At 38.5% G+C, this 261,864-nt stretch overlaps 34 protein-coding genes, 3 long non-coding RNA genes and 1 other non-coding gene across 61 annotated transcripts; 22 read left to right on the top strand and 16 right to left on the bottom strand.

The window, feature by feature from the left end:
* The first annotated feature begins 27,039 nt into the window (after positions 1–27,039).
* LOC135642747 (uncharacterized) lies at positions 27,040–30,927 on the top strand. 2 transcript variants are annotated; one of them, XM_065159145.1, is made up of 3 exons: positions 27,040–27,195; positions 27,526–27,759; positions 30,484–30,927. In XM_065159145.1, the coding sequence occupies exons 2-3, from the start codon at positions 27,574–27,576 to the stop codon at positions 30,661–30,663; spliced, it is 366 nt and encodes a 121-aa protein (XP_065015217.1). In that variant the 5' UTR covers positions 27,040–27,195; positions 27,526–27,573; the 3' UTR covers positions 30,664–30,927. The 2 variants fall into 2 exon arrangements, with proteins under 2 accessions (XP_065015217.1, XP_065015218.1); XM_065159146.1 differs by having other exon boundaries at positions 27,110–27,244.
* A 1,495-nt stretch (positions 30,928–32,422) lies between these two features.
* On the top strand, positions 32,423–41,784 carry LOC103990693 (cytoplasmic tRNA 2-thiolation protein 1). Of its 3 annotated transcripts, none has more exons than XM_009409921.3 (10): positions 32,423–32,675; positions 33,571–33,685; positions 35,912–36,054; positions 37,291–37,410; positions 39,401–39,513; positions 39,600–39,692; positions 39,782–39,822; positions 40,424–40,490; positions 40,610–40,721; positions 41,421–41,784. In XM_009409921.3, the coding sequence occupies exons 1-10, from the start codon at positions 32,568–32,570 to the stop codon at positions 41,595–41,597; spliced, it is 1,089 nt and encodes a 362-aa protein (XP_009408196.2). In that variant the 5' UTR covers positions 32,423–32,567; the 3' UTR covers positions 41,598–41,784. The 3 variants fall into 3 exon arrangements, with proteins under 3 accessions (XP_009408196.2, XP_009408197.2, XP_065013888.1); XM_009409922.3 differs by having other exon boundaries at positions 32,526–32,675; positions 33,579–33,685; XM_065157816.1 differs by lacking the exon at positions 33,571–33,685 and having other exon boundaries at positions 32,534–32,675.
* Positions 41,785–42,647: 863 nt separating this feature from the next.
* On the bottom strand, positions 42,648–45,188 carry LOC135642039 (uncharacterized). 4 transcript variants are annotated; one of them, XM_065157814.1, is made up of 5 exons: positions 45,027–45,188; positions 44,892–44,946; positions 43,564–44,721; positions 43,360–43,476; positions 42,648–43,287 (listed from the first exon to the last, which is right to left on the bottom strand). In XM_065157814.1, the coding sequence occupies exons 1-4, from the start codon at positions 45,186–45,188 to the stop codon at positions 43,373–43,375; spliced, it is 1,479 nt and encodes a 492-aa protein (XP_065013886.1). In that variant the 3' UTR covers positions 42,648–43,287; positions 43,360–43,372. The 4 variants fall into 4 exon arrangements, with proteins under 4 accessions (XP_065013886.1, XP_065013887.1, XP_065013884.1 ...); XM_065157815.1 differs by having other exon boundaries at positions 43,371–43,476; XM_065157812.1 differs by having other exon boundaries at positions 42,649–43,287; positions 43,360–44,721.
* LOC135642040 (uncharacterized) lies at positions 44,292–45,032 on the top strand. The gene is made up of 3 exons (XR_010497859.1): positions 44,292–44,443; positions 44,549–44,662; positions 44,830–45,032. It is a non-coding gene; the product is annotated as an uncharacterized LOC135642040 (long non-coding RNA).
* Positions 45,189–46,884: 1,696 nt separating the features above from the next.
* On the bottom strand, positions 46,885–64,499 carry LOC103990694 (serine/threonine-protein kinase STY46). Of its 3 annotated transcripts, none has more exons than XM_009409924.3 (16): positions 64,050–64,499; positions 63,494–63,608; positions 61,515–61,612; positions 61,232–61,348; positions 59,518–59,572; positions 57,290–57,400; positions 54,302–54,352; positions 53,109–53,284; positions 52,913–53,020; positions 52,234–52,307; positions 51,951–52,126; positions 48,942–49,037; positions 48,230–48,310; positions 48,079–48,132; positions 47,364–47,498; positions 46,885–47,275 (listed from the first exon to the last, which is right to left on the bottom strand). In XM_009409924.3, the coding sequence occupies exons 1-16, from the start codon at positions 64,253–64,255 to the stop codon at positions 47,198–47,200; spliced, it is 1,731 nt and encodes a 576-aa protein (XP_009408199.2). In that variant the 5' UTR covers positions 64,256–64,499; the 3' UTR covers positions 46,885–47,197. The 3 variants fall into 3 exon arrangements, with proteins under 3 accessions (XP_009408199.2, XP_065013772.1, XP_065013771.1); XM_065157700.1 differs by having other exon boundaries at positions 64,010–64,138; XM_065157699.1 differs by lacking the exon at positions 46,885–47,275 and having other exon boundaries at positions 47,366–47,533; positions 64,050–64,394.
* Positions 64,500–70,197: 5,698 nt separating this feature from the next.
* On the bottom strand, positions 70,198–71,623 carry LOC135643040 (transcription factor BHLH3-like). The gene is made up of 4 exons (XM_065159562.1): positions 71,071–71,623; positions 70,828–70,995; positions 70,568–70,735; positions 70,198–70,492 (listed from the first exon to the last, which is right to left on the bottom strand). Exons 1-4 carry the CDS (start codon positions 71,557–71,559, stop codon positions 70,406–70,408), a joined length of 912 nt encoding a protein of 303 aa, XP_065015634.1. The 5' UTR covers positions 71,560–71,623; the 3' UTR covers positions 70,198–70,405.
* A 3,176-nt stretch (positions 71,624–74,799) lies between these two features.
* On the bottom strand, positions 74,800–81,007 carry LOC103990696 (serine/arginine-rich splicing factor SR45a). 2 transcript variants are annotated; one of them, XR_672147.3, is made up of 8 exons: positions 80,885–81,007; positions 80,760–80,779; positions 76,517–76,648; positions 76,308–76,407; positions 76,093–76,242; positions 75,753–75,972; positions 75,473–75,539; positions 75,251–75,305 (listed from the first exon to the last, which is right to left on the bottom strand). XR_672147.3 is itself a non-coding variant. In XM_009409927.3 (7 exons), exons 1-7 carry the CDS (start codon positions 80,885–80,887, stop codon positions 75,079–75,081), a joined length of 699 nt encoding a protein of 232 aa, XP_009408202.1. In that variant the 5' UTR covers positions 80,888–81,007; the 3' UTR covers positions 74,800–75,078. The 2 variants fall into 2 exon arrangements, 1 of the variants encoding a protein (XP_009408202.1); XM_009409927.3 differs by lacking the exon at positions 75,753–75,972 and having other exon boundaries at positions 74,800–75,305.
* A 612-nt stretch (positions 81,008–81,619) lies between these two features.
* Positions 81,620–88,828, bottom strand: LOC135643655 (P-loop NTPase domain-containing protein LPA1-like). The gene is made up of 7 exons (XM_065160904.1): positions 88,380–88,828; positions 87,698–88,011; positions 86,420–86,501; positions 85,256–85,675; positions 84,207–84,935; positions 82,928–83,026; positions 81,620–82,227 (listed from the first exon to the last, which is right to left on the bottom strand). Exons 1-7 carry the CDS (start codon positions 88,527–88,529, stop codon positions 81,847–81,849), a joined length of 2,175 nt encoding a protein of 724 aa, XP_065016976.1. The 5' UTR covers positions 88,530–88,828; the 3' UTR covers positions 81,620–81,846.
* Positions 88,829–89,430: 602 nt separating this feature from the next.
* Positions 89,431–95,260, bottom strand: LOC135581747 (probable protein phosphatase 2C 60). 4 transcript variants are annotated; one of them, XM_065160905.1, is made up of 6 exons: positions 94,959–95,094; positions 94,735–94,874; positions 94,043–94,447; positions 93,199–93,566; positions 90,677–90,913; positions 89,431–89,854 (listed from the first exon to the last, which is right to left on the bottom strand). In XM_065160905.1, exons 3-6 carry the CDS (start codon positions 94,356–94,358, stop codon positions 89,609–89,611), a joined length of 1,167 nt encoding a protein of 388 aa, XP_065016977.1. In that variant the 5' UTR covers positions 94,359–94,447; positions 94,735–94,874; positions 94,959–95,094; the 3' UTR covers positions 89,431–89,608. The 4 variants fall into 4 exon arrangements, with proteins under 4 accessions (XP_065016977.1, XP_065016980.1, XP_065016978.1 ...); XM_065160908.1 differs by having other exon boundaries at positions 94,735–94,871; positions 94,959–95,086; XM_065160906.1 differs by lacking the exons at positions 94,735–94,874; positions 94,959–95,094 and adding an exon at positions 95,101–95,260.
* Positions 95,261–97,692: 2,432 nt separating this feature from the next.
* Positions 97,693–102,349, top strand: LOC135643656 (uncharacterized). Its single transcript, XM_065160909.1, has 5 exons — positions 97,693–98,059; positions 100,525–100,627; positions 101,321–101,476; positions 101,556–101,693; positions 102,048–102,349. Exons 1-5 carry the CDS (start codon positions 97,791–97,793, stop codon positions 102,102–102,104), a joined length of 723 nt encoding a protein of 240 aa, XP_065016981.1. The 5' UTR covers positions 97,693–97,790; the 3' UTR covers positions 102,105–102,349.
* Positions 102,350–103,346: 997 nt separating this feature from the next.
* LOC135643734 (aspartyl protease family protein 1-like) lies at positions 103,347–111,088 on the top strand. The gene is made up of 10 exons (XM_065161066.1): positions 103,347–103,639; positions 103,734–103,869; positions 103,970–104,202; positions 104,287–104,508; positions 104,574–104,709; positions 104,792–104,865; positions 104,935–105,028; positions 110,425–110,479; positions 110,562–110,633; positions 110,725–111,088. Exons 1-10 carry the CDS (start codon positions 103,347–103,349, stop codon positions 110,883–110,885), a joined length of 1,476 nt encoding a protein of 491 aa, XP_065017138.1. The 3' UTR covers positions 110,886–111,088.
* Positions 111,089–114,783: 3,695 nt separating this feature from the next.
* LOC135643039 (monooxygenase 2-like) lies at positions 114,784–116,822 on the top strand. The gene is made up of 6 exons (XM_065159561.1): positions 114,784–114,915; positions 114,990–115,136; positions 115,533–115,601; positions 115,675–115,843; positions 115,909–116,137; positions 116,237–116,822. The coding sequence occupies exons 1-6, from the start codon at positions 114,842–114,844 to the stop codon at positions 116,770–116,772; spliced, it is 1,224 nt and encodes a 407-aa protein (XP_065015633.1). The 5' UTR covers positions 114,784–114,841; the 3' UTR covers positions 116,773–116,822.
* A 1,664-nt stretch (positions 116,823–118,486) lies between these two features.
* On the top strand, positions 118,487–123,256 carry LOC135643091 (la-related protein 1C-like). 3 transcript variants are annotated; one of them, XM_065159658.1, is made up of 7 exons: positions 118,487–119,082; positions 119,302–119,770; positions 119,853–120,024; positions 120,106–120,196; positions 122,540–122,623; positions 122,871–122,961; positions 123,064–123,256. In XM_065159658.1, exons 1-7 carry the CDS (start codon positions 118,663–118,665, stop codon positions 123,102–123,104), a joined length of 1,368 nt encoding a protein of 455 aa, XP_065015730.1. In that variant the 5' UTR covers positions 118,487–118,662; the 3' UTR covers positions 123,105–123,256. The 3 variants fall into 3 exon arrangements, with proteins under 3 accessions (XP_065015730.1, XP_065015728.1, XP_065015729.1); XM_065159656.1 differs by having other exon boundaries at positions 122,871–123,256; XM_065159657.1 differs by having other exon boundaries at positions 118,528–119,082; positions 119,856–120,024; positions 122,871–123,256.
* Positions 123,257–126,258: 3,002 nt separating this feature from the next.
* On the top strand, positions 126,259–134,323 carry LOC103990704 (cell number regulator 13). Of its 2 annotated transcripts, none has more exons than XM_009409941.3 (7): positions 126,259–127,290; positions 128,495–128,898; positions 130,479–130,588; positions 131,865–131,936; positions 132,147–132,253; positions 133,275–133,368; positions 133,992–134,323. In XM_009409941.3, exons 1-7 carry the CDS (start codon positions 126,883–126,885, stop codon positions 134,042–134,044), a joined length of 1,248 nt encoding a protein of 415 aa, XP_009408216.2. In that variant the 5' UTR covers positions 126,259–126,882; the 3' UTR covers positions 134,045–134,323. The 2 variants fall into 2 exon arrangements, with proteins under 2 accessions (XP_009408216.2, XP_009408218.2); XM_009409943.3 differs by having other exon boundaries at positions 133,898–134,164.
* A 336-nt stretch (positions 134,324–134,659) lies between these two features.
* LOC135643129 (basic leucine zipper 19-like) lies at positions 134,660–137,809 on the bottom strand. Its single transcript, XM_065159740.1, has 2 exons — positions 136,311–137,809; positions 134,660–134,905 (listed from the first exon to the last, which is right to left on the bottom strand). The coding sequence occupies exons 1-2, from the start codon at positions 137,104–137,106 to the stop codon at positions 134,880–134,882; spliced, it is 822 nt and encodes a 273-aa protein (XP_065015812.1). The 5' UTR covers positions 137,107–137,809; the 3' UTR covers positions 134,660–134,879.
* A 2,644-nt stretch (positions 137,810–140,453) lies between these two features.
* Positions 140,454–144,280, bottom strand: LOC103990706 (rac-like GTP-binding protein 5). Its single transcript, XM_009409948.3, has 7 exons — positions 143,889–144,280; positions 142,867–142,954; positions 142,639–142,748; positions 142,450–142,513; positions 141,063–141,127; positions 140,889–140,954; positions 140,454–140,811 (listed from the first exon to the last, which is right to left on the bottom strand). Exons 1-7 carry the CDS (start codon positions 143,985–143,987, stop codon positions 140,716–140,718), a joined length of 588 nt encoding a protein of 195 aa, XP_009408223.1. The 5' UTR covers positions 143,988–144,280; the 3' UTR covers positions 140,454–140,715.
* A 332-nt stretch (positions 144,281–144,612) lies between these two features.
* On the bottom strand, positions 144,613–149,441 carry LOC135642095 (protein DEHYDRATION-INDUCED 19 homolog 2-like). Of its 3 annotated transcripts, XR_010497874.1 has the most exons (7): positions 149,315–149,441; positions 149,075–149,220; positions 147,811–147,888; positions 147,264–147,529; positions 145,841–146,039; positions 144,889–145,691; positions 144,613–144,788 (listed from the first exon to the last, which is right to left on the bottom strand). XR_010497874.1 is itself a non-coding variant. In XM_065157939.1 (5 exons), exons 1-5 carry the CDS (start codon positions 149,385–149,387, stop codon positions 145,937–145,939), a joined length of 666 nt encoding a protein of 221 aa, XP_065014011.1. In that variant the 5' UTR covers positions 149,388–149,441; the 3' UTR covers positions 145,705–145,936. The 3 variants fall into 3 exon arrangements, 1 of the variants encoding a protein (XP_065014011.1); XR_010497873.1 differs by lacking the exon at positions 144,889–145,691; XM_065157939.1 differs by lacking the exons at positions 144,613–144,788; positions 144,889–145,691 and having other exon boundaries at positions 145,705–146,039.
* Positions 145,435–145,596, bottom strand: LOC135643876 (U1 spliceosomal RNA). The gene has a single exon (XR_010498368.1). It is a non-coding gene; the product is annotated as a U1 spliceosomal RNA (small nuclear RNA).
* Positions 149,442–153,835: 4,394 nt separating the features above from the next.
* Positions 153,836–155,066, bottom strand: LOC135642655 (GATA transcription factor 16-like). Its single transcript, XM_065158965.1, has 3 exons — positions 154,924–155,066; positions 154,698–154,805; positions 153,836–154,596 (listed from the first exon to the last, which is right to left on the bottom strand). The coding sequence occupies exons 1-3, from the start codon at positions 154,942–154,944 to the stop codon at positions 154,327–154,329; spliced, it is 399 nt and encodes a 132-aa protein (XP_065015037.1). The 5' UTR covers positions 154,945–155,066; the 3' UTR covers positions 153,836–154,326.
* A 1,187-nt stretch (positions 155,067–156,253) lies between these two features.
* On the bottom strand, positions 156,254–157,973 carry LOC135642671 (uncharacterized). Its single transcript, XM_065158997.1, has 3 exons — positions 157,457–157,973; positions 156,817–157,179; positions 156,254–156,736 (listed from the first exon to the last, which is right to left on the bottom strand). The coding sequence occupies exons 1-3, from the start codon at positions 157,878–157,880 to the stop codon at positions 156,360–156,362; spliced, it is 1,164 nt and encodes a 387-aa protein (XP_065015069.1). The 5' UTR covers positions 157,881–157,973; the 3' UTR covers positions 156,254–156,359.
* Positions 157,974–160,857: 2,884 nt separating this feature from the next.
* On the top strand, positions 160,858–164,505 carry LOC135642468 (large ribosomal subunit protein eL19z-like). The gene is made up of 5 exons (XM_065158640.1): positions 160,858–161,022; positions 163,434–163,556; positions 163,647–163,960; positions 164,141–164,184; positions 164,265–164,505. Exons 1-5 carry the CDS (start codon positions 160,911–160,913, stop codon positions 164,287–164,289), a joined length of 618 nt encoding a protein of 205 aa, XP_065014712.1. The 5' UTR covers positions 160,858–160,910; the 3' UTR covers positions 164,290–164,505.
* A 2,637-nt stretch (positions 164,506–167,142) lies between these two features.
* LOC135643260 (proteasome subunit beta type-7-A-like) lies at positions 167,143–175,955 on the top strand. Its single transcript, XM_065160003.1, has 9 exons — positions 167,143–167,291; positions 171,574–171,718; positions 173,058–173,199; positions 173,352–173,448; positions 173,534–173,603; positions 173,692–173,796; positions 175,238–175,336; positions 175,427–175,517; positions 175,636–175,955. Exons 2-9 carry the CDS (start codon positions 171,575–171,577, stop codon positions 175,710–175,712), a joined length of 825 nt encoding a protein of 274 aa, XP_065016075.1. The 5' UTR covers positions 167,143–167,291; position 171,574; the 3' UTR covers positions 175,713–175,955.
* A 25-nt stretch (positions 175,956–175,980) lies between these two features.
* LOC103991109 (uncharacterized) lies at positions 175,981–177,002 on the bottom strand. The gene is made up of 3 exons (XM_009410468.3): positions 176,863–177,002; positions 176,679–176,769; positions 175,981–176,204 (listed from the first exon to the last, which is right to left on the bottom strand). The coding sequence occupies exons 1-3, from the start codon at positions 176,930–176,932 to the stop codon at positions 176,102–176,104; spliced, it is 264 nt and encodes an 87-aa protein (XP_009408743.1). The 5' UTR covers positions 176,933–177,002; the 3' UTR covers positions 175,981–176,101.
* Positions 177,003–177,472: 470 nt separating this feature from the next.
* Positions 177,473–180,123, top strand: LOC135643261 (translationally-controlled tumor protein homolog). The gene is made up of 5 exons (XM_065160004.1): positions 177,473–177,629; positions 178,677–178,750; positions 178,974–179,099; positions 179,184–179,341; positions 179,819–180,123. Exons 1-5 carry the CDS (start codon positions 177,602–177,604, stop codon positions 179,934–179,936), a joined length of 504 nt encoding a protein of 167 aa, XP_065016076.1. The 5' UTR covers positions 177,473–177,601; the 3' UTR covers positions 179,937–180,123.
* Positions 180,124–181,515: 1,392 nt separating this feature from the next.
* Positions 181,516–182,248, bottom strand: LOC135643262 (rapid alkalinization factor-like). Its single transcript, XM_065160005.1, has one exon. The coding sequence runs from the start codon at positions 182,075–182,077 to the stop codon at positions 181,718–181,720; it is 360 nt and encodes a 119-aa protein (XP_065016077.1). The 5' UTR covers positions 182,078–182,248; the 3' UTR covers positions 181,516–181,717.
* Positions 182,249–183,567: 1,319 nt separating this feature from the next.
* Positions 183,568–187,052, top strand: LOC135642502 (mevalonate kinase-like). Its single transcript, XM_065158709.1, has 5 exons — positions 183,568–183,777; positions 183,861–184,104; positions 184,178–184,431; positions 184,568–184,981; positions 186,719–187,052. The coding sequence occupies exons 1-5, from the start codon at positions 183,636–183,638 to the stop codon at positions 186,826–186,828; spliced, it is 1,164 nt and encodes a 387-aa protein (XP_065014781.1). The 5' UTR covers positions 183,568–183,635; the 3' UTR covers positions 186,829–187,052.
* Positions 187,053–188,848: 1,796 nt separating this feature from the next.
* LOC135642758 (uncharacterized) lies at positions 188,849–192,194 on the bottom strand. Its single transcript, XM_065159165.1, has 7 exons — positions 192,035–192,194; positions 191,846–191,887; positions 191,700–191,753; positions 191,547–191,600; positions 189,551–189,604; positions 189,397–189,468; positions 188,849–189,173 (listed from the first exon to the last, which is right to left on the bottom strand). The coding sequence occupies exons 1-7, from the start codon at positions 192,113–192,115 to the stop codon at positions 189,021–189,023; spliced, it is 510 nt and encodes a 169-aa protein (XP_065015237.1). The 5' UTR covers positions 192,116–192,194; the 3' UTR covers positions 188,849–189,020.
* Positions 192,195–194,703: 2,509 nt separating this feature from the next.
* On the top strand, positions 194,704–205,023 carry LOC103990716 (cullin-1). 2 transcript variants are annotated; one of them, XM_009409958.3, is made up of 20 exons: positions 194,704–194,837; positions 194,933–195,175; positions 195,272–195,371; positions 198,333–198,518; positions 198,634–198,681; positions 198,764–198,967; positions 199,050–199,127; positions 199,333–199,422; positions 199,510–199,590; positions 199,682–199,744; positions 201,176–201,211; positions 201,298–201,384; positions 201,464–201,613; positions 201,764–201,819; positions 201,926–202,046; positions 202,119–202,280; positions 203,462–203,605; positions 203,687–203,905; positions 204,015–204,182; positions 204,582–205,023. In XM_009409958.3, exons 2-20 carry the CDS (start codon positions 195,036–195,038, stop codon positions 204,681–204,683), a joined length of 2,235 nt encoding a protein of 744 aa, XP_009408233.1. In that variant the 5' UTR covers positions 194,704–194,837; positions 194,933–195,035; the 3' UTR covers positions 204,684–205,023. The 2 variants fall into 2 exon arrangements, with proteins under 2 accessions (XP_009408233.1, XP_009408232.1); XM_009409957.3 differs by having other exon boundaries at positions 194,710–194,837; positions 194,984–195,175.
* A 624-nt stretch (positions 205,024–205,647) lies between these two features.
* LOC108953447 (uncharacterized) lies at positions 205,648–207,972 on the top strand. Its single transcript, XR_010498040.1, has 3 exons — positions 205,648–206,109; positions 206,198–206,312; positions 207,546–207,972. It is a non-coding gene; the product is annotated as an uncharacterized LOC108953447 (long non-coding RNA).
* Positions 207,973–208,689: 717 nt separating this feature from the next.
* On the top strand, positions 208,690–212,146 carry CSD1C-1 (superoxide dismutase [Cu-Zn]). Of its 3 annotated transcripts, none has more exons than XM_065160887.1 (8): positions 208,690–208,757; positions 208,861–208,949; positions 209,035–209,136; positions 209,218–209,313; positions 209,489–209,520; positions 209,623–209,698; positions 210,988–211,041; positions 212,010–212,146. In XM_065160887.1, the coding sequence occupies exons 2-8, from the start codon at positions 208,874–208,876 to the stop codon at positions 212,063–212,065; spliced, it is 492 nt and encodes a 163-aa protein (XP_065016959.1). In that variant the 5' UTR covers positions 208,690–208,757; positions 208,861–208,873; the 3' UTR covers positions 212,066–212,146. The 3 variants fall into 3 exon arrangements, with proteins under 3 accessions (XP_065016959.1, XP_065016960.1, XP_009408238.2); XM_065160888.1 differs by lacking the exon at positions 212,010–212,146 and adding an exon at positions 211,807–211,890; XM_009409963.2 differs by lacking the exon at positions 212,010–212,146 and adding an exon at positions 211,173–211,380.
* On the top strand, positions 212,124–215,384 carry LOC135643653 (bifunctional 3-dehydroquinate dehydratase/shikimate dehydrogenase, chloroplastic-like). Its single transcript, XM_065160886.1, has 10 exons — positions 212,124–212,311; positions 212,899–213,004; positions 213,351–213,569; positions 213,755–214,101; positions 214,192–214,255; positions 214,344–214,452; positions 214,528–214,677; positions 214,769–214,917; positions 214,992–215,154; positions 215,250–215,384. Exons 1-10 carry the CDS (start codon positions 212,124–212,126, stop codon positions 215,291–215,293), a joined length of 1,539 nt encoding a protein of 512 aa, XP_065016958.1. The 3' UTR covers positions 215,294–215,384.
* Positions 215,385–217,221: 1,837 nt separating this feature from the next.
* LOC135643844 (bifunctional 3-dehydroquinate dehydratase/shikimate dehydrogenase, chloroplastic-like) lies at positions 217,222–226,908 on the top strand. The gene is made up of 11 exons (XM_065161212.1): positions 217,222–217,539; positions 219,036–219,141; positions 219,610–219,828; positions 221,772–222,118; positions 224,187–224,250; positions 224,413–224,521; positions 224,634–224,777; positions 225,423–225,571; positions 226,116–226,278; positions 226,378–226,425; positions 226,653–226,908. The coding sequence occupies exons 1-10, from the start codon at positions 217,352–217,354 to the stop codon at positions 226,419–226,421; spliced, it is 1,533 nt and encodes a 510-aa protein (XP_065017284.1). The 5' UTR covers positions 217,222–217,351; the 3' UTR covers positions 226,422–226,425; positions 226,653–226,908.
* A 1,760-nt stretch (positions 226,909–228,668) lies between these two features.
* LOC135643327 (sister-chromatid cohesion protein 3-like) lies at positions 228,669–240,950 on the top strand. The gene is made up of 22 exons (XM_065160142.1): positions 228,669–228,882; positions 228,978–229,191; positions 229,644–229,756; positions 229,841–229,933; positions 230,059–230,222; positions 230,342–230,578; positions 230,662–230,806; positions 230,912–231,090; positions 231,188–231,333; positions 231,413–231,540; positions 231,656–231,829; positions 232,279–232,440; positions 232,528–232,728; positions 232,807–232,944; positions 233,016–233,216; positions 233,378–233,522; positions 233,661–233,767; positions 236,850–236,990; positions 238,316–238,581; positions 238,681–238,805; positions 239,669–239,924; positions 240,496–240,950. The coding sequence occupies exons 1-22, from the start codon at positions 228,838–228,840 to the stop codon at positions 240,497–240,499; spliced, it is 3,384 nt and encodes a 1,127-aa protein (XP_065016214.1). The 5' UTR covers positions 228,669–228,837; the 3' UTR covers positions 240,500–240,950.
* Positions 240,951–241,691: 741 nt separating this feature from the next.
* Positions 241,692–242,527, top strand: LOC135643328 (protein DMP5-like). Its single transcript, XM_065160143.1, has one exon. It carries the CDS (start codon positions 241,768–241,770, stop codon positions 242,389–242,391), a length of 624 nt encoding a protein of 207 aa, XP_065016215.1. The 5' UTR covers positions 241,692–241,767; the 3' UTR covers positions 242,392–242,527.
* Positions 242,528–242,670: 143 nt separating this feature from the next.
* Positions 242,671–244,145, top strand: LOC103990723 (ethylene-responsive transcription factor 11-like). The gene has a single exon (XM_009409967.3). The coding sequence runs from the start codon at positions 243,144–243,146 to the stop codon at positions 243,753–243,755; it is 612 nt and encodes a 203-aa protein (XP_009408242.2). The 5' UTR covers positions 242,671–243,143; the 3' UTR covers positions 243,756–244,145.
* Positions 244,146–248,240: 4,095 nt separating this feature from the next.
* On the bottom strand, positions 248,241–254,402 carry LOC108953313 (uncharacterized). Of its 3 annotated transcripts, none has more exons than XR_010498006.1 (6): positions 253,772–254,402; positions 253,423–253,507; positions 253,125–253,227; positions 252,745–252,849; positions 251,966–252,051; positions 248,241–250,309 (listed from the first exon to the last, which is right to left on the bottom strand). It is a non-coding gene; the product is annotated as an uncharacterized LOC108953313 (long non-coding RNA). The 3 variants fall into 3 exon arrangements; XR_010498007.1 differs by having other exon boundaries at positions 253,125–253,208; XR_010498008.1 differs by having other exon boundaries at positions 253,125–253,186.
* LOC103990724 (protein ECERIFERUM 26-like) lies at positions 249,302–253,312 on the top strand. The gene is made up of 2 exons (XM_009409968.3): positions 249,302–250,230; positions 252,314–253,312. The coding sequence occupies exons 1-2, from the start codon at positions 249,793–249,795 to the stop codon at positions 253,223–253,225; spliced, it is 1,350 nt and encodes a 449-aa protein (XP_009408243.2). The 5' UTR covers positions 249,302–249,792; the 3' UTR covers positions 253,226–253,312.
* A 1,610-nt stretch (positions 254,403–256,012) lies between the features above and the next one.
* LOC135643220 (vacuolar-sorting receptor 7-like) lies at positions 256,013–261,503 on the top strand. Of its 2 annotated transcripts, XM_065159922.1 has the most exons (13): positions 256,013–256,310; positions 256,931–257,626; positions 257,718–257,806; positions 259,072–259,141; positions 259,305–259,388; positions 259,471–259,547; positions 259,642–259,723; positions 259,908–259,990; positions 260,081–260,144; positions 260,218–260,346; positions 260,940–261,040; positions 261,142–261,253; positions 261,333–261,503. In XM_065159922.1, the coding sequence occupies exons 1-12, from the start codon at positions 256,013–256,015 to the stop codon at positions 261,247–261,249; spliced, it is 1,881 nt and encodes a 626-aa protein (XP_065015994.1). In that variant the 3' UTR covers positions 261,250–261,253; positions 261,333–261,503. The 2 variants fall into 2 exon arrangements, with proteins under 2 accessions (XP_065015994.1, XP_065015993.1); XM_065159921.1 differs by having other exon boundaries at positions 259,908–260,144.
* Positions 261,504–261,864: the final 361 nt, after the last annotated feature.

The raw sequence follows: 261,864 nt of genomic DNA, 5'->3' as shown, positions 1-261,864 counted from the left end.
GGCCGACAACTATCATTTCGGCGGGTTGCTGACCCCTGTCGGAGTCCGTGTCAGATCCCGAGTCGGACGTGACTCGGACTCGCGGCTCACGTGTCAGAACCGGCGGTGACTTAAACCAAGAGTGTTTAGCTCCAACCTTAATTCTTGACCGTAATTACATATTATCAAAGTACTTAGCTAACTTAGCTGTTATTAGTAGTCATCCATATATTTTAAAAAATTACATACTTATAATTATAAAAAGTAAAATATCTATATTCATTTATCCTAACATTATCAATTTTATCAATAAAAACATAAAATAAAATAAAAAAAATAAGTTTAATATTTCAGTTAATGATGAGATGATATCGATGGTAGCGAACGATCGTGCTATTGAAGGTTGTAGGTGGCTATTATGGATAAGAAGTTGGATATAATTGCCGAGTAATCCTTTTATCGTTCTGTATCTGCGTTGACGTCAATACAGTTGTCAAGTAGTGAAAGGGCTACTCGATATATGCATTAATGTTACTTACTCTGTATTGAGTAACCCTTTCACGCTCTGCATCAATGAAAGAGCTACTCACTCTATATCAAGTAACTCTTTCATCGCTCGATAACTACGACGACACCGACGAATATGTAATACAGTGAAAGTGTCACTCGATAATTGTATCAATATCAACGTAAATACAAAGTAACCCTCATCTCTTATTGTCAATCTCCTCATCCACAACAACCACCGATGGCTTCCAACGACGTCATTGTTCGTCACCACCGGCATCGTCCGTCGCTACCAACTAGAATGTTAAAATTACTTTATTTTCATTTTTTTCGTTGATAAAATCGACGATGAACCTAGATGTTTCACTTTTATAGGGATATCAATATAACTTGTTAAGATGTAGGGATTAAGATGTTAAATGTAATTAATTACACGTGATAATATGTAATTAGTATTCCTTTTAAATTAATGATTTTTTAATTATATTATTTATATGACTAGCTTCATCTAATCTAACTTAAGATTTATCTGCCCAAGTCAACTAGACATCAAGCATATTACATGATTAAGACAAGTATTAAACAATTGCGTTGAAGATGATTGGAAACTACATGCATAACATAGGAACGTGTAGTCGATGTCAATAGAACATTCGGTCAAACTAATATCGTTGACTACGTCAGGATGCATGTCGGAAAGCTAACCGTGGATGATAATAAATGATACGTAAAGGAAATGTTTATATGACAGCAACAATCCTCAGAATGTGATGAAGGATCAAAATAATCTGCCATAACTATGGAATATATCGTAAAATTCTAGAAAATTTGAGATGGTCGACCTCGACAAACTAAAGATATGCAAGCAGAGAAGTCCAAAGTGAAAACCGAGATGAGCTTATTATTAAGATGCCCTTCGATGTTCTTGTTATGTTAGTAGTTGATGTAGCTTTCTTTTAACTTTACCTGCGTTATTTTGCCACATCAAATAATGTTGGTCTCTCAAGCATTGGGCCATATATGTGTACATGCTTGCAGACTAGGGTTTATAATGCTTTGCATGAGAACAAGACGCAGCACAGGAGAGAGAACAAGAGAATCCCAATGATTGACAGGAGGAGGACAGCAATCACATTGCATACAGCATGATTCCATGCAGGGCTGGAGCCCCATGCCCTCTTCATTCATTCATCCATTCTCCCTCAACAGATATAAATGGCTCTCAGGTATAGTCAAGGTATAAATAAATGTCTCAGCATTCACTGCATGATATGCCACAAGTTCTTCATTTCTTCTTAAAATAACATGGAGATCACAGTGTTTACTAAGTACCCTCCATTAGATATCATGAAGCATTGCATGAGACATCAAAGGAAGTGTTTTACTTGGTTCCCTCCACATCCTTCCTTTGTGAGTGAAGTGAGCAGGCAGGTTTGGAGAAAAAGTCTGGGATCCGCATCTGATCTAGCAAAGCAAATGTTCGAGACATGTAACAGCTAACAGTGACAGCTACAATACTCAAATCTTTCCTATCCATGTCTCCCGGAGAGACAAGCACTCTTTTGCCTTTCCTTCAAGAAATGAGTAGCCATATGTTTACACATCATCTGTCCGAGAAGATTGTATTATATACATCAATCACATGTATGTTCTTTTGGTGGATTCGGTGGGACTTCCATCTCTCTCATTGTCAATCCAAGGCACACATGATGACCACTTTTGCCTTTCCATTAAGAAAATGAATCTTTCTCCCACTGGTTGGAGTGGTGTTAAATACTAGATCAGATGCATGCACACAGTTTGCCTTAGAAGAAGAAATATAGCAATGCAGAGAGAGAGAGAGAGAGAGAGAGAGAGAGAGAGAGAGAGAGAGAATGTGTATGTACATGCATATATCATTGGGTAAGTAAAAGAAGAAGGATTGGGAATTGGTGCCAATGCCAAGTCTGCGAGAGGATGAAGTCAACCCGGTTAGGACTTGGGATGTGGCAGTGTTGATGAAATAGCCTGGCTCAGGAAAGGCTGCCACAGTTGATTTGGGATGTACCATATAACATGGCTGCGTGGTCCAGAGAACCAAATAAACTTGGAAGGAACTGAGGACACAAAACAAGATGCAGATGGAGGATAACCGGCATCTAATCGTGGGGCCAATAGTTTTTGGATTGATCTTTTGGTGCAAGTGTACCATTCAACTGTGTGTGTGTGTGTGTGAGAGAGAGAGAGAGAGAGAGAGAGAGAGAGAGAGCAATAGCTTTGAGAACCTGACAAGCTCACTGCTGGATGGCACAGACTCACATTATTGTATCTCATTTATGATCTCCCTCTCTTGTATGTAATATTTGCAAAGTTACTGTGTGATTACAAGGACAAATGAGTCTCAGATTCATGAACATGATGGTGATGCTGTCAAATGCAATGATCATATAGATAGATAGATAGATAGATAGATAGATAGATAGATAGATAGATAGAAATGACTCTTTTTGTTTATTTAGGGAATGGAACATATCACTGTTCAAATATGTAAAACTCTAGAAATACTATCAAGATGAAGGTTGAGACTAAAAAGAAAGAAGAAGAAACTTGGGAAGTTGCAATTGCACCACCATAACAAGAGTACAAGCACAGAAATTATACTACAATTAAATCTTAAATATATCCTCATATATGCCTCTCAAAAAATCAGTAAAATCCAAGGTATATTTAAATTTTATTGTAGTCTCTATCCCAATTAAGCTTAACCAGGACCTATTTAATCGTGGTTTGCTTAGACTCTAGTGATAGAGCCAAACAGCAAGAATATATTTACTACTTTTCAAGTATATATGAACATGCAAATGTGATTATTTCTTTACGACCTAAGAGCAGAGTCTCGTATATTGAATATATCTTTTTTTAAGAAATATATTCATTGCTCTATAAATGTGATCCTAAAGAAACATTCTCTTAAAACATGAGGAGTTCAGAATCACCCTAATGAAACATTCTCTTAAAGATCCGGTTCTTAAAATACCATGAAACATATCAGCTCAACTCTATGACATTAATCTTAATCTGACACTAACTGCATGCATCTCGTCCGGATACATATAGATCCTTAGTGCAATCTGCATGCATTTAATCATGCAGAGCCGATTACTCGGTTATGTGAAAGAAAAAGCAAACAAAACCTACGAATACATCTCGAAAATTAATGCATTTTCAAGTACAAGAATCCAAGCAAATTGTAGATGCCCGATGCATGCATTAGCCAGTGCATCACATCTTATCTTCCTCATCTACATCAAAGCACATGGATCAAGGGATCGAGACTGTTCCTGAATGGTATTTTCCAGTGTCATCTCCAAGGACACTAGAGCAGACAGCTTCCAATTGATTTAAGGGAAGGGAGGAGAGAAGAAGAAACAAGGAGAAGCTAACAAACGAAGAAAGAAGGAACAAGTCTCGATCCATATTCCCAAAGCCAGCGGAGTCGTGTGTGTGTGTGTGTGCCCACCGCGCTGCACATGCCACCCGGTACGCCATTGCTGCACCTTCCTTGCCTTCTTCTCGCTTGCCCTCCCGCTGTTGCCTAATCCTCGCAATATTAGACACCCATCTCGAATCAAGATCCTGCTGGCTTTTCCGCGTCGATGGAGATGGGGACGGGAAGACTTGACAGGGAACAGTGGAGGGTACAGACTCACGTGGACAGTAGCAGCCATGCATCACTTGGACGTGGCAGAAGCGAGCAGCACAGTGTTCTTGTTTCATGTGGTGGCTACAAAGAACATAAAGGAAAATGTGCTATATATATATATTCATCTCCTTGTTTCCATCAAACACCAGAATAAAGTAAGCACCATTGATTATTTCTTAAACTATATCATCATATTTTATATATGTGTTAGATGTCACTATTAAAATGGACTATTAATTGGCCAATGATTTCAAGGTAAAAACACTGCATGTTCACTTAAGCTTCATCTGATGAGATGGCTTGGCTCCTACGAAAACTACAAGATGTGGCACATGAATCGATTGATGGAATGGTCGAGTCACATTGGCGTGTGATGTGGACAACATGGGGTTGCACCCTAAAGGGAGGGGAATGATCAATGATTGAAGTACCAGTAGAGGCGTCGATGGAGTGAGAGTCCCATTGGATTGGAGTCCATCGAGATAGGACAGCGAGGATTGAGGTTATCTACAATATCAATAAGAAGCCATAGTTATATGGTATTTATTACATTTAGTTTTTTCATGGATCAATTAGAGAAGCAAAAGTTAATTTTAAGGAGATCTCATGGATCAAGCCAGTTATGGACAAGTATGGATCAAAGTAGCAGTTCTTCTTACATTACTACTACCATAATATCAACACAAGTATCATCCATCATAATATTTGGGGAAATGTATAGATAAATTCTCATTTTCACTCTCTTTTGTCAAATGTACTTATAAGTTGGTTTGGCCAAAGAGATCGATGGATGCAACAGACCTTTATATCTTCAACCAGCCTTTAACCTTTGTCCTTATCATATATATGAGTATAAATTGTGTCAGAGACAAGCAGATGAGATCAGAGGAGGAGGCGGACCACCATTGACATTATTGCTGCATGACATCAAACGTTCATCTTTACCTGGCTTTGCCACTTTGCAGGCTAGTTTGGCCTTTGCCCAAAGATAGGGATATTCTTCCGAGAATGGCCGCATTGGTGTCCTCCATCAAGCACTTTTTGTATTTTGTTTATGCCACATTAAAATTCATAGCGATTAAACCACAAACTGTGCTTACAGAAAGAGAAAGAAAAGATGACGACTGTAGATTTGAGATCCAAAATGTTTTTTCCACTGGAATTTAGTTGAGTGCATGTAAATGTGAGGGAACAAGTGATGTTCTGGACTTTTGGCGCTGGAAGAACTTGTGGATGTGTGTACCAGTGTTCTTCCTTTGCGATCATCATACGTTGCCATGAATCCGTGATGATGCAGACAAGTTCTCTTCCAACTTAATCTGACATGAAACTTGCAGCAATATTGGTACGATCCGAGGACGCCACAGCTTGCAGCTTCAGTATGGTTTGTCCCTGTGAACAAGAACATGACCTGGGAAGCATCTCCAGATGGGTACACTTCGCTGCATGAGAGGATGGTCAATAATGCTTGTTACATTAATCCTTGCAGGAAAACTTCCACCATCTTGCCATCATTTCGATCATGGTAAGGTTGGTGGACGACTGCTGCCTTTCCTTTCTCCGTGTACCAAAAAGATTCTTGAAGAGCAGGAACAAGATATGATGGTACAAATCATCCACCATGTGCCATGTCCCAGCCAAGGCTGTATCCTCACGGGCTCCCTCGCCGCAGCTCCATTTGCTGCACTTGACCATTGCCTCTGCATCTGCCTTTTTCTGACAATTAAGCAAATAGATTTTTGTATATATCCACCATAGAAAATAATTGACTCTAACACATGATAGAGTACCTGATCTGGTTGTTCCTTTAAGCATTTAGGGGCATAAAATAGTGCTGGCATCCAGATCTGTCACGGTGCAGAGATCTCAACATTTGGAAGATAAAAAAGGAACTTGATGCCAACATGACCTTAAGATCAGTTTTGTTGCAGGCTGGGTTCTGAACGCAGCCTAGTGCATCTCAGACGTGGGTGGCCCCATCGATGGGTGGATGTGACCCATCACAGCACAACTGTAGCTACCTTGAACAATGATCCAAGATTGCCAAGCTCAGGATGACAAGTGCTCCACTGTACTGGTTGTGGTGGGCTTTGCCATCTGCTTACTGCTACTGCTACTGCTACTGCCTTGGTTGGCACATCAGTGGTGCAAACAGGAAGGTCCCAGTACCGGCATCAGTAGCTTTGTTTCTTTATATCTTTTGTAAAGTTGATATCTGATATTGAGAATGAAGTCCATGATTTGAACCGAGTGAGACACTCATGATGAATAATGCCTCACATCCCTCGCATGATTGAGTGCCTCATGTCATTGAGAGTGTCTCATTCCCAACGATTAATCAGTGGGTGCACATACCTGAAAGAAGACAGACTTGTACCTTGGCAGACTTGCTCCAGCTATTCGAAACTTGAGATGGCTTCTTCACACCTTAGCCCAGCATTCCAAGCCCTGGAGGACATGGGCTGATCTGAGAAGGGCCTAAACCTGTTTCAATTGGGCTTTCTGCATAATTGGTTGATCGATTGCAAACACTTCTCTCACTCTTTTTTCTTCCTTTATTTGACAGCCAAGCCATGCTTTGAGGCAAACCCTGAACAATTTGGAAACTAATCCAGACATGTAGCAATCCACATTCCCCCCTTGTCTGCTAAGCAGATGACTGTGCTGCTTCTCAACCATCATCAAGAAAGCTACTGGTTTTCTGTGGCTCTGGTAATCAAGTGCCTGAGAACTTCTTAGCATCTCAAGCTTGAGCTGACTGTGCTGGCCAGATTCTGAGTAAATGGCAAGAATATTGTGGCCTGCTTTGTAAAATCTGGATAGCAGAAAATTTTCATCTGTTGAGTTGAAGCACACATGCCCAAAGTGTAAGTGGGCAAGCACATATGCCCAATCAAATCCATGTTACTTACTGTCTGACATTATCCTCATAATTGATGAGCACATGGTTATGTAGGTCCCCACCACAGACAAGGACCATGAAGGCACTGCAAAGTTGCAGAGCATTATAACCATCAACAATGACAGGTTTCTTACAATGACAAGTTTCTTCATGTGCCCTAGCTGCATAGAGGCAGGCAATGTAAGAGGGAACAGGAGATCTCTTGTAGTTGCATCAGTAAAAACCTACTTCTCTTCCACATCATGATGAGGAAAACAAACCATGTAACAATTGGACTGCGAACTGAAGTGCTCTGAAAAGTAAGAACATCTCCAATTCTCGAAAATGTTATCTTCTAAGCACATGATGAAGAAATCTGGAATTATAATCCAAACATGTATCCTTCTGCATTTTCTCCTTGTCTTCTGAGCACACACCTTTGATGTGTCCTGGACCAGAAATCTACACCATTTTCTAACTTGTATATGTACTAACTTGTACTACTTTCTTGAGAATTTGTGACAATACATATGGATGTTCAGTTTTTTGCTTTTCTTTTTTAACTTATCCAGGAATCAAGAAGATGGATTAAATAGGATACCATCTTTCAAGATCAAGTAACAATGAAATGTGATGCTGGAAAAATGTTCTGATTTGGTGATTGTAAAACAAAGGCAAAAGAAATCTTCAGGTTATATGAAAAGTAAGACATGGAAAACCTTCAGGTTATTTCGAATATATCTATATGGTGGAAACAATGTTTGTATAACCTTTTACCGAGGGCAAAAAAAGAGTGTAATAAATTATACCATTCAGAGAGAGAACACTAAGAAACTTCCAAGTAAATCCATGGGATTCTAAAGACAAGTAACCTTCAAATGGCAAGAACATTCAACTTGTAGCTAGGCAGCAGAGAAGTTTCATCTTACCCTTTTAAAAGATGAATGAGATAAGTGCATGATTTTACGCTGGCACAAAAAAAAAAAAAAAGTGTAATCGCACAAGCACAATCCCCCAACTGGAGAAGGCAAATGCCTGAACTCATGCAAGTACATTACTGTCAACATTATCCACATAACCAATGAGAACATGGATCTGCAGGGCTCCACCATAGGAACACACAAGTGATAAGTTACAGGTCTTTAACCATTAACAATGACTGGTTTCCTTTAGAACTTCAAATTTATATACACTTCCCAAGCAAGTGATGCAATTAATGTAGGTGGACCTACCAGGACAATGGAACCGACATCAAAATCTTTATGTTCAGAGATCAAAGTCTCGTACTTGTATCAGGCAGCAGCAACTTGCTGCTTCACATTATGATGAAAAAGATCAATCAACTAAAACCTGAGGCTACGGACAGAAGAATAGCACCAAACAGCTGTACTATGTAAATCTAGTCTTTTCATCTTATATATCTTCTTCAACCTATCAAAACATGATTTTAAAAAGATGTACCATGACATAGGCTGTAAGGCATGTATCTTCTCTACAGTTTAGCTATATTTATCTCTCCTGCATAGCTGCCAGAGATAAACATAGTTCCAGAGTATGTAGCATCTCATACTAATGCAAACTGCAGTTCTAAGTTCTAACAACACACAAGAATATTAAAAAAAAAAAAAACACGAGCTGCCGATCACGAGCTTTTTCTAGATAGTTATAGAATGGTCTTCCTACTAAAACACTGAAAATAATTATGAATCACAGAGCAAAATGAAGTTGAAACTTCTTCGATGACAAAGAATTGCCAATAATTTTGTCCATGATTACAGAAGATTCACAAGGAGAAATTAGTCAACACCAGTAATGATTTTTTTTTAAACAAGGTATTGCACCTGGTTCTGTGGATTAGATAGATAAGCATTCATATTAAGAAGTTAAAATTTGTTATGAAAATTAGGACGCATTATAAGAGTTGACAGGTCACTAGGCCAGCACCAAAAGAAAATATTTAGTGGAACCATCAAGGCAAAATCTTAAGTTCCAGTAGTACAAACCATCTGAAAATGTTCAATTGCCTTGAACCAACTTTATAGGCACTTCTGATCAAATGAGGCAATTTAAGAGGGACACCATCATGTGCAGGTGGGCCTTCAAAGACTACTCACCTAAGAACAAAATCAATGTACCATCAGACATCAAGTGCCTTCAGTTATATCACAAAGAAGGCACTTGCTATTGATTGTTCATTGGAAAGTCAAGAAAGCAAACCCATTGCTAGCCACTCAACTATGCTCCACGAATCAACAAAACGCAACTTCACATTCTAATCCAGACAAGTAGCATTCCATGTTTCCTCCTTATCGGCTAAGCACATGGCTCTGCTGCATCTCAATCATCATCATCAAGAGGGCTATTGGATCTCCACTAGTCTTTTTCTCTAGCCTATAAGTAGATGGTCTCAATGGCTCTAGTGATCCAATACACTCAAATCCTCAACAATCCTATTGCATCATCTCCAAGCTATTTTGTTTTAACCAATTGCCAAGCCATGCTTAGCCCAAGGAGACTCCTTGAGATAGCAAGGAAGTGGCGGAAGATGGCTGCCTTAGGGCGGAAAAGAATCTCATGGCCAAGAAAGGATGCTTCTCGAGAGTCTAATACAAAAAACACATCAATTGCCAACAGAGGCCACTTCGTCGTGTATACGTCTGAAGGAAGAAGATTCACAGTTCCCTTGGCATTCCTCAGTGCTAGGATGTTCCAAGAGCTCCTAAGGCTATCAGAAGAAGAGTTTGGGTTTTCAGGTGATGGACCTATCTCACTACCTTGTGATGCTGTGTTCCTGGAGTATGTTCTATCCCTGCTTAAGAAAAGAGGCCCTAAAGATGCTGAGAGAGAAATGCTAATCTTTGGTTTCATGAGACAATGCTCAAGATCATCACTAGACAAAGTAGGAAATAGTCAACAACTAGCGGTCTTCTGATGATCATGATCCAGTTGTATATTCTATCTTGTATTCTTCAAGATTTGTGATATTGCAAATGGATGTCCAATTTTCCTTTGTGAAAGAAGTTGATAGCTTCAATCAAAAGGGCATAAATTTAGCGTCTCTAGGAAATCTGTGCTCAACTTCATTCCATCTGTATCATCCTAAACTCATTAGTTGTGATCAGAATGTTATCTCAAAATTCAAATGACCTAGCAAACGAGTTATCCATTAACTGTTGGTTAGTCTCTATAAATAAGAATAAGAAGGAAAAAAGAAGTAAAGCAGAAAAAGATATATATGTTAAGATGGTGATATCTACTGACATTAGCTTGTTCCTTAGCTTTTTTGTAAGCCAAGGCCACAGATGGGATAAGGAAAGGAAACTTAACTCTGAATTTTCTAGATGAGTGTTCCTCATGCTGAGGCAAAAGCACTAGAGACTTGGGAGTCAATGAGGTAGCAATGTTGAATCCAACTGCAAATGATAAGACCTACAAGGAGTGTTTGAAAATTGTAAAAGGGAGTCACTAACTATTGATGGGTAAATTTAAAAGAAGTGGCCTGCAAAAATAATCAAGGGATCTTGAAAAGAGATGTCCAAATCACAGGTTAAATACATGTTTTAAAGTTGCCATATAATTTGACAGCAAGATCCATAGATCATTATTTAGATGACCAACACATAAGTGAGCTAAAGTATCAATAACTTTGCATGATGGATTTCACAATGAAGTTCACTTGTGTACAAGCACTCTGTGACCATTTATCTTATCTTCTCACTGCATCACTACTGTTTGATCAACTATACAGTGCTTGACAATTTCAAGTTTGGTACTGTTGTTTAAGACATGAGTAAAACAAACGCCTGAGGAATTCTTAGCACCAAGGCAAGATCTAGGTAGTAGAGAAGTTTCATCTGATTCTTATGATATATCTACTAGATGGCAGGCTGAAAAAACCTAATTTGCCCACGTAGGGAGAACAAGGCAAATGGCCAACCAAATCCATTGTCACCAAGGTAGTCAGATCTAGGTAGTAGAGAAGTTTCATCTGATTCTTCTGATATATCAACTAGATGGCAGGCTGAAAAAAACTAATTTGCCCAAGTAGGGAGAACAAGGTGAATGGCCAACCAAATCCATTGTACTGCCGACATTATGCTCGTAACTATGAGCACATGAGTATGTACTCCATACAAACATATGGTACAAGGTCATGGAGGCAAGTGGTAAGATCCAGAACATTAACCACAAAAGATGAATATTACTTCATACACTTGTCTGTATAAAATTCAAAGCACATGAATAAATGTAGATGTAACAGGATGACATGCAGGTGGAGTACAGGGTAATGAAGATAAGTGCAAAACTCCAGAATATTAATCATCAAAACTGACAAACTACCTCATGTGCTCAAGTCTGTTTATGTTACAAAGAAAAAGATCCACTTTGATGTAACAGGATCGCTTGTAGGTGGACCTTCCTGGAACCAACAATAAAATCTATTATACTTACAGGAGCTTCAGCCATGGAGTAACTAAAAGAGACAGACAAATAATTGGGACAAGAGAAGCTTGACTCATCTGATAAAGAATATTCCTTATTGATAGTTCAAATATGACTTGCATTCAAATTTAAGGATACACCACAATTGGAATTTTAACAGACTAGACCAACATCCCGGCTAGTTAAATTCCTGAGAAGGAAAATACATTGCTGACCACTTCAATATGTTCCATCAAGAAAACGTAATATCACATGATAATCCAAACATGACATTTTCTCCATCTGCCAAGTGCCAAGCACATGGCATTGTCATAATTAGAACTACTATAGAAATTTCTTGATCTTTCAAGTGGGTACTAAAAAAATGATTGCATTCTAAGAGTTGACAGGTCCCTAGGCGTGCATTATTAGGAAAATACGGAATGGAGCACTGATGGAAAATCCATGTTCCAGTACTTTCCATCAAAACATATTTAATTTCTTTAAAGTAAATTTATAGGCACTTCCAATTAAATAAAGCAATTTGAGAGGGACAGCATCATGTGCAGGCAGGCCTTGAAGGACTACTGTCACTACTCAACTAACAACAAAATCACTATATATTCAGACATGAAAATCTTGTTATATCAGTGAGAAAGCACTTGCTATTGATTATTTGGTGACCAGTCAGGAAACAAAATTCATTGCTAGCCACTCAAGTATCACAATCACCAAGATGAGGAAACTTCACGTTGTATCCAGACATGCAGCATTCTACATTTCCTCCTTGTCTGCTGAGCACATGGCTCTGCTGCATCTCAACCATCATCAAGAGTGCTATTGGATTTCCATGAGACTTTCTCTCTAGCCTATAAGTAGATGGCCTCAATGGCTCTAGTGACCAAGGCACTCAAATCCTCAGAAACCCAATTCCAGCATCTATAAGTTATTGTGTTTTACCAATCAGCAAGCCATGCTTAGTCCAAGGAGACTCCATGAGATTGCAAGTAGGTGGCAGAAGATGGCTGCCTTAAGAAGGAAAAGAATATCATGGATGAGAAGGGATGCTTCTCCAGAGTTCAACACAAAAAGTACATCAATTGCAGAGAAAGGCCACTTCGTTGTGTATTCCTCTGAAGGAAGAAGATTCATGATCCCGCTGGCATTCCTCGGTACTAAGATGTTCCAACAGCTTTTAAGGTTCTCAGAAGAAGAGTTTGGGTTTTCAGGTGATGGACCTATCTCACTGCCTTGTGATGCAGTGTTCCTGGAGTATGTTTTGTCTATGCTTAAGAGAAGAGGCTCTAAAGATGCAGAGAGGGAAACGTTGATCTCTGGTTTCATGAGTCATTGCTCGAGAATTTCACTGTACAATGTAGGACATAGTCAACAGTTGGTGGTCTTCTGATGATCACAAACCAGTTGTATATTCTTACTCGTATAGTTCAAGACGTGTGATATTGCAAACTGATGTCCAATTTTCCTGTGGTAGGGATTGAGAGGTTTAACTGAAAGAACACAAAGTTAGCATCCCTTGGGAATCTGTGTTTAATTTCATTCAATTTTTGTCATCCTAAAATCATGAATTTGTGATTAACATGCTATTTCAAGAATCCTATTACCTAGCAAACAAGTTCTCCAGTGACTGCTGGTTGGCACCTACATCCAAAAATAAGATGGTTAACTAACTGGAACTAAATTTACATAAAGTTGATTTGAGTACAAGCACTCTGTGCCCGTTTAACTTATCTTGGCATTGTAGATCATCTACACAGTGCATGATAGGTTCTGTATTATCTGAGGAAGTCTTAGCACCTACGTTTGAATTTAACATTTTGATCAATAGACATGGCAGAGTCTTAATAAATGCGAAGAACATTTCGATAATTTGTGTCTCACTAAGGTCATAAAATCTAGGTAGTAGAGGAGTTTCATCTGATCCTTTTATGTGAAGAAGTTTCACCTAATTACTATTACATTTCAATTAGATGAGGCTGGAATAAACTAAGTGGCACATATGAGTATATGAAATGCCCAACCACATCCATGTTACTGTCGACATTATGCCCATAAGTAATGAGCACATGGGTCTGTAAATGTGGTAGAGGATTATGATGGAAGGTGATAAGCTCCAGATTATAAAGCACAAAAAATTATAAACTGCGTCAGGTACACTTCAAAGCAAACCAACCAATGCAGATGTAACAGGAAGAAATGCAGGTGCATATAATGAAGGAAATAGTTAAGCACCAGAACATTAATAATCAAAAATGAAAAACTATTTCACGTGCAAAAGTCTATATACACTAAAACCAAACAGACCAATGAAGATGTAACAGGATGACATGCAGTTGGACCTTCCAGGACTATTAAACCAATAACAAAATCTATTATACTTGCATTAGAAGGTTCAGCCATACAATAACTATAGAGAGAAAAAAAAAAGAACAAGAGAAACTTGGTTCATCAGATATGAAATATTCCTTGTTGATAATTCAAAGACCACTTACATTCCAATTTAACGATATAGATTAATTGGAATTTTAACAGACTGGATGGACATGTCGACTAGTCATTAAATTGCTCGGAAGGAAAAATGCAATGCAGACCACTTAAAAATTGCTCCAACATGACAAAGTAGTATCAACTATCAAAAACATAATCCAGACACAACATTTTCTCTTTGTCTGCTGAGCACATGGCATTTCATAGCTAGAATCATTATAAGAATTCTTGATCCTTCTAAGTTCTAAGTGCTCACCAAAAAATTGATTTTATTCAAGAGTTGACAGGATTCAAAAGTCTGCAATATATGAAATATGGAATGGAGCTTTGAAGAAAATTATAATTTCCAGTTTGTCAACCATAAAAAAATATTAAATTGCTTTGAACAAAATTTGTAGGCACTTCCAATTAAATCAAGCAATTTAAGAGGGGCAACATCATGTGCAGGTAGGCCTTCAAGGACTGCTCAACTAACAACAAAATCTATATATATTCAGACATCAAAATATTGTAGTTATATCACCGAAAAGGCACTTGCTAGTGATTGGTGGACAGTCAAGAAAGAAAGTTCATCCATAGCCACTCAATTATGGTCCACAAATCACCAAGGGAAGGCAACTTCACATTTTTATTCAGACATGCAGCATTTCATATCTCCTCCTTGTCTGCTAAGCACATGGCTCTGCTGCATCTCAATCACCATCAACAGAGCTATTGGATTTCCACAACTCTTTTTTCTCTAGCCTATAAGTAGATGGCCTCAATGACTCTAGTGTCCAAATGCCATTGCAACATCTCTAAGGTATTGTATTTTAACCAATCAGCAAGTCATGCTTAGTGCAAGGAGACTCCTTGAGATAACAAGGAAGTGGCAGAAGATGGCTACCTTGGGGAGGAAAAGAATCTCATGGCCAAGAAGGGCTGCTTCTACAGAGTCCAAATCAAAGAGTACATCAATTGCAGACAGAGGCCACTTCATTGTGTATTCCACTGAAGGAAAAAGATTCGCAGTTCCCTTCTTTGATACTAAAATGTTCCAACTCACAATGATATCTCAACATTCAAATTACCTAGCAAGCAAGTTCTCCATTAAATGCCGGTTAGTCTTTACAGCTAAAAACAAAAAAGCAAATAAAGACATAAAAATATTATATTGGAGGCAATGGTATGTTATGTTGACAACATATACTGAGGAGGGATATGGAAACTTAATTCTGAATTTTGCTACATGATAGCTGTTCATGCAGAGGCAAAAAGTATTTAAGACTTAGCAGTCATGTTTGTTAAGGCCGAGATGTTGAATCTAACTGCAAATTATAAGATCTACTAGTTTCAAATGGAATTACTAATTGTTGGAGCATAAATTTAAAAGAAGTGCCACCAAGGTTAATCAAGGGATATTGGAGAAAAGAATCTTCAAATCACAGGTTAAATACTTCTATGGAAGTTGCCATTTAACTTGACAACTAGAACCATAGATTGTTATTTAGATTATCAATACTTGATTGTAATAGAATATAAGGGAGCTGAAAAATGATAACTTTGCATGCCAGATTTTGTAATGCAGAAAATTCAACATTCACTAGTAGAGCAAAACCTACATGAAGTTAATCTGATTACAAGCACTCTCGGGCTCTCGGCCAAGTATCTTATCTGGCATTCGGTCACTCTGCAGCCGATTATACAGTGCATGATAACTGGTACTCTTGTTGGGGACCTGAGCGATAAGGCAAGTGTCTGAGGAAATCTTAGTACTGAAGCTTAAGTTGAATGCTCTGATCAGTTGACATGGCAAAATTTTGGTAAATGTCAAGAACGTTAGGATAACCTGTGGCTCGTTAAGGTAGTAAATTCTATGCAGTAGAGAAGTTTCATCTGATTCTTATGATATATCACTTAGATGACAGGCTAGACCAAACTAAATTGTACATATGCCCACCAGAAAAAGGCAACTGCCCAACCAATTCGGTAAAATTGTCAACATTATGCCCATAACTAATGAGCACATGGGTCTGTAGGACTCCATATATACATATGGAACAGGGTCATGGAGGCAAGTGCTGAGCTCCAGAACATTAACAACAAAGATGACAAATTACTTCACATGCTTATCCATATAAACTTCAAAGCACATGATCCAATGTAGATGTAACAGGATGACATGCCGGTGGAGTGCAGGGTCATGAAGATAAGTGCAAAGCTCCATAACATTAATAAGAGAAAATGACAAACTGCCTCATGTGCTCAAGTCTGTATACACCTCAAAGCAAAAGAACCAATTTTGATGTAACAGGACCACTTGCAGGTGGACCTTCCAGGACTATTGAATCAACAATAAAATCTATTATACTTACAGAAGCTTCAGCTATACTATAATATAACGAGACAAAAATATATAGGAAAAAAAAAACTAGCCTCATCAGATATGATATATTCTTTATCCAAAGTTCAAATATTCACATTCCAATTTGATGAGATACCTCAATTGAAATTTTAAGACTGGGCCAACATGATGACTAGTTGTTAAATTGGTGAGAAGGAAAATGCATCGCTGACCAATTGAGTATGCTCCCCCAGGACAAAGCAATATCAAAATATAATCCAAACATGACATTTTCTCTGTGTCTGCTAAGCACATGGCATTCTTATAACTGGGACCAATATAGGAAATTTTTTGATCTTTTGAAGTGGTTACTAAAATATGATTGCATTTTAAGAGTTTACAGGTCAAAGCCTGCATCATGGGAAAATATGGAATGGAGGTGTAAAGAAAAATCCAAGTTCCAGTTCTTTAACTATCATAAGTTATTAGATTGTTTCGAACTAAATTTATAGACACCTCCAATCAAATGAAGCAATTCAAGAGGGACAGCATCATCTGTAGGTGGGCCTTGAAGGACTACTCAACTAACAACAAAATCTATATATTTTCAGACATCGAAATCTTGTAGTTGTATCACCAAGAAGACACATGATATTGATTATCTGGTGGGCAGTCAAGAAACAACATTCAATGCTAGCCACTCCAATATGCTCCACAATCAACAAGGCAAAATCACATCTAATCCAGACATGCAGCATTCTATATTTCCTCCTTGTCTGCTGAGCACATGGCTCTGCTGCATCTCAACCATCATTAAGAGAACTGTTGGATTTCCATTATTATTTTTCTGTATCCTATAAGTAGATGGCCTCAATGGCTCTAGTGACCAAGGCACTCAACTCCACCGCAATCCTATTCCAGCATCTCTAAGGTATTGTGTTCTAACCAATCAGAAAGCCATGATTAGCTCCAGGAGAATCCTTGAGATAGCAAGAAGGTGGCGGAAGATGGCTGCCTTAGGGAGGAAAAGGATCTCATGGATAAGGAGGGATGCTTCTGCAGAGTCCAACACAAAAAACACATCAATTGCAGACAGAGGCCACTTCGTCGTGTATTCCTCTGAAGGAAGAAGATTCATGGTTCCCTTGACACTCCTCAATACTAGAATGTTTCAAGAGCTCTTAAGGCTATCGGAAGAAGAGTTTGGATTTTCATGTGACGGACCTATCTCACTGCCTTGTGATGCTGTGTTCCTGGAGCACATTCTGCCCCTACTTAGGAAAAGAGGCTCCAAAAATGCAGAGAGGGAAATGCTTATCTCAGGTTTCATGAGACATTGCTCAAGATCTTCACTGTACAAATTAGAAAGTGGTAAACAACTAGCTGTCTTCTGATCATCATGATCCTGTTGTATATTCTAACTTGTATTCTTCAAGATTTGTGATATTGCAAATGGATGTCCAATTTTCCTTTCTGGTACAAATGAATAGCTTTAATTAAATGATCCCATATTTAGCATCTCTGGAAAATCTGTGTTCAATTTCATTTCTTTCTTATCATCCTAAAATAAAGTTATGATCAAAATGCTCATCCAAACTACCTAACTACAGCTGAAAATAAGAAGGTAAATTAAAGTAACAAAAAATATTGTATTGGATGCAATGAAATGTTATGTAGATAACATATAATGGCATTAGCTAGTGTAAAACAAGGCAACTGAAAACTTTTGTTTAAGTGAGAAGGGATAAGGAAACTTAATTCTAATTTTTTCTAGATGAGAGTTTATTAATGCTAAGGCACGAGCACTTAAGATTTGGCAGTCAAGTTTGTTGACATAGAGATGTTGAATCTAACTGCAAATGATAAGATCTACAAGGAGTGTCTGAAAATTGTAAAAAATTGAGTCACCTATTGTTGGAGGATAAATTTAAAAGAAGTGGCCTGCAAAAATAATCAAGGGATATTGAAGAAAAAAATCTTCAAATCACAGACTAAATACTTGTTTGCAAGTTGACATATAACTTGACAACTAGATCCAATCAGATCATTGTTCAGATTATCAACACACAATTGTAATAGACAATATGGGAGCTGAAAAATAATAACTTTGCATCTCAGATTTCACAATGCTGATAGTTCAACATTCACAACCGTGAGTAAAAGCACACTGTGGCCATTTCACATTTCTTGACACTGGATCACTACTGTTTGATCGTCTATGTAGTGCTGCACAATTTCAAGTTTGATACACGTACTAAGGACAGAGTGATATAACAGTGTCGAGGAATTTTTAGCACCAAAGTTTGAGTTGAATGTCCTGATCAGTTGAGGTGGAAAAATTGTAGTAAATGTTGAGAAGTTTTTCAATTGTGGATCACTAAGGTAGTAGAGTCTAGGTAGCAGATAAGTTTCATCTATTTTTTATAATATATCATACCCGCCATCACATGGGTGTGTAAGACTCCATAGAAACATATGGTACAGTGTCATAAAGGTGAAAGCTAAGCTCCATATAATTAATCATAAAAAATGACAAACTACCTCATGTGCTTAACTATGTATACACTACTAAGCAAACAAACTAATGTATATGCAACAGGATAACTTGCAGTTTCCAGGACTCTTCACAAACAATTAAATCTACATACTCACAGAAGCTTCAGCTATATAATAACTTAATGAAACAGAATAATAAATAGGACGAGAAATAGGACTCGTCAAATATGAAATAGTTCCTACCAAAAGTTCAAATGTGAGTTACATACCAATTTAATGAGAAACACCTATTAGACTTGTAATAGACTGGACCAACATGTCGACCAGTTGTCAAATTGGTGAGAAGGAAAATGCATTGTAGAATGTAGACCACTTAAATATGCTCCATCATGACAAAGTAATATTAAAAAAATCAACATATAATACAAACATGGCATTTCCTCCTTGTCTGCTGAGCATGTGGCATTGTCATAGCTAGGACCGTTATAAGATTTTTTTTATTTTTTGAGGTGGTTACAAACAAAATTGATTTCATTCTAGGAGTTGACAGGTCCCTAAGCCTGCACTACAGGAAACTATGGCATGGATGAAGGAAAATCCATGTTCCTGTACTTCATTTGCCAACAAAATATTAAATTGCATTGAACTAGACACTTCAATCAAATGAAGCAATTTAGGAGGGAAAATATCATGTGCAGGTGGGCCTTCAATGACACCTCAACTAACAACAAAATTTGTATATATTCAGACATCAAAATCTTGTAGTTATATTACTGAGAAGGCACTTGCCACTAATTATTTAGTGGACAGAAAGAAACTCCACTGCTAGACACTCAAATATGACCTACAATCAACAAGACACAGCAACCTCACATTCTAATCCAAATATGCAGCATTCCACATTACCTCCTTGTCTGCTGAGCACATGGCTCTGCTTCATCTCAACCGTCATCAAGAGAGCTCTTGGATCTCCATGAGTCTTTTTCTCTAGCCTATAAGTAGACAGCCTCAATGGCTCTAGTGACCAAGCCACTCAAATCCTCAGCAACCCTATAACAGCGTCTCTAGTGTATTGTGTTTTAGCCAATCAGCAAGCCATGCTTACCCCAAGGAGACTCCTTGAGATAGCAAGGAAGTGGCAGAAGATGGCTGCCTTAGGAAGGAAAAGAATCTCATGGATGAGGAGGGATGCTTCTCTAGAGTCCAACACAAAAACCACATCAATTGCAGATAGAGGCCACTTCATCGTGTATTCCTCTGAAGGAAGAAGATTCATGGTTCCCTTGGCATTTCTCAGTACTAGGATGTTCCAAGAGCTCTTAAGGCTATCAGAAGAAGAGTTTGGGTTTTCAGGTGATGGACCTATCTCACTGCCTTGTGATGCTGTGTTCCTGGAGTATGTTCTGTCTCTTCTTAAGAAAAGAGGATCTAACAATGAAGAGAGGGAAAGGTTGATCTCTGGTTTCATGAGACATTGCTCAAGATCTTCATCGTGCAACATAGGACAAAATCAACAATTAGTGGTTTTCTGATCATCATGATCAAGTTGTATATTCTAACTTGTATGCTCCAAAATGTGTGATATTGCAATTGTATGCCCAATTTTCCATCGTGGAAGAAATTGATAGCTTTGATCAAAAGACCACAGATTAGCCTTTCTAGCAAATCTCTACAATTTCTTTCCTTTTCTTCATCCTAGAATCATGAAGTTGTGATCAAAATGCTACCTCAACAATAAAGTTTCCTAGCAAATAAGTGGTCTCTGCCACTGAGGATAAGATCAATGGAAGCCGCAAAAAGACTCTATTAGATGCAAAGATTTGGTATATTGATAATATATACTGACTTTAGCATCTTTGTAAGCCAAGGCAGCAGAAACCTTTTGTTAATGTGAGAAACAAAGTGGAAACTGAATCCACAATTTGCCACATAAGTTGAGGGCAAGCATTGGTATAAAACCATATTGTTATTCCTTCACGACTAAGGCAACCAGTGTGACGATCAAGTCTTATAAGCTAATTGACTCAGTAACTTTGTTGGGTCTGAAACATTGGTCTGGAATACTTACACTCAAGTTAATGATAGTCCATCCATCAAACTCTTATAAACTAACTTAAGTCTTCTTGTAGGACCAAACTAAGGGTGTCATGATTGTCTTGACTTAGCCCAATGGCATAATTGACTCATTAACTTACTGAGTCAATCACTGACCTAGAATGCTTAAGCTTAACTTAGCGGTAGTTTATATACTAACTTAAGTCTTCTCCCACTTCTGATGTGAGACTAAATTGGGGACATTACAATCTCCCCTACATAAAGGTTTTGCATTGTCATAGGAAAGCAAAGTTTAGAACGAAATCTTAGTATAGTACATATGAGACCCAACTAAGTGATAGTCGTTTCCTACTCAAACCCCTCACCATACCCAATGTGAAGTCAGTTTTAATACCATTTGTCACGATTCAGCCAGACGAGATACCCGTCAACTTTATTAAGCCCGAAACTAGTCCAAATGCTTAAGCCTATTTATCAGTGGCAATGAATCCAAATTGCCTTCATATCATCTCCCAGATATATGACTAAATCGAGATATTACAACCAAGGTTTGAGTCACAAAAATAACATTTCTACAAATGTTGATGTTCCCCCATCCTTCTTTATTGAGGGCCTTCTGCATTGGGTTCTTTACACTAGTGCTCTTCATGTTGAGCCAAAAAACTTAAGAATTCACAATTGAGTTTGTTGAGGTATAGGTTGTGAATCTAACTGCAAATGATAAGGTCCACAAAGAGTGTTTGAAACTTGTAAAATTCAGTCACCAATTGTTGGGCGATAAATTTGGAAGTAACCCGCAAGAAAAATCGAGGGATCTTGAAGAAAAGAATTTTTCAAATTACAGTTTAAATACTCGTTTTGAAATTGCCAAATAATTTGTCAACAAAATCCACAAATCATTATTTATATTACCAAAAACATAATTATATATAAGAAATTATTGGAGCCAAAGAATCAACTAATTTTCCTGTAGATTTCACAATGCAAAAAGTTCAACAATTACTACTAGAAAAAATTACAGGTCCATTTGAGTATAGGCACTTTGTGCTCACATATTGCATCTTCGCATTTGCATCAGTACAGTCTAATCATCTAGACAATGCTCAATGATTTTAAATTTGGTGCTCTTGTTATAATACCCTCATTAGTTTCACATCGGAAGTACGCAAGACTAAAATTGGCTTATAAGAGCCTGATGAGTGCACTACTATCAACTTCAACTTGAGCAATTTGATAAGTGATTTGAGTCAAACGAAGTTGATAAGCCAGTTAGCTTATCAGGCTCAGGTCGTGACATTTGATATCAAAACCGACCTATTATCTAGGCATAGTGAGGGGGCTCGAGTAGGAAAGGGCTACCCGTGGCTGGAGTCAAAGGATTTGTCACAGCGTGAAGCCACCATTGGGCTACGCCTCACATGCACTATGTTAGAGTTTGATCTGCGCTATGTTGAGCCTTGACGAGAATGTCAAGCCCTTGATTGAGAAAAATTATAATACCCCGATTAGTCTCACATCAGAAGTGGGTAAGACTAAGATTGGCTTATAAAGGTCTAATGAGTGTACTACTATCAACTTCAGCTTAAGCATTTTGACCAATGATTTGGACCAAATGAAATTGATAGGCCAATTTCGGGTCGTGACACTTGTTGTTAAGGACATGAGTAACAAAACATGTGTCTGAGGATGTCATACACCTAAGTTTGAGTTGATTGTTCTGATCAATTTACATGACAAAGATTTGATAAATGGCTAGAAGAGTTGAATAACTTGTGGCTTGCTAAGATAGTAAAATCTTGGTGGTAGAGTTTCAACTTTTTTTTTTTCTAAGGCGAAGTTTCATCTAATTCTTGTAACATATTAGTTAAATGGCAGGTTGGAACAAACTAAGTGGCGCATAAGTCCCACCTGAATAAGGCAAATGCCCAACCAAATCCATGTTATTGTCAACATTATGCCCATAACTAATGGGCATATAGGTCTGTAGGACTTCATAGAAACATATGGAACAGGGCCATGAGGGCAAGTGGTAAGCTTCAGAACATTAACCATCAAAAGATTGACAGACTCCTTCATATGTTCAAGTCTGTTTGCACTTCAAAGCAAATGAAGCAATGTATAGGTAACAGAATCACATGCAGGTGGACCTTCAAAGACTATTGAACCAAGAATGAACCAATTATACTTACATATTTATTGCTATTTAAATACCGATGAAAAAACAACTTAAAAGAGACACAAAAAAGATTGAATGAGAGAAACCTTAGTTGTCCTTACCAATATTCAAATATCATTTACATTCCAGAATTTACAAGATACGACATTTAGAAAATAGATCGCACTGAGATGTCATCTAGTTGTTGGATTTCTGAGAAGGAAAATCCATTGCTGACCACTTCAATATGCTCCACCACGACAAAGAAAAATCATATCATAACCCAAGCATGAAATTTTCTCATTATCTGGTAAGCACATGGTATTGTCAAGCTAGGACCATAATCAAGAAATCTACAGGCTTCTATGAGTTTTTTTTTTTCCTAGCCTATAAGTAGAAGGGTAGCACTACTAAGCAAGATACTTGATTATGGTCGTTCTTGTTCCTCCAAAGCATCTATAGCCAACCTGCATGCCATGATTAGCAGAGCAAGACTCATGGAGATGGCATTGGCAAGGAAATGGTGGAAGATGGCTGCCTTGGGAAGGAAGAAAATCACATGGAAGAGGAGGCAAGTTTCATCAATAGTCAATCCAAGAAGCTCATTAATCGCTAATAAAGGTCATTTCAATGTATATTACTCCAAAAGTCAAGTTTAATCATCCAAAAGTTAAGTTTGTTACTCTTGTTAAATAAATAGATGATGATATCTTTGCAAATTTTCATGAGATAACAAAGATCTGACCCAGTATCATACATTGATTACATTTCACAGTCATCCAAGTTAAATGTCTGAAAACTTCTAAGCACTTTTGTTTGAGCAAGTCATGGAAAAGCTATCATATATTGTAATTTGAAACTCAAATAGATCTTAGCAATTACACTCAAAAGTTATACACACCCAAAGCTCAGCACAACATTTTTATACATTCCATTGAGTTCAATGATTCAAGTCAAATCTTTGAACTGAACCATAAAAAGAAAAAATATCTCCATGAAAATGGATACATATCAGCACAAAACATTGGCAGAAGTAGTTGAAAAATATCCTTCTGCATAGTTTAAGATGACCAACCACAGGCTAACTGCCTACAAGTTACATTGACAAAGGAAGGAGCATTCTTCGCGTACTTTTTCTATTTTGCCTCACTTTGTTAGTTATTCTCATGCAAACAAGAATAATTATTGTAACACATATGAGGAGAAAAGCAAGCCTCATGTACCTAAAATACAAAGAAACGCCAGCGAAAACAAGGCAAGCAAACATCAAAATCTCCCATACTGCAAATATCACATCCACCCTGCATATATATGATAATAGGAAAAAATAACAAGTCAAATATTCCTAAGAAAAAGAAGAAAGTTCAGTATGTACACTACTTTGACATCAGATTTCAGGATTTCCAAAGCACTTACAGTACAATGATACTTTATCCTGGATGCACTCATTGAGTGAAGACAGTGTGTAACTATGATTAAATCTATAATAAAACTATCCCTGAGCAAGAACAGAATGGAAATGCAACCTCATAATATAAACAAACAAAAAGCTTCCTTCAAGATGACAATTGACAATATATCGCCTCAAAATGAGGAAAAGGGTGGTTCATGATCACTGTCAGTTTCAACATGCTTAAAATAAACTACTTTAATAGACTCTAGTGGCCAAATTAAATTGATTATATGAGTTTAAAGAAAGATACTAGGAGGGACATTTGTCAATGCAGGTAAAGAAATGAATGTCCATAAAGAATTCTTCAGTGCTTGGAATGAAAACCTCCTAATGTAGTTTGACTAGGCTAAGAATCACCATTTAAAGTATTGTCCCTTAAGTCTTTATCCACATGACTTGCATGTTGACCATGATCAGGTTGCACGCATGAAACAAATTTACTTTATCCACTCAGGTGAGATAGGTTGATACCAGGGAAGTAGAGATATGCTGAAATGTGAAATTGTCAAGGTAACAAGTGAGATAGACCAATATTACATAATATACCTGTGATGGATGATAAATGCCTTTCAATTTTGTTTTATGGCTTGGAATACTAAATTTAGACCATATAAATGCTATGCATTGGTATTGGCTTGGCATACCAAATTTAGCCCATATTAGTTTAAATTGACTGGCAAGTTTTAGTTCATCTTCCGGAGCCCATGAGAAAACCAAAACAAAAATATTAAGTCACATGTCAAGTTTTAGTGCATCTCCAAGGGCCCATGAGATAATCAAGAAGAAAACATTAAGCTATATGTCACTCGGATGCCTCTAATTCATCTAGAAATAGTTAGACATGTGTCATTTATTTGTGCCTTGTGAACTTGGCTATAGATTATCATTCTTCATAAGATTATCATCTTCCCAAATTATTATACTTTTGTGTATGTGTTGCAGCTTTTTATGTTCAGTTTGCTTTGTCTTCACATCATGATATCAAATGTTCTTGTTGTGATTCTCGTTGCACCACATGTAGCTCAAAACCACAGGAAAGCACTAGTTCTAGCTTCTAGAAGAACTTAACAAAGCATCAGAAACATGCAAGTATGCAATGCATGGAAACAGAGAAAGTAGTTTTTGTTAATAAGAAGAGTCCACACACTAAAATTTATGACTAATAAAAAGATATTAACTAGATCCTGATCAAGATTCTATTCGAGCTCAAAGAGTATGAAATTACAAGCAAACACGAGTTTAAATCTCCTGTTGAGCTTTGATTCAGTTGGTAGTGTTGTTCAATCTACCATATGAATCCCATAAACAACAATTCCACACTTAAGCTAAAAAAGAAAGAAGAAAAAAAATGTAGATGGCATCTGACTGCAGGTGGAAAACAAGGAGATCTCAAATGATGATAAAGGATGAGAGACATCAGGTCACTACATGCCATATGGAAGAAAGCGAAGGCACTAAAACAAAATCCATTGAAGCAATCCTAAAGATTCGTGTACAAGATCAATAAAATAATCCAAGCACAAGCCACATGAGGTTAAACATCCCACACCATATTAAAAATGTGAAAACTAGAACTAAATCAAGTATTTTTCTCTAGAGCATAGCTATACGTACGATACAGTTCGCGGAACAACATTGGTCATACAGAATCAGATCGACATTATGCGAATAATTACAAATGTGTCTAAGAGGAGGAAGCAGAATAACCAAGCAGATTAATATATTGAAGAAAACGAGAATAAGCTTGAACATAGATTAGTAACCCTAGCGCTGCGGGAGTACCTGTATGAGGAACTGGAAGAGGCGGTGGGCCAATCGCTCCTGAACGGGATCTGATACTCCTTCAGCTGTTCCGCTAGAATCGATCGTGTTGCCATCTCTCCCACCAGGATGATCCCACTTAAACGGGAGAGAGAGCCAATCAATCGAACGACGGCGACGACGAGGAGGGGAAGTTTTTCATCGCTGTTTTAGGAGTTAGTGCCGCTCGACTGCGGGCTTCAGCCTAATCCTCCCGATGGATCGATCGATCTCTTCTATCGATTCTTTTGTTTGCCTCAGCCACGTTTGTTCGTCCGTCTTCCTCGTCGTCTCGTGGAAGAGGAAGGGTAGTAAGAGAGGAGAGAACGAGAGGGGATCGGAGGGAGGAAACAGTCTCCTCGGCTTAAGACACGAAAAGGCGGGCGGTCTCTGCAGCACTCCCTCGCGATACCCAAGTGTTGACCAATTCGTTTCGTTCCTACGTGCCGACGACCACATGTTGTCCGCATTGTGCTCTCTCCCACTCACCCGCAAGCCCGTGGTAAACCGAGTCCGCATCCACGAACCGATACCCGTTATTAGACTACCGGTGACAGCGGATCTCGATTCCATGAGTGACGATTTGTTTTACCCGTTACTTTACGGGTCGGGTTTACATGCCAAGACATCAATCAAGGTAGTCAAAGAACAATCAAATTGGTCAAATCCCATGCGATCCGGGACGCGAATTTGGTCGGTTCATGCGGATTCGGATTGAGATCACCATCATGCGTTGATTTGACTGTCTGCGGACTTTAGTATAGTCTCGTTATGATGGATCTTCTGCGGAGGATCCAAATATGTTGATCCCGATCCGTTATCGATACCTTAATGACGGTCGAGTAGCACGTACACCGTTTCCCTAACCCCACTGTCCGTTTCTCACTCTTTCCGAATCGCAACCCTTGCCGCCGCCGCCGTCGAGCGCCACTTCGTCGTCCGTGCTTTTAAGCTCCTCCATTCATCGTCAAAATAGGATCTTTGATGTCTATGATATTCTCCTTCTTCTTCGCCTTCATCGTTTACAACAATAATAGACTGATCGACGTTCCTCTTTTCCAGAGAATTTATCTTCAACTCTAATTCTATGTTGAAGTATTTGTCATTTTATTTCTTTTTTTTCTTGGGGGTTTTTGGGAAATGGGTTTTTTTGTTGATCATTGCATGATTTATTTATTTCTACTTATTATTATGGAAGAATTAGTGACTGTTAACCTATAATGGAGTGGGACGGAGGAAGTGATTTGTGATCGTTTGTTGGTTTCAGAACTGGGAGGAGGTTGATAGCAGAAGTATAGTAGTAGGAAGGGGCACGATGAACAAAGATAAGATTTTTAAGCTGGCAAAGGGATTCAGGGGGAGGGCGAAGAACTGCATCAGGATAGCTCGGGAGAGGGTGGAGAAGGCGCTGCAGTACTCCTACAGAGATCGCCGCAACAAAAAGAGAGATATGCGGTCTCTCTGGATCGAGCGCATCAATGCAGGCGCTCGGTTGCACGGGGTATGTTTAGTTACCATTGCTTCTTATTAGATATATCAGTAGAGGTGATTGCCCTCAGTTTTAAATAAGAAAAATGATCCAGATTCATGCAATTTTAAATTTGTATGCTCATATTATTGTTGAACCAGCCTAGGAAAAATTCTGATTTTAATTTTAGCACCTCAGATTTGCAAGCTCAGAGTTTTCCCTTTTTGGTTTTTTTGTGCTTTGACTACATCAGGCACCAAAACAAGTTTCTCTTGTGAAGTAGAAAAAGATTGTTGATGGTAGCAAGTTGTAAGGTTAATTGATATGATAAGGTTGTATTCATTTCTTAGATGGGAAAAATATGGTGGAAAAAAGGAAGACAAAATTAAAAAAGATATCAGAACAGGAAAAGAACAAAAATTGAGAGCTCAAAATGGTAAAACTAAATGGTGCGAACTAAATGCACCAATTAACATTATCTTGATAGATTATAAACTCAGCACTTTGGAGACAAGGATACATAAGGTCAAAGCTCTTTCTTTTTCTCTTCATGTTCAATTCTGTCTGTTTGGTGATAGATTTTTTTGTTAAGATATGGTGTCATTGACCTGGCCCACCTAGGTATAAATGATTGATTAAAAAGTTCTCATATGCATCCTATTGAGTAGACAGAATGTAATCCTATTGAGCAGATAGAATGTACAGCAGCATATGACTTTTATGATTAACATTATATATGAATGAGGTTGCTTGAGTTGACAAGGAGGGAACATCTGGTTGGATTTTATTTGCTGTCTGAGCACATCTAAAACTAGTAGTATTTTGGCATTTTTCTACTCTTTCTATAGTCTCTAGCCAGTCAATCCAATTTATAACCCCAAACTATTTCTTGTCAGTCTGATTATTAGGATGGAGTCCCAAGTCGCAATGCTATAGGCAAGGTATGCTTCCCATGCTATTATGCTTGGGTGCATCTTATTAGGTTATCCATACTCACATGTCTTAGAAGGTGTTAACCAGTGTGTCGTCATTTTTTTTTCTTTTTCAACACATTATGAATGCCACAGATCTTAGTGACAACTCTGTTTCTGATCATATTATCTCAATTCTCAACTACAATTGTGCTTGTTACACACTGTAGATTGGTGATGGAGGATAGAGTAAGATCAAAAACAGATTGACTTTATATCACCTTTTTCGTCTAATATCACACAGATCTCAGAATCCAATTGTTGGAGAAGAGTATTAGCAATAAATGAAACAAAGACAGCTATCGTGTTTACGTTCTTCAATGGTTAACAGACACGGTGCTTCATATAATTTTCTCTTGCAATTTTCATATCTGTGCATACTAGTTCTTAAACTTTATAAAAGTGAATAGTGAACACTCTTGCACCTAGGAGTACAAACAAGTGAAAGTGTAAATTACAATAAGATTCGGCAGATTGTATAGATTTTACTGATGGATAATTAGCTTCATATCAAGGGCAGGTAGCAAGGATATAGGTAGAGGATGGGATAGCCGTAGTAGTTAATAGGGGTTTAAAGGAGAACAGTAGTATTGAGAATAAGAGACTAGAGGGGTTAGATGAAAAGAAGATAAGCATGTGGCTAATCTCTTCTCAGTTTAGAAGGTGATGTCCGCTTCTTTTTCAGCTGAACTGTTCTTATTACATTTTAGTAGAGATTGATCAGTCACACATGGGGAGAGGATGCATATGCTTACCTCGTTCAACTGTTCTTATTACATTTTAGTAGAGATTGAGTAGTCACACTTGGGGAGAGGATGCATATGCTTACCTCCTCCTGCTTGGTAAGAAAGCCAGAAGGAGTTAGACCTTATCCTTCGGTTTTTTTTAAACATGTATGCCATTAAAGCTGGTCAACACACCCCAAACTGACTTGAACATGTTGTCTTTGACTTGGAGTCTTGTCCCGTCCAAGAACCTCTGAATTTTAACAGATCATCTACTTCGGCCCAAATTGTCCAAATCTCTAAACCTGGTCCCAGATCCAAAGTTCATCAATAGCAATGGATGTTTGCTAAATGCAATGAATCCTGAAATATACAAAATACATTGTCTGTAAAATTTATAGTCGAGTAGTTTGCATACGCCTAGCCTTTTTTTTTCCTTGTTCAATAAGAAAAAGAGGAATAGGAGGGGAAGGAGGAAGGGATAATATTTGAAAGTGGAAACTGTACCTTGCCAAGAACTACTTGATTCAAGAGCATGAGAGAATTGCTTGATCTCTATGAATGCTGTTATTTGCTTCGCTAACTTATGCTCCATCCAGGTTATTAAAGTTGTAACTATATAACCAAATACATGTGTTCTTACTTCTAACTATTTTTTTGACTTATTTTGGTATTGTTACTCACAATTGGACTTTCAATATTGAGATAATCATGTTAAAATACAATCCATATTTCAAAATACATGGTATTCTTATCTGTGAATGTAATTGTAAAGCATTGTTGTAGAAATTATATTGTAGGTGTTTCTTTTGCAAGGGAGGATCATGACGAATTCATCTGAACATTTGAACTATGGATTTTGTCATTTTTGTAACAGTTATAAACAAATATCACCCTGTATTTTAAAATAAAAAGCATGTGGTACTTATTTGACTCCTTGGTTTTGATCTGTATCACTGACCAACTTAAGTTGCATGGTTAGATCCATGGTACTTTTGTATCGAATTTCCAATTCTGGCTACTTCACCTCTGATTCAGCGTGCTTTGTTTGTGTTTTCCAGGTGAATTATGGTAATTTTATGCATGGGTTGATGAAGGAGAATATCCAACTGAACAGGAAAGTGCTGTCGGAGCTGTCGATGCATGAGCCATATAGCTTCAAGGCACTTGTGGACATTTCAAGCAATGCATTTCCAGGAAACAAAGGCCCCAAAAAGGATAGTTCATCCATTGTTGCATGAGAATCTTCTCTTCCATTTTGTGTATCTGAACCTCTTGTACTTGTGTTCTCAAGAGTAGAACTGAGTATATCTTTGGTAATCTTGTCCATCTTATAAGTCAAGAATTAAAACCACTAGATTCAATATGAAAGACACATTGTGCAATCAACCTTGTGCCACTGGCATTCATCATTAGAGCTGTAAAACCATCTTGCTCATGAGCAATGTGACCGTTGATCAAGTCTCAAAATAAATCAAATAGGTGCATCAATTGTTGTTTAACAACTTCGATATGAGATTTTTTTCTTTCATTTTTTTCTTCCTCTCTTTTATATTTTATATCTGATGTGCATTTCTGTTTTTAGATTCTTCATTTCTTATATCATTCGTTACAACTGATTTTCTTTTTTTCAAAAGATTCTGTAATTGTTTTTTTTCTTTTTTCTTTCAGAAGCCATTCCATATATTGATTGTACAGATGTTTAGAGGTGGCTGTTGTGGGTTGGATGAGGGTGTTCTTGTTTCAAGGGTTGGGTGACTAGAAGTTCATCTTGAATATATTTCACAAAGATTATATAATTATATTAATACAATTACTTTTTACTAAAACGATATTATTATAATATTTGACTAAAATAAAAATTTTAGTAATCATTGAATCATATTATGGACTAAGAAAATTTAATACTTTTTTTTATATAAAATGTCATTCATATTTCTTTCTTGATGAATTTTTGTTATCAATTAAGACTCAATATGTGAAATCCAGCTAAGCTAGTTTCATAAACACAAGGAGCTTGATCCTAAACATATCAAAATAGATTAACGATATTTGTCACATTAGTATGAAATCATAAATACATTATGTTGATCAACTAACTTGAGTATCTAAGGTACCAATATTGAGCACCTTCAACACTAATTTCTCAATAACTTGGCACCCACCCCACTATGGGCATTTCATTTCCTCTTTGGCTAAGCTTCCTATATCTAAAATCATGACTCCACCCTATAGAAACAAGTTGGGAAAATGCTCCTTAGAATCATCATTCATCTATTCAGGTTTCAAAGACATTAGAGTTTAAAGGAATGTTTCTTGTCCTTGTTTTTTTATGATCAATGACTTGTCCTTGTTTCTCTTAGAAAATATATGGCCCTTTTACAATGTTTATTCTAAATAATAAAAAATTAAGAAACCCCTTTTACAATGTTTCTTAAACTGCCATATTCATTGTTTCAAAAGAAATTTCTTCCTATCATATAATTTCCAAAAAATAAAAATGATAAATTTAATATCTTAAAAAACGATAATAATTCATTTATTATTATTGGTGCATCCAAGCCACATTAATTAGTAGAATTGGCGAAGAATTCAATTGAAAGTAAATATTACAAACTTATAAGTAGATAAATAAATAAAAAGGGGAGACTCTTGTCATTTTAATTCAAAGTAAAAATTATAAACTTATAAATAGATATAAATAGATGGGACATACCTAATACATGAGGATCCTATCAATACGAGATCTAAAGAGAGTATGAGACTTTCGTTAACTATTATACAAAGACTCACCCTCATAAGTAAATAAATAAATTATTATTATTTATTTAGATGTTGGCACTCGACTTAATTTTTATTATTTTATTTATTTATTTATTTATAAGTGAGATAAATAAAATAATAAATAAAAATAATAATAAATAAAGTGAGATAAATAAAATAATAAATAAAAAAATAATAAAGTGAGATGTTGGCACTCGACACCTCGATGTAGGTTAAATCACTCTTCCCGACAAGCCAGAGTTTGGCTCCGCAACACCGCTTCGTGGGAGTGCGAACTCTTCTCGTCGCGTTCCAGGCCGTGCCGGGCGCTCCTCTCTCCCCAATTTGCTCACCTCCTCCAATTGCCTTGCGATCGATCCGCATGGAGGAAGGCGGCGCGACCGCGAAGCCGAGGAGAGCGACGGGGCGCGTGTGCTCCACTTGTAACCAGAGGAAGGCCGCGCTGAAGCGTCCCAAAACCCTAGAGCAGGTACTACCCTTTCCCATGCCTGTTTTTTTCGTTGACATCCATCGACTCATCAGTGTAATAGAAGATGAAATTTAGTTTCGGTGAAATTAGATAGTGGCTATATATCGACCATACGGCAGGAGTCTTGGGCACTGCGTTGCCCTTTCTTTACGATAAGGAATGATCGTGTACTCGAAATGGGTAATTGAGAAGTATCAGCAAGAACTTCTGAACAAAAAAGAAAAGAAAAGCTTGTAAAACCAGTGCCGAGATGTGAACTGTAGAGGTACATCTGGTGTATTTTGTGACCACCGAGTTCCACTTACATGAAAAGGAAAGAAAACAGATGACATCAGATCAACTTTATGAATTAAGATTTGGACGCTTAGAAGGTTATCATATATGGGACGTTGTTTTAGTTGCTGTGTGGGATGTTGATATAAGTACCGATTTTGACGAACTATTGGTCACCATATCATCTGGTATCACCTAAAAAAATAAAAAAATAACACCTGATCGATATCAGATCGTATGTTGAGAATTAAGATGAATGATTGCGCATAATACAACTGATGTAATTTACATAGTGCGGCCGAAGTGTGGATGTTTATGTTGAAATTTGGTGTTATGAGTAAGGGCAGGAAAAAAAAAAAAAAGAGTAGTCGATAGTAGAAATAAATAAGGTTAGGCTGAAATTACTTAGGATGAGTTGGGCATATCCAAAAAAATGATATTATATAATCTGCAAGCTAAAGAGGGTCAACTCACATTATGGGTTCTGTGAGAGGAAGAGGAACAACCCCCACTAAAAAAAAACCAACTTACCAAAAAGCATATCGGCCTTTGCTTTGGCATATGTTAGTTTCTATGAGAAACTACTTCAAGCTCAATGAAGATTCAATTTATACTTTTCTAGATCTGTAGGGAATGCTTCTACAGCGTTTTTGAGGATGAGATACATAATGTTATCATGGACAACAATCTGTTTAAACCTGGTGAGCGTGTTGCGGTTGCAGCTTCTGGAGGGAAAGGTGAACGATAAGTTTCTGCATAAATCATTCATGTGATGTTTCATTTTCTTTTTTTATTCTTTTAAAGGAAAATATGCATCTCTGTATACAATAACTTCTTTCTCAACATATTGGCACCTTGTGTCCAGTTGAATTTTGCTCTCTTGTTCTGTTGTCTAGTAGCGCATATCACAGTTTGATTGTTGTAAATTGCATTGACGAGACTAATGATGTATACTTAATATAAACCAACTGGATACTGTTTAGACATTCTTCAAAGTGGTCCTAGCCAATATTCCATTTTAAAAGGTAAAGTTTTTTGATAACTGAGAGAATTTGTCAGTTATGGATTTTATTTCTTTTGCATGTTCAAAAATAACATCTGTTTGGAAAAAAATTGAGTTTCATTTTGATTTTTGTTCATTGAGATGACCTGAAACTGGAAACTGCATAAGTTGAGTTTATCAGTGATGAAGGCAGATAAGGAATGCAGAAGACATGTAAAGTTGCAAATGTTTGATACGTAACAGTTTTAAGTCATTCTATGAAATTTTAATTCTTATTTAGACTATTCATGGCTCGTAGTCTAGTCTGTAGCCATAGGCCTGAATCTGCATTTAAGGATGGATTAATGCGTTTTGGGTACCAACAAGCTGAAAGATCCTTTGATATACCATCTGGGAAACCTGTTAAATTATGACTAAAAGAAGATTTTGACTTGGCTTTTGTAGCTCTTTTTTACAGAACCCATATGCTTTATGGACGTTCCTCATCTTCCTTCAGCATCTCATTCTCCAGCTTACCTAGCATCAGATCCAGCTGGCCATTGGCATTCCACTTCCGTTGCTCTTTCCCTCTGAGCTCCTTTAAGGCATCAGTTCAAGGAGTGTCACAATTATTATGTACAGTTGTACACTAGTTAGACTGGCCCTTCTGCATGTCATTGCTATTTCTAGCCATCTCCATTTCAAGTCATTGCTAGAGAACTTCGAGAAGTTGACAAGGCTAGGTATGTCCAAAGTTTTAGCTGGATTTGCTTTGTACAATTTAACCAATAACTTTTTGTTGGTTTAATGAAATCAGTTTGTTACACATCAAATTTGAGGAACTTTTGCCTTTTGATGTCAAGCCTCTAAATTTAGCAACACTTTTGGGTGGTAGACAACAGCAGGTTACCAACTTCAGCTTGTAGTTCTCTACTTCCAGGTCTCCATTTATAATGAAACAAAAATTTAACCTTACATATCCATTCCTCACCTAAAATTATTACTTCTTGAATAATTTGTTTATTGAATGCACTTGTGAATGTTTGATGCCTAAATTGATGGAAAAAATGTTCTGATGATAAGAATGCAAGAATACAGAACTAAAGTGAAAATATAAACATAGCTATGATCAGAAAAAACTTGGATTGTTCTAGGAGGACCACCAGTCTGGTAAGGAGACTTGTTGTTTGAGATTTCAAACTGAAACAAGATCCTTTGTGGAAAGAAAGTTGTAGGAACATTCCATGGAAGCAACCACTTGTACACCTCATTAGTTGCTTCCTTCCCTTTTGATGATCAACTCTTTCATTTGGTGTTTTCTTGCTTGATGGAAGGAGTCTTGGATTGTCCTAGGACGACCAGTCTGTTAAAGAGACTTGTTGTTTGAGATTTCGAACCGAAACAAGATCCGTTGTGGAAAGAAAGTTGGAAGAGCATTCCAAACAAGCAACCACTTTTACACCTCGTTGGTTGCTTCCTTCCCTTTTGATGATCAACTTTTTCATTTGGTGTTTTCTTGCTTAATGGAAGGAGTTCCTGCATCCCATTTTTTGACTTCTGTTGGATTGGATTTGGAATTTCACCCAGTAAAGTTGCTCCACATTTTTCATCAATAGGAAACTTTTTTTTATAGCAGAAGTGCTTTGTTGCTGCAACAAACAAGTTTTTTTTCCCCACCATATACAAACTGCTTGATTGGTGTGGCAATTGTCCTAGTGGCTGACACTTAGATGCATATGTTATGACTGGTACACTGGTCAGGTAGGGGCAGCTGCACACTGCCAAGAGACATTGATATTTTCTAAATTTGTTTGCTGGAAGTGTGTTTATACATGAAAATTCCAATGTGTATTTTGTCATTATTCATCTCAGCTCAAGTCCCATGTTGCCTTCCACTAAGAACTATCTCACGCATAAATATGACTTTTTTTTTCCAAGAACTATCTCATACATGAATATGATATTTATTTTCTCTGTGCAGATTCAACTGTTCTTGCATATGTTATGTCAGAATTGAATCGTCGGCACAACTATGGCTTAGATCTTTTCCTTTTATCTGTTGATGAAGGCATTACGGGTTACAGGGATGACTCACTTGAAACTGTTAAAAGAAATGAAATCGAGGTATGTTTGTACATATGACTCAGATGTTTTATTATTTATTTTTCATCACATATTGAATATTTTTATTCCATGTTGATATTGTGCATGCTTTTGTGCTTCTATTAAGATCTTATTAATAATAGTTTTGTTGTTTGTGAGGCCTACTTGTGCTTTATGTCCTGTACTTGGAACCACTGCATGATAAAGAAGTTAATATTTTTAAACAGTTTGTAAATTTGGAGTGCATAACTGCATATATATATATATATATATATATATATATATATGTATGTATGTATGTATGTGTGTGTGTATGTATGTATGTATGTATGTGTGTGTGTATGTATGTATGTATGTATGGTGCTAATACACCCACATGGACGAGTCATGGCACAAAATGTGTGGTTCAAGGTTCAGATTCTTGTAGATGCTTGTTCCCTTGAATTTGCTTTTGCAAGTAATCTTTGAAGTTACTATTTTTTCAATACTTCAATTTCACAGTTATCTGTTGGTTGACTAATATACTTGAACTATTGTTTTCTGTTACTTTGTAAAAGAAAGCGTGCGTCTCATTTGAACTTCACGTAATAACCAATAATTATTTCTTCAGGTATACATTAGAACTCAGAAGTATGATAAAATGTGAATGCTAACATATGAGGCTGTATGCTAATAGCAAATTATAATTTGGTTTATGATATATGTAATGCTGCATAATTCATCTGTTATGCCATGCCATGTATGTGCACAGTTCTGTGCTCTGAATTTATGCATTGAACTAGATACTGCTGTTTGTATAATGGTAGCATGGTGCTGGTGGTATACAAAAGTGTCAGCCACCTGGAATTTAATCATTGAACAGGTATCTCTACCCTTCTTTAGGGCATTAGACCAGATACTGTATGTATGTTCCACCACATGTTGGCTTGGTGTGGCAAAATATATTAGTTTGAACACTTAAATGTTTGAAGATGTATATACCTTTTTACCCTCAAAAGTAGTACATACTTCTTAGCATGCCTGCATTTTGATTATTGAATATACCATGAACTACATTTCACTAAGGCTCTTAGGCTGATAAACTATATTATTCTTTTGACATTATCTGTTAGTAATATTTCCGATTGTTCTTTTTTTTTCTGATCCTTACTTTTGCATCTCGTAATATTTAAGGCACACTCTTATCTTCAATTAAGTTTCATCTTTCATTTCTGTATCAGAGACTCATATATGTCTGGCTTTACAAATATTTTGTAGTATGGGTTGCCACTGAAGGTGGTTTCTTACAAGGATTTGTATGGTTGGACAATGGATGAGATAGTGAAGACAATAGGCCTGAAAAACAATTGTACCTTTTGTGGAGTATTTCGCCGTCAGGTATCTTAAGTTTCCTCCAGTGGAATGACTTCTCTCGTAACATTATTTTTGCTTGTTAAGCTTTATAAGTGCATATATAATTATACATTTGCAGCTATTTTAGAGTCTGAAAAAAAAAAAACAATGTTGAAAGTTATAATATCTAATTTCAATGACAAACATACGAATTATTTAAAAAGATGCCGTGAGAAATAATTTCTCTATACAAATCAACAATTTGTTCTTGGTTGCTGTTATCCTTATTCCTAGTCCTTTGTTGTTAATGAATCTCAAAATATTAGAGGTGGAAAGGTGCTTGTAACTTAGTGAATAAACATTTATGCGCATTTCAGATCAACATAATTAACAACTTTTTCCAGTTATTACAATAAGATGACCATGAAAAAATGTTAACATAATTAAGGATTATTGATTGAATAGGTTCATTCTCTTCTGTGTTTGTTTATATCACCAAAGATCTACTTTGGCTAGCACAAAGATCTTATCATATCCATGTTAGTCATGCTCTCACCTGCTTAATATATTCGTGAGCATGATGGTTGTCCAAATTTTATCTTACCTAGTGCTGGCCCCCATAGGCTTGGTGCATGCTGGCCAGTGCAGGAAGTCCATTCACCACATAATGGTTCAAGCTTCTTATAGGCTGTTAGCAAAGAAGTTTAATACATTGGTGCAAGATTGTCATACTTGAGAACTGTGCTGAGGATGAGTTTGTGTATGCTACATATGGTATTATCTTAGAAGGTGGATATGCCATCCAACAAGCCTTACCCCTTGTGACAATGATACAATGGTTCTTATTGGTTTTGGCCAAATGCAATTCTTTTTAATTCCAAAAGTTCTTCTAAAGGTTGCTTCCTCTAGTGTCATCATCAGCGTCCACATCTTCTTATTTGACATAATTGCACTGAGTAAACTGAAGGGTCAATACAACAAAGCTTTAACCTATATGAATATCTTCTAACAACTGGAGTTATCATATAAAAATGTGTGTGCTTTTCTTTGAACCTGGCGCTAACCTATAAAAGAGTAAAAGAGATCTGTCCGTCCATCATTAAGCATGGCTCGTCATGAAATCTTCCAAGATATGGCATTCAGAGCTTATGTAATAAATGAGGAAATCTGAGGTCATGGTTTCGGATCTAAGGTACCAGACCTATATCAGTCGTTGGCCAGTTCGTACTGGCATAACGACACATGGTGTGCCAGTGCGCTGCAGTGTCAAGGAGTATCTGAGCAGGTGGAGACAAGCAACAGAAGCAGCAGGCCAGCTGTGGTGGCAGGCATCGTGATGGAGGCGGGTGTCATGAGAGAGATGTGAGAGAGAAAGAGAGAGAGAGAGAGATGGATGAGGTAGCATGTCCTGGTGCTCGCCAAAAAAGGATGAGGTAGCATGTGAGAAATAAACCAGATTGGCCTGCCAAAAAAAGACGGTCCATGTCCTGGTGCTCGCCTGAACCAATAAATGCACTGTCTAGAGGAAATTAGGAACCTTGTCTGAGGTTCCTACATAGCTGAAAAGCTCTAGCAGAGGATGAGGAATACACAATTTGTATCATGTATGCAAATTATATGCTTGTGATGCAATCATATCTGACTCAAACAGCTTTTCGGATACTTACCAACTGGCATCAGACATTTAGAATTTAAACTTTTCATATATGAACTTTTGGAGTCTGGATGATACTTAATGTGCTGATAGGACAACATCTCATACTGAAGAAAAAGAATAGTGTTTCATGCCAATGACTCTGCTACAAGTGGTAATATTATTGGAAAAAGCATACAAGAGGCTGATAATTAGCTTTATTTGCTTGATATTTTGGATTTTGTTGCATACTACTCGTCATTGTGTCTAGATTTTATTCTGTGATGCAGCTTATTTCTTCATATTCTTTTCTTGGCATTTCTCTTTCAAATGCTCCTTATATACCTTAGATCGAGTTCGTCTTGAGGTCATTCATAATTAGCATGTTCTTGGTCTCCTCAGGCTCTAGATCGAGGTGCTGCGTTACTGAAAGCAGATAAGCTTGTTACTGGGCATAATGCAGATGATATTGCGGAGACTGTTCTACTGAATATTTTACGGGGTGACATTGCAAGGTAATGTGCTTTCCAATTTTTGATATCAAGTTCATAGTTGTCTTTATGTTAAGAATGACCGCAATTTTGCACATTTGATCTTTTAGGTTGAGTAGGTGTACTTTTATAACTACTGGTGAAGATGGACCTATTCCAAGATGCAAGCCTTTCAAGTACACATATGAGAAAGAGATTGTTATATATCCTTGCCACTGAATTCTGATTATCCATGGTGTTATTACCTATTCTTCTATGCTAGTCTAACTACCAAACCTTAACAAAGTATTACGTATGCATATTTCAAGAAGCTGGATTATTTCTCCACTGAATGTAATACTTCATACTCTTATGTCTCTTATTTCTACTTATACAGCTCATTATCTTTTTATCCCTTTTAAGTGTAGGATGCCAATCATACTTGATGATGATTTATCAAGTGGGTTTAAGTAATAACGTGCCAATCACTTTCAAATTTGTACATGGGTGACACATTATGCCAGCGAAAATGGGTGATGGTTCATGGTTGATCTAATATCTTGCCTTAATAGTGTTGACTGGTGTTGACTGTGACTAACACTGGATTAGCACATGCTTTGAGCCCTTTGATCTAATATCCTTATGTGTTGACTGTTTTATGATAATGACCAATTAAATTACCATGAAGAACATAAATATGGGCATACGGATATTGCATCTCCAGAAGGACATGATGTTAGTGGCACTTTGGTGTATGATTCCTTTTTCTCAACTTGTGTATTTATAGTTGATAAAGCTTTTAAGTTGTAGAAAAAATTTACCTTGTTTCGCAGAGATTTGTAGCCTATTGAATGGCCTAAACTTTTATTACTGTGGATTTGTTGTACTTTTGTGCATTATACTTCAATACTTTGCTTCCATTTCATCTCATCAAGAATTATTACTGGTAACGCAGGCATATATTCACCCAATGCTTATCGTGGGTTTGCTCGTGAATTTATTAAAGATTTGGAAAGAATGAGGTAAACCCTTTGCCTATTTGAACTTCACAGTGACAAAATCTTTTGGCAAAATTGTCTATCTTTAAAATTTTTAGATTTTCTTTGTACATTGCACTTCTAATCTAAATATCTATGTGTAGACCAAGAGCTATTTTAGACATCATTAGATCAGGTGAGAATTTTAGAACAGCGACATCAACCAAGATGCCAGAGCAAGGAACATGTGAGCGTTGTGGTTATATTTCTAGCCAGGTATTATAAGAATCATTCTTCTCTCATTGCACAGAAGTTTTCTTTTCCTTTTCTACCTATCAGATCTTCCCTAGTCACTACATCCTTTATATCACTGAATAGGAACTTGGTATGGTGACTATGGTCATAGCATGATTGGCAGGATCGTCAATGTTAACTGCACTTGTAATTCGATGTTAACAGGATGGTAATAGAGTGGTTTCTATATTAACTCCCCCACTGATCAGGATTTATCAGTTAGCAACCCATACAAAGCCCTTGTAAATTGCCAACTGGTGAAGACAATTTTGCCACTTTTTCATGCATGATATTTATGATCAATATGACAGACAAGTGGATGGAGGTTTTGCTTATGAACTATGATCTAGTTGACATCTTTCTTGAACATACGTGTTCCACTTAACTAGCCTATTATGTGTAACTCCATATTAATATATGTTGATCAAGGAAATTGTGGCGACTGACACCTTTTCCCATGCTTGGTAGTGTGATACTTGTCTTTTTTGATGAACAACATATTAGTCCAGTCATTGATTAAGAAATGAAAATTATCAGAAATTAGTGATGTTTCAATCAATATTATTTCTATGATGGCTTGGTCTCCCATCCTTTATCTTCAGTTCATTATGCTTGTGAAATTTATTTTCAGATGTCTACATTATCGACAATATTCTGATGATTTTCCAATCTGAACTACAGAAGTTGTGTAAAGCATGCCTTTTGCTGGAGGGATTGAATCGAGGGCTACCAAAACTTGGTATTGGAAGAGCAAGAGGCACCAATGGTCTGAATAAGCGCGTTGAACAAAGAAATTTACGTTCAGAAAGGACTGGATCTAGTATAGACAGCAAACAATGCGGAACCCTTGACTTCTGAGTACCTGTTACAGATTGATGTTCAAGCTAACGTTAGAGCTATGTCGACCGGGAATTCAGACAATGTTCCGTGAAACTTGTGGTTTTTATTTTCTTTCTTTTAGAGGGTACAAACCACAAATATTACAAATGTTTTCAGTTGTACAAGTGCAGTTGTCAAAAAAAAGAAAACTATTTTTTCTTTTCTATCATGATGGCTGATATTTGTATAGATTAGCTTGCGTCTGGTGTGTAAAACCTTCTTACAGGCCTCTCTTTGGCGGCGGCAGAGGAAAAGCTTCACCTCTCATCGTCTGCTAGTTTTGGATTGGTTCCATGTTACTGCAGCACATTTAATCCTGTTATTTGGATGCAATTTTGTGGAGAAGGTGGCTATGTAAATCTCAGTCATGTATAAGACGATCGCCTATCAGAGCCCGAAGATGATGGTTAGACAAATAGCTTGATGAGGATGGATAGAAAGAACAATAGCAGGTTTGTTGCTCGTGGAACAGCACTCAGTGAAAGGTAATTTTGTTCCATTATGAAAATTCAGTCTTTTCATTTTGCTGATAGATTCAGTTGCATAGACCACTGGTTTGTTGATTCTGTGACAGTTTTAATCTGCAAAACTAGAGACTCTATACTCCTATGGGTTTCTTTTTCATCAAAACCATTTTCTGTCAATTGTTGTAATTTTTGGCAAGTTTTATCAATATTCCTTGTGTCTCATAAGAAAGAATCTTAGATGATGAAATCGAACCCACATGAATGCTTGGCAAGTCTGCCTACCTTTTCTTAGGGCGTAAGTTTTTCTTCCTACTCTAAAATTTTTTTATGCCAAGCAAGGACATGCAGCCATTATTGTGCATTATCAAAATCCCAACTTTGTTAAGCATTTTGTTTCTTTACTGTACCACTATGCTGTTTGTCTTGTTGAGTGTGTGACAAGAAATGGTTCGGTCCTTCATTATTCTGTTGAGTACTTAACAGTATTTGCAGAAGAAAGTAGCAAGTTGTCTTGGTTGAACCTGACCACAGTATGCATTTTTTCACCTACTAGTGTTTGAGATTAGCACACCTGCAGTTCTTTTTTCTTTTAATAAGCATGTCTGATACGGATTGCACAGAATCAACATCACCAGGAAATCTAAAATTGAACGTTTGCTTTTTCTTATTTAGAATGATTGAACCACCTTTAATTATTATTTTGCCTGGGAGTCTTGACATTGTAGTCTTAATGTTTAAACTTTAAAGCATTGTTAGGAATCTGAGGGTTGTTTCATGTGCTTGACACTCTCATTGTTATTCTGGATCTTAATTTGCAAGAGTGGCTTGACTTTTATGGGTTTCAACATCTTTTGAGCAGGATTATAATATCTGTTTTGGTCTTGTTGAATCATTTTTTTTGGTGTGGTTGTAAAGCTATAGCTTCTTGTGACTAAACAAATATCTTCAATTGTTCAACAAGAAAACCAGAAGAACAGATAGAAGTTCTCGATTGTCCACAATAAATCACTCCAGGAAGAGAAGCTCTAAAAGCAAGTCTTGACAAAAAGATGGAGTCAAGTAAGCGATTACTTTCGTTATCTTGGCAGGATCTGCAGGAGACTGCGTGCAGGAAAAAGATTTCGTTGTAGTGCTTGGATCTGCATGTTGCTGGAAATCATCTGACCAGGAGCTCTTCCACTTGGATCTTCGAGACTGATGAGCTACAGGGTGATATGGATTCACTTAGCAAACACTAGATTGAGGTGTAGACTCTGTTTTTTCATTTATATTACCACTAGAGTACTTTTAGGATGCTGGTTTATCACCAGATGGCTGGGAATTAGGTTTGTCTGATGCAGTCGATGAAGCAGTTGAATCTGGCTGGCTGGTTGCTTTGGGCTCTGAAGTCCCTGCGGGGGCAGAGTTATCAATAGGAGTATCTGTTTTTTGGTTTGACTGAGTGGTAACAGATGTTGGTTTAGCAGTTGATGAATCACCTTGTTGTGATTGAGGTGTTGGCTGTGTAGCAGGTTCTGATTGAGAGATTAGATTGGATGTTGGACCTTTTGGTGAGCTCTGTTGGTCAATAGCTGAATCTGGTTTGTCAGCAGATGATTTGGATGATTTCTGTTCAAGTGATGGCTTGCTACTTGGTTCTGGCGCAGCAGTCCGGGGAGAAGTCTGAGAAGCTGTAGCTGCTGTCTGAGGACTAGTCTTGACCTCAGGGGTCGATTGAGGAACAACTGGAGTTGATTGAGGACTTGCCTGGGAAACTGTAGCTGCTGTCTGAGGACTAGTCTTGACCTCAGGAGTCGATTGAGGAACAACTGGAGTTGATTGAGGACTGGCCTGAGAAGCTGTAGCTGCTGTCTGAGGACTAGTCTTGACCTCAGGAGTCGATCGAGGAACAACTGGAGTTGATTGAGGACTTGCCTGGGAAGCTGTAGCTGCTGTCTGAGGACTAGTCTTGACCTCAGGAGTCGATCGAGGAACAACTGGAGTTGATTGAGGACTTGCCTGAGAAGCTGTAGCTGCTGTCTGAGGACTAGTCTTGACCTCAGGAGTCGATTGAGGAACAACTGGAGTTGATTGAGGACTTGTCTGAGAAGCTGTAGCTGCTGCAGGAGTTTGAGAAAGATGACTAATTTTGGCCTCTCGAGCCGTGGCAACTTCTTCAGCAGCAGATGACTTTGGAGTTTCAACCTCATTCAGCATTTCCACGACCTTTGTCCACGAAGGCCTGTTCGAGATCTTCTCCCACCACCTCTGGATGTTCTTCCTCGAATTAAACAGGTGGTTCCACTGCCTAGAGTTGACAAGGTAATGAGTGTTTGGGAGGTGAGACAGGTCTGCCAGAGTGAATTCATCGCCCGCAAGGTACTTGCTCTCTCTCAGCCTATGCTCATACACATCCAGGACATTACCCAGCATCTTCTCGCTCTCGGTGACCAGTGATTGATCCAGTTCATTGCCATTTGTCAGGGGGGCGAACGCTAAGTGGAAGACTAATGCCCAGCTCGGAGGGTTGAAGCTCTGCTCCTCTGTCTTCAGCCATTGCTCGATGGATCCCCTGTCGAGTAGATCCCTCCCGAGAAGGTACTTGTTTCCATGCTCTGCATACTTCTCTGACACATAGCGACATATGGCTCTGGATTCTGACTTCCAGGGAACAGGAAAAGGAACATGTCAAAGACTATCTTGTGAGGAAAACGAACCTACAAGTGTGGCCTTACTCATTTACTATTGTTGTTCATGCATCTCAGGCTTAAGACTATCTTGTGAGGAATGGACAAACTTGTGCTGGGAGGATGAAGAAATTACGTACCTAGTAAGAATGTGTCTGTGTCTTTGAAGGCTGGGACAGGAGCTCTCATGGTGGCCTGCTCAAGGGAATCAACATTTGGAGAGATGCACCCGTCTGATATCGAATGGAAAATAAGACATGGGAGGTGCAAAGTACCTGGAGTTTGAGGATGTCTGCAGGCATGCGGTGGCCTTCATACATGTCCACCAGCTCGAAGGCGATATCCTTCTCGTAGAGGCAAGCAAGCACCCTCGACACATCCGGCAGCATGGGCTTCCCAAAGTACACATGCGCCACCGGCGGCACCGTCGCAGCCATGAATCCAAATGCCGGAGCGGAACACAGATGCAGCAGTTCAAAGTATCTCCTTCCTCTGCATGAAGAAAGGTGGCTACTGGTAGGAGTTGCGAGGGTAACGGAGCATATAACCAAGGATAAAAGGGATTAAAGGGAAAAGAAAAAGGAAAAGGGTAAAGGGAGCAAGTCTCTGGGCTTTTTTGTCTGCTTCAACACCGACTTCCATTACAGCATCTCTTGGTTGCTTGTTTCGTTGGAAATTAGTTGGGTCAGCAAGCCGATTGAGATGCGGTGTTTCTGAGCGCATTAAAGCTGCAGATGATGAATGATGGCGTCTGGCGGAAGGAAGGAAGGAAGGAAAAGCAATTTCACAGTAAAAGGAGAGAAAGTAGGGAGAATAAAATCCGGAAAAGGTGCTTGGAGTGTTACGAGGCATTCGAAATCCAACATTCTACATAACTTTGTCCTGTCCTTCTTGAGTTGGTCGATTGCAAGTTTTAAGTCTGGCAGTAGAATGCAGTCCGAGTAGGAGAAAGAAAGCTTGTCGTTAAAGGAAGGACAACATTGGCAGTAGAATGCAGTCCGAGTAGGAGAAAGAAAGCTTGTCGTTAAAGGAAGGACAACATGAGCTCCAGCTTGTTGAGAACGCCATAAGCTGATCAAACCGGCCACGTGGGAGAAGTATGTCCCCTGCCAAGAATACTCGCCGTCGATCGGAGAAAGACCGACCTCAGGTGCTCCAATATACGGTTGCCATCGTCGTCGTAACTGCCTTTGGTCGGTCGGTCGGACCAACCACAGGATTTACCCATGCAGGAAAATTTAAGGGCACGCAACAGGACAGTTTGCTTATGGTATTCGACCAGCACGCCTCTTCACGTCTCAGAACTTTTAAATTTCTATAAAAATTACTAGTGAAAGAAAACTAGAGACGGAAAATTTTGGCTAATTATATATTATCCATTTAGTTAATTATCTTTATTATTTTGATCTTTATAATTTTACAATTACATTCACATTCATATAATTATGAAAATAAAATATCCAGTTTTATTTTATCAACAAAAACATAAAAATAAAAATAAAAATAAAATATTAATGTTTTAATTGATGATAACGGACGATATTGATGGGGTGAACGATGATGTCGTTAGGGCTCATGGATAGTTGTTACATATCTTTTCGTCACTTTGAATATACCATTATCACGGACTAGAATATTAAAATTATCTTCTTTTTTTTTTTATAAAACCAACAATGTTATGATAAATAAACTTAAATATTTTATTTTTATAACTATAAAAATATCAATATAACTTTTTAAAAATGATATAAAAATATTTTATTTTTGTAACTATAAAAATTATCTCCTCTCCCTGGATGTCAGCAAGGAGCGGTTGGGATTGTGAGTCAGGACATCTCCTAGGCAGAGAGGTCTATCTCAAATCACCTTTCTTCGTCTCACAATGGTTTGTCTTCAAAGATTTTCAAATAAATTAAAAACTGAGATGTTTGATTTGATGATCCAAATGGTCAAAGACTGAGCAAATTCAAGATCTTGTCAGACTGCCATCCCTTTCAGAATGCTCCAATTGCCAAACCACACATCGACTCCTGCTTGTTCAAAATTACATCGAGCTGCATTCAAATATATGGTCCGATTTGATCATGTTTTCCGGCTTGATAATAAATAAATATGTATCAACCAAGGGTTAGATTTAATGGCCAAGCTAAAGAAAGTTAAATTAAGCACACATAGCATCAGTTGTTAGCTCAAACGATTAGCAACTCTCACACTGGCTGCAATCAGTCCTATTCAATACATTCTACGTCGATGAGGCACTAAAAAGAGGAAAAAACGGCACGAAGGTGATGCAAGGTAAAAGAATTACAACTCAAAAAAAGCCAGGAAGCAGGTCACAAAATTTAACACTGTACAGTTCTACAGCACTACCTCTACCATTGGTAGACCAGAAATCACCCGTGATGAGATCATAAACTGCATTTGGTTCATGGAGAACAAAAAAGATTCAGTGGCCACGTCTGAGAACCGAGAGAAATCCACCTGATGATTTTTCCTTGCGGCGATCATTGGATTCATCTCTGACCTGTTCAAACCAGCCAACCAACCAAAAAACTTATTAAGGCACCGGTAGCAATTTAGGGGGCACAGTTTCAAGTCGTTGATGGTGAAACCTCTTTAGCAATAAGCTGTAGTGTCTCCAGTATTTCCGAAAAATCAGGCCTGACAGCTGGGTCTTGCTGCCAACACTTCTCCAGCAGCTCAGCAAGTTTCGGATGAGTATTCTTTGGAATGGTAGGTCTCAAACCCTATAGAGATTAGAAGGAAAAGCAACATGTGTCACCTGTTTGTGTTGCAATAAGAGGAAAAAAAGAAAGTCACATAGAGTTCTCGATAATACAATATAACCATGCAACTCTTAAAGAAACAGTTTTACTTTAAGAATTCAAAAAGTAAAATTGCAGTCAATTTTCATCAAAAGTCTACAATCAGTATCCTTGTTTCGATACATAAAACAAGAGTGGTTTATGGTGATGAAATAAACGACTGTTATATGTGAAACGCGAAAAATGTGTTCTGCATTTAATTTTCAGGTGAAAACATTTACCTTCTAATGATACTTTCTTATTTTTCACAAAGATTTTGCTTCTTTTTAAATTCATGGAAGTTGTCATAAAATACACATACAAATTGTTCAAAGAAAGTAGATCACAAAAGCATAGTCACACTGTACCCTATTTTTAATTCTCCTCATATCAGAATATATACCCATTATGTCAGAGAAATCGTGTATTCCATGTATGTGTTGTACGAATACATAACTAATGTCTATGGGTAATGTAGTAGCTATTATTCTGACCACATGAGAAAAACCACAAACAAACTTACCTTTTGAACCACGCCTACTGCAGCTTGGAGTGGTGTTAAGTATTCATATGGGAGCTGCACAAAACCACAGAATATAGAGACAATATACTTGTAAGAAAGGTTGAAGAACGTGAACAAATAAAATTTTGTAATTGCAATATCCTGAGGTTACCTTAGCTGTAAGCAGCTCCCACATTACAATTGCAAAGCTAAAAACATCAGCTTTGTGATCATAGGGCTTGTGTTCTATCACCTACATTTAGGTTAATAAGGAACATGTTGAGTTGCTGGAGTAACAAAGCACCAGGACTCGAAATTTATGGGACCATAGTTGAAAAGAGAAACAACTTCCCCAGGACTTTTCAGGCAACGATTATTCATTACATGTGCATGATTGAACAACGATATACATTACATGTGCATAGTTGAAAAGACATCACTCTATCACATTATTCATTACATGTGCATGATTGAACAACGATATACATGCTGGAAAACTGATTATTTGGCATCTCAACCAAATGCAACTGGACTCCTGAAAAGATGCCACAGTAGTTAAGTATATGAAATGCATCCTGCAAAAGCACCTTTTCAGGCAAAGCATAACTAAACATTTTATGCCATAAAGAAATATAGAACAATTAATCAAATCATGTGTGGTTATAGTTTAGTTATGTATGTAACCAATGCATGCAGAGGATCAAATATCCTATAATGTCCACGTGTTTTGGCACACAAATTGACAAGTAGGTGCAAAGTTCAGTCAACATCATAAAATATCTTCAGAAAGTCACGAGGTACCCTTGGATCACCCAAAAAGAAGGCATATGTATGTGGGTTAAGACTAAACTTCGTTAAGAGATGAAATTACTGTAGAATATTACCTCAGGTGCCATCCAGCGATATGTTCCTGTTTCAGCAGTCATGACTCCAGACTCTGCTTTAACACGTGCAACACCAAAATCTGCAACCTTAACAACCTGCCAGAAAAATAAGTATATTAGTTCTGAACAAACTGGTACAAGAGCAAAGTCCGACCCTTTAGACTTAACTAAAAGTTCCATGGGCTGAAATATGAGCAAAAGATATGTAAGAGCAGTTAAAGAGAAAATAATCATTTGTGTGTAATATAAACAGTTACTGTTGAAGTGAACACTAAACCAAATGAAGAAACTTATCCTTGCCGACAGACAATGGGAGATACAATAGACCACCAAAAACAAAGGAGATATCTAACTCACAAGTATAAGTATTGATATATTACCCTAAATCAGACAAAGGTAACTCCCTCGAATGAATCAACAAGCTCAAGACTATCAAGTTTCAAATTATTGACAGCAAGCCCTGATGAATTGCGGAAGGCACTATCAGTGATTGAAAAAGGCGCTCGGGCGCTCGCCTAGGCGCTCGGGCGAGGCGAGGCGAGGCCCGAGCGCCTCGCTAATCTCCCAAGCGGCGCGCTTCAAACAGGCGTCGCCTGGGCGCTCGCCCGAGCCTAGGCGCTGGGCGCTTCGGGCGAGCGCCTGGGTAAACCAAGGCGACCGAACTAGGATTTTAGGTCTGGTTCGGTCCTGGTTCGATTGGTTAGTTGGTTCAATCGAACCAACTAAACCGATATAACCCTTACCCAACCCTAACCCGTTGTCGCTGCCACTCCCGATCTCGATCCCGATCCCGATCTCACTGCTCGCCGCTGTCGCTGCTCGCAAACGCTGCCTCTGTCGCCGCTCGCGCCTCTCGCTGCTCGTCGCTCCTGCTCCCGCTACTCGCCGCTGTCGCTGCTCGCAAGCGCTGCCTCTGTCGCCGCTCGCGCCTCTCGCTGCTCGCCGCTCCTGCTCCAGCTGCCGCTACTCGCCGCTGTCGTTGCTCGCAAACGTTGTCGCTGTCGCTGCTCGTCGCTCCCACTCCCTTTCCCGCTGCCGCTACCACTACTGTTGCTCGCCGCTCGCCGCTGTCGCCGCTGCTTCCTCGTTTCTTAGTCAGCAGGCTCAATATACAGTATACTGTTAATATTAAGTTTATTTGAAATGATTAATTTCTAATACTGTTAATAGATTTTCTTAATTTAATAGCATATTTTTATTTAAAATTTTAAATAATTATATTTATTAATTATATTATATATTTTTATATTTTAGCGCCTCGCTTCGCTCGGGCGAGCGCCTAGCGCCTCGGGCGTTTTTGGATCTTAGCGCCTAGCGCTTTTTAAATCACTGGGCACTATTAACTCAGCCATATTTTATCATGTCAATGCAACCATCAGAATAGATAATGGGGAGACAGTTGGTAATTCCTCATTTAACCATCAAGCTCCATTTTATTTGGTCTCAATTTTAAAAATTCTATTTTAAAGTTACAAAATCTTGACTTGCAAGGTCCAATGAGCTAAAAGGACAGTAATATGGATTAGGTATTCCTACCGTCAAGCTGGCCCTTCAGATCCTTTACAGAATATACATTTGTACTAGAATTAAATAAAATCATAGGACTCCTGATCAACGTCTCTCTAAACATACAGCAAATCAGGACACAATTTGAGATAAATCTACGACAAACATCTCAACTGAAAACCAACTCCAAGTAATGATTTTACAAGAAGTTGGACATATGATAGCCAATTTTATGGTATTAGGTTTTTGAACTTCATCCATGACAAGCTAATTGATATATTTCTTGGAAGTATAATAAAAAAAATTAAAAAGGTTTATTGAAAGTAGTTATGCTTAGGTGACCATGCAACTGCATAATTAACAATTGGGAGTAGTCATTTAAAAAGTGTTAGACGTCAAAGTCTCAAAACGCCTAAGGTGCTAGGCACTTGCTCGGACGAAGCGAGACGCTCTAAAATATTAAAATATAAAAAATATATAATATAATTATTTAAATAATAATATGATATTAAATTAAAAGTATAATGTTAATAGTATATTACTTACTGTTAACTACTATTAGAGGGGGAGAAAAGAACTATTAACAATAGTATATTTCCAGAAGCAAGATCGCTAAATCATATATATATATATATATGCACGCATGCTGGTGTACTGTAACCATGTTTATTAGAAACACATCAAGTGAGGCAACTTTCTGTAATACAAATAAATACCCACTTAAATTATAGTGATGACAGTCATTCAAGGAACCCTAAAATGTAGATGTTATATACGTCAAGAATATAACATCTACATTTTTTAAATCATAAACAAAGACATACTACCACTTCAACAGATACTGAAATTGTTCTTGATCTGCAAAAGACTTTGCATGTCATGCTAAAATGTTGAGATTGAACGTTGTATTCAAGCTGGTTGATGTCAGGCGTCAAAAGGTTTAATGGCAGCATGAAATAGCACATGGAAAGATTAATGATAAGCTCTAAAAAAAAAATCTTAAGTCACAAACATTCAAGGCCTCAAGTTCCAAGCCACTAAGTACACAAGCACCATAAATTAATAATGTTTTATAACTCAAGTGTCAGTAAATTGAGACCATCAATTAGGTTGTTGGAGGTTGAGGTAATTAATTAATAAGTCAGTGGTTGAGATATTTAATTTAAAAGTCACTTATAAAAGGAGAGGGGAAGGAAACTTGTGAGGTAACCATGAATTAAACCATCCACATATATGAATTGTATTTGAGCTCTTAGCTCTTAGTTATTCCACAGGAAGAAAAATGTAGTTTGTTTTCTCTTATTCCAAAATTCTTTTGGCTTCTTCTCTCCTAGTTCCACATCACTGATCATAGGATAAAGCTTTTTGAGTTGGAATTCTTGAGTTACTTCCTACAATATTACCTAGGAGATGACTTAATCCATCTGAGCATATGTTATGAAAATGCTTCAACCAAAGTGATCCAAAAGACCTACTAACGGGTAATATGTCTTTATGACTTGCCTCGTTCTCATCCATCAGAAGATTGGCAGCCTTCAGATCCCGGTGGATAATGTTATTTTGGTGCAAGTAGTTCATTCCCTTTGAGACATCAATTGCTACTCGTAGCAAAGCTGGAAGCTTAAAGACTCCCTTCTGTTTGTGAAGGAAGTCATAGACACTTCCCCCTGACATAAACTCTGAAAATAAAAAATAATACATAAGCCATGAGAAAAGCTCTTAGAAGCAACCTTAATCTTGAAAAACAAATAGCCAGACATAAGCAAGCTTCACTAGATCTTACTACCTGTAACAATACATAAACTAGGAGGTTTGGTACATGCACCAATGAACTGCACCACATTCTTGTGGCGAACCTTCCTGCAAAACCAACAAAAATTAATATAAAAATGATGAGAATCGATGGACTGCCCCACATTGCATAATCAAGAGATACAGAAGCAGGTTAAGGAAAAGTTAAATGGAAGAAAACACAATCTAGATCAACACAAGTGGAAGACAGTTTAAGGCAGGCAAATCATCACTAAAAAAAGAATAAGAGAAAATAATCTCTGATTGCTTCAAGGCAAAAGAAAAGACAAACTTTAAAAATCCATACTGAAGTACAAACTGAAATAATAAATGATTTTAGATTTCACCAAATTCAAACTACATCCCATCCTTAAACTCAAAAGTCAAAACTTGCCTCCACAAGAAAACACAACTCAATGCAGGCAATTAGACTGCCAAAACATCATCTGATTCTCCTAATTAACGATTATTTAGAAAATAATTATTGCTCAGCAGTGTCAAAGTCTCATCTAAATATGTTGTATGCTTTCTGTACAAGTGTATGATACAATAAGCATGTCACATCTGAGATTACCGCTTAGCTATTTTGGTGAAACTTTAATTCATTGAGGTCATTAGGTGAAGGGAAGATAAGTAGCTATTACTGCTAGAAGATAGAAATTTCATTCACTAACCGCATGATAAAGACTTCCTGAGCAAATTCTCGCTGCATATCAACATTTACACGCTCAGGCTTCAGTATTTTAATTGCCACATCTTGACTACAATATGTTCCACGATAACTGGAAACAAAGAACATTAGTGATTAGCCAGGAACCACATGATAACGTCCTAACCAGATTTTCTGTGTGGTTTACTAGTGAAACTTACAGATCACCATATGACCCAGATGCTACTTTACATCCAAACTTCAGCAGCTGAAAATCAATCTCCCATACATCAGTCCCATCTGTTGGTATTGGGACATGGTCAGGCAGAGCGCCCTCTCCAGTTTGCGCATTTTCAAGTTGAGGAGACCATGGATGAGACTTTGACCAAGCTTGTCTCTAACAGAAAGTGTTCAACAAACTTAAGCATTGCAGTATTATATCACAAAACTCTTTTCTAAAGGCATCAAAACCAAACAATGACACAGTATATGTGTGTGTATGTGTGTATGTCTGTACGTAGGTTCATCACAAAGTACATGCAATTGAAGAATAATACCACATTGAAGAATCAACCATTAAACCACATGTTAAAACGAATTATCACAACTGCTAAGATGACAGTACAGATGACACTAATACTGGCAAAAATAAACATATGAACTCCTCTTATTATTTAGCGCTATATACTGTTCAGTGTCTATGCAAGAGTTTGTAGGAAAAAAGCTCATGCAAATAAATAAAGAAGCATGAAGCATATTAATAGAAAAGAAAAAACAGATACTGGTAACATTAACTGAATAGGTAACAGCAGATTCTGTACTGTTATATACCTCATTTTTACTGTGAAAAGATATATGATTATGAATTTAATGATTTTAAAAGATGATCCACTCTTGTTAGTGCTTCAAATGTAAAACACAAAGAAACTCTGCTATAATATGAATAGATCTAAAGAAAAATTCAACAGACCTTCTAGAAAATATTAATGTCATTTTTGAAGTTCAGATGAGAAATTTTCAACCAAGCAACAACTTTATTAGAGAAAATAGGTAAGCCAAATCATGACCAATCAGATGAGAGGTAACCATATAAGAGCTCTGCTTCAATTAACATAACCACTATACAACTTGCATTTTTACTTTCATCGAATTCAAAACTTATATCATTAAAATAATCTTGTAACATATAACTCTTTCTTCAACTACTTAGGTTTGCATCTTGAAATCCTTTTCTTGTGTCAAGCAAAAAACTTGAGAGCAACATTACCAAATAAGACTCTAGACAATCTAGAGTAACATTCCTTTTGAAATGTTCAAGTTATTTAACCTCCCTACAGTAATGAATGTAAACAGTATAGGCCTTCAACAATGGAGCCAATAAAGATCCAAATGTATGAAAAAGAATTAGAATTACCCCTATCTTTTGAAGTTCCTTCTGCAACGAGTCCCTAAGCCGCTCAGTCTCCTAGATATTATAAAGAATGAGTGAGCATCAATACGACAGTATCCGGTGACAGCCCACACAGGATACAGTAGAAAACAGTCATAGATATGACAATACAGAAAACAAGACAGGGTACACATAAGTGGATTAACATTATATTCCATGAAAAAGCAACAAAATACAGTACAAAAATCAACAATTTGAACTGCTTCCATGATCAAACTACAATAAAACTTGATACAAAAATGGAAATTGTAATAAAGGTCATTAACTTGTCAAGCCCTAGTAACATATTACTAAATAGATAAGGATTCTAGTGATATAGCATTCTATCAATACAAAATAATCATTTTCAATGATGTTAAGATCCATTACCAAAAGATCTTAGAAAACTTAGATTCCCAAGTGACTTCTTGGGGTCCAAAATTTGTTTTTAAAAAATACCAAAATACTGATTACTAATGTAAAACTTGATCCCTTGAATAAAATACTCATGTCAACAAAAACTTCCCGATAACTCATCTAATGCCCAGCAACTATAGTCTGGCTTATCAGATTTACTACCACTTAATATTTCTTATCCGTATTTTAATCCTGTGATTACTGCTATGTAAATGCAAGGGAGTTAATTATGTCTATAACTAAGAATGTGTGCAATGCATCTATAAAGAATTTCAATGCACTTTTATGTTCTAAATTCTCAATGCTAGAAAAAAGTTATTCCTCAAAGCCTAAGCATAAACCAGAACCAAAAGTCATGATCCATTCTAAAGAAGGATATCCTTTATGACATCACTAAAAAGTAGGTCACTTTAGAATGCCAATACCATAAAAAATGTATTCCTCATAAAAAGAATATAATAATTATCTATATAGAAGAAAAGCAAATTGCAAGATGTTAGAAGCTTATGAAAATAGTTCCAAAGCCAGCTAATTTGGCAGATGAAACAAACCTGTCTCATTCCAGAGCATGATATGTTGTTAAGATCAAGAGAACAATAGAAGGGACACTTACTGTCCAAAACTAAGATTCAATATGATTTAATGAACTGGCACTGACTAAGGAGAATGTGTTGTCCTTATAACATTGTAAATTGATGTTTTAACCACAACTAACATTTCCATCAAGGACTATCTTTATATAATTCACATATTAACTTAAACATTTTGTGCTAGTAAATTCGTATGTCAAAATTATTGGATTCTTAAACTTCAACTATCTACTATCATCGAGAAGTATTAATGCAACTAAACTGCCAAAAGTACATCCTTCTACACTCATGCTTAGATAATTTCATTGTGAGCTATTTACTTCAGGTTTTCACAAAACAGCTTCAGATTATTTGTTTCAAACTGTTAAAAAAGCACTCTTGAGTGAGGACATCAAAGAAATGAAATTTTGATTTTTCTTTTTTCAATTTTATCATGGAAATTTTACATAACATGAAGGTAACTTTACCTATTATCTCCAAAATATAGTCCAAGGACAAAACATCAATGCTAACTTTCCTAATCTTCTGGCCCAACTATGCAGATACAAAACCTCAGCTGAGGCTACCTGACCTGAATTCCAACCTTGAATAGAGGTATTAAACTAATGAAGCCTACGTCAATATTACAGGAACAAAGAATTTTCAATATACATAATTGTTTATAATATCATAGTGCAAAGTCGCATAAGTGACCTATACCTACACGCAAAGCCAAGGACTCAAGAAGTGAGGCATCAGTTACATCCTTTAATGTTCAGCTATCCTTCCAAATATGCACTTTCAAAATAAAGAACAAAAACATAATCACCTGCAATTGAGTAATTTAAGTGCATCATGCATACCTAAAACCATGGTTTGATGTAGTGCCCAAAATGGTCCATCAATTGACTGGTATGTGAGCCCGTTTCGGGTGGTACATTGTAAGGGGCGTACCAAGTTGTATGCCTATTGTATTGCCCAACACGATTGAAACTCGATGATTAAAAATCGATACAGGTCAGTAACGATTGGATTTTTACTACACAGATCAGCATTCAAATCAGGTCCCAATAGTCAATTTGGTCCCTTACTCTCATTCTCATTCTTTCTCACACTCGCATGTTTAATCTTCCTAATCTGTGATCAGTGGAGATTAACCTCAGTCTCACTATTCCTCACACTGTCACTTGTTTAATCTTCCTAGTCAACAAACAGTGGAGATCAACAGCTCATTCCTAATCAGCAATCAGTGGAGATCAACCTCTCATTCTTATTCTTTCTCACACTCTCACTTGTTTAATCCTCCTAATCGGCGATCAATGGAGATCAACCTCTTGATTTGAATAAAAGAGGGATTGGAACTCTTTCTTTATAGGTGATTCAAGATAAACAGAAGCATCTTCCTTCGACGGATGATTATGCAACAAAGTTGTTCCTCAACAAATCAGAAAAGGTATAGATAATTTTTTATTCCTTATAACGTAGAATTTATATTCATCAATGGCTTAGATACACCTATTATTATCTAAATATAATTCATATACAAAGAATTTAGGAGAAAAAAAACCCTAACATAGGGTTTTCATTTTAGGCCATTTCTGGCCCCTTTTCTGGAAGATCGGTACAGTACCAACTTGTATGTACCTGTCCGTCCGAAGACCAATACAGTTGGTCCTCACAAGAAAGACAGATACAGCCGGTTGGCACGAGAAGGCATTCCTTGCCTAAAACTACTAGTACCCAACGATGATCATGTAAACGACAGAAATTGTTATAAATGAGTCTCCTGAAATACAAATAATAGAATACATAGAGCATAGTGTAAATTATGCAATAACTATTAATTGTTAATGGTTGGTATGCATAAAAAAAAAATGAATTGAACACAATAGTTCACATTATGTTTATGATGACTAAATATCAAAGAGACCACTTAACTTAAATAACATAAAGTTCCAAAGAAAGAAGAATGTATTCAAGTTAGTACCTCATAAAGCCAACCATCAACAACAAAGACATCCAATGAGTAACCATCATTTGTTGAAAATGCATGCGCTTCTTGAATATTAAGGCCAAGCTCAGCAAGCAAAGAAGTCAGCTGCAATACAAGAATAAACAGATGTACAAAAATTCACTTCAAGTTACAAGAAAAACCAAAAGACTCAAGAACTTCAATCAAAAATTGATTACAAATGTCACAATTTTAGCATTAGCAAATAGCAAAAGAGAATACAATGGAAAAAAAAAATTACTCGGTCTGGGGATGTGAAGAATACAGTTGCTCGTGCTAGAAGTCCATTCATACAGAAACATCTTTTAGACTTCAATCATACAACAGATAGTGCAATCATCCAATAGTTGACAGAGATGAAGAAGAACAATTTTAGAATTTAAAACTAGCTTTAAATTCAACTAAATGAGAAAGACATCGGTGACTACTGACTGGTGTACACCGGTACAGTACCAGTCTGAGCCCTGACTGGTATAATACCACTTGCAAAATTGCGAACATTGCCGATACCAAAATAAAAGTAAAGAATAAAAACTAGATACCAACAGGTAACCCATAGTGGACTGATTGATAATTAATTCCTTGGTCTGATTAGAATCAGAATCTTCTACCAAAGATCGTGCTGGCCACAACATATCACTATCATCTTGCAAAAAAATTAGTCTGACAACCTATAGCTGAGTGTTTATTGAGCAGAAAACCAGCACAAATTGTTTCAAAGAAAAAACATCAACCCATTTATGTCTTTACAGAAACGGGATCCAAAAGCAATAGAAATGGAGTTGAAATATTCCATCAAGCATGATCCATTGAAAAAATAAATGATGGAGAACTTCACCCGAAAGAACAATTATTCCCCAACTTATGAACCCAGAATTTTATGTTGAAGCAAGAGAGAGTGGCAGGCCCATTTGGATTGGGACTCTGATCAATAAACACAAACTGTCCAACAACAGACTTATCAAATTAGCTTAATCATTGAAAGAAAGGGCAACAATTAGCTAAAAATTGTTTAACTAATTTCCAGAGTTAGAAAAAAAAATCCAGTGATTCTCTGTCAAACATATTAAAGTTTATTAAGTTACACTTGATAGCTCTGTTGGCCAATTGATACAATTATCAGAATTGAGCACATTAAATGATGGATGCTTATAATAAAAACTTATTTGAGATTTGTCATTTTAAAACATGTTCAAAACTGTCTTAGCCACTTTTGTTGTTTATTTTATTGCAAAGATAGAGGAGTATTTCCTGACATAAGATATATACGACATTGATGCCAGCCACCAGCTCATGTAGTTCAAAGTTCAAACTTCAAACTTCAAACTATAATTCTACAAAGAATCAAAATGCATGCACCGAAGCAAATCAAATGATAGTCAGTAAGGCTGATCTAGATGATCAAGTGGGTCTATGAAGAAAAATGTCCAAAAAGAGTAACATTTGAAAGACCAGGATTGCTTTGAGAGTTAAGAACCATATAGATTGGAACCTATGCTGACGTAGCGGGTAAACATCAGTGATACTAGGGTCAGTCAGTCCATTGATTTCACCCAAAACGAACACTCAATGCTGGATCAACAGAACCAGGCCGCTCTCTTCTGAAGCAATCAGCATAACTTGATTTTTTTCCTTCTTGTGGGTGTTCTAAATCACCTGATATCTGAAACCTTCTGAACAAAAGCAATACACAAAATAGAACACAGTATTTTGGTGGTTGAATCTGCGTAGATAGTCTAACCAAGATGAAGGAACAAACATTACTTAACAATAAAATAAAGGACTGAAAGCATAATCAAAGAAGTGTTAAGAGTAGGAAAACTAAAAATATTCATTCCTACAAATCAATAACACAGTTCAAACCTTACAGATTATATACTATTCTGCTCAAGCATTGGAAATGAGAATGTTTCTCTTAGCATAAACTAAAAGCAATGGATGCCAACTCCACCAAACCTAGATTTCTCTTCTTGGAACAGTAGATTTACCGATATTGGACCACTAAATCTTTATGAAGTCACTAGAGGAAGTAGCAACTAGCAAGTACCAATTTCCAAAATGATAAAACTCTATGGCCTAAATACAGAATTCTCAAATGAAATATCATATAGGTATATCATGTGTAGCAAATGACAGCAACAAATCAAAAGATATTTAATAATTATTCACAAGATGAGTTGTATCCAGTTGAGGAATCAGTTTACCAAACTTAGAAGCTTTGGCTTGTCATGTGTGGAAAAGGCAATTTCATGCATTGGCCTGCAAAAAAATAAATCAGTATTTTATAGATCATACAAATATGAGATAAATGGTGCACATCTATTGGATTGAAAAAAGATTGTTATCATCTGAAGAAAATGTGAGAATTTCATAATACGTACACAAAACAACCATTAATCTCACTACAGATTGGTGATATAAACTATGAAAACATCAGTTTACCATGATGTAACCACATTAAAAAGGAAAGGTTAACTAGCAAGCAAAACACATAGCTAAGAGAACATACCGACACCCAAAAAGCATATTGTTTTTAACAATCACTAATAAAATAACATTCAGTATTTTAAAAATTAAAATCAACAAAAAAAACGCCAATGAAACTTTTGTGCACACGATAATAAATAATGAAATGCAGGAATTATTTGGTTACACTGAGACTTGTCAGATCTTCTTATATGTGCATAGACTCAACAAAACTGTGTTGAAACAACTGGAAGTACCAAAGTGAATAATACTTAACATGTCCTAAACTAGCAAGCTGGATCTTGTTTCTAGTGTCTGGACCCTTTTCCCATTTATAAGATCATTCCCTTAATGACCAAATCTGATTCAGCCCATCTCTGCCAAAATCTATCAAACGTATATTTGTGCCACCATTCCCTGTTCCAGAGTATTCACCAAATATCCAAATGTGCGTTTTCTATGATGTTGTCATATTTTAGTAGCAGATGAAGAAACGATTTCAAGTTTCAACCAGCTTCTGTTTGTTTTATAACGAAAGATGTTGTCTTTGATCACTGTTGTACTCATATCCAGCAGCCTCCTTGACTAATCCACCCAATTGAAAGAGAAATTATGTGGCTAACTGGTGTCATTTACTGAAAAAAAAAAGTGCCATTTACAGCTACATAAAATGTGTCCAAAGAATAAATAAGATTGGAAACAGAGTCAATCCTGGATAGCCTTTAATGACCAACAGCTGCTAACATGACAGATCAAAAGACATGTACAAGTCACTTCAAGGACAGCTGTTCACTGACCAAATATTATAGTGCTTGTTCAAAAAAATGCATATATTTGATGGTTCTTATTCTTTCATGAAAAGTAAATGTACAATAAAAAGATTCTATGTTCACCAGCAAAAATATTTTAAAAATCATTAAAAAATTCTTCGATTGACTACTAAAAACAAAAGACAGACAAATATGTATATGTACAGAGAGAGAGAGAGAGAGAGTTTTTGGGCGTTGGATAAAAGTAAATGACATAAAACTTGTATGAACAATCAAATCTTTCAAGTTAGTGATAAACTAATGCCACATGCGATGGACAACAAAATATACTTAGAAGTCATGAAAACTGAACGATCAAACTCCAACAAAATCAATGCTAAAAAACAATGTAATTTGGGCACCCACATACCCAATAGGACAAGAATAGAAAACTGAAAAGATATAAGGACACAGATTCCTCTCACTTCATTGAAATATGCATCGAGCAGTCAATTGCAGTATAGCTAGTGCACCAAAGATTGTAAAGCTTGTTGAATTTAATGGGACCTATCGTTCGGGTCTAAGTAATTACCGGACAACTTTTAGAAGTTCATACACTAGCAAAATCAAAGTGTCTTTTATTATATAGGTACGATCACGAAGCAACATAAAAAACGGGACAGAGAATACGGAAAAACATAACCTCAGGAATTGTGGAGCATTAGCAACACTATCTCCATCATGGTATTGTTGCCTGCTGGCTTCAAGAGCAAGAGCCTCGAGATTAGGCGACGAACCAAAGGCAGGAGGAGGATGAACACTGATGATCATATGGGTGTGTAAAAACATTATTGTGGATATACTAACAGACACAAGAAATATAAGTGGAAACATAAGAGTGGATAAGTTGGAAGAGAAGTAAAAAACATGACAGAGAAAATCTTTTGTTGGGAAACATGTAGCTGGGGACAAGGAAATAACTGCACCTTTGCCTGATGTAGGTTGAAGTAGACTGTGCATCTCCCATTTCTGGCGCATTAGAATCGGAAGAATCAGCTTGGTTTCCATCAAGAACTGGAGTAACCTAAAGAACCCATTGATCAAGTTATAGAACTACAACGGAGTAAAGGAAGTGATAGATAAACCAGAAACAGCTACTTAAGAAAGAATAAACTAGAAAAAGCTACTTAAAGAAGAATATTTATTAACGCCTATTATTACATGGAAGTTTGGAAAAGTAACATTCATAAGATATCTAAATTTAGACACTTGTTGCAGACTAATTGAAAAATGTCAATGAAGGTCAAAACAAGTTCTAGATCATGTCATGGTTTCATGTGATCCAGTTAACTTCCACACATTTGATCAGTCATTTTGGAGCAAGAAAGGATTTCTGTGCTTACTAAATAAAGAAAGGCTTTATTCGGTAGGACTAGTACTTCTTTAGGTACTAAACTATGATCAAAGGCTTTAATTAGTAGGACTAGTACTTCTTTAGGTACTAAACTATGATTACTCACAAATATCAAAACTTCATAATTAAAAGAAAATTTTTGGTTGTAAAAAAAAATTCAGATATAAATATTCTTGACTAAATATGTGATTTTTTATGGATCTCAATGGCAGCAAAAGAATCCATATAGCTGACCCCAAATAGTTGAAACTTTACGACTCTATTGTTGTTATAAAAGAAAAGAAATTGCAGTTCCATTATGAAGTAATTAAGTTGTTGTAAATTACCTAATGAAAAGTATAAGAGACAGAATATGAGATGGCTGTCTAACTTTCTACTTTTAAATGAACACTTTAACGAAAAAGCGCATAATGGACATCCATGAAGACCACAAAGGTCAAGCCTGAAGATAACTTCTTTGTTTATAACCTACAATGTTGAAATAAATGCACATACATGAAGATTATAAAACATGATCCTGATGACATTGACACCTATAATATATAGAAGGATAAATTGTATCAATGTAAACCTATGTGTGCATGTGATACGCATGCATGTGCATGTACATGTACACATGTGCAGCAAGTTTGTTACATAAACAAACATTAGAAGTGGCATAAAATTCCTTCTTTATTTAACAAGTGATTTGAATATAATTTACTTTCCAACCAAGCTTATTGAACTAGCCAAACCTCCAGGTTTCAAAGTTGTACACCCATCTTAATTTTAACAATTTGAAACTGAGGAAGATCAGAAATGTTAGCCTTAGTTTACGGCTTGGTCAATGATGTACCTGATTCAGGTTATATCAGAAATGTTAACTTTATTATAAATTTAAGGCACTCTCATTAAAGTTTAGCCGCCAGCTAATTACATTAACTGCATTCAACAAATACAGTCAGACTATATGGTATATCTATAGGAATTATAGTTCGTGCTCCAATGTTAAAGTGACAACTTGATCCAACTACATATTAACAGATACATTAAAGAATAAGCATCAGAAACCTTGGTAATTAATATTCAAGAACATTAAAAGAATCTAATATGAATTCCTGAAACTAAAGGAGTTGATAAAATGATAACTGATCATTACAAGCTTCCAATCAACAAATGGCATTACAGCCCAAGAGTAACAATATGAATATGATAATCCAACGATAGAACCAACTTAAGTCACCAAGTCCAAAAAGAAACTCATACATCTGTTCATATTAATTGAAATAAGCGTATGTGTGTTACACGCTAAGGCTTTCTATACAAGATTTCAACTGAAATCCCATGAAAAGACACTGTCTTCTCATACCGTCTAGATAAATAATGTTAATTTCAGCCTGTCAGGCTTGCATGGCTTCGTATAACACCTAATGTAGACCTATAGGAGAAACAAAAATGCTGTACCAGTTTGGAATTATTCAAAACTGCATTCATCCTATATTGAGTAGTTTGAGAAGTTTGTTAAAGCAAAATCTAGCATTCAGATGGGGGAAGAGTTGTCGTAGCTCGTACCTGCACCAAGCGAACAGAAAATACGGGCCTATTGTCAGGTTCTTGAGCCAGTTCCAGCAAGTTTTTATGCATCAGTACATCCTCTGCCCTCTCCACGTTTACATCCAAGGCATACCTGCAACAGGAAGAAGTTGCAGATCAACAATTGCTTGGAGAAAAATCATAGCCACAAGATTGACCAAAACCCAGTACGAATGTGCATCGACGACTTTGCCTTATCCACGAAACTCATATTTCTGTACGAATAATTCCACGGAACCCTAACGATACGAGGCAGCGCCAACAGATTACTTTTACTCAATAAGGAATTGGAGCAGACCCTCAGAACAAGTCAACATGGAACACGGTCGACACAAGCACCACGACCGCGTGGATTTTTATGCGAGAAACGACCCAAGAACACAACTTTTCCAAAGAAAGGATAGCCAAATCAAGAAGGTGGCGGATCAAAAAGGATCGACGAGTCAGTGCCGCCACACGTAATCGGGCAAATAAAAAGGGGGAAAAGAACGCAACCTATCGAAACCGAAAGAGGCAGACGGGACGTGGGATCTACCGAGCCGGCAAGCGATTGAAATGGTTCCACAGCCCGTCCTCGAATGACGGCGACTGCATCTCGGGCCGCCCTGCCTCCCTCAGGCGGCGGAGGACCTCGTTGTAGACGTCCATTTTATGGCGCTGCTGCTGCCGGTTGTGCGTGTGGGACGAATCCGCCGCCGCCGCCCGGCTGCCGCAGCTCTCGGTCGCGTCCTCTATCGCCATTCAAGAATCCAAACCCCCCAAGAAACCCAAACCCCTCAAGAAAGATCCACTCTTGGGCTCCTCAATGCGGCCCCTGTTCGTGCGAAGGATCCGCTCCTCAGGCGACGGACGGATCGAGGCCGCGATCGCCCATGATTCACGTAGGACGAGGCGACCAGCACAGAGAGAGAAGCGTGCAGGACGGCAGATAGGATACGCTTAAATTAAGAGGAAAGTAACGGAAGCGGAAAACAGAGAGAGAGAGAGAGAGAGAGAGAGAGAGAGAGGACGGCGAAAGATTTGAAGGACACGACGCAAAAACGAAGCTTGCGAGCAGTGGATTTAATATGCGATGCTTATCCCATCCTTTTAATGTTCATTTTTCATATTAGTCCTTATACAGTTCCAAAATATCTTCTCTCATCCCTTAGTGTCCTTTTTACATATTAGTCCTTTAAGTTTAAAAATAACCAATTTACCCTTGTAAATATTATTACAGCATAAATATAATATATATTCCTCCAAATACTATGTTATGAATAATAATAATAGTTAATAGTTTATACTGTTTGGTTTGAGATCAAAAAAATACAAATATAAACATCCTATATTCATGATAAATTTTAAAAAGTATTATTTTTTTATGATATGTTAATTAATAATCAAATAAGAACTAACTGATGAATATATATATATATATATATGTATAGTAAATCTAAATATTCTATGTATGTGCTAATGTTGAATTTTCTATCAAATCAAACATGGAAGATTTAGGGAGCTATAATTAAAATAGGGGGTTAAGGTGAAAAGAAAAAGATTTACCATGGATTTGGCCTATATATATAGTTCATGAAATAGTAGATAGAAATTTGGGTTTGGGTCTCAAAAAGAGCAGTATTTAATTATTTGAACTTGACTAACTATCTTGATATCCAAAAGAAATCTATAGATAGGATAGTATTCTCATGAATTTTATCATACCTAAAATACAAATCCATGCATCCAAATTGGATTTACTAGGTTCTCATGGTCTTATCTTGATATCCAACATCTTAAGATATTATATTGAAACAATATCCAATATATTTTCAAAATATAAAATTATTTTAAGATAGTATGTATGATAAATCCAATATCTATAAAATTATTGGATATCAAGATAGTATTAAATTATTTTAAAAATATACATTTTTTAATATATTAATTATAATTATTATTTTAATACTCAAAGTGCATGATTTAGTTGAAACTAAGTTGCTAAACTAATGTAGTTTTCCTTTAGAAAGAGAAGAGCGTTGGTCAACCTTAATACTCACCCAACAACACATAGGTTATCCACCATTCTCTCTCTCTCTCTCTCTCTCTCTCTCTCTCTCTCAAAACCATATATATTTCTTGTACTAATCGGTAAGGCACAGTTTTTGTGAACAATCACACCCTATTAGAAACTATAATTTGCCTAACTTTTCTTGACAAAGTGTTATGAGTCATTTCCAACTAAACACTAAACGTCCTCTCTCATGACCATTATCATTATCTTGTCATGAGTCATCTGACCTTCAAATGCCTTTAATCATTTTGAAAGATATATGAATCTGAGTCCTTATCAAATTATATATTAGAAAAATAAGTCTACAAGACATATATTCACTCACTTTGATAAAATAATAATAATAATATTATTATTATTACTTTACTTGAACCAAAGACTCTCTTCCAATATAAACAATCCAATGGGTTGATGATCATCTTGACAATGACAATTGGGAACACAATTCTCGAACCAATACCAACGAACTACCCATGAATCAATAGAGAGAGATATATATATATTATTTGTATTAGTCAAAAGGATAAGAGCTTGACTAGCTTCATATTTGTTAGCTTTCCCATAACTCCAACAAGAAAGAAAATAATATAATAGAAGGAACATAAAGTATTTTTAATTTATAATGTTTTAGATTTATCCAAAAACACGTATTTATATTAGTCAAAAAAATAAAATATAATTTTTTAAAACAAAGAAGAGATCAACCATATCCCAACAAATCTTCTCATTCTCATATATTTATCTTGATATAAATATTTATATTTTATTTATATCTAATCATAATTATTTAAATTAATTTTATCACATTCTCTTAATTTAATAATCCACTTGAATTTATTCTTTATCAACAAATTCAAGTGTTTGGTGCGCCCATAAAAGATAGGATTCTCCCAATGATAGACTTGATGTCATAGTATATTTTTGTTGGTCCATCTTGCTTTTCTTAAAGATATGTTAAAATTGTTTGAAATCTTCTTAGAGATATGCTAAAATTCTTCCAAATCAAATTGTTTGACATATTGTATTTCTAACCACAATATACTGCACCTTAGAACTTGAGAGAATAATATATTTTTACTTATTCATGAAATCACCCCGAGCTAATATTAAACACAAATTATGAAGTGTCTTTTCTATTATTTGCATAACCAACCCAATCACTATTAGTATAAGAATATAATTTAAAATCTTTTATCTGCTCATACCAAATACCATAATTAAGAGTTTCCTTAATGTATCTAGGAACTCTTTTATATCAAATTTTGAAAATAAATTTTACAAAATTTTTAATAACTATTATTTAATCTTTTTAAGTTTTCATTATAAGACCTCATTTGGTTCACCATAAAATAAACTTTGAGAAAAAACAGTGATAGATTTATAATCTTTCATTATTAGAGTTATGAATTCACGAAGAATTTGAAGCTTAGAAGTTTTTATTTTGTTTATACCTCCAAACGTACTTTTTAATATTTTATAAACTTTTGTTGATGTTGATGTTGGTATGATTCAGAGAAATAGCAACTCATCTATTTTTCGCTAAAGAGTTCTTACATCTTTTCATATGTTCCTATTTATTTGATCTTTTTGATCTTCAATAATATTGAGATCTTGTAGATCATACTCAACAAAATTATTTTCTATTAAATTTCATAATCCTTATAAAATAAATAATTTTTTTTTATTTTAATGATATAAAATTGATAAATTTTATCTTTCAAGATAGAAAAAAGTTGATTAGAGACACTTACTCTAATGCTTATCATATTCTTATTTTCTTTTTTGTACTCTTCTTAATCTTATTGGAACCAAACTCTTATATCAGACTAGTTTTTTTTTTTAGAACTTAAAAAAGAAAGAAAGATAATAGAAGGAACGTAAATTACCTATAATATGTAATGGTTTGATTCATCCAAGAACATATATTTATATTAGCCAAAACATATATATATATATATATATATATATATATATATATATATTTATAAATCAATCATAGCCCAACAAATCTCTTTATCCTCATCTATTTATTCTAATATAGATCTTTATTTTTTATTATATTTAATTCTAACTTTAATTATATCGATGCTCTGTTATCCATGCATATAGACGTAATCCACGTCTTAATCCGCCAAGTCTACTGCCGGCATGAATTCCTTGTTGGATCATCCACCGTCGTTTTGGAGATGAGAGCGATGTCGCATTCAAGCTTTAAAACCAAAGGCAGTATCATATCTTAGCGCCTCAACCGAGTCAACAATTAATGGCGTTGCAACGCCTCCTTCACGCATGCATGCATGCGTATTCTTCCAACGATGACGACGATGCCATGAACGGCGTTATCAGCAGCAGATTGCGCAGCATTTCCTCTTATCAGGAACACTGCAACGTAGACCTTCGTCAAGGAATCGCACGTGGGAAGAAAGCGCGGCTTTTGGAGGCGGCGACGCCGCCTCGTTCGACCACTGCGGCGAATACTCGTCGCACAGTCGCCGAAGTCTTTGAGTTCTACACTCCATCAGGAAAAGGAGCAGATCTTATCCATGATTGCTTCTCTCTCTCTCGCTCTCTCTCTCTCTCTTTCAAGATTTATCTTTATCTCTCACGGGGTTCTTTTGATTCGTGAAGTTATATATATATATATATATATATATATATATATATATATATATATATATATATATATAATAATAATAATAATAATAATAACAAATTATACAAAATATGGCAAAGACAAGTGATGTATACTCATTGATTTAAACAATTTTCTCCCCTACTAACTATTACTTTATTAATATTTTTCATAATAGTGTGAATACATGTATTAGACATCATATTATTTAGATCTTATACGATAGTTAGACGATATGAAATAATTAGAATGGTGTGAGGAGAATTAGAAGAAAATCTAAATATTTATAATCAAATATATAATTTTTTTATCAAATTTAATGACAGAAAAAGATGCATGTAACAAACCTCAAGTAGTCGGATAATAATTATTGTATTTGTTGGTTCATGAAGTTATAGTACGAAATCATATGAATGGGTTAATCGTCGATCGATTAACCTATTGTAGCAGCCTGATGATATGAATTTTTCACAAGTATTTGGCACAAAGCTTGATTACTATGCATAGCATTTGAGGCTTTGGTGAATCCTAATATCATCAATATAAAACTTCAACACGAAAACACACACACTCATAATTAAGTAAATTATTGAGAACAAACAGCAAGAAACATCATGAGAATTAATGTGAGCTATGTAAGGATAATTAGATGCATCTATGAGATGGCTTTGTGACTTGGGTTTTACTCTGTCATGGGCTTTTCTGAGGTCTTCTCCGGTGCATTGCAAGAGTGAAGTGCATGTTCTTCCTGCACACTAGCTTTCAAGGTTCCTTCATATAAGATGGTAAAGCTGAACTCTCTCCTTTTAGATTTTGAAGTATTATAATGTTTTGTCAATCAATATATATAAGTTAAATCAGATATTTAAGCTGAAAATACTTGCATATCCATACCCTGTGTCATTTGCAGCCTTGACTGTGCTCAGAGTGGGTCAAAGTGCACCACAGACTTTTCAGACACTTGTTCTTCTTCCTGGAAGAGCAAATCCAATTGCTATCCTCATAAAGCTGGTAATCATTTCAGATGTCAGACTTGTACAGCACTCACAAGTTGAACATCACTCACAAGCATCAGAGCTGGCTGGGCCTCCAAGTGGATCAGCACCTGCCACAAATCATAGACGTTTCCACCCTTCGAAGCAGGAAATGGATGTGGCTGAAGCAAATGCTCTCCTTCACGACCCTCAGCAGATTTGACTTCACTGAGAACTTTAGCTTTCATCATTGTTGGAGATGAGAATTTGGCACAATTATGAATGGAGCAAGTGGCCACTGACATTACAGGGAGGAGAATCATGTCATTTTCTCCATCGGAGAGAACATATCTTTTACTGCAACTGAGAGGGTTTTGCATACAAAACATGTCAGAGTGTGCCTTCTGAGCACTCGATGATTTAGCAGAGCAGAGAGTCAAAGATCAGTCGATGGAAGAGAAAAAAATCAGATTAGGCACAGTCTCCCACCATCTTAACCAGATGCCAAAGAACAAGACAACAGTTCCATTATGGCATTATCTTTGGTTGTCTAAATCTACACTAAATGAAGCTGAAAGATCGCGTCATCTGACCACTTTGACATGGTGTTGGAAGCCTCATCAAGTAAGCATTCATTCTGCACCACAACTGCTACTATACTACAAAACATATTTATGATTGTAAGCTCACGCAAGTAGTGCATCAATCTTTCATGTGGATACTCATCTCCCACTAAATTAATCGTGTGCAGTGAGTTGAGATGGAATCCAGGTAGTGTTGCATTCTTGCTACAGTTTCTTTGGCCTATCACAGAAGGGATTTGTGAACCAGTTAGGTGGAAAATTAAGGCACAGATTGCATGCTGTCTCATCAACATTTGTACTTAATTGTTATCCTGTCCTAACAGTTCAGCATCAGAGTAAGACGACAATTCCTGAATCGAGTGCTGATGGAGATTTCTTAGAAGGCCACAATATCCATGTCTGAGTGATCTTGACGAACAAATGTAGTAGTAGCATACAACTTCATCTTCAATCTTTTGGTGGAGATTTGTTCCAGAAAGAACACAGCAAGTTTGGTCGGGAGATGCAAGCATACAACAATCTTGTCAAGGATCATAAGCACAAAACTTCCTCGCATTGATACATGGATCAGCTCTCACCACCATGTGAAGCAGATCGACACAAATTCTTGGGAGATGGAGATGAACATGGCTCAGCAGTCTGCTTCTCCTACAAACACCTTCCCCCATAGCCTGCACTCTCTAAGAGTGCCTGCTTCATGTCCTCGGCGCTAATGGCTGCCCTCTGATCCGTGACCTGCAACACAGCCGACCGCAGACCAACATGACCAACTCATGGCTGCGATTGAAGAGATAATGCTGTCCATCTTACCTCGGAGCAAGAAGCTTGCATGCCGAAGTCATTGAAGCAGCTCACGACGCACTGTTGGATCTCCAGTCCCAGGGCCTCCAGTGTGCCCACCGTGGAAAGCAGCAGACCTGGCTTGGCGGCGCAGCAAATCTCTATCCGGGTGTCGTCGTCTCTTCTCTCGACGTCGAACTGCAAGATCGTTGGCTTGGATTCTTAGATTCGAGGCCTGTCGATAAGATTTAGGTCGAAGCAAGGGCAAAGAGGGCAGCCGTGTTACGTACCTTGGGGGAGTTCCTCACTAGGATCTCGTTGGAGTTCAACTCCTTGAAGATGCTCAGTAGATTCGCCTGCTCAGGACCGACGTCGATCTCCTCCTGCAAGCGCTTGATCCTCTCCAGGAGCTCCTTCATGTAGTCGATGGTGTCCCCGAGAATGGATGTCCTGTCCATCTGGTGAATGCGGCTTGTTCTATCAGTCCTCGGGAGCAGGAGAAGGAGAAGAAGAGCTCGAAGACGACAACTCACCTTGCTGATCTTAGGGACGACGGATCTCAGCATGGAGAGCCTATCGTTAAGCCTTTTCCTCCGCCGCCGCTCCGCCATCAGGTTCTTCGAAGGCATCCCTTCGAGCCTCTTCTTCTTCCTCTCCACACAGCCGCTCAATCCAAACATCGCCGGTGGCGCCTCCGTGGACCGCCACTCCCCTCGGACGAGACCAAACTCGCCGTCGTCCAGCGTCGACAGAACCGACGAGGACTGGATCTCCGACGGCGCCCCCGCCGACGAGGAGTACACGCCGCCGGGCGGACAGCACACTTCACTCAAGCAGTCGAAATTAGGCGTCACGGCATCGAACGCCGTAAAGCTCGGGGCCGTAAGCGCGGGGCTCTGCTGGAAGCAGTCGAATCCGCCGTCACAGGAGAAGAACTCGCCCATTCCTGCGGGGAACGAGTCCCACGCGTCTCTTCTCAGTGAGAGCAGCTCTTCCAAGAAGCCATGCTCGTCGAGCTCCATCTCTGTGGCCTTGCCTGCACAGCTTGCACTTACCCGAGGAATTATATATACACAACCTTAAAAAGAACATTTATTCCCTGCAATAAATGCAATGAGGATCGGAATGGAATCTGTCTCCGTCACGCTCGAATCCGATGGGATAATTGATGCATTAACTTTGTTGACTTCAAATCATTAATTAAAACGTTTAGATCGAAATTAATAATAATATACACACAATATCTTTCTTTCTATGATGCATTTGAGATTTAGTTGAATGATGATTTTACATCATGATATTATGACGACTGTGACATCAATCAAATGATCACGATCGGAGTCGATGAGTTGAAGCCAACTGGTTAGCACAGTCTGATCATGAAAAGATAAATCTTATAGGGGAAAGATATAATAATGGGAAGGACTGAGGGGGTTTGACGCACAAGCGTGTCGGGAACGAAAAGGATGGAGGTGGGGGAGGAGAGGCCATGTCAGGTTCGCTGCACTTGTACGTTCGCACGTAACGGGGTGTGCAAGCACTGCAAGCAGGTCACGGCAGCCAGCCGGGGGTGGGGGGGGGGAGGGTTTCGTATTGGGAGGCTGGTGGGCGCTCGGCCGGCCACTGGCCTTGCGCAGGGGTGCAAGTTGGTGGTGGTGTTGTGGGGGAGGGAAGCCACGCTTGGAGGTCTCTCCTCTGGGCTCCCTGTGGAATGTTTCTTGTCTCCATGTCTCTTCTTCTTGTTACTGCTGCTACTCGCAAAGCCCATCGATCTGCCTCCGATTTGTCTGGGATTTAGTGGAAGCTTGCTCTTGTCAGCTCAAGGATTAGAGTGGAGTGTGATGGGACTATAGATTGTCTTGTTCCTTCTCTCCCTCTCTCTCGTTACCGGTGCTTACTCGAAATCTTTAAGCTATAGTTAAGGTGGTGAAATGCGGTAGGTTTATATATAGATTATTTTTCTCTCTGTGGTTTAGTGGAAGCTTACTGTTGGTAACTCAAACCTTTGAGCTTCAGTTAAGGGGAATGCAGTGGTCATCAAACACGAGGATGAGGGAAGTCCTGCTTGATTGAGTGCATGGAAATGGGAAGGAGAAGAAGGAGAAAAGGACTACTCGCTGCAACCCAATACTGACCAAAGTTCAAGTTCATCGTGTTCCGTTTATTGTGGCTAACGTGCAGTGCATGTGGAGCATATCTTATTGTTGTTGCCTCAGGACAAGTCCACAGAGGAGAAGGCCAGACTCTGCTTGTGCTTAATCTGATCGAGTCAAGGAAAAGTGCGCAATCTACTTGGGTTGTGGTGGTGTCACGTAGAACACAAGTGGAAGAGTAATCCACACGTTTATCCACTTTAAGAATCAAACGCATTCATTTCATGCAATCGAAACAAGTGCAACTACGGTGACTGTGTTTGTTTCATTCTTCGTTTCGGTGTCGTTGTCCATTCTTATATGGAACATAGGAGCAGGAATTCGGCACCCTCATCTGCCTAATCTGGAGGAAAGAGAGCTGTTCTTGTTTTCGGAGATTTATCCTTGGATTAAATGGAAGGTAATATAAGTGAAAGATTAAAAAAATGAAGGTTAGAAGGAATTTGGCTTCACAGAAATGAAGTAGGAATGGAATGAGCAAATCACCAAGAACAAGATCTCCTCTGGGGCACTGGAGCATCATAGCTTACTCCACCTTCCTTCCTGCTCGAGGCATAGAAGAGCATTTATTTATGTTGCTGCAATGCTCATGGAACTGATGTGATCTTGCAAATTTCCAGTTGGGATGTAAGAAGGAAGAATAGAGACTGGGTCTGAATTAGTGTTGGCAATGAAAAAGTCGACACATGTGTCGTTGAACGAGACGAAATCAGCTGCATCAATTCTGCTTCCTTTTCTGCCGAGATCATCGTAGTCACCGATCCGCCTGCAGGTTCGTATATAAATCTAAAAAAAGCCAAAACCAGCATCTTGTCTTGTCTTCTCTCTCTCTCTCTCTCTCTCTCTAATAATGCGGCATAAGTCCATGGTTAGGCATAATTAATTTGATCCCATGATCCTTCCATCACCTCATCTAAAAGAATGGAAAGGTCGTACCGGTGTTTTGGTGGCTCAGATTCTGCAGGAACGCGGAAACGCAACGCAGAGGAAGGAAACCCAGCTGCAATCACAAAGCTTGCGGCAGCAAGTAATCCATCATCACATGCATCACTGTCAGATGGAATATTTAATGATAAGCATCCGAGGTGGCTCTTCCACCAGGATCTTAATAATATCAAGTGGATAGATAGTATCCAGTTTCGATCTGATAGTTCATTGCAGGTTGCATGAGGAATTCCGCAGTAGCACGATTCCGGGAAGATCTCTTTTGGGGTACAGAATACGTGGGAGGATCTGCTTGATGGCTTCCCGTCGACGAGACCGTGACTGCGCGCGCAAAACCATGGGAGTGCAATTCCAGCCCACAATATTGTTCTCACCAACCATTGCAATACCACCCAGCACGCCACTCCCTCGCTCTCTCTCCAATTTTTATCGTTCTTTCGTCCTCCCATCCCTAACTCTTTTGTCGTGTGGTCCTTCTTACGAGACGCAGAAGGAGACAACGTCCAGAAAAGGCCAGGAGTGGAGACTCTGCAGGCTCTTCTCCTCTACGGGTTTTGGTTTGTGTTATGCGGTGAAAAGTAAGTAGGTCACGGTTTCTGCTGTTCGAGTCGTGCAATCGAACAGTCGAATAGAGAGAGAGAGAGAGAGAGGTAAGTAGATTCGCGTCTATCGTGGTGGTTGCTGCGGGAACTGGTGTCCGCAGAGAGCTACCGTAGACGACCTGGGGCGGATGCCGGTTTCGTGGGTTGAGTCGTGGCAAAGCGAACAAAAAGGGGCCGAAGGACGAGGGGAAGGAGACATCGCCGCGGAGAGCGGCCGGCACCGGCACGCGATCATGTGACCTTCGTAGATGGGTGGTGGCTCTTCTGACCGCATCCTTGTTGCTCCCTTCGCACCATATCGCGTCCTTGCGCTGGCTGAGTCGGCTCCGTGATGCAAACCGACTCCGATCAAATGAGACCAATAAAAAAGAAATTTAGGCTAAGCCAAAAAGGATCAAACAGAATGCCGAGAAGTAGAAGAATGGCCGAATTATACCAACACAGCTTCTGACAATCGACTGTCGTGCGCCCGCTGGAATCGTCTACCTGCTCCACTCTTCAGGCATGACCCTCCATAGGTCGATGGTGCACAGTATCGTCTCCCCAAACACAAACAGGCACATCCACAACACCACCATAGTTCTGTTTTACACAAGCAGCAGAGAGGGCCAAGTTGACCAACTTGTTCTACATACACTTCAACAAAAAAAAAAAGGGGGGGGGGGGGGGGGGGGTGGGTGGGGTCTTAAGTTGTTAAAGAGTAGAAAACTACAAGAAGTAAAAGCACATAATACGGAGTCCAAAGTCCAAAACTCGCGCACCAAACATACAAAGCTAATTTGACTGCAAACCAGCTACTCAACTGACCACCTGGTTCAATAATAAAATCAGATAACTGAATCTACCTAGCATAGCCATTTGCACGACGCCCATAGCCTGCTGCTGCTCTCTCTGGGCTTCTGTCATAGTAAGGTGACCTGGATCGCTCTCTTCTAGACCTACTATCATAGTACCCTGAATAATCATGGCCACCACGATAAGGTGACCTTCTTGGAGATCTAGGATAACCACCACCATAGTCATCACGGCCGTAGCCTCCGTGGTATCTTCCACGATCACTTCGGTGACCTGCGCCAGGGGCATCAGAAGCAAAGATCAGGGGAAGAAACATAACAAAGTAGTGTGAACGATACTTTAAAAGGTCCAAATATTCATTGCCAGAAGGCAGTAACCAGTCAAGATTACAGTTTATCAATTCCAGACGGAAAAGAAAGAAAAAAAAAATAAACACTTACTATCTCGCGTGCTAATCACACCAAGGTACTTTCCAGGAGTAGGAGTTCGTGGGCGTCCCCTCCTTGACTGATAAGAAACAAGGAATGGTGTAACTTTTTTACATGTGCACAAAAGGAGAATGGTGAAATATATGTCGCTGAGAACAATAAACATAAAGAAAGAAGAATATCACAGTCAAATTATCAGTAGGTCAAAAACCTATTTAAGCATTAAAGACTAGGAAAACACAAATAAGAAGTCATGACAAGTAGCCTTAGTTGAATGCTACAAATGAGGTACCATTAAGTCCAACTATGAGTTGGTAATGCCCGTTGATTAGTTGGTTGTTGTTGTGAGAGTTGAAGATGAATGCTGATGTTGTTTAGTTGGAAATTTTTGCTATGTTAAGTTGATCTGATGATGCATGGAAAACTGTTAGGCTGGCCATTCATCAAGCTGTATGAGTTAAGGTGGAACTCATCATCTTTGATTGCTGCCAAAATATCTGACCCAATGTCTTCTGAATGTAACCAAAAACACCTTCAAGTTAAGGAAAGAACAGGCAAACATGCCAAAGTTAAAGAAAGGAAGGCAATATGCCTTGCACATAAATATCAGTGCAGCAATGTAGCAGTTGTACCTTCTCCACTGTTATGTACCGTCCTTCTAGAATTGACTGATTGAGATATTTGATACAACGGTCTGCATCTTCGGCGGCGTCCATGGTCACAAATGCAAAACCACGGGAGACACGTGTCCGAGGTTCGACAACCAGGTGACATCCAACAACCTACCAAAATAAAAAATCATGAGAACCACTTAAACACATACAAAAAATATTTAGCAGAAACCGACCTTTCCCTCCCTAGAGAAGTGATCCTCCAACTCCCTTTCTGTAACCCTGGATGATAAGCCTGTTACATAAAGAGTATTTCCAGGATTGACTGCTTCATTCCTGGGATCACATAATTCAAACAGTGACAAAAAAACACCCTCAGAAATCAAACATCATATTTAACAAATTAATAATTAATAGACTTAGCAAATCAAAGAGAAGAAAGAACCTGCCGCGACTTCTGGATCGCGACCTTGTTCGGATTCTGGGCCGAGGGGACCGAGATCTGGACCGGGATAAACCCCTAGATTGAGATCTTGATTTAGGGCGGCCCTTGTATGGAGATGGGGACCGAGTGTACCTGAAAATGCACTAGGTAAGTAAACTTTCACAAACTGAAAAAAGCTAAAAATGTTTCTTAAAGCGTTTGTTCTGAGTTTCTGATGCATCTAAGCTGATAAGCAATATTAAAAAGGTTACCAAACTAAGAAAGGACACCCATCACAACAAAGCGTCATGTTAAAATTCAGTTGAAGAGTCTGATCCAAAACAACAAAAGGTCTCAGCCACCTGGTTCAGCTGGTTGAACGGTCTAGTGATTATCACAGTGATTGCTTCTAACTGTTCACTAAATCCAAACCATCATCAAAGAATTAAATATATAGGATGGTTCATAGCCATGCCCAGAAAGCTTTGCAAAAAAATTATATTTATTAGCAGAAAAGTAAACTGAATAAGTCAGCTGTGGTGTAATGTATCAGGCAAAGTGCACAATTGTTAACTACAACTAATAAATAAACAAGTCAAGTATGCTATATACAGCAAGAAATCACGGTTGATAATCAAAGATAACATATAACCATGGGTTGTCATCATCACTTTCAGGTACTTTTTGTGTACGGTTGTCAATCTACATCCATCATCCACTAGGATGGCTAATATAACAGATTTCTCTTGCTAAAAGAGGACCACCCATAGCATTTCATTGGTTGCTAACAAGTGATGCATTCGAATGCTCGGGGCACTCATGTTCATCAAATCAGGGACCAATTAGCAGGACAATAAAAAAAATTTACAACCTAAGATGAAAAACTCGGAAGGATAACATCCATGAAATATCAAATTTTGGTGATCAAAGATGCCAGAAAGGTCTCTCTATTCTCTGCAAGTCAAATCTAATGACACCATATCCCAAGATTTTGAGCTTCAAAAATTGGTACAAGGCTGTTGCTGTTATTCGATAATGAATTCATCATTTAGATTTTTCTAAGAAAGAAGAGCAACTTTTGACATATAATTCATGTTAAAATTCTTTAGATATAATCTTTAGCATGTGACAAAATTAATAACTTTATCAAACTAAATTCTTTCTCCCTCACTCTTTCCTCTATCATATTTGCAACAAAGCATATCAGAGCAGAAGACCATATAAATGATAGATCTTGAGGATCTTTATAGGAAGATCTAATCAAGGGGGTGAGAAACTGGAACCACTAAGAACCAATCCAGATGAGTGATAAAATTGCTAGCAAGTGGGTGCCCTTATATAGATTCTTGGATTCAGGCCTTCCAACTCTCCTTGTCCGGACATTCAATCTTCTCTTCCTAGAGTTGAAAATCATTAAAAGCTACAAAAAAAAAGGTGGTGGTTCAAAAATAAAGGGTTAAACTGATACCCCTCATTCATTCTCCTTTGAGTTCTCAGATTTAAAAAAAAATCAGAAAACCTTATCATATAACTGGAAACAGTATTCTCCAGAAGCTTCACTACCTTCTTATAGCATCCGTTCTAGTTCTCAAATGAATGATTGGAATGAAATACCTTGCTAGCGGAAAAAAAATCGTAAGATGTAGAGAAGACTATTTGCTTCAACAAACATAATATTCCAGGATAAGAAGAAATTATGTTGGCAAACCAATTAACATTAATTTAACAAGGAACTGCTTGATGGCTTAGAATTAAACATGTAATTGCCTGCATTTGTTATCTCAATTGCAACTGCAATGTGGTTTGCAGTTACTACTTGAGCCCCCTAAACTGCATTTCCACATGCAACCCACCTGCATGTGGAACTGCAAGCTGGTTGAAACTTGAGAGCCATCACTCCCATCACCCAAAATGAAGCTTGGAAGATAATATTAAAGCACTGACAGGATAGTTAAATATGAAGGTGGAAGGAAAAACAACCATATCTGTTGATATTGTTTGTATCATCAGGAAATGACTTTGTTTAATTTCGTTCTCATAGAAATTCCAAATGTTATGTTCTTTGTGATGTTATTACAATCACAAGTACAACCATGTTACTTGGAGAAACATAATTATTGTTCAAACAAAAGGTATATGCTCAGGGAACACATGACATCATTATATCAAGACAGTAACCAAGAATTTAAACCAAACAAGTTCAAGAAATATTGGTTTTTTAGTGTGATGCTAATGTATTTCCCTCAAGAAAAAAACTGTTGTCCTATCATAAGTACAAAAGCAAAAGATGCTATGAATTTGGTGATGAGTTGCGGGCAAGTCATCAACTGTAGCTGAAATATGCACATCAACGGAATGAATGAAAATTAAGACCATCAAACTAAATCTCCAAAATGGCTAAATCTTTGTAAAACTATGGGAGTTTAATGAATCCAAGCTAACTGAGAATTTTTCTCCAAGATCCACAGTTCAACCCTCATGGCACCATATGAAATTCCAACATTTACTAGAGGATAGCTGGCACAAAGATATCATTGTTAATAGTTTATTTAAGTGGTTCGGTAATATCTCAATCTTTGACATTCTAGTTATATATGGAGTCTTAGTGAGATTTATGTTCCAGATATTTTAGTTTTGCATTTTGGAGTATCCATGCTTATAAGGTTATCTAACGTCAGTTTGAAGACCTGCTTTTACTCGGACCTGCTTTTACTCATCCTGCAACATTAGAAAACCTTGGTTCTAGCCATCTAGGCAACCAAATGGGATAATATCAAGGCATTTATATAGGTTTGCTATAGGCTAAAAGATTTGAGTAATGATCTTTATAAGGAGAGGAAAAGAGAACAAGAAGAGGTAGAAAGTCACAATGAGAGATTGCCACTTGCATAGGGGCACCAACACAAGAAAGAGGGGAGGAGGAAAAGGAAGAGGATAGAAAAGAAGGGAGGAGAGGAAGAGGAGACAGGATCAAGGGAGGGAAAGAATAATGATCACCTGTGACTTTGAGTGAAGCCACAAGAATTCATGAATTCCTTCATGGTTTTTTTCTTTTTAGTAACAATTAAACTGAAAAGTTTCCATGCATAAGAGCAATTGATGTAACCCATCCCATAAGTTATGGAATGCAATTCCCACATCCAAGTTCATGGGAAGCAAAGATAATTAACTTGGGTTATACTTCATTCAAAGTTTCAAATCACTCCCTAAGGGTGACCTCAATAAACTCTACACTTCAGAGCTACTCCAAAATTTTTCCAACTAAAGCTGGGACAAAAAATATAGAATGCAAAAAGATGCTTGAAATTACAGATAACATCAAAAGCAATACACCAGAATTAAAGATTCACATCAGCCTTTCTTAACTCCACAAACTAGACCTACATATAGCATAAGTTGGGAGGCAATATTTGCATTATTGACAATAAAAAGTTATTACATTACACAATAAAAAATTAAGTGATGTCAAATTAGTACTCAGTAATAATTATTCATAGACACTATTAGTCATACATCGGCAGATTGCTAGTCCAATCAAAACTAGACCGAAAGGTTGAAGCACAAACTATGGATGAATCACAACCCCATTACTAGTCATACATTGACAGATTTCTAGTCCAATCAAAACTAGACTGAAACCGACTTTTGGTTGAAAGACGAATCATGGATGAATCACAACCCCATAGCTAAAATCCATAACCAGTGCTAGAAAAATTACCATCAATGACAACTACAGAATTATGAGTTCTATCAATTCTAAGAAACAATGAAAGAAATTTCAATGTGCAACACGTTTACTCCAACAAGAACAGTATTTCTTCTTCAATATTGAAAAATTCTAAGATTTTCTATCATATACCAGGCACTTGTCGGATTCCACTTCATAGCAATTGGATATTGGGTGATAATGTTATCTTGCACATCCACTTTCCCTTTAAAAGTGATAAACATCATCAGCTAATCTAATGCCTCTCACTCTCTCGGTCCCACCTCCAACTCCTCAACTACATCTCTTGGAGTTGACATAATTCAAGAACTCATGGTTTTTCATCACATTTCTTGATCGAAACGCCTCAAAAAAGCCAACACCGCAAGATCCATAAAAAAAGAGGCAAACCACCAGAAGTACGTGAAGCCCAGGCAAGTAATAGCTATCAGATAGCCGGTCAAACCAGATCATAGCACGATTCGAAACAAAAACCAGAAGGATAAGAAAAAGAACATGATCGACGACGAATATGAGCTCGACGACCGAAAGTTTTACCTCCTGCGTGGAGAATCCACCTGCAAATGAAACATAGACATAGAAGGGAAAAGGGGGTAAGCAAGATGCGAAAGAAGGAAAGACCAGAAACCAGAGAGAGAGAGAGAGAGAGAGAGAGAGCGCACCATTTCGAGGGACGGAAAAGACGAGTCGTGGCGCGAGGTGAAGCACTTGCGAGCGGGCTAGGGTTTCCTGCTTCTTTCTCGGTGGAGGAAAGAGGAGGAGGAAGTCGTCGGTGACTCGGGTGGTCATTTATATAGTCCCCATTGGGTTGCAACAGGATCCGATACAATTGATCCGTTAGCAGAACCCGACCGGGTCGCTACTTAATCGGATCCTAATCGGGGATAAAAACCGGATCCAAGTCAAAGTCAATCCAAAACCAATCCGATATGAGTCCTATTTGTTTAGGTGGACGCAGCGTTGGTGTCATCAACAAAGGCCCACATTTTTGTTGGTCCCACTTGTCGCGTACGTGTGAGAGAACACGTCGCCCGTGATAGTTGCCGGGTTGATTAAGTGAGTTTATAATAAAATATTTTTTTATCCCTCCTATCTTCTCACACCATTAATAATAATTATTTCATATTTTCTAATTATAACATGTATAAATCTTCTTAGTATATTGTTGATGATATTTCTTTCTAGTGAGTAATCTCTATCAATATTAGCATCAACACTATAGTTTGAAAAGGTTACTTGTGTCACAGAGACAGGAGGGAAGAACTCAGTCACATCAAAGTTCAAAAGGCAACAACATCATACACGTAGCAAGTAATCGGTATATCCTTTGAGACAAAACAGAGCATAACCTGTAGAAATTGGCATCTCAACAATCTCAACAGGGACAGATGAGAACATTCCCAGAATCTTTGAAATCCTTCAGCCATCACCGGTCATGGTGTTCATTTTAGATAATATAGCAGTTGCAATCTACAAAAGAACTGTTGCCCTTGTATGTTCAAACCATTGGAGTTTGTCTAACAGTTTCAGCCAAAAGATCAAAAGGAGAGTAGACAGATAGCATACAAGTTTAATTCTACAAAAATTAGTACTGGTTAGTGAGCTTACAAGGAGAAGGCCATCATCACAAACCAGATTCGGCAGAAGCAGGAATGCTTCGGGAGCGCCGATAAGATTGCAAAGAGTTGGTAGGAAGATACTTCTTTGTCTTCAAGCTCAAGCTTCTCAAGTTCTCAGCAAGCAAAGAATGATAGCATGAGGGGTCAGATGCACGGGTGTATATTTTGTGGGTACTACGGAGATTTTGCGACTTCTTTTCTGTCAGATCACCCCTTACAATCTTGCCCGACATATCTCTCGTTAGTTTCTTCTCACTTGTTAGTTTCTTGATGTTAGTTGGTTCATCATCGTCTGTCCAATAACCATTTTCCTGGCTGTCTTGCATGGCCAAGTCCTCGAACTCTTCATCGGACTTGGTTGAACCCTCGTCAACAGAGCCTTCAAGCTGGAAAAGGCAAAACAGAAAATAAGTAATAGCCACGTCCGCAAGGCAGGTGTTGTTTCTTGGCAGTCATATAGTCAAAAGAATCAAGGTAAGGATAAATAAGGGATGTTTTCAGGCAATGCTATTTTGGCTGCTCTAGTCTAATTGTCTTAGCAAACAGCACAAAGACCGGAAAAATACAAGTGGAGATTCAACTTTTATGCCGTCACAGTGACCATGAGTCAATGGACAATTTTTTGCTCTCAGCTACAAGATATTGACTTGTGAAAATGCACACTAGATACTGATAACCTTGTGTAATTTATAAATTCAGAAGCCCGAACACAACAAGGGTAAGGTATTGACTTGTGAAAATGCTCACTAGAATTTGGACCAGTCATACATAATTACTCGAGTCATATTTCATTTTTTGCTTAGATATTAATCACCTCGTGTGATTTATAAATTCATTTAGAAAAGGATTCATAATTAGCCACTAATATGTATAATCAACTTTGCTCTGAGAAACAAGGGTAGAATTTATGTTATTAACTGAAACAGCAAAAAAATTGTAATCAGATATGTATGCCTTTATTTTAGTATAGTTAGTATCCTCATTTGGTGCTCGGGTACAACTTTCTTTTCTTCAGTGCCATCTACCGCCTAATATAAAAAAAAAAGGATTTTGCAACATCCTTTGACCAAAGTTTCATTTTCTTACCTCTTCAGCAATGTCATTCTTGTCGACATCACTTTGATCATCATTACTTTCCTCCTCAGCTTCCTCTTCACTGTCGGGCACCGATATGTCATCCTTGTGCTACACAGAACAAGGGTAAGGCCAAGCCAGCTAAAAGGCATGAAAAAAAAAAGTAATGGAAGAGGTAAATAATTCCTTATGATGAATGAATCCAAATCCTATATCAAGATATAGTATAGTTCTTTTTATTTCAGTAAAGCAAAACTTATCTAATTTTAACATGAATTCACTATACAGTTATATGCATCCTGCAGATAAGATCTAAAGTCTATTCCATCATGTGACAATGCTGTGACTTCAGGTGGTTAAGAAAAGGGCGTATCAGAACCAACCAAATGTATCCTAAGCCATTATGACATGCTAGGTGAAGTTTGTCTGAAATGGATGAAACATCATTGAAATACATATAGCTAGCTGCCATCAATCAAAACACTCCCACATTATCATACTCATCTTTTATCATCCTGAAAATGGATGATCCTTTACCTAAGCATCTTCGTAGACCATCCAGGGTTTAGCTAAGCTCATAAACTTTATTCACTGCAATGTTTTATTTTATAGAATTTTCACATGATCCAAGATCATCACCTTAAATATGCTTTGATACATTGCCAAAGGTTGCCATTCTTATTTCATAACACCTGGGATAGACAACAAATCAACATCACCGGTTGCATCATTGTGGCTCTCACGATTAATTTGGCTGTAAACTGAAATGTGAAGAATCTACGAGGCAATTTTGCACATGCTGATCAAAATTTCTGTGTTGCTAAGTGCTAACTATATCTTATGTAACAGCATGTTATAAAACCAATGTCCAAAAAACATGTCTACAGAATACAAAATGTTGTCAAAGAAAACTACTAAACAAACATATTAGTAAAAGGACAGAAAATTGCCCAATCTTCTCAAAGTGCTACATCAAGACCTGGATAACAAAGCAAATCAAAAGGCTTAAAGAAGTTCATAGAGTGGAAATGTGAAGACCAAACCAAAAAACAACCAAGTTCAAATCAATCAATCGACAAATAACAAGGCATGAATTTAATCATAATTAGCTGCTAGTATTTATCTTCATTTTACATATTTTCGATACTTCAAAAAAGTTAGCAACTAATAACATTAGAACATAAGACATTATAGGCATACAAAATTTTGTCAGCTGATCAACATAATTTTAAGTAGGCAACTTGAAGGACATGTGCAACATACCAGAAAATGAGAATAAAAGAATAAGTACCTCTTTCGCAGGTCCTTCTGATAACCTCGGAGAGCTACAACGAGAAGAGAAATATCTGCTACCAGCGTCAATGCAGTCAGCCTTGGAATCATCAATGCTTCCAGTGTGACTGGTGCCACCGGCATCACTAGGCCAAGCACTGATCCCAAAAGTACCAAACTGGAGATTCACTTCCTCTGCCTTCCCTACCTGTAAGGGACCATATATGGTTAAACAGTTCTTTCCTACATTTCCAGACATGATTTTACCATCGGCAGATTCCACAGGCCAAGCCTTGGCAACAGAACCATCAGTGTTAAATAGAGCCATTAGATGTCTCGAGGACCCCTGTCTCTGAATCAACTTAAACATTCCCTTAGAGCCCATTGAGTTGGCAGTGCATTGTTTCCTGTATTCTTCATTTATTATAGGCACTGTGTTTGTCGTAGAGTCATACAGCTCCTCTCCCGCCAATCGCCTGCGTAGGCAGCTGAAGACTGTTGCATGAATTAGTGCCACACTCCGGTCAACATTTGTATTATTTATTTTGGGCACTAAATGTTTGTTGGCACGGTTGCTGAGATATTCTTGAATCGTTCTGATATTTCTAATGTACTTTACATATTTATTCCTTGCAGGATCCAAAGTCATGTATTTTGCACGTACAGCAAACCTTTCAACGTGCTTGTCCTCATTTGCGATATAGATCATGAATGGTACAACAGACGGATGTTTCTTCATTAAGCCCATCTAGCAAACAAAGTTAAACAAATCATCAAAAATGAAGAGAATAATGAAATAAAAATTCTGCAATGGCAAAAGAGAATCTTTTGTAGAAAGATCAGAAAAAAAATTCAGATAGATCAATTAAAAATTAAGTATCTCGTAATGTAAAAAAGTATCTGTTTTTAGATGGAATGATAAAAACTAATCTTGATACCACTTCAGTGATCTGTCTTGAGATAACAATATCCTCGTAAGCACTTGACTTTTCAAATAAAATTCTTTAAGTACTACATGCTTGTGTCTCGAGGGGAAAAAAGTAACTCTACCCTTGTTCATATACGCACCACAAAATTAAGGCTCAAATGAACACCCTCAACTACAGCAGATTCTTTCCGGTCTTCCCATGAAAAAATGAGCCGATCAAGGCTATCAATGACCATTTCACTCTGTGCTTTATACCCCTCAATAGCCATTTGCTTTTTACCAATTTTCTCAGCCTCACCAGATGTGTCTAAGAGTTGGTCATCATGCTGTTGATTTGAAGGACCATCAAGTTCTTGCTTAGGCAATGAGTGAGGAGGAGCAGCCAGCTTTTTTGCTTTTCTTTTGGCCTTTGCTTGTGCAACTGCCACAGGATCTAAGCATTCTCCAGCATGATAGGTTGAAGCCCAAAGGAGAGGATTTTGTTTTTCATCAACAAAGCTCCTCATCATATGGCGTATTGAATCAGTCGAAATCACAGTAGTGATGCCCAGTCTGCTTCCCTGTAACAATATATTGTATGCAACATTACAAATTTTGATAAAGCAGTAACCATTGGCAACATATGCTAACCAGTAGAGACTATGGAGTTCTCAATCTTTTTCCATTGTCTATGTTGGTTTATGACATGCAAACAGGAGAAATTTATTGACTGTAGTGTACGCTGATAAAAATTACCTAATCCAGAAAACATACACTAAAAAAGGACTATCATATAGAGCACACACATTAATCTAACACCGCTATACAAACAAGAAACTAAAAAGAAGGCATCCGCCAGTGACAACCAAATTTTTGTTCCGAGCCTGTCATTTTGACTATAATATCAATATTGATTTCATAGACAACAAATTTCTTTCCGAAAATATACTCACATGGGGATAGAAAAAAAAAACATAAGCATCATTATCTGTGCAAAACCTTGCTGAAAAGGACCAAAGGACAACTAGACTTATACGAGTGCTGCACAATGAACCATGATTTATACCAACGATCACTGCACCACATTAACCAATGCAGTGTATGAGCAGTCGATTCAGATTTTAAACAAAAGCAATAAGGAAATAAGAACAAATATGTCAGAAATATCAATAGCAAAAATGAAACTAATTATATTTTCTTCAAAATTTTCCTATGTATATATATACATATCTGTACACACCAAAGAAGGGGCAGACAATGACCATAAGCAGATCAAATGCATTTATAATAACACAAACTATTCTGCAAGTTTAAGGTTTAATTACCAGCAAGGCTGAAAGAGTCGACTTGCCACACCCACTTGTACCACATAAAAGAATTGTGACTGATTCCTTTCTTTCCCGGATTCTAAAGAGGAATATAAGATGAGAAGCTTTAGATTATCAAAAATGCAAAAGAGAAGTTGAAATTGCTAGGAGAAAAGAGCTAAAACAAATTAAACATTATGCTGCAAATGCAAAAAATTCCTGTAACAAATACTTGACATGGGTGAAGAACAAAGTTACAAAGAAACTTTTAGATGGCTACGGTATCCATCTTCCATAAATTCATTAAAGAAACTCTAAAATTATATACCTGTCATCGTAGCAAAATTGAGATACAAATATTCTATTTGCAGAAGTTCACAAAAGGCAGTCGAATTCCTAGGACGATGCAAAATAGTAGGACCTTTATGGCCATGTTGTTGTTGTTGTTGTTGTTGTTGTTGTAGTTGTAATAGTCCAATTCTTAGGATGCTTTTATAGTACCATTCCCCGCTCATGCAGAAACCTACAAGAACTGTTTTCCCCCTGTCTGCCTGAATGTGATCAACTTAATAGAGTGCGTGTAATATGTTCGACATAGATATTAATTATGTTTGCAACACAGTAGGGGAAATTGTTTGCATAAAATTACAAGACACTCCACTAACTACTGACAGGTTCTGAAAATTACATCCCTACCCAGCCTCATTCCCTTGTTAAAGCTGATCAAACCCAACCCAACTGTGCTGATTTGTTGCCAATCCAGTTTGAAACTGCCATCCCTACTTCTTTGTCCTGATTCTTAGACGGTCGATGACTAGTGGTGGCTTGTAGTCCTTGAAACATGGCTGAAGCTTGGGGGAATGTTCCTATGTGTCCGTCCACAATGTGCCAAACTGAACAACCCCGCAACTAGAAATGGAACTTCAGTGTTCATCACTTTCAATGAACTTGGCCTTACATAGAAAGGAGTTATCAGGTAGGACGTCAGCTATACTTTGAAAAGTCACGATACTAGATGACCACATCATATACAGAGACTTGCAGTGAATATCCATTTACTCGAAGAAATCTTTGGCATGTGATCATAATAATTAATCAATCCTAAAGAAAGTATGCATCATTGGAAAGGATATGAAGCAGAAGCAGTATTCAACTTACAAATGATGTTTCCTGCTACAGAAAAGTAATTATTCACATAACTTATTGCAAGTGAAATAAAACTCCATTCATGTCAAATCATCCAGCAAAATATGTAAGTTCCCCCAAGTATTCTACCGAGTAAAGAGAAAGTGCTACCTGCATGCCAAAACCAAGTCTGTTCTTTGATTTGGTCCAACATACTTGTATTCGGAGAGTGCATCACAAACAAGATTCAGGAAAGTGTCTCTTGTAACGAAAGCAGTTGTTTGCCTCTTGTACAGTTCAAATGGGATTGAGCTTCTAGTCTCTACATTTCCTTTAGATGACTGAAGGTTCACCTCCCTAAGGTTCAAGGGTTCAGCTTGGATACTTCCGTCCCACAAACCTGATACTGACGTCCCAGCAGCATCAGAACGTGAACCATCAGCTGAGCATTTGCTTTGAACAATTTCATATGCCCTTCGACTTATCTGCGCAGAATAATACAAAACTTGTTCCATGAGCCAAATTTTCGTTTATGGTTAATCAAAAGAATATTTTGACAGCCAAAGTTTTCTTTTTCATTACTCTGCAAAGATTCGTCTACTTTTGTAATTGGATTTTAGCCAAAGAAGTGAAGAAAAGGGATATCTTAACGTAGCAGCAGATTAATCCATCTCTAGGATCTGATACCGATCCTAGAATGAACATACCGATAAATAATGCCCCAACATAAAATCAGTACCTGCAAAGTACCACAGGATTTGATACTACAATATTGTTAGAAATCAAAACATCAAAGAGAGGCATCAGATCGGCAACAAAGAGGGGAAAGAAGCAAGGAGCTGGGTCAAGAAACCTTGTAAGCATGGCGAGGCTTGCATCCGATGAGCTGCAGGGTGCTCTGAAGCACGGGCCGCGTGTAGCGAAACGACCCACCGCCCCTCCCGTCCTCTCCCTCGTTCACCACGACTATATAAATCAGCTTCGGAGACTCCGCAACCACCATCGAACGACCAAAGCTTCCAACTTTCACTTCTCAGACCCAAGCAATTCCCTCGTCCCACGTCCAGAGACCGATTCCGGGGCCTCGATCCGTGTCCAAACACAGAACTAGGGGCGATCGGAGAAAGGGCAACCGCAGATCGGAACGGGGGATACCGAAGCGGCTAAAGATCGGTACAGGGCTAGAAGCCTTTTAACCGCCATTCCCGCTGCTTACCAGATCCGACACGATCACGCCTTCCCATCTGTCCCTCTCTCTCTCTCTCTCCTGTCTTCGTCTGGAAGCAACGCGTCTGCCGCTTGCGGCCGCGCACGGGAAATGTGTGGCGAGTGACGTGACGCCCGCATTCAACGGTTGTGATGGAACTGGTCAAGCATTTTGAACCGTACAGATACGCGTAATATTTGGTAGTGTGTGAAGTGCATCTATTCTCTTAATGCGGAACATATCTTTCTCATATTAAGACCTAATGCATCTCTATTCTCTTAACTATGATACCTATTATGTACATATCTACATATTTATCGTAAAATGTATTGTATGACAAATAGATGCAAGTAGTAAGATAAGGATGATGGCAAGAACATGAGATGCAACAAAAAATACGATTCCCTCGTCGAGAAATCAAGTCAAATTTGAGTCGAATCATTCAGCATTCAAACTGGGTTTGCAGTCCATTAAAAACCGCTCTGCAACCAAGTCAATGTAATACCGCAGCCATCTTATGGTCAAACTGGTCAACTTTCCTAGCAACCCCTTGGACAAGGCAAAGAATGACAAACCCCAAAGCAAGAGAGACCAAATTACTCTAAAGAACAAGGAAATGCTAAGATAGATAGAGAGGATGAACAGTGGAAGTATCGTAATAGTATGAGAGAGAGAGAGAGAGAGAGAGAGAGAGAGAGAGAGCAAAAAGTAATACATACAAAGTAAAGATTCTATGGATGACACGCGAGTAACTATTTTCTGCATAAAACGTGCTAAAATAAAGCAAGCTAAAACATGACATATATATCACTGAGGACATGATCATGGAAGTCAGGTTGAGGCTTCATCTACTACAAGACATGGCATGGGAGTCATCAAGAAGAAGGGGCGAGAGAGTTAGCAGGCAGGTTGATCCCACCCCCTCTCAGCGAGAGGGCGGGGCCTCGGTGCGAGCTGGCCCTGCTAGCCAGGTTGGGGTCGAGGAAGACGACAATGACCGTGATGTCATCGTGGAAGTGGCGACGGACCCCGCGATCAATCTTCTTGAGGTCGGAGTATCTCATCTCTCGTTTCTTTGCTGCTTCCTGAAGCACGGCTTTGATGAGCCGCCGAGCACTTCCCTGCAGGAGTTCATGCAGATCACACTAAAATGTCACCAAAATGTAATACAAAAAACATTGTGATAGAAACTTGCGTCATGAATAAGAAGACAACCATGCATTATATAACTCGATGGCATAGATTAGTAGTATCAGAAACAACCAAGAAATGGGTGAAGATGTACAAGTATGTTTATATACTACAACACATTCTTGCCAAGAGAACCTCTTCCACATTCTTTATGTTTATATACTACAACACACTCTCAAAAGTAATAAATCCGGTATATGGGCATTTCCGATGTAAATTGGCAAAGATCGGAGAGGCATTGGCTGATCATGGTGTGGACCAGCTGGATTGGATTGGGATCAGATGATGCAAGTGGACCTTCTCTTTCCCACTAATTGGGTTTTCCCTGATTCCTCCAAGAATCATATGCAGTTATTTAAGGCTAAAGCAACTCTATCTAAATGATGAAACTGTTTCCAGTTACAACACAATGAACCAGTTCATAATTTAATTCTACTCACTGAATTTGTATCATTCAATGCGTCCTAAACCCTCCAACTCCCACATTAATGACATTTGCTGGTCAAATATTATTATCATGTACAAGCATCCAATATATTAACTATTATTCATTTATCATTAGTTCTATAATCTGAATGGATGTTAATTTAATCAGATAAAGTAAAAAATATACAGCAAAATTAGATGACTTTAATAAATAGGTAAAGTTAAGACTTCAACCTTAAAGCCAAATCATCATAATTCAACATGAATGTATCTCCGTATGAATAGAAAAAAAAAATGCTAATATAGTTTTGAGATAGAGAACATACACTGCGAGGGTTATTATGAACAATATCCACAGCTTCTTGGTTGTTGAGATGCTCCCATAGCCCATCAGATGCAAATATAAGAAATTGATCTTGTGGTTGAAGTGGTTGTACAGAAATTGATGGTTCTGAACTGAGTAAAGGCTTTTTGAAAGGTTCACGAAGTCGAAACTTGGGATACAAGGGTTCACGGTTAAATTCTGCCTTCTTAAGGTATACATCACCAATTGATCTAGAAACCTACAGAGGGTGAAGGAATGCATTTAACACTGATAGTCTACGACATAATACTTACATGATAATTGCATAACAAAAACTGATGTGCAAACAAAAGGTTAAGAGCAAGTTTATGTGTAAGAATCTTGGGACCACAGGTAAACTAGCAAAAGTCATGCTATAAATGATCAGCAACACAGTTCATAATTCACTTGACAAGTTATTCAATACCCTAATCTTGCAAATCTAGAGCACTTACAAACCCATCATCTATAGACATGGCGAATCCAAATACTATGGGAAAATTGTGAGAATGCAAGAAGAGCACAGTCAAACATGAGGTTAAAACCAAGCCAAGGGTGTAGAATTTAACAGCTTTAGGACATGTATCAAGTAAATGAAGAAAAATGATGAAAAATGAAAAAGAAACAACACTGTATAAAACCATTGTTTCATTTTAGACATTAGAATTGAAATATGCCTTGGGCCTTTCTTTAAAAAAAATGTAAAAATAATTCATAAATATTGATTAAGATGCAATGGCATCTAAGAACTATATGTGTAGGTTTTAGGTAGTATTACATCATAATGAGTGATCCATATATGACACTAAAGCAAAACATCCAAAAACAAATACCAGTCATTAATATTGACATAACAAGTTTTGAGGGAAAAAAAGAATTCCAAATTTTCACATTTCATCTACATGAAAAATTATATACTGAAGTAACATGCTGAAACTCAGGTAAATTGCAATTTGAAGCCAAACAAGAAAGGAGAGAACTTCTATTTTCGTACTTGCACAATTTGTTATAAGGTTGTCAGTGCTCATGAAAATTCAGCAAACTTGCATGCTTAACAAGATAAAAAATATGGCTACATCTTAAGATCAACAGCCCAAGTTAGTGAATAATGAACTCAACGTAAGTTTCACAATGAATCTGAAATCCACCAAAACAAGGTAGATTGAGAAAATTATTGCAGGTAAACCTTTAAGAGGGAAATATTAGCAACAAGTCCACCAAGATAATGAAAGGAAGTAAAAAAATAAACAAAACCCAGCCAGATAATCCTTCACAAGCAGTTTTCATCAGTTTTATAAAAGATGGATGAGATCACTGAAACTGAAAGAATCGAGGCAGAATCAATGAAAGCAACCACAACTGGTTGAAACAGATGGCTTGCTGTCTACTTTGAATAACCAAAACTCCAAGTTAGCAATGTGTCAACTGGGATGGGGGTGTCTAGTGAAATGAACCTGATTGAGGTGGTCTGATCACTGATGTAATTAAAATGAAGTCATCGAGGAGAAAAAATGATAGAAAATTTGTCAAGACTGTCAAATTACAGCCAAGGACCCACTAATGTTCTCCAATACATTTCATTCCATATCAATGAGATCAGCTGAACATAGATTTCCATATAAGACATTTCATAGACATTTGCCGCAGATGCAATTTTGATCTACAATGGTTACCTAAAATCTTCAGTCAAAACATTATTATTGACTGGAAAAAAGGATCTTGTTCCTCAAATTGTTTAAGGTGAAAGAAAAAGCAAAAGCTTCAATTTAAACAAATTTGGAGGGCAGCATACTACATGTTCATCTTAGAAAGGAATCACTTCTACAATGTTTGCACTTTTATAAGGAGAAAATGAACAACCAATAAATTAGGTAACGACTCCGAAAATTCATAGGTTCGGAAAAGCATAACCAGTAAACCTACTGGACATAAGATAGTGAAAAGTTGTCCTGAAAAAAAGTAGAATATGACCCTCTTATATCCATGCCAACTATGTTATAGCTGCGATAGACATCCAAGTGTTTCAGTTCATCTAAACACAAAAAGTATAGCAGCTTTACTAAAAAATAAAATCATGTAGCATACTTATCCCCTCTCCTGATGAAACAAGTTTGCAGCTTGGTGACATATCTAAAGTCATTGCATTTTTCCAAATGCTAAACTAATATCTAAAGTCCATCAGAAATACTGTATCAATGTCTATAACTACATTATTCGAAATTCAAATACCTAATTTCTGCTAATATAGAAGGTTTATTTAATGCTTTGACAAAGAATACAACAAGACCAGGATGATTCACTGCTTAACGATCATTTCTTGAGCATGAAGAAGAGTGGTCTGAATGCATGATGTGTCGTAGAGTGCAAGCAAAAATAACATGCTTTCAAAGTATTATAAAGGGCCTCTCCAAAATATTCTTACAAGCATGAAAATGAAAAATCTGAGAAGCACACTTGATGAGTGCCTAAAACAATTATAGAAGATAAAGGTTATGCTTTAAGCACCTGGATTAGGCCCTTCACACGCCAAACATTATGCTTCAAAACAACAATTTGTTTATCTTCTGGGTGCATCGACTGCAACTCTTGTCTCACAGACTCAATTCCAGCATTATGTTCTGCCGACAACTGGACAGCCAGAACTTCTCCTGTTGCTTTAACAAGTTTCCCAAGAACAACACGGGAGTCCCCGAGATTAGCCGTGTACAGCATGCCACCACAGATAACACCAACTAGACAGCAGGAGCCAACAGCTGCAATCTGCGGATTAGTAGGCCATTGATTGGTGACTAGAGATACAAAACCTTCTTCTGTAGCTTGGAATGCCTTTCGTATTACATCCGCTGACATGGACTGCTGTTCAGTTGCAAATCCTGCAACATGCATTTTTCTCATACATATACTAATTAAAACAGAAAAACTTATTGTAGTCTGAACTATGCTGTGTCATATTTTAAATTTGTCACAAAGTGAAAGAAGAGACTATATTTTTGGAGTTTTAAAAGCTTTCCTGAAACAGCATAAGTTGAGCTAATGAAAAATAAGTTAAAATCCAACACTTGTGCGAGATGGCAGGTATCATTAATAGCAACAAGGTGGAGGGCAAAGAACATGTAAGCTCCACAGGAGTTTCAAAATAAAAACTAAAAAGTTATATTACATCTCAAGGATGGCCTCCAACTCCCCATTTAATCCAAAAAATTGCAAGACATTTGGTTTCCTAAATTAAGAGAATAACTTTCCATCCTAGTGAACTTTGTGTGCCAATTTACCAAGTTAGTAGCTTAACAAAAGGAATCAAAGGGAAGTTGCAAGGTATAAGCAAGCAATTTTCAAGAAAGGAGCATACTCTTAAGATGCTGAAAAAGATGATTGTTGATATAGCGGGATGTTTCCGGACCGCCATGACCATCATACACACCAACAAAGGTGCCATATGGCCCGGAATCAAGCAAACTCAGTGGTCCAGACTCGATCTGGCTCTGGTCCTCAAGCAAGCTGTTTGCTTGGACCACAGCCATGGAGAACTCCCCATTAGTGTGCTGTCCACTGTCCTTATACCATAGAAGCCCATCATGCCGGCCTACAGCATCAGAACCCGTGTGGACATATCGATCTGATGGCAGCCAGCAGGCTCTCAGTAGGTTCATCAACGCTGCTAACATCCCTCATCTCATCCACGATCTCCTTTGAATTCTTGACATCTATCCTAAATCATCTGACATCCAACAGGCAAACAGTCCAATTATCCTCCCTGAAACATAAGAATTCGCATAAGCCACATAAACTAGGGGATAAAATGATAACAAAGAAGCAGCAACTACACACATTAATGGAAGACCATAAAAAATCCATCTTTTGTTTCCCGAAGAAAGCTAGAAATTTTATTGCAACAAGAAATAGAAAAACAAGCTTAAAAGTTACTCTTTGACTTATCGATTCCTTATCTAAAAAGGGATGAATCCACAAAATTTGGGCATTCATTATGCCACACAAATCCAGAGACAGACACCAAAACCAAAAGAAAAACACTCATATTACCTCCTATACAAAGGCGAAGCCAAAGAAAAAGGTCCCAGAATCAGAAATCAATCACCCTTTCATGCACGGGATGTAATAACCACATCATCTTCTCACTAATCGTGAGAAGCGCATCTTTTCAACAATCCCGTCCGCCTCTTCTAAAGAAATCCGCCCGTCAGAATCATTCCAAACCCAACGCATTGCAACGACAGGGCGATCAGAAAAAAAGGGGAAAAGGGCACCTTTAGATCGGAATTCTCTCCAAATCTTAGGCTATCGGTTGCCCGGTGACCTCAGATCTGGGGGACGCGGGAGAGGGTTGAACTTCTTATAAGGGTTTGGGAACTAAAAGAAGAAGAGATGGGAGGACCGGGTTCAGCTTACCAAGCAGCGGACTCCGAGAAAAGGAGGCTCCTTTTTTTTGTCTCTCCGAGAGGGTTAGCAGACAAAACCCATTAAATACCAACTCGAGAGACGCCAACGCCAGCGAGGCAGAGACGCAGCCATGGGCTCCACCACCTCCACCTCCACCTCCACCACCACGACCGCGCCCGGAAGAGAGCTATTTGGGGAAGAGAGTGTCTGATGATTGCGGGAGACTCGATAGAGAGCGAGGGGGCGAAGGGGATGAGTTATATGTCATTTTCTCACAATCACCCCTAACCATACTGCAATTTACTTCATAACCCCATCGAGGGACGTATTTTGTGTATTAGTAGAAGATTAGGGAGCCTTTTTGTTGTTCTCTAATCTTGTGTGGTTATTACTTATTAGGCGGTTGCTTGTAATGATGGCATGTTCAAATTCGCTTTGGTCAACATCACGTAGTCAACATGTTCTTCTCCTCTCGAACATTTCATATTTATTGTAAGCCTTTCCGACGATAATATCACAAAAAATACATTACGATCTAAGATGATGACATGACATCAATATCTTATTATGTGATTACATAAAGATACGAGCTAGCTTGACTCATGAGGAAGATGTCGAAACATTACAGCTCAAAATTTCCTCAACAAAAGACAAAGCATGATGCTGCTGCATGATGAACATGGTGGTTCATTGCCTTCTTCCTCGATGACACCTTCCGAAGCTCATGTCACTCTCCGGGTGGATGAAGACACAGCCAAGCAAAAGAGGTCAGGTCGTGGCCTTCCCCTGTGAGGCCCCTCCACCCTTTTGTTTCCTCGAGCTTCAGTGCCTAATCTGTCACCGGAAGGCCGAGCTGTACCCAAAGCCATTGAATAATAATAGTGCGAGGGCTCCACATGCTGTCACCCTGCACCTGTCGCTGTGAGGAAGGGATGGATGAATGGATGGATGGATAAGCCCATGAGGTCACAGTGGAGATGCGCCTCCTCCACGGGCAAAATGGCTTGGAATTGGATGGAGGTGGTGATGATGATGGAAGGAAGAGATGAGGTGTGTCTCCTCCTCCTCCTCCTCCTGCTTCTTTTCAGCTTTGCGATGGTGGAAACGGAGCTGCAAGAACAATCGCTGGCATCTCTCTGGAAGATGTGAAACTACAAGTAATTGCATGATTCTGATGAGTACTCATCGTGGTCATGTATCGGTCATTAGACACTGTCTGCATCATTCCTGCTGTTCTGACTGTTGAAGATGACTCAAACAGTTCATCTTCCTACCTTTCCTTGCATCAACACATATTAGCTCGACTGTGCTCATATATCTGATGGCAGGTTTCTTTATTCTTGGACAGAGCCATATATATCTTTCATGTAATGGAGATAAGGATGATTCAGTTCATCGTGTGCATCACTTCTGTAGTTGGTAATAGAAAAGTGAAATGTTCTCTTGGGAAAGAGAGAACAAAATGGAGATTGAGAGGCCACTTCGACTCATATCCAAATCTAATCGATGATCAATAAATGGATCGAAGTAGTGTTATCTGACTAGACTTCATCACGTTCAAGTTCTTTAGCATCTTTATTCGCTCATTGTTTTGCCAATCTCAGTTCAACATATCAACACACACAGTCGTTCATTGCCTCATCGATCATAACAGGAGACCAGAACGGAGAACAGAGACACAGACGACGACGACAACAACATCTCGAGAGGCCAAAGAGGTGATAACTCCACCTCTTGGATTCAGTGCATGTTCTTCATTTCTTTGTCATTAGGCTTTGGTGAGTGCTTCAGGTCCGAAGCATGTCCACATCTGGATAATGCCGACCTCCGCTGTTGAGTCGGCCATTGCTGCTGCTGCTGCTGCTGCATGCATGCATACGCTACTGTTTGTTAGCGATTCCCCCGCGTGGCCGTGTGCAGCTGCTCTACGTGCTCAGGCGATCACCATCCGAGGTCAGATTCCATGCACCGGATCGAGCTCGCCAGGGTTGCGTGACATCCGCCCATGGTCGGCAACCTGTTGCTGCTGGATGAATAGTTTAAAGTAGGCCTCTCTCTCATCATCATCTTCTTTCCATTTCACTGTTAGCAACAGTGGAAGTGATGCTCGACTGAGTTCGAGTGTTTGGTGGACTTATTAGTATCAATTTTGGTCATCAATTCCGTATAATAGAATTAATCCATCCTTATACCCATATAAATATTTAAAATATTTAAACCTAAGTTTATAATAATAATTTCATCTAATTTTAGATAGCCTGATGACCATCTTCTACTAAATTGTGTCATGTTAATAAGTTAATCCCATCCATGGGCATCTAGTTGACCAACAAGAAATAATTTCCTTAATATTCTGATTTATTAATATACTTATTGATAAAATAAGTCGTATTATTTTAACATGTGAGAACTAATATTAATTATAATATATTATAATTATCAGATGCAGATCCCATTATATTAATATTATGATATTAATTACTGACTCAGCATGATTGAATCCGAGCTGGGCTGAGCGGGGCCCAATTTGGATCAATATGGGCCCCAACATGGGCTTATTCGGTTACAGCGAACAACGAATCAACCTCGGTTTCACCGGCCTTTTATCCGATCGCTTCCCGGTCCCCTGGTCGCGGTCTCCTCCCTCGCCTTCGTCGCTGATCGCATTGCTAAGCGACTGGGGCGCAAGAGATCGGCTCATGGCGCATAGCGCTGCTGCTTGTTTCCTCCCACTCCTCTTCACGGCGCTCTTCCTCCTCTCCTCGTGCAGGTTCGGCTCCGGAATCCCGACCAGGTATGACGGCTTCTACTACAGCGGCGGAGGAGGGGATTGGAAGGACGTTATCGTGGTGGACGCCTTCCTGGACCCGCTTTGCCCCGACAGCAGAGACGCGTGGCCGCCGCTGAAGCAGGTCGTCCGGCTCTACTCCCCTCGTCTCGCCGTCATCGTCCATCCCTTCCCCCTACCGTAATCCTTTCTTCTCCTTCTCTTCCCATTTTTATCTTATTATTGTTGTTATAGATTAGCAACTTACCCTATGTTTTTAATTGATTTTTGTTCTTGTACTCAAACAAATTGACCGGCCCAGAGTCGGAGCCAGGGTTTCGGCTAGAACACCACTATCGATGCACATAAATCGTTGTATTAAAGTGTGACATGATTTTACTATATCAAATTAAACAAGATAAATATTGGTCCAAATTAATATTCAAATCATTTAAAAGAACTGAGTCAATGATGTTAATTGATATGGATAAAGGACCATGTATCGCCAAAAAAGAAACAGTATGTTAATCATGAACAGAGGTATGACATTAAAAGACAATTATCATCAAGTTAGAGCTATAGTTATTTTAAAGTGTTTTTATAACGACTTGTGGCTTGTAACAGATATGAGTGATTCAAATCTCAATTTTGGAATTTTTTTGAGATGGATCAAGAATGAGATGTAGTTTATGTGTAGTCAGCAATTGAATGGGGATGAACATTAGATTTCCACTTTGGTTATCAATAATTGCCTATTAAAATAATTAATGGACTTATTAAGCTTATTAAGCAACATTAAACAAGTAAATATGGTAAATGGAGAAAAGAAGACACGTGTGTGTGTGTGTATATTGTGAAGAGGATTTAGAAACAAATATACCAGTTACTTCTAACATTTTAGCATTGGTATTGTTTGTTAGAGATAGTTTCAAAGATAAACTGCTAGTTGCGAAGCCTCAATATGGCATTTAGATGACTTCTAACCAATTCCATTATAAGATCAGATGGTTGTGAACCTAGGTACTAATGTTTAGGTAAAAACATTAAGTACTATTACAACATGCTGAAATTCTTCTACTTCTAGTAAAGTTCCTCTATGTATTCTTCAATATAAATGGCAATTGTCATGACCAACCAAAGTTGTCTGTAGAAGTCACAAGGTTTCTTTTGCCTTTTGTTTCTCTCATTTGACCGTTTTTATTAATATTACTTTTAGTTCTCCAGTTATATTTTCTTGTTATGGTATGTAATTGTGCTTCTTTCATTGCCTTATCTTTCACGCCCTTAGGCTTTGTGCCCTCCAATAGCTGGTTCTCATTAGTTGGAGCACACTTCTGATCGAACTTCTGTGCATGTTGTTTTTTTTTTTTTGCTGCTTTCTTTTTTCTTGCTCCATGCTATAAGCGTAGTTCTGTTTCTTCTTCATTCATGTCTGTCAGCAAAAGGAAGAAATCCCTGAAAGTAATTGCAGCTGTTAAGTAGCTCAACATTTCACAGTCTTACATTCATGTAAGGAGTGTTTAGCTCATCTACATTTTCTAGAGGTGATGGCTTATATTCCTCTAGGTCCTGCATATTCACAATGATTTCCGAAATCTTCTTAAAGTCATCTTTCAACTCTAAAGCATTAGTCTTCGAAGGATTCCTTGCAAGCTTCAATTTCTTTTACCTCTTAAACACAACTATTTTCCATGTCACTAGTCTTCTATAAGCCTTTTGTGATGTGATTTCAAGGTATTGAGGAGGCATTTCTTTTTAATTTTGAAATTTAAATAGATTGAATGGTTAGTGTAAAATAATTGTCAGTTACTTTTAAAAGAGAGAGAAATCAATATACAAAACAAAATAATAAATAAATAGCTTTTCACAAGAGTTAAGATTAGTACATAAAATATGATTTTTGGCTCAGCAGCTATTGGAAGTGTATGTCCAATATTCGCATTATGCTTCAGATTTTTTTTTTTATTAACATGCAATATGAAAAAATTGAGGGAGCTATTTCTTAAATCCTTAAGGTTTTAGAGACTAATATATAGAAGCCAAAAAAAGGAAAAAGTAGGACAATGGAAATTTTCCTGAGATTATTTCTAAGATTGGCTATGATGATAGCACCACATTTCACAAGATTGCTAAATAAATTTAATCTAGGTTATGTATTTTGAAACCCAATTGCCTCCCTCATTGTTATTGAAACTGTACTTAAAGCAGTAAAATTAACATAAAGCTAATTAATACTTTTGTTTTAAAACTTAAATATAGGACTTAATTATGACTAGAGACTCCAACCTAATCTAACTTGTTTGAAGTACCACTTATGAATCAGCACAATAAATCTCCAATATGCTGGATGACTTTATTGGTGCACCTAAAACTTCTATGAGTTTGAACCTCTGGTGTAACTAATTGGACTATGTCTAGTCACATGTGCGTGATAGAAGATGAGTACTCTCGACTCATTGTATCTGGTCAAAGAAAAAGAATTCCCTTACAAGTCATGCAGTCTACAAGCTCTACTAATTTCAGGAGCACATGTTGCTGTTTTTTGTTTTAAAGCATGGATATACTGTTTAACTTTATGCATCGCAGAAGGCTTTATCAGCATAACCACCTGTAGTTAAAGACAGCTGCTTTGCTCACTTATGAGATTATTTTTCTGGTACTTGCAGTTACCATAACAATGCTTTTCTTGCCTGTCGTGCTCTTCATATTGCAAACAAGCTGAATGCATCATCAACATTCCCCTTACTGGAATTATTCTTCAAATATCAGGTTCGAAACTTTTCACTGTACAACGATAATCATTTCTTTGGCTGGTATTCTGACTGTATTGTTAGAAGTTACCACTATAACAAGTGTTGCTCCAGTTTGAGAGGACATAAAGGTCTCCAAAAAGTATCAACCAGAGAATTAATCTAATAAGTAACTTCATTGAATAGCAAGTAAAGGGAAATCCAATACTGAGCTGTAGAGGTATTATCCATGTTGATTTACTACTCAAATATCCTAGTCTTGCTAGAATCCAATACAAATACACAAAGATAGCATGTAATCCTGTGCTACAAGATGAAACTATGGTGCCTATTTACAATACTGCTATACTACTGCTCCGTGTCCTCTCCTATTTGCATGAGGAAAATGTTTTTTTATTATTATCCATCAGTATATTATGTCCTAACTGAAATGAGAATGATGTATCTTTTTCCAATTGTCAGAAGAGTCATCTTCCAAGCATGGTACATTGACCACTTCTGCCTTTGAAGCCCTTTTTAGATGACTATTCCCTTCAAATCTGAAATGGACCAATGCAACTAAATGGAATGCAAATGAACCATAAAATATGCCTTCCTATTTGAAACTACAAAACCATCTACCTCACTCATGTCATGTAATATAGAGATTTGCAAGTGGCTTAAAGTAGTTTCAGCTTTAATCCTCCTTTACTGAATCAAGCTTACTGAACAGGAGAGGTATTATAATGGACCCACAAAAAGCATGTCAAGATCTGCTATAATTGATGACATGGCTAAGCTCGCCAATGGGGCTGTTGGAAACTTTTCTGAATTCCTCTTAGGTTTTGAAGATTGGAAGACTGATATGGCAGCAAGAACCTCCTTTAAGGCAAGCTATTTCACTCGTTGTCTTTTTAGTTTGCCCGATTGTTGTTCACATGTCGCCCTCCATGTTTTCTCCTCTGCAGTATGGGTGTACAAGAGGGGTCGCTGGCGCACCGTTCTTCTTTGTTAATGGATTTCTGTTGCCTGATGCTGGATCAGCCCTCGACTTAGAGACATGGAAAAGCATCATCGGCCCACTTGTGAAGAATCAAAGGGAACAGGTGCAAGAAGCTCTTTCTTCTTACTAGAGTTTGGTAGAAGTCATCTAAAACTGTAATAGCACACTAGATTTCACCATGGGATGACCCTCCTGTGTATGTCTACTGGTTTCTGTACTGTGTTGGCATTTTATGATGACCATTGTCCCTAGGTGAATGATAGATACCAATCGCCCTTGCAGTCGCTGTGTTGATATGGTCCAGCCATACAGCTCAGGTCAAGTCATCCAGGCTAAACCAACTCAACTTGCACTAATCTAACCATATACACCAAATTTAATTTCTGCTCAACAATTTTTTGTGTATGTTATGTTCATAAAAGTTCACTACTTCAATCTGACAAGGTATGTATAACAGATAAGTGTTCAGCCTAAGGAGTTGAGGAGGATCGAGTTGGAAACAGATGAACCTTAAGGCTGATTACATGTGTGCAGAATTAAGTTCAGAAGAGGATGCAATATGGATCAACATGAAGAGGCCTCTCTCTCTCTCTCTATACTTTCTTATAAGAAATAGCTCATCTTTCTGATCAATGAAGAACAGGAACCATGTGGTAGATGAGACCTGGCATTTTCCACTGCTACACATGTGATTAAATGAAACTGTGTACTCAAAAGTCAAGTAACTTATTATGTGATTCTCATGTCCTTTATTACTGATTCTTATTCTGAATCATGAGATGACCTGCATGTCTCATCTTATTAGTCAACTAATTGTGGCCTCTGTACACCCAATTATAAATTATCCTCGGCTTAATGGTACTTCTCTGCTTGTTCGTTGACAAAGTTTATTAATTCATCTGTAAATTTATACTACTACTGTTTGCTTGTTCGTTGACAAAGTTTGTCAATTCTAGGAAGAACTCTAATAGGAATGTTGATGGAATTCTATAAGTTTCAATGCTGAAATGTATGCCTTGTGTGATGTAGCTGAGCTTGCTCTTTTGTCATGGGATATATGCATCATGTCAACCACTCCCCTAACATGGATTAATCAACCCATTATCCATGTTTCTCAAAGTTGCATCATTTGAAATATTCCTCCTTGCGGTTGAATATATCAAGATGGTGAGTTGGTGGAGGTGCATAACATGCCATATGGTATGAGTATGATGCTTTTTATTATCTTTTAATATCATAGGTTATTAAATTTTAGCTCATCTGGCATGCAAACCAATCTAATACGCTCCATAAGAAGGTAATAATGTTTGATTTGTTCCATTGATTTCGAGACAAAATACAACCAAACTAATGTGCGAGTGACTATGATAATCTTATTATTATAATGATTTGGTCTTTAATTTTTTTAAGTATATATATGGTAAATATATATTTAGAGGAATAAATATTAGGTTCACATATTGAGAGGTATATATATATATATATATATATATATATATATATATATATATATATATATATATATATATATATATATATATATATATATATATACACACACACACACACACACACACACACACACACACAAATTTGCTACAAAAATCATATGAACTCAGATGGCTCAGTTGACCTTGTAACTTACCATGGAATGCTTCCAAACAACGGCCACAGAGAGTCAGCGACGACTACATCTATTACAATGCATGCATGGACGTTAAATACCGCATCCGTCCCTCTCGCTCCTCAGGCTTCCATGGCTTCCCAACCCCTCGCCGCGCTTGTGCTCCTGCTCACCGCCTCGCTGCTCGTGGCGGGAGCAGACGCGACCAGCCTCGAGATCCGCCACCGCTTCTCCGACCGCATGCGGGAGTGGGCGGAGGCCCATGGTGTCGCCGGCATGCGGTGGCCCCAGAAAGGAACCGTTGAGTACTACGCCTCCCTCGCCCGCCACGACCGCGCTCTCCGTGGCCGCTCCCTCGCCTCCAACTTCTCCGAGCTCGCCTTGGCCCACGGCAACGATACCTTCCTGGAGCAAAACCTGGAATTGTGCTCCCTATTCCCTACAGACTCTCCTTGCGTTATCGTCGTTCTTCCTTCTCCTCCTCCTCCTCCTCCTAATTGATATGGAAACTACATGTAGCTTGTACTATGCCGTGGTGGCTTTGGGGACGCCGAAGAAGCATTTCCTGGTGGCGCTGAACACGGAGAACGGCTGGTTCTGGGTGCCGTGCGACTGCCTGCAGTGTGCTCCCACCTCCAACCCCATCAAATATGGAGTGAGCCTCTCTTCCCTTTCTGGATGTTATAAATATTCATCCCAACCCTCCATCCCATCCTGTCTTCTAATCTCAACCGTCCGAGTCAATCACATTGCAGCAAAACGTGACCTTCAACGTCTACAGCCCGACCAACTCCTCGACGAGCCGAAGCGTACTCTGCAGCGACAGCATCTGCCGCAACACCTGCCCTGGATCGAACGCCACCTGCCCCTACTCCGTCGATTACCTCTACGTCAACACCTCCTCCTCCGGCACACTGGTCTCCGACACCTTGTACTTGGTCTCAGACGACGCCGCTCAGCAACCGGTGAAAGCACCGGTCGTCTTCGGGTACTCCTCTTCTCTTTCTTTCGCCGGTTCCTCCGCGTCTTGCATCTCATGGAGTCTTGGCATGGCGCTTGTTGCTTGCTTCAGGTGCGGGCGGAACCAGAGCGGCGAGCTGCTCGACACTTTCGCCCCCAACGGCGTGCTGGGGCTCGGCCTCGGGGAGATGGCCGTCCCCAGCGTCTTGGCAGCCGCCGGACTCGTCCCGGATTCCTTCTCCCTCTGCTTCGGAGCTGACGGCGTCGGCAGACTCGACTTTGGAGACAGAGGCGGCCCCGGGCAACCAAGAACTCCGTTGAACATGGACGGCAGGTAACAAGATCACATCGAGATCTTCAGTTCACACCATGCTCGTCTCACTTTGGTGTCCTCTGCAGCTCTTTCTACAACATCAGCTTCACTGGAATAGCGGTAGGGAATCGTTCGACAGCAGCGAGTTTTACTGCCATCGTCGACTCCGGTGTGGCCTTCACTTACCTGAGCGATCCAACCTACTCAACACTCACCGATAGCGTAAGACCGTGACTCTGCTACAACATCCATCCAACCTCGTTCCAACATGCAGCACTCTCCAACATCTTCTCTTCCTCCGCAGTTCCATGCCCAAGTGCAGGACACCCCTCACAAGCCCGACCCAAATCTTCCCTTCGAGTACTGCTACGATGTCAGGTAAGTCATCTCCTTCACGTGGATTTCTTGGCATGTCATCCGATAAGCTTTGCTGATCTCCTCATGCAGTGGCTCGACTCAATCACCCAACATTCCCTCCGTAGATTTGACGACGGCAGGTGGAAGCAACTTCCCCGTCAATTACCCTTTAATTCTCGTGCAGGTAAAGATGAATTGGTGCTATGCCCTGTCCGAGCCATTGATCTCCGTGTTGGGCTGATGGTCCATATTCAGCCCATGTGGGCTTTATCAGCCCATGTGGGCTTTATCAACCCACAGCCCACACCCTCTCTTAACCTAACCCTAATTAAGATTAGGGGGTGTGGTGGCTGCGTTTTAGAGGCAGATTAAGGCTATAAAAAGGCAGCAACGAGGCAGATCTTTGAGGCCACGGGATTCCAAAGAGAAGAAGGAGATCAAGGTAGAAAAGGAAGAGAAAGAAAGGGAAGAAGACAAGGACAACGCAGAGAGACTGTTCACAATCATCTAGCAGTGTTCTCATCTCAGGTTAGATCAAATCTACAGTAGACTCTTGCTGTGATTACTTGGGGAGGTTTTAGATATTGTGGGCAGTGACGTGATCATTGTATCCCAATTATTCTCTTGTGGTTGTTGCTAGGGTTTTGGGCAAGAGATTGAGATTTGTATATTCATTATTCTCATAGTGGATTATCTCTAGTTTGCCCCGTGGTTTTTACCCTTCACATTGAAGGGGTTTTCCACGTATATCTTGGTGTTCTGTTTGATTGTGTTTCCATTTTATTCCGCTGCGTATTTTGGTCTTCTAGTATTTGTTCCTATACAAAAGGTTATTCCTCTTTTTATCCCCATCAACTGGTATCAGAGCGGGGTTTTGGTGATTTAATTTTTGTATTTGAACATGGAGGCCAGTAATATTTCTCGCATGATTAGTTTAAATGGAAATAATTGGATGATATGGAAACCAAGAATGGAAGATCTCTTGTATTGCAAAGATTTGTATGGACCTTTGCAGGGGGATAGTGCAAAACCTACAACTATGACAGGTGATGAGTGGAAGAGGTTAGATCGAAAAACAATTGGGTTTATTAGACAGTGGCTTGATGATAGTGTCTTTCACCATGTTTCTACTGAAATTTCTGCATATTCTCTTTGGAAAAAATTGGAAAGTCTCTATGACAGAAAAACAGCTGGCAACAAAGCTTTTTTGATCAGAAAACTTGTGAACCTAAAATATAGAGAGGGTGCTTCTATTGCTGAGCATTTGAATGAAATGCAGAGTATTACTAACCAGTTATCCTCTATGAAAATGTCTCTTGATGATGAGTTGCAGGCATTGTTACTTCTCAGTTCATTACCAGAAAGTTGGGAGACACTGGTGGTTTCCCTCAGTAATTCTGCGCCAGATGGTATTGTCACTATGAGTCAAGTAACAAGCAGTTTGTTGAATGAGGAGTTGAGAAGAAAGAGTTCAGCAACATCTCAGAATGATTCACAGTCACTTATCTCAGAGAACAGAGGAAGGTCAAAGTTCAGAAGCAGTTCACGTATGGGTAGGAGCAAGTCAAGATCAAGAAAAGATATTGTTTGCTATAACTGTGGTAAGAAAGGACATTACAAGAACCAATGTAAGCAACCTAAGAAGAACAAGAAAAAGGGAAAAGAAGTGGAGTCTACAGAATCAAAGGATAATACTACAGCTACAGTGCAGGGTGGTGATTATTTGATTTTGTCTCCTTCTGATGATATTTTTTCTTGTGTGTGTCAGGATCTTGAGTGGGTGATTGACACAGGTGCTTCTTATCATGCTACACCTCGGAGGGAGTTTTTTGCTACATACAGGTCTGGAAACTTTGGTGTTGTCAAGATGGGCAACTATGGCACAGCAGACATCATTGGCATGGGTGATATCCATTTAAAGACCAACCTTGGCTGCAAGTTGGTACTTAAGGATGTGAGACATGTGGTTGACTTGAGGCTGAATTTAATTTCAGTTGGAAGACTAGATGATGAAGACTATGAAAGCAGATTTCACAGAGGGCAATGGAAACTCAGTAAGGGTTCTCTTGTTATAGCTAATGGAAAGAAATGTCATACTTTGTACAGGTTGCAGGCTAAAGCTTATGGTGAGCAGTTAAATGCTACAGAGAAAGACTTCAGTATGGAGTTGTGGCATAGGCGATTGGGACACATGAGCGAGAAGGGGCTGCAAACTCTTTCCAAGAGAGAGGTATTACCAGATCTCAGAGGTATACATCTGAACCCTTGTATTGATTGTTTAGCTGGTAAACAACATAGAGTTTCATTTGCTAGTGCTGCTTTGTCTAGAAAAATGCATGCCTTAGACCGTGTTTATACAGATGTATGTGGTCCTTTGAGGACAAAAACTCCTGGTGGATCTGTTGATGTTCTTGGTATAAGTGGTGCACTTTATTTTGTCACTTTTATAGATGATTTTTCTAGGAAAGTTTGGGCCTATGCTTTGAAGACCAAAGATCAGGTTATTAATGTCTTTAAAGAGTTTCATGCCAGGGTTGAAAGGGAGACAGAAAGGAAATTGAAATGCATAAGATCAGATAATGGTGGTGAGTATACAGGATTGTTTAATGACTATTGCAGGTCACATGGAATCCAACATGAGATGACAGTTCCTGGTACACCTCAGCATAATGCAATTGCAGAGAGGATGAACCGCACCATCATGGAAAAGATCAGATGTATGCTTTCACAGGCCAAGCTACCCAAAAGGTTTTGGGATGAGGCTTTGAGGACTGCAGTTGATGTGATCAACTTATCACCATATACAGCCCTAGATGGTGATGTTGCAGAGCATGTATGGTCAGGGAAAGATGTTTCCTACAGGCATTTGAGAGTGTTTGGTTGTCGTGCATTTGCACATGTTCCAGATAATGAGAGGTCCAAGCTGGATGGTAAGTCTAAAGAATGTATTTTTCTTGGTTACTCACATGATCAGTTTGGTTACAGGCTTTGGGATCCAGAAAAGCAGAAGGTGTTCAGGAGCAGAGATGTGATCTTCTTTGAGGATCAAACCTTTGAGGATTTGAAGAAGAAGGCACCAGCCAAGACTTCTGCAGAAGGATTAGCAGATTGTGACCCAGTTACTCCTCCAGTATATCAGGGTGATGGGGGAGATATGCAGGAAGATGGTGTAGAACCTGATATTGATCTACCTGTAGGACATGTTGAGCAAGAAGAAGTAGGAGAGCAAGTTCCCGCAGAACCTCAGTTGAGAAGATCTTCTAGACAACGTCAACCTTCCAGAAGATACTCTACAGATGAGTATGTGATGCTTACTGATGCAGGTGAACCAGAGAGTTACCAGGAAACAGTTGAGAGTGAGCAGAAAGAGAAGTGGTTAGTTGCTATGCAGGAAGAGATGGATGCTCTTCAGAAGAACCACACTTATGATTTGGTGCTGCTACCAAATGGAATGAAGGCCTTGAAGAACAAGTGGGTTTTTAGGTTGAAGACTCAAGAATATTGTTCTCAACCAAAGTACAAAGCTAGATTGGTTGTGAAAGGTTTTGGTCAAAAGAAAGGTATTGACTTTGAAGAGATATTTTCTCCTGTTGTTAAAATGTCTTCTATTCGTGTTGCTCTTGGTATTGCTGCTAGCCAGGACTTGGAGGTTGAGCAGTTAGATGTGAAGACAGCTTTCCTTCATGGTGATTTGGAGGAGGAAATTTATATGGAGCAACCAGAAGGCTTCAAAGTCAAAGGTAAAGATAATTTTGTCTGCAAGTTGAAGAAGAGCTTGTATGGGCTAAAGCAAGCTCCAAGACAGTGGTATAGAAAGTTTGATTCATTTATGACAGAAAATGGATACAAAAGAATGGCTTCAGATCATTGTGTGTACATCAAATGGTTTGGTGAGGATTTTATTATTCTCTTACTTTATGTTGATGACATGCTTATTCTTGGGAAAGATATGTCTAAAATTGACAGGTTGAAGAAGGAAATGAGTGAGTCTTTTGCAATGAAGGACATGGGGCCAGCAAAGCAAATACTAGGCATGCAGATTTCTCGTGACAGGAAAAACAAGAAGATTTGGTTGTCACAGGAGAAATACATCGAGAAGATATTGGAAAGATTCAGTATGAGCAATGCTAAGCCGGTTGGTTCTCCTCTTGCAGGTCACTTCAAGTTGTGCTCAGAACAGAGTCCGTCAAGTGATGAGGAGAAGGAGAAAATGCAAAAGGTTCCTTATGCTTCAGCAGTTGGAAGTTTAATGTATGCAATGGTATGTACGAGGCCAGACATCGCATATGTAGTGGGTGTTACTAGCAGATTTCTTGCAAATCCAGGCAAAGAGCACTGGGCAGCGGTGAAGTGGATTTTTAGATATCTCAGAGGGAGCTCTAAGGTTTGTTTAAGCTTTGGAGGTGGACCACCTATGTTGACAGGTTACACAGATGCAGATATGGCCAGAGATATAGATACGAGGAAGTCTACTTCAGGTTATGTACTTACTTTTGCAGGGGGAGCTGTGTCATGGCAATCCAGGTTACAAAGGTGTATTGCTCTCTCCACCACAGAAGCATAATATATTGCTGCTACAGAGGTATGCAAAGAAATGTTATGGATGAAAGAATTCTTACAAGAATTGGGGCTGAAACAGGAAAATTATGTGGTGCATTGTGACAGCCAGAGTGCCATCCATTTGTGTAAGAACCCAATGTTTCATTCCAAGTCAAAGCATATAGATGTCAGATACCACTGGATTCGAAATGTATTTGAAAAGAAGCAGTTGCAGCTTCAGAAAATTCATACAGATGACAACAGAGCAGACATGTTGACGAAGACCTTACCAAAAGAAAGACAGGAGATATGCCGACAGTTGGTCGGCATGGCTTCACATTGAGGAGTCATGGGACAGCCTCCCTTATGGGCTGAAGGGGGAGGTTGTTGGGCTGATGGTCCATATTCAGCCCATGTGGGCTTTATCAGCCCATGTGGGCTTTATCAACCCACAGCTCACACCCTCTCTTAACCTAACCCTAATTAAGATTAGGGGGGTGTGGTGGCTGCGTTTTAGAGGCAGATTAAGGCTATAAAAAGGCAGCAACGAGGCAGATCTTTGAGGCCACGGGATTCCAAAGAGAAGAAGGAGATTAAGGCAGAAAAGGAAGAGAAAGAAAGGGAAGAAGACAAGGACAACGCAGAGAGACTGTTCACAATCATCTAGCAGTGTTCTCATCTCAGGTTAGATCAAATCTACAGTAGACTCTTGCTGTGATTACTTGGGGAGGTTTTAGATATTGTGGGCAGTGACGTGATCCTTGTATCCCAGTTATTCTCTTGTGGTTGTTGCTAGGGTTTTGGGCAAGAGATTGAGATTTGTATATTCATTATTCTCATAGTGGATTATCTCTAGTTTGCCCCGTGGTTTTTACCCTTCACATTGAAGGGGTTTTCCACGTATATCTTGGTGTTCTGTTTGATTGTGTTTCCATTTTATTCCGCTGCGTATTTTGGTCTTCTAGTATTTGTTCCTATACAAAAGGTTATTCCTCTTTTTATCCCCATCACTCCGCATAACTTCTTCTCCTTTATACACAGGGGACAACATACTGCCTTGCTGTGGTGAAGAACGACGGATTCAATTTAATCGGGCGTAAGCTTTCCATTGCTTGTTTCGGGTTGCTTTCATTGTTGCGTGCACAGGAATCACGACGGGGCGTTCATGTTCTGTGCAGAGAACTTCTTGGAAGGACTTCGCGTGGTGTTTGATCGCGAAAGGTTGAACTTTGGCTGGGAGAAATCGGATTGTAAGTAGCAGCACATCTTTGGATCAAATCTACTCGCGATTTAGTGAGAGCAGCAGCATCAACTACGTGTGGTTTCCCCTGTAATGTGCAGGCTACCAAGCTTCCAACTCGGTTGCAGTTCCAGCTTCTGCCCCTGCCCCTGCACCTGCACCAGCACCAGCACCAGCGGCAGATTCTTCTCCGGCGAGCAGTCCCGATCTTCCTCCGGACATTGAGGCCCCGGCGGCCAGTCCTCCTCGTAGCGGCGCCTGACGTTTGAGCACCATGAGGAGAAGCTTCTTGCTGATCATCCTCCCTTTGCTCACCATGGCCATGCTCTGACCTGCAACTTGCCATGAATGCTTCCATTCTACTCCTAATTATTTTGATCTCGGAGAACTGGTGGTGTTGTTTAATGTGGTGCATAAATCTTGTATACCTTTGAGCAAACAGGATTCCAAATTGCACATGATGAACAGTATTTAATATGCTTTGGTTTGAGATACGGAAGACTCAACTACAACTGTTATTAGCTCAGCATAATTTGTGTTCAAGGAATGTCTGATATATATGTATTATTCCATTATAAACTATTTTGATTTATTGGCATTGTAAAACAACGAATGATGCAAAAGTTGATAGAAAATATTTCGACAACCATTGAGGCTGATTTTATCGATCTTCATGGATAGTGGTCCTCGGATGGTTTTTCAGGCATGTTCCCTCTAATTCGACTTTGGTAAATGACAATTTATAGGAGGTCATTTGAGCTTATCACCCTTATAGACAAAACGTCAAAAGGAGGGTGTTATGATGGTTACAAATGGTCCCATAATCGTCTAGGTATAAAAGCTAATCCTTCACGTCTGCCTAAGGGTTAGACCTATCTTCACAAATCCCTTATACCTCATAATTTTAAGAGAACTAACTTGAGCGTTAGGGGTCGAGAAGGGAAACTTTCTCCGACGTTGACCTTTGCATAGGATCCAACAAGGAGATTGGGACTTACCTCGGCTCGATCTCGAAACCACATCGAATCCCTTGATATTATGCTAACCACCATTCATGACTATCATGAAAGTTTCTCAAATAACGTTATGCCTTGGTGATAAGATTAAACAATGTCAATTCACAGTCAATGATACTAAGATACAAGAAAAGTAATTCTCTATGTTAATATGTTGAAAATGATAAAAAATATCTAATATCTCATTTGTTTAAATAGCCTTCGTAGCATGTCAATTTGAGAAACTACACTAATTGCATTTAAGAAAATACAGTACTAATATCATATATTATATATCAGATATTATGATGTAGAAATGGATGAATATATTATTTATAGAATAAAAATAAGATAGTTAAAATGATGAGGAACATCAGAAGCCTTATATAATCATTGAATATCAATGAGATCGAAAGAAAAATTCTATAAGACAATTGTAAAATCAACCATGCTTTATGAATCTATTAGATAATTAAGAAATAATAAAAAAAAATTTGTAGTTGAGATGAGAATGTTGATATAGATGTATGGAGTTAAAAAATAAATATTTTTATTTATGAATAACTGGGTATTACTTCGATAGAGGATAAGATAAGAAAAAAACGTTTAAGATGAAAAGAACATATGCTTTAGACTTATATATGCTTTAGTTAGAAAATATGAAATGAATAATATTAGTAGTATAAGAAGAGATATATAAAAACATAAAAAATTAATAAAAATTATAAACATAAATTTAGATACTCTAAATTTAACTAAATATATAATTATTTTACAAATCTCAATTGTGATAGAAGATTCATAAAGCTGATTCACTTCTTCTCATCTTTTTTCCATCTTAGTATTTTCTTCATCCTTCTATTCTCTATCGCATCCTCTTCCTCTCCTTTTCCTCTATTATGCTCATGCGACTCTTAGTGTGAGAATATTTTAGTTGACAATCCGATGCACTTATAATTCTTTTGGAAAGGTCATATGCCGAATGCTTAATCTCTCTCCTATTTCTTTCTTTGATGGATGCAATTCACAAATAGAGTTAGATCTCTATATTTTCTATGACTCGAATTGAAAGTTAGACTAATTATTTAAAAAAATTTGAACTCGTATCGAATTATCGATGTACGATGTGTCGGTGCATATCATAGTAACACAAAATAGAAAAGAATGAGAAGATAAAAAGAATATTAGGAGCTTGAGTGAATCAATAATGATATATATCAATGTCATTATAAAAGAACGGGCGAAATATAATCTTTAATAAGAAAAACGAATCACCTATTATATTTACGATTTAGAGTTTACGTCAATCGGAAATTAGAAACATACAAAGGTCATTGACTTATTCAGTAAATTTTAGAATCAAATCGTATAAAAAGAACTATTATAATTTGAGATTTAGGGTTTAAATCAATCGGATTTGGGTCAACGACAAGTGCACGTATGTGAACTTGACTCGAAAGCACCTTAATTGCTTTTTCCGTGTGCATCACATGAACGAATGCTTCCAAATTGACCTTGTGATTAGTACACCTTGGCATGAACTTGACTTTAAAGGGCTATTGTTCTTCCTGAAAACAACAAAGAGAGTTTGAGGTCTTTTATGCGTACACGTTTGTAACCCTTAAAGCATGGGGCCTATGACTAATATATTTACGTAACATTAGCTTCGTGTTGGTGTGGATCACATGGTCGGTCGTCTGTATTAGTATTTTAAGGTGTTTGATTGCTTAGGCAATTAAGAAAACCAAATGGGCTATTCTTTGGATTAACGAGCTAACCAACATTTGGACTTTGAACACCACACACTAATCAACTTTAATTATGAAGTTTTGGAAATAATTTAAGTAAATTTATTATCTCAATAAATCTTGGACATTTTGCCTAAATTTTTTTTATTCTCGTAATTGAGTTTTATTTGTAGTGTTCATTTTCATCAAAATGATAAAAATATTACTTCACCTTTCGCTCTTGACTATTAGTAGTTGTCGTCCTTCCCCATTGTCTTCCCTTCCTCCCTATTTCTCTGTCGCCTATTGCCTCTTTCCCCTCCTCTTTCGTCGTACTCTTTTTTTTTTTTTTTTTTGCTTATCCTTCCCTATTGCCTCTTTCCTCCCTTCTCCCTTCCCCTCCCCCCCTCTATATTCTTTGTGCTTCTTCTCCTTCCTCTCAACCCCACCAGAGGTAAAATTACCCATCATTCTTATGGTAGAAGTGACGAGGAGTAAGGGGTAAAGGGTGATAGTAGAAGAATATTTTCAATTACTTTCACGAAAAAGGGTGCCTTTATGTAAAAAACTAATTATAGGGTGTTATTAGGTAAAAGTCCAAAATAAGAGTTTTAAGATAAGTCAAGATTTAATTATGAGATAATCTAATTTTTGATAGTAAATGTTTTGAACTAAGTATTAATATTGAAGGGTAATTTCTCTAAAAAATTTCTTATTTTAGAAAAAAAATTTAGATGATACATTTCATATTTACTTATTCAATTTGGTGTTCTATTTTTTTTTTAATACACTAAATGCCTCTTGTGATCACTAATATTCTACCATGATCGCTTTCGTCCCATAGTGTATTCAGTGCCAAGTGCATAAAGGGGTGAAGGTAATACGATCACGGTACAACTAGATATGAGGGTGGACGATAAGGTTCCACGGGAGACATGGCTACGATGAGACATTGGCAATGATAGAAAGTATTTAGGGTATTAGAGAAAAAAAAGATAATAAATAATAAAACTCAAAATGAGGACAACATTCTAGAAAACCAATTAGGTGAACTTTACCATCCAACCTTAAGATGACTCAAGAATATATTACTTTATTGTATTATGTTTACTTAATTAGTATTTATAATATATTACAACATTACTCACAGCTATTATAATAACTATAGTAATCTTCGAGTGCATGCATTTGAGAGTTGGATGAACGGATACGTTTCATCAAAACAACCTCGTTTTCTTTTCATACGAACAATTCTACGCTCTTTCGTCAGCAGCTTTATGCGGTGTGTCGTCACCAACATTGCCGTCAATGCTGCGACTTCAATTGGCCATCCACGTTGTTCACACACAGACACACTCTCTCTCTCTGAGCAACATCAGCAGCTGATGACCTCACCGTCCCTATCCATCTCCCTTATATAAGCCTTCACCTGAGCTCCACATCCTCACGCGCAATCTCCCTTCTCCATTGTCCGAACGGTGCGGTGAGACGCAAGCATGGAAGGCGTGGCGGACATCGTGGTCGTCGGCGCCGGGATAGCAGGGCTGGCAGTGGCGCTGGGCCTCCACAGGTAAAAGAGCCTATGAACTCGCATCGAACAGATCTGGTGAGCTGACGGGTTGAAGTACTGTGCTTGGACCGTAGGTCGGGGCTGCGGAGTCTGGTGTTGGAGTCATCTGATAGCTTGAGAGCTTCTGGCTTCGCCATCACCACATGGACGAATGCGTGGAGAGCGCTGGATGCGCTCGGCGTTGGAGACGCGCTCCGACAGCAGCACGTCCGGCTTGAACAGTAAGCGATGGCAATGGCTATCCGTCAATATCGTATACACGCAGTTTTATTTGTGCGGTAAAGAAGAGTCCCAAATTGTTAGATTACACTTCTAAATTAAATGATCCATCTTTTAATCTTTAAGAACAGTAAAACAAATATATTTTTCCTGTTAAATTGGTTTTTGGGAGATCAAATATTAAAATGTTTATTTATTTTTAGCTAGATTTTTTTGTGGAATCCATTTTTCCTAAATCACTACAATTTCAACACAAAGCTTGTATGGCAGACTGAAAGGGACCATTCCGTATGCATGCACTCAACCTCAATATCAATAGCCTGGAAAGGACAGATCTTTGTCTTCGCTGTGACATGTGTTGACAGATGCTGATGAAACATGGCGTTTCGATCTTGCAGGCTCGTTGCTTTCTCTGCATCTTCTGGGTCTGTCACCACAAGGCTATCGCTCAGGGCACGAGGGAAACAGTAAGCGTCTTCTCCTCCGTGTTTCTTGATGAACTTGTTCTGATCTTTACACTCTCTGCGATGTGGTTCCAAGTATCGGGAAGCATGAAGTCAGATGCTTGAAGAGGAACCTACTGGTCGAAGCCCTGGCCCAGGAGCTCCCTCATGGCACCATCAGGTACTCATCCAAGGTGGTCTCGGTGGAGGAGGCAGGCACAGTAAAGCTCCTTCACTTAGCGGATGGATCCACTCTCAGAGCCAAGGTGCAGAAGCTTGCTCATGTCCCTTCCTTCTCTCTTCGTCTCTGACGCTTCTCCCTCGTCTGCAGGTCTTGATCGGGTGCGATGGGGTCAACTCCGTCGTAGCAAAGTGGCTGGGCCTCAAGGTGCCAGCTTTTGCCGGGCGGTATGCGGCCAGAGGGATCGCCACTTTCCCGGACGGCCATGCCATTAATCCGGAGTTCGCGCAGCACTTCGGAACTGGCTATCGATCAGGGATGCTGCCCTGTGATAAGAAAAGCGTTTACTGGTTCTTCACCTGGACTTCTGATGGAGAAGGTTGGTGAAAGCTTTGCTGTCTGCAAGTCCGTGTGCTCGTGTCCTATGGATCGGTGATGCTATGCGTGTTCTTTGTTCTTTCTTTCTCTCGTTGCGCAGACAAAGAAATGAGAAAAGATGCTGCAAGGGTCAGGGAGTTCGTGCTCAGCAAGATGAAGACCGCGAAGTTGCCGGAAGAAGTTCTACACGTCATCGAGAGGAGCGAGCTGAGCGGCGTCGCGTCGTCCCCCTTGAGATACAGGTCGCCGCTCAACTTGCTGTGGGGGGACATCAGTAGGGGAAACGTCTGTGTGACCGGCGACGCGTTCCATCCCATGACGCCCGACCTCGGCGAGGGCGGCTGCGCGGCCTTGGAAGACGGAGTCGTCCTGGCCAAGTGCTTGGCCCAAGCTCTGATCGGTGCCGGCCAAGAGCGTTCCGAAGAAGACGAACGCCGCCGGATCGAGGCGGCGCTGCGGAAGTATGCCAACGCCAGGCGGTGGAGGAATCTTGATCTCGTCGTTACCTCTTTCGTGGTGGGATTCATACAGGAAGGTGGCAACTGGGTCATGAACATGATGAGAGATGAGGTTTTGTCTGGTTTGCTGGCCAAGAAGCTGTTGAGTGAAGCTGACTTTGAATGTGGCAACCTTTGAAGTCACTGCAATTGCTGCTATGGAATAAAGGCTAATTTATTTATCTTAAACCTTATATTGGGAAAAAGACATTATAAAAAGGTCAAATCCAAAACTGAATCCAGGCGGATTAGAATTGACTTTCGGAGTCCGGTCAAAGACACCTTCACTCCAACATGAACAGATCAACAACAACAACAACAACATCAAGGCAAAGAAGAAAAGACTCTCAATGTTTACGTTGCTTCCTCAGTTTCAAGCTCTATTGAGCCTTTTGCAGATTACATATCCACAGTCACGTACGGTTCCTGTCGACAACACACGACGAGGATGCAACCGAATCATCCTCTCCTGGACCTCTTCGCCCTCCCAGCTCCTGCGCAGAGGCTGATAGGCTTCGACAAGGCGTACAGATCCGCGATCGGACGGTACCGCTTCGTCCTCCGCCACGGCCCCGTCTCCTCCTCCTCCTCATCCTCCTCGGCTTCCAACAAAATTGCCTCGGGTGGCGGCCGCGTGTTGAGGGATCGCGTGGAGGAAGAGGAAGAGGAGCAGGAGGAGGAGTCGGCGCTGCTCTCGCTGAGCTGCACGAGCTGCTGCGCCGCCGCCAGCTCGGTGGCAGTGAAGAGGTCGCTGGGCGGCGGCGCAACGGCCTGCGCTCCGTCGGAGAGCAGCAGGAGGTGGTCGGAACGTGCAGGGCTCGCCATCATCGTCCTCGCGTGCGTTTTCCCGGCCTCGATCGTGTATTATATCGTACCGGCAAAAAGCAGGAGACCGACTTAGGGAGGTCGGTTGCGGCACGGAGTCTCGTGGATTATTTCGTGGATTGTGGCGGCGGAAGTGACCGTTGGGATCGAGTCGCTTACATTTAAATAAGCCCTTGAAAACTCGTACCCCGACCGAGTCTCCTTGTGCACAAACAACTACATATGTCACGACCCACGTCATTTTTGTTGACCGTTGACGATTTCCACAGAAATAAAAGCTTATTATGGACGTCAGGCTCGGACGCATAAGTTCCAATATTGCATACATATATCTCTACAAAAATTAGATTTTGGATAGATATATTCGTATATTCCTTTAAATATTTAAATCTTTCACTTTACTAGATATCATTCCTTTGAATATTTCTTAGAGCAAGTGGCTTGGATGAGAAGAAATGTGACTTGGGCAAATGGAGGCAATTTAGATAAATCTTGTTACTAATTTGAAGGGATATAAGTGTGTATATATAGTTGTACACCCCAAAATAATGTGTGCATGTGTTGTATGTTTGTTGGGGTGAATTATATATGGAAAGCCAAAAGAATTAAGTTTGATCTCTAAAAGATAAGGAACATTATCAATAAAAGTATCTCTCCTTTCTATTAGCTTTGAATGCATCATCAACAATCTTGTAGTTCCATCTGGACTTTAAATCTCGCAAACGCAGTGATCTCCGCATGAGTGTCGGATAGAGTGGTGCGAACTCAACCCGAGCTTGATCCAAGCCGTCGAAATCGCCATCGTGGATGGTGGAGATGGCTGCTCATGTGAAGATATGTGAAGATGTGATGTGATGTGATGTGATGTTCCAATAATAGCCCTCGGAATCGAGGCTTATCCTTCGCGTCTCCCTTCGTCTCGGCAAGGAAGAAGAAAGGACACGTGGCGGTCTCTTGTGCTCTCTCGGGTCTCTATTTAAGTACATGCACAGTGCATTGGGTCTGAAGAAAGAGATCTTCTTGCAGCAAACCCCTCGGAGTTTCCGCGGTCTCCCGTTAAACCCCTTTCTTCGCTTCTTCTCTCGCTGGTATTTTTCGCACTAAACCCCTCGAAGTTTTCGCACTTCTCTCCCTCTCTGTCTCTCTGATCGCCGCGATCGCTCGTCCCCGCCCTTTCAACCCTAACCGCAAAGCCTTCTCGATCATGTTGTTCGCGTCACCTTCCTCCGGCGGCGGCGGCGTGGGCTCGCCCGCGGCCCACGTCCTCCGCGACGACAGGGACGACGCTCCAACCTCTCCTCCGACGGCGCCGACCCGTCCCCTCGATCGCCCCTCGCCTACCGTGAAGAGTGCAGCCCCGCCCTCAGATGCCGCCGCCGCATCCGCCTCCCACCGGCCGGCGGAGAGCAGCGACCACGGTGGCGACGGCAATGCGGCCGCCGGGACTCGCGGGAAAAAGGCGGTTTGGAGCGTGGCGCCCAGCGGCGCGAACGAGACGGGCCTGGTAATGGGGGCGGATTCCTTGGCCGCGGTGTCTGAGTCCGCGCTCAGGCCGTCCGCCAAGACTTCCGATTCGGACTCGTTGGAGTCTCTCCCGGATGGATCGTCGGCTACTGCCCCCTCGGTGTGATCTCGTATTGCCTTAATTTCTAATATACTTGAATCGCAAACAGCGCTTCCATCTTTTTATCGTGTATTTGCATGTAGAGTGATCCTATGTGCGCGTTATTGTGATCGTTTCTTCACTTCTGAGGCTAAATTACAATGACGCGTACCCTAGTTTTACCGGAATAACGATGCTCTTGCTTGCCAGAAACCTAATACCAACCCTGTTTCGATGTAGGATGGTGGCGGCACTAGCAGCAGTCCATCAGCCAATGATGTTCGTGGAGCAAATGGACAAACTCCTATTTTGCCAGGGATGCCTCCAATTGGTGGCAGAGGCCAGGAATTCTCTCCGGTGGAGATTGCCAACAGGCACAATAGGAATCCGGGTCAGCAAAGGAGAGTCGAGTTCATGCCAAGGCCGCAACGTGGCGGCTATCGCCGCGGAGGCAGCTATAATGACAGGCGAAGGGGAATCAATAGTGGCGGCCCCAGCCGCGAAGGCAATGGAAGTCGGCGGGATCATGAGCGAGGAGGCTATGATCGGAACGGCCCTCGAGGTTTTAGTAGGAGAGATCCACACATGTGGATGCCTTTGCCTCCGCAGCAGGCACAGATTCAACCACCTCCGCCGCCTCCAATGTGTTATTATATTCCCATGCCACCACATAGGCCTCCTTTCATGAGACCCATGGTCTCCTACCCTGGTAATCTGTGCTTACATTCTTATGTTCTAACTTTGACATACGTGTCTCATGGTTTTGATGATCTTCACGTTCTTCCCATCAGAAGTTCCTTATTATGTTTATTATCTCCCGGTGCCACCTCCGCATCCTCAGACACCCATAAACATGCCTTTTGTTCCTCATCAACCAGTGCCTGTTGATTACCAAGCAACGATTCCTTTTCCTTCTCCCGTTGATCATCACCAGTTGATGAAGCAGATAGAATTCTACTTTAGGTACTATTAAGATTCTTTATGGCAATTTAACATTTTCAATTGCAATTCATTTCCTATCTTTTAATGATTTTGCTTTTGCAGTGATGACAATCTCAATACTGACACTTTTCTGCGAAATAATATGGATTCTCAAGGTGGGGTTCCAATCTCCTTGGTTGCTGGCTTCAATATGGTTAGTATTGTTTTAAGCTACTTGGGTTGCTTCTTCACATCAACTTATGCTTATCACCTTGGCACTATCATTGATGTGTCATTTTGGAGAACTAAATTTTCCTTTGGCATCACTTCTGTTGCACGTTTCCTGAAAATAAAATAACTGAGGCTTCTGTTTTTATTTTCCTTTACTTGTTTCATCACAACTTTAACTGAGACCTTTATTGTCAAAGAACAGGAGGTTCATTTACTTTCAGTGAGATGGAATCTTAAAGGTCATGAAATTGAGAGATCATTTTACTTGTAGAATTTTTTGAAATAATGTACTTGCTTAAACATGACACACAGAAAAGAGGAAATATTGTTTAAGTAATATGATGCATTATGATCATCTTAAGCTTTTCATTTTTATGTGTCTCTAATGATGTCTGAAACATAGTTGTTCTTTCTTCCTTCTTGTGATCTTTTGGTGGAGTTCGATGCCTTTATTTCTGCTCTTACGGAATCAGCATAGTACTGAAACATAGTACCTTTTTTATTGGTGTCACATACGGATGTTGAGTCGGATGAGAAGCATTCTGTTGATGTATCTCTTTTTATTCTTTTCAGTAGCTTTGAGGTATTGAGATATTTGCAATTGCCTATGGCTGATTATTTGACTTGTATTATTATGTATGCTCTTATAACATTTTATTCTAATTCTTGAACTAATCATCAAGGATTATCATTTATCATGGATAAATTGTGCCAGCATATATGAGCTAGTCAAATTGGTGTGGTACTTCCATGGGTATGCTATGCTTGGCATGCCTCAGTTTGACAGTTCATTGATAATCTGATTATCAGAAGTATTTACATGATTATTTAGGAAACTTGTATGCTATTTCCTCTCTTGCATTGCTGATCATTATTTTCCAAGTATAAGATATTTCTCCATAACATCCAATAAAATTGTATAACAAATCTTAAAATAAAACTTTTTTAACTTATTGGAAGATATGCAGAATGATTTTTCTCATGCCCAAAGGTCACAAAGACAAACAGACACTAGTTTTCCTTTTACTTGCAAATTAAATTGTTGTTCGTTGTCTCTTTGTCTCGGCTCCAAATATTTCCTATCTATGTCAAACTGACCATGTGTATCTTATAAGAAAAAATTGTACTAAAATGTCATATTAGATTAATTTTTTTTATTAGTAATTAAAATTGGTTCTTGTTCTGTTGGGAGTCACCTTGTCATCACAGTGCCTGGCTAGTCCATAGGTTCATGCTTGCAATTCCCTTCACTACCCTTGCATATTTGTGAGACGTCTATCTGAATCTTTCGGCCAAATATCTCATTTGCTTCTTAAGTTAAGCAAAGTGAAGGTTCTGTAAAAGTTTTATTTTGGAATGTGGAAATGGTATGCATTGACTTGTTCCTGGTGTGTTGGTGATTACTTTGCTGTACTTAACTATTGATAATAGAAGAACTTAGAGGGTTAGTTAAAGAAAAAGGAATATTACCCAGCCTAGTGAGTTAATTTGACACAGAAAGAAAACCACTGGCTGGTTAGTCATGTATGTGTGGTGATGTATCTCTCTGAATTGGTTTAATGGATGCTGATAACTGTAGCTGCTTAAGAACTTCAATTTTTTACAATATGTTTCTTATGAGCACTATATTTTCTTAAAAAAAATTACTTACATCAGGGATTTGCATTGTAACTATTTTTGGTTTGCCACCTCTAGTAATTCAGATATTAACTTTGAACACATAAAAGAGATAATAATTAAATTGACTAGTGCTTTCTCAGACAAAGCCATAACAAGAGTGATTATTCCTCCTGGATCTTTCAAATTTGAGATAATGTCTTGTTGGTTGCAATCAGTTGTAGAATACCGACATTTTCACATGTGATATTGTTCTTGTGTTTATGTTTGAAAAAATGCTTTGTGAATGCGAATATTTTATTTTTTTAATGAAATTGCCTATGATTATTGTGCCATGTGCTTATAGTAACTTCCTGTGATCTAAAAGCCATGTTGGATATTCATTCATAGCTTGTTTCTATTTTGATTTTCCAACTTTTTTCAAAAGTTTCATCCAAGCCTGGTGCTGTTACTCGCAAAGAGGTTGCGGCCACCACCTGTCTAGGTCTGCTGCAGGAGGCCTCACCTGTCTTTTCATTCATGTTTCTCTAGTCATTAAACAATTATCTTATATAGCTTATTACCAAATCTTAGTGCTTCGAACTGGATTTTGCTTATTACCAAAGTTATCTTATAGGATAACTGTCATATGTTTAAGCATATTTATTGGTTTTTTCATATCTTCTGTATTTAAATGACAAAGGAATTGTTAATGTTTCATTGCACGCAGGTCAAGATGTTGACAAATAATGAACCAAACAGCCTACCACATATATTGACTGCTTTGCAAGTTTCAACGGAAGTGGAAGTACAGGTACAATTTAAACATTTTCAGTTTTAACATCTTATTTATGTGTTAAATATTCCTGGAGCTGTTTCTTGAGGAACATAGAATAATGGTTCAGTAGGCGCCTTTGCCAAGTCTTGATCCGTGCCAATGTCCAACAATTTAATCAAATAATGGATATATCTGCAAAAATAGAGAAGGAAATGGATACTACATTTGTGCAAATTTATGTGGGTCATGTGCTAACTACCACTCTTGTTGATGCAAAATGCAGGGTGACAAGATAAGGAGACGCGATGGTTGGGTCCCTAACCAAAATCAATATGATCTCGCTTTTGGTCCCCGATCTCCTGCAACACCAGATGGTGATTCAGTCATTGCTCTCTTGCATACTTTTGGACTAGAGGGTTCTTCTAGCCAACACAGTACAACTCCGACTGACAATGTGTGTCTTGGTAATAAATCAGCTTCTGGAAGTTCCAACAACCAGATGCAGGATGGAGTCTGACTGAAGATGGAATCAGCCAAGCCAGACTCAGAATGGAATAGCTAGGTTCAGCTGCTACTGATATCTAGTTGTATAGTTTGGTTTTCCTTGATTGGTGATATCTCACTGGTATACATGGTCTTTGGGGTTGATTCTGAATCCCCCACCTTTTTTTTAAGTCACATACCACCATTTTTTGGTGAAGAAATCGATATCAGCATCGGTTCTAATTTGGAGAAGTGGAAATTTTCACTGTTTATATAATTTTTATTCTTCTGCTGCAACAGGAATCGATTCTTCAGAAACAGTTCCGATAGTTTCGAATAAATATATTACTGACATTACAGGGAGAGTTTTGTACTTTTTGTATATACTATACATTCAGTGTGCTTTTGTTGTGATTCGTGGAGTCCGTTGCTTCGATTTCTGTAATCAGCATCAACAACTAATGAAATCTTATGTTTGTTGGTTTCTTATCTTTCTTTTAGTCTTCAAAGATGCTTCATCGGGTACCAAGTGTGCTGCTTTGTTCTTGCTGATGGATCGTAGTCGTATGAGGATATATATATAGTGTACATATCCTGTCATTGAACATGCAACAAGTTCATCTGTTCATGAGTTCATCATCAAGCAAAATGTGGGCTTTGGTGATGTTATGGATGCAGTAGTTGCCTTGGGATGGACTTTCTTTTCTTTTTTTTTGTGTGTTTCTGCTATGTTTGATGTTTGGACAACATAGCAAACACAATTTTTCGTCATTCTTCCCAACTGCTTTTGTCCCAAATGGTGAACAGGTAGAACAAATGAAGAAATAGCAGCAGGTGGATGAGGAAGAGACATTTGTGTCAAATGCCCAACACAAATGGTTCACAAGAACTTAAAATTGCAGCTAAGACATCAAAGAGGAGGAAATCATAAGTAGTGAGATTAGGAGGTGGTTCTCTTCGAGAAGACAGTTCTTATCAGATCTTTTAGCACTTAATAACTACATCTGTTGATTCTCAAGATGCGAAGAATCTTCTTCCAAGAACAAAAGCTCAAATCAAATATGAACTTTTTATTGCAAGGTGAAAGCTGACTCGAGATTAAACCGAGGAATCATCCTTTGGAGTTTTCTCATGCATTTCTCCACATTGGCTTAAAGAAGAAGCCACCTTGGTGTGTTTGAAACTAAGTTAGTTCTTGTCATCCATCTCATACCACCAACCTCAATTTGACCCCTTACAGTAATTATTTGGAAGATAGGGTGGAAAGAAATGAAAGATACCTAAGGAGGACTCAAAAGATGGTCAACTCTAACTTTTTGTAAGCCATTAAGCTTTGCTGCTATGGCACTACTACTGCACATGAACCTTGAAAAGATTCCAAGCAGATGATTGAGCCAAACAATCACAGTGTCTGAGCCACATAAAAAAGTACATGGAAAGAAAGCCAAAAGCTAAAGGAGATAGAGTAGCTAACAATCCTCTCCACCATGGCAGTGGGCTGTGACCTGTCTTCCATGAACAGTGAGTGGGTTGTTGGTTGCACCACTCTCTTGTGGAAGTAGGACTCAATTAGGTATACCTTCATTGCCAAAGATCCAGTCTTTCTAAGGGATGGCAGCAAGAAGATAAGCCAGGGGAATGCTACATCATGTTGGGCAGCTTAAAATACTATGTGTTCTGCATTACCCACTCAGCTCCCTATCTGTACTATCTCTCTCTCTCTCTCTAAATTTCATGTATTTTATGTTGGAAAAGGCTTTGTCTGTGTGATCTCTGATTGATGCTGCAAGAACAGTAGAGGGAGTGAGTGAACACACAATACTAGGCCTGCAGTTTCTGTTGTGGTGTCACTTTCCATGCTCCTCATGTGGATGAGTGCCTCACAAAAAAAGGTAGTGGGACATTATTTTACTGCTAATGATATATTCACTCACTCACATTGTTTCACCTAAATTGTGTTTATGGATATTTTTTTTGAGTAAACTAGCAAAAATATTTCTCTCATGACTTTAAACTTAAGCATTAAAATGATTTCATAAAAGATGCAAAAGTTTTTCATAAATGAACTAAGATTGGAAGTTCAAATCAATCATTCAAATTAGAAAAGTATCTCAAATCAAGTCTTAAGTGAGGTCTTTTTACATTTATTTTACAATCCTACTTAAGAATTCTACTAAATTCAATCATCGAAAATAATAAGATTTGATTATCAAAATGTTAAACATTAATACGATGATGATATTTTTATACCTTAAATATTGATATGCTTATGGTGTATCAAACTCTCTTACTAAAAATTAAGGATTCGAAGTCTCAATTAATATTTTTATATTTAAACATTAATTTAGCCATAATATATCAAAAAAAATTTATTTACAATTAAATATTAAAAATCTCATCTGATATATTTTAGAGAGAGAGAGAGAGAGAGAGAGAGAGAGAGAGATGAATTTAATTAGATATAATGCAGTCAAAATAGGTAGGATTTTTGTTGGACTGCAAGATTCTGGCATGAGCAGTATGACTCCATGAAGTCAAAGCGAAACATGCATTTGGCAGCATGTGGTGGCTTTCACGTGCTACCGGCAGAACATACACGCCTTGTGGTCCGTAATTGATGTGCCTCCTTTTGTTGCTTACTTCCTTCGCTTGCATGCGAGACCGGAGAGTGTGCGATGTCAACTCTTTCTCGACTTGATGTGGCGAAGGATTAAGATTTTATACCAACAAAAAGAAAGCTTTTCTTTCTTAATTCATTGTGCGTGTCTTTTCTTCTTCTTCTTCTTCTTCTTCTTTTTTTCTGAGGGAGAGAAAATTTGGAGGAGTTTTATGAGGAGATGTCGGAGGAATTAAGTGCTCTGCCACTGATGCGATGAGGCAGAGAGGGATGAAGATAGGAGGAGGAGACCCGTAGAAAGAAGATGCAGTAGACGACGAGCGCTCGTGCCGCGTCGCTCCAAAGGAGGGGAAAGAGAAAGCTCGCTATTTTCGCCCACAGGTTACAGCCGACCGATCGATCTCTCGCTCTAAGCTATGCCTGCTGCGCCTCACCCACCTCGATGATGCTCCCCACCCCCGTCCCCTCTCTCTCTCTCTCTCTCTCTCTCTCTCTCTCTTCTAATGGCAGCTTAACACCACTCCACTTAAAAAGAAAAGGAAAAGAGACAGCGAGAGAGAGAGAGAGAGAGAGAGAGAGAGAGAGGAAGGAACCCTTGAAAAGAAGCACGCTACGGGAAAGATTTGATCTTTCGCGGCGTGGTGCTTGCGCCGCGATCGATCCATGATGGTTCGCCCAACAGCTGCTTAGATCTATATATTTTCCCTTTTTCTGTGGTCTGCTATCATCCTTTCCGGTAGAAATGCGGCTGGGGAAACCGCCACTGGAATGCTGCGAGCTCTTCTCCTTTCTTCGAATTCGTGGGTCTTCTGCAAAATTTCCTTTCACGATTCGAAGATAGATCCGGGGAACTCTGGAAAGTTTTCTTCTTGGTGAACTTAATCGTGGTTTCTTGAAAGAAGAGGTTAAAGATATCTCCTTTTGGGGTAAATCCTTCTCTGGACGGGAAACATCTGACGGAAAAAGGAGAAATTTGGCAGAGATTTTAGTGCAGTTGTTGTCGTCGTTTTCTGTAGCACAAACTCTCGAGTGACGCCTCCTCTCTGCGGAAGCTTTTGGCATTCTGTTGGCAGACGGGTGGCGTCCTCGGCTGTCGCCATGTGCGGCTGCGTCGCTTAGCTTTCCCTTCCTCTCCTTCAGTGCCCATTTCGTCCGGCATTTAGGTTGTTGTCCTTCCTTACGAGTCGGTGCCACAATGGCGAGCTGGGAGCAGTTGGGAGAGCTCGCGACGGTGGCCCAACTGGCGGGCCTCGACGCCGTCCGCCTTATCGGGCTGATCGTGCAGGCGGCGACCACCGCGCGGATGCACAGGAAGAACTGTCGGCAGTTCGCGCAGCACCTGAAGCTGATCGGCAATCTCCTGGAGCAGCTCAAGATCTCGGAGCTCAAGAAGTACCCCGAGACCCGGGAGCCTCTCGAGCAGCTCGAGGATGCTCTCCGGAGGTCCTACATTCTCGTGGACAGCTGCCAGAACAGGAGCTACTTGTACCTTCTGGCAATGGGGTGGAACATCGTCTACCAGTTCAGAAGGGCTCAGAATGAGATCGATCGATATCTTCGAATCGTGCCGCTCATCACTCTCGTGGATAATGCTCGGGTCAGGGTAAGGCTTATGGTTTTCTTGAATCTTTATAGTTCAGAAGCCTTTACAATTTTGCTGATGGATTGTCCTGTTTGTTGATTCAAAAGAAAAAGGTTTTCTTGAGCTTGTAGATTGCAGTGCATATTTCAATTATCGATATGACTTTTTAGATATCTCAACGACGGCAAAAGATCTACGTAGCCGACCCCAAATACTAGGGACTTATGGTGTTGTTGTTGTTGTTGTTGTGTCCTCGATTAATTCTATTTGTTTACCTCTACTTGATTTGATATCATGTTCTCTATTTGGATATTTGATTTGGTATCATACTTTGACATGTCCAAAGAGAAATTATCTGGGATGACTGCCATCAGCAAAAAAAAAATGATCCCACCATTATTGTAGTAATTTGTTTGGGAGATCAAACTGTTCATGGCTGTCTCAGAAGTATTAAATACAGTGGTTTTGAAGTCTTAAATTTTAATCTTCTTAACAACTCTACTGAATTAAGAGTCTAATGATAATTGTGGCTGTTGTTACGCTTTTGGATTTGGCTGCATATTATCACAACTCCTAGTTAAGTACTTGTGGTATCAGTTCCGAGACTTCACAATAGTAGCTTAGCTAAGTGCTTTAAGTTTAGTTTTGTAGAAATGATGATACTTGCATGATCTACTCTTCGGTTGACTGGCTTTTTGATTTCTTCCATAATTTTCTTGATGGAGATTTAGGAGGCTGAGTTGGAAACATGTCACTGTCATGGTCCAACATGATTGTGCTCTAAAAAGCTGAGTTAGACTAATGTGGTTTAAAGATGGGAGAGATTTGAGAAAATGAGAGAAATACATAGATATATAGAAATAAATCTAGTGATTTGTCAGAATCGAAAGGTTTAGAATGTCTAGTTAATAGGGTATTAATTTCCTCACGGTTAGCTGCATTTTAGTTGAAAAATCAAGTTTGATTTATTTTCCCAACCTGCTTTGAAGTTTTAAATGAGGAATGTTCAGGGTGTTACTTTGAATAAGATTGCAGAGGTGTTGTTAGATGTTGACTTGCTAAAAGTATATTTTGGGAATTTGGGTGAAATGTTGTGTGTTTTGTGCACGAAAGTCCAAAATTTTAACATGGCAATATCATTGAAGCCTCATCATGTAGTGGTTGGATTTAATTATGTTGTATCATTTTTGTTTCTCATTCAAATATTTATTTGTTTGTACATTAGGAGAGAATAGACTCCATCGAAAGGGATGAACGCGAATATACTCTGGATGAAGAAGACAGAAAGGTGCAAGATGCCATTTTGGATCGTGATGCATCTACAAATCATGCCACAGTGCTCAAGAACTCTCTATCTTGTTCTTATCCAAATGTGCCATTTGATGAAGCCCTTAAGAAAGAAAGAGAAAAACTCCAAATGGAACTCCAGAGGTCATACGATATTGGTCAATGTGAAATGATCCAGCATTTAATTGGAGTGACACAAAATGTGGCTAGCACTATAGAAGAAAGAAGCACACAGCTCAAAAGTCCAAACAAAGTAGAGCTGAACTATTCTGATGAGAACAATTACAAGGAGAAAACCTTTGGCAAGAACAGTCATGAACAAGATACAAAAGCAACTTTTAGGTTGGTCTTCATTTCTTCATATGTTGATAGAAATTCTAATGTTTGCTAATTCTTGTCTTACCTTTAAATTGTAATCTTCCTGCTTATCTGTATTGTCTGTTTATCTAATTTTATGATGGTACCTATTGCTAAACCTTTTTGCCTTTCCTTATCAATATGACTATTGTTCACAGTGCTAAATTTAAGGATTGAATTTTCCATCTTAGTCTACTTTGTATGCTTGTCTGATCTGCTTGTCTAGTTCTCCATATTGTTGGTTCCTTCTGTTGTCCGAAAGCAGTCATGTTGCTAGTTCACTCATTTGTTGCTAGTTCCTAGTTAAGTTGTCCAAAAGTGGCCATGTTGCAGTATGGTTTTTCTTCTCTACTCCCATTCTAACAATCATGTCCCCTGATTCCTTCCATTGTTTTCAAGCTATTCCTTTACATCTTTCTGCGGAAGCTGGTGAGTCATTTGAAGGGACCAATCCGCTCTTTGTCAAAAATTATAGAGGACATCATCATTGTCAAACTTACTTGACATCCTTTTCCTCTAGCTAATCACTGGAGAAAAACCTAGTCTAGAGTCATCACAGTCTTATTCGAAGGAATAACTGATATATTAACCTGATAGACTCGAACAATTGGCCCAAAATATTTGAACTCAAGTTAATAGTATGAATCTCATCTAGTCCTATAAACCGATTCAATTTTCCTCTGCACTCATTGTGGGACTAAATCGGGGCATTATTATGTTTTTCACATAGGGCTTAACATCCTCATCAAAGCTGATTTGGAATCGTGAATCCTCATTTGGAACATTTGAAGGGAAAACACTTCTTTGGCCATTTTGTTCTCAGTGATCAACTTAATCTTTCACAACTCTAGTTTAAGTTCTTCAAATATGAAAAAACCTCTTTATATGAAAGGGTAAGATTGCATGCATTGACCCTTCCCGAATACCAGCTTAGTGGGGGCCTTGTGCACTAGGCTCCCACTAAGTTTCAGTTCTTCAGTTTCTAACTCTTGGTGTTGCATTTGCCATAATTAATCTCTGACGTGCCAATTCGAATAAGTTATTTCTCAACAGTCTGATTTATGCAAAATCAAGAAACCATGTTTTAATGCTTTTTTCCCCTCCCTTCATGCCTATAAATCATATATGCTTTCATGCATTCTTTGCCCTTAGCTAGTGAAGATCTTAACTGTTTGTGGCAAGATCCTGAGGATCAAATCCTGGTTTTGCATCATATCCCTATGAATTATAATTCCAAATCTTTCATGCTCTTAAATATCTACTAAGACTGAAAACTTTGTAATGCATATGAAATGTTTGTCTGAAACTTGGAAGTTTCCATCTTCTGATGGCCTTTATATTTAAAACGTTATGGTATCCTGACGATAAATATATTAGCAACAAAGAAGAGCTATGTCCTTCTCATAATTAACTGATCCTACTGGAACAAATATAGGACACGAAAACATTACGGTACTTGTTAGACATTTTTAATGTGACTACTGCAAATATAACTTTATAATTTATGATTTTTCACACAGTATATGTGAAATTCAGAATCTATACTGACTCTGAACATTGTGCAGAACCACATCATCAGATTCATTGGGTCATGATATGAGTTTGCACAGAGAACATCACGGACATGAGGAATGGCATTCGGATTTACTTGGATGTTGTTCAGAGCCTTCGTTATGTATGTCAATCTTTATGAATAGCTTCACTTTTATTATTATTGTGTTTTTTATAAATAATGTGTATGTAGAATTTTATCTTATTTACTATAGTTTACTAAGCACATTTATATCTTCAAATGAATATTGGTGGAGTTTGACTTGGTTTCTATGGTTGTTGCTCTCTGTGTTTCTTAGGGAAATCTTATGAACCAAATACTGTTTAGTTCAGATTGCAAGATATAATGAGCTTTCTACTCATGTTTCGGTTTGGTTGCTATTTCCTTGAAGTGTGGTATGATATACTGTTGAGATGAATATTGAATGCAAGTATATAACAAAGCTCATCAGAAAAGAATGTTAGTAGTATCTTTATCTTTTATAGGGTAAATTTTTTAATTTTGTCATGTTCTGACTATCTTTTTAGTAAATTGATTCTTAATGTTGCTTTATATATCATTCACATCCATGTGTTCATTCTTTCTGCATAGCCTCTCCTTTTTTGATATAGTTATCTGTTTTGCACATCGTAGTAAGAGTCTATTCATAGAGTACAGTTTTATGTTTGAGCAGAGTATCGGGGAGCAACAAATTTTAAATGTGCCTTGTTCACTTGAAAACTGAATAATTACTGTTAACAGCGATAAGATGGACTTATATCACGTGATCAATCCACATAATGGGTTTACCAATTTATATAACATTGCAAAGAGGTAAAAGAAGAAGATGCAGCCGATCTAAGCAGTAGAGACAAAAGTTTTGGGGTGGTTAAGACACAAAATATGACAATATTGCATCAATATCTTGGTTTGTCTTTCCAATACCCAATAAATAGGCAAGAGTAAAAGAGAAGGATTAAAAGAAGATGTACCGAAAGTTAGTCTTTCTCTGTCTCGGAAAATTTTAGTTCTTGATGTGGTTCCCGTCACCACCCTTGATGGAAACAATTATTTTTGGATCACTCACCTCTAATATGATATTATGTGCCGGATGCTTGGAACATGGAGTGCCTAATGTGGAGATGGACAATATCAATGCTTTGTATAGGAAGTCAACTTTTTCTACAAACTGAAGTTTCCTATTATCCATTATTCTATCTTTTATTTTGAAATTTACAACCACCTACTTTATATGTTATTTATTATTTTAATCATGAATAATGTTGTTTCATAATTATGGTGTACTCTTCAGTCAAATTTACAAGATCCAATGACTTACATTTTGCTAATATAATCAATTGCTTCTATTTCTTCCCCATGTATCATTTGAATCTTACATTGGTTTATCCATGTTTTGCAGGTATGAAAACTTTCTTTTATCCTTGTGGAACATTTTCACAGATTGCTACTGTAGCAAAAAACAGACCAGTCAGTACGTGATTTTATTCCACAGTTACTTTTTTTTTCTAATCCTTTCCTTCGTGATCTATGATATGATGATTACGATTTCCAAAGAGGTTCTCATAAATTATGGTGCATTAGCTAAGAAATTCTAACTGCATGTTTCTGCACATAATTTGGTACAAGCTTTTTAAGAAATAGATCACAATCAAGTAAAGATGCTTTGTTTCTCTTCCTACAGCTTCAGCGGAAGCATGTAATGACTTGATGGCATATTCATTAATACTGTCATGCTGTTGTTACACCTGCTGCATCAGAAGGAAGCTACGGAAAATGTTTGACATTACGGTAACTTGGTCGTTCTTATGTCTGCCTTGTACTTATAGTTAATTTGGTGACTTTTAATAATTCTTGAACTTCCAAGACCAAGTATTTCACATATTCTCTTTTCTATGCATTATTACCTTTGGATGTACATAAATATCATAAAAGGGACTTTATAGGCTTCTTCTTTGTGAGTTTCACTATTAGTTACTTCTTTTTGTAGTTTCTTGTAGCTTAACTCGAGCAAGCAAGTGTTCTAACAATTTATTTTATTGTTTATTGTCGTGACATGGGTAAATATCCAAAAAAAGGTAACTAAAAACAATCAAATACTTTCATATGTCAAGCTGTAAATGGTCAAAAAGGAAGAGAAGTAATAAATTTTAATTAGACACATCTTTCTAACCGCAAAAGATCTCATAGTTACACAAACAGCCTTCTTATGATCAATTTATTATCGTGGTTGAGTTCTCAAGGGTTTTGTTTCCATATTTAGTGACCTAGGATAGTTTCATATTTCATTGGTGGATCAATTTTCACATAATCTTGTTGCAACTATAAAAATTGTCTTTAAATTTTAGTAAAGAATTGTTTTACACATAATATAAGTTATTTATATGGTTTTTAGTTACGAGCTTAGTAGTATTTGTATGAATTCATCATTTTTAATAATAGGTATGCAGGAAGCGACACTTGTTTTAAGAGTAAAAAAATTCATTTAAATGGGTTAAATGATGTGGACCTTCCAGAAATAACTCATTGCACCAATAGAAGCTAGATGAAAAGCGCACGACGTGTATATTTGACTAAGGTATTGGGATACCTTCAATGCAATTGACATGATTAGTGCTGTCACTATTACAGCACGAGACAGTAGCAAACTTCATAGTGCTACATAACTTTACTCAAGTAAATGATGTATTTATTATACTAATCAGTTTTTATAATTAGGTGATCTCTGTTCATAGCAGAACTGTCAGGGAAGTCTGTTCATCCCAAGCTTTCCTTTTGGAGTTTGCTGATAGATTGTTTTTTTGTCTGCTAGGGGGGGCTTTGCGATGATTTCTTGTCGCATCTATTGTGCTGTTGCTGTGCCCTTGTTCAAGAATGGCGAGAAGTGGAGATTCGTGGTGTTAAAGGTATTCCATTGTTGTTACACCTTGATGTATCCTTTCACCTTTTAATCTGCTATATAGATGTTGCTTTTGGTATTAGTTTGTCTCCTAAGGATAAGATTTCCAAAACTGAATCATCTCAAATCAGCTCCACTCTTTCCCTTTGATGCTAAGTTTTTTTCTTCAATAATATCTTTATATATTTATCCAAGTCTTCTTCAATACTCCCAGTTCTTTATTTATCATCAAAGATGTTTAAAATTTTTAAGGGTATTTAAGTCCTTTTAATGAAAGAGAATAAAATTTTAACACATTCTTTTGTTACTTCATCCTCTCAATCATGTCTGTTGCACCCTTATCACTCTGTTTTATTATATTATATATATATATATATATTTTTTTTTTTATAAGAGTGTCCTTATAGTTTATAATTTTCATATCATATAATTATATTTCGTTTAAAAAAAAAATTAAATATGATGTTTGACTTGTTGCTTTACTGATTCATCCAATGTTTTTATTGACATATCATGCTGATACTGGTTGGATTCAGATCATCAACTAAGAGGATCATAAATTGAAAGTTGTATCGACATGGATACTATTCTGGACTAGCTAAAGTTGATGCCTTATGCCACATTTTGCAGAACCTTGGAAGACAAAGACAAGCCCACCAGCTTCACAGTACATGGAAGCCTAGGCCAACTTGGAGATGATTTATGTAATCTATGTATCTAATTGCTCTCTGTAGCAAAGGTAGCAAGGGGACACAAGTAGCTTGAAGTTTATGGATGTTTGCCCTATGCAACAGTTGTCTAGTGTTGGACCTATCAAATTGAGAATGTCTATGGCTGATGTAAAGTATGTAGATGTTCTCCTTCCTCCAGATATAAGGTTAGTGGTGATTGTATTGTAAAACTTTGGTGCTTGCTACACTTACACTATAAATCTGTGAAGTTAAAGTGTGATTAACAGTGCATGTTTTGTGTTCTTGAGCATTTGTGGAGTCAACAATTGTTGTCGTGTGCATAACTTGACATCAGATTGAGCTTTTCTAGGGAATATATTGCTGTGTACAGATATGGCACATCCTGCACTGTCCACATTGCAGCTATAACTCACTCTATCAGGTTATCAGTAGAAGAATCAAAAGTTTAAGAAGAGATTACAATCATTAGAAAATGGTATGCCTGATGGTCTTTACTGCAGAGGATAGAAGTTGATGAAGCAGGTGCAGTGATATTCAATATGCATGTCTCAGCAACTAAATGGTTTCATTTGCTTGAATATGCATTGTATATTAGCCTAAAAACAATTCAAGCAATAAAATTCACCGTAAAATGAATTGACTAACAAAGCAAGCAAGTTTCAGGATCAACAAAGATAACTTCTATTTGAGTCAATTTCATAGTATACAGGTACCATTTAGAAGCAAGACCAAAAGGTTTTCTTGGAACCACTGTTCTTCATGACTTGAGCAACCATTGGATATCAAATGAAGCATTGCCTCTATGATCATGACTTTGAAACACAGATCAAGAGTCCTCGGGTGCGCGAGCTCCTAAACAAACCAAAACAAGGACTAATAAGATGATGCATATATAATCAAAGGAAGAAAGCAAATCACCAAACAAAAATCTTGAGAAGGGGTGGGGAGGGTAGAAGATGGACAAGTACAGCAGAGTAAAAAGACTATAACTTTCTGTAAGTGAAACAATATCTTCTATAGCTTGAAATGAACAATAATTCAACATGAATTTTGTGCACCTCACACCCATAAACAAAAGTTGGTGAGATATTTAGATATTACTGAATATTGCAAATTAAGTTTAGCTAAGAATAAATATAAGAAATTTGTGGTGTGACATCAAACTCAGATAGCCATCTTAAGGTCAATGTGTTTCCAACTTTAAATGAAAATATATGGTTCTAGAGATATGAAAATTGGTAATGAAAACCAGAAACACAAAAATGACAGTTGTTGCCAAATCCCAACTATTTTGGGTCAGAAACATGGAATCTTTTTCACAGTACACCTTTGTTAAGACTTAGACACCATTAGCTATAACGATATCTTATTTGATATTTGAATTAGTAGTCCTCCCATATACCTCCATCCATTCTTTGATTTTTTATGATAGAACAAGTGAAATAACTAGATCTCTGCTTAATCTATAGCTATAAAATTGAGTGGAAAGAGAGCTCATGTCAAGTTTGATCATCATGAGCATATAAAGTAGAATCAGTCCAATTCTAAAGATTTGGTAATCAGATTACTCTTTACAAATTGTTTTTTTAAGACTAGCCACAAAATAACTAGAATTATTTGATTTATATCATTTCGGCTGCAGCAGCATATAATGCTTCTTCAATATAAAGAATGGACTCAAAACTCCAGAGATCAATGAAATTTCAAGAAAATTAATTCCAAACAATTCTAGAAATAGCACCATCCAGATTTAAATTAGAGTCCAAAACTGATACATCACATTAAGTTTTGTGCTTATTATTGCAATAAGTAACTTCTTAAAACTATAATAACCATGAATAGTATACTGCCAACTCATGTAACAGAAGTAACATCTAGCAAAATGATTTCCAGGATATAACCAAAAGCACCAAAATGACAAGGTCCAACATGAATCTGGCAAGCCAAACCAAACCTGACCGACCTAGAAATGAAGGGCTACATTATAAAGCCCATACATACAGTGATCCAATTGACAAATTCATGATTGTTAACAATGAACCACGAAATTGATATGATATATTTTACAACTGGATCTTCCTACAGAAACAAGTATAATTAGCTTCATGAATTACAATTTGAATGCTAAACTAAGCAAAAGATATGGCAACTAAATTTCAGTTCTTGCTCACAAAAAATAAGAGAAAAACAACTGAAGAGCAGATGAACAAATGAAATTTTGTAGAACATATATTTAACCCAAAAACAAAAATCAAACCTTCTAATCTTGTGGCATTAGATGAGCAGTCAACAGGTTTTGCAGTCTTGCTTTTGCAGCTCGCAAAGTCCTGAGATCCAGAAGTTGAACTCCCCATGCACTGCATGTTCCCAATCTCACAGACTCCAAGACCCTGATCATCAAATACACCAGTTTCTCCCACATCCTTTCCGTGCATCCCTGGATAGAACCAGTTAACCTGATCATCACAATGGAAATTACATGGATTTAGAACCTGAGCACCAGCCAGCATGTTCCCCTGTGTCACGTTAGAAACAAAATCTCCACTCCCTTTCACTGGCTTGTGATAAGGAAAAGGCCCAATCTCTCCCTCAATCCTCCCCCTCAGATCCACAAGCAAGCATTTAAGCCTTGCAATCTCAGCTTCAAGGGCAGCTTGGTTCTGAAGTCTTTTAAACAGTTGTTGGTTGATTGCTCTCAGGTGAGCTGCCTCCTCCTCCAGGGATGCTGCATGGGCCTTCTTCTTCTCCCTATACTTCCGAACGGCTTCTCGATTATTACAAGGCCTTTTCTTCGAAGAATCGCTCTTCTCCACCGACTCAGCAGTCTCATCTGGGGGAGACGAGAGAATTTTGGTGTGGACATGGAAACAGGTATGCGTGTGCGAGAGGTTGGGCCCGGGAGGGTTGCAGGTGTGAGTATGGGTGCACGTATGCCCGTCATTTAATATTTTGTCGAAGAAGCTATCCATTGAGCAGCTGCTAGGAAGATCCTCACCAGCGCCCGGGGTAGAGAAGACCTCAGGATTAGACAAATCGGGCTCCCCATCGTCCATAATCACAGGTGAAGGAAGCAGACAGAGCCTGAGATGGGGTGTGGGCGGCTTACAAGCTGTCGTGGCACCAAGAAATATCAGATTCTGGACACGATTGATGAAGATTCCAACAAAAGATGATGACAAACTTCAGCAAAGTTGTCGAATTTAGGGGTGCAATCCGATGAGAGATGACAAATGGCCAAATCAATCACCAAGTATTCTAGACCTCGAGCACGACTCACGACTCAGATGAGGCACAGAAGAAATCTTTAAGAACGACCAAGATCAGACAAAATTCTAGCAGAGCTCACGAATTTAGGGTTCCAATCCGGTGAAAGATGAGAAATGGCTAAACCGATCACGAAAAATTCCAGACCTGGAGCACGACTCAAACTCGAGCAATCTTTAAGAACGAGCGGAGTACTTCACAAGTCGGGATTTTGCTCACGCCGTCGATGAGACGATTCAATTTCCATAGCCAGTAAAACCGCGAGAGGATTCCAATCAAGAGGCTTCTCGCCGAAAAAGCCCCCCCCCCAAGGCTCTATCGTACCAAAGACACCATCAGAAGGTTAGAAACCAAGATAAGATAATGGCGATAGAGATCGTCGGAAAAGGGAAACCTATCGGCGGAATCACATGGAAGAACGAGGGAGGGAGGGAGGGAGGGCGAGAGCGCGGAAGGGAAGCAGAGGACGCGGATTGGATGGAGAACTCAGAGCAGAACGATGCCGAGAGACAGACATCGTGGTCTTTAACGACAGATTCGAACCATCTGAGCCGTCCAATGGTGCGCCAAGATCAATCTAGAGCGTCGGATGGAGAGATTTCGAGATCCTTGGCCCACCCTTGACTGCTTCCATGGTCAACAAATATCCATATCTTAATCTTTTTTATTAATTGCAAATAATAATTTAAAGTGAAGCATATTAACTTTAAATTCATTATTATATGGACATCAAATCCTCCTTTTGTGTGGCTTCCATGTGATGATGCGTATATGACATGCACATTTCGTGTGGATGTCAACATAGCGTATGGAGATGATGAATGCAACTTCTAGTGATGATGCATGTCAGCGTCACTTGATGCTACTTGGATGACACATTAAGCTACCAATCATATTGTTTGTGACTCAGTTGGGGTCAAATTAATGATGCCATTTGGCAACATCGTGTGTCCATATGAACGATAGGATGACGACATTGGGTGTCGGGTTATTTCTCCTACTCGGTTTCTTAGTTATGACGTAAGATCCTCAATCCTTAGCCTCATATTTCTGGTGAGTAATATCTAATAATTAAATATGATAGATAGAAATTTATATCATTCTTGATAGACAACATACATCATCATCATCATCATCAAATATTTTAAATCAATCCTACAAGGACATGTGGACTTCGAATAAGTGCTTATGATCATCAAGATCTCAAATCAAAATCGAATCTAGCATAAAATATTCTCATGGTAAGTTGGAATATCTTTTCTCATAATGAAATTTTTTTTTTCCGAATCAATCCCGACTTAGTAGTATCGAAGGAGTTTTATCGAACACACCCTACCACTAGTTGGGTGGTAGGGTGTGTTCGATAAAACTCCAACGACACTACTAGTAAGCTTCCTCGATCTTAATAAACTCGGAAGACACTACCTACTAAAAAATCAGGCAATGATCAAAAATGACTATACTAATCCAAATCATAAAAGAATAATCTTACCATTGCACCAAAGCTTACCCCTCTGATTGAAGAAGGGATGGACAAAATTATCAGGAATTTTTTATAGCTGCATTAGCGCTAAGTAATCCCAGAAGAAAGATCACAAAGATTGAGCTACGAGAAACATTAACATATGGCATGTCGTAAAGGACCTAAGAATTGCTCCAATGGCAGCAACAAACAAGCAAATTATGCAGGACTCAGACAATGCAATCAAGAAGCCATCACACTGTTTCAAAACATGAATTACCAGCCAAATGCACTTCGTCAACAAGCTTTTTCAAGTGATCAAATTGAGATACAAAAACCATGTCTGCAACTCAAAACAGACTCAGAAGATCAATGCAACATTGATGTGCACGCTCGATAAGTCGATACAAATCACAAGACGAGAAAGGAGGAAGGGAAACAGAGACCTGATGCGTCGATAAGTCGAATCTAGCATAAAATATTCTCATGGTAAGTTGGAATATCTTTTCTCATAATGAAATTTTTTTTTTCCGAATCAATCCCGACTTAGTAGTATCGAAGGAGTTTTATCGAACACACCCTACCACTAGTTGGGTGGTAGGGTGTGTTCGATAAAACTCCAACGACACTACTAGTAAGCTTCCTCGATCTTAATAAACTCGGAAGACACTACCTACTAAAAAATCAGGCAATGATCAAAATTGACTATACTAATCCAAATCATAAAAGAATAATCTTACCATTGCACCAAAGCTTACCCCTCTGATTGAAGAAGGGATGGACAAAATTATCAGGAATTTTTTATAGCTGCATTAGCGCTAAGTAATCCCAGAAGAAAGATCACAAAGATTGAGCTACGAGAAACATTAACATATGGCATGTCGTAAAGGACCTAAGAATTGCTCCAATGGCAGCAACAAACAAGCAAATTATGCAGGACTCAGACAATGCAATCAAGAAGCCATCACACTGTTTCAAAACATGAATTACCAGCCAAATGCACTTCGTCAACAAGCTTTTTCAAGTGATCAAATTGAGATACAAAAACCATGTCTGCAACTCAAAACAGACTCAGAAGATCAATGCAACATTGATGTGCACGCTCGATAAGTCGATACAAATCACAAGACGAGAAAGGAGGAAGGGAAACAGAGACCTGATGCGTCGATAAGTCGAATCTAGCATAAAATATTCTCATGGTAAGTTGGAATATCTTTTCTCATAATGAAATTTTTTTTTTCCGAATCAATCCCGACTTAGTAGTATCGAAGGAGTTTTATCGAACACACCCTACCACTAGTTGGGTGGTAGGGTGTGTTCGATAAAACTCCAACGACACTACTAGTAAGCTTCCTCGATCTTAATAAACTCGGAAGACACTACCTACTAAAAAATCAGGCAATGATCAAAATTGACTATACTAATCCAAATCATAAAAGAATAATCTTACCATTGCACCAAAGCTTACCCCTCTGATTGAAGAAGGGATGGACAAAATTATCAGGAATTTTTTATAGCTGCATTAGCGCTAAGTAATCCCAGAAGAAAGATCACAAAGATTGAGCTACGAGAAACATTAACATATGGCATGTCGTAAAGGACCTAAGAATTGCTCCAATGGCAGCAACAAACAAGCAAATTATGCAGGACTCAGACAATGCAATCAAGAAGCCATCACACTGTTTCAAAACATGAATTACCAGCCAAATGCACTTCGTCAACAAGCTTTTTCAAGTGATCAAATTGAGATACAAAAACCATGTCTGCAACTCAAAACAGACTCAGAAGATCAATGCAACATTGATGTGCACGCTCGATAAGTCGATACAAATCACAAGACGAGAAAGGAGGAAGGGAAACAGAGACCTGATGCGTCCATGACTTGCTACAATTGCGAGTTGATAGCACAGAATTCTTTCTTTCATGTGCATAGTAATCACAAGATGGAGCAACCCTTCTGCGCCTTCCTACCTTTCTTTTTGGGTGGTTGGAGTACCACTTTAATGGCCGCATCAAATACTGCCTTTATATTCTGCAGATTTCATGAAGGTGGTAATGTATCAGCATGATATTATGAGATAAAAAGCTAGCTTAGTAAAAAGAACATACTTGCTGTGTCTTTGAACTGCACTCGATGTAGGAAGGAGCACCGATTAGCTTCCTCAATTCTTCCCCCTAGATGATGCAAGAATTATCTTAAGCAACTCTGCTATGTCCTTGCACCAAATGATACATTAAAAAGAGAAAAAGGAAGAGTAAAAGACAGAGACTTTGCAGCTTTACCTGAGCAGCACTTACAGATACGGCACCAGGGTGATCCATGAAAAACTGCTTATCATCCCGGAGATCTGCCATCAAACCCATGCACAACTAGATTTAAATGCAAAACCAAAAGCCAGGATACATGCATCAAGTTACATTACAAAGTGTTTGCAAATTAATAAGAGTTGCATGACCGACTCACAAGCAAAACTCTCCAAAATAATCTCACAGGAGAAGAATAACAGTTTTCTAAGTCAAGTGGTAAGAAGACCGTAAAGTTCTGATTTTATAACTCAACTATCAATCAAAATACATTACAAACAATTACCTACATCTTGTTTCCAACACCCTCGGACCTAGCATTGTGGTTTTCCTGATTCAGTAAGATGAAATATTGATTTTTTCAATTACTCATCTCCAAGTAAATTATGTCACAGGGCATCACAATATGATTATACATCTTCAAGACCTATAATTAAATTGTTCATTAAAAAATCATTTTTAAACTGATAACACCAGCATAATGTCATCTCTTTACCTACTGATGTGCATCATCACCATGAGCTTTACCTCTAACCATATAGCTCAACTGCTTCCCAAATTGTTACAAAAGTCTCACTTGTATTCTCATGATCTCGACTAACTCCAGTGGTTTTATTTCATGGGAACAAATTCCTTTCTGCTTAGTACCAACTTGGTCTTGTTTACAAGGCCTTTTTCTTTTTCAAAAACACATTATAGAAGTTGCCCCCAAAGTGGAACTGCCAGATAAATTATTGGCCATCTAACACTGACGCTTGTCAAGGACAAATGGTAATAATGGATTGAAATCTTGCCGAGTAACATAATAGCTCAATGGACAACATGATTTCATGTCACCAAAATCTTCATATACATGGTTGAAGCATTGTAATCACTGAGTACTCAGGACCATGGAAGTATAAATCTTGATGAAACCATCTAAGAAAACAACTATTTAGATTCATGAGTCAGGTACAGGTCAAGGAAACTTGACCTATACGGAGGCCAGATTGAGCATATATATCCCTGATAGCCAAGAATTAAACACCCATTTTCTAACCTGAAAAATAAAGCAAAGCTTTCCTTAACCTGACAACTCAACAAGACCCAGAGCCATCCCACCAACATATATATATATATATATATATATATATATATAGACACACATACACACACACACACACACACAAGGGCTATGTTTGCTTTAATGTAGTGAAACAAACAATAATGACAAATAAAATTGTCAACAACATTATCTGTAAATATGTTAACCACTTAAAACAAGAACAACAAAACAATGTAGCATAAATGCTGTTATAATTTGGGGTTCAGATGCGTATAGGAAGAACCATATGTGTGACCAGAACAATCAGATCATAACGATTACCAAGTTTTGTTCCGACGAGAATTATGGGCACTCCAGGTGCATAGTGATTCAGTTCAGGAATCCACTGAAAAAGTAAAAAAGGGGCAAGCCAGATAAGAAGTAAAGCATTAGTGATTCAACACAAAATGTAAGATTAACAACGAAGGAACATAAGAGGAAGAAAAAGAGGGATCAGTTTCAGTATATTGCCTTCTTGGCCACATTTTCATAGCTGGCTTTACTTATGAGAGAGAAGGCTAACAGAAAAACATCTGCACCTCGATAGCTCAAAGGTCTTAGTCTGTTGTAATCTTCTTGGCCTGTTCCATCAGAGCAACCATCATAACAAGAATATTACAATATAAAACAAGGGCTAGTGGGACCAAGAAAAAGAAATAAACATGATGAATAATCAACTAAAAGAGAATGTAAAAGTACCTGCAGTATCCCACAAACCTATATTAACCGTGTTACCATCAACCACTACATTTGCACTGAAATTGTCAAACACCGTAGGGACATAATCCTGTCACCATAAAAGTAAAATAAATATTTAAGATGTACAAAAAAGGCCTCGAGGACATTTGGTTGTCTAAATTGTATCAAAGGAAACAGTTTCAAAAGGAAATATGTTCCCTTGGATGAAAATTATTAGAAGTGAACCTCACAGGACCAGATGATGCATTAAAAGATAAATGTTTGTCAGGATATGGATTGTTCAATTCCAGATCCAAAAAAAGGAACTAAGTTCATGCCTGGAAGTAGTGATGAAATTGATGCTGATGCCTTTATGGTACATGATTCATCATTCTACAGGTCAAAATTGATGCTGAGGCTTGGTACAAAGCATTGTCTTAGATTCTACATTTGGTGAAAGTCAATCTAATAGCAGACATATCTAAAATTTAACCTGTCTGGACATGATTTCCAATGTAGCAGCATTGGCAGATTATGCTGCAGAGAACATTAAATCCACATACCTATTTTTATGGAACCATTGCCAGAAAGAGGAAAAATAGATTAAAAAAATTTCTTTTATTACTTCTTTTTGTTGAAGAGAAAGGCAGATAAAAGCATTTACTAAAAGCAAAAGCATAGATAAGTCATTAATCATGAAATAAAGATACGAGGGATATAGGGCAAAATTAGTTGAAACGGGAATTCGAATCAAGAAAAGAGAAGTTAAAGATTAATTTTTGGCCACTTTTCTTGAATATCACAAATCATGATTATTCCTTGGACACTTTTCTTGGATTGAACAAATCAACTAGAAGATCCTTAAAATAAACAAATGCAATTCAAAAGACAATGTAAAGGGGGGAAAAAAGAAGGAACCTTTTCCTGAAATGCACTGCATCAAACAACCCGCAAAAGTACATTCTCAATTCCTTTGTCTCGAGATGAGAGCGATACTGAAGCACCAGAAACATAACAAGAGATGCGGATGTTTCAGAGCATACCGTGGGGAAAGTGTTGCTGGTGTACGATATGAGCATGCAGGTCTTGCCGACGGCGCCGTCGCCCACCGTGACGCACTTGATAAACCTGGAGGCACTCATCTCCTCCGCCGGCCTATTCCCCCTTCAAAAAGCCGCCTTCCTTCCAACTCCCACTCCCTCGATGAGCGCTAGCCGGACTCCACGCGCGTTTCAACTAGTACTCATCCGAAAGCTCCAAGCGGAAGCCCCAGGGTTGAAAGACACCCATCGAGGATGAAGGGGAACGAAGGAAAAAAGCCCTAGCCCTGGAAGGAGGGGAGATCCACAAAGAGATCACCTTTGCGTTCCCTTCTCTCCTTCTCTCTCCCTTTCCCTTTTCTCTGTGAAGAAAAGAAGAGGGAGCGGGAGAGGAGGCGTACCTTTGGCTTTGGAGGAAAGGCTTCGACCGGTAAATGCTGCGGTTGAAGCGGTCGCCGAGAGAGACTCGCAACGGAATCAACAACGTGGCTGAGAGGGGAGCGGGGGGTTATATTTGGGAATACAGGAGGAAGAATGGGTGGACTTCGCACAGTTCACCGAGCTCATGGAACTGCGTTCCATGTGACAACTCCTCGCTGCCTCCCTATCTCCGAGGTATAAAGATCGGTGCTTTTTCTGCTACAGAGGAGGGACAAACTCCATCATGTCATTAGCACATCGAGACAGCAAGATTCATAGAGGATCGAAGTACAAAACATGGGCTGACCGTCCTTACGACTCCAGGAACTTCGTCTGCACTCCGCAAGGCTCGCCATCCGCTGCAACATCGAAGGGGAAGTTCGAGATTGCTCTTCGCAAGCGGCGCGGTCGTTCGAAGGGCAGGCACCTCATCGTTCTTAGAGGGTCAGGGAAGTGAACGGTCTTTCGAGTTCACGATGCTCTCTGAAATCAAGCAAATGCGAGTTAATGGCCAACAAAATTGGAACTTTCCAGTTAGAACTATAAACATCTACAAGTATTTCCAGCGCTTCCAAACCCCTACGCTCAGCGCTCAGCGTCCTCTTTCCAGTTAGAACTACTTCAACTCGAACTCCTCGTTCATCGTTCCCTGACTGTCGCCGTTGCCTTTGCTCGCCATTGTTACTCAAAACGCATTGCAGATGATGAACCGTGCAAATTCATGAACAGGTTTCCAATCTGTTGCCTCGCGCATATAAATATGCGATTCATTCGCTACGATTACATTACATGCATACTTGTAGCGGTAAGTTATTTCAGTTGGTATCCATCCTTGTATTACAATGAAGTACAATAAAAAAACTTCATTGCTCAGACAGTAATATCGAGGGTTGCCAGAGGAAGAAGGATCAATAAAATAAACCTCTCTAAAGACTAACAATGACGATTGCTTCTCCAAAATAATTAAGTTCTGTATGAGCGCTTATTCCTACCAAAATGAGCTTTATATCTCCGGAGGGTAAAGAGCTTTAAGATGCGTGTACTCTTGATTGCTCGAACAAAAAGATTCAATAGAACGGAGAAAAAATGGACCCCAAATGGCCCACATGAGGATTTTGTTAATGATTTGGCAGGGGCCGCGCGGACGCGTACCCCCATCTACCACAAATTATGACGTCCACTCTCCCACTTGGGGAGATGGTGGGCCAGCACCCCTCCAAAGTGCAATGGAGGTCACATACCCAGGCCATGGGCCTACTTGTTCGCCCATCGACCCCGTCCAGGTAAGTATGGAACTTAAGCGGCCTCACTCTCCTCTTGTACGCTCCGTGGTCGCTGGCCTCCTCGTACTTCCTCGATGTGGGACTAAATCTAGCTGCCGCAAATCTAATCACACGGGTACAACAAGAGAGCAAGCAGCTGATTTATTTCGAATACAGAGTTAACCCATAGAATTATATACAGCATAGATAGGATCGTGGTATGTAATGCATTCCATGTTTCATCTCATTCCTGGGATCCTCCCAGAAGAATACCTGGTTCAGGTCCGGTATCACCATTGCAGCAACCTCTAACCATTTCCAGATTGTCTCGTGAGCTGCTGCTGATGCCACCATGAGAGCTAGAGGAGTTCATAATGCATCATCGAATATTGTAGAGATCACAATCTGGCTCGCAAACTCGCTCCTCCGAGCACTCTCCTCCCGATCTTGGTGTAGTGGACATGGCAAAACACTGGGAAGCATGCTTAGTAGAGTTAGAATAAGCATATCCTCATATCTTCCAACAGCATCAAACAAGGATATTGGTGATTTCAGAATACAACATATGAAAGTTAGAATCACCTATCCTGCATTGTTTGTTTAAGCACATGCAGTTAACATGGCTTGAACTTTTTCCAGATGTACATGGGATTACAAGTATCTCATGTTGGTTTTGGTTTTTCTCAGCAAGTTTACCTAGCCAGTAACCCACAACATTGTGTTACCAGCATAAAAATCTATAAACAGCCAACTCCTCTCTGTCAATTATTGTTTGCCACACAACTTTCAAGCAGTAACAAATCTCTGTAAATTCTCTGAAAAATCTCACAATAACTAGCTAGTCCTATTCGACTTTCTGCAGAAAGTATTAGCCTATTATACCGATCCTATACCTCAGCTAGTGTTTAGGAGATCTGATAACAGATAAGTGGCAGGGTAGAAGCCTATTGAACTGACTAACAATAATCATTTCGTTGCAGATAAATGGCAAATAATTATCATGATTATCAGTGTTAACTTCCTTTGCTGCATCTTCTGAAATTTGGGCACCACCTTCCCAAATTTTAAACCTAAATCTCTTAAACATAAAGAGGGGAACCGACCACTAGGACAGCATCCGTATAGTCGATACCATCTTCTAGTTGATCTCATGATATGAACAGAAACCTAGGAAGGTTCAAGAAATTGAATTGTAATGAAGAAGAAGAGCAAAATCAGGGTTAAATATTCAAGATTGCTCCGATTGATGACTCTGCCATTGGAAAATCAAATATTTTACCTAGCTTTGCTTGAAATGAACCAACCAAAAGCAAACACAACAATAGGAGAATTAGTTAAGTACACATTCAACCCTAACAAAGAGTCAATAGAGATGCCAAATTCCATGGACATCTTAATAAAACTAAATACTTCATTTTCTCAGTAGAAAATGATCATTGTTAGTTATGCAGTGAAAACCAGAAGGGCATGTTTGTAAGAGTCATTCCCAACAAATTATGAATCTTAAACTAAGATAAAATATGACCTACTTAAAAACATTGTAGAATGTGAAATTGTTCATTCATGAAGTGGCTTCATAATTGAGTAATTTGAAAATGTGAAAGTACATATTTAAGAGCCTAATACCTATTCATAGCATGGCTTTCATTGAAATTTCATGCAATTACTCATTTTATGCCACCAAAATATATCATACCTCTCAACCAATTTCTCCTCTGAAATTTTATCATCCATACTTTGTTCATCCAAAGGTTCAGGCCGGGCATCTTCTGATGGATCAATCACTGGCAAATTAAAAATGAATGACGACAACAATGGATCAGGTGCAGCACTGGAGGGAGTAAAAGAAGAACCCCCCACAAGTGATTGCATATTGCCTTCCAGTGTATTATCCTTTCTCAACAAAAGAATTGTAGAGTGGGACCCCCAGGATCCTTTGTGGTATCTCCTCCTACGCTGTATGTTAGTGCTTGTTAAGGAGAACTGATTTAGTCAGGCTTACACATGATCACATGCAAATTGTACACTAATGATTGCTTGACCAGAAAATTCTACTTAAAAAGTGAGCTTTAAAGAGTAAAGAAGCATGAACGTAAGGATTGAAATGTCATCCTTCATGGAGAAAGAAAACTAATGAAGATTCTTAAATATGCTTTAAAGACTAAAGAGGCATGAGACATAAGGAAAAATATGACATATCAACCTTCATAGATCCAGACAACTAACGAAAATGAGCAGGATATTTTTAAAAAATTTGCATGTTGTGTAGTTATGTGGCCAACCATGTCCATCCCAACCCTAGCTGCACAAACAGGGCACACCTGAAAAAAGAAAATTCAATATGTAGGCAACAAAGTAAGTCGCAAACAGAACCAGATACAAAGACATATCATATAGGCACAATAATTTGCTCATCTCTGATTGCCATTGCTAGTATTGATGGAGTGACAGTAAAAACCCATTTTCTCATGATAAGTCAGAAAAATAAAAAAGGACTCAGTTAGAACATTATCATTATAATAACATAGTCGTCAAAATGGAAAGTTAAAAGGCACTAGAACAATAGTTTCATTTCGACTTGTAAGATAAACATGTGAGACATCATGTAAAAAATGATAATCATCCAACTTTCACTTACAGAAATTCACTGAACGAAATTCCCTGAACTTTTCTCATTTCTGAACATAAGAACATATTGATAGACAGGAGAATCATGGTCCGATAAAGTCATTGGCTGACTTACTTACATTCGTGCTACTAAATAAAATGCAGTGGACTCTGTATTTAAAATTTCTATAACAACTTCTAATTAACTACTATTAGAGTGCATAATTCCAGGGTCCCCACAAAATACAACTTACAAACAAGGTTTACTGATTGCTGAAAATCTCAAGGTATACTGCCAAAGAATAACAACATGATAGAAACATTAAATTCCAATTTTGTAAATTTTTGGCAGATATAAACGGACAGTGAGATAAATTCCGAACATTCGTAGGGAAAAAAACAAAGACTTCACATTTTTTTAACCAATTAAGATAAATATTTAATGCATCAAAAAATTTTCTTTTTTGCTTCTACTAAGAATAAAATTTTCCAGTAACATAAAGCAAAAGGAAATTGTGACAGAAGACAAGAGCTAGATAGCCTCCAAAGTATTCTTTAAACACAAAACTTGGTAAAACAAGCACCAAAGATCCAAGCCTTTTTCTTTAACAAATTAAAATAAAAATCTAGCAGACCAAAAAATTCAGAAAAAAAAAACGCTTTTACCAAAAAAAATCTTCTATTAACATTAAGCGATATGAGAATTTTCACAGAAGATATGAGTAAGAAAACCTTCTAAGAGATGGAAACAAAACGAAAAAAAAAAGGGAAAAGCAACATCTGTGCTTTAGGAAAATCCCATCCGAGAACCACACGGAGGTCTAACAGTTCTCCTCAGAAAACTCCAACAAAAGCACAATTTCACAACAACTCCCGAGGACAGGAAGAACGCAGTAGTACCCCGTTCTTAGCCTCGACCGGATGCTCATCATCCATGTGGCAGCACAGCCCCACGACATCGAAGACCTCAGAGCAGAACGGGCAAGCGAACTCCGGTCGCGATTCGTCCTCCCCTCCATCCAACTCCTCGAACCCGAGATACGCATCTACCAACCCAAGAAAACCCCAATCAGAACTGCCAATAACGGAATCCGAAGCCAAAAGAGCAGGAGACGTGTCCAAAGTCCCCCAGTTCCCCACCGTATCGGGATTGCAAAGCCGGATGGCGGCTCTTGGAAGCGGCGGACAAGTGGCTCCGGGTGTCGGCTTCCATGAACCCTAGAGACAGGCAGTGATGGGGCTTTGCAAGAAGAAGGAACAGAGCGAGAACGAGAGCGAGAGATAAGAGTGATCGCCCGGTATACCTCTTATAGCGGAGGGAAGAGTACCGACTCTCTCTACGTGTCTTGTCTCCATTTGTGCACGTAGATGGAAGGGTGTCTTTCCCGTACAGGGGATCTTGAGGCTGAGTTGGAGCTTAATTAGGGGACGAAAGGAGTAGGTATATCAGTGACGAGGGAACAGCACCGACTCCCTACGTTTCTTCTTACTATTCGTCAAAACAGATGTACCATGTTGGAGTCCTTTAGGGGATCCTCAGGGAGGGAAGGGCTCGCAAGTCGTAACTGTAATAAGGCCTTCAAGTCTCTTCACAAATAAAATTCACGTGGTATTTCTTTTCTTTTGTGTTTTTTTCTATTTCTAATAATAAAGTCTATGAAAATATTAAAAAAAATAAAAGTATGTGTTGTTTGTATTAATCTTCCTATAAAATATTTAAAAATTCTATTTACTTCTAAAATTCTTAGTTTCTAAGCCTTTAAATAGTAAACAAATGCGTAATGAAGGGGCGTCATTTGGCAGCAACACTTCACTTAGCCCACATGGTGACAGCGTCACGGCATCAGCTGATTAGACAATGATGGGACATTCCAAGGTGGAAAACTGGTTGTCGCCATCAAGTGAAGGTCGTTCACCAATGCGCGCGTTAGGTAAACATGACTGTGCTTTCTGTTGCACTGTGGCCCGCTCTGTTCCAATGGGAAGAAAGGAACGCGTGGCCGCGATGACTCGGCGACGACTCACGAGTGCACTGCGCCCACCCGAAAAGCTTGAGGCGACAAACTGTTTTGGCGTTAAGAAATGGACCATCTCGCTCTGTCTCGGAGGAGGGCCAATTGGCAGGTCCACAATGGCTGGTTTGAACACTGTCATATGGTCATGTAATATAATAATGAGTTAACCGGTCTTTTTTATGACGTCATAAATATTATATTTTGAAACTATAAACACAGCCCTAAATCGAGTAAAGAATCGAACATAAATCTGAATTGCAATAAGAGCGATAGAGAATATACTACCACTTAATAAAAAAAAAAAAATTAGGTAATAAAAATTTAAAATAAATCTAAGATAAATAATTTAAAATTATCTCATCTTGTCATCCACCTGAATAAGAAAAGAAAAGGAGATCCATAGGGATGATTAAAAACTACGTCCTTATATAATATTATTCTATGAAATATTATATCCCTCTAGAGATTATCTTTTTTGACCACTTATGTTCACGCTCAAATACTTCGAGTTATTAACTTACGTATCAAATGGACTAGATCGAGAAACCCTTATCGATCTCGTTCTTAGTGCAGGTGACACCTTCAGATCTTATCATCTCATCTCGAAGGCATCTCGAATAACCTTACATATACGAGTCTGAATCACGTCGGATTGATCAAGACATCAATGACTTTTTCTACTAACAAACATATTATGAAAACTCTTTAAAAATATAATAAATAATCTTTTGATCAATAAGTTAGGAGATATCAATGGAACCAGATCCGAATTTGCAAAAAAGAAAAACTTTCTTTTTCCACTCTATTTTTCTTTTCTGGGTTTTCCCATTTCGTACAAATAACAAAAGTGCTTTTTCTAACCCAGATTTATCATAGTAAATCTATAGATTCATCCACTTCATGTACATAACATCGAATAGATACGATGTAAACTTTAAATGACTCGGCCGGTTCCTTTATATTATATGCTGAATTATTTCGTATTACTCCATATGAACAAGCCTGTGAAGGTCATGTCTACTAAAATTCCAAATTCATGACAATACTTGATAGGAGACACCATCCAAGCAAAAATAACAAAACAGGCTGACCAGATTTGCCACACTATCACAAATCACAAAAGAAATATTTTTTAATCATGAATTATTTAAAAAATACTTTTTCTACTTGTAAACAACTAACACATGCCAGCTAACTTAAAAAATTTTGAGTGACTACACTGAAATGAATTCAAGGAAGATTCTCTTAAAAAAAGCATGGAGATTTAATTCAACTTTAATTATTTTCTTCACCGACAATCTTTTCTCGATATTCATGTTGTCGGATGTATTACATATTCTATGTATTACATATTCTAAAGGTCTATCTCAACTAGTGATGGTGATTCCAAATAATTAAATATTAATTTACATCTTCTTGATACCTTCCTCTCTGTCACCATCTTTTTTTTTTGGGAAGATGCTCTAAATGGTTTGGGAAAAGATGCTCTATTTTTTTGAATCTTGCATTTTGACAGAATTTAACTCAAAGCATAAATTACTGGAACCTATTACTGTCTATCATAGCCTTTTTATTATTGTATTCTCATACAGAATCTCAATTGTAGATGTCTTAAGAATCTTTGAAGAAAATTAAAGATACAAAACATGTTGAAAAGTTAGATAGCAGTCAAGCTTAATGTTCTCATTGCAAGGTACTGATCCATAGTATGTGATGATCTTATCTTCTCAAGCATGGCTGGTGTTTCATTCAAAATAAACTAATTTAGCCCAGATCTTGAGATGCTTCGTGTATCTAAGATTTTGAAGTAGTTCATGATTAATACAACCTGGTAAGCCTAAGATCTAACTATCAACAATGAGATACTGTTTTAATCTGGTCGACCTTTTTTTTAGGGTTAATTTTAGTAGAAAATTATTCTTCTTGTGGACACATTAGTGCAGATTCTAGTTGTCTAGGGTAAGATAATGATTTGGATCCAATCAAGATTCATTTCAAATCGGTCTCAATTCAAACTACTATTTGTAGAACATCAAATATGCAAAACTAAATCGGGAGGTAACGAATGCCCATTCGATAATCAAGTTAATTTTAAACAAAGTTATGTTTGAGAGTACAACTTGATCCCTTTTATAGGTGACTCCGGAAACGGATACGCCCAGTGTCACCGACAACAAGAGGGGGGTGTGCGACGCTTCGGACGAAGACATCACGTGATGTCCGTCGACCCTTGCACCCGCGTAGATTAGTCAAGTCAATTACGAGATTCAAATGATCAATCGCTCGACCACATATTGCTCTGTGATATGTGTGTCTCATGATCTAATCGTTACATACCAGTAATATATGATTATCATGACTTTTAATGATCGGCCGATCGACCACGTGTCCTATGTGATGATATAACGTGTGACATATTACTCTTCACCTATCAGCAAACAACATAAATCTAACTTGCATGATTGGCAGTGTACTTTCTTAAATATTCGTACCTTGTGTTTCTGAATAAACTTTTGTTCTGTACTTTCTGAAAAGTGGCCAAGATTTCACACCTCGCGATTCAAGTGATGAAGATTTGAGTCACGAACATATCTGCTAAAATTGAGCACGAAGAGGATTAGACAACATATCATGATTCAAAAGAAAAGATGGTATCTGATGTATAATTCAAAATAGTCTAAGAGAAAGTACAGAAATGAGAAGAAAATGGAATGTTCCATGAGTGCCGGAAAGTGATGCCTTCTTCATAAAATGACAAGTCTGATGGCAGGACAAGTGAAGCAGGGGAAAGCCAAGATAAAAGACAAGAGGGACAAGCAGGCAGGGAGATTAAACAATTGAAAGCTTAGAACTGAGCGCTGCAATTTGAAGGTTTCTTGGCCTTCACCAACCAAGGTAGCAGCCCATGGAGATTCTCACTGGAGCAAGCATCTATCAACATGATACTATCCAAAGGACATCTACTGTTAGCAACACACAATTTATCAAGCTACAACAATCTAGTATCGGAAGTCTATAATTGTCTAGAAGAAGACTCAAATTGCTAAAACTGACCACAGTGAGTAAAATTATCGAGCTACAGCTTCCAACAATGCTTGGATCTTTTTCACACATGTTTTCCTGTCACAAACAGCAGTGACAGCTTCCAACAATGATGATGACCATAGCAAACTGACAAGTCCAGACCATACTAACCACTTAAAGTCAATCCACATGAAAGGGACCATTTTTTCCTGCCCTGTGGACCCTCTTTTCATATTTTAGATGCTTACAAACAGCATTCACAGCTTGTTCATTTCCAACAATCATCAACAAACCTTCTTGAGACCCTTCAGTGAGTGACTTGCAACATCATTGACTACTTAAGCTTATAAAAGAAATGGCCAATAAGTATTCTTTGCATCAAATAACCTTGAAATAGAGGAATTTAAAAAACTCAAAACCTGATCATTGACTTCTTGACGCACATTCCAAAAGCAAATTCTTGCTCACAACAAAACAGACACAAATAAGTTTACCTGCATCAACATGCATAATACAAAGACTATAATGCAAGGTCTGGGATAATGTAATTTGTTCACAACATTGACTACTTGAGTTGAGAGAAAGATGACCAAATATACGAAGCTCACCTTAATGCACGGTCTGGGATAATGTAAGCAACCTTTCCCTTCAAATAACCTTCAAATGAAAGAGTTCATAAAACTCAAAATCTGATCAGTGACTAAGGTCTACCATTCCAAAAGGCAAATTAAATTCTTGCACACAACAAGACAGACTCGAAGAAAATTTACTTCAATCAACATTCACAGTACAAAGATTATATTACCGAACCTAATTTTGCTTCCAATATGTTCGTGGCTTTTAATAATCAGCAAAAATATGCAAAACCTGCAAGATATTATTATTCATGATGTTTGAGGTAGCGAGCTTCCCTAGCTCGAGGACGAACTGATTAAGTTACATGGATGAATCGACGTAGTAGGGCGAGGTAAAATGGCAAGAAGATAATTAAGATGGCAACCTGATGCTTCACCAAGTTTCCGGTAGCATGACAAAGTAGAACGGGGAGAAAACCTCCGTTTCTCCACCAAGAAAAGAAAATCGGGTGGCGATAATCTTATAGGGGCTCAAATCCTATCGCAAGCCAGACGAAAGGGCCATCAGTAGGACGGCGGCCTGCTCCTCTTCCCCAAGTACTTTTCTCCTCCTCCTCCTCCATCTCCTCCGTTTCTGAATCATGGATATCTGCTTCCACAAACCCAACCCGGACATCTGCATCTTAAGATACACACCAAACCTCTTCCGGCCTCCTCCGTCGCTGATCTCTCTCTTCTCCTTCTTCACCTTCATTCCCGCTTCCTTTACATTCTTCCGGTAACGGATCCCACACGCGTTGCAGAGCGACTGCCATCGCACAGATCATCAGATCAACAACGTAAAACTCGAACGAAACAAGCGGCAAATCCGATCGCCAATCAAAGACCGAAACGACTCAGGGATAGTACCTTGGGGCCAGTAGGGCCAGCTCGCCAGAGAGGGGTTTTTGTGGCTCGGCAATCCGTACAGCTCTTGATCTGGCGATCGCTGCTCCTCGGATTTGCATCACACGAAGCCTGCAGATGGAATCGAAGCAAGAAACAACACACCACCGCAAACAATCGCATGAATCACCAAACATGAAGAGCGAGCAAGACCACGACACAACAAGAACAGAAGCACAACCAGCCTTACCATGTCACTTAGATCCATCATGCCCTGATTCACTGTGATTGGTAATGGCCTCCGCTTTCACGCCTCTCCTCTCTCTCTATATATATAGTGGGGGAACGGTGTGAGAGAGAGGCGGCGAACTCCTGAGAGTGAAGAGAGTGGAGGGAAACAGAAAACAATAGAGGGAGAGAGGCCAAAAAAAAAATGAATTATTTATCGTTAAAAAATACACCGTGGAGTAATATAATAAGCTGAGGTGTCACCGCATAAAGGCATCCGGCCGAAGCCAATGAGAGTACGGGGAGAAAAAACGACCGGCTTATTTAAATCCCCGTGAGGGTACACCTTACCGCATCAACGGACTAGGCGGATGTGAGAAGAAGCGTGGATCCGCCGTGTGGACGTTTAGCACCAACGACCCGCTTTTCACGACGTGGAGGGTTCTGACTGCCCAATTGGAGGAGAATTCAGTGGGACCAAAAGCAAAGAATGTGCATGATACACGGTCGTTTGCTGTTTGCTTTGACGTAGCTGATCCCTGCTCCTGAGAAGTGAAACTACGACGGAAATGGGTAAAACACTTGAATTGAGCTACGCGCAAGGCTGACGTCTGATCGAGATCTGACGGCGCAGGTTCAACTACAAGATACGTGTGCTTATTGGAAGCTTAAAAATAAAGAAAAAATAAAATTTCATTTGCTAACCTAAAATAATAGCATAGTATATAAATAAAAATAATTATAAAATTCGAAAACCAAAGGTGGTTGAGGTAAAAAGTATGATTTTTTTTGTAAAAAAATAAATAATGAAGGTAGGATTCAAGAACAGTGTTCATTTCGATCGATATATTTTATGATGCATCGATAAATTATTATTTTTTTATAGAGATAGTTGATCCAACTTTGATATTAAAAAAATTATTAAAAAATAAAAAGTACTTTAGGTATTGTGCATCTAGTTAATAGATTAATGAAGATGTGATTCCAAAATTATATTTTTATGAAGAGTAAGAAAAATATGAATATTATTTTTCTTAAAATATTTTTTCATAATTGTTATTGATAATTCAATAAAAAAAATATTTATATATTTAGTGTTTAAACTTTCTTAGTGATCTACCTAAAAAAAAATGTTGTTTTCTATTGAGTAAATGATCTACCTAAAAAAATTGTTGTTTTCTATTGAGAAATATATACTCGATGCATTATATTGATTCTATGATGGAGTATAATATAGCTCATTTTATTAATATAACATCATAAAATATACCAAACAAGCATCATAACCCAGTGTTGATATTGCAATGCCACAAATCCACCAACAAAGAACAAAGAACCATGTTAGTCCAAGGAAAAGTCAGCTGCTAATCTGATGAGAAGTCGTCCATCATTGCAATATCAACACTGCTTCGCACCACCATCCATAGATACAGTAGCAGAACCAAGAGATCATCCTCCTCACTGCGTCCTCAACTTGGTGTACTCTCTGTTGGCCTTGGCAAGCTTCGAGCAGCAGCAAGAGAGGAAGGCAAAGAAGGTCGAGAGGGCGCACATTGCCCACGTGATCACCACCAGTAGCCACTCCTTGATGCTGGCCTTGGCCGGGTGTGTCCTGTCCGCCACCACCAGGGCCCGGAAGATGGCCTCCGCGACGGCGTAGGACGTCGCCGGGTCCATCTCGTCCACCGCCGTCCCGTACTCGTTGAGGCACGATATGTCGTAGACTCCGTTCGTCTCCGACACGCCCAGGTACTCGCACGTCTTCACCCGCGCCTGGATCCTCTCCTCCGGCGATAGCTCGTCGCCGTGCGTCAGCACCAGGATGGGGCTGTCGGCTGTTCGGACAAAAATGAGTGTTCGATGAAATGCTTCGGCGGGATTAGAGGACGAGGTCGGGTGTTGTGGTGAGACTTACTGGGGCTGATCTTGATGGGAGGGTAGTGGAAGAGGTCGCGGGTGGCTTCGAGGGGGCGGGGGTCGCCGGAGAGGAGGGAGTGGTGGAGCTCGTAGAGGTTGGCCACCACGACGGGGCAGTTGACCCGTCGGCGGAGGAAGCGCGTAGCGGGGGGCGCGGAGGCGGGAGCAGGGGCGTCGGGGGGGTTTGCGCCGCGGCAGGGCTGGCCGTGGCGGACGCCCTCGTTCATCCACTCCGCCACCTCCTCAAGGCCGTCGGCCATCCGGTCGCAGTCGAGGCCGCGGGAGTCGAAGATGCAGAACCCGCTCCGCATAGACCGCAGCACGTTGTGCTCCTCCAGGCACTGCGTCCGCCCGTCGTTGCCTGCGAAATCCCATCCTCGGATCAGTGAAAACAACTACAACCCGTAAGGAAAAGAAATCTATCGACAAACGAGTGATCTCTCCGAGAAGAGAACCAAACGAGCGAAGACTATCCAGGCTGACAACAACTGGAACCGATGCTTGGCAAGAAAAGTCGAAGCTCATCAAGGAAGCACTCGAGAAGAAGGCAATAAAGATCGAAACTTTTGCAGAGAACGATGCAAGACGAAGCAGAAAGATCGGATCTTTGAGGTCTTTCTACAGGAAGAAACAACTACCAGCGAGAGGGATGCTCTGAGCGAAAGGCAGGAATCCGGCGCGGCCGAGAACGCAGTACATGAGATCCACCAGCGCGGTCTTGCCGGTGCCGGCAAGCCCGAGCAGCAGGATGGTGATGACAGGGGGGATGTCCGTCTCGTGCTTGGGAATCCCACCGGCAGGGAGCCAGAGGTCGCCAGCATTGTACGTCAGCAGCTTGTGCCGGATGTCGTCGAGGGACACGTTGGCTGCCGCCGCGAGCCGCTCGAGCTCCCTCAGGACCCGCACCCGAGGCGAGGCAACCGCGCCCCTGGATCCCGCGGCGGCCTCCGTCCTCCCGCCTTCGCTGTCGCCGTCGAACTCAATGAGGGAGCGCCACCAGCAGTTAGCCAAGGCCGCGCTGGCCTCGCTGGCGTCGTCGCCTCCCTGCACCGAGCTGCGCATCCTCCTTTCTTCTCTCACCTCTGCTCTCCTTCTCGTCCTCCTCTTCTGCGGTCGCCTTCTGCAACGTTTCCTTGCCACCGCTGCCTCTATAGTCGTCATTTAAGCGGAGGTTTGGTTCGGGGAAAGTGCGATAAAGAATTAGATCGTTACCGGACATCCACAACTCATAGCTTCTACCGAGCCAAAGAAGATTCCGATGAACTTTCTTGCGTAAAGAGCAGAATAAGACGTAAACTCCAGGACGAGCCAAGACGACAGCGTACGTGCGGATGCCGGTGCTTCTCAGTAGCTCACTGCTTCAAAGAGGAGAAAGAAATGGCCAGAGGGGGCCAACAGTTCCCCTATTGACCACGTTGATGCCATGGCTTGGACTGAATCCCCGAGGTTGGTGCGGAGAAGGGTCTGCGCAGGTGAGATCAAAGAGACGTAGAAATGGCACGGCAACAACTACGTAAGGCAAAAAAGGTAAAAGATAAAACCAATGTTCCCTCCTGTTTCTACTGTGAAGCTTTGGGTGTTAGCGTGAGAAACTCATCGGGAAACCCATCGCCGCCCCTCCTCTCCCACTAGACGTGCTGCTTCCCCTTCTGACCGTCAGCTCGAGGCCGCCGCTGCCTCTCCCTCCTCTCGACCATTTCTTCCCGTATTAGATTAGCTAGTCAGGTTAGGAGAGAAAATATATTATTCTTTCAATTTTAGGGAGAGATTTTTTTTTCTTTTTAAATATTTTAATATTTTTACTATATTTCGGAGGATGCTTTGATTACTTTTTGAGCTTAAAATCCAATAAATTTAGCAAAAGTTATGTTCTTGACAAGTCTCTCATCTTTCTCTCATTAATTTGTGCTTTGGGCGACTCTTGTGCACATTTTAGTAGTGACTTGGATGCTTAAAAGTATAATTGATAATATTGAGAAAATTATTCATATATATATATATATATATATATATATATATATTATTTTCATATTATATTTTCCTTCTAACTTTATTGTATACAATTATAAATCGATCTTGAACTGATTTGGTTGGTATCGATTTATCAAAAATCCCTTTTTTGATTCGATTGATTGATCAGTTTATATGGAATCAAATCAATTTTAAATATGAAATATAACATCCAATTGCATACTTTCAATCTCTTTGGAATTAAATTAGGAATGGATGTAGATGGTGCTGGTGTGGTGTGGTGTGGCTGATTAGTCGGTATGGCTTGGTCCATTGGTCGATGTCCGAGTCTTATATCAGTTAAGCTGGATGTCGAGGTCGGTCGGGCCCTCGCGACGAGGTGTTGATCAGTGTTCCTCGATCTGGGCGCAGTCCGTATTGAGCAGTGTCTCTCCGTCTCCAGGCTGGTCGGTAGCTCACCTTCATACACTAGATGGCAATTCCTAGGTTGAGACGCTCGCGACTCGAGGGTGACCGCTTTCCTGCAAAAATGATCTTCGTCGGGTGATTCCCAACTTTGGCCTCTCCGACGGGCAAGTCAGTAGTTGTTTTTCTCTTCTTTTTCCTCTCACTCTCTCTTTCTCTGGCCGGATGGCGATCGGGGGCTTTTATACTATTATACGAGGGTCAGTCGTACACGGGTTTAGTGTGGTGATCGATCCTCGAGGGATGAGACGACATTTTTGTGCGAGCATCGTCCCGAGCTTCCGAGACGGGACATACCAAACAACGCATTGGTATGGGTTATGACTTGGCATGTGGGGGTGCTCCCCTTGCTGACTCGGTTGTAGCGTGACATGACATCGATTGTGACGTGTCTTGAACCCAAAATATATCTTATTAAATGGAATTGAGCATAATAACCACTAGTATTACTAATATGCTAATGAACTGTATAATTTACATGATCACAGAAATCAATAAGCATATGAGACAATAATTTAACAAAATACATTCTTACATTGGAAATCAATGGATTACTAAACTAAATTTTTGTATCTGTAGGAGGAGCCATCTATGTTCTTCTCTCTCTCTCTCTCTCTCTCGCTCTCTCTCTCTTTTATTGTCTATGTTATCATCTTTTTCTCACTTTAATCCTGCCGCATAATTTTTTTGCAATTGATTAGGTGCTATGAGAATATTTAGAAAAATATATATTAAAATTATTTAAAATTAAAAATTAGATAATTAAATTAATCAAATTATATTAACTATTTATTGGATTTTAAGCTCAAAAGTTTTAATCAAAGTAGAGCGATTTCAATTGAAACTATCTTATTTTAATCAAACTCAGGTTCAAATTGATATGAACACTCCTATATATCATATTCATTATATTTGATAAGTATATACTCAAAATAAGTTTATTATATTTGATATTACATCTTTAAAATAAGATTCTTATAATTGTTAATATATTTTTAAGGATGATGTGTTATATTATCCTACCATGTTAGCGAGTTTCAATTATTAAATGATTGCTCAAAACCTTACTTTGAATTTTTTAAATATATTATAAATATATTTCTTAAAATATTATTAATATTATAATATTTTCAAGATATTTGATTCTATATTTGTGACAAAGTAAAAAATAAATAAATTTTTATCATGGTTTATTTTGAAATATGTCAAAACCTTTACACATTTTTCATTCAGAATCATTCAAAACATAGAATAAAGTTGACATTTTTTATTGTCACTAAACTTTTTAATTAAATAAAACCAGTTACAATATTTTTTAATTAAATAAAAAGATTTTTTCACATTTCTTTTCCTATAATTTGGGCAAATTTGGTACTCTATCAAACCCTAATCGACATAAAAAAGAATCGGAAGTAATAGTATTAGCTCGATCGCGATCCGACTTCGCAACGTGGTCTCGCCGAACCAACTCGAACAACGGGCCACGTGGGCCGAGCCGTCTCTGCATGGTCCAGCCCATTATATTAGGAGAAGATGTTATTTCGATTTTGCCCTCGGAAACCCTAAGATGAGTGATGTACAAATAGACGCCTTCGGCCTCCGCCGCCGCAGCATTCGTCCACAGCGTTCTTCTGGACATCGCAGGAGAGGAGCACGATGGTGTCGCTGAAGCTCCAGAAGCGGCTCGCCGCCAGCGTCCTCAAGTGCGGGAGGGGGAAGGTGTGGCTCGACCCCAATGAGGTCAACGAGATCTCCATGGCCAACTCCCGTAAGGAGCTCTACTTTATCGTTGTTGATAGTCCTCGTTGTCTGGATCCGAATAGAGCCGCTGGGTTCTAAGCCTATTGATCGTTTGGTCTTTGACAGAGATGACCAATTCCTTTCTTGTATCTCTGAATGTTATTTTTGCTCGTGGTTGAATCATGGTTGTTGGATGATTTCTTAGACTCGTCATCGTTGTAGATATAGTTTATCTTCTTAGGTTTATTACGTCTGGTGTTCTGGCAATCTTTTATGTGTAAAGGCCCGTGTTTTCGATGTATCCAGTGACGTTATTGCTCTGGCGCTTCGTATGTGCAATTCTAAGTCTTTAACGCGACGATTCTTTGCGTTGTCATTAGTTGTTCGATAATGCATTGTCGCAAATTGATTTTTGTTCCAGAATGTTTATCCTCGCTTATGATTATAGAATGGTTGTAGGCCAGCATTTTCCAGTTTTATCCCTCTTACAATTGCTAGTTATGTTATGGCCATTTGCTCTCATCGTGAGCTTTGAGAAGTCTTAGGATATATCTTTTGTGAACCTTTCTTTACCTTTGATGTAGTTTCTAAGGTTTATTCTTCACCCTTTAATAAAAGTTTAAATATTTTTGGATGATTTAACAAGCGAGATGCTAGGTAATTACTGCAAATTTGTTGTTTGATGTGTTTAGCGGTATATTACCTCACTGAGTATTGATTGAAATGGTGTGTTAATGTACGTTATTTCTTGAATATTTTATGATAGTCGAACCTTTGATATCCTGTATTTAGGACTGGAAGGGGTTGTGTCAGATCCAGTTGTGTTAGATACTATGGATGAACTATCAAAATCTCAATAAATTCAATTTGTTCATCTGATTAAATGTTGAACCAAGACCATTTATGCAACCTGTTTGATAAACTGGTCCTGTCGAGTTGATTCAAAATGACATGTTTCTTGTCCTACTTACGCTATCTGATATGCTAGCATAACATTTAATTTGTTAGTTGAAAATGACACACCTATCTTATTTGTCATGATAATTAAATTGTTGTATTGGGTTAAGATGGTTAAACTTTTGAATTTGATGTATCAGTTTGTAATTTATCTTTGCTGGATTAAACCTATGTAACTGTAAATCAAACCCACAAGTCCCAGGCCAGTCTTAAGTTGGGTTGGATCAAGGATTACCATGGTCTTATAGGCTGTAGTGCATGAGAATACGTGCTTTTGTCATGTTAATACATTGCCAAGGAAATTTATTTTCATATTTGTTAATATGTTCTTTTGATGCATTTAGCAGCTGAAATATTAAGGTTCCATATCTTTCTGATTAACAAGCTGTGGACTAGGATTAATTTTAAAGACTGCCTGAGTTGCATGCGAGTGACATACAAACCCAGGTTTTATTGTTATGTTTTCTGACACAATCTAGATCACATGGAAATATATGAGTGCACTGTGTTTATACCTGTCAATTTGTTAATACAGGCGTACATTCATAGCCATTCCCATTGCTCATGAATTTGTTTTAACATAACAATCGGTTCACTTTGTATACTTCGAGATCTGGATAAGATAATTTTATTCTTGCATTCTTCATATTTTCATCTCATTTTATTGGTTTTGCCAATGGTCATGTACGAGTATCACCGCTTGAATATAAATATTAGGTCAATATTGAGAATGTGCTTGACATGAGAGGTACTTCTGGTGTGATCTCAATGCCAGCATTCAAATATATGGAACCAACTTAAGATTGCATGCATCTGATGTTTCTGTTTCACGTTGGCAGTAGCCTTGTGCATTGGGCTGCCTATTGAAATACAGTAACATGATCAAATACAGTAACTGAAATACAGTAGCCTTGTGTGTGTGTGTGTGTGATAATTTCTGAATGTTTAGAATGGAGGAGCTGACAACACAAAAAGACTGCTGGAACTTTTGTGAATGTTTTTTTGACAATGATGTACTTCATTTTGTAATTTTCACTTTTTATTTTATTTTTGTTTTATAGTTTGTTGTTGTTTCAAAGAAAATAGTATCTTGTCATTGTCATTTGAGTTGAGATGTGCAAATAATTGGTACAAAATCTTCTGTATTTTTAGGCTGGGGAAGTGTGGGATGAAAAAACCCTAATTGGGCGATGAGAGTTCCTTGGGTAATCAATATTTTTACCATGAGAGATGAACATGGAAGACTATGGAAACCCAGTTATGACTGTTGTCATCTTGTGTGTGATACCTTGGTTTCAGCCTTTTCCCAAATATCCTTGATTAGGGTGAGGAGAAATGAAATGGAGCCATTAGTTTATAATGGTCATTTGCAGATGAATTTTTAATGCTATTGTTTGTTTTGTCAATTCGTTATATTTAAGAATCTCATTTATCCATTGCTTTCATTGGACTTGTAATTATCTAATTGGGTTCACGATGCAGGCCAAAACATTAGAAAGCTGGTCAAGGATGGTTTTGTCATCAGGAAGCCAACCAAGATTCATTCGAGATCTCGTGCAAGGAGGGCACTGGAGGCAAAGAGAAAAGGACGACATTCTGGATATGGTAATAATTTTGTTTTTGCTCATCTTTGTTAATTTTATTGTAGTTTATCTTTATCTATCTATACATTTTGTTAATCTTTTTGTCTCCCAGGTAAGCGCAGGGGAACAAGGGAAGCTAGGCTTCCAACTAAGGTGCTTTGGATGCGCAGAATGCGAGTTCTCAGACGGTTGCTTCGGAAGTACCGTGAATCAAAGAAGATTGATAAACATATGTACCATGACATGTACATGAAAGTTAAGGGTAATGTCTTCAAGAACAAGAGGGTGCTGATGGAGAGTATTCATAAATCCAAAGCTGAGAAGGCAAGAGAGAAGACATTGTCTGACCAGTTTGAAGCCAAGAGAGCCAAGAGCAAGGCCAGCAGAGAAAGGAAAATCGCCAGGAGAGAGGAACGCCTGGCTCAGGTCCAATAATTTTTTATATATTGTTTTCTTTGGCGTACAATATGCAGCTTACCGGATTTCAACTGTTCTTTTACTCATTCTGGATGATTACCCTGTCTGATTATTAAAATTGCTTTGCTGGTTGTTTTTTTCCTGTTTGTGACTGTTGAACTCATTAATCTGTTTTGTCATTGTGAGCAGGGGCCTGGAGACCGAGCACCCGCAGGAGCTGCTTCTCAATCCGAGTAAGGGATCTTTCCCGTGCAACTTTTACCAGAGAACTTGTATGTTCGTAATCTAATGTGGGAAAGTGTTTCTCATGCAGGGCTCCCAAGAAAGCTAAGAAGTAAAAGTAACAATGCCGAGAACTATTCGTCGCAGAATAGGTACAAGTGGCTCGTGGAGCATTCCTTATGTTTCGTTTCCAACTGTGAGATGTTGCAAAAACTTGTCGAAACTTTTATTCCGCATCTTTTAGGGCTTTTGATACTTGTTTGTTCTGATGGAGTTGGATAAACTTGTGTTATTTGTCAGTTTTCAGTAATGGCATTATCCATTTTTGATAACCCTGGTTAATTTTTTTGGTGTGTCAATCTTTCCATTGCTCGTGTGATAAGTTAAGCAAGTGGATTTCAAATCCAGCATATACTGAATCTTCTGCTTTTTTTAGGCCAATATTTGGTTTCATTCACCATATTTCGTGGGCATATTTACTCAAAACAGATTTGTGACACAACTCTTTTGAGTTTGCCTCCTATAATAATCTTTTGCAACTATGAATCAGTTCTATAGTGTTTCTGAAACTAAGCCAAGCAGAAGTAAATCACAAGAAGGTTTCCTCACGAAAGAATTGTACCCTCAGATATATTTGATATAAATTTGAAGCTGTCCTTTAGCGTGAGACCATGAGACATGTCTGTGGAGGCTTTCATTATTAACGAAATAAAGAAGACCATGAGACAATGAACTGACAGTGTAGTTATTCTTTGTCGATTGATCATTAATATGACAAAATTATAACTTAAAAACGATATTAATCTCTACCTAAAAATGTTAGAAACATGTGGAATCAAATAATTGGTAAAAATATTAGAGAAAAAATGAATTACTTTTAGGGATAATTTTCCCAAAATATTTTTTCATTTTTATTTTTTCTCAATTTGTACTCCTTTTCCATTTAGTATCACTTATTTCCTAAAAGAAAAGACGATAGCTTCGGTCGTACACCCTTGCCCTCGTCACTATCATTGCTCATGTGCTATCGCTCATGTGCTATCGTTATAGTCCTTGCTCATGCACCTTCACCTCCTTCGTCATTGTTCTATTGTCGCTCGATATCGATTGTCCATGTGCCATCATCATCATCATCCTTGCATATGCACCTTCACCTTCGTCATTGTTCTCGTGATTATTGTCGCTCGATATCGGTTGAGATGTTGCCTACCGGAAGAGTCGAGTCGAATAACGGGACGAAGGAAATTAGTCATCATCTTCCCCCTCATTCTCTGCAATGTTGAAGTATCGCATCTCGTAAACACTGCGATCTTTGTTGGAAGCAATAACTGGCAACCAACCCAGCACATTGTGTTTCTTCAAGTACTTCTTGGTCAGATACTTTTTAACTACCTAAAAGTCAGCAAAGTGAAAGCCAAATTACTTGGCAGATGTACTGCAGCAGATTAACAGTGGTAATGACAAAATCATGCTTCATGAGCTTGAAAGGATCACAATATTGCAAATGCAGAAAGGTGCAGTAAGGCAAATCTTTTACAATATCAACTCGTATCACTTGACATTTATTAGCATCTAAGAAAAGGATTCCAGACAACAATATTCCAAAAAACAACTCAACAAAAGCCGGAACAAATCTTTGAATTCGATAATCTAAGTTCATCTTTGGTTGCAGCCAGGGAAGAAAAAGGTGGATCATTATTCACAGAAAAGTGTTTCATTCCCGAATTCAAGTGTCTCCTCATGCAAAGCAGAATTACAAGGAGGTTTCAAGCTGGCTATTGTTCTCTGAAGTTAAATAGTGGTAACAATTGGTAGATGACTTTCAATTCAGCTCCCAAGCAGTTTAAGAAGGATGTCAGCTAAGCTTTTCTTTAAGCATGAAGTTTTTTCCATGCCCTTAATTACAATTATGGCAAAAATCAAAATAAACCCTAAAAACTAGATGAATACACAACAATGTAGCAAGATTCAAGTGCTTCTCAATTTGTTGCAAAGCAGAACTTGATGTTATCATCAAGACAGTAATAACTAATTCACATATGAAAAAAGGATAATATGTTAAAAGCAGAACTTGATCATAAACAGCTAAAAGAGTATTAAACTTTTTGATTCAATTCTTTTTTTTTTTTGCTGCTCTTTGTTTCCTGATAATGAATTGTCTTCATGTAATCATTTTATGAGTACAACATTGCTAACCACATTACTATGTCAAAATAAACATAAAAAAAGCACCATTCACTCAGATGCAGAGAAAGTAGAATTTGCTCTAACTGTGAGTCAATTCCAAGTTCATCAATGGAGCCTCTTGCACATCTAGTACAACACAATTCAGTCTTGGAGTACCAATGCAGGTGGTCAGCAACTAGCTACAATACTCAGAAAACGTGCAAGCTACTAACTTTTGAGCAGAAAGTCCTACTGACATCCAATCCAATGAAAGAAGAAAGCAATGCAACCAACAATTGATAAGATGAAAGCTGCATTAGGGCAGAGAACAGGGAATGTTTTGTGATTACCGCTTGGAGAAGGGCCCATCAGATGTGACGGGATCTTACTCTTGTCGCGGGTGACGGTGACGGAATCGCCGAGGGCACCGGCGTTGCCGCCGCCCACCTTGATCCGCTCGTGGAGGAACTTCTCCAGCGAGGCGATGTCCATGATCTTGTCCTCAACCGGCTTCGCGCAGTCTATGACGAAAACGGACCCCTTCTTATTCCCTCCCTTCGCGGCCGCCGCCCCCGCCTCTGCGAAGGATAGGGCTTTGGGAGCCAACAAGAGCGGCCCGATTAAAATATTTAAACATGATCCGACCCGTTTTGATGTGACCAGCTGCGGATCGGGTCAAGTTCGGATCGTTCCGGGCTCTACCCGGTCCATCACCCGACCATTTAGTGTATCCATCGCGGCGTGGAGTTCATCAGTTCGGATCGGGCAATTAAATTATCGTGTCGGATCAAACTCATCTATTCAAGATTTGATCCGATTAACCTAGTTGGACTACCTTGCTTTCCCAGCCGAGCCATAAAGAACGACGACGCAACAAAAGCAGCGATTAACCTCTTCTCGATCCGGAAGCCAAAGCGAGATAGAGAGAGATCGCCGAGGTTGATCGCGAGCGGTAGGCCCTTTTTCTCTCTGTCTCTTGGTCTGTCCACCGCATGCATCTATATGCTTTGCATTCGTCGAGCCTTCGCCTCGATTTTACTGTCGCTATTGATCTTTCCTTTCAAGCAATTTTCTTCTGCGGACATCGCATCCGTGATATTTTCCGGCCTGATATGGTCTTCTAATAATAGGAGTCCTGTTTGAATTATGGAGCCTGGTTTTGAGTAAGCGGAGTTAGGGTTTCGTGTTTTGTTTGATTTTAGGGTTTTTCTTGTATGTTTTGGTTGGTTACGGGTTGTGTTTCTCTGTTGTGGATTGTTTTGATGTGATTTTCTGATTTTTTGCTTTATTCTTGGCTGCAATGGCGGATTTTTAGAAGGGGGTAATTATAATGGGTTATATGTGTTGGAGTTCTGAAATAGCATATAGTGGAGGGTCAGGTTTATTGTTAGTTATCAATAATAAGATCTATTTGCAAGTTGGTAAGTCACATTTATCAGTTTGCAAAAGCGAGCAACTGTGGAAAAGCTGTTTTTTGCTGGTAGTCTGTTATTTACATTGCCAAAAATTGGCCATTTCTTTGCTTATCCTTTCAGTGAGCAATAAATCTACATATGGAAGTTATTCGACAGTTTGATTAGATCTCCAGCAAACGGTTCTACAAAAGTTATGGATCAATTACACAAACAGTCACTTTGTTGTAGGACCAATTTTAAGTTGGTATCTAAAGTTTAATTTTGTGTCAATTTAATCCTGAAAAATCTTTTAGTAGTTGCAATCGGTTCCTACCATCAGTCTTCTGTCCATATGTTCAGTCATGTCTAAAAGGTTTGAATTTCTCACCAAAATGTCTTGTATGTTCCTGGGTTAAGAGTTCTCTTTTTCCATCACCATGATCTCCTCCTCTGTTCTTCATCTTTATCTCCTTCCCATTTCATCATCAAGCAAAAAGGCTGCAGATAAAGTTGAGAGCTCACACAAAAGATGTGATCTTATGCAGCATTAGCTAAAAGAAAGCAAGGCTATTTTTTATGTTCCTTCTCCTTTTTTGCTTATCGAGCGTTGGCAGTTAGGTTGACATTTGTTCCTACTTTTTTCCTTCTCTTTTCGCCTCCTTTCTTCTATCTGTTTTTGCAATAGCCATGATATTGGGAAGATGAAGGGTGAAGGAGTGAACTTTAGCTTCTATTGTATGTGTTAGAATTTGACATCACATACTTTAATTTGTATGATCTGCAATCTTTGCAGTTGATCCAAATAATTGTCTTTCCTAACTACATTCCATCATGTGTTGGAGACGATAGCTAAGCTAGAAGAACCACATTGAATTAAGTCTTGATGTTTGAGAACTTGATTGACACGAATTGAAGTTCAGGGACGAATTTGAACTTGGCCCTATATGTTTTATGTAATGACCAAAGATTTTTCCCTTACCATAAAGCAAATTACCATGATTAATGTGTTGCTTTATTTGAATTGCTTATTTCTTTGTTTGTGTAATATGATTAAGGAAATAAACTAAATTGGTTTCTTTAATGGTTTGGGCAAGTTAGGAATTTAGTCAATCAATTAAATAATTAAATAGTCTGCAAATTTTTAATTGGTATATTTCCTAATGAGTGATGTGACTTTTACGACAACAAGAACAAAAAAATCATAATTCCCAACTATTTGGAGTCGACTACATAGATCCTTTATTGTTATTGATATATGTAAAAATCTATATGTTTAGCTAAGTTCAGAGTATTTAAATCTTTATTTATAATGATGTGACTCTTAGGAAGTAGATATTTTAAATTTTATTTTTGTGTGTGAAAATAAAATAAATATAATTTAAATATAAATTAAATTATTCTTACCTTTTGGGGTGGGCTCATCTTCTTCTATATAAAGAGGGCTTCTCCTTTCTTCATTCCTCATTGAAACTGGTAGCACGAGGATTGAAGAGTGGATTTCTCGAAGAGAGGTAGGTCCTCTACCTTGTAAAGTTTGATTTTTATTTTGAAATCTTTGATATTAAAATTATTATATTTTTATGTTGTATGATAATATTTTAATTTCGAAATTTATTATTAGTAAATAATGATCGTTGAATTTTAATGTTAGAATTATTGATTCATGACTTTTATTTTAAGCTTAAATCGTAAGTTGTTGAATTATACTTTTAAGATGTGATTTAATTGTTAAAATTCTTGTTTTTGGATTGAAATAATAGTATTAATTCCTTTAAATAGACATATCTTTGTTTCAAGGATTTGTGTGAATTTTTATAATCTAATTAGTTTTAAATTTGGGATCATGAATTTATTAGATTGCTTAATTAATGAAAAATAGATTTAGAAATTTGTTTTAATGAATTAACCCATGCCGTAACCCCTTTTCCCCAGCCTGTTGCACCTCAGCCTAGCCTACTACTTGGGATAGTCATGCGCCACACGTGTGACCAGTTTGAGGCTTAGGTGGGTTAGTCCAATTTGACTCAGTAATATGTAGCTTATTGGGATTTGAACTCATTAGTTGATCGAACCAAACTAGTTTGATTGGTTCAAGTTGATTCGGAGTGAATACGTATCGATTTGATCGGTTCAAACTTATTTGACCTAATTGAAACTAATTATATCTAAATTAAACTAGTCTATGGTGATTTTATATTGGTTCAATAAGGATTTATAGGTTGGTTTGGTTAGGTTTTAGTTAAATAAAGTTTGGTTCAATTTAATTAGGCTATTCCAATTAGGGTTCAGGTTAATTGAGGATTGTTAAGAGATTGATACCTCATGTCTTTATGACTTGATGAATTTAAAAACTTTATTCGAAGTTGTGATTTGGAAATGATTAGTGGTTTTTCATTATTTTGATATTAAGTCGATGATAGTAATGTAATTGTTATCATGTGATATATGCGGCTATGTTGAGTAGTCCACCTTAGAAATGCATCCTATAAAAGGAGTTATGGGCCCATCACAGTGCGTAACCACCAATGGATATGGTTTAATAGCTCATACACCAAATGTAGGGTGATTCCCTTTAGGGATCAACGGGCCGTCAGACGTGGTAGATAGATGGTTCCTCCATCCATTATTGAAACATGTCCTCACTTGGGTGGGTGAGGAACACCATTCCATCTATTGTTGAGAGTGCAATATGGGTTCTTCTTATCCACTATTGAGACTCCATCCCATGGAGTATGTCTCTTCATTTGCTGTTGGGAGAATGCACCATCTAGTATGATATATGCCTTTGTTGCATTATTGTTATGTATGCCATTGAGATGTGATGCATGAAACTGATACATGATTTTGTTTACTGCATAAGACATATTATTGTTTATTTGATACATAAGTTACATAATGAATTGATATGTTGTCATTTCATATTAAATTGTTAATATTTGAATATGTTTCATGAGTATTAAATCAAGGTTCGCAATATCGTACCGTACCGGTATTTTGACCTGGGCTCGGTACCGGTACGGTACGATATACCGAGCGGTACACCCAGGTGTGCCGAGTACTGTAGCACTGCTACAGTGCTACAGTGCACTCGGACCGGTAATAGGCGGTCCGTGTACCGACAACCTGTCGGACCGGTATGTACCGCCCGTACCGAGCGGTACAGTTCGGTACGGCAGACCCTGTATTAAATATTATTTTTTATGATTTTTCGAAGGTTCTTACCAGCATATATGGTTGCTGATATGTTTTTTTATCTTATATTTTTTTTCTCGAAGTAACATGCTAATTTATAAGAGACCTGAGGCATTGGTGCAGTAGACTTCTTTGCCACTTGAGCACTCACAAGAAGTTGCGGCCCTTTTTCGAGTTGAAAATTGTAAACACGAGGATATTGAAAAAAAAATGGGTCCTCTGTAAATCATGGATTTTGAAGTGATGGTTTATTTTTTTTAATCTGGGGTGTGACATTACAAGCTATTCATGTTAGGAATCCAAGAGTTACCAATTTAGGAATATAACTTCAGCAGTGGGATCTGAATAATGGTAGTACCTAAGATGGAAATGATGTATTCTTTGGTTAGTATCAAGTCAAGTTTTAATAGGTCAGTTATACTGATATCAGTATTTATGGAACTAAAAAGGGAAAGATTCTTTTTCTTTTTGTATTTTGAGAGAATTTATTATATTGTGATAGTCGGTTTGGCAAAGTTCATTCTTTTGCAATTTGTACTTTAGATTTGCTTGCAATAGCACTTTGTGGATGTTTTCCTTAAGTTTAATTGGGCCTACAAATAGTATTTGTTTGTGATTTTTCTTGGTTAAGTTCTTGTTTTTCTCCAGAATGGCTCGGTTTGCTGCAGATGCTCCAACAAGAGGTGGCTTCAGCTTTGATCTGTGTCAAAGGAATGAAATGCTGTTGAAAAAAGGCAATCAGCTTCCAACTTTTAGAAAGACTGGAACAACCATTGTTGGATTGGTCTTTGAGGTGCATGTGCTCTTTCATTCTTGTACAAAATTACAATTGTAAACTGGTTAAACTGTTTTATCATTTTTGTTTATTTTACCATTTAAGTCAAGTGATCTGTTATTCAGTTAATTATTAAACTGAAGCTCTTTTCATTTGCAATGTTTTGGTAAAGTGTTTGTTAATCTTTCTTTGATGCATGAGGTTTTCATTTTTTTTCTAACTGTTGTCGGTTTATCTTCAGATTCTCCACGACATAGTTGTTAATGACATATTAATAAATTCATGATTGTATTTGGGCATCCATGCGGTGCCTAAATTGAGATGTCATATGCAACTACCTTCGAAATATTGTCTATATATTTGCAAAAACGAATCTTTCCTTTACAGTTAACCACTAACATATATGTTGTTTGTGTTTTGAATTCTGAATTTTGGCTAGGTTTTGGATGTATTTTTTCATGCACGGGCTATTTTTTTTGTTAGCTTGCGGGGAACAGTGTCAATTTTTCTAAAATAATTTTGTGTTGCATATTGCCTTCCTTTTCCCAGTTGACTAATCCTGCAAATGAGTAAGTGATTGACTAATATTTCCATTGAGTCATTGGATAAATATTACCAGTTAATATTAAGTATGTTTTTGTATCTGTTGAAGCTACTTAATCTGATGTGGAGGATATGTCTTTCTTCATATGCTCAAGGCATATTTAGTTTTCCAATTTACTTGAGGCATATATGTTAAGAATATGCATTGATATACCAAAATGCAGCCAATATGACAAATAAAATCTTAGTAAAAGTTCCATAATTTGGTTCAATATTTTAGAAGTTTTCTTTTATGTTGTTCATCTCAAATAAAAAAGCAGTGGAATGTCAGTCAATAAGACAATTGGGCGAACAGTCTCAAATGCCTGCATCGATGTTGTTCAACACATTTAAGAAAGAAGCTGAGGGTATTAGTGGACTGACATTCTTTCAACCAACAACTCGTTGAGGTTCAAATTGGTGTTCATAGATCACTCTTTATGATGCACTCAGCAACTGTTTTGATGACTCTGCCAAACATATTGGTGGTTTGATATTTCCATATATTATGATTTCTGATTGCTTGTGTATCGGCTCTACTAATTATCATAAGTCATTATATGAAATCTTAAAGTGTATAATAATGCAAATATCCTGTTTGGTTTATTCTTTCTCATATCAATACCAAACAAAACCAGTCTCTTCAGTGTTCTATAAAGTTTGTGAGGCTTGCAGAAAATGTATTAATTTGCTAGTTCAAGTTAGTAAAAGATCTAAGGTTGTAAGTATTGATATATACACACCTCACCTGTTCTTTTCATTACTATTATTTCAGGATGGTGTTATACTTGGAGCAGATACAAGGGCCACTGAAGGGCCTATAGTTGCTGATAAGAATTGTGAAAAAATTCATTATATGGCACCAAATATTTATTGTTGTGGGGCTGGAACTGCTGCTGATACAGAGGCAGTAACAGGTAGGCCTTCCGGTGCATGTGACAGATGCCTGCATTGGCCTTTTAATTTCTATATCACAATTGCATCACCACCAAATTCCAATCCTTTTTTGGCTGGGTTAAGAATTTCTGCCAATTAACATGGATGATTTGTTTGATCTATCTGGTTCCAGATATGGTCAGCTCTCAGCTGCAGCTTCACCGTTATGCAACTGGTCGAGAATCAAGGGTTATTACTGCCCTTACGCTTTTGAAATCACACCTTTTCAGGTACATATTGAATGGTAATCAAGTAGGGTCGTCTTTGAAATTGTTGGCAAGTGCCTTACCAGTATAATATTAAAATTTTCGACAGTTACCAAGGTTATGTTAGTGCTGCATTGGTTCTTGGTGGAGTTGATATTACAGGACCACATTTGCACACAGTAAGTGCAGTTTTTGTGGCTGATTTTAAAATATTTATTTATTTACTAGATATCTGCTGTGACGTCTAATGTTGCAACTATTATGTAGGTATACCCTCATGGCTCAACTGACACTCTTCCTTTTGCTACAATGGGTTCTGGTTCTCTTGCTGCAATGGCTGTCTTTGAATCAAAATTCAGAGAGGGTCTTACGGTGAGTAAACAATATTAGGTTATCATACATCATGTGTTTGCTGTTACTGTTGTTGCTGAATATCTAATCATAACCTACCCAAGATCTAATGTTTGATACGAAGTATTTGTAAATGAATTGCTATTAGCATAATGACCCTACAATGGACAAAACTGAGACATATTAACCAATGAAGGCTGCACGACATTTTGCTACATGTTCTAGATAAGTTAAAACAGATTGTAACCCTTGGTAGGAATGTTTCAAGGGTAAAAATCTGTCAACTCTTAGAAACAATAAATAGTAATGATATTTTGTTTTATCCAATTTCTAAGTTATTAGCTCTGAAAATGTCATAAGTTGTGGAGAAAGCAAAAAATTAAATTACTTTACATCAACTCAATACATCTTATCTAGATTCATATTCTGTTATAGTTGATGATTTTGACTCGATGACAAGGCCTTCATGATTTCCTGTCAGTTATAAACCATTAATTGTCTTAAAGGATTAAGTGGTAGCTGTTGCAGGCACCAAATATGGGGCGCGGTGCCGCATTTAAATAGTCTAATGATCAAAGACTCAAGCTTGCACTTTATTGGTGTAAAAGATGGAAGTGGCAATTATTATAAATGACTGAAGGGACTATCGTTTGATATCCGGAACATGTAGCAGATCATTCAGTTCTGTAAGCCATTAGGTGAAATGAAAAGGCAGCAAAATGGAAAGGCCACAAGTTAACAGAACCAACCAAAGTACATCACTTGTATATATATGTATATATAATCAAAATACAGCATATTCAATGTTTTATCCCTATAATCTAATTCTAGGCGTTTAGATTATTGAATTTCTATGTCTATCTTGCGATTCGATTTTCGAGAGTAAAACATATTTGTTATTACAATATGGTTACTCATAATTATAAAACTAAGTTAGAATTGGTAAGTGAAACAGACGAGTTCTACTCAATTAATTTTGAAGCTAAGTATAGCTCCCTATGTCAGTTCTTGTTGTTTACCCTACTTGTAGACATCCACATTTGTTGGAAATTTTAAGGGGTTGTACCTTGGTTGCCCAAAAAAGCACCTTGTGGAAGGTAGATTCTTCTACCAGCCACCAACTAGCTCTTTAAGGTTATATGTTAAATCCTTGTTTCTCCATTGACTAGAAGTTCAAACTAACTCCAAAGGAGAAATTTTAAGTTGGAAGCTGGTTTTCAGATCCTATCAAATATTCATCAGTGCTTCTCGAATTTGAGTTGTGTGCTATAGCTGACCCCATACCTATTCTAAGTAGCTTGTTGACGTTGATGATATCATATCAAAATCTAAGTGTATTAATGGCGCACCTTTCCATATTGCATGATCACAATGCAATATAGGTTCTCTTTCGCTGCAAGTCTGAACTCAAAGAGTTTTAACACTTATTATCACATCTCAAACACTGGTGTTGACTGTACAGAGAGACGAAGGAATAAAGCTTGTATCGGAAGCTATATGCTCTGGAATATTCAATGATTTGGGAAGTGGTAGCAATGTTGATGTTTGTGTGATAACCAGAGTATGGATCCGATTTTGAACTTTTCATTTAAATGTTTAGTTTCTCACCATCGTTACTAATCCAATAGCTTATGTTTTCTACTGGTATCAGGGCCAAACCGAGTACTTACGGAATCATCAGTTGCCAAATCCAAGAACCTACGTCAGTTCAAGAGGCTATAACTTTCTCAAGGGTCATACTGGTATGTGTTGGAATCCAAGTAAAACTTTAGGAGGCTGAGAAAGCAAACTAGGAATATCTTCTTCTAAGCTTGGTTTCACCAGCAGAAAACTTTAATTATGCTATCTGCATGATTGCAGAGGTACTATCTACCAAGATTACCCCATTGAAGTCGAAGGTGGATGCAGCAGCGGAGGTGGATGCAATGGAAGAGTGACGACCACAGTCATCATGACAAGCCCAAGCATCTTTTGCTAGGAACAACAGTGCCCATTTGTTAACAATGTGTGTGTACTTCATGAAGGATGAATGGACTTTAATGCCATGGTTTTACCATTGGGCTTTACCAAAGTAGCAGTCTCATGTTTTCATATGTTACCATTGCTAGGTGGTCATTCCTCTTGACTTAATTACAAACAAGAAGCAGAAGTAATGAAGTGAAATTGTCTTTGGTAGAAAATATCTGTTATTTTATATGACAAAAATGCAGGAACATATCTTACTTTCTTAGTAATATATACTCTGTTTCGGAGCAAAGCTATGGTGAACCCAGCTAGCCCAACATTATTGATCCTTCTGTGATGGGGGAAGGAATTCACCAGCATTTTAATTCGCTTTTGGTCCTCCTGATTTGGATTGATACTGATCATAATACTCAACCACAGCAGCTCCAGCTAAAGCCGCCAATGTTAGAGCCTGAGCGTGCAACCTGCACCCGATCATAGAAATGAGGTCGATAACAAAGTTTGCGTTCGTAATGCTAGAGAACAAATGTATCTATCGGCTTTGGAATGCCATTCTTCTTTAAACTCGTAGACCTTCACTGAAACCAATTGCTGCCTCCTCTATCTTTCAAGAATTCATATATGATTAAAAAGGTATCTCGTTTATCGTCTCATACAAAAAAAACGAGCTAGAACAATAAGATAGAAAGGCGGAAAAATGCGACAAAGATGTTAATACATGAAAGCAAGAGAGAGAACTCCTCCATAAAACCAATTCGATATGCGAGCAACGGCACAACAATGCGGCAAACCCTAACATCGAAACACCAGCAATTGCAATGTATCGCCCGCCGGCGGTGATGCCAGTTAATACATGAAAGCAAAACACGAACAAAAAGAATTAAGGATTGAACAAATGTAGAAGCCACCGGAGAGGCAATAGATCAATCGAGACGAACCTGGCGTGGATGATCTTGACGCTGGGCTTCATATTAGACTGCGACCAGTTGTACGCGATCGAGCTCCCAATGCCGCTGAGCCAGAGGCACCCTTTTTGCCGGCAAAAGGACGCAATCAGAACATATCTCCCGCACGTTAGGAAACGAACGCGAGGAAAAGAGACGAGGAGATCCGATGGGTTACCCACGGTCCGAAGCTTGTGCTCGACGACCCACTTCCTTAGAGTCTCGAACGAGCTCGGGCTCTCCCCCATCTCCCTTCCCCTCTGCGCCCCGCTTCTCTCTCCCTCGTCTTTTCTTGGTCATAACTAACACAAGACACACACAACGAGGGGAAGAAAGCAACAACGAGGTCCTCTTGTTGTAAGAAGGGATGGCTCACGAGCGCGCGCCACGTGGACAAGTTCGTTCAAACAGCACTGCCTTCTCTAAGCCGTCTCACGAACCTGTGGGACCCAAAACTTCCAATGACAGAGACGTATTTTAATGCTTGTTGGGCCCGCAATTAACTGCGGCCCAATTGCTTTCCGATCTGATCGAGCCGTGTTCGATCGACATCGAGCCCGAGAATAAACTGATGTCATCGGTTTGGGTCGAATCAAATATCATTACCCTACAGGAGTTTCTATGCGGGAAACCATAAAGTTCGTTTCTTCGGGGCAATCCGATCGCTGTCCTATGCGGCTTTCCGCTGCAGCAGCATCCGAGGCCGTCCGTTCGGCATCAGACGCTTCAAAGGTGAGATCATGGTCAATTTTGGAGGGTCGATGGGGAAGGAAAGACGGGAGAGCCGTACGTCCCCCCAAACCCTCGTCGATAAATAGCGCCTTATGGGGTTCCGTCTCCCTCTCTCTCTCTCCCTCTCTGTCTCGCCTCCGCGTCTCTCGCCTTCTCCGGAATAGGGTTCGATCCGTTTAAGAATCATGTTGGTGTATCAAGATCTGCTTACAGGTATGCGTAAAGATCTGAAGATCTATTTTCTCTCTTTAGAGTGAGTGTGTTTCTATTGAGAGATCGATGGATTTGTGATGGTTAATTTATATATCTGACGGAAAGATTGGATCTTGGGGTTAAAGCTCCATCATAAAAGTTGCTTTTTTTCCCTAATTGATGTTCTATGTTTTCTTCTGTTTTCGTTCTGGATTTTGGTCGATCTAAGTGGCTTCCTGAGTTGGGCTATGTTACCGTGTCTACTCTCTTAAGTCCCCTCTGAGATCGAAACTTTGTATGCTATGTGATCGTTATGCGATGGGCACAGTCGTAGTTGTTCTGAAGCGTTTTGACATATAGCTGAATTGGGTGTTGTTGGATACTATAAGAAAAAGCAGTTTTCACACCACAAACTACTCAGACCTATTTATGGCCTTGTGGGGTTTAAATCTAATGTCCAAACCTTGGATGTGGTAGGATCGAAAACTTTCTTGATGGAAAGATTATTTTTGCAATCAGTTTAGAAGTCAGATTATTTCTTTAGAAAATATTATATCATGATTTATGATGATGATTTTTGGTAGATCCTCATGTGTGAATCATTTATATATGTGTATATATATATACATAAATATATATACATATACATATATAGTATTTCACTTTGCAATTTCTAACATTAGCAGAGAATGCTTCACAATGATATCAGATTCCTCGACAAATATGCGCAATTCACTTTTGACTTGGTTGGGTTATTTTAGGTTTAAATTTTGTGCATACCTTGGCCATTGACTGCCACAAGATGAGAAACATCAACTTCTTGCAGTTCTTGTCATTCATTTGATTTGGTGCTGTCTAATATTTGTAATTAGAACAGGTTATGTTGTTTTGTAGGGAAAAGTAAATAACAGTAGGTCAGTCATTTCATTACAGGTCCCACTTAGTTAAATTTATGATATTTTCTCTTTTGCTCGTAAACACAACTTGTATGCACAATAATTGTTCCTTATGCTTTCCTCTTGTTTGCATATTGTATTGTAATCCGACTATAACTGTGTCCTTTTTTAGGTGATGAGCTCTTGTCTGACTCATTTGTCTACAAGGAAATTGAAAACGGGATGCTATGGGAGGTTGATGGGAAGGTCAGTATTTTTCATATTTCATGTGTCTTTGTGTTGGACCAATTTTTGTTACAACTTTAGCCTCTCTTCTTTTTTTTTTTGTATATTAGTTTCTGGAAGAAGGCCTTTTCTCCACTTTTATAATATCATTTAGGGTCTTTTCAGGATGAGCTAGTAATTTTGTTCCTGAATTTGCACTTTATGTTGCTCTAGTTTTGAGCATATTGTAATGATCTATTGGCAGTGGGTGGTTAACGGGACTGTCGATGTAGACATCGGTGCAAACCCTTCTGCAGAAGGTGGAGAAGATGAAGGTGTTGATGATACTGCAGTTAAGGTGGTTGATATAGTCGACACGTTTAGACTTCAGGTCAATGGTTTTTTTTTTGTGTTAGCGACATTTATTTACTTTTAATTGGAAATAAAATATTGAAGTCTCTTTTATCATCAATAGGAACAACCTCCCTTTGATAAGAAGCAGTTTGTAACTTTTGTGAAGCGTTATATCAAGTTATTGACACCTAAACTTGACGAGGAGAAACAAGAATTGTTCAAGAAACACATCGAGGGAGCTACAAAGTTCTTGCTATCAAAGCTCAAAGATCTACAATTGTAAGCATCAAATTTTTTATATCAGCATTCAGTACCCTTCAGGTGTTATATTGGGGAAAAAAGCAACAAAAACAGGATTCGATCAAGCCTTAAATTCTTTTTTCCCATAATTCTTCTGCACTATCTTATTGCTTCTCATACATTTCACTACAATCCCTTTGAGAAAAAAGAGTCTACGAAAGACCCTCTGTCTCTTACTCATACCTTATAAAAGTATTGATATTGTCTATAAAGATTCTAATGAATTTATTATCATTAAGTTAGACTTCAATTTTTTATGAGGGTTATAATTTTTGTGGGATGGTATGCACATATTTGGTAAGAATTATCCTTTAGACAACTTGTTATAGATTTCTTCAGATTGAGAGCTGAGATAGGATTCTTGCTGTGTCTCGGAAAGTGTTCTCTCTATTTCTGTTCGCTGCCATAAACGCACCTTATGATCTCTTTGTTCCTTACAAATAGTATCTTTTGCAGTTTTGTGGGCGAAAGCATGCACGACGATGGAAGCATGGTCTTTGCATACTACAAGGATGGTGCAGTTGATCCAACATTTATATATTTTGCCTATGGTTTGAAGGAGGTCAAGTGCTAAACAAAATGCTGCATGTACTATGAAATATCCTGGTTGCTCAATTTTAGTTTATCTTCCTACTATTATGAAGAATATTCAAAATTACGCTTGGTCAAGTTTATGTTATTTTCTTATAGCTGGTTTTGAGTGTTGTCCTGAATTTGCTTTCAACTAAGTTAATCAAGACTTCATTTAAGGTTTGGATCTAGGAACAGATGTTCTTGTTTGGCATTTTACAGTAGCTTTTAAGAAAGATGAACTTAGATTCTTGCCGAATTCTTTTTCACTTTTGTGTGGCACTATGCAATTATTGTCAAATAGCAATATGGATTATAAACATTAGCCTATCATTAGCTGTTGGAATAATTTGCAAGTGAGGTGAACCATGAACTAACAATTTAAGCTTTGTGGGATATGCTACCTTATGTAAGCAAGTAGCTTCATACTTCCCATCAGCATCCCAACCAAACATGAAGCCCCCTCCCATGTATCATAACCTAAAGTAGTACAAACAGTAGGAGAAAGAATAAAAAAAGAATCATATATCTTTATCTCATGAAATTTTTAGACAACTTAGATCACTCATAACTATGACAAACTTCAGAGAGAACTAACAAAGACATTATTCCTTTGTCAATTATTCTTGAGTAAATGTCTGAATATTATCACAGCCTGACATCATTGATACTTCTGCTTTAAGGTTCTCCATGACTGGTGGGTATCATTAGCTCATATGCAAGTTTTAAATGAATTGATAAATGCAAAATGTGTAACTTGCAAGCTGGAGCTTGACAGGATGAAATGATACAAGCTCAAAATGAAAGCAAAAGCCTTTGTCTAAATGCTTCAAGTACTAATTCATACAAACAATGATACTTTTGGATGGTCAAGCAAAAATGATCAAAGGATGAATGAACATGTATGTGTCTATAATATATATATATCCAAATCTCTTATGAACTCAAAAACAATGCTGAAAAAACACAGCATTATTGATGCTAGTCTGTACCACAATGAAAGGTTAGACTGATCAATGTGCAAAGATCAACACTATAAAAAATGAGATGGCACTGCCATTAGAGCTGCCATGAGTTATGCAGATCACATTAACTCTAAGGTGGAGGGATGTATTGTCTGAAGGTCACACACAGCTTTTCTTAATACCAAACACATGTCCTCCTGTTCTTAATTTCTCAGTAGTGATACTGAGATCTCTCATCTGCCATGAATGCCATCCTTCTCACTTGACTGCCGCCATGATTTATGCTGACCAAGGTGTACATTTTCTTCTATTTCTTCTCTCGATCTCATGTGACGAACGTCACATCTCAACTGAGACTTCACATGTCCCAACATAACAACTCATTCCTGGCTTGGTTTCCTATGTTTTATACCAGAGAAGAAGATCCGATTGCTGAGCACACATCAAATTTTCATCAAATCTGGAGTTTACCAGCACACATTTATCTGACCCAAATAGAAGATGCATATGAAACCAATAACACATACAAAACCGATCTGTTTCGATCAAAAGAAGGATTTTTTTTTTTATTTGAAGAGATGCAGTTGAAGATCACTAGGGAGGAGAAGGAACCGATCAAGAACCAAAAGATCAGATTTTTATTCTCCTTAGGGCAACCACGTACGATCCCTGTTCACAGCACCAATACAACAAGAACAGCATCGACACCACCAACATCGGCTAAAATCTTGTCAGAAGAAACCGTCAGCGTGCGGAATCGACCTTCTCTTAGTCTAAAGATGGCATTTTGAGAGACGGGAAGGGGGTGATGGCGGAGCTCTTACCTCCGGCAGCGGGTGATGGCGGAGCAGCTGCGGGAGTAAGGGTTGGCCCGGGCGCCGGGGCGGCAGTTGTAGTAGGAGGCGCCGCGGCGGGAACAGGGGACGCTGTCGCGCCTGAGGGCGTTGTAGCTGATGTAGTAGGAGCGGGCGAGGATGCGGCGGGTTACCTCCGTCCCCAGCTCGAACTCCTCCCCCGCGAGGCACTTCGCAATGCTCCCGCGGCATCCGGATCCGGCGGGGATCCAGCCCAGGGCGAGCTCATCTCCCGTTCCCCCGCCGCTGCCGCCCTCAGCGACTACGAGGAAGAAGACCAAGATGACGGCGAGAGCGAGAAGGGGAAGCGCCGTTGGTCTCGCCATTTGCTGCTTGCGTTTTTTTGGAGCTTTCTCTGCTTCATATATAACTTCACTTGGTTCAATCTTTATTTTTATTAGTAATTCCTTCGTTTATTTTGGTGCGACTAATAGATAGCTGCTATCTACGACCATTAAGCTACATAACGTTGATCTATCTACCACCATTAATTGTTTTGCCTTCAATTATATGACTTCATCACATTCATTGTATGTATACAATAAAATGGTGAATTATCATGGTATTTTTTGGACTTGTTGATCCATTGGGGATTTGTAAGATGCTTGTGCTGTTCTTTTCTTCCCCTCAAATTATAATAATCTATATTACATAGCACAAAAAAGATTCCAAAGAGCTTCACAAAAATTTCTCTCTATAAAAAAAAAAAAATCCTTCTCTGAGGTTCTAATAAAATTCACAACCCAATTGACTAATCAGTTTTCCATCCCTATAAAAATGAGTAATTATCAGCATATCTTCAATTATATTAAGGATTGAAGGGAGATGTACATATAGTTCATCAATTTAGGTAATTTTTCAGTATATTCCTCTTTTGAAAAACTATGATTGATTTTTGTCAATTAATTATCATTTAGGTATTACTAGAAATTCTAATTTACATTAGTATCCTTTAGAAAGTTATTATGATGATGAGAACATTAGGGGTATTTTAGATGTTCTCATTTTTTATATATAATTTTAAATTAAATAAATCAATAATATACTAATGTTGCTCTTTTGCATTATTATCATCAAAATTGTTATTAGTGGAGATATATTATGGATTGAGAAAAAAAAGGACTAATGAATCATGTAAATTTTTATTGTATCCTATAGTTATGTATTTAAACTTAACAAGCAAGTTGTATTCTATTCTCCTTTATAATAAATTAGATTGTTATAATTTTTCTTATTAATGTACTAAAAATATAAAAGATGATTTTATTCTCCTTGAATATCATCATTTTAAAAATTTCTCATAGAGTATATATTCTTTTCAAAAATTCTCATACGGTAGTGGGTTAGACAACCGTTTCTACGCACCCCTCCCTAGTCCGAGACGATCATCACCTCCATCTTGTATGATGACAGGGGAGTCGGCGACCGAAGCCCCGGTGAACGATGGCTTCTTGTAGCATCGTCCTCGTTTGCCCCAGTCCACCTTTGCCTCACTTCCCTCCACGTCTCGTCGACCATCACCTCCATCTCGTAGCATCGTCCTCGTCATCTCTCCCCTCTTCGTGCAAATGCTCGTGCATTAAGGACCCATGCACGAAGGTAAAGGCAACTAAGAGCAAAGGCGGTAGTTAGCGAGGCATAAGTCGGGAAAAAATTTATTTTATTTTATTTATGAAAAAAAGAGATTTTATGAGATTTTTTGAAAAAAAATTCAAAATTAGAGGTGTTTTCGGTAAATTTACCCCTTTTTTTTTTAACCTTCCTTGGGAAAAACCTGAAGCCAACCATAAAACTACTGCTTGAGGATTCAATTGGGGAAATATAGATTAATAGATTCTTGTTGGTCGAGATCTCCGCTCCACTCTCAGTATCCCACCACTCGTAATGGCGGAGGTCCGAGCCCGAGCTCCCGGCAAGATCATCCTCTCCGGCGAGCACGCCGTCGTCCACGGCTCCACCGCCGTCGCCGCCGCCATCGACCTCTTCACGCACGTCTCCTTCCGCCTCGATCCCCCCGTCCCTCCAGGTCTGGCACCTTCTTTCGATCTTTTCCCCTCTCAGACGGGGTTTGAGGCATCTGATCCTGGAATCTTTCGATGTTCATTCCAGGGAATGGCGATGGATCGTTAGGATTAGAGCTTAAAGACCTGGGCTTGGCCTTTTTTTGGTCGCCCTCGAGACTGAAAGAGGGGCTGGGGGACGCTGTTACTGTTCCTTCAACCCCGGTTTCGTGCTCGCCGGAACGGATCAAGCTGATTGCTGCCCTAGTCGAAGAACAAGACATTCCGGAAGCAAAAATCTGGCTTTCTTCTGGGATTTCCGCCTTCATCCACCTCTACACCTCCATCCATGGGTACCAATCCACGCTGATCCTCTTTATCTCCTGCCTCATCATTTGCCTATATTTAATTCCTCTTTTCGTCAAGTTACAAGGCAGGAAAAGTGGTCATCTCCTCGGATCTTCCTCTTGGCTCGGGCCTGGGTTCATCTGCGTCATTTTGCGTCGCCCTCGCGGCGTCTTTTCTTGCGTTGTCTGATGCCATAACCATCGACAAATCGCAAGGTGGATGGCTGAGGTTGTGCGAGAATGAGCTTCAACTGGTGAACAGATGGGCATTCGAAGGTGAAAAGATCATTCACGGAAAGCCCTCCGGCATTGATAACACCGTAAGCGCATTTGGTATGTAACCTTTGTAAGACTACTTTGTTTTAATTCACGTCAACAAATCCATCTGTGTTCTTCGCATGGAGTATGTCTGAACCGTGTGATATTATTGTTCTTGCATTATGCAATTTCGGGAATGTGTGTGTAACAGGTAACATGATTCAGTTCAGATTGGGAGAGTTGATCCATATCGAATCAAGTGCACCTCTAAGAATGCTCATCACCAATACAAAGGTTGGGAGGAACACAAAGGCATTGGTTGCTGGTGTATCTGAAAGAGCCTCCAGGCATCCGGATGCAATGGCTGCCGTGTTTACTGCAGTTAACTCTATCAGCAAGGAATTGTCAACCATTATACAGTCACCTGCTCTAGATGACATATCTGTTACTGCAAGAGAAGAGAAGATAGAGGAATTAATGGAAATGAACCAAGGTTTACTTCAGTGCATGGGGGTAAGCCATGCTTCTATAGAAACTGTGCTTCGAGTGACAATGAAGTACAAATTAACTTCCAAGCTGACCGGTGCTGGTGGTGGAGGGTGTGTTTTGACTCTGCTACCGACATGTATCCTTCTCGTTCTATGCCATCTTATCAAATGTTTAGCTTTTACCTTTCCTCGCACCACTAGTTTAATTCTTTCTCTTCACTAAAATGGTGCATTTATGAGCTTGTTTAAACATGTTGAGACCATTTTAAATGGTTCTTATTTCTTCTGCGAATATGTTTGACAACCATATCTATGTTTCCTAAACTTGCCACTGAAATCCAGGAAAAGATTATACTAGAAATTTTTTAAGTTTTATCAACCGTAAGAGCAAGAAGTTTCTTATAGACCTTGATGAATTAGATTCATTTGCTTTGATATCCCTCAGAATCATAGTCATATGCTGTCATTTGTAGTTTCCTATAGATTCTCTGGCACAACTCGAGAGACTTTCTTCCTAGTTTATAACCTGAGTACAGACCATAATATAGTCTTATGCGACTGCGTGTATGTACATGCGTGTGCCTGTGCGTGCAAATGAGCAGTCTGGACTTGTAGGTCATACTCCACACCTATCTCTGGTCAGAATTTGACAGCAACCTTCAAAGGGCTATTAGGTTAGAAACATTAGAATGGCTAATTTTGATCATACCTTTATACAGGCAGACAAGAGAATTTTGTCTAAAGCTAAGCAAGCAATGGACTTCTGGGCATTGAGAAAATTTCTTAAGAACCTTTTTTTTTCCCAATAAGCTATAGCTTCCACACTCATCATTATGGTATGTTTGCTGTCTTTGGAAAAAGATTTACATTTTTTTGTGCAGCAGTTAAGAAAATAGAAAGAGTATAATGCTTGGTATGTGGAATAGTACGTATATAAGTACAATTTTCTGTACATGAGGCTGCTGCAGAATAATATTAAAAGACTGATCATTGAGGATTGATATTGCAATAGTCGTAAATGTTTAAAGCTTAGAAAACCACTTTAGCTTATGCATTAGAATTTTATGACAAAATTAATTGATAAGAATTGCTGGATACGAGTTCTTTTAAAGTACATTTCCGATGCCCATCCTTTTAGTAGGTAGGTTGTGAAGTATGTTAATACTATAAATTGATGACATATGTTATTACTTGAACAAAACTGTGTCCATCATGCCAATCAGTATGTCAGGTAATAGCGAGGAGTAATTGCTCTGCAAGAATTGCTGTGATAAGAGCACAATAGAACAGGTAGATGGAGACAATGATGGCATTTTGTGGTGGTATCACTGCATTTAGTTAGAAAATAACCACATATACTGGCATTGATAATCTGAATCCATATACATGGAATTTGCATTGACTTTGGCACTAAGAATCAATCTGAAGCAGAGTTCATCAGCTTATTATATATGCTTGTCTGAATTAACACCATGCCTTTTTTCTGAACATGTGTCATCATTGGGAATAAAATAGGCTTTTATTCTCAACAAAACATACTGAGATCAAGAGTTGTCATGCTTCAAATTGCAATACATGGTTGAATGAATTCCTCTATGTTACTTTTAACTGACTTCTTTTTTGTACTGAAAAAATATTGATCTAGCAATCTCTCAATCCAACCATGATTTCCATGTAGAATTAAATGGTTAATGTCACTACATTTGCCTGGTAATGCTGTTATTTTTCTCAACCAGCACAGCACTGCATGTTGCCCATGCTTTGCAAATGTATTAATATTTCAGGCATGATTCTATATGATATTGTATATGTTCTTTGCAAATAATGCATCTTGCTCTCTGTATATACTGATGCTACCTTGACCACCAGAACAGTACTTTCTTCCGCAATTACAGATAAGGTCGTTGCTGAGCTCGAGTCGAGCGGCTTTCAGTGCTTGAAAGTTGAAGTTGGTGGGGAAGGTCTTCAGATTTGCTTCAGCTGACGATCTCAATTCTGTTAAGCAGGGAAGTGTCATATTGGCAATTCAACACCAGACAATGTTTGGAATGAGTTTGGGATTTAAGAGAAACTTTTTCTACTGTTCTATGTTTCTTCCCTTGCTTCTTTTTGTTGTAACTTTATTGAGATATGATGGATTCTTAAATCTTGTGGACGAACAATGTATCTGTCATGAGAATTATTATATAGTGGAACATATACTTTTAATTCTTTTACAACAATGCATGCTTTCTTCTGCAGATTATCATCTGCTAGGAATTGTATAGTTGTGCTGTGTCAAATTGAAAGGGTTTATACTCGTCTAACTAAAATTACATTTGGAGTGGATGACCCTTGTACTGTTTTTCCCTTTTTATCTATGTGATTCGTGTTCTTTTCTTTCTGTTTTGAGAGCTAATTACATATTATTACTTTGAGCTAATCTCTATTGTTATGAAAGTGAAATATTTAATCTCATTTACCCTATCGTCATCGATTTTATTGACGGAAGAAACAACATGTGATAGCATGTGCAAGAATGGTACGAAGATGATGGGTAAAATGATAATTTTAACGTTCTTTAGCATGTGCAAGAATCGTCATTCCAGTTGTGTTTTTTTTGTTATACCCTAATTTAAACTTCTTAGTCGACTATTGTGGTGGTGGCGGACAACGACACCCGTGGGGGCTGCGGGTGGCTATTGTGGTGGTCATCGGTAAGAACAACACAATGGTCAACCTTTGCCAATGTTGATACGAACATCAACAACAAAGGCGAGGGAGGCGACCGTGGCAGCAACGAGGGTTTGATAATGTTGGTGATGGATCTCAAGGATGTCCTTTGGAAATGGGCGGGGTTGAGTCTTGGAGGTGGAGCATGAGAGATTTTTACGACTTATTGCGAGAGGAGGAAGAGGAGGGAGAACGACGAAGGGAGGTGAGACAAAAGGAGAGGAGAAAGAGGACGATGATCGCTCTTCATCGTCTTACATCTACATTGTCATCGCTCTACATCTGCATCTTCGTCGCTCTCAGGCAAAGGCCTTACATCTCGTCGACGCAGATGCAATGGGGCAAAGCACTGACGCAAATGCTTTACTTCCCACCGATGCAGATACAAAGGAGCATCGACACGGATGCATAGCAACCACAATGCATATGCAAGACGATGCAAAGCAGCCATCATCCTCGTTCTTTTCCTCCACCACATCATCAAACGATCATCGTTGTCGTAACCGCCACCTCCGCCTCGATCATCAATGTTTGGATTGACATCAACAAGACTGACTACCACGTCATTCTCATCAAGTACCACCACAACAATCAATTAAGAAATTTTAATTAGTAATTGATAGGTTAAAATTATCTTTTTATTCATCATTTTCATATCATTCCTATAAGTATATTATATTTTTCATCAATAAAACCAACAACATTATGATAAATTAGATTAAATTTTTAACTATCATAATTATAAAGATTTTAATTTAATTTTTTTTAAGTCTAAAATCACATAGGTACTAAAGAGATTTAATTCTACATCGCTCCCCTTTCTCTTCTTTCTCAGCCTTTTATTTTGTTACCTAGTTTCTAATTTCTTTAAAATAAAACATGGTAATATTATATACATACATACATACATACATATGACATTTTCAATACATACATAATATTATATACATGCATACATATGGCATTTTCAAGGGAAGATTTGACAAATAGTCGAATCCTTTCTCAATGGATACTGGAACCAACAGTCATGAATCGTGTGGGATGACGGGTAGGGCAGTTCAAGCAACACAACAATCAAGGCTTCAATCGTGTAGGTGCCTTGACGTGCTTGCCCAGCGAGAGCCGATTGGCTCAGAGCCATGTGCCTTTCGGCTCTTTTCCAGGCTCACAAATGTTTGCTGTAACCTACAAATGCTGGATGATGGATGTCAACTATACTAATACTTTGCTGGATAGTACTCCTAAAGGCAGAACAGCATGATGCTTATCAAACGAGTGCCCACTTAAAAAGGTGACAAAAAGAAAGCAGGAGAAAAACTTGATTATTGGTTCATAGCAGCAGGTCTCCCAGGGAGGGAGTGGATACAACACCAACACTCAAGAGACTTGAGAGACAAGTGATTTCAGACTCTACTAGCTGTAAAAGGCTTGTAGATACTTTTCTTCCCAAGGTTTCTCACCTATTTAGTCTTTGTTTTCCTTCTGAGAAGATTCATCAACCGAATCATCTGAAAGTTTGATTTCTTTCGTGTTGTCCATTGAAGAATCTCGGACTTTCCCTGTGCCGTCCTTGCCGTTGCATTCTGTTTCGGCATGAGTTTCAGGAGCATCGTTCAACTGAAAAGCAAAATGGCCATCTTACCACGGCAACTGCAAATAATAGTACGCGACTATATTGTGTTTACTTAGAAAAGCTCTGCCGCATTAGAACTGCAATTTAGTTCTTAAGACTAGCCACTGATTGTAAATAGCTATGTCCAACATGGCACTATAATACACCTGTACAACAGAAATCACAAATACTATGAAAGATAAAACAGAGTAAAGATAGAACAAGTACCCCCAAGTTTCTTAGGCTGGCAGTCACTTCCTCCTGTTGCTTCTGAAGGGTCGTCTTCAGATCTTTGAAGTCCTAAATTAACTCATGTTGAAAAGTTGAGCATGGCTTGTGAAAATAAAAAACCTAAATGAAAGCAAAGCTTATCAAGCCTTACAGATCTTAATTGATCCAGGTCAGTATTCAATCTACTCTTCAGCTCTGAAAGCTCCTGCATGAAATATCTTACATTATATCTTCAGAAAAAGCAATTAAAGATCCAGCATGGAACACAGATAAGTGGGGTGCAGAGGAAAACCAATAGCTAAAAAACAATTCTTATTCTTGTTATGAAGTGATGATTCATATCAACTTAGAAGGTGCTATGCATTCAACAAACAACTAAAACCTTACTCTAATGAGAATAATCATTAATACATTAAGATAAGTGATTTTAAAAAATGATAGAACCAAGTAAATGTCTGCCTTGTTGGAATTTCTACATTTTTTTCTGCATTGGAGATGAATATCTCCCAAAGTCAATAGTTGCTCAGAAAATTTAGGAGGGTCGCTCAAGGCTGCATGAGCTTATTCCCATTGTGCACAAAGTAGCCTTTTAGGTTGTATCAAACTCCTTGTACAGCTGTAATTTGCTCTAGGCAATCAGCATCTCTTTCGTGGGACTGACTTAGAAACAACAAAAGAACAAAATTCTTATCCAGATTTTTCTGGAGATTTCGTAATGACAGCCAAAACTCCAACAACCAAGCACCAACACAAAAATTGAGAGCATGAAAGCATCAATATTCAGTGTAGCAAATAACAAACAGCACTATAAGGACCCAAGGTCCCTTATGGCTTGAAGTACTCAGAGATAGAGGAGTAAGAAGAGAGGAGAGAGAAGAAAGCAAAAAGGGCAACAACAATCAATGCTGACTGCAATGAGGGAAATGAGAGTGAGAGCTAGAGGGGTGCTCGTTGAACTCAGAGTAGAGGAGGAACAGAGAGGAATGAGAATAGACACGACGGCAGTGATGAAGCATCCACAAAGAGAGAGGAAAAATAAGAGGGAAGAAAGAGGTTAAAGTAATGAATAGATGAGGAAAAGAGCATAGCTATTGGGTGGGCTCGAAGGGAGGACTAATTGGATCATGCAGGGGATCAAGTGCGGATCAAGTCATATTTGTGCGGATGAGAAGAGGTTGGAAATTAGGTTTTGGATAGGGTTAGAGAGTTTAGATAGCTTGGGCCAACCGAAGCAAGCATCAAGGATGCCCAACACCTCAACTGAAGTGCTTCCCTAGGCAACACCAAGTTGGAGACACCTCACCTAGTGCCCCTCAAAATGCTTGGGCACAGTCTTGACTTAACAGAGTATCAAGGCAAGCACCTAAGAACCTCTTGACATAGTCTTCCATATTATTGAGAAATATATTTGTAATGCCCCAACTAGCCTGACATTGGAAGTGGAAGGGAAACGTTTGCATGTTAGACGAAATGAATCATCACTAGCAACAAAAGCTTAAGAATTTTGGCTCACATAGTTACAGGCTCATTCTAAGGAGACACAAGGCTGGTGCAACAGTTAAGCCTGCAGACAAGGGGATATCACCTTGTGCTAGTAGTAAGCCTGGCAAGTCAGGCAATAGCAAGTCATATTGACTACCGAAAATGAGCATGTCCGATGATCACAGTCAATGAACAACAAGAACATGAATAGTACATGGTGCAATGTTGCAAGCTGGAAGAAGAATGTGTTCTTCGACTCTCATTTATCAATGTCAATAGGCCTGCCATTCTTCAATCGGAAAAAGCCAAGGAAAACCTAACAGTGGGAAGAAAAACATAAATGAGTGTCCTCTATCCAACTAAAGTCACAGAAGCCTCTAAGGAAACTAAGTCCTATATGATAGAATTATCTGCCTACCAATGTCAAAAGTGGATGAATAACCAAGCCTCATGATATCTTTGTTCTGTTGACCAATAATCAGGCTTATTAGACAACGGTAACACTCCTTAGTAGACCAACATTTTATAGAGATCTGAATGCCACAGCACGTCCTAACCGATGGCATTGACGCCCCAAAGAAGTTGTGAGCGAAAATCAAACTTGAAGAGAACATAATCATAAAAGAAGAAACAAGTTTCCAGCACAATAGACGATGGGCACTCACATCCTTGTAGGTCTTGACTTGGGTGTCCAGCTTACTTCTCCAGTTTTGCAAATCCTGTCAACACACGAATGTATCATTCCCGAATCCCTCCAATTTCTCAATCCTCGACTACTCACATAAGATTAAGAAGAGAAAAAGGAGGAGCAGATCCACCTGCTTCAAACCTTGAAGTCTTTCCAACAACTCCGACTGCGATTCATTCAGTTCCTGACAAAATCCGCAAACGATGTGAGGATCAAACGAAGTCTATTAGCAAAGAGAACCCGGTAATGCGAGATAGGTCATAGATCTCATCTCACCGCAACTTTTGCTGCCACTGGTTGCAGATCGTCCTGCTTCGTCTGGCAGAAAAACCAAAAAGGACATCAAATAATCAAAATCACCCTCCCGATCTTTGATCGCAAAGACAAAACCCAAGAGCAGAGACATGGATGAAAGGGCGGAGACAGGAGACTGAAAGCAAAGATCAGAAGAATAAGAAGACTCACGGATGGCGATGAGAGAAGATATGAAGCGGCGGTGGCGGACGCCGGAGGAGATGGAGGTGGAGCCGGATCGGAGTCCGCCATTCGAGTTGGAAAGCTTGGGGTAGGGTTTTCGTCCTTCAAGAGCTGCCGTTATTACTAGAGTTGATGACCGGACGGAAATGAGCGGGCAAGGGCAGAAAAATAGCGCCTCTCATCATTGTTCTTAAATTTCAGTCTATATCTACACGTTTTCTTTAACTCGAATGACGTACCCGTCTTATGAATGGATAGAAGAACGGGACCACATTGGACCCCACACAAAATGAGATACTAATGCAATGGGAGACGATTATGGGAAAGCTAGACCAGCTTGTAAAGATTGCCCGACGTTAATCCTAATTACTTCGCCTACTCGATGACAGTTTACCCGAAGCACCTGCACTTGTCTCCATGCGGGACCACCCGTGGGTCCATTTACAAACTCCAATCAGAGAAATAAAGGAAAAGGGTAAGCAATAAAATTGAGCATTATTATTTAACTAACTCATCAAAAAATATTTATTCAAAAATTATAATTTTGCTCCTTAAAGCAAATTTTAATTTTTGTTAAACTCTTAATCAAAGAGTTTTATAAATATAGGGATAAATTTTAGTATTAAAAATAGATAATAGTCTCCTTTTAAAAAAAATGTCATAGTTTCTAACATATTAGCTGAAGTCTCCAAAAAAAAAAGCTTTGTTTTGGTATTTTTATCCTTTTTGGGTCCTTTTTTTTACTTGGTTTGGTTCAGTAAATTTTAAACTAGATGACTATAAAAACTATTAAAAAGATAAACTTGAGAAATAAAATTCATTTTTTAATAAATTTTACTATTTATATTTTAAACAATATATCAAAATAGGATGTTAAAAATACATACAATAAACATTTTTTGAAAGAGCCACATTTTTAAAATCAATCTATAATATTCCGAAACAGTAAAATATTCATAAAATAAACTAAAAATAAATAAAAATGGACGTTATGTTTAAATCATTTAAAATCAGTACATTAATTTTGAGGTCTCTAAAAAATTAGCTACACCATTTTTTAAAAACAATAGGAGTCTTTTTGAGAAAAATGTGTTTTTAGTATTTTTGGTAAAAATATTGAAGAAAAAATATAAATATTATTTTCGAATATTTACATATTTTTCTACATCTTCCAAATTTTTTTCTAATTCTTATAATATTTAACATAATCCAAAATAATATTACATATACTTTTTTTTTTTGCATTGACTTTAATATTTTCACCGAAAAAAATGTCTTGATTACATCATCTAATTTTCGGAAAATGTAGACCTTAAACTTTCGTAGGTCAAGAATTTGGACACACCATCATTCGATCATTATCTTATATGTAAAATTATTAGATGATATCTAACACATCTCAAACTATCAACTTGATTTGATAATAATATTTCAAATCCTCATTAGACCATCTCAAACCCTTCAAATATTTGTCTTCTCCAAATCACATTATAACAGCAATACACAACAATCTAAATTTTGATAAAACGATCAACAAAAAATATTTTAAAAATAAAAAATTAATTTAGAAAAAATCGACTCACCTTTAGTAGCTCTAAAATATGACAAAAAAAAAATCATAAGGACTAATCACATATTATCTTTTATAATTAGTTATTTTTGATATTTTAATTTTTATATTTTCAAAAGTTATATTAAGATCCTTATACTTACGAAAGTAAAATATTAAACCAATTGTTTCAATAAAATTTTTATATTTTTTAAATTTTAATAATATAAAAATCATCATTTTAATCCTGTATATGGATCTTAATATTTCACTTTTTATAAATATTTGAGATCTCAATGTAACTTTTGAAATTGTAGAACCGTGATACTGAAAATAACTTATTACAGTGGATAATATATATAATTAGTTTAAATTATAAAGAAAGAAATAAACGAATAAGATAATTAAAAGATGATGTTAATAAAATATCATTATTTATCTTATAAAAACTCTAATTTTTATGCAACTTTCCATATGAAAATATTTTTTTTATTTATCATATATGATTATATATATTTTTATATCTTATATTTAATCGTTTATTATTTTAATTATATTTAGCAAAAGATTCATCCAATCAATCTAAAATAATTGAGATTTATTGTCATATTATAATCATTTGCTAGAGACAGCAACTATTATTTTATCAATCATATTATAAATATATAAATATTAAATAAATATAAAATGTTGTTTAGGTAGAACTTACGGATTTATTGTTATTATAGTAAGTATGATATTTGTGGTGGGGACAGTAACTATTATTTTGTCGATCACATTATAAATTATATAACTATTAAATGAACATAGAAAGATGCTAAACCACTCAATCTCGTCCTGCACACCTCAGCCAAGAACAACGCTTTTCCGTATCCTTGAAACTACCCGCGTGACGATTGGAAATCGACGTGAGACCCACTAGCGACCCCACTAATCCGGACTCGGGCGGGTCACGTTTGTACCTTCCTTTTTCTTTGTTAATTCTCTCCTATTGGACGCTGTTTTGGTCGCAAGCGAATGCGAACGCTTCCTCGGAGTTGCATTCATCGAAAGCACTAGTTTCCTTCGAGCGAGAGGCGCTTCACGGTCACATGCGTTCGCATGAGTTCTCGGTTTAAAAGACCGTCCTCGGGCTCTTCTATTTCCATCGCCATCGACCTTCTTCCTGACCACAGCGACCTCCTTCGAAGCTTTTCCGACTCCCCCACCTCTTCCTAGGGTTAGCGTATCGATCGATCTCAGGTGCGATTACTCTCGTTCCTCGCCTCCCCTCCCTTCTCCTTACCCTACTTCTTCCTTGTTTGATCCATGGGCTTGGGGCTCCCATGCTATGTTAGGGTTTGACTCGATCCCCTTGCCTTCCTCCCCTACCGGGTGATCGCGCGCAGGGTTCCGATTCGTGTAGGATTCGGTCGAGGGGGATCTGGGGCGCAGCGGAGGATGTCGATGCACGAGAGGAAGACGATCGATTTGGAGCAGGGATGGGAATTCATGCAGAAGGGCGTCACCAAACTGAAGAACATCTTGGAGGGGCTCCCCGAGCCGCAGTTCAGCTCAGAGGACTACATGATGCTCTACACGTACGTTGTGTATCGTCATTCATCCTCCTTAATTTTGATTGTCCTTCAATGTCTTTCTGTTGATCATGGGTTTTGTTGCCCTCGACGTTGGATCAGGACTATATACAACATGTGCACACAGAAGCCCCCGCACGATTACTCCCAACAGCTATATGACAAGTACAGAGAGTCGTTTCAGGAGTACATTACTTCCATGGTGAGCATAATTCATTTGCCTTGGATTGCATGCATTCTCAAAAAATAAAAAGATGAAAATTTGTTCCGTGCCAACCTGTGTTGTTATGAGATTGAAACTGGTTATGGCTAACATACATGAGATTGAATATTAATAAAAGCCAAAAGTTTAACATATTAAGTTGTGGGCTAGACTCATCACATGTCATCCAACTCTTCCAATCCTTAGTAACGTGAGATTATTCTTGAGTCCATTTCTTTTATCATCTTAGACACATAAATATTTGTAACATCTTTTTCCCGAGCATCTATACCGTTATCTCAAGGGTTTAAACTCATACACATCTTTCATACACATCTTTCAGGCACCTCATGCATATAAATATTTCTAACATCTTCTTATTTTGTGTTTGGGTTAATTGTCTTCCTTGTTTCTACAATGGTTCAAACTCATCCACATCATTCTTGCGCCACATTGTGTCTACCTGTTATAATATCACTCATCTTCATTAGCTTGACTTGGGTCGCATAGCTTATATGATTCATTTGGGTTATCTAAATTAGCTTCAGTCAGTCCATCTGACTCAATCTTTTTCTTCAATTCTCATTTGACTCAATCTTTTCTGTTCATTTTTTATTCATTTATATTAAAGTTTGTCCACTCGGCTATGATATCTCATTCTGTCTTATTGAAACTGGTTGGAGCTAACATGTATGAGCTTGGACACTAATGCAATCCAAAAGTTTAAGCTATTAAGTTGTGGGCCAAACCCATCGTATATCACTGGCTATTTTTTTATTCCATCTCTTTTGCATCTCAAACATGGATATTTCCAACATATTCCCCTTTGTTGTGTGGATTGATCATTTTCCCCTTTATTTTGAGAGTTCAAACTCACGCATACCTTTCTAGTACATCATACACATGAATGTTTTCAACATTATTGGAATACTAAATTTAACTTTATGTTTACATAATTAGTTGCTTTGAAAGTTTTAGTAAAATTAGAAATCCTTGTTTTAGTTGAAGTTAAACTCTTCGTTTGACCCCTCTATACATAGTGGGTAATGTAATGCATGAAGAGATAAAAAGCGAAAGTGGTAACGAAGAGAGGCTGAAAGATATAGGGTCTAACTGATAGATTTTAAAGCTACTATGATGAATAAGAGGTTTTATTTTCAGTGTCTCTGTTATTCTCTTTTATTATCCTTAACTTGTTGAAACCCACCACCCTTTTCAAGTAATTTTCCTGCAGTTCTATGTGATCGAGTAGGGACTGAACTAGCCTTGGAATTAGTTTTTCTTGTTGAAATCTTCAGACAACTAGTTTCTAATCATGCAGATTGACTAATTAGTTAGTTTCATGCCACTGATCTGTCTCTTGATGAATTGGTTGTACAATTCATTTGAATTAAATTTGTGTTCAAGTATCATATGCATTTGTTCTTTAGTTTGTGAAAATTTACTCATGTGGCATACTGTTCTAGGACTCTTTTATTTTGTAAATTCAGCTTTATGCATAGGAGTGTTACTCAAAATACACAATATGAACCATTGTGATGTATTACTGGTTTTGATAATCTGTGCGTTGATGGTGATCCTAAGTCCTACTAGATTGCATTTTGTGGGTGTTCACCTGCCATATTTCATAGAGGCTGGGTTATTGTCTATGTTGATTACCTAAACAAGCACTTAAAACTTTGTTTTTTCCTAAAGAATGAAGTGCTGATCTCAAAAAGAGAAAAAAGAATGACACTGTAGCATTTAGCTATCCAAACATATTCATTAAATATTAAAACTGAGGTTACTGCATCATTAAAAGTTGTCATATTTAATTTCATGTGATTAGCAGTATCTCGGGCAACTTCTTTGATTAAAATAATAATAATAGGTGCTTCTTTACATGGGTTTTGTGGAAGTGCTGTAGACCAAGTTCTGATTCTTTTCTAATGAATGTATCATTTCATATTTTGGGCCGATGAGAAAATTATACATCATTACATCATCTATTAAACAATTGCTTAGTAAATACTACAGTATGATTTTGATTTTCATCAAACCATAAAAAGATCTTCCAGTTCATTAATTTCATTACTAAACTAGGCTTGAACTGGTTTTCTTAATGGTCTTCTTCTCTCGTTACTTCTATTAAGTCCGCAAGGATGTGGATAAAATCTTGGGAGATGTTCTGTGAGTATTTGGCTAAATTAGACTACGAGTAGGTTAGTGAAGCTTGGAAGTGACAGAATGTTACAATTGTGACACCTCTAGTGAGTTTTTCTTCAGTCTAAGAAGGGACAAGGCCTCCCAAGCTAACAATAAAGAATTAAGTTACTAAATAAACTACTCAAAAAGGGACAGTGTGGATGCCAGTTTACGTTGGACCAGTAAATGCCAGCTGGTACGTACCAGTTCAAGCAAAATGACAGACCTTGATGGTGGATATGAAAAGATGTTCAAATTTTTGAATAATTACTAGAGAATTAATTTACTTGCTTTTTAGATACATCTTTGATCATGTTTGATAATCATGTTCAAAGATGGTAGTGCATACGAAGAAAGGTTCAAAGTCTTGAGTGTTGAAATAGAACAAATTAACTTGCATTTAGATAATAGGTATGATACGCACCAATGGGTATTTGCCCGTCCAAGCAAGGACTAGTATTGGAGCACATGGTATGATGCTGGTCAACGTAAGTCTTTTAATATAAGTTTGGCTGATATCAGGTGGTTTGGGCCGATATACTTTCCGACCATTACTGTACTTGTTCACTAGATTACCAAAACTGGTATTGGATCAAAATTTAAATAATTGTTAGATGCATATATGATATATCATCATTCTTTTATGTAACATATGAAATTTCTTTTTGAGTATAAAGCTGTGGCTTGATTAAAAAGTTTACTCTAAAATACATAAAACTCTTGAGTGATACCATTGTTATCAGAATTTTATTAGAGCTTCCTTCTTTTTTTACTCAGGTTTTGCCATCTTTGAGAGAAAAGCATGATGAATTTATGTTGAGGGAACTAGTCAAAAGATGGTTAAATCATAAGGTTATGGTCAGGTGGCTTTCACGTTTCTTTCATTACCTTGATCGTTATTTCATCGCGCGAAGGTCGCTTCCACCACTGAACGAAGTTGGGCTTACTTGCTTTCGCGACTTGGTACTTTCCTTCTTTTGCTGCATTGCTGCTGTCTGTAACATGAGATTACACATTCTCTATGATTCAAGCATTGCTTCATTATGTTTGAGTTCCTTAGGGCCTCTCTTTGTTTTAGGTTTATCAAGAGATTAAAGGAAAAGTTAAAGATGCAGTCATTTCCTTGGTAAGTTGGTCACCTTTTCTTTCCACTATTGGTCATTTTCATCTATATAGCCAGGCTTGACCGTGGTTGGTCTTCCAAGCAGATTGATCAAGAGCGTGAGGGGGAACAAATTGATAGAGCTTTATTGAAGAATGTCTTGGACATTTTCGTTGAGATTGGGTTGGGTAACATGGACTGCTATGAAAATGACTTTGAAGCAGATCTGCTTAAAGATACTGCAGCTTATTATTCTAGGAAAGCTTCAAATTGGATTCTAGAAGATTCATGTCCAGATTACATGTTAAAGGTATTTCCTATCATAATTCGCATGAATATATTCAATTATCTCACAGTGAGTGTGTTTGATGTCTTATGTGGCCTTTTTTTAGGCTGAAGAGTGCTTAAAGCGGGAGAAGGATAGGGTTGCTCATTACTTGCACTCTAGCAGTGAACAAAAGTTGTTAGAGGTATATTCTCCTTTGTCATTAGCACCATCTAGCTGAGGTGATCAGTGACCTAAATGTGTTTTTATGTTAAAAAGAATGGATATTTTGAAATCTTGATACTCGAGGACTTAATATTGTGCTATGTGGAACAATAATGAGTATTTTCAGCAAGATACTTCCATTTTTGTCTTTATATTTTCATCATCAAATTTTCATTTATTTGTAGAAAGTGCAACATGAGTTACTATTTGCATATGCAAGCCAACTTTTGGAGAAGGAACATTCTGGGTGCCATGCCTTACTTCGAGATGACAAGGTGCCTGTACCTCTATAATGCATATAAGTGATTCTTGTTATGAGATATTAATAAGGTTTGACGACCATGCTTCTATTTGCATTTCAGGTGGATGACCTCTCTCGTATGTATAGGCTCTTTTGCAGAATACCTCGTGGCCTAGATCCTGTTTCTCAGATATTTAAGCAGGTTTCTTTCTGATATTTCATGTTCGAACTTTATGGAGCTTCAGTAAAAGTTTAACTTGCAATGTGATTTCTGACTCATCACTCTGGTGCAGCATGTGACCGCTGAGGGTACAGCATTGGTTAAACAAGCAGAAGATGCTGCAAGCAACAAGAAGGTAGGCTTTCATTGTCTTATTTTGATAATTTTGTGCACTTGCATATTATTCAATGTCTTAAATCTTAATAAAGTACTGATCTTATTATGCCTTTGTAGATACAATTTATAGTGTTAATTTTCAAAATAATTTTGTATGATAAAGTCTATTCAAAGTAGTCAAAATGGATTCTTGTCTGAACTATTGCTCTTTGCTCTTAATACACAGCATTTGCTATTAGGACTTTAGCTATCTTTAAAGTATATGATACATGAAGTGTATACATCATCATGAATTTCGTATTATCATATTTGCTAGGTTATGCAACCATGGCTCAACATAATGTTGAGTTAATATGAGTTTGATGTAAATTGGTTACATAAATCCTTCCCTGCCATGGAGTTTTGTTGAGGCCCTCGAAGGCAATCTCATTATTCGCTTGTCAAACTTAGAGCAATAAAATTTCTTATTGTTGTTTCTCTCAAATTCTATTTGAACTGCTCTACATCTCCTGATACTCACTTTTTCTAACTTGGTTTCTTTTAACACTGTCAAACCAACTTAAAAGTCTTCTCTCAGTCATCCTCGATTTTAACAACGACTATGTTCGCAAATGTATGCATTTATTAATCATCTTGTGTAAGCACATTTGTTTTAACATTCTACTGGCGAAATTATACCAACTTTAGGAACATTTTGGAAGTTGTTATGAGGTGGACTGAGAGAAGGTATGCAAAAATTTTAGAGTTTAAGAGAATTGAGCTATCTTGAGGTGTCCTTTGCACTTGGCAGTAACTCTTTTGGCACAAGAACTCAGTACTTGCTAAGAATGATTCAGAGCAAATTTTCTGTGGAAGCATATTCCTTTTTGTTAAATTTTGTTGTGTTCATTAGTAAGATAGTGGCATCATTCTTGATATGCATTGTGTCTATGTTGTCATGACAAATTTTTGTTATCATGGCATTACTTCAATTAGCTAACTGTCCTTGTTATTCAATTTCGTGAATTCTGATTATGTTGCACAGCTCTTAGAAGTTCTTTGTTTTGTAATAGCTGAGTAAGAACACAGAAATGACTATGGTAACAAGAGTTGAACTTTCTCTTTTTAGTTGTTTGCAGTGGCGTAGTGGAATAGTGTTTTATGATTTATCAATGTCGTGTAATACTTTCATGCACTCTATGTGATATACATTTTGTTGTGTTTGGAGAAAATGAACATCTACTTCAAATGGTGTTGCAGAACTGATTGTGCTCACCCTATGTTAGTTATATTGGTTTATGACCTTTATCTTCAGCTTTGTTTGATTTGACAGTTGTATCGCTTGTTTTATTTTCTTTCATGAGTTGCATCCTTTGTTATTTCTGTTTTTGTGTATATCATGCAGTCATCGTTTTAGCTGCTTGTTCAGATGCCTACTTTATTAACATTTCTGGCATTATAATCTATGCAGGCAGAGAAAAGGGATGTGGTTGGCCTCCAAGAACAGGTAGATTGAAACACTTTGATAAGTACTTTCAGACAAGTTGATTGGTTACTATTTGAGAATCAGAAATTATAATCTTTGGTTTCCAGGTTTTTGTCAGAAAGGTTATTGAGCTGCATGACAAGTACTTGTCTTATGTGAATGACTGCTTTCAGAATCATTCCCTTTTCCATAAGGTTTGGTTTATGATGCACTAATGGTCAAGTTGGTTTTTTTGTTGTTGTACTTTGCATAAGTCTGTTCTGTCCCTTTTAGGCACTCAAAGAGGCTTTTGAGGTTTTCTGTAACAAAGGTGTTGCAGGAAGCTCAAGTGCTGAGTTGCTGGCGACTTTCTGTGATAATATTCTTAAGAAGGGTGGAAGTGAGAAACTCAGTGACGAAGCAATTGAGGAGACACTTGAGAAAGTAGATACCTTATTTTACTGTCTTTGCATCCGTGTCTCTTCCCTTTCTCTTCTTATCCTATGTTTCTCCCTCTCTTGTTTGGCCCTGTTCTTCTCTCCTGCTGTAGTCTCAACTTTGGGATGCCATCAAACACATATTTTGTATTTGCAGGTCGTGAGGTTGCTTGCTTATATCAGTGACAAAGATCTGTTTGCCGAGTTCTATAGGTATAGTCACTTGTAGAATCTTCTATGTTCATTTACATTTATGTGACTTCAGTGCTTGCTACTTTTTTCATCATTGCTGTTCTCCTATTGAGGAATCAATCTGCAGGAAGAAGCTTGCTCGGAGGTTGCTCTTTGACAAAAGTGCTAATGATGACCATGAGAGGAGTATTTTGACAAAGTTAAAGCAGCAATGTGGAGGACAGTTCACCTCAAAGATGGAGGGCATGGTATGTAGCACCATGCTTATGTTTTAGATGGATATAATTTAGTGGCTTAGAGTCTTTGGTTTGTCTTTGCAGGTGACTGATTTAACGCTTGCCAGAGAAAACCAATCTAATTTTGAGGACTATCTCAACATTAATCCTCAGGCAAATCCAGGGATAGATCTCACTGTCACCGTTCTGACAACGGGATTCTGGCCAAGTTACAAATCATTTGATCTCAACCTTCCTGCTGAAATGGTTTGTCGACCATCTTAACAAGTGAAAATTTGTCTTCCAATTGATCTCTCATTGTCCTATGAAAACTGGAAACTATCTCGGAAGATGGCATATCTTTGGAATATGCTCTAGGCTGAGCAAAGGAATATTAGTTAGGATTGGCCTAAATTAATCAAATGTTACCTTTTTCATATAGTACCTGAATTCTATATTATTTTGTACAAGTATTTCATAACTTGTTATTTGCATGTTAGTTCCTGATATCCGCCTTTGTTGTGCATTTTTGGTCATAGTTAGTCTAAATACAGATTTAAGGAGTATACTAGGATTATTATTTTATTCTAAATGAAAAAGATGTCTTAGGAAAATTTGATGTAAAATCCGATGAAGACATTTTTCTTAGTTATTCCTCTATGTCAAAAAGCTTTCTCTATGTCTAAAACTTTTTGTGTCTTTAATAAAAGAACTTTGGTCATAGAGGAATCTATTCATGTTGTTTTTAATAAGCTTCCCAAATTTAAGAAAATTGATTTTGATGATGATATTAATTTTGATGCTTTAAATTTGAATGAAAACTCTCCTCCCCCAAGCAACTTGGACGCATCTTCTTTTTTCCTAAATGACATCCACTTCATAACACAAATAAGGGCAACCTTACTCCCATATGCTCATCAAATCGACCAAATATAGCCACTTACACTCCTGCAGATGTTACTTTTCAGTAAAAAAAATGAAAGAAACTGTTCATCAAGTTAGCAATGAGCCTGACCCTTACATGCAAATATGCCTTTGCATCCCGATTGCTTCCTCTGTATTCGCTTAGTGTTATGATGATTTTGGTAGAGACTATTCTTTACCAATATCTTCATGTAGTGTCTTCTTGAAGAGCTTATTTATATTTGATATTCTTTGATATTTCAAAGAAAGATGGAGATAAATTAAAGAGAAGAATCTCCAGGCCTTCTTTTTTTTTTTTTTTTTCAATCAAACCCAAAACTTAGGGCTTAACTGAACTTGGGCTACAGACTGGAACTGGTATGCACAGTGAAGCAAGATTAAGGGACTATCATGTAAGCAATGACTATTTCAGAATTTGTATATAAATAACAAATGTTTTAGGGAAGGATATGTTAAAAAAAAAGTTATTTTACCATTTATTGATTAAATGCTAAGCGACCTGCTTTGGATTTTTCTGATTTCAGGTAAAATGTGTAGAAGTTTTTAGAGAGTTCTATCAGACAAAAACCAAACATAGGAAGCTTACATGGATTTATTCTTTGGGGACATGTAACCTCATTGGAAAGTTTGAGCCCAAGACAATGGAGCTTATTGTCACAACTTATCAGGTATCTATTGAATTCCACTTTTATTCATGTTAAATAAACATGGATGCCAACAAGAAGCATTCTCGTATATTTTGTGTACAGGCGGCGGCTTTGCTTCTTTTTAATGCCTCAGATAGATTGAGTTATTCAGAGATCATGGCTCAGCTTAACTTGACCGATGATGATGTTATCAGATTGCTTCACTCCCTTTCTTGTGCCAAGTATAAGATTCTCAATAAAGAGCCATATACGAAATCTATTTCTCCGAATGACGTCTTTGAGTTTAATTCCAAATTCAGTGACAAAATGAGAAGGATCAAGGTCTGGATTCTGGACAAATTTTTCCATTTTAAAGTAGCAGAAAATGTCCCTAGCCTGTTGCTTCTGGTTTTCAACCATCTTTGGTTTCATTGGTTCTTCTTGCCTACAGATACCTCTTCCACCAGTGGATGAAAAGAAGAAGGTAATAGAAGATGTTGACAAGGATCGAAGATATGCTATTGATGCCTCCATTGTGCGCATTATGAAAAGTCGTAAAGTTTTGGGTCATCAACAGTTAGTGATGGAATGCGTCGAACAGCTTGGTCGCATGTTCAAGGTACTTGCTTATTCTTTATTTTGATGATTTCATAACATAATGTATGGCTATTTTATGAACTAGAAAATCTAATACGGCTTCTTTATCGCAAGGTTTTTTATGCTTATAACATCTATTAACCCTGCGTTTTCCAAGTTGGTATATTGAGTTGACCCTAAATAATCAGTAGCTATAACCTCTTGTTCCCTGTATTATCCACCGTTGATGTAGCAATGGAAGTGTTTCTGTGTGGCCGTCTACTGTTTCCATAGTAGTGGCACCAATCGTGTTGGCATATTTCTAATCATCGAAAATGATTGACGCAGATTTTAAGGAGAAATATAGGTTGATCAGTAACAGACCGCTTTTACATATATCTCTCATCGATTTTCTTGCTGTCTTGAATTTTCAATTCTGCAGCCTGACTTTAAAGCAATTAAGAAAAGAATAGAAGATTTGATCACCAGAGAGTATTTAGAGCGGGACAAGGACAACCCAAATCTTTTCAGATACCTGGCCTGATTGATCTGATCTCTCTGGAGAAACACACGCCCTTCCACGTCTTTCAGGCTCCCAGCAATGTCGACCATGAAGCTAATAAAGGCTGTTGAAATCTATAGCTGCACAGGCTGGAGATTGCTAACAAAATTTCAAGACTTTGGTGGCAACTTCCTTTGTATATTCATCTGTTTCAAGTAACTGCTTCGACTTCTGCTCCAAAGGGAAGCACCGTGTGGTACGAAATTCCTGTACTGGAATTGTGTTGTTAAGGAATTTGATACTGTAATCATCGGATGATCCCTGACCTTCTTCAAATATTCTATTCTATATTTTTGTTCAATGTCATCTGGTAATTATGTTATCGTGATCTTTTGTTTAGAATCTGTACTTTTAATTGACCTTATCCTGCCTTCGTAGGCCCTGTTGCTACCAATTTGTGTTGCCAGCTTCTTGAAGTAGAAATTTTTGACTTTTTTTTAAACTAGGTTTCATATGATTTATTGTGATGGAGAATGCAGTAGACGGAAGCTTGGCTGTGATTTGAATTCCTGTCATATCTTTTTGCTTAATTGTGTTTTCCATATCTAAATGATAAACTCGTACATCCATAATGATCGATGGCATATGCATACACTTTTTCTATGTGCACGCAACTTCGATACATCGTCATATTATGGTCATTTAGAAAGAAAAGCAGCACAATCAAGAAGTAAGTTCCATTTCAATTATATGAACTGACACATTATGTCTCATTTTCATCAGGAAAATAATATTATAAATGAGTAGATTCTATCACAACATCTCTATAACTTATTTTCATGCATATTGCACGATCAATATATATATATATATATATATATAGTTTGTGCCATGAACTCGGCATTGTGCGTACTCAGAGCCACAGAGCGCCTGCATCCCGAAGCAGCGGCACCAAATTGCCACCGAGGTGGAGTTGCATGATCCGGTCCGTGGAGCCAACCAGCCTTCCGCCGATAAATATGGCGGGCACCGGCGGCTTCCGCCCCAGCAGCCCAACGAGCGCCCTCTCCATCTCCGCCCCGCTCGGGTCCTCGTCCAGCTCGTGGATGGCCGCGTCGACCCCGAGCTCACTGAACAGACTCTTCACGCTGTAGCACATGCAGCATGAGCTGAAGCTGAAGACCGTCACCGCTCGCTGCGACGCCAACCTCATCACCTTCTCCATCGCAGCCACAAGTCGAAGCGAGGTAGGTACCTGAGAGCTCTGTGCACATTCTTCTCTTCGTGTGACTCGTTTATATAGGCGCATATCATTCCGTTTCTTCTGCTACTGCATCTGCTCACATATTGTTTCAGATCCAAGTTGGTAATGGCAGGAGTCGGATAATGTTCTTCTCTCTTTTAGCAGCCAGGCGCACAGATAAGGCTAAGGCTACTCTAACAGGAATATTTGCAAGGCAAATCCTGAGTAATGTCAATTCTGATGCCAAAAGGATTCTTGCATTCTGATAAGGTTTGAATTCCCTCTTTATTGTTTAAGATTTTTTTGTCCTCAGGTTCCAGTTTCTGACATGAGTACACCGGAGATGTTACAAGATGTCTGAAACAAGGAGCTGGGTTTGGAGAAGAATAGATACCCTGTTTTGCTCTCCACCACGACAAGCTGAAATGGTTTGTTTCACGTCAATTACATGACCTGAGATGCATTTGACTTTCATGTTAAGCATTCTAGATTGCCTCTTTTTGGGAATCAAGATGCTTATCATCATGCATTACTCAAAATTCCAGTAAAACTGATATGTTATCATCACAGTTGTTGTGATGCTAATGCTTACAAGTTTACTCTCTTATCGATCGGTTAGTGTTGTGACATGTATACGAGATGATTTGGAACCAATCTGATGCTTCGTGGAGAAGAAAGAGGACACAAAACAATGGAAGCAACAGTCGGTGTACAGCAGCATTTGCAGTAGCAAACAATGATGGGGAATCGATACCCATAGAGTTAGCTGGATCCAAGAATGGGTCGGAGATGAAGAGGCATGCGTTGCATCCATGTCAACTTTCTCGGATGGGCTATGTTCCAAATTCTACTAAGCTTTTCCTTTCTCTTATAGCCGCGTATCTCAGAAAGGAATGAAGTAGCTTCGATGAGAGGAGGAACAAAGAGCCACCAATCTGTCCATATCCCTAAGCCATAACTCACATCATTTCACCACCAATCAAATCTTTTATGCTCCAACCAATCTTTTTCTATGGATTAGGATTCCTTTTGCGCCAGTTTGTACATGATGTGCAAAATATATGAAAAGGAGTTGGTATAAAAGCTCACAACACTTGTGTTCAGAACAAATTGGATTCCACAAGAAGAGAATTTTTAATGTTTGAAAATGACAAGTAGGGCACAACCAAATCATATCATATGGAGATTATTTTATACAAAATTTTATAATTTCTTTTATGACCATACTCGAACATGATTGAAAGTGTCGGCCAGCTTAGCTCATAAAGACTTTGATAGTTTATCGTAAGATCCTAAACTCGATTTTTTGTCTTCGTCGGTTACTCTTTACACACAAAAGAATTCACCGAACATTTTTACTCCGTTAAAGATCTTATACTGGCTTATTTATTGCAGAAGCATTTCTTTTCTATTGTCCTGCATTTTTCTCAGTTCTCTTAATCATTAACTGCTTTTGGAAGGATCTACAGCATGGTTATAAATACAAGAGGAAAAAAAAAATAAAACCTCAATACAGTTGATCATTTGCATCACTTCAAGATAAAGAATCTTGATGATCTCTGATAAACAGTTCAAACTGCTTATGTTAACTTCATTTCTAAATTGTTTTGTTTCACTAGCATGTTTAATTATTACATTTATTGTTCTTTTCTCATCTGCAGATTTATATCCAACAGGAACAAAGGAAAGAAAAGGGTTGAGTGAAGCTGACAGCAGCCTTTGGGTTCTTGAGGAGTCAAAGATGGCATCAATTACTTAAAACTTCCACTTGCTCTCTTAGTTTTTGGCCTTCTGCAGCAATTTGAAGGTTTCTGAAGCACAAAACTTACATCTTTTTTCTTCCATGGCTGTAATCTGGGATTCCACATAATGGAATTGGAGGAACTTGTTCTTTCCTGTCTGCCCTGCTCTGAAAGAAGATGATCACTGTGCAATGATGAGACACATTATTCTTCCTTCTATAATCTGATCATGGAATAAGACTTTTCTGTAAGCTGTGGAAGATTAAGCTCAACAGGGAGGGAAGAAAGATTGTGAGCAATGCAGTAATTATCTACTCACTTCCTTTTGACTTTTGGCTCATCTGCTCTGATGAGAGCTGACACCATATCAGAGTAGGTGACATCCAATTATTATTTTTTTACAGCTATTTTTTTGAAATGGTAGATCAATGATCATTAGGTGTTTGAATAGAATAATTATATATAAATAAATGCCTTTTTTTTGTACAAACTTGACATTAGAATATTCAATCATAAAAAATAATATATGTATTTTTTTAATTGGAGTTTTCAATTTTTCATGAAATTTTAATTCTAATTTTTATATTTCCTCTTCAAATTTAAGTCTTTCAATGTATTTTTGTAAAACTCAAAAATTTGTATAATGATGTGAAACTTCAAATTGATATTAATACCATTTTTTGAAAATATTAAACAAGATGAAGGGTGAAATGATTAATAAGAATAATTAAAATATTTTAGACATTTTCACTTTTATTATTATTATTTGATTCAATATCAATAATGGCTTTGTTAACAATAGTTAACTTGAGTTTATTTAAAGGATAAATAAATTATATATATATATATATATATATATATATATATATATATATATAATCAAATTGTTTTTAGGAAATTGTCCTATAAATAATATCAAAATTAAGTGTGGAAATTATTGTGTAAAACATCCGTATATTAAAATAATATTAGACACCTGTTGATGTGGTGGTCATAGGTGTCTTATTCTCACTGTGGTAATCTCATCCTACCTTCGTCCTTTCTCGATTAATTAATGGTGATAAGTCTTCTCCACTTCACCTGTCCTCTCTCTCTCTCTCTCTCTCAGCGAAAAGAAAGGGGTCGCCTGAGGTAATAGCAGCCGTGCTTAGGGTTTCGGCATTCTGTCTCCGGACGTGGAGAGCACCTATCGCTGGAGAGATCATTCACGGGGTTTTGGATCTTTGTCGTGCAGATCACGGACGAAGATGGCGAAGGCCGTCGCGGTTCTCGGTAGCAGTGATAGCGTCAAGGGCACCGTGTACTTCGCCCAGGAAGGGGATGGTATCTCGTCTCTTGGATTCGCTATTACCGCTGCTTCTTGGTTAGGGTTGCGAATCGGTTTGATCTGTTGTTCTGCTCTCTCCAGGTCCGACTACCGTGACTGGCACGATTTCTGGTCTCAAGCCTGGACTTCATGGGTTCCATGTTCATGCTCTCGGTGACACCACCAATGGTTGCATGTCCACTGGTATCGGTCTTTTTTCCGTTTGATCCCTTTGATAGTCCATGTCTCTGTACTATGTGTAATTCCTGATTCACCGCATGGCAGGGCCGCATTTTAATCCTGCGGGGAAGGAACATGGAGCGCCGGACGATGCGGGCCGCCACGCCGGCGATCTTGGGAATGTGACCGCCGGGGAGGATGGTAAGTGACAATTCTTATATGAATCGTTGGATGGTACTACAAATGTGATCCTCAGCTTCTGTGGTTTTCTAGGCTTGACCTGAGACCACTCTGTGTTTTCCCTTGTGAGCTGTGTTGGTCCAATTTGTTAGTGGCTAATTAAATGTTCTATAATTGTTTGTTGATGATATTGCAGGTACTGTCACTTTCTCCATCACTGATAGCCAGGTGACCCAGTATATGCTTTTCTTTTTTACTTGTTCCTGTGATCTGGATGTAAAAGACATCTCTTTGGTTTGGTAATCATTTTGAACTTTTCCATTTTTACAGATTCCCCTCTCCGGTCCAAATTCCATTATCGGGAGGGCTGTTGTGGTCCATGCCGATCCAGATGATCTTGGAAAAGGTGATGTGCATTTTTTTTTAGGTTGTAATGTTTAATTTTACAACCTTGGCTCATTCATTGTAGAAGTTCTTGCCTGAGCATGTGCAACTGCTTGTTCTGATATCTGAAGAATGAACATCTATATGTATGCTATTCAGCTAATTTTCTGGGTGCTTCTTTCTTCTTTTCTCTTTTCGTATTTTGGTTCTTGGAGATTTTTAATTTTTCAGAGTTAAAATTATGTTATCAATTTCCCATGTAAAATCAATGTCTAGTTATCCAGTATCATGTGTTTATAAACAGTGTATAACTTTTCTGGCGTGTTGTAGCTTTACAATTTGACATAACGACATGTATATTTTAGTGGACATACTGAATATTTGATGTTAAAGTGACTTAAAAATTGATGACATCTTCTTTACATGGATATTATTGTTTAAGGAGCATGTTTTTGGAATATTTTTTGTGATATTGTGTGAAATGGATTTGAAATATTTTAGGTTCCAGGCAGATAAGAAAATTTTGAATTCCTTTAATTCATATCGCTGAGATATTATGGTAACTATTTGTGTCTTTGTATCTGTATGACTTATGATAAACAATTGGAAAAGCATAAACTCTGTACTTCTTTGTTCCCTCATTTGTGATCCATATTAATTATCCAATAAATACCATCTTGCTTCTATTTCTAAGTAGTAGATGACTCTTCTGTGTAACTGTAACAGGACATAATTTCCAGATTATTAATGTCTTCAAATTGGATATGACTTGGTTGAAAATCCTGTATTCCAATCATCTTAACAATCATAGACTACAGCCTTGGATCTGCAGTTTATCAATGTCGTGGAAATGTTGAACATGTTTCGTCTTATTGATCCTCATACTCTTTCAGTCTCTTTTTTCGCATCCAGTTTCTAGCCTTGTGGGAAATGTTTCTTGTATCTGGTAGCCTCATCTCCATCCATCCCCGTGCTGCCAATCTTGGAAATGTTTCTTGTATTTGGCGGACTGGTGTGCATAAGATGTGCTGATTGCGGTGACCGGTAATGCCTTTTCAGGTCATACTGCTGATTTTGGTGATCAGTAACTAAGCATCTAACTTTTCCTAAGTATCTTGGATTTTTCCAGCCAACAAGATTGTTGAAGCTTGTATATCATTTTTATCGGCAATCTATTCTGACTTTTTATATCATGCTAAACTCGTCTTTTTAACTTATTAACGAGATTGCAATGTTCCTTTGTGGCATCTCTTGGGTTTTCCATCCATCTAGGGATTTATTTCTCTTAAAAACTTGTTTTCCTGTTTTTAGGTGGGCATGAGCTGAGCAAGACCACTGGGAACGCTGGCGGAAGGGTTGCCTGTGGTGAGTTCGACAAACAAACTTGAATCTTTACTTTGATTATAATAACAACTACTTTATTTGCAATCACATTCTGTCCACTGTTATCTCTAGTTCATAATATTCTTGATTTTTTTGGGGGGGTCAAATTTCAGGCATTATTGGATTGAAAGCTTGATCATCTTTTTCACCTATTGGTTGGATGGTGAGGTTTTGTCATAGAGTACATTAGAACAACTATTTGAGTTCCAAAGAATGTGTACTGAAACTCTCCTTTGAGACATCCCTTTCTGCATGCTTTATTTGGAAACCTTGACATTAGCTATGAAAAATAAAACAACTTGGGGAGATGTATTCACAACATATGCAGCATTTTGGGTTTGTTCTGTGACATTGCACCTTATAATCATTTTATGTCAAACTATCTACCTAATTACTCAACGTATATTAGATAAGTCGAAAATGCCTCCGTTGATAGAGTGATTTAATTTGTTATATTAATTAAATCATTAAATCCTTTCAATCCATCGTCTTTGCTGATTTTTAATTGATAAGAATTTTGATGGTTTATCTAAGATTTTGGATTTGCATTAACACCTTCATATAATGTATATTCAATTCATCATGATCTTCGCCAAAATACATGTCTTAGGATATGCCAACTCAGTTTAAATTAACCTCAATACGACACCGACATTTATGCAAGAAATTCGAGTCTTTTAGGAGTGACGATGTGATCTCGAAGTCTTATAGATATAATTTCCTAATGTTGGGTACATATCATGACAGGTGACCCATCACCCACCCCTTCTCTCTCTCTCTCTCTCTCTGATCATTAATGTCTACATGTGGTCAATCTTGCCATCGACGGCTGGAAAAGAGGCTCGGAGGTGTTAGCAGAAGGCTCGCAGTCATCATGTTTGACGAAATGCCTTCACAGTCACATTACTCACCAAACTCCTGACACGCACATATCTTACATGAACCATCAGATCCGGTATGCTGTCGCAACGTTGACGTGGATCCTCATCTCCTCCTCTCTCTATAAACTCCATCGAGGAGCCTTCTCCCTCCGACTCCGTTACCAGATCCAAAGAGGAAGAGGGATGACGCTGCTGTGCGTGCCGCTGGTGGCCAAGACGGTGGAGCAGATGACGGCCGACATGGCCGCCGCCAAGGCCAGCGGCGCCGACCTCGTCGAGCTCCGGGTCGACCACCTCTCCGCCTTCCTCCCTAGCCGCGACCTCCCGCTCCTCCTCCGCGACCGCCCCCTCCCCGCCCTCGTCACCTACAGGTCCATCGCCCCCTCCTTTCTCCTCTTTGCTCTCTGCTACTGACAAAGACTCTCGAGAGCTGCCAAGCCATGAGAGGAAACACTACCATGATTCATGCGGGAGTCACGGTCGTTCACGGATGCTATGTAGAGCGTCGAGGATCCACATGCAGTAGCTTGCCATATCCACCCATACACACATCAAGAGAATCTTTCTGACTTCTACTAATTACTGGAAATATGTGTACAATATACAAAGATAATGTACCATATATTTCAGAATGTGTTTGGTAGGTCGATTCGATTCGATTCGATTCGATTCGATTAATCAAATATTTCTGTTTAGATTTATTTTCCTTTTCGAAGATTTTGTCGACAGTCGTACTGATGGCATTGAAAGACATTTAGTGGGCGAGAGAAGAGACATTAATGCCATATTTTATTTAATTAATTAATTAGTTTTTTTTTTCTGAAAGCAATGAATTCATTTCCTTCATCTTTTATTTACGAAAATTAAATTAAAAAAACGAAGAAAAAGGATTGATTTGTTGTTTTGCTGCAAATAGTGTTGCAAGAAGTTTAATTCTGATTTCTTGTGTTATATGCAGACCCAAATGGGAAGGGGGTGAGTACGAAGGTGATGACAAGCAGCGATTGGAGGCATTGCTTTTGGCCATGGAATTGGGAGCTGATTACGTTGATGTTGAGCTTAAGGTTGGTTTTATATCAGAAGCAAATAAATTTATGTTACTGATTACAGGATATATTAAAGATTTAATTAGATCGGATTAAAGTTATGGTAGACAATTATTATCTTAGGAAATCATGCAGATAATTCTGATAGAGAAAACTCTCCTAATTATTTTTTCTTAATCTCTTCTCTCACCTCCTTGATTGGTTCCATAATAATGTTCCTTCGGAAAGTGACAGAGATCTGTATTCCACTGTCTTCACTCTCCCTGTCAGTGCTTGTATTCTTGGTTGTGTCTATATTCTCTAGATTTTTACCTCACATTAATACGAAGGAAAGCTCTAAATCTGTATGACATGAGGCTTGCAGGTGGCTGAGGACTTCGTGAGGCTCATCGATGGGAAGAAGCCAGAAAACTTCAAGCTTATCGTGTCTTCTCACAACTACCAAAAGACACCTTCAAGTGAGGAGCTCGGAAGCCTTGTGGCAGCCATACAGGCTTCCGGAGCTGATATAGTGAAGATCGCAACAACTGCTGTGAGTGTGGTGGATGTGACACGCATGTTCCAAGTTCTCGTGCATTGCCAGGTGAGATTCACTTGCCGATCGATATCTAAAGCTTTCTTGAGCCTGAATCAAGCTTGCTTGGTGTTGTACTGATAGGGTATGTCAGAAGAAGAAGCAACGAGAGAGAGAGAGAGATTTGATTGAAGTTTATTAAGCATTCTTTCTCATCTTGTGGTTGGCTAATGGTGGATGCATTGGAACAACAGGTCCCCATGATAGGACTGGTTATGGGGGAGAGAGGTCTGCTCTCCAGGGTGCTCTGCCCCAAGTACGGTGGATATCTCACCTTCGGCACCCTCGGCGAGGGCAAGGCATCGGCTCCCGGGCAGCCAACCGTCTCACAGCTGCTGCAACTGTACAACATCAGGCAGATCGGAGCAGACACCAAACTCACTGGGTTGATAGGGAATCCAGTGAGGCAGACCAAAAGCCACATCTTTCACAATGCTGCATTCAAATCTGCTGGCTTCGACGCTGTCTATGTGCCACTGCTGGTGGATGACCTCACTGCTTTCCTACATGCCTTCTCGTCTCCGGACTCCGTTGGATTCAGGTTTGGCTGGAAAGCACAAAAGTAATCGAGTTTTAGAACAATAGAATGTTCCTTCTGTTTTCCATCTTCTCTCAAGTGTTCTGCTTGCAGCTGCACAATGCCCCACAAAGAAATTGCAGTGAGATGCTGTGATGCAGTCGATCCAATTGCGAAGGTAAGCGATAGCAGCATCTCCTTTACGTCATGCAATCTTATGAGCTGTACAGTATACCCTTCAGTTCACCTTTTCTCATCTGTTGCAGTCTATAGGCGCCGTGAACACCATCATCAGGCGACCGAGCGACGGCAAGTTCGTCGGCCACAACACTGATTACTTTGGTGCAATATCTGCAATCGAGGAGGAACTGAGAGGTGCACTGAGATATACCTACATGGAAACAGCAGCTCGTAAAGATCACATCTTGTTCTCATTGTTTCATGTAACAGGTTCGCAGGGACTGGGAAAGGAGGAAGAGACTGCTTCTCCCCTTGCAGGTAGGGTGTTCGTCGTAATGGGTGCAGGTGGAGCTGGGAAGGCCATTGCTTACGGCGCGAAGGAGAAAGGAGCCAGAGTCGTGATCGCTAATCGAACTTACGGTGAATCTTCTTCTTCTTCTTCTTCCTGGAGAGCAAACTGCGCTTCTGGCTTTTACATGGATCATGAAGAGCTCGAACTTGTGGTCGACAGAGCGAGCCCGGGAGCTGGCGAAACAAGTTGGTGGGCAGGCACTGCCACTCTCTGAGCTGGAGAACTTCCACCCGGAGGACGGAATGATCCTGGCAAACGCGACCTCGGTGGGCATGCAGCCAAACGTGGGCGAGACTCCTCTCGCTAAGGTCTGTTCCACCCGATGGATTCATTATGACACTGTGCACTGGATTTGAGCGGCAAGTGTTTGTGGAAATGACAGCGAGCTCTCGGGCACTACGCCTTGGTGTTCGATGCGGTCTACGCCCCGAAAGTGACGAGGCTTCTGAGGGAGGCAGAAGAAAGTGGAGTCCCCACTGTTGGTGGATTTGAGATGTTCATAAGGCAAGCAATGGGGCAATTTAAGCTGTTCACAGGTTTGGAAGGTAAGCTTTCTTTTCTCTCACAGTTTGATGAGATTTGTGTCTCCATTGAGTTCTTAGAAGTACTTAATTTGCTTGTTTTTTCTTCATATTTGCAGCCCCTGGAAAGGAGATGCGAGAACTCATGATGAAATATGTTTGAGATAGTTTGATTTCAATAAAGTTTTGGAAGTTCCATTAAATAAATTATGTGTGCTTAATTTTTTATTATTAGAAGTAAACCATTTGGGCTACATGATCTGTGCCTCATGAAGTTTCTCTAATATCTTGAAGATACATGATCCAATAATATACAATATTCAAAATACTTAAGTCCCTGTTGATGATAATACATTCTTTACATATTGCTACTTACAATTCTCTCTTTATTTTTTATAACTTTATTTTTTAAAAAATTAATATTTTAAAATTATTTTTTATAAATAGGCATAAATATCTTTTTCATCTTTCCCATCGGAGGGTCGATAGGGCGACGACAAACAAGATCAAAGCACGGGCTAGGGGGTAAGTTGAAGGACAACGATCCCACGAGTTGGACGCTAAGACTTATGACAATGTGCAAGGTATGTGGGGAAAAAAAAATAAAATTAGAATTAGATGGACTATAAATATCTTTTTCATCTTTCCCATCCTGCTTGGAGGAGTGTCGATTGGGCAACAATAAATAAGATCAAAGCACGGGCTAAGAAGTGGAAGGACAACATCAGTGGTAAGCATAGGTTGGACGTTAAGACCTATGATAGTGTGCAAAGGTGGCAAGGTATGTGAGTAAAAAAAATTAAAATCAAAATTAGATGGACTATTAATATTATAATATTTTTATTTTATTAAATTATAAATAGTATGATGATTTTAAATAGTAAGCTCCATGTGTTTTTTTTTGTATGAATTAAACTTTAGGTGAATTTCTTAAAAAAAGGTTTTAGTTTTAGAAATTATCATAGAGTGTTATTTTTTTTGTATGAAAAGATTATTTTACCCATATCTTCATTGAACCCGTCGCTCTACCTCCCCTCCTTTTCGCCAAGGATGATGATGAGGTAGAAGGCTGCAAGCAAACACAAGCCCTTGGCCACACCTCCACCCCGTTAGTTGTTGCCCTCCATCCTAAACAGGTGCCTATCACTCGTAATGCCCTTAGCCATCTTTACGTGAGGACTCACCCACCCACCCTCCTTCCTCACTCGTGATGAACAACAAGGGGGGCCTATAAGTGACGACAAGGGCATATGGGCTACCCCATCTCTTTCTCGCTTGTGATTAACAACGAGGGTGCATGGGTCACACCCTCTCCTCTCTCATCCACAATTGATGGCGAGGGGGCTTACAGGTGATGACAACGACAAAATTGGTCAGTGGGGAAGGTGTAGGTGTGGCCAGTGCATGGAGTTGGCATGGCTAATGACGTAGGCACAGGTATGATTGATATACAAAGGAGTAAAAGTGATTAGGGGTAAACTAATTCTTTTTGAAAAATAAACTTTGAGAATTTTTGAAAATTAGAACGTGCCATAGAAATTTCTAAAAATTAAGGGCTTTTTACGAAAATTTATCCTTAAAATATTTATTTATTTTAATAATTTATTAAAAAATCATAATATTTTCTTAATTTTATCTTTTGCCTTCAATAGAAGTCGTTGATCTGCTTCTAATGTTAATAGAAATTGGAGCAACGACAAATTAAAATTTATTTCGATTGAGATATCTAATAAAATGATATATAAAAATTATAATAATAAAATCAAATCAAATATAACAATTTTCATCTAAAAAAATAAAATTATAGTTTCATTATAATTTTAAGATTTTATAATATTTACGTCGATATCATTGGATGCCATTTGAGGCCCCATCTGATACCACAAGCTAACAGCCAATGAGAGATGAACCCTTTTACCAGTCTCACAGCCGCCATCGGCCCCGATTCTCTGCGGCGGTCCGACTTATCGGCTGATGCCGTGTACCTGATCCGCTGGAAGTTCCGTGGACCGTTTGATGCAGTCCGGCATCCGCTGATCCGCTCCCGCAGACGAGGAATTCCCGATGAATCGAGTCTACCAAACTCCACCTGCCACCAACCCACCCACACACCCCCGTCCTCTTTTTCTCCCTTTCGTCTTCTCAGTCTAAAGGAGTCTGCAGAAGACCCTCCTTCTTCCCTCACCATTGCGAGTCCAAGTCGATTCCCCATATCCACGGAATGACGCTGCTGTGCGTGCCGCTGGTGGCGAAGACGGTGGAGCAGATGATGGCGGACATGGCTGCCGCCAAGGCCCGCGGCGCCGACCTCGTGGAGATCCGGCTCGACCACCTGTCCGATTTCGAGCCCCGCCGCGATTTGCCTCTCCTCGTTGGCGACCGCCCGCTCCCGGTCCTCGTCACCTACAGGTCTCGTCTCTTCCCCCTTGATAAATTCGATTGATTTTGGTAGCTGTTCAGTAATTAGTATCTTATGTAGTGGCTCCTCTTGTTTGATTACTGAACCGATCATCTGATGGGGTCAGATGCATTGTTGGAAGACTGGATCTGGCCTGAGTTAATCCGGAGTGGATGCCATGTATTGAGCCCTTGATGTGTTCAGTAAATAAACTGTTACTCATGTTCAGTAAATAAACCTCAAGAATGATGTCCAAGGAGCATAATCTTTTAGAAATGCGACTTTATCATATGAAGGAACGGTTGTTTCCGTATATTAATGACAATTGGGCCTGCCAGCTTTCTTGTTTGATAAGTTTTGAAGCACTAGTTTGAATAGATATTGTGCAAAGGTCCGTCACGTGATTGTAATATTTGGTGCTGTATACATGCATCCTGTAAAGCTTCCAGCTTTATTATCCTTTTAGCTTGGATTTGAGAAAGCAAGGATTTATTAGTTGTGTTAATACAACACAACTCATTGTAAGACCAACTCCCATATTTAATCCAGGAAAATATTTCAAGACCTTATCCCCTCCAGTCTAGAGTGGTGAAGAAAAAGAAATGGTTGATTGGCAAACAATGGGACCATCAGGCATGGACACTTCTGCTAAATTTCAAATTTTCATCTGGACTACATGATTTGTGGAAGAATAGTCTCTTGATGGGGCCTTTGTGTTGATAACTAAAAATGAAATTATCAAGAAGTTACTTGTAAGGCTTATCAAGGTCTGGCAAATATAGATAGTGTTGATGGCATTCAAGAACTGGAATATATTCACACAAGCATTACTAATGCCTTTTATCCAGTAAGCTGCTCACAATTCACTCCAAGAACTTTAGAAATGAATACCATGGACAATGTATTGATATGAATTTGCAGCTTCAGGCTATCAGTGGGCATTGTAGCAGAGAGGGAGAAACAAAAATTAAAACAGTCTCAAAGTGTCATCCCGTATGAAGTATGATCTACCCTGTGCTATTTTATTAGTCTATATTGCTGGATTAATGACTAGTGACAACTACGTCTATTGATTTCTGTCTAAAAATGTTTGAAGGCATATTCAAATATAAAATTTGAATGTTTGATATGAGATCTTCTGCTTCTGCATCTGGTGAAATATTACATGAGTGTTGGAACATTTTTGCTACCCAAATGTTATCAATCATTTACTCCACTAAAGCATGAACTGTGATATTCATTTGGGAAAAATATTTCATTCTTTGTCAAATGAAGAATAACCATGCATATCTCTTCTTTAGAAAGAACCTTCATGCATATCCTGAATGCTAATTGGTAGTATACATTGTTGTCTGAATAATTTCTTCCACTTTGGTTACTGCTTTGCTGACAAGCTTTTGCCTGGAAGGTTCTCCAAACTCATCTCTTTTGGGACTCAATTAAGTCTTAACCATATTGTGGTTGCTCTCATTTCCCAAGTTTATTCCAACCTTTTCATCTTCCTTAGGCCAAAATGGGAAGGAGGTGAATATGAAGGTGATGATAAACAGAGATTCGAGGCACTTTGCTTAGCTATGGAGCTAGGAGCCGAATATGTTGATGTTGAGCTTAAGGTTGGTTTTTCAATATTATGAGGAATTCTCAAAGCAAATACACTCAGTCCAGCCATACTATGTACAGAAACTAATGAAACATACTACCATATAGGCTTTTACAGCACCAAAGAAAGATATCGATACATTTTGACATCATGATGCTAATCTGAAGATTCTGAACTGCTTATGAATAAAGCCTGGTCCTATAACAATAACTGGAATCATATGACACATAGAAAAACAACAACAAGCCGTAATGTCCCAACAATCATGTCTCAATTATCATCAACAATTACATGACTAAGAAGCTTATCCTTTAGGCAGGATTTACACCCAACCAAATATGGAGTTCCTTGGTCATAAAATGTTCAATTGATTTTGCATTAGTAAATATGACTTTTAGTTTTCTATTTATCATTATTGATAAATTAATTCAGCTGTTATCGTTCTCTGTTTGACATGCTATGTGGCACTTCCTACTCACAGGTTGCTGATGATTTTGTTAGACTTATATCTGGGAAGAAGCCAGATAACTTTAAGCTTATTGTTTCTTCTCATAATTATCAAAGCACTCCATCAAGTGAGGAGTTAAGTAGCCTTGTAGCAAGAATTCAAGCTGCTGGAGCAGACATAGTAAAGATTGCAACCACAGCTGTGGACATTGTTGATGTAACACGCATGTTCCAAGTAATAGTGCATTGCCAGGTGAGTACCCAAAATATGTTGTCAATATATAATTGGAGTTGACCCAGGCATGTGTTATATTTCTATTTTTCATGTTGGGAGGTGCTGTTCCACTGAACCTTGTGGACAACCAACATGGTTGCACTAAACGAGCCATATATCTCATGCATGCTTCACACGGCGTATGCAATGTCACTAATTGAAGGCAGTGAGTTGCTTTTGGCTTGTTTTGTTGAATGTGCAAACATCACACATGCTGGCTCAGCCAAAACAACACTGGAGCAGTAGCTATGCAAATGCTGACTCAACTTACAACTGTGTTGCTGAAATCTGAAGAAAAAAATAGAGCAATTTTAGAAATGGAGAATGAAAGAGTGCAGAGTCATGAATTCTAAAAATAGGGCTCAGTTACAATCAATCTTGTCCTGCTGTTTTTTATTAATTTTGACCTTACTCTTATCTTTTGCTTCTATTTTGGTGACCTTAAATATCTGTGCCTTGTCCTTATGGCCATGTTTGGTATGTTACAGTATATAAATATAATCAACCATAAATGTAGGCATAAGATTTCTTCATCTCTTTAGTATCCTAGCCACTTCATATTGGTGATTGAGTACTCAGAATGCCAACTTAAAGTAGATATAATCTGTCTTATTTGCTATGGTTATGGTAATTGATAACTTGCTTCCTATGTGCTCCCATTTTATGCTTTCCCTTGTGGAACAACATATCCTCTCTTATAACTTAACCTGCTCCATTTGTTAATGAACTTTGATTTTCTTTTTTAAAATATTGTGTTTCGCTAGATTCATTTTTCTATTTTTTTTATTTTTTTGCTTGTTGCTCATATTTAAGTGGGCTAATTACAGATTATCATTTGTGCTTAGACCTCTTTAGCATCCTGATCCTTAGACATAAAAACTTACATTGAAATCTTTATAGTTATGAAAGTGAAACATCTAGCTCCATTTACCTTAATGTCGTCAGTCATACCAACGGAAACACGAAAATGATAGGAAAAAAAGGTAATTTTAATGTCCTAATTACGTTTTTGGTGACGACGGACGACGATGCCGCTGGGGGCCGCGGGTGGTTGTTGTGGATGAGGAGGGAGAGCGGTGGCGGGAGGTAGGGTAAAGGGAGAGAAGGAAGAGGATGACACAGATGTTGATGCTTTGCATCTACGTTGACGTCGCTCGGCAAATGCGTTGACACCGACGTAAATGCAGAGCGGTGAAAGAGCCGCTTGACATCTGCATTGACACCAACACAGATGCAGAGAGGCGAAAGGGTCGCTCGATATCTGCATCAGCCCCGACGCAGATGTAGAGCGATGAAAGGGCTAGCTTGACATATGCATCGGTGCTGACACAGATGCAGAGCAACGCCGCCCTTCCTCGCATTGTTGTCGGCGCCAATGCAGATGTAGAGTGGCGTCGCTCTGTATCTGTGTGCGTCGGTGCCGACGTAGATGTAGAGTGTCGACATCTGCGTCGTCCTTTTCTTCCTCTTCCTTTGTCTCAAGTCTCATCGTTGTTCTCCCTCCTCATCCACAATAGCAACCCGCGGCCCCCAGCAGTGTTGTCGTCTACCACCATCGAAAAAGTAACTGAGACATTGAAATTATCTTTTTGCCCATTGTTTTCGTGCTTCTGTTGGTAAACCGACGACGTTAGGTAAATGGAGTTAAATGTTTCACTTTCATAACTATATAGATTCCAATGTAAATTTTTTAAGCCTCGGGACCAGGATGCTAAAGACGTCTAACTACAGAGGGTAATTTATAATTAGCCCTACTGAAGTAGAAATTCATATCCTGTCAGGATCCTGGCAATTTTGTTGGTGTATAAATGTTTTTGAATCACTTGTTTTCCTGTTGATGATCAATAAGTTGTTTGTAGATAACTCTAGTATATTACTTGTACTAGAATATCTTGTATTTTACTAATGAATGGGAACAACAGGTTCCGATGATAGGATTGGTTATGGGGGAGAGAGGCTTAATCTCCAGGTTGCTTTGCCCAAAATTTGGTGGATATCTAACATTTGGCACCCTTGGTGTGGGAAAGGAATCAGCTCCGGGGCAACCAACTATATCAGACTTGTTGAATGTATACAATATCAGGCAGATTGGAGCAGATACAAAAATTTTTGGGATTGTAGGGAAGCCTGTAGGCCACAGTAAGAGCCCAGTTTTGCTCAATGCTGCATTCAAGTCAGTTGGTCTCGATGCAGTTTATGTGCCACTTTTGGTAGATGACCTTGTTAATTTCTTGAATGCCTATTCATCCACGGACTTTGCTGGTTTCAGGTACAGCTGTGTTTTGAGAATGTAACTTTTATTACTGTCTTTTCTTGTGTGTTGGTAATTAATTTCTTTAGAGAACTTTTTTTAACTTTATTTTGTCATGTAACCCAGTGTCAATGAGTTTCATGTTGTTTGATTTTATATTGGTTGCATGCCCATGAATGTGCTCCATTCCTCTATGGGTAATACATGTGGCAGGTTGCACCCAGGACTAGCACGGCATTACATTAAACCTATTATTCAACATTCTGATTGGCAACGTGATTATCTAAAATTTTGCTTGATTACAATTCATAATCGCAGTCTAATTACAGTAATAGTTATATATGAATTGAGGTATTTTAAGTTTTATCCATTTGATTTTCCTGCATAATTCCATTTGCAAGCAATTAAACCTCAGTATACTGATCAAATCTCATGCTGAGACACAACACCAGGCATTTGGTCATATTATGTGACCGATTTACAGGGTCGAAACCCCTTTCTCATTACCAACCTGACTGCATTGGTCCATGGCATCTCAAAATCCATGACAGTATGATTTTGATTTTGCACTAGGGCTTTGGATATTTAAATTGTTGCCATGTTGCATCAATGATGCCACTTCTTGTTGGAGGGGAGGCCAGAGAAGTGAAGTGGAGAAGTATTTCAATTGCTGGCTGAAATGAGGGGTGCCGACAGCCCTTGAAAGTTTTAACCTTGGACATCTGTTCATACAACCTTCCAAGAAGTTGATTATGTCTGTACTTTTATGTTAGAAATAACATTTATATCCATTCCTTTGACTCCATATTTATGTACTACAATCACTAGATTTCTAATCACTATGGCAACTTTCTCAAGAATTTTCTTGACTAGAACTTCCATCTCAATTCAGAATGTCAAGAATTCCTTGACAAGAATTTGGTTTTTCAGACGATTTGAAGTAGATGTTCCCAAATTGCAATAGAACAAGTATTTGGTTGACTTAGCAAACTAATGAAGATTGAATACCACATCTTAGTGGACTTAATATTAGCTTCTTTATTTGCCAAAAGTTTAGAAGTGCTCTCCTTTTGCGACTAAGATCTTGATGATGCGTGTCTCTGGGTGACCAGTATTTTATTAGTTAACCATTCTTGTAATTCATAAATGTGCTCCAAAATGGACTGATCATTATGTTCTTCAAATATTTTGATGTACTTTCCCGATACAAACTATGAATCAGACATTTTTAGAGAAGGCAGGTGGCGTGATGGCATCTTCACCATTAAGGGTAAACCAAATATCATGGATGCTTTTCTATCTGTTTAAATATGTTTCTGTGCAGTATTGCTCCACTGGAGCAATGAGCTGTGCAGGATCTTAAAGTTATTTTATAATGAACATAATGTATGAAATATGAATTTGAATTATGGGAAGGAGTCAGGTGTGCATATGCATTTAACCTCTCCAGACAACATAGAAAGCTTCATATACCATGACATCCTTTTTCAGTTGCTGTGCAATCAGGTCATCTAGAAAAAGGATAATCATATTTGATGAATTATTTGCCAACATTTGGATCAATTTTCTGTGTACTTGTTTCAGGCTATCAAGGATGTGTGACTGTCAATTGGATATAAATTCTCTTGCCTGAACAGTTAATCATGTTTACATATTATATGGTAGATTATTGGCTTGACCTGACTAGCAAATAAAGGTTAATATTGCATAATCATTGGATGGTTACTCATTACTAGGTGAAGCAATTTCGTACATCAAAAACTGAATTCAAGTCTCACTGTCCATGTCCGAGTGTAGCCTTGCAAAGAGAACCTGAAAACACAATTGAGTTGCTAATAGTCTTCACTGGAAAAAAGAAGGAAAGAAAGAAAAAGATGATAGTCATTTGTTAACCTTGAAAAAAGTCTTTGTCTTAGGTGTGCATGAGCAGAATCAGGTTTGTACATGCTTATGAATTTGCTGATGGCTAAATTTCCAGTTATTGAAGAATGTTTGTTATCTATTTATTTAGATAGTTAAGTGTCATTTTTAATGAATATTTTCAATCTTCTGTCTGATATCAACTCCACCTTCTCCTATGGTGCAGTTGTACAATTCCCCACAAAGAAGCTGCGGTTGGATGTTGTGATAAGGTGGACCCAATAGCAAAGGTGAGCAACTGCATTCCCAACTTGAGTGGTTATTGGAATTATTTTAATGGGATATTTGCATCATTTTCAAGAATTTTGTAGCAAGATATTATGAGTTGGTTATGATCATTGTCATCTTCCTTCGTCTTTTTCTTAACTTATTGTTCATTTTTTTTCTTCCAGTCTATAGGTGCTGTAAATACAATCATTAGACGACCAAGTGACGGCAAATTAATTGGTTATAACACTGATTATGTTGGTGCAATATCTGCAATTGAGGATGGAATAAGAGGTGTCTTACATGTTCACCAGTTCAATGTGTCATGTTTTATGAATATTTACATGCAAAGGTAGCTTGCATTCAGTGGAACAGCATATCAAGATCCCATGTATGTCTTTGACAGGTTCACAGGGAGTGGGAAAGGAGACTGTTTCTCCCCTTGCTGGTAAAGTGTTTGTCATCATAGGTGCTGGTGGTGCTGGTAAAGCTCTTGCATATGGTGCAAAAGAGAAAGGAGCAAAGGTTGTGATTGCAAATCGGACTTATGGTAAATTTTCTTCAAATGACAATTAATTACTGCCCTCATACCACTTCTTTAGGTTCTGTATTGGATAGTACTGGAAGAACAAAGTAGTGCATATTTACAGAGAAAGGAGCAACATAGCATCCATATATACAAAATCCTTATGCTCTCATTATTATTGTCCTTATTTTGCTTATTACTTGACCTATGAGGGTCCATGCCTGTTTGGCTCCATGCCATCATTCCATCATTAATTGCAATTTCATTATTTATGACCTATGAGTGCCCATGCCTGTTTAGCTCCATGCCACCATCCCACTAATATTTTGTTGCATTTTCATTTTTGACTTTTCAAACAGCTGGTAGATCTGGTTGATTAAGTTATGATATCTTGATTAGAAATTTCTCTTTTGAAATTGGGAAATTTCTTCTACCTTGCAATGGCTTCCATCGTTTTCAGGTGCAATCTTGTTTTCTGACATTGAGATCTTACCATTAATGCTTTTTCTATGAAGGTTAATCTGTAGGATATGTATATACTCCACTATTATTTATGATGTTGGTTATAGTTTGTTGAATTCTGACTAGGATCAGCAGTAGGTCTGTTTAGCTAATAGAATTTACTGTGGTTGCATGCCTTGTAAATTCTTAAACTTATGTGATTGTCAGAACGAGCTAGAGAGCTGGCAAACTTGATCGGGGGCCATGCATTGACACTTGCTGAATTGGAAACTTTCCATCCAGAAGATGGAATGATTCTTGCAAACACAACATCAATTGGAATGCAACCAAATGTTAATGAGACCCCTATCAGGAAGGTTTGTAATCTCTGTTTTCAAGCTGGCATTGCTTTCTTTCAAGAATTTTTTATAGGTCAATCATTACTTCCAAATTTCTACAATAAATTGTATTAGCTCTTTCCATGCATCATTCAAGGAGATGGCCTGAGACATTAATGTCTGCCACCTTAGTAATACAAATAGCTTCAGTTGAATACTACTGGGGAATTCAGTCATCACCTTAATCATTTGAAAGTCACCTCGTTCATTTGATGCAACCTTTTTTTTTTTCCAATCATTTGGTCCAACTGGACAATGAGCTCATATCACATATCTCTTTCTATTTTTCAGTACATAAAACCTTAATATAGATATTATAGAGGGGGATTGTAGTGCCTTCATTGCTGATGCATCTGGAGCCCGGAAATAACCTATTTGTCTATCTTATGTAATATGACCAAATAGAATATTGCCCATATCAAACATGAGAATGTTTTGCTTGTTTTTGGCTGCAAGAATGTGATTTTTTTTTAACTTTTGATGTGACCAAGTTCTATGATTAAATGTGTTAGTAAATCTACAGCAAGCTCTTGGGTCTTATTCTGTGGTTTTTGATGCGGTCTACACCCCAAGAGCAACCAGACTTTTGAGGGAAGCGGAAGAATCTGGAGCTACTGTTGTTAGCGGACTTGAGATGTTTATAAGGCAAGCAATGGGCCAATTCGAACTATTCACAAATTTGACTGGTAATTTCTTGAACATTCTTACCACAGTTTGGCAGGCTTTTTATGCTTCAAGGAGTGTCTTAATAATTTGGTCTTCTTCATGTCTTATTTCTTTTGCAGCCCCTGAAAATCTGATGCGTGATACGGTGATGAGATACACATGAAATGGTTAGTTTTGCATAATATTTTTGAAGTTTTTGGGGAATAGTTTTGACTTATATTAGACCAACTCGATCATGGATAGTTGATGTGGGGAGGAAATCTTTGACATTATTGAATATTGATGACAATTCATACTAGTTTTACAACAAGAACTTGGTATTAAAGTTTGCACATTTAAAGAATTGGTCATAAATCCTTACCTGAAAGAAAATTCTGCTTACTCTTTTCCTCAGATGTTGCAGTCTATGATTCAGCAACACTACAATGAACATATAGAGAGAGTTCATGGGATGCCACTTTCAACCAATTTCTTCAGTTTCCTTAAATCATGTATAATGGTTCCTCTTTTTTGCAGTGGAGGAAAATACATCAACTGTTGTTATCCAATGCCTGTGGTCATAAATTTGTAGACCCTCAAGTTGAATATTGTATTTTGATAACATTGTTTTCATCTAATAATGTATGCCAGTCTGAGGATACTGTTTCTGAGCCTTGGTTCCATAGGATGATCATATTCCCATTCTTTTGCTTCATCACCTATGCAAATTAAGCTTCTAGTGTATTCAAATGTAATAAGATTGCTTCAGTAGAGCTTCAATCTGCTCCAAATCAGGTGCATGTGGAGATGTCTTCTGGTGTTATTATTATATTGCAAATAGGTACATTTTGGCTTATGTCCTTGCTAGTAATTTGCATTTAATGGATACAGCAAATGATGGTAGGCCAAAAGTTTGGCAAATTTTACTTTTGAGACTTGTTAAGTGTGGGGATGGACTTTATTTTGGTAATCAAATAAATTGGCTTATCTGTAAGCCACAGAAATCCAAATGCTAGATATTATGGGACAAAACTAGTTCCAAATATATATGTTGAACAGTAATTAGATTTATTAGGGCTTTCAAACACATGTAATTAGAGATAGATCAGATAGGATTTGTTTTCCTCATGATGTAATTTGGTCCTATCAATCCACCTATATCTGATGGATTATTAATATGTTTCATATTCTAATACTTTGATGTAAGGTTTGTATTACCGTACTGTACCGGTATTTCGACCTGGGCTCGGTACCGGTACGGTACGGTATACTGAGCGGTACACCCAGGTGTGCCGAGTACAGTGCTACAGTGCACTGCTATAGTATTATAGTGCACTCGGACCGATAACAGACGGTCTGTGTACCGATAACCTGTCGGACCGGTACGTACTGCCCATATCGGGCGGTACGGTTCGGTACGGCAGACTCTGCTTTGATGTACTATGATAAATTTGCTCAGTGTAATGATAAGATTGTTCTTTTATGATTTTTTAAAGATCATATTTGATGTATGATAAATGTAAACATATGTTTTATATATTTTTTATTTCTTTAAAAATAGATTCAATAAATTATACTCATTGCATATAAATAGTCTCTATAAAATAAATATAATATTTAATATTTATCTCAAATATAAAAATCGATTTAGTTGGCTTATTATTATTATTATTATCGTGGTATTTATCCATCATTACTTAATTTTAAATTTATTATAATAATTAGTAAATTTTTATATATCTTTTTCACTTTCTCACCATGATATACTTAAATTTAAGACCTATTATTTATAAATAATATATTAATTAATCAGATATCTCAATACAACAAATTTAAATTTAAATTTAACATTTATATACTTATATAAAAAGTTAAACAATCTCCAACATTAAAAAAATAATGTTGAAGTTTTAAATAACATTAATACCCTTAAAATTTACTTATAGTCCTATATATATATATATATATATATATATATATATATATATATAAAATTATTTTATGATTATCTATTAAAGTAAAATTTTTGATGAAAATATCAAATAAAATTTTATGGTTTTTAAATTTTAATAATTCTTAAAACTTATTGACAATCACAAAACTTGAGTTTATTTAATAAACTCTTATAGAAATGATGTATAAAAAAATTTAAATATTAAAGATATACACACATGTATGTTGTATTTAAACTTGGAGGAACAAATACACTATTTCCAAAATTTAAAAGGGTATATATATATATATATATATATATATTTGTGTGTGCATGTAAAATACCTAAAAGCGTGTGGATAAAAGCTCTTCCTTTATTATTCTGTCACTGTTATTGGAGATTAAAATGAGGTTTATTCTATTAATACTTCCATTTCTTGACGCAGATTAAGTTACGAATCAGCTTATTAGTCTTATCCAAGAAAGCGAGAGAGAGAGAGAGAGAGAGAGAGAGAGAGGTGTTTGAAGCCAAGAACCCCCCTCGGTCCCCTCACTCCCTCCCCCCAAATCTCTAGGGTTTTCCTCGTTCCACCTCTCGATCGCTTCACTTTCGGGCACCAATCGATATCGACAGGGGTCTTTAGCCCCAGACCATCGCTCGCCAGTCCATGGAGCACGCCGCCGTGGTCTCCGAGACGTCCGTCCGCCGATCGGTCGTTCTTCCCCCATTCCTCCTCTTATTGTGTTATTTGGTCGATTTCCTAACCCTAATGCGCGTTTTGTACATCTGGGTGTCTGCTTGGTGCAGAAGAGGGGCAGGCCACCGTTGGCCGCGTCTGACGTCGGGCCTAGCAAATCGAGCGGCTCTGCCGGGGAGAAGGCCGACCACAGTCCCACCGACGGGGACCAGGGGTCTGGGGATGGATCGTACGACGGCCTCGACGATCCCGCTCCGAAGGCCAAGAGGAAGCGCGGAGCGGCAATTCGGGCTGCTGGGTGGAAGGAAGATCAGAGCTTGATCGGTTTGTACGCTTGATTCTAAGTTGAATTGGCTAATGGTTCTTTACAAGTGTTTTTGGGTTCTCGCACCGTTTCTCTTATTTTCTCAAATGTTATGGTGTGCTTAGGGTTTGCAACAGCTGTTCATTGAATAAATTAGTTGAATTGTTGAAGCTATAGAAAGTCGACTCTATTTTATGCATTCACTCCAGGTGCCTGTATATGATCATTTTCTTTCTACTACTTCTGCATGATCCTTGAGATCTTTCTTCGGTAGATGCAATTTTTTTGTAGTATTTCGTAGAAGCATTATATGGTTTTGACCTGTGCTTGGGTGTCAAAATAATGACAAATGTGAATTTCTGCTTCGTTTTACAACATTCAATTTTCTGTCATTCGTTCTCGCAACACAGTAAAAAATAAATCAAACTTTAGCTAATACTACTTGAAGTTAATTAATGTGTCTCATAAACAGATATCATCAAGCATAATGGGAGAGTAATTAACCATGCTGTCAAAAAGTGGGTTGAGCGCTATGAAGGGGATCCAAAATCTGCAATGGTTGAGATTCTAATGTTTCTCTTTGAGGTAGTATCTCTTCAGTTACTGCCTATTCATACTGCTATAATCAGATTCATGTAGTATTTGATGCAATTTGCTGCTGGTGAACAGGCTTGTGGAGCCAAGTATCAACTAGAAGCCGCGTCTTTTGATGAGACTGATGTGGATGATGTTGTGGTCTCACTTGTGGAGCTAGCTAAAAATGTATTATCAGAGATATATTCTTAAACATGATATTCTTTTATGCCAAACACTTCCAAGTTCTTTCTGTCTTGTGTAAATGAGTTCAATTTTCATTTGATTTAAAAAATAACTTATCAATAATGCAGGGCGAAGTGGAAGACCATGTTAACTCAAAGCAAAAGGAGCTTAAAAGCTTCAAAGAAAATCTCGCATCATTCTGGGACAACTTGGTTCTTGAGTGCCAAAATGGACCGTTGTTTGATAAGGTTTTGTTTGAGAAATGCATGGACTTTGTAATTGCCCTATCATGGTAAGCTTTTCTTGCTATCCCTCTCTGTTGCCTTAGCATATTTTTACCTTGTAAGGAAGTTATTCTTTGGAAGAAACTGAAATTTTAGGTTGTCTTGATTCTTCTATTCTGCACTACAGCACTCCTCCTAGGGTTTATCGGCAAGTGGCTTCATTGGTTGGTCTCCAACTGGTTACGTCCTTCATAAATATTGCCAAAATACTTTCTGGACAACGTGAAACCACTCAGAGACAGTTAAACGCTGAAAAGAAAAAACAAAATGAGGGGCCTCGTTTGGAATCTCTTAACAAAAGGTTATCTCTGACACATGAAAAGATAACTGCCACAGAAGAGATGATGCGTAAAATATTTACAGGGTGAGATTCAACTTGGTGGTTTTTTTCAGTGTCACTGTTATGAACAATTTGTTTATTCTTTTGTATCTTTTTTTTTTTTGTAGGTTATTTATGCACAGGTACCGAGATGTTGACCCAGAGATTCGGATGTCTTGCATCAGATCTCTGGGTATTTGGATTTTATCATATCCATCACTTTTCTTGCAAGACTTGTACTTGAAATATCTTGGTTGGACACTGAATGACAAGGTAAGTTTTATGTGTATATCCACAGAATATTGCTTCCTTTGGCTTTAAGTCAATATTTTTTTGCAAAAGTTTTAACTATATTATATATTTCAATGCCTTGTGAAGAGTGCTGGTGTCAGAAAAGCTTCTATACTTGCATTACAAAATCTATATGAGGTGGATGATAACGTGCCATCACTTGGCCTTTTTACTGAGAGATTTTGCAACCGAATGATTGAGCTTGCTGATGACATTGATATTTCAGTGGCTGTGTCAGCTATAGGACTTCTGAAACAACTACTTAGGTAATTTTATGTTCTTTGTACATCTAAACCAACTTTTGTGGTTTATCTGGTGGCTGGTAAGCTCTACTAAGAAGAATTTTTTATTCTTGGTTTGCAGACATCAGCTTCTAACAGATGATGAACTAGGTCCTTTGTATGATTTGCTTATTGATGAACCACCCTTGATCAGGCGTGCAATTGGAGAATTAGTATATGATCATTTGATTGCACAGAAAATTAAAAATTCACATTCAGGACGGAAGGGTATCCTTCTGAAACTTATTATGCACTGTGGTATAGTAAATGTAAACAACCAAACTTATTGGTCTAATAATATGTCTAGATGGAGAGAATGAGTCCTCTGAGGTTCACCTGGGACGCATGTTGCAAATTCTTCGTGAATTTCCTGATGATCCGATCCTTAGTGCCTATGTGATTGATGATGTTTGGGATGACATGAAGGCCATGAAGGTTTCTTTTTACCTGATAGCATAGATTGTTACTTTAATAATCAAGGGACATTTACTTATTAAAACCCGTAAGTTTTAACACCTCACTGCAAATATATGGTGCACTTTGTTCACAGGATTGGAAGTGTATTATCTCCATGCTCCTTGACGAGAATCCATTGATTGAACTCACTGATGTGGATGCAACTAACCTGGTTCGGCTTCTCTATGCTTCAGCTAGGAAGGCTGTTGGAGAAAAGATAGTCCCTGCCACTGATAACCGAAAGCAGTATTATACAAAAGCTCAAAAGGTATGGTTGAAAGTTTCTCTCCTGAATGCACTTTTCGCATTTAATACGATGAACATCAGATAAGCTAGTCTTTTGGACTTGAGTTTAATTATTGATTATTAAAATTTGTATAAGTTCACATCATGGTCTCTCAGCATGGGATACATAGGAACTAGATTACTAGAAGGCTTCTGCTCTATGTTGTCAATCACTGCAAAAATATTTTCTTAGATAGGAATGATTAATCTAATGCAAACAGGACGTATCATGTAGCTCACTTTTGTTCTTTAAGCTGACATACTAATTTGTCATTCTTATGTGGGAGATTGCCAAGCTTGGTAAGAGAACCTGCTCTAAAGGCATGCAATTTTTTTATTGGAAGCGAGTGTGAAGATGCAATTGGTATTTCAGCAGTTTTACACTGCCATTTGTTATTTCTGGAATATTAACCGTGGTCATACTTATTGAAGGAAGCATTGGAAAACAGTAGACGAGAAATAACTGCAGCTATGATGAAGAGCTACCCGCAGTTGCTGCGCAAGTATATATCTGACAAAGCTAAGGTCTCACCTTTGGTTGAGATTTTGGGACTTTTGAAACTTGAACTTTATTCCTTAAAAAGGCAGGAGCAGGTTTGACTTCTAGCTTTCTGAACTTGCAAGATCCTGATACTACTTTTTAGGAACTAATAGGACAATTTTGTTCATCTGTCCTGTCAGAATTTCAAGACAATTCTTGAACTTATAGTGGATGCATTTTTTAAGCATGGGGAGAAGGATACACTGAGATCTTGTATCAAGGTGCTAACGTTTTGTTCTACTGATAGTCAAGCTGATCTTCAAGATTATGTGCAAAATAAACTGAAGGATCTTGAGAGTGATATAATAATTAAGCTAAAAGCTGCTATGAAAGAAGTCGAGGTATGCATCATTTTTACATCTTTACGCCTTGCTTCTTTTAAGCTTAATGTCGAAAGTCCGACAATCAAACTCTTGTAGATGGGTGGTGATGAGTACTCACTTCTGGTCAATTTGAAGCGGCTCTATGAGCTTCAACTGACAAAATTTGTTTCTATCAATGGTTTATATGAAGATATGGCTAGCATCCTCAGGGATTTGAGTGACATTGACAATGAGGTATGTCAACTATCCTGTGAAATATTTTATATTTGATTTTTGCTTTTCTGATAAACTTCATGCTCTATCAGGTAAAGTGCTTTCTGCTTCTCAACATGTACCTGCATGTAGCTTGGTGCCTGCAGTCTATTGACAGTGACAGTCTGCTAGAAGCATCTACTACTGCATTATTGTCCAAGAGGGATATCCTGCTTGAACAACTAGAATCCTTTACTAGGACCCTGCCTGATGCCCCTCAGGAGGGAAGGAGTGGAATTGTGCTTTCTTGTAGAGTAAGTTATTAGCTAAAGTAATTGCAGATATGACAGGTTAACTTGACTCTGTAGCAGTTCTTTATATGCCATAAATATATTTCTCTTTTCAAAATAGAATTTGTGCCTATTTTAGGTTCCATGGATTAAGCAATTACTGAACAGCTTTTCTTTTGATATAGGTCTGTGTCATACTTGCAGAAACATGGTGCTTATTTAAAAAGTCAAAGTACTCTTCTACAAGGCTGCACAGTTTAGGATATTCCCCAAATTTACCTTCTATTCAGAATTTCTGGAAACTTTCTGAGCAACTGCTTAAAATTTCAGGTTTGCTGTAATTAGGTGGCAAAAATTGAATTTTTGATACAGAAGTTTGTAATAGAAGCAAATAATATCTAATGCTTTATTCTTTCATCCATTCCTGTAAGAACAACAGTGCATTGAACTCCGGTTTGTAACTGGCAGATGAGACTGAAGATGAGGATGCAAATGAAGAATACATCGAGGAGACAAACAGGGATGCCGTTATGATTGCAGCAGCAAAGTTGGTGGCCACTCATACTGTTTCCAAGGTGACGCTACTGGCTGCTTACTCTGTAAATATGCATACTTGTCAAAGTGAGCTAACTAGGATAACTTATAATAGATCGGTGTGCTATTGGATATGAACTTAATGATTCCACTGCTTCAAATTTATGAACAGACTGACATGTCAGTGCTATAAGTGTGATGACGCACTTTTTAAACTTGAACATGTTCTTTGTTGCTGTGTTATAGCATATATTGATCATAAACTATTAACTGTTCATCATCCAGGTGCCTTGTTTTTTTGAAGGGCTGTATGTGTAAATAGCTTCTTAAAACCTTGTTATAGCTGTTAAGAAGAGCAATTAGATCAGCAAAGCATAGTTGATGATCAGGTTGGATGAAGTACAAAGAAGGCCTTAATTATATACAAAGTGTAGTTTAAAGTCTTGTCTAAAACTAGTCAACCCTCTTGAGCATCTATCATGGCCTTGTTATTTGAGTCAGTTTGATTCAGATTTCGAGTCAAAGTTCTGTTTCTTTGAGTTTAATATGTTTACTGTTTTGGTTAATATTGTGTCTTATCTGAGTCACTGATTAAGTTTCAAGTTATATGAAATTATAAATCTATAATTTGTTATTAATAATTCACGTCTCTTTGTTTTGTGCTATGAATTTGTTCAAGGAGTTTGATTCCACTCTATTAGATAAGGGAACCCAGCTGAGTGGTGTAGGAGAATGAACAGGCTCCTTTTTTCATTTTTGGAAGTCCTGGTAGAAACCAAACTCTGGCTGGGGCTATTAATTTAGAAGATAATCAATGCTGGAAAAAGGTTAATTAGTTTTAACATTTAAGGCCATGAATAAGAAATTATATATAATTTTACCTCAGATGTGTCTCCATTTGATCATTAGCTACCAACTCCTGGATTAGATGAGTTCTTCCCAAGTCAGTCATCGTGACAAATAGCTGCTAATTGATTGCTTATCTCAAGAAAACTCAGCTGTGGGGTTTTAAGGTTTCACTAAACCAGCTGGGCAGGACTAACATATCCTAATTTGCGGAAATATGCATGTAAAAGAAGGAAAATAAAAGGAAAAACAGGCAGAATGAAGATGCCTCAATTGAAACAGGCAGTCTATTAGTTGTTATCCTCTTGGACTTTTACCTCTTTGTCCAAATTTGGAATGTCTGCTTATTTGTCATTGCTGGTTTGTAATCTGATTGGAACTAGTTTCTCATTCTTAAGCTTTCTTTAGGGTAGTGTGGGTAGGAGTCACTTATCCATGTAGATATATTAGTCATAATAGCCATTGTATTTTTGTAGCATTCAATCATGATATTCAATGACCTGGTCAATATTTATTTATTTATTTTTACATTATTTGGGATGATGCCAAGAAGTATAAATCATTGCACCACCTGATATACCAGTAGCATACTGGTTACAGCAGGTGTCATAATTGGTGAGAACCAAATTTTTTAACCTTGGTTTTATGTTTTCCTTGACTTTTTACACTGTAAAGAAACCCTATAAGTGGGTACATTTTGACAATAAAAAAAAAATGCAAAGTATAATTTCTTTTAGCTGTGTATTGATAGCATCTGTTTTAGTTTTAAAATGGCATGTTCTGTCAGGTTATTTTTTATACAATAGAAAAATAATATCTTGAATTTATCAAGATGCAATTTAATTTCAAGTTCATATGGGGCTTTTAAGGAGCGATGTTTCTTTGTGACTGATTTCCCAATGTCTTGTAGTATATGGTTCAGAAGTTGTGTGATCAAGTTCAGTATCAAATGGCTGATCATTTTCACTCTATTAGTTTTTTAAAGTTTAGAGGGTGCAACTTGGCATCGCCATTCGCCAAAAGGTTGCTCCTTTCGGACCTAGGTGGCCGACTTGAGTTCTAGTCATGGAATAGTTTCTCTTTTATTTAGGGCAATACTGCATACATTGGCCTTCCGCAGATGTTGCATTGGTGGGAGTTCTATGAACTGGACCATTTGACTTGTTTAATTTTTTTGAAGCTTGGGGCCTTGGGCCTAGCTTTTTGTGTCTTCATTCATGTCTATTATGTTTAGTTATTTGATCGTTACAAGATTCTTCTTCAGAATGTATCAATTGTAATTCCCCATATAGTTTTTCAAAGTTGAAAACAACGATAGTATTCATATCATGTTGCCATGCAAGTTGATTGGTTAAATTTCTTGAATCATGTTTACTAATATCATATTATTCATTTTGAGGTGACATTAGAATTTCTCACAAAATGCTTTGGAAAAGCATTTGTGATTCACCCACTCATCGTTTTCTGAAAAATGCTCCATTGGGTCGCCAAGGCCTTATTATCAGTACTTTCTTCCTTCTTGTTGGTCTCCTTGCTTTCCACCTTCTTATCACCCTCTTAGAAAACGGGAGTGCCTTTGCAACTGTCCTCATCATTTATTGTGATCAAGTACGTGGCTGGATGAATGAAGGGGTGGGTGGTACTCTAGAGGAGACCATGAATGGGTGATCAATAAATTTGAAAAATGATATAGAGGCATAGGTTTGTGGTGGTTGTTATCCTCATCATCGTCATTTCCATCATATGGTAAATCAGGATCCTCATATTATTACACTTTTCTAGAGAAGAAGGGCAGGTGGAAAGATTGCCTTTATTGCTGTTTCTTCTAGCCAATGAACCATACATAAAACAAAAACTTCTAATTGAAAATTGAAAAATTCAGTGATCCCATCAATTAAATATGAAGTTTGGATGCTTGATATTTTTTTACCTATATTTTATGTGATTTTAAATGGCTGGTCGCTAACTACTGCACAATCTCTTTTATTTTCTTGATTTTACTTTTCCTTTTCCCCAATTGGGAAGATCTTTAATTGCATTCCCAGCTTCTCATTTTCTTGTGGCTTACCAAACTAAATTTTACTTTGCCAACTATGGCATGTTGTGGCTAACTAATGGTTGTCATAGTATGCTATTGAACTTTGATGATGTCAAATCTTTTCAATTGGTTGGTAACCTAGTTATGAGGTCAAATTTACTTTTATAAGGACCACTTACACTATTATGATAATAAAATTAAATTTTAAGTTCATAATCTGATGTTTGATGATTTTGCAGGATTATCTTGCTCCTGAGATTTTTTCACATTTTGTGATGCATGGAACAAGCATTTCGGAGATAATCAAGCATTTGATCACAGCATTAAGGAAAACTGCAAATGATGAGATACCTACTATATTTTTGGAGGCATTGAAAAGAGTAATGTGTTCTTTCTTCAGCTGGTTCTTGACTATTATTAGTTTATGACAAGATATGCCTAAGTATCAAGGTTCATCGTATCGTGGTGTATCGCTCGATATGAGCGGTATATACCGGTTCGATAGAGGACCGGTATGGACAATATATATTGGTTTGTTGGTACATCCCATTGTACCATGTGTTGGCACATTAATATATACCATACCAATGGCTGGTCGGTACACCAGTACGGACCGGTAAGGTGAACCATACTAAGAATGACATTTTATTTTACTTAATTGCCCTAAGTTTAGTTGTAATGTCAAGTAGGTATGGTGCCATTATCAGCTTGATGCTTTATATGTTGTTAATATCTATTAATTTTCTTTGACATTGGTAAACTTGTTTTTTTTAATTTACTGAACCCACATCTTTGAATGGAGAATTGTATATTTATGCCTTGAGGATTATGAGAGAGGGATTCTGGTATTGCATGCACAAGAAGATCAAATGTAGTTCCTAACTATCTGGGGTTGCTACATGAATCTTATCTTGTCATTAAGCTTTTCTGAGGCCAATACTAGTCAAACTAACTCACCAAGAGCCTGAACAGCTGAACTAGCCTTGTATGTAACCAGGGGAGAATTGTATTTATATTAGGTTTGACATAGTTTATACTAGTCATGTAGCTATAGTGTGTCGATGGGACCTCATGCCGTGTAAGCTGCTGATCTGGTGTTTGGGCCCTGAAAGTATGTCCTAACTAGGTGTGGTCCAGAACTAGGATTTTAAACTGGGCCATTCAGTTTCTTTGCTTGTCCAGCCCTTCTAGTAGAAATCTAAGGCTGATGCATGTGTGGTTTATTGGTGTTGATACGAGATCAAGTCTTTGGTCCAAATTACATGTCATATCAACACATTATGATTTCTGAAGTTTCTGCATTTGGGGCTGACAAAGATTTTCAGAATAATGTCATATCAACACACTTTGATATATCTGTTAACATATGCAATTAAATGAAAGATGTTTTGTTAGTATATATATAAGTAGTTGCATATTTCAAAATTTGTCAGATGAAGCAGTTATATCATGAATATATAATAACCAAGGTTATGCATTTATTACTCATCAATGGACAGTTTATTTTCTTTTCTTACGGCTTTTTCTATATACTTAGTTTCTGTTTTATTTCTTGTTCAAGTCTTATGTAAATTTTAGATAGCTTTTTGTTATTTTTATAAACTTCGTATCCCCACTTTTTGTAGATGTTTATTCTTTTTTAATAATTTTTTTTGGTTGATGATCTTCCTCAACTGCTAATCTACATGGTTTTGTATGTGATTAGTCTTATAAGAGGCACACAGTGGATCTTTCCTCTGGTAGTAACGAGTCCTTAGCGAGTAAGTCCTATTCGGATTGCAAGGAGCTTGCATCTCGGCTCTCAGCAACATTCACTGGTGCAGCTCGAAATAAGCATAAATCAGAAATTTTAAATGTTGTTAAGGATGGCATTTCATATGCCTTTTTGGAAGCTCCCAAACACTTATCATTCCTAGAGGCTGCTGTTTTGCCATTTGTCTCGAAACTTCCCACATCTGATATTCTAGAAATGTAAGGCATGCTTTTTTAATTGATAACTTCAATGCTTTATAGTTTCAGTTTTTCATAGATTACCATGAATTCTGTGGTCTAAATCCTGTTTCCAAACAGCCTGAAGGATGTCCAGAAGAGATCAGAGAATGTTAACATAGATGAAGATCCCAGTGGTTGGCGGCCATATTCCGTGTTTGTTGACCACTTGCAGGAGAAATATGCAAAGAATGAAGGTTTGCAAGGTATTCTCTTCAAATTTTCTTGCATAGTCAATGGATCCATGCTAGGGTAAATTTCACTTTCATATATGTTCCTGAAGTAATACGTCAGTGGATCCATGCTAGGTTCTTCTCTCTCTATTTTGAAAGGATCAATTGCCCAGGGCTTTGTAGATAATTCTTTACGGATGGATGTATAATTTGTGGGATTAGATGGTCTTTTTTAAGGTTCAGAGGGGTTATGTTTATGATATATGCAACTTATAAGAAGCATTGTTCAGAAAACACTTCAAATGCAAAAAAATAACACATGAAGATTTTCACAGCCATCAAAATATAGTTACACATTGCCCATGTTTGACATGTCTTAGTAACCATGTATAGGGCAATATAAGTGTCATAAATAATAGCAATTATCAGCAGAAATAAGTGTAGATGACATATTCGTGATATGTTTTGGACTGCTGGACATGTGTGTCAATGTTTGTGATGTGTTGATGTCTGACATGGACACAAGGAAAACAAATATTGTGGATTGCCATGTTTCATAGGTCATGATCTGTTGCTGTGTAAACCCTGCTTTCGCAGTGCGAGGACAGCATTGCTTTTCTGTGCCTTCTATGTGGTTTCCTGCTTTAATGATGCTCCTGCTTGTATAGATCCCTTCAAGGAGAGAACATTTGTATATTATTTATTGGTTAAAAAGTAGAGGGAATAAGAACTTTGAACTAGTCCTGTTTGGAACCTCAGTGCTTCCATGTTAGAAATGGTATTTTTCCTTCAAATATGTGATCTTCATCAATATAGATCTCTTAGAGTTACTGTACTTTGAATCATTTTATACATATTATTTGAAGGATGAGTCTGAAACTATTACTTGAATGCAGATGAGAAAGAAGGGAATGTTGTAAGACGACGAGGACGTCCAAGAAAGGCAAGAAATCTAGAAGGAAAGAAACTTTTTGATGGGCATGAATCTAGTGAAGAAGATTCCATTAGCGATTCAGACCAGAATGATCAGGAAGAGGATGATGATGAAGAAGCGGATCAGCCTCTAATACACACTTTTAGAGCATCGGCTTCCAAGTTGAGATCAATGAGAATTGCACGGCCAGAAAGCACAGAAACTGCAAAGAACAACAGGTATCTCTTAATAAATTGCGAGTTTGACAGGTGTCTGTTTTATATGCATATTCAACTTGATCTAGGACATTTAAAAACCTTAGCAAATGAAAAATCCATGAATGAGGCCTTGGCCTCGTAATTAGATCCCTTCTTTATCTTGAAGTGGTGATTGATATGGTCACATGTGGAGGTGGTGACTGATATTTGACCTGTGTCATTCTCCAAATGTGGAGGAGTGATAAGAGAGAGGAAAGAAAGGAAGGGGAGAAAGATGGCAAAATCTGGCTGCCCTTCATTTTCTTCTATTTGCCAGTTTTGTGATCTCACTTGGCATGCAGCACCATTGTTAATGGCAGATCTGAATTATCGGTGGTAGTTGGGTATAATGGTAGTCATAAAGGTAAATTATCATTTATGTACTATCATCCTAGGAGAAGCCATCAAAAAATTTATGTTTTATCAATTTGAAACTTTGCTCTCCCACCACCTGTGAGGGCCACAAGGTACCTGAGCTGGTTGTTTCTAAAGCAATAGTTCATTCATTTACAGTGTCATTCATCTCAAGTTTCTTGGTTCTTTTGATTTGCAGGTAACAGCCGCTGATATTAGGTTGCTTTTCTTAAGAAAGTGATCGAGAAGCATCATCATGGACTCTACTAACATGAAAGCCCATATTATCGTTTTATCAAGAATTTATCTTTTATTGCTGTTGGTAGTCTAACCTTCTAGGCAGTTTGTATGTTATGTATATTGGCATCTGCACAAGTCAGCTTTACCTTCCTGTATGTAGTTTCTAAGAGCCCAAATCTGGTTTATCAGAACTTTTGTTGCTACCAAGATATGCTAGAGTATGGTGGAGGCAAGCTTGTAAAAGCTAGACACCAATCAGTTGTACTAATACTGAGAATTACTAATACTGGTCCACCGAGGTTTACTCCTAGAAAATAAACAATTCAGTGGTACCTGTCCTGTCTGTGCATTGTAAATAGGATCCAAGACATTCTTGATTCTCCTCGGATAAAAGATTATTTTTTATTTGCCTGATTTTGCAGCATTTGCAATTATGTCCCCAATTTGTTTTGGTTTTTATCCATTTCTCAGGTATTATATTTGTGATTTAATGTTAATTCGTTTTAAGCATGATACAGGTCTTTATTACAATGGCTGATGGTTCCTTATGACCATATCTCTATAGTTGTTGCGTGCCCGTCTGAATTTTTAGTTCTGATCTTTTTCTGTAGATTTCTGTTTTTTACTTGAAGGTAAAAGCTTTCAGCTGACTTGATGAATGCCCATGTCCATTGGATGAGTTTGCTAGTAGTTCAAGGTTGGTAATTATTGTAGATAAATTTTTTGTTGGGTAATTGATACTTGGAAATGGTTGTATTGCATTTTGTTTGCTGTAGTGGAGATTGATGCATCAGTCTTATCTACATAAATCCATCATTCACCGTTAACAACAACGGCGTTTTAATGACTCATGGCATATCATAGATGGTGGAAACAAGCTGATTCGCTTCCATCTCTGTATGTCTATAGTCCACAAGTCATCTTCATTGCCTCATCCTCGTGCATGGTTCCTTCTTCTTCTTGTCATATTCATGCATGAGTTGTTTCAGCACATCTTCTTCACGTAACACATGTTCCCGCCTTCTCCTACGCAAGACCGTTGCAACCTAACCATCGTATTCGCATCTGTGACTGCAGTTCCAATTACTCCTCTCATCACACCATCACATCATTCTTCTTCTCCATACACAACTCCCATCGTGCTTAGGATAACTGTTTGTTCTATATTTCCTTCCATGTTGCCTCATTTGCCTCTACTAAGATTTCATCGAGAGAGCGTCTCAGTTCATCAATGGCGCCTCAACCATCTGCGACTCGGTATGAGAAAGGAGCGGAGTCGCAGTCGGGGAACGGAGCTCAGCCGCCGGTGGTAGTCGACAAGACGCTGTCGAGCGCAGCGAACCTGGTGAAGCTCCTGCCCAGCGGCACCGTGCTGGCCTTCCAAGCACTCTCGCCGCCCTTCTCCAACCGGGGCATGTGCCACACCTCCAACAAGTATCTCACCGCGGCCCTGATACAGCTCTGCGCCGCCGCCTGCGCCGCTCTCTCCTTCACCGACAGCCTCAAGGGCGGCGACGGCAAGCTGTACTACGGGGTGGCGACGCTGCGGGGGATGTACGTGCTCAACTACGACGGGGAGGAGGGAGAGCGGAGCGGGGTGCTGAAGGACCTGAGGAGGTACCGGCTGCGGGTGCTGGACGTCGTGCACGCGCTGTTCGCGGTGGTGGTGTTCCTGACGCTGGCCTTCAGTGACAGCGACGTGCTCAACTGCTTCTTCCCGGAGGCAAGCCCCAACACGAGGCAGCTCCTCGTGAACCTGCCGCTGGGAGCTGCGTTCTTGTCGGGCGTGGTGTTCATGGTCTTCCCCACCACCCGCAAGGGGATCGGCTACGCGGACATGGCGCATCACCAGTGACTCCAAGGAAACAAAGCGGCCTGAGATGGCTCCTCATTGTTACTGTAGTACTACGATAGGGGATTTGAAAGGAAAGCTACTGTGCACTGGTAACGTAAAATGGTAACATCACCTGAGAATAAGAGCCTAAAACGTGAACGTATTTTTACTCTTCGTTGAATTAGAGTCGTCTAATTAGTAACTTTAACATTTAATTGATCTATCAATTGACAACTTAGCTCATGAAATACCAGAAACCATATAATAAAGTAATCTAATTATTATTACTCTCATTGAGTTCCGCGTGGCTAACCGCAGACTATTCCGCAACATGCACTACGCCGAGCCACCTGTCAAGCGCTTACAACGCGTGTTGACCGCGACCGACAATTGTGACTCGAGTCGGAATCAGATTCACATGTGGAGCCCACGATGCGAGAGGTTGGTTTCTCACGACGGAAGGTTGTCCACGTCGCACCCTGCACGCGTTCGAGTAACGCCACGACCAGGTCAGCCGCACTCACGCCGTCACCGCTTTCCACTTGACGGCCGCCTTCCTCCCGTCGTTCCAAACGCGCCTCCAGGGAGACCGCGCCGTCCCACCTAATCACGCCGCGTGCCACGTCGCCCCATCGTTGCCCATTCCGCAAGTCCCACCGCTCCTTCCTCTCTCCTTCTCTCTCCGCCTCTGTATATAACGATCTCCCGCCGTGTCTTCCGACCACTCTCATCCCTCCCTCTCGATCCAAGGAAGAAGGGATACACACTCTGCGATGGCTCCGAGGGCGAAGGCTTGCAACCCCGGTGGCGAGGGATGCGGCGGCGGAGACTGGAAGGGGATGCACTACCGGGGCGTCCGGAAGCGGCCATGGGGCCGGTACGCGGCGGAGATCCGGGACCCGGCCAAGAAGTGCCGCGTGTGGCTCGGCACCTTCGACACCGCCGAGGAGGCCGCCCGCGCCTACGACGCCGCCGCCTGCCGATTCCGTGGCCCCAAAGCCAAGACCAACTTTCCCTGTCCCGCCGAATCCCTCGCCTGCGCCACCGGATTAGCGGCCGGAACGGCGGCGCCAGCCAGCCCCAGCAACAGCACCATCGAGTCGTCCACCTCCTCGAGGCGGCCCGCCGTCGGTCCCTCGCCGCTAAATCTCGCGCTGCGGCGGTCGTCCTCCCTGTCCCCCTTCCCGCACTCGGACCTGATCGCTGCTGCCAAGAAATCGGCGGCGGTTAGGGATTTCAGAGGGCCGGCTTGTAGCGGGGTGGAGAGCGACTCAGACTCGTCCTCGGTGGTGGATTGTCCTCGCTCCCCAACATCCGTCTGGCCGACGGACGCGATTCGCTTCGATTTGGATCTCAACCTGCCGCCTCCGCCGGAGTTCGCGTGATCGAAAGTGACATGAATCGTAGTCCTCCTTTCGAAACGTCTGTAGATAACCATTCTCTGTAGTTCCCACATGTGACAAGTCAACCTCTCACACACTCCTTCCGTGCTTCGTTGCCTCCACTTGCACACGGTTGCGTCGTCGTCGTCGTCCTTCCTGTCGTCTCCTTGGCCGCCTCCTGCATCCTCTGCGCCGTCCCGACCACCTTCTCTCATCGACTCTGCCTTGTTTGATTGCTTTGCCTTCTTCACGAACGACTCCATCGAGTCCTTCGCTTCGTCTGAGGCGACAACGGAACACCTCAAAGTTGGGATGTGTACTAAATCTGACAAGTCACGAGATGCGATCGCAAAGCCCAATAAATAATGCTTATGCTAAGAAGCTATTATTTCATGGTTGGCACAGACATACAATTCTACAGTGTATTGGGGCTTTCTTGCATTAAACTGATGGTGTTGTTCATCCAATTAGATATGAAAAGTCTGATTGGATATGAACTCCGGCTACTTTGTCAACTCCAAAGTCAATTTGACTTCATACTACTGTCCATTGCCTACACTGGTATTGAATCTATAACCCGTTCCTGACTATGGTTTCGGATTTGATGGCTCTTTAAATTTAGAATTGATACTAAAGTCCTCACGATTAATGTTTTCGGATTTGATGGCTCTTTAAAATTAGAATTGATACTAAAATAATTTCAAGGTAATTTTGTATCTACTTCTGAACTTGAGAAATCAATCATCACTCGTTATCTGCCTCACGTGAAATTATTCGTTTTAGATAAGTTCGTATGATTTTATCCATAAATCCTAAAAGACTATATTTGATTATAAACAAAGAGATGTTAGCAAATATAAGGTTTTTGTTTCCGTGCTTTTTAATTGATACTAGACTAAATGTGTTTATTAGTGTCCTAATACGGAGTCAAGATCTCATGAGCCCTTATTCTAGTGCTAATATCATCCTTTACTCTTTGTCATGGACTTAGCTAATTTTGCCTAAGTTGTGCGGCACCCTTGTGTATCCGTCCGTAAAGGTCAGTCTCCCCGAAGCCTCTCATGATCCCTTAAGACCTACAAAAGAGAAAACGGGATAGAGAAAACGTCTCATTCAGAATCCACAAGCAAACATTTCCGAAAACACTTTATAGACAATGCAAATTACAAACAGACTTTACAAGCTCTGAACAGTTACACAACAAAGGGTCAAAATGGTCCATTACAGACCGAAAATCTCTTACAAGTGTCCACATGACACAACCTTTATTTACAAGCCTAAAGTGGCCACCAAACTCAACTAAAATAGGACTATTAAGCCTTCGACTGTCCCTCTACATGCTGTGCAAAGCATGAACATACCAAAAGACACAGATATACATAAGCATTACATCAAACATCCTGTTTAGAAGTTTGTCCGTGATATCTCGGAGATATCTTTTAGATTCACTTCAAAAGGGTAAAATCATACACAATCATATAAAGCGGATAATTTCCTGTGAGCTCCCGTGCTTGCACCGATGACAACAAATGATAGACTTATCAGTTGATACTAGAAGAAGAGCTCACGAGGCATCAACATCATCATTTACCATCAAAATTATGATAAAATTATATAGATCAATCCAAAATAGATAATTCCTCACTATGACAAGTGATAACTTATCAAAAAATTATTATTATTATTATTATTATTATTATTAATCTATTTGAAACCGAATTGGAGCCATAGTCAGTTCAAAAACATCAAACAATTAACTTGATTTAATTTCGATTTTAATCAATTTGATTTTAGCTTGAAGCAAACAACTCCCTTCATCTGGAGTGTCATGCTATTTTGGATGGCTTGAAGGTAGCACACCAAGAACAACTTACCTATTTAGAGTCCTGACTCCCAAATGCTTAGTCAACATGCTTTATAATTTACTTACAAGTAAAAGAAAAATCCAGTTATGAAACTTAGATCTCCCTAGTAGTAATACCAATCTCCTATCCCTTTGATAACTCAGTGTATGTCCCATCAAGTATTGGATTGCACCAAAATCTTAGAATGGATTTGCTAATGCAGTCGTCCAAAATTGATAAAGATACTATGATCCAACACTCAGTTACTATCAGAATTTATAGCACAAGCACCCAATGTATGTTAAGGCTCACAACATAACTATATCTTCTTACAACAATATATATCAATAACAATTAACTGCGACCTTAAGTGTACCAAAATAGTCTTCTTCCATTAATTGCATGATACTGTCAAAGAAAGATAAATGAGAACTATACTGATGATATAAACCAGTGAAAGTCCATTAATTTCATTTCAATGTACTACAGTAAGACACTCCAACTTCTCTGTCTCATAATGTAGTAAATTTGATATCAAGTTTCCTATAATGTAGTGAAGAATGAAATCTTATGTCAACTGCACTCTATTTCAGTGCACAAAAAAAAATGCTAATTCTTTTGTTAAATTGGATCAGTGGCCAACTTTCTAAGAACATCCACCAAAAAGGTTTCTTCCATTCAATTATAGGGGCCCAAGTAAAGCTATGAAGATTATCACATCAGCAGTTGATCTACACAACTATGATGTTATATATTTTTCTTGTTGTGGCCAGTTATATTTTGCTTAGAATTTTAGCCTGAGAGGTTCTCATTTAGTAGCATTCAGCTGCTTTCTTCTACAGAAAAAGAAGCCATAGTTTTTTGCTTATGAGTTCTGCTGGTAGGTCAGAAGTACATCTAACCAGCAGAAATAGAACTCCTTTCGCTGTGCTTCTTTTAAGCTTCGAGGTTGTCCTTTGATCAGGAAATGTTGGAGTTGATACAGTGAAATATGTGGAGTGTTCTCTTTGATGGTATGGCTGATGACCACATCTCTAAGACTGACATGATCACTGGAATTCAACATTATACTTTAAATTCTCTCTCTCTCTCACTCTCTCTGAGTCTGTAGGTGTTCTGATCCTTATTAGGGATTAGACCTTCTTTGTACTTAAAATGCTCTCTCTCACTGTCTGTAGGTGTTGAGGATTAGACCTTTATATAGAGAAGGAAGAAGAAGATGCGATCTTAATATAAGGGATGTAATACATGTCAATATACCGATCGATATTCACCCGATGCAGTATCTTCATGATGAATCACCGATATCAGTATTGTATCAAGATCTAAATCATGAGCATTATTTTCTCCTCAAAACTGCTTTATTTTCCTTCCTTTTCAGAAATCTTTGACATCGCTACTGCCTTCCTCAAACAACCAATGTGGGATGACACTGCAATTTTCTGGATTAGAAATTGGAGGTTAACCTTTCATCTTGTTTTGTAATGATACGAATCTAACTTCCCTAGTTGCTTTGAAGATATAAAAAACATGATTCAATCTTTTGAACCAGTAAGTCTCGACTTCCATCACTGTCCACAGTTCTAGTTTACATTTGTTAAGGAAAGAAGACGTTGATGTCCTCGTTAGCTCAACATGGTCCGGACCCATATATACAGGATTGTTCGAAATGCTTCCGATGTAGAAATGTTGAGCTTTCGAGATACCGCCTACATAAAGACTAAGGTTATGAAAGATTTTCGACTCGATCCTTTCGATGCCCAAGTTACTAACCCAATGTATATAAGTGCGGACGAGAGTGGATAAAAAAGGTAAGTCCCCTTTTTATTATGTTGAAGACGAACTTTTATACCTGATCATAAAGTGATAGAATATTTCATGAAATATTCTATAGGGAGGTTGCCTTTAGCTACCTCCAATAGTGGCACTTGCCTTGGACCATTGTCCATGTTGGTAGATAGGTAGGGGGTGACATTTGTCTTCTCCTTTCACCTTAGACACTATATGATAGTTACATGTCTGATGATGATTAGTTGATGGTGTATTCCTTATCATTTGTTCCCCTCTCATGGCATGTTTCGGGGCTCTTGCCAAAGGAGTCCGAAGTGCAGTATTTGGTTCAATCAGCACACTGAGCCCATACCTCTTTGATCCATTTTCGACTTAGTGGGCATCTTTAGTTCATCCGACATGTCTATCCGAGATCACCTCACTAGCACTGTTGGTGGCGATCCATTGTCGACCTACCCCTCATATCATCAAGAGACGCACATTGGTTAGACATGGTTGAGTTTTCTAACCTCCACACCTTAGGCAAGGATGAGAGTGAAACTTCCTAATCTCCACACCTTGGTGGAGGCAAGGTCGAGCTTCCTAACTTCCATGCCTTGAGCGAATGTGGGGATCGAGCTTCACGATCACCATGCGTTAGTAGAGACGGGGTCAAGCTTCTTGCCCTCTATGCCTTGGGAGGAAGAGAGGGTCGAGCTTCTCGATCACCATACCTCAGTAGATTTATAATTCACAAAATTATCTCATCAATATAGGTCATAACCAAACATTAAGAGCAACCTTGGCATCCTTCCAACTATTGTTGGCCTGCAAATGCAATTTATGTATGTTTCAATCATCAAGGCAGGAGGAGTAAATGTTTTAACTTCACCAAGCATCATTCATTGCACATCCAAATAAGGTGACAGCAACTGTTGCATGTTCTTGAATGTCCTCTACATAACATAGTCTCAACCACTCCAGTGGCTGCTTTAATTAATAATACAAGCAACAATGTTGTTATCTTCTGGTGAGCTACACTGCACATCATACTTATTAAAAATAAGCAGTCACATCAGCATCAGTGACATGTCTCTTGTCTTATCCTTGAAACAGCTCTTCATGTCAAGGAAAAGACATCACCTCACTTTCTCCAGCCCTTCAAGTTTCCACCCTAATAGTTCCAAGTCAGGCAGAGAAAAAATGATGAGCTCAAAGAAGAGGTTGTCCAGTTAAGTCAGTTAACCACCTTCCTTGACAGCCTAAAGGAGACCACAATTATTGAAGGCCTCACCTAAACATGCATAGTTTTCAATGATTAGATCTACGACATACTCGCTTAATCAAGCAAGCAACAATGGACTCCGTCACCATCCTCATTCATAACAGCTGCAACCACTCAGGACCTGCATCAGAAGGCTTTTCTTGATACATTCTTTTTGCTTTGGTCATTACTGATTTGGGTTCAAAGACAAATTGGGACGTCTACGTGCGCTCCAATTTATTTTATTTGGTAGAAATCCAATCCAATCATGGTACTAATCCAAAATATTTATGCTCAGATTAATGATTGCTTACTGCCTCTGATCTTGTAAACCAACTCAACTGTCCTCCCACATATGATACAGGATTAAAAGCAACAGTGAAGCCATGAACACTTTGATCAAAGAATGGAGCAAGGGGGTTAAGGACTGGGCATGAAAGGACCATAGAACAGCAGCATAGGCAGGTGAGTAGGGACTGCATTAATGGTGGGCTAATGATTAAGCACTAAGCACTTCACGTGAGAACCTCCGTCTTCATTCACCGTGAGAAACTCGGAACTCCAATGTTACATACAACTTTCTCTTCTGATCAAACTCCCATCTCCATATCTCAGAAACTGTAGCAACTTCAAATTTGTAACCAGGTTTGTCTATATTTAGGAAATGGAGCTCAAATCTTAAGATCCACCACACTCGATCTGACCAGAAGAACACTGTTATTCCACTCCTTGTTTATCCACCTTGCATTCCTCCATTTCCGTCCATTTGAGGGTTCGAGCAACACTGTTATTTCACTGTCATCTCAGTTGCCTCAAGGAATAACATTAGGAAGCCCCCATCTCTTATATCTGAAGAAGTTTGCATGTCACTGGGAGTACTTTGCACCGCGATGTGGTAATCTTGTCACCGCCAATTAATTTAGTGCCAACCAACTGATCATGCTTCCCGATCTTTATGTTCATTTTCAGGGCCCCATCAACCAATGCAGCCATTTAAAATGCCGTCACAATAGTTGCTCACCTCCCACACCACCCCAGCTTCCTACCTCCGATCCTTCTCTATATATCGTATGCCGAGCCAAGTCTCCAAAAATGTGTGACCTACAAACTTCTAGTCTCTTTCTCCTCCTCAGCTTTCTCTAGTCTCCTCTAAGACCAGGTCATGGGTGTTGAACAGGAAAAGACTGCCATCTACGATCACAGGATATCGACTGTGGTGCCTGCGACGGTGACCGGCAATGCTGTCCTGCATGAACTCACCAATATGGACCTCATCATGAAGCTGCACTACCTGAGGGCTGTGTACTACTTCAATCAAAGTGAGATCACTGATGGTATCACCATTGCCGACCTAAAAAATCCCATGTTCTTGTGGCTCAACATCTGCTATCCCATGGCTGGACGAATTCGGAGGGCGGAGAGTGGACGTCCACTGATCAAGTGCAATGACTGTGGGCTGAGGATCATCGAAGCTAGGTGTACAAGGACGCTGGGTGAGTGGCTGGACGTGGAGTCGTCGTCGTCGTCGCGTTGGAGGCTCCTCGTACCAGATAAGGTGCTTGGTCCAGACTTGCAGTTCTCCCCCATGGTTTACATGCAGGTAATCCTCTATCTTCGTATGTTCATTTATGAGCTCATTCGTTTTTGCATGCTTCATATCAACTTCATGCATTGAATAACTGCAGCAGTAAGTTAGAAACTATTAAGTAGCTCTTTTCTAGAAGGCAACAACAATAAATTTAACATGGTGGAACAAAAATACATCAAGGTGTGCAAGTCGAGCTGGTGAAGTAGCATGCTTAAAGAAGATAGACAACTTATTTGTTCATCACAAATGCTTCTTAAAGTTTTCACCCCTTTTGTGGCTTCCTTTGTTTCAATTTAACCAAAACTCAGCTGCATGCTTAGCTTTCATGAGGAACTTGGTTTGATCTGCTTGTACCTAATCTCATTGAGGATGGATTCAAATTTACTAGATCCATTGTAATTATATCTTGCATTTTCCCTTTAAAAAATCAGGATTAATTATTGTACCTATGCACATTAAGCTCTGGAGATAGTGGGAAGAATTAATTGTAAGCATAAATACCAACTTTCAGAATTTTGTTTGATCAGAAAAATAGAAAAAGGAACTCAGTCACTCTGAAGAGTTATCAAAAGATCCCACAGAATAGTAACTGTCAAAAATGCAGCAATTAAAGTTGGGTCTGTGTGACATTATAACATTTTCATATTTACAGTTATATTTTCTTGCAAATTTATTAAATAAATAAGTTCTAGACAATTCTCATATTTATTTATTTTTATGGATATCCTTAAAACTTTGACTATTAGGAAATCAGATGGGTGTCTTACTAAGGGTGAAAGGAAAAAGTAGACTAGATTTTTATAAGTAAATGAAATTAGTAATTAATTTGTAGGCAAATACACCTAAAACCAACCATTCAAGGGTGTGTTATGGAATAAAAAAGAGCTTCCCATTTTAATCTAGTGCCAGTAAACCTTAAGCTTTTATGACATCATTATATTCTTTGTGTCCAACTCCCAAGGAAGGAAGTCCCAGCACATTATATATTGCAGTCTCACTGACCAAAAGTTCTTAATGATCAGAGACATTAGTGCTCACATAAAAGAATGAGAATTGGTCACAGTAGTTCCCAGTAAGGGCCTGAAAGCATCCCCAAATGCAATAAAATAGATGAGGATACCCTGCGTCACTTTCTCTGGGTTGCTAACCATGCAAAGAACTTATATTGCTGTTGTCTGGCTTCACCAGATGACACTACCACATGGAGGTTTTGTGTACATTGATCAAGTAGGATAAGTTTCCATCAGAATAAGGAGAAAATTATATGGGTGGCATGGCAGTGGTTGTAGTAAAGCTTGTAAGAAGCAGTTGAGAGGAGTTTTCCAGAGGATAAATGAGAAAAGAAAATTAAATCAGCATAAACCATATCTTAGTTGTGAAATAAAAGCAGCTTCAACAGAGTTCGTGATCAGTGATCCTATGGGGTTTCATATACTTCTACTACTAGAAGCTTTTCTTAATATCTCAGAATAACTACACAAAACAAGAAAATCAAACTCAAACTTGGCTTATGTACTACTAAACTTATGATAACCCTCTAAAATTTGAGCTTCATTGCAGGATCACTAAGAGAGTTTAATCTAACTCGAAGCATGATCAAATTCAACAGCATTGGTTTGAACATGACTTCAAAACATTAATGAGAAACAACGCACAGCATCATGCTTATTTTACCTTCTTTGTTAACAGAAGCATCATTCTTAAATAAGCACAAGAGAAAGTTTCATTATATAGTCAAAGAACAAACCTGCATCTAATTGCCACATCAAGTGTCACTCCCTTGGAATTAGCCACTTCAAAGATTAACAACCCACTAGAGCAGACCTTTCGCTTCTGCAAGAAATGTCAATTCAGACTTTCAAGTTAGTCACCAATTTTGGAGGTCAAATAGAACAAGGACAATTAAATTAATGGAATTTATCTTGACATAAACACCTTGTCGGATTAAGCTTCGATTTGGTTCACCTTGAGCACATACGTATCATACATGAATCCAAACTTTGAACCAATTGATCTGAGTTTCTAAATACTTTCCTCTTACAACCTATTAACATTATTACCTGGTTTATTTTCCAAACTGATACTCGGTGAGCAGTTTACTAGATTTAAATGTGGAGGGATGGCCATTGGATACAGCTGGGCTCATGTCCTAGGAGATCCAATGTCAGCCACAAACTGTATCAATCTGTGGGGAGAGTTATTCAGTGGCAATCCACCCCCTAAAACTCTTCAGCTAAACAACCACCAAAAGAAAGCAGAAAGTGCAGCAACACATGTGAAAGTGTCTCCAAAACCAATTCCAGTCAACCAGGTTGAACTAATTGGGGATGGCTGGCTGGCTCCCAACACCCGTAAAATGGCAACAAATTCCTTTAGGATCACAGAAACCAAGCTTAAGAAAATGCATCCAGAGCAACTCAAACAAGTCCCAACTTTTGTAATAATCTCAGCTATGATCTGGAAATGCTTGGCAAAAATTCGAAAGAGCAGAGAATCCAAAATGGCAACTATCTGCAGATACCTCACCTTAGCAAAATGCAGCAAAATACTGAACAATATGCTCAAAACAAGCACAGTCAGGTTAGATTCCTCAGCTGCCAATTTTGGGCTGTTAGAACTAGCAACCTTGATCTGTAAACAGGAAGCGGATGAGTCGAAGTCAGTTGAAGAGTTGGTTGACATAGAAAATGGGAAGCCAGATTTTGTGCTTTATGGGGCAAATCTCACTTTCGTAGACATGGAAGGAATCAACTTATATGGGTTAGAGCTCAAGGGTCAGAAGCCTGTACAAGTGGACTACAGCATTGATGGAGTTGGTGATGAAGGAGCAGTTTTGGTGCTACAGGGTCCTCAGAGAACTAATGAAACCATCAGCAACCAAGAGAGACTTGTAATGGTTATCTTACCAGAAGATGAGATCCAACAGCTCTGCGAATTGCTTAGCAGTGAATTTGGCATCGCTCAAGATCTGAAGATAAACCATAAACTCTCTGTAACAAACATGTAAACCTGGAAGTGAATGTTTCGAGGATGTCAAGTTGTCTTAATTGCCTAAGTATATCAGATTAATAGTAAGTTGTTGTCTGCTAAATAATGACTATATTATGTAGCAATTTTCCAACAGAATCATGAATTGCTACATGTGAAGAATATGTCAAAACATTGAAATGGAGCTCAGGCAGAATTAGGTACCAATTTACTTACCATCCCACTAGTTTTGTTTGTAAGAATACCATGCTTCTTATGGCAAGCCTGGTTGTTCTGGTTGCTGATGCATACAAATAATTCACTGTAAAGCAACAACAACATTGTAACCTCCCTAAAAAGAAGCTAAAAGTATGTTGGGGAAACAGCTAACAACTTCTGAATCAGGATCATGTACTGTCAAAGATCATGGACTAGACCGCTGCTGAATCCACTCAGAACATGAATATGCTAATTGCACACTTATATACACAAACCATAAATAAGAATGTCCTTCGCATTAATTCATTTTCTTTGAGTAAATTCTTCAGATAACTTTTACTCTAATAAAATGTTGCAACAAAAATACCTGTTCAATTTTGCAAAACGACAAATAAGCATGCGTACGATGACCCAATTCCGAAGTCCACACGAATATCCACTGTTAGGATGCCCTCATTTCCTGTGAGAGAAGCAATTAACCAGCAAAAAATCACATTTTCGAGCTCTAGAACTCATTCCCGGGAGCTGGCCTCAACAAAATCCAACGTTAGAACGAATTCCAAGAGCTCTGCAGATTAAGAAAACAGGCATACGCACGACCGATAATTCATCGAACAGCTTCTGTGCGCCCCGCCAGCAGAGGCGCCCAGCACCAGCCGAACACAGCCTTGAAGGGAGAAGCAACCAACACACCGATGCACTCACAAACTGAATACAGAAAAGCCAACTCCAACACATTCCTCTAAGGTCGAGAGACGGGCCTCGCCGGCGGAAGAGACCATCGCGGGCCGAACCCTGGCAGAGAAGAACTGCTCCTCGATCGTCCGGCGGCCAGAGCTAAGGAGGCTGCCGCGGCTGGGAAGAAGTTCCAGCGAAGCGGTGGCGCGGGAAACTCGAAGCTGAGGCAAGGCGGAGGTGACGGTGGGCGGGCGCATAGAACAGGCAGAGGGCGGATAAGGCGGCGTGGCGCTACGGCTCGTCCGGATCGACCGCACTCGTGTTTCTATACGGGCGTTGGGTTCATTTATTTCTACTCTCCTATTTATTTGGAGATGCTTACACAATACAAAACTTTAATGAGGATTTCATTATATATATATATATATATATATATATATATATATATATATATATATATATATATATATATATATATATATATATATATATATGAATGTATGTATATATGTATATATGTGTGTATATATATATAATACAGTAAATAGAAGTTATTTTTAGGTGTGTGTTCCTTTGTACTTGATTTATGATGTCACGGAAGTTATCTTGAAAGTTAGTATATCAAATATATTAGTATTTGTAATTATGTATTATATATAAACTTTAAGAATATGTCATTTATGAGAGTAATGATATATATATATATATATCATCCATTTTATCTTAGACTTTCATAGTAGGAGGACAACAATATATAAATAGGGAATCATTTTTTTTCTAATTTTATGTGAATTTAGTGATATTATATATAAATTTAATATGACTTTTAAAATGAATCTAACAATGTTCGGTATATTATCTTTTTTTAGTATAGCTTTAAAAAATCCTTTGAATTAAGACGTAGTTGAGTAATAAACTCGAACGATTTTAAAAGAGGTTTGATTTTCAAATACGATAATATTTGAAAAACAACAGACTAAGTCGACTTCATCGCATCAGATTCATGATTATCTCTGATATTAATAGAACCAAAGTACAAAGCTTTTAACTGCGTATACAATGTTTTTATCGTTTGTGATCTTAATTAGATGAAAGAGACACTTAATTCTCAGAAGCAAAGAAAAAGAAAGACAAGTCCTTCAACAAGCCGTGCCTTTCACTCAAGAAGGATGCAACAGATCACCCACTTCCACTAAAAGGACATGACATTAGATCTTTGAATCGCTTATGAGTTGAGGTGACATAATATTTGAAGTATAATATTTGAAGTGACATAATATTACAAACTTCTTTTTTTGTTGGATGACTCCTTTGTGTGGACTATGCACTTGAATATACTTCATTCCAAAGCTATATTTTCAGTAAGATGTCATGATGCTATAATGGGAGTGGTTAAAGATGAAAAAGACTGTTAATCAAACACCAAAAGCACAAATTGTTTATTCATTGTCAGAGTTAGATTGCAAGAACCATGAGATTCATGACAATGGTGTGGATGAATATATCTCCTCCACTGCTAAGAAGATGAATCAGATATGTCAATTTGGCTCGAGTGTCAGCAAAACATCATCCAACAATGTTTCTATTACATTATATTGGCAGAACAATACAGATTCTGGTGATGAGTTTACATTGAGATGTAGGGATAAGCTTGTCATTTGTTCAAAGAAGATGCCTAACCAAGTCCAACCATGTAAATTTTAACAGTATTACCAGTCTCCTTTTACCAACCTCCCTCATTCTTCATGGTGATTGGTTCTTCAGCAACTCTCCTTACCATCTCCTACCTCACAACACGAAATGATTGCACATTGACATGCAGTAGAAATTAAGCAACCTCTGTCTGTAAACACCTTCAACCAACAGCCTCACACCAACACTCCTCATTCTTAGAGAATTCTTCTCCTTCTCCGGATTCAACTGAGAATCCATGGCGAGGCTCTGGCGATGGCTAACTGTGTCCATGGTCCTGACAGCAGTGGCCTTCAGCTGTGTGTCTGGTCGGTTTGTGGTCGAGAAGAACAGCGTGAGGGTGATCCGGCCAGAGCATATCAGGGGGAGGCACGATGCAGCCATTGCCAACTTCGGCGTGCCGCACTACGGGGGCACCATGGTGGGTGTGGTCAAGTTCCCTGACAAGAACAGCACCACCGCATGCAATGCCTTCAACGGCACCCCTTTCAAGTCCCGATCTAGGCGCCCTGTTATTCTACTTGTCGACCGAGGAGGTGAACATGACAGCAACATTCTCTTCTCTCTGTTCTTTCATTTCTTCCTTCACCATAGATGGCCTTTTACTGCAGAAACAGAATAATTATGCTCATATGATTTGGATCTTTCTTCTCTGGAACCCGTATGCAGGTTTGGTATTACAAGTACCATGATCATGGTTCTTATTTAGTGTGAAATACTTGTTCTTTATTTTCTTTTTCCTCTTTCTTATATTTTTTTTTTCCAATTTCTTGGTTTACTTCTTAGTGTTAATTGAGGGAGATTCAAAGCTTTCTTCCTCTTTTTCCTTTCTAATCTACGCATTGCAATGAAGTACCCCTTTCTGATGGTTTAAGAAGATCTAGATATCTCAGAGATTGATACGAAAAGTTTCTCAAAGTTTCCATCCAGATCTAAAACTTCTAAAGTTTCTCAAAGCTGCCATGATAGAATCTCTTGATAGAATCTATGAAATCCATTTTCATCAACAAATGGAACAGTGAGGGTGGCTTACCTTTCCTTTTCCCTCGGTATAATCTCTGGTTTAGCTGCCATGCGAAAACCACCTTCTACTCTATGCAAAGCTCAAGGAAGACATTCCACCAGTAGAGTCTTAATCCTCTTCCACCTGCTCCAGATTGCTACTTTGCTCTGAAGGCATGGAATGCACAGCAAGCTGGTGCTGCTGGAGTTCTAGTTGCTGACAACACTGATGAGCCTCTGCTTACCATGGACAACCCTGAAGAGAGCCAAGACTTGGAGTACGTCGACAAGATCACCATTCCCTCTGCCTTCATCAACCACGAATTCGGTGAGACCCTCAAGAAGGCCTTGGCAAAGGGGACGACTGACCATGTTATCGTGAAGCTGGACTGGAGAGAATCCATGCCTCACCCGGACGAGAGGGTCGAGTATGAATTCTGGATGAACAGCAATGATGAATGCGGCCCTCGCTGCGATGAGCAGATGAATTTTGTCAAGAACTTCAGGGGCCATGCCCAGCTGCTTGAGAAGGGAGGATTCACTCAGTTCACTCCTCACTACATCACCTGGTACTGCCCAGAGGCCTTCATACTCAGCAAGCAGTGCAGAGCCCAGTGCATCAACAGAGGGAGGTACTGCGCTCCTGATCCCGAGCAGGACTTCAATGAGGGGTATGACGGCAAAGATGTGGTGATCGAGAACCTGAGACAGCTTTGTGTTCATAGAATTGCCAATGAGACAGGCCAGCCATGGGTTTGGTGGGACTTCGTCACTGATTACCATGTCAGGTGTTCAATGAAAGACAAGAAATATAGCACAGACTGTGCTGAAGATGTTGTCAAATCCCTTGGCAAGTCTATGAACTTGATCACAGATTTTGTTCCTTGTTCATCTTGAAGGAATAGAAACCTTTTCTTACATGATTCAGCTTGATGCATCAGGTTTACCTCTGGCCAAGATCACAAAATGCATGGGTGATCCAGAAGCAGATGTTGAGAATGACGTCCTAAAGACAGAGCAAGAACTCCAGGTACATTAATCTGAAAGATTTCTAAGCATAATTATTGGCAATGAAGAGTTCCCACATTTCACCAAGTATAATCTTACTGCACACAAACGTTCTGCAACATTCCGCCAAAAGTGAACTGAATGCCCCACTGACCTGTCATTCTTCAACATGGCAGTCAGCTTCAAGCATACACCTTCATTGCTATGTGCTTGTGGATGATTTTTCTTTGTTGTCTGTTGTGATGACAAGATCATTGATAAAAACAAGAATGACAGAGAGCTCAAACCCTTATTTTTTACCTTATTATATCTTCCGACATGACCTGCTTCCCACAATAGTAGCAAACATTTTCTGCTTATGCATTCATTTTAGTAGATAATCAGTATCCTCTTCCTACTGCTTTCTTTACCTATATTTGCCACTCAGATTAAGCACCTGTCCATTGTCTTCAGAGAGAGGCCAGATATTTCTTAGCCAAGATCTGATGTTCTGCCTAAAATTGCTCTAGCAACTAGAGAGATTGTTGGCTAGGCTAATCATCAATAGAAGTTAGAAACTTTAGAAATCTGGTCTTAGGCCTTGAGATATAAACACAGCATCTAGCCTTTGTTGAACACAGGCTTCTAAATTCATGATATATTGCCAGATAGTTTGACAGTTGTGGAGTACATTTTTGCAAGGACTCAATCTCATTATCCAGGGAGTCTAACCAATCACCATTGGCTCATAAAAGTAGCATGTAGAAGCCCTTCCATGATTTATGAGGTGCTTTTGCATCTTATTCTGAATCTTTTTTTTATCAAACAATAACTCTTGTTTTCTATCTCTTTCAATCACATTCAGTCCACACCACGAATAACCAAAGAGATTGTCCCTTGAGGGAGAATTTTCCAGCTTTGATGCCAAACAACATTCTTTCTTGGTTGTAACTTGAGAAGAAAAGAAAGAAATGGAAAGGAGTTACAACCATTAATAAACAAAAAACCTGAACAAATAACTAGTGCAGTAAATGCATTTATCCAGTACCAACCATAAGGATAGATCCTAATGATGACAATAATAGACTGGTGTCTTTATCAAGTGCATTACAGAAGAACTTCTAATTATTATCCTTCTCTGCTATGACAAAAGAAAAAAGATTAAAAGAACAAACAATCAGGCCGATTCAATAATGTTACAAGTTAAAATACTATCTATTATTGAGTCAAATTAGAGAGTTTACTGTAGCTTCGTGATTCAGATTTCTGGTAGCATAACTGATATACTGATCGATTTTCACATTATAGGTCGGACATGATTCTCGCGGGGATGTAACTATCTTACCCACCTTGGTTATAAACAATGTTCAATATCGAGGTTTGACACCTAGACCCTTGTTTCAAAACCATGGGTTTATCAATGTCATTCTAGAACAAACCTTTGGAGCTAACTAGTTCTTTTAATATTTTGGTTGGTATTAACCAAAAGAATTTAATAACATAACAATCAGTAAAATGAGTGCATTTTTTCCTGTGTAAAGGGAAATTGGAGAGGATTGCTGTGCTGAAGGCAATATGTGCAGGATTTAAAGAATCGACTGAACCTCCTGTATGCTTGAATGGAGGTTTGCATGACTAACCATTTCCTAGTGAACTATATAGTATATACTAAGCTTATGCTGCATATACTTGCTTGTTTTCTACCAGATATTGAGACAAATGAGTGCCTTCGATCAAATGGTGGTTGTTGGCAAGATCAAAAGTTAAATATCACAGCCTGCAAGGTACATTCTCCTCTTATATATTATAACTTTAACATTGTGGGAGTTTGAAGAGAGTTGCACTGTTATTCACATTATGTTAATTTCACTTCTTTAGGACACTTTTAGAGGCAGACTCTGTGTATGTCCTGTAGTTCATGGTGTTCAATATCAAGGTGATGGCTATACATCTTGTCAAGGTAATATTCCTTATTAAATGGTTCTTTGACTATCTTAACAACCATTTTATACTCAAAATTCTACATAGCCTTATTGCTGAAAATGTACTCCCTAGCAACACTGTTTTATGGAACTAGTATCATTTCATCTGACTGACTAAAGCCCTCCAAAATTGTGACATATTTTCTTTGTATTGAGATTCAGCTGTGGGACCAGGAAGATGTGCAATGGACAATGGAGGTTGCTGGTCTGAGACTAGAGATGGACAAACATTTTCAGCTTGCTCAGTAAAATTTTATATACTTGTTGAATTGTCCTATCATGCAAAATTTCCACTTTTATTGGACATAAGGATAACACAACTATTTGCCTTGAAGGGCTCCTTGTTGACTGGTTGTCGCTGTCCTAATGGATTCCATGGTGATGGTTATACGTGTGAAGGTATTTAATTTTCTATAATTTCCTATGTTCTTTAAGTTCTAAGGATGCTCAATGGCTTCTCTATTTGTTTTAGATACTGATGAATGCAAGGAGAAGCTTGCCTGTAACTGCCCTGAGTGCTCTTGTAAGAATAAATGGGGTGGATATGACTGCAAGTGCAAGGGCAACCTGTTGTACATTAAAGGGGAGGACACATGCATAGGTAAGAAAAAGAGTATGACATACTAATTGCTGTAGAACAATATGATACCCACATTGTACAAGGTAGCATGCAAGATGTATATGATACAGCATCCATGCAGTAAACACAGTTAATTTCTTTAAATTAGCTACATATGCCTTTTTGTAGTTTAGATTAGTGTTTTCTTTTTGTGTCAAAGTAGTTCTATTATGCAAAATGATTACCTAGTATTTAGTGTCTATAGTTACAATTTGATTGATCATAAAATCTTGCATTAGATGCTTGTCATATAGTACTGAAATACCTGAACCTTCACCAAATGAGAATTCACCAGAAGTATAATATTTGCCTTAGCTTTCAGCAGATATTAAATGCAACATCAGATCAAAATTAAAACAGAGAATACTGTGCATTTAGAGTTCTGAGACCTTTTTCTGTTTATATATTTGCATTTGCAATCAGATTCAGGTATTATATGGTCATTGAATTTGATGCAGAAATGAAGTTTATCACAGGCTGCTTTTAAGTATAGTATCATGTGTCTTGGTAGTTTTCTTCTGTTTTAGGGTAAGGTAATTCCTGTTTAGATTTATCATTTTTCTGTTGTAATGCAGCTAAAAATATGTCAAGATCGAGATGGATACTGATGCTCTTAGTTCTATCATGTGTGGCTGGTGCTATAGCAGGATACATATTCTACAAATACAGGCTCAGAGTATGTTAAGTCCAACTCAATCAAAAAACTAGTCAGGCTAAATGAGCATCTTCGTTATTAGTCAGTGAGATCCATGACATATCAATGCTTCACTTTTGCAGTCTTACATGGACTCCGAGGTCATGGCTATCATGTCGCAATACATGCCACTAGATAACAATGACCACCGCAATGAGATCCAACAGTTACGACAAGATTCAACAGCCTAATGAGGTATTTCTTTATTAGTTTATTGGTTCTTCCAGTTCTATATTTTGAACTTTTTCCTGACAAGCCACATTTCTTTTGGCAGGAGGGATTTAGATGTAAATTCACAATATTGACAACCGAGAATCCATGAAAAGAAATTATATTGTGACCACAAATTTTTTAGATAGCTGTAAGAGTGGGTCACCAATTTGGCATATATTAATCAATTTTGTTGTAAAATGAATACTGGAAAATAAGCATCCATTACTAGCCAGCGGCCAACAATTCCAGATTGCATGATTAGACCAAAATGTTTCTGCAATTATGCTTTCTGATCTCTTTCAATCCATAATAAAAAATTACATGGTAAGAGCAGAACATACCACCACTTTTTTCATTGGTAATGTATAATATTCCTTAAAGAGAAAACAAAGGAGGTGTCATATTGTTTTGATCAAAAAGTCCAACCTTAATCTTCATGTTAGTTTATGCTAACTTACCATCTGCCTTTCTGAATGAACCATTCTATTCCAGTTAGTCTGTGGTAGCTTGTTTATCCTTATATGCTAACTTACAATCTGCCATTACAAATAAACCATTTCATTCTAGTTAGTCCATGCTACCTTCTTTATCTT

This window comes from Musa acuminata, chromosome BXJ3-7 (assembly GCF_036884655.1).
Source record: "Musa acuminata AAA Group cultivar baxijiao chromosome BXJ3-7, Cavendish_Baxijiao_AAA, whole genome shotgun sequence".
NCBI classification, from domain to species: Eukaryota; Viridiplantae; Streptophyta; class Magnoliopsida; order Zingiberales; family Musaceae; genus Musa; species Musa acuminata.
The sequence above is the reverse complement of the archived record's forward strand: the minus strand, read 5'-3'. Positions and strand labels throughout refer to the sequence as shown.

Coding starts and splice junctions, on each gene's coding strand:
- LOC135642747 (XM_065159145.1), top strand. CDS start 27,574: ATGAACAAAGATAAGATTTTTAAGCTGGCAAAGGGATTCAGGGGGAGG. Junction 27,760..30,483: donor CAGGCGCTCGGTTGCACGGG/GTATGTTTAGTT, acceptor TGTGTTTTCCAG/GTGAATTATGGTAATTTTAT.
- LOC103990693 (XM_009409921.3), top strand. CDS start 32,568: ATGGAGGAAGGCGGCGCGACCGCGAAGCCGAGGAGAGCGACGGGGCGC. Junction 39,823..40,423: donor GGATTATTTCTCCACTGAAT/GTAATACTTCAT, acceptor CTGGTAACGCAG/GCATATATTCACCCAATGCT. Junction 40,722..41,420: donor GTGGTTATATTTCTAGCCAG/GTATTATAAGAA, acceptor TCTGAACTACAG/AAGTTGTGTAAAGCATGCCT.
- LOC135642039 (XM_065157812.1), bottom strand. CDS start 45,188: ATGGCTGCGACGGTGCCGCCGGTGGCGCATGTGTACTTTGGGAAGCCC. Junction 44,947..45,026: donor CAGACATCCTCAAACTCCAG/GTACTTTGCACC, acceptor TCCCTTGAGCAG/GCCACCATGAGAGCTCCTGT. Junction 44,722..44,891: donor CACAGACACATTCTTACTAG/GTACGTAATTTC, acceptor CCTGGAAGTCAG/AATCCAGAGCCATATGTCGC.
- LOC103990694 (XM_009409924.3), bottom strand. CDS start 64,255: ATGGCGATAGAGGACGCGACCGAGAGCTGCGGCAGCCGGGCGGCGGCG. Junction 53,021..53,108: donor TCTGGGTCATATGGTGATCT/GTAAGTTTCACT, acceptor CTTTGTTTCCAG/TTATCGTGGAACATATTGTA. Junction 52,308..52,912: donor CAGGAAGTCTTTATCATGCG/GTTAGTGAATGA, acceptor TTGGTTTTGCAG/GAAGGTTCGCCACAAGAATG.
- LOC135643040 (XM_065159562.1), bottom strand. CDS start 71,559: ATGGAGCTCGACGAGCATGGCTTCTTGGAAGAGCTGCTCTCACTGAGA. Junction 70,736..70,827: donor TAGTGAGGAACTCCCCCAAG/GTACGTAACACG, acceptor ACGATCTTGCAG/TTCGACGTCGAGAGAAGAGA. Junction 70,493..70,567: donor TGCAAGCTTCTTGCTCCGAG/GTAAGATGGACA, acceptor GCTGTGTTGCAG/GTCACGGATCAGAGGGCAGC.
- LOC103990696 (XM_009409927.3), bottom strand. Junction 76,649..80,759: donor GTGGATTCTCCACGCAGGAG/GTAAAACTTTCG, acceptor GTGCATTTTCAG/GTACACTCGGTCCCCATCTC. Junction 75,540..76,092: donor GGTACATAACAGTGGAGAAG/GTACAACTGCTA, acceptor GTTTCTTATCAG/TCAAGGAGGGGACGCCCACG.
- LOC135643655 (XM_065160904.1), bottom strand. CDS start 88,529: ATGGTGGTTGCGGAGTCTCCGAAGCTGATTTATATAGTCGTGGTGAAC. Junction 88,012..88,379: donor AGCCTCGCCATGCTTACAAG/GTTTCTTGACCC, acceptor TATTCTGCGCAG/ATAAGTCGAAGGGCATATGA. Junction 85,676..86,419: donor CGACTCTTTCAGCCTTGCTG/GTAATTAAACCT, acceptor ATATTGTTACAG/GGAAGCAGACTGGGCATCAC.
- LOC135581747 (XM_065160906.1), bottom strand. CDS start 94,358: ATGTTAGCAGCGTTGATGAACCTACTGAGAGCCTGCTGGCTGCCATCA. Junction 90,914..93,198: donor GTGTGAAGGGCCTAATCCAG/GTGCTTAAAGCA, acceptor CACCCTCTGTAG/GTTTCTAGATCAATTGGTGA. Junction 89,855..90,676: donor TTCATAATAACCCTCGCAGT/GTATGTTCTCTA, acceptor GAACTCCTGCAG/GGAAGTGCTCGGCGGCTCAT.
- LOC135643656 (XM_065160909.1), top strand. CDS start 97,791: ATGGCGCATAGCGCTGCTGCTTGTTTCCTCCCACTCCTCTTCACGGCG. Junction 98,060..100,524: donor GTCCATCCCTTCCCCCTACC/GTAATCCTTTCT, acceptor TGGTACTTGCAG/TTACCATAACAATGCTTTTC. Junction 101,477..101,555: donor CAGCAAGAACCTCCTTTAAG/GCAAGCTATTTC, acceptor TCTCCTCTGCAG/TATGGGTGTACAAGAGGGGT.
- LOC135643734 (XM_065161066.1), top strand. CDS start 103,347: ATGGCTTCCCAACCCCTCGCCGCGCTTGTGCTCCTGCTCACCGCCTCG. Junction 104,203..104,286: donor AAAGCACCGGTCGTCTTCGG/GTACTCCTCTTC, acceptor TGCTTGCTTCAG/GTGCGGGCGGAACCAGAGCG. Junction 104,866..104,934: donor GAGTACTGCTACGATGTCAG/GTAAGTCATCTC, acceptor CTCCTCATGCAG/TGGCTCGACTCAATCACCCA.
- LOC135643039 (XM_065159561.1), top strand. CDS start 114,842: ATGGAAGGCGTGGCGGACATCGTGGTCGTCGGCGCCGGGATAGCAGGG. Junction 114,916..114,989: donor GTGGCGCTGGGCCTCCACAG/GTAAAAGAGCCT, acceptor CTTGGACCGTAG/GTCGGGGCTGCGGAGTCTGG. Junction 115,602..115,674: donor CTCAGGGCACGAGGGAAACA/GTAAGCGTCTTC, acceptor TGTGGTTCCAAG/TATCGGGAAGCATGAAGTCA.
- LOC135643091 (XM_065159656.1), top strand. CDS start 118,663: ATGTTGTTCGCGTCACCTTCCTCCGGCGGCGGCGGCGTGGGCTCGCCC. Junction 119,083..119,301: donor CGTCGGCTACTGCCCCCTCG/GTGTGATCTCGT, acceptor GTTTCGATGTAG/GATGGTGGCGGCACTAGCAG. Junction 119,771..119,852: donor ACCCATGGTCTCCTACCCTG/GTAATCTGTGCT, acceptor TCTTCCCATCAG/AAGTTCCTTATTATGTTTAT.
- LOC103990704 (XM_009409941.3), top strand. CDS start 126,883: ATGGCGAGCTGGGAGCAGTTGGGAGAGCTCGCGACGGTGGCCCAACTG. Junction 127,291..128,494: donor TGGATAATGCTCGGGTCAGG/GTAAGGCTTATG, acceptor TTTGTACATTAG/GAGAGAATAGACTCCATCGA. Junction 133,369..133,991: donor GGAGATTCGTGGTGTTAAAG/GTATTCCATTGT, acceptor CACATTTTGCAG/AACCTTGGAAGACAAAGACA.
- LOC135643129 (XM_065159740.1), bottom strand. CDS start 137,106: ATGGACGATGGGGAGCCCGATTTGTCTAATCCTGAGGTCTTCTCTACC. Junction 134,906..136,310: donor TAATGCCACAAGATTAGAAG/GTTTGATTTTTG, acceptor TGGTTTGTTTAG/GAGCTCGCGCACCCGAGGAC.
- LOC103990706 (XM_009409948.3), bottom strand. CDS start 143,987: ATGAGTGCCTCCAGGTTTATCAAGTGCGTCACGGTGGGCGACGGCGCC. Junction 142,749..142,866: donor AGGTTTGTGGGATACTGCAG/GTACTTTTACAT, acceptor CTGATGGAACAG/GCCAAGAAGATTACAACAGA. Junction 141,128..142,449: donor TCTCGTCGGAACAAAACTTG/GTAATCGTTATG, acceptor GTTTGATGGCAG/ATCTCCGGGATGATAAGCAG.
- LOC135642095 (XM_065157939.1), bottom strand. CDS start 149,387: ATGGAAGCCGACACCCGGAGCCACTTGTCCGCCGCTTCCAAGAGCCGC. Junction 147,889..149,074: donor CGGTCGAGGCTAAGAACGGG/GTACTACTGCGT, acceptor TTCTTTTTTCAG/GTGTGCCCTGTTTGTGCAGC. Junction 146,040..147,263: donor GAGGAGAAATTGGTTGAGAG/GTATGATATATT, acceptor CATGCTTCCCAG/TGTTTTGCCATGTCCACTAC.
- LOC135642655 (XM_065158965.1), bottom strand. CDS start 154,944: ATGATGGATCTAAGTGACATG. Junction 154,806..154,923: donor TGATGGATCTAAGTGACATG/GTAAGGCTGGTT, acceptor TTCCATCTGCAG/GCTTCGTGTGATGCAAATCC. Junction 154,597..154,697: donor CTGGCCCTACTGGCCCCAAG/GTACTATCCCTG, acceptor GTGCGATGGCAG/TCGCTCTGCAACGCGTGTGG.
- LOC135642671 (XM_065158997.1), bottom strand. CDS start 157,880: ATGCGCAGCTCGGTGCAGGGAGGCGACGACGCCAGCGAGGCCAGCGCG. Junction 157,180..157,456: donor TCAGAGCATCCCTCTCGCTG/GTAGTTGTTTCT, acceptor GGGATTTCGCAG/GCAACGACGGGCGGACGCAG. Junction 156,737..156,816: donor TCCCATCAAGATCAGCCCCA/GTAAGTCTCACC, acceptor TTGTCCGAACAG/CCGACAGCCCCATCCTGGTG.
- LOC135642468 (XM_065158640.1), top strand. CDS start 160,911: ATGGTGTCGCTGAAGCTCCAGAAGCGGCTCGCCGCCAGCGTCCTCAAG. Junction 163,557..163,646: donor AGGACGACATTCTGGATATG/GTAATAATTTTG, acceptor TTTGTCTCCCAG/GTAAGCGCAGGGGAACAAGG. Junction 163,961..164,140: donor GAGAGGAACGCCTGGCTCAG/GTCCAATAATTT, acceptor CATTGTGAGCAG/GGGCCTGGAGACCGAGCACC.
- LOC135643260 (XM_065160003.1), top strand. CDS start 171,575: ATGGCTCGGTTTGCTGCAGATGCTCCAACAAGAGGTGGCTTCAGCTTT. Junction 173,449..173,533: donor TTGAAATCACACCTTTTCAG/GTACATATTGAA, acceptor AATTTTCGACAG/TTACCAAGGTTATGTTAGTG. Junction 175,337..175,426: donor ATGTTTGTGTGATAACCAGA/GTATGGATCCGA, acceptor TACTGGTATCAG/GGCCAAACCGAGTACTTACG.
- LOC103991109 (XM_009410468.3), bottom strand. CDS start 176,932: ATGGGGGAGAGCCCGAGCTCGTTCGAGACTCTAAGGAAGTGGGTCGTC. Junction 176,770..176,862: donor GCACAAGCTTCGGACCGTGG/GTAACCCATCGG, acceptor GCCGGCAAAAAG/GGTGCCTCTGGCTCAGCGGC. Junction 176,205..176,678: donor GTCAAGATCATCCACGCCAG/GTTCGTCTCGAT, acceptor GATCGGGTGCAG/GTTGCACGCTCAGGCTCTAA.
- LOC135643261 (XM_065160004.1), top strand. CDS start 177,602: ATGTTGGTGTATCAAGATCTGCTTACAG. Junction 177,630..178,676: donor GTATCAAGATCTGCTTACAG/GTATGCGTAAAG, acceptor GTCCTTTTTTAG/GTGATGAGCTCTTGTCTGAC. Junction 179,100..179,183: donor TCGACACGTTTAGACTTCAG/GTCAATGGTTTT, acceptor TATCATCAATAG/GAACAACCTCCCTTTGATAA.
- LOC135643262 (XM_065160005.1), bottom strand. CDS start 182,077: ATGGCGAGACCAACGGCGCTTCCCCTTCTCGCTCTCGCCGTCATCTTG.
- LOC135642502 (XM_065158709.1), top strand. CDS start 183,636: ATGGCGGAGGTCCGAGCCCGAGCTCCCGGCAAGATCATCCTCTCCGGC. Junction 183,778..183,860: donor CGATCCCCCCGTCCCTCCAG/GTCTGGCACCTT, acceptor TGTTCATTCCAG/GGAATGGCGATGGATCGTTA. Junction 184,432..184,567: donor TAACACCGTAAGCGCATTTG/GTATGTAACCTT, acceptor TGTGTGTAACAG/GTAACATGATTCAGTTCAGA.
- LOC135642758 (XM_065159165.1), bottom strand. CDS start 192,115: ATGGCGGACTCCGATCCGGCTCCACCTCCATCTCCTCCGGCGTCCGCC. Junction 191,601..191,699: donor GACTTCAAGGTTTGAAGCAG/GTGGATCTGCTC, acceptor GTGTGTTGACAG/GATTTGCAAAACTGGAGAAG. Junction 189,469..189,550: donor ACCTGGATCAATTAAGATCT/GTAAGGCTTGAT, acceptor GAGTTAATTTAG/GACTTCAAAGATCTGAAGAC.
- LOC103990716 (XM_009409958.3), top strand. CDS start 195,036: ATGTCGATGCACGAGAGGAAGACGATCGATTTGGAGCAGGGATGGGAA. Junction 195,176..195,271: donor GACTACATGATGCTCTACAC/GTACGTTGTGTA, acceptor ACGTTGGATCAG/GACTATATACAACATGTGCA. Junction 198,968..199,049: donor GTCCAGATTACATGTTAAAG/GTATTTCCTATC, acceptor GCCTTTTTTTAG/GCTGAAGAGTGCTTAAAGCG.
- CSD1C-1 (XM_065160887.1), top strand. CDS start 208,874: ATGGCGAAGGCCGTCGCGGTTCTCGGTAGCAGTGATAGCGTCAAGGGC. Junction 209,137..209,217: donor CAATGGTTGCATGTCCACTG/GTATCGGTCTTT, acceptor ACCGCATGGCAG/GGCCGCATTTTAATCCTGCG. Junction 209,521..209,622: donor TCTCCATCACTGATAGCCAG/GTGACCCAGTAT, acceptor CCATTTTTACAG/ATTCCCCTCTCCGGTCCAAA.
- LOC135643653 (XM_065160886.1), top strand. CDS start 212,124: ATGACGCTGCTGTGCGTGCCGCTGGTGGCCAAGACGGTGGAGCAGATG. Junction 214,102..214,191: donor CCGGACTCCGTTGGATTCAG/GTTTGGCTGGAA, acceptor TTCTGCTTGCAG/CTGCACAATGCCCCACAAAG. Junction 214,678..214,768: donor GATCGCTAATCGAACTTACG/GTGAATCTTCTT, acceptor TGTGGTCGACAG/AGCGAGCCCGGGAGCTGGCG.
- LOC135643844 (XM_065161212.1), top strand. CDS start 217,352: ATGACGCTGCTGTGCGTGCCGCTGGTGGCGAAGACGGTGGAGCAGATG. Junction 219,142..219,609: donor ATGTTGATGTTGAGCTTAAG/GTTGGTTTTTCA, acceptor TCCTACTCACAG/GTTGCTGATGATTTTGTTAG. Junction 222,119..224,186: donor ACGGACTTTGCTGGTTTCAG/GTACAGCTGTGT, acceptor CCTATGGTGCAG/TTGTACAATTCCCCACAAAG.
- LOC135643327 (XM_065160142.1), top strand. CDS start 228,838: ATGGAGCACGCCGCCGTGGTCTCCGAGACGTCCGTCCGCCGATCG. Junction 229,757..229,840: donor TTCTAATGTTTCTCTTTGAG/GTAGTATCTCTT, acceptor GCTGGTGAACAG/GCTTGTGGAGCCAAGTATCA. Junction 232,729..232,806: donor CTGCTATGAAAGAAGTCGAG/GTATGCATCATT, acceptor AAACTCTTGTAG/ATGGGTGGTGATGAGTACTC.
- LOC135643328 (XM_065160143.1), top strand. CDS start 241,768: ATGGCGCCTCAACCATCTGCGACTCGGTATGAGAAAGGAGCGGAGTCG.
- LOC103990723 (XM_009409967.3), top strand. CDS start 243,144: ATGGCTCCGAGGGCGAAGGCTTGCAACCCCGGTGGCGAGGGATGCGGC.
- LOC103990724 (XM_009409968.3), top strand. CDS start 249,793: ATGGGTGTTGAACAGGAAAAGACTGCCATCTACGATCACAGGATATCG. Junction 250,231..252,313: donor CCCCCATGGTTTACATGCAG/GTAATCCTCTAT, acceptor CTCGGTGAGCAG/TTTACTAGATTTAAATGTGG.
- LOC135643220 (XM_065159921.1), top strand. CDS start 256,013: ATGGCGAGGCTCTGGCGATGGCTAACTGTGTCCATGGTCCTGACAGCA. Junction 259,142..259,304: donor AAACAATGTTCAATATCGAG/GTTTGACACCTA, acceptor TCCTGTGTAAAG/GGAAATTGGAGAGGATTGCT. Junction 261,041..261,141: donor TCTACAAATACAGGCTCAGA/GTATGTTAAGTC, acceptor TCACTTTTGCAG/TCTTACATGGACTCCGAGGT.